The sequence below is a fragment of the Embiotoca jacksoni genome, unplaced genomic scaffold (genome assembly GCF_022577435.1).
Source record: "Embiotoca jacksoni isolate LCO1_2020_lvr unplaced genomic scaffold, fEmbJac1.0.p SCAF_15, whole genome shotgun sequence".
Classification (NCBI taxonomy): domain Eukaryota; kingdom Metazoa; phylum Chordata; class Actinopteri; family Embiotocidae; genus Embiotoca; species Embiotoca jacksoni.
Window position 1 is genome coordinate 10,912,957 of NW_027185285.1, and position 287,605 is coordinate 11,200,561.

The 287,605-nt window shown below is 38.9% G+C and overlaps 20 protein-coding genes, 1 non-coding gene and 1 pseudogene across 38 annotated transcripts in view; 13 read left to right on the forward strand and 9 right to left on the reverse strand.

Annotated features, from left to right (window-relative positions):
- The first annotated feature begins 435 nt into the window (after positions 1-435).
- Positions 436-28,611, forward strand: LOC138198235 (interferon-induced very large GTPase 1-like; annotated as a pseudogene).
- Positions 28,612-29,727: 1,116 nt separating this feature from the next.
- LOC138198237 (galectin-2-like) lies at positions 29,728-30,818 on the reverse strand. Its single transcript, XM_069149536.1, has 3 exons — positions 30,688-30,818; positions 30,247-30,418; positions 29,728-30,027 (listed from the first exon to the last, which is right to left on the reverse strand). The coding sequence occupies exons 1-3, from the start codon at positions 30,795-30,797 to the stop codon at positions 29,881-29,883; spliced, it is 429 nt and encodes a 142-aa protein (XP_069005637.1). The 5' UTR covers positions 30,798-30,818; the 3' UTR covers positions 29,728-29,880.
- A 2,960-nt stretch (positions 30,819-33,778) lies between these two features.
- Positions 33,779-44,883, forward strand: LOC138198236 (interferon-induced very large GTPase 1-like). 4 transcript variants are annotated; one of them, XM_069149532.1, is made up of 6 exons: positions 33,779-33,853; positions 34,444-34,485; positions 35,554-35,645; positions 35,779-36,354; positions 37,171-37,230; positions 39,279-44,883. In XM_069149532.1, the coding sequence occupies exons 3-6, from the start codon at positions 35,564-35,566 to the stop codon at positions 44,081-44,083; spliced, it is 5,523 nt and encodes a 1,840-aa protein (XP_069005633.1). In that variant the 5' UTR covers positions 33,779-33,853; positions 34,444-34,485; positions 35,554-35,563; the 3' UTR covers positions 44,084-44,883. The 4 variants fall into 4 exon arrangements, with proteins under 4 accessions (XP_069005633.1, XP_069005635.1, XP_069005636.1 ...); XM_069149534.1 differs by lacking the exon at positions 37,171-37,230; XM_069149535.1 differs by lacking the exon at positions 35,779-36,354.
- A 9,555-nt stretch (positions 44,884-54,438) lies between these two features.
- LOC138198238 (interferon-induced very large GTPase 1-like) lies at positions 54,439-79,181 on the forward strand. Of its 5 annotated transcripts, none has more exons than XM_069149540.1 (6): positions 54,439-54,496; positions 59,087-59,184; positions 59,318-59,893; positions 67,747-67,806; positions 69,623-69,682; positions 73,504-79,181. In XM_069149540.1, exons 2-6 carry the CDS (start codon positions 59,103-59,105, stop codon positions 78,327-78,329), a joined length of 5,604 nt encoding a protein of 1,867 aa, XP_069005641.1. In that variant the 5' UTR covers positions 54,439-54,496; positions 59,087-59,102; the 3' UTR covers positions 78,330-79,181. The 5 variants fall into 5 exon arrangements, with proteins under 5 accessions (XP_069005641.1, XP_069005640.1, XP_069005639.1 ...); XM_069149539.1 differs by lacking the exon at positions 54,439-54,496 and adding an exon at positions 58,066-58,612; XM_069149538.1 differs by lacking the exon at positions 54,439-54,496 and having other exon boundaries at positions 58,066-59,184.
- Positions 79,182-79,184: 3 nt separating this feature from the next.
- Positions 79,185-80,928, reverse strand: LOC138198240 (galectin-2-like). The gene is made up of 4 exons (XM_069149546.1): positions 80,908-80,928; positions 80,708-80,787; positions 80,303-80,474; positions 79,185-80,083 (listed from the first exon to the last, which is right to left on the reverse strand). The coding sequence occupies exons 1-4, from the start codon at positions 80,914-80,916 to the stop codon at positions 79,937-79,939; spliced, it is 408 nt and encodes a 135-aa protein (XP_069005647.1). The 5' UTR covers positions 80,917-80,928; the 3' UTR covers positions 79,185-79,936.
- A 3,641-nt stretch (positions 80,929-84,569) lies between these two features.
- LOC138198239 (interferon-induced very large GTPase 1-like) lies at positions 84,570-95,666 on the forward strand. Of its 3 annotated transcripts, XM_069149543.1 has the most exons (6): positions 84,570-84,644; positions 85,235-85,276; positions 86,337-86,428; positions 86,562-87,137; positions 87,954-88,013; positions 90,062-95,666. In XM_069149543.1, exons 3-6 carry the CDS (start codon positions 86,347-86,349, stop codon positions 94,864-94,866), a joined length of 5,523 nt encoding a protein of 1,840 aa, XP_069005644.1. In that variant the 5' UTR covers positions 84,570-84,644; positions 85,235-85,276; positions 86,337-86,346; the 3' UTR covers positions 94,867-95,666. The 3 variants fall into 3 exon arrangements, with proteins under 3 accessions (XP_069005644.1, XP_069005646.1, XP_069005645.1); XM_069149545.1 differs by lacking the exon at positions 86,562-87,137; XM_069149544.1 differs by lacking the exons at positions 84,570-84,644; positions 85,235-85,276 and having other exon boundaries at positions 86,224-86,428.
- Positions 95,667-105,223: 9,557 nt separating this feature from the next.
- Positions 105,224-133,473, forward strand: LOC138198243 (interferon-induced very large GTPase 1-like). Of its 4 annotated transcripts, none has more exons than XM_069149554.1 (6): positions 105,224-105,281; positions 109,872-109,969; positions 110,103-110,678; positions 122,047-122,106; positions 123,915-123,974; positions 127,796-133,473. In XM_069149554.1, the coding sequence occupies exons 2-6, from the start codon at positions 109,888-109,890 to the stop codon at positions 132,619-132,621; spliced, it is 5,604 nt and encodes a 1,867-aa protein (XP_069005655.1). In that variant the 5' UTR covers positions 105,224-105,281; positions 109,872-109,887; the 3' UTR covers positions 132,622-133,473. The 4 variants fall into 4 exon arrangements, with proteins under 4 accessions (XP_069005655.1, XP_069005654.1, XP_069005653.1 ...); XM_069149553.1 differs by lacking the exon at positions 105,224-105,281 and adding an exon at positions 108,851-109,397; XM_069149552.1 differs by lacking the exon at positions 105,224-105,281 and having other exon boundaries at positions 108,851-109,969.
- A 3-nt stretch (positions 133,474-133,476) lies between these two features.
- LOC138198244 (galectin-2-like) lies at positions 133,477-135,220 on the reverse strand. The gene is made up of 4 exons (XM_069149556.1): positions 135,200-135,220; positions 135,000-135,079; positions 134,595-134,766; positions 133,477-134,375 (listed from the first exon to the last, which is right to left on the reverse strand). The coding sequence occupies exons 1-4, from the start codon at positions 135,206-135,208 to the stop codon at positions 134,229-134,231; spliced, it is 408 nt and encodes a 135-aa protein (XP_069005657.1). The 5' UTR covers positions 135,209-135,220; the 3' UTR covers positions 133,477-134,228.
- A 3,643-nt stretch (positions 135,221-138,863) lies between these two features.
- On the forward strand, positions 138,864-178,831 carry LOC138198242 (interferon-induced very large GTPase 1-like). 4 transcript variants are annotated; one of them, XM_069149547.1, is made up of 8 exons: positions 138,864-138,938; positions 139,529-139,570; positions 140,637-140,728; positions 140,862-141,437; positions 142,254-142,313; positions 167,474-167,533; positions 169,265-169,324; positions 173,153-178,831. In XM_069149547.1, exons 3-8 carry the CDS (start codon positions 140,647-140,649, stop codon positions 177,973-177,975), a joined length of 5,661 nt encoding a protein of 1,886 aa, XP_069005648.1. In that variant the 5' UTR covers positions 138,864-138,938; positions 139,529-139,570; positions 140,637-140,646; the 3' UTR covers positions 177,976-178,831. The 4 variants fall into 4 exon arrangements, with proteins under 4 accessions (XP_069005648.1, XP_069005651.1, XP_069005650.1 ...); XM_069149550.1 differs by lacking the exon at positions 140,862-141,437; XM_069149549.1 differs by lacking the exons at positions 167,474-167,533; positions 169,265-169,324; positions 173,153-178,831 and adding an exon at positions 144,362-149,960.
- Positions 159,561-167,323, forward strand: LOC138197700 (uncharacterized). The gene is made up of 6 exons (XM_069148557.1): positions 159,561-159,577; positions 163,149-163,695; positions 164,170-164,267; positions 164,401-164,976; positions 165,680-165,739; positions 167,313-167,323. Exons 3-6 carry the CDS (start codon positions 164,186-164,188, stop codon positions 167,321-167,323), a joined length of 729 nt encoding a protein of 242 aa, XP_069004658.1. The 5' UTR covers positions 159,561-159,577; positions 163,149-163,695; positions 164,170-164,185.
- A 1,057-nt stretch (positions 178,832-179,888) lies between the features above and the next one.
- Positions 179,889-181,035, reverse strand: LOC138197687 (galectin-1-like). The gene is made up of 3 exons (XM_069148546.1): positions 180,902-181,035; positions 180,460-180,631; positions 179,889-180,241 (listed from the first exon to the last, which is right to left on the reverse strand). Exons 1-3 carry the CDS (start codon positions 181,009-181,011, stop codon positions 180,095-180,097), a joined length of 429 nt encoding a protein of 142 aa, XP_069004647.1. The 5' UTR covers positions 181,012-181,035; the 3' UTR covers positions 179,889-180,094.
- A 2,943-nt stretch (positions 181,036-183,978) lies between these two features.
- LOC138198245 (interferon-induced very large GTPase 1-like) lies at positions 183,979-195,063 on the forward strand. Of its 2 annotated transcripts, XM_069149557.1 has the most exons (6): positions 183,979-184,079; positions 184,702-184,753; positions 185,841-185,932; positions 186,066-186,641; positions 187,351-187,410; positions 189,384-195,063. In XM_069149557.1, the coding sequence occupies exons 3-6, from the start codon at positions 185,851-185,853 to the stop codon at positions 194,204-194,206; spliced, it is 5,541 nt and encodes a 1,846-aa protein (XP_069005658.1). In that variant the 5' UTR covers positions 183,979-184,079; positions 184,702-184,753; positions 185,841-185,850; the 3' UTR covers positions 194,207-195,063. The 2 variants fall into 2 exon arrangements, with proteins under 2 accessions (XP_069005658.1, XP_069005659.1); XM_069149558.1 differs by lacking the exon at positions 184,702-184,753.
- Positions 195,064-203,077: 8,014 nt separating this feature from the next.
- Positions 203,078-208,896, forward strand: LOC138198246 (interferon-induced very large GTPase 1-like). The gene is given in 1 exon segment (XM_069149559.1): positions 203,078-208,896. A coding segment is annotated over 1 exon segment (4,851 nt). The 5' UTR covers positions 203,078-203,125; the 3' UTR covers positions 207,977-208,896.
- A 1,022-nt stretch (positions 208,897-209,918) lies between these two features.
- Positions 209,919-215,067, reverse strand: LOC138198248 (galectin-2-like). Its single transcript, XM_069149563.1, has 5 exons — positions 214,978-215,067; positions 211,068-211,155; positions 210,868-210,947; positions 210,464-210,635; positions 209,919-210,246 (listed from the first exon to the last, which is right to left on the reverse strand). Exons 2-5 carry the CDS (start codon positions 211,074-211,076, stop codon positions 210,100-210,102), a joined length of 408 nt encoding a protein of 135 aa, XP_069005664.1. The 5' UTR covers positions 211,077-211,155; positions 214,978-215,067; the 3' UTR covers positions 209,919-210,099.
- Positions 213,366-220,719, forward strand: pick1 (protein interacting with prkca 1). Of its 2 annotated transcripts, none has more exons than XM_069149561.1 (13): positions 213,366-213,484; positions 213,699-213,757; positions 213,940-214,051; positions 215,009-215,137; positions 216,026-216,092; positions 216,238-216,327; positions 216,420-216,473; positions 216,648-216,710; positions 217,116-217,249; positions 217,783-217,875; positions 217,988-218,038; positions 218,515-218,659; positions 219,055-220,719. In XM_069149561.1, exons 2-13 carry the CDS (start codon positions 213,717-213,719, stop codon positions 219,318-219,320), a joined length of 1,245 nt encoding a protein of 414 aa, XP_069005662.1. In that variant the 5' UTR covers positions 213,366-213,484; positions 213,699-213,716; the 3' UTR covers positions 219,321-220,719. The 2 variants fall into 2 exon arrangements, with proteins under 2 accessions (XP_069005662.1, XP_069005663.1); XM_069149562.1 differs by lacking the exon at positions 213,366-213,484 and adding an exon at positions 213,536-213,612.
- A 229-nt stretch (positions 220,720-220,948) lies between these two features.
- trnar-ccu (transfer RNA arginine (anticodon CCU)) lies at positions 220,949-221,021 on the forward strand. Its single transcript has one exon. It is a non-coding gene; the product is annotated as a tRNA-Arg (tRNA).
- An 18-nt stretch (positions 221,022-221,039) lies between these two features.
- On the forward strand, positions 221,040-229,960 carry plbd1a (phospholipase B domain containing 1a). Its single transcript, XM_069149565.1, has 11 exons — positions 221,040-221,375; positions 222,074-222,296; positions 222,503-222,586; positions 222,978-223,119; positions 223,894-224,034; positions 225,122-225,266; positions 225,546-225,746; positions 226,154-226,294; positions 226,395-226,580; positions 227,841-227,947; positions 228,058-229,960. The coding sequence occupies exons 1-11, from the start codon at positions 221,306-221,308 to the stop codon at positions 228,232-228,234; spliced, it is 1,617 nt and encodes a 538-aa protein (XP_069005666.1). The 5' UTR covers positions 221,040-221,305; the 3' UTR covers positions 228,235-229,960.
- A 4,682-nt stretch (positions 229,961-234,642) lies between these two features.
- Positions 234,643-249,586, reverse strand: gucy2ca (guanylate cyclase 2Ca). Its single transcript, XM_069149564.1, has 27 exons — positions 249,376-249,586; positions 247,652-247,764; positions 246,757-246,824; positions 246,452-246,670; positions 246,229-246,347; positions 245,352-245,451; positions 245,099-245,210; positions 244,862-245,006; positions 243,412-243,497; positions 243,205-243,322; positions 242,952-243,033; positions 242,621-242,714; positions 242,256-242,318; positions 242,003-242,074; positions 241,790-241,894; positions 240,958-241,044; positions 240,575-240,707; positions 240,297-240,434; positions 239,899-239,987; positions 239,671-239,762; positions 239,255-239,413; positions 237,484-237,676; positions 237,093-237,267; positions 236,405-236,503; positions 236,186-236,280; positions 235,970-236,046; positions 234,643-235,789 (listed from the first exon to the last, which is right to left on the reverse strand). The coding sequence occupies exons 1-27, from the start codon at positions 249,584-249,586 to the stop codon at positions 235,582-235,584; spliced, it is 3,252 nt and encodes a 1,083-aa protein (XP_069005665.1). The 3' UTR covers positions 234,643-235,581.
- An 8,186-nt stretch (positions 249,587-257,772) lies between these two features.
- On the forward strand, positions 257,773-266,646 carry LOC138198251 (phosphomannomutase 1-like). Its single transcript, XM_069149566.1, has 8 exons — positions 257,773-258,179; positions 258,920-259,037; positions 260,176-260,252; positions 260,534-260,625; positions 260,880-260,979; positions 261,437-261,512; positions 263,620-263,735; positions 265,057-266,646. The coding sequence occupies exons 1-8, from the start codon at positions 258,096-258,098 to the stop codon at positions 265,177-265,179; spliced, it is 786 nt and encodes a 261-aa protein (XP_069005667.1). The 5' UTR covers positions 257,773-258,095; the 3' UTR covers positions 265,180-266,646.
- A 1,362-nt stretch (positions 266,647-268,008) lies between these two features.
- Positions 268,009-275,274, reverse strand: LOC138198252 (cold shock domain-containing protein C2-like). Its single transcript, XM_069149568.1, has 4 exons — positions 275,105-275,274; positions 272,679-273,081; positions 271,456-271,578; positions 268,009-269,923 (listed from the first exon to the last, which is right to left on the reverse strand). The coding sequence occupies exons 2-4, from the start codon at positions 272,858-272,860 to the stop codon at positions 269,761-269,763; spliced, it is 468 nt and encodes a 155-aa protein (XP_069005669.1). The 5' UTR covers positions 272,861-273,081; positions 275,105-275,274; the 3' UTR covers positions 268,009-269,760.
- A 650-nt stretch (positions 275,275-275,924) lies between these two features.
- polr3h (polymerase (RNA) III (DNA directed) polypeptide H) lies at positions 275,925-281,287 on the reverse strand. The gene is made up of 6 exons (XM_069149569.1): positions 280,922-281,287; positions 279,771-279,867; positions 278,827-278,913; positions 278,315-278,378; positions 277,956-278,190; positions 275,925-276,713 (listed from the first exon to the last, which is right to left on the reverse strand). The coding sequence occupies exons 1-6, from the start codon at positions 281,030-281,032 to the stop codon at positions 276,663-276,665; spliced, it is 645 nt and encodes a 214-aa protein (XP_069005670.1). The 5' UTR covers positions 281,033-281,287; the 3' UTR covers positions 275,925-276,662.
- A 927-nt stretch (positions 281,288-282,214) lies between these two features.
- The window catches only part of LOC138198254 (aconitate hydratase, mitochondrial-like), a 16,239-nt gene continuing 10,848 nt past the window's right edge, over positions 282,215-287,605 (reverse strand). Inside the window, exons 15-18 of the mRNA XM_069149570.1 lie at positions 287,109-287,300; positions 285,829-285,961; positions 285,441-285,562; positions 282,215-285,312 (exon numbers count right to left, since the gene is read on the reverse strand). Of these exons, the coding sequence (XP_069005671.1) occupies positions 285,181-285,312; positions 285,441-285,562; positions 285,829-285,961; positions 287,109-287,300 (579 nt within the window). The 3' untranslated portion in view covers positions 282,215-285,180. The remainder of the gene's footprint in view (positions 285,313-285,440; positions 285,563-285,828; positions 285,962-287,108; positions 287,301-287,605) is intronic.

Consider the following 287,605-nt stretch of genomic DNA (forward strand, 5'->3'; position numbering starts at 1 on the left):
CTGATTTACAAGTAATGTTATAACATTACACTGTTGTCTGCGTTTCTTGGTTGTTTATATATATATATATATAAATATATATACTGTACTGTATATACTGTGCATTTTATATTTAATATTTTTTTTTACTGTTATTTTATTGCTTTTTATTATTTTATTATTATTTCATTGCTTTCCTGTATGCTGCTGTAGCAAAACAATTTCCCCTTGGGGATTAATAAAGTAACTACCTAACCTAACCTAACCCAAACTAATGTGCAGAGTTTTGCAGCCGCTTAGACCTATCACGTGACATTAGATCTGTTAAAGGCATGTGGGAGGGTTTTGTGGAGTACAGTTAATTATCTAACGGTCTCTGCTCTCTATATATATGTGAGGCGGACTGTGGGGATATGTGATACTGCAGCCACATTTGCAAAGACAGGCAGAGCTGAAGAAATACGCATCAAATGGTAAGTTTATATAATAATCTTATGGTGTTTTCGCTTACAGATTTAAATCTGCTAAATCTGTTCATGTACAGTATCTGAAACCTTATTTTCCTACATTTATATTTCCTCTAAGTTTTGGCTGCTTTGACTTCTTTAGAGGATGTTCTTTTAGTGCACGCACACACATTTACTTAGTTCCGCCTATTTAATGATCCATTTATTTTAGTTTTGTGTGACTTGTGGTGAACAGGAAAAACACATCATGCAGGGACACTCCCCTTCTCTTAGAAAATTATTATTTAACAGCAGGATTCAGATGGATTTAAAGTAATATTTTCTCACATTTAACCTTCTCTACTCTTAATCTAAGAAGTACAACTTTTGCTTGAGCTCTGGTTGTCTAAATGGGGTGTGTCAATGCAAGTAAACAGAAAACTTTCCTTGACCTTTTCTGCCAAATGCTCTTAAATACACTGCACATGTTTCATATGGACTTTGTCACATTGTCCTGTTGCGTCTCCTCACGTGGAATAGACAGAAAAAAAAAGAGGAAAAGTCAACAACTTTTCAGATTATGTTTGCAACATTTCACCACTATCAATAAAATCTTAACCTTTGTGTTGTCTTTGCGGACAATAGAGAGCTGCATTCGTCCGGGTCAAATTAGCTCTCCAACAAAAGGTGCGTAGTCCTATAATGAAAAATGTATCCAATTTTGTTTTTTCAAACCTCTTCATCCAACTTGATTCCAACTTATTGACACTGGTTTTACACTTTTTTTAAATTATTATTTATGGTCAATAGACCTCATTTTAATTAAATTTGTACTCATTTTTGAGAAAACAAAAAGTGAAAATTGTGACTTATTTTGATTTAATTAATTTCTTAATGGATTATCACAGACTGGTGTCTGTCATATTTTAGTCCGAATTTTTTTTTTAAACCATTTCATATTTTCCGATGCCAGCAAATAGTCACACCTGTTGTCCTCCTGTTGTCAAAACTGACCGTCTGTTTTTTAATGCTTGTAAGGCATAATGGAAAATTTATCACAAATTTTTGTGTCAAACCTCGTCACCCAACTTCATTCCAACTCACTGACACTGGTTTTACACTTTTTATTTTAAATTATTCCTCATTAGATCTCCTTTCTTCTGAATTTATAATGCATTTTTGAGTAAAAAAGAAGCCAAAATTGTGTATTATTTTTAGGATGAATTAGATCAAAGGAAATTTATTGATGGAATATCACTGTCTGGTACCTGTCATAGTTTTGTAAAAAAAAATGTTTTGAAACCAATTCAAATTTATGAATTTGAAATGGTCTGGTTTGATATTTTATTTTACATAATATATAAATTATCGCCCAATTCTGTGGCACACTTTGTTAGACAACATCATTCCAACTCAACACAACTAATTTTCACGCACCTCGTGTGTGAGTGAATGTGTGTGTGTGTGTGTGTGTGTGTGTGTGTGTGTGTGAGTTTGTTTTTGTTGTGTTCCCGTGTTGGGAAAGGAACAGCAAAGACCAGTTAGAACAGCTGGACACATGTTGAGCTTTGAACGTGTGTGTGTGTGTGTGTGTGTGTGTGTGTGTGTGTGTGTGTCTAAAATCAAAACATTTTATGTGTTAGATATACTTTTTGTTATTTTATCAAATCATTTGAATGGTGATGTGTATTTTTTACTTTTGGGGGACTACATACAGCTGGATCACTTGAACTAAGGCAAAGTATAATCTTTAAATGCGCTTCTCTGCTAAAGTTTATTATTGCATCTGCTGTTTTAGGCTATCTTGACTCCTAAAGCTCGTCTGTTTTTTGGTAGCTGGAATTGTACGTGATTGGATTCTTGTTTTCACTCAAATAACTGAGTCAAAGAGAACAAGTTTAGAGTTAAACTGGTGGTCTTTTATTCCAATTCTATTGAGAACTAAGTTGTATTTTACTTTCTACTGTTTGAGGTAAAAAGACTCTCTCCGGGACCAGTTTGTGACCTAAATTTAGAGACTGTGTGAAAGTTTTCTTTGTTTAGAAATCAGTTGTGAGTTTCTATTGCTGCCCATTTGTAACACCTGGTGACTGGAGGCCTAACGAGCAGGGGGTGTGGTCTGACCAGCTGTAGCTAACCCTGTTGTAAAACCAGGAAGTGTTTGAAGCATCAGCTTCAGCATCTGAGGGCTTGTCCGATGAAGACTTGGAGGATAAAGACAAAGGAGTCTTTCGTTGGAGTCTCTGAAGAATCGAAGGATAAAAACAACTCCTCTCTGGCCTCCTCTGTTTTATCTGCCCTCCCTTCAACTGACTCTTTCTCCCTCATGCATCCTAACTCAGCCACAGACACTCTCCTTTCTGCTCTGTCTTCCTCTCTTGATTCTCTCTGTCCTCTTACGTTACGACGGGTCCACAAGTCCTCCCCAGCTCCGTGGTTGTCTGACTCGGTGCGTGCCGAGAGAGCCACTATGAGAGCGGCAGAAAGGAAATGGGAAAAAAATCTAACCACCCTGATGACCTGCTCACTTATCAATTTCTCCTCTCCTCTTTCTCTGCCTCAATTTCTGCAGCCAAAAGCTCCTTCTCCCTAACCAGAGTTCAATCCTCATTTTCCAACCCCAAAAAGCTATTCTCCATCTTCTCCAACCTCCTTGACCCCCCCTCCTTCCCTCCTCCCTCCTCCCTTCTACCAAGCCACTTTGTCAACTACTTTACTAAAAAGATAGATGACATACACTCCTCATTTTCAAACCCAGCTTCTGTAACTACATTTTCATCAACTTCATCTTCAACCCCTTCGCTTTCCTCTTTCACCCCCCTGTCTCCCAATCAAGTTCTCACCTTGGTAACCTCCGCCCGCCCAACCACCTGCCCCCTCGACCCCATCCCATCTCACATTCTCCAGTCTATTGTTCCAGACCTTCTTCCTTTTCTCACCCATCTCATCAACACTTCTCTGTCAACTGGCTGTTTCCCGAACTCTCTGAAGGAGGCGAGAGTGAACCCTCTCCTGAAGAAACCCACCCTCAACCCGGCTGAAGTAAACAACTACAGACCCGTCTCTCTTCTTCCCTTTCTTTCCAAAACTCTCGAATGAGCTATCTTCAATCAACTCTCCTCCTATCTTCACCATAATAACCTTCTTGACCCTCACCAGTCTGGTTTCAACAGACCACTCAACAGAGACGGTCCTCCTTGCTGTTTCTGAGCAGCTTCACACTGCCAGAGCAGCCTCTCTGTCCTCTGTCCTGATCCTTCTGGACCTTTCTGCTGCATTTGACACAGTGAACCACCAGATCCTTCTTTCCTCCCTTCAGGACCTCGGTGTCTCAGGCTCTGCTCTCTCCCTGTTCTCATTCTACCTCAACGACCGCACCTACCGGGTAACTTGGAGAGGATCTGTGTCTGAACCTTGTCCTCTCACTACTGGTGTCCCTCAAGGCTCCGTCCTGGGTCCCCTCCTCTTCTCTCTGTACACCAACTCTCGGCTCTGTCATTCACTCGCATGGCTTTTCCTACCATAGCTATGCTGATGACATCCAACTAATCCTTTCTTTTCCCCAATCTGAAACACAGGTAGCAGCATGAATCTCTGCCTGTCTGACTGACATCTCTCAGTGGATGTCCTCACACCACCTGAAAATTAACTTCGACAAGACTGAACTGCTCTTCCCTCCAGGGAAAGACTCTCCCACCATCGACCTGACTACTACCATGGACAACTCTGTGTTATCCCCGACCCTGACTGCAAGGAACCTTGGAGACACTCGACAGTCAACTCTCTCTTACTGCCAACATCACTACAATGACACGTTCCTGTAGATACATGCTGCACAACATCAGGAGAATACGTCCCCTTCTCACTCAGAAGGCGTCACAGGTTCTGGTCCAGGCTCTGGTCATCTCACGTCTAAACTATTGTAACTCCCTCCTGGCAGGTCTACCTGTTAGTGCCATCCGACCTCAGCAGCTCATCCAGAATGCCGCAGCTCGACTGGTCTTTAACCTCCTAAATTCACTCCCACTACTCCGCTCCTCCTCCGCTCCCTTCACTGGTTACCAGTAGCCGCCCGCATCCGTTTCAAAACATTGGTACTTGCGTACCGCGCTGTGAACATATCAGGTCCAGTATACATCCAGGACATGGTCCAACCTTACATCCCAGCCCGCTCCCTCTGCTCAGCATCTACCAATCAGCTTGTTGCTCCTCACTGAGCTAAACACTCTACAAAATCATGACTGTTTGCTGTCCTGGCTCCTAAATGGTGGAATGAGCTCCCCAATGATATCAGGACAGCAGAAAGTCTATACATCTTCCGCCGCAAACTAAAAACACACCTCTTCTGACTTTACCTTGAACAGTAGAACTTTGGTAGTGCTTAAAATGGCACTTACTGATAGCACTTTGCAGTTTGGCTTTCTTGAAGAAATTGTATTTTCTTGATTCTTGTTGTTCTGGGTTTGTACACTCATGGTTGAAATGCACTTATTGTAAGTCGAATTGGACAAAAGCGTCAGCTAAATGTAATGTAATGTAATTTGCAGTATTGAAATATTGTTTCATTTTTGTGAATTACTTTGTTTTATGACTGAAAAGATGAAGAGCCGATAAGATGGAGTTTGATCCAGTAGAAGACCCCCATGAACCTCAACACTCAGTCACCAAGTCAGCTTCAGCTGCAAGCAATAACACAGGTAATATTTTAATTAGGAACAACAACATGGATTTTATGGATTATATTTCAGTTGTTCATTTCTGCAAACTCTGCACCACTTTAACATTGACATTTTAATGTTTAATCTACTGATGTTGTTTTGTTTGTTTCAGTGATCCCTGAGCTCACGCTTTTGTTAACTGGTGACAGAAATTCCATAGAGATCGGAACAAAAAACATCTTACTTGACCATGACGAGCAAACAAATGTGGAACAATTTTCAGCCAAACTGTATGATTTGTGTGGTCGGCACATCTCTGTCATTAACATGCTTGGTCTTCCAAACATTGACAGAGTCCCATTAAATCAGGGAATTCATGCCTTTCTCTTACTGGTACCATATGGACAGCACAACAGTCATTACAAATCAAGAGTGCAGTGGTTAGAAAAAACTTTTGGGAGAGGATTTCTCTCCTATTTAATGACAGTTGTAACTCATGAGTCAAATGAAAAATGTGAAGGTGCCCTGGCAGACCTGAAAGCTAATAGCAGTTTTGCTGAAAAAAGATACCACACATGTACAAGAACTATGACGGATGAAAAAGAGATCGTATCTCTGTTGGAAAAAATTGACGTCATGGTCTCTGAAAACAATGACCAGAGCTACAGCAGACTGACGTGTGTTCAAAATAAAGATCAGAAAGAACACCTGGACCACAACTCCTACAAAGAAGAAAGTGTTGGGACAGGTGAGATTATAATTTTGTAACTTTCCTGGCAAAACTTAACAGCAAAACAGCAAAACTTAACAGACAAAACATATTCAACAAAAATTACCTTGTGATTCATTAACAAACACAATATAGTTAAAACACCTTAAACAAACTAATGCTTTAATTGATAATACAAAAAGTATGAATCAAACAAATACACATCATATTCTAATAGACCGTACTTAAGAAAGAAATGTACCATGTCTTATAAGTATAAAAAAACAAAAACATCTCATGACTTCTGTCACAATTTTACTTTCATCATTGTATTGAGGATCTTCTCACAAATGTTTTGAGTAATTTGCCCTCTACAACAGCAGTTGGCGCTGTGACTCAATTTAATGTACTTCTGCCCAGACCCGTGTAAAATACATCTCAAATAGTATTTTTCTATTTGGCTTACGTTGACTTGATAAAACCACTAACCACAGATGAACATTATGCTCAATGATGAAAAAAACCTATAAATCAGTTAAATACCTTAATTGTTACATACCTCCTGTGGTTCAGCAAACAAATAGACTAAGATCTTTCAAATTCGTTCATTCTGACCTGAAAGGGGTGACATTGTGTCTTTGCAAGAAATGAATTTAAGAAAGAAAAGTTAGATATTAATTTGATATATTGAATATATTGCAAGATTCTCAGTCAATTTACTGTTATTTTTTAAAACCTGCAGAAGAAGAAATAGAGGTTTCAACTGAAGTCACATCTGGACCATCTGAGACCAAGGGCAAAGGTAAGATGTTAATTAAGAATTGAATTGTGCAGCAACACATAACCCAATTATTTTTAACCATTTTCTACATTGTTTAACTACTGAAGCGATGAAATTACACGTAAGTCATAACAGTGAAATTAAATAATATATTTTAAATTTGATATTCTTCAGTATAGTAGCCCCATTTTGCTTTGATAACAGCTTCGCACACTCTTCATTCTTTGGACGAACTAAAAAAGCTCATCACCTGGAGCTTTTCCAACAGTCTTGAAGGAGGTCCCACATGTGCTGAGAGACACCCATGTCTACCCTCATGGGAAACCCCAACCTTGTCCTATGTGAAAACCATCGGATTACACTTGAAACCACTGGGATTATATGTGAAAATTGATGTGGAACCAATGTGTATTTCCCTGCTAAACACATACAGTTATCAATGGGAAACCCGTTGGATTACACGTGAAACCCTGTTAAACTCAAGAGTAGTGAACTCAAATGCAGACACGCTATGAAGGCAGGAAAGCAGTTCATTGTGTTTACTACAAAACAGAGCAGATTAATCGAATGAAGAGGTAATGAGGAAGACACTGAAAACCTGCTGACTATCACAAACACAGAGACAAGGAGAGAGAGGGCGAGCTGCTCTGATGGAGACCTGAGGTTACTGCAGGTCAGATAATGTTCCAGTGGCAGATAGATAGATAGATAGATAGATAGATAGATAGATAGATAGATAGATAGATAGATAGATAGATAGATAGATAGATAGATAGATAGATAGATAGATAGATAGATAGATAGATAGATAGATAGATAGATAGATAGATAGATAGATAGATAGATAGATAGATAGATAGATACTTTATTAATCCCTCAGAGTGAAATTTGTATTAGATGGAACAAACTCAGAGGTATGTGAAACCCATGAGATTACATGGAAAACACACGTATGTTCCCATATGAAACACATACCTTTACCTGTGAAACGCATGAGACTACATGTCAAATTCATGAGATTACATTTTAAAACCATCAAACTGTGACACAATAAAATAAAACGAATACGTGATACGAATCAAGTTTCATTAACTTGATTCATTAACAAACACAATATAGTTAAAACACCTTAAACAAACTAATGCTTTCATTGAGAATACAGAAAGTATGAATCAAACAAATACACATCATATTCTAATAGACTGTACTTAAGAAAGAAATGTACCATGTCTTATAAATATAAAAAAAAAAACATCTCATGACTTCTGGCACAATTTTACTTTCATCATTGTAATGAGGATCTTCTCGCAAATGTTTTGAGTAATTTGCCCTCTACAACAGCAGGCGGCGTTGTGACTGAATTTAATGTACTTCTGCCCAGACCCGTGTAAATACATCTCAAATAGTATTTTTCTATTTGGCTTACATTGACAAATGACCTATTCTGTTATTTATTATTTTTTTTATAAGGACTTGATAAAACCACTATCCACAGATGAACATTATGCTCAATGAAAAAAAAAACTATTAAACAGTTAAATACCTTAATTGTTACATACCTCCTGTGGTTCAGCAAACAAAAAGACTAAGATCTTTCAAATTCTTTCATTCTGACCTGAAAGGAGGTGATATTGTGTCTTTGCAAGAAATAAATTTAAGAAAGAAAAGTTAGATATTAATTTGATATATTGAATATATTGCAAGATTCTCAGTCAATTTACTGTTATTTTTTAAAACCTGCAGAAGAAGAAATAGAGATTTCAACTGAAGTCACGTCTGGACCATCTGAAACCAAGGGCAAAGGTAAGATGTTAATTAAGAATTGAATTGTGCAGCAACACATAACCCAAATATTTTGACCATTTTCTACATTGTTTAACTACTGAAGCGATAAAATTACACGTAAGGAACAACATAGTGAAAGTAAATAATATATTTTAAATTTGATATTCTTCAGTATCGTAGCCCGATTTTGCTTTGGTAACAGCTTCGCACACTCTTCATTCTTTGGACGAACTAAATAAGCTCATCACCTGGAGCTTTTCCAACAATCTTGAAGGAGGTCCCACATGTGCTGAGAGACACCCATGTCTACTCTCATGGGAAACCCCAACCTTGTCCTGTGTGAAAACCATGGGATTACACATGAAAACAATGGGATTATACGTGAAAATTGATGTGGAACCAATGTGTATTCCCCTGTGAAACACATACAGTTATCAATGGGAAACCCGTTGGATTACATGCGAAACCCTGTTAAACTCAAGAGTAGTGAACTCAAATGCAGACACGCTATGAAGGCAGGAAAGCAGTTCACTGTGTTTACTACAAAACAGAGCAGATTAATCGGATGAAGAGGTAATGAGGAAGACGCTGAAAACCTGCTGACTATCACAAACACAGAGAAAAGGAGAGAGAGGGCGAGCTGCTCTGATGGAGACCTGAGGTTACTGCAAGTCAGATAATGTTCCAGTGATAGATAGATAGATAGATAGATAGATAGATAGATAGATAGATAGATAGATAGATAGATAGATAGATAGATAGATAGATAGATAGATAGATAGATAGATAGATAGATACTTTATTAATCCCTCAGAGGGAAATTTTTATTAGATGTAACAAATTCAGAATTAAGTGAAACCCATGAGATTACAGGTAAAACACACGTATATTCCCATTTGAAACACACGCCTTTACCTGTGAAACGCATGAGACTACATGTCAAATTCATGAGATTACATTTTAAAACCATCAAACTGTGACAAAATAAAATAAAACAAAAACGTGATACGAATCAAGTTTCATTAACTTGATTCATTAACAAACACAATATAGTTAAAACACCTTAAACAATCTAATGCTTTTATTGAGAATACAAAAAGTATGAATCAAACAAATACACATCATATTCTAATAGACCGTACTTAAGAAAGTAATGTACCATGTCTTATAAACAAAAACAAAAAAAAACATCTCATGACTTCTGTCACAATTTTACTTTCATCATTGTAATGAGGATCTTCTTGCAAATGTTTTGAGTAATTTGCCCTCTACAACAGCAGGCGGCGTTGTGACTGAATTTAATGTACCTCTGCCCGAACCCGTGTAAATACATCTCAAATAGTAGTTTTCTATTTGTCTTACATTGACAAATGACCTATTCTGTTATTTATTATTTTTTTATAAGGACTTGATAAAACCACTAACCACAGATGAACATTATGCTCAATGAAAAATAAAACTATTAAACAGTTAAATACCTTAATTGTTACATACCTCCTGTGGTTCAGCAAACAAAAAGACTAAGATCTTTCAAATTCTTTCATTCTGACCTGAAAGGAGGTGATATTGTGTCTTTGCAAGAAATAAATTTAAGAAAGAAAAGTTAGATATTAATTTTATATATTGAATATATTGCAAGATTCTCAGTCAATTTACTGTTATTTTTTAAAACCTGCAGAAGAAGAAATAGAGATTTCAACTGAAGTCACGTCTGGACCATCTGAAACCAAGGGCAAAGGTAAGATGTTAATTAAGAATTGAATTGTGCAGCAACACATAACCCAATTATTTTGACCATTTTCTACATTGTTTAACTACTGAAGCGATGAAATAACACGTAAAGAATACATAGTGAAAGTAAATAATATATTTTAAATTTGATATTTTTCAGTATAGTAGCCCGATTTTGCTTTGGTAACAGCTTCGCACACTCTTCATTCTTTGGAGGAACTAAATAAGCTCATCACCTGGAGCTTTTCCAACAATCTTGAAGGAGGACACCCATGTCTATTCTCATGGGAAACCCCAACCTTGTCCTATGTGAAAACCATCGGATTACGCATGAAATCAATGGGATTATACGTGAAAACTGATATGGAACCAATGTGTATTCCCCTGTGAAACACATACAGTTATCAATGGGAAACCCGTTGGATTACATGCGAAACCCTGTTAAGCTCTAGAGTAGTGAGCTCAAATGCAGACACACTATGAAGGCAGGAAAGCAGTTCACTGCGTTTACTACAAAACAGAGCAGATTAATCGGATGAAGAGGTAATAAGGAAGACACTGAAAACCTGCTGACTATCACAAACACAGAGAAAAGGAGAGAGAGGGCGAGCTGCTCTGAGGGAGACCTGAGGTTACTGCAGGTCAGATAATGTTCCAGTGGCAGATAGATAGATAGATAGATAGATAGATAGATAGATAGATAGATAGATAGATAGATAGATAGATAGATAGATAGATAGATAGATAGATAGATAGATAGATAGATAGATAGATAGATAGATAGATAGATAGATAGATAGATAGATACTTTATTAATCCCTCAGAGGGAAATTTTTATTAGATGTAACAAATTCAGAATTAAGTGAAACCCATGAGATTACATGTAAAACACACGTATATTCCCATTTGAAACACACGCCTTTACCTGTGAAACGCATGAGACTACATGTCAAATTCATGAGATTACATTTTAAAACCATCAAACCGTGACAAAATAAAATAAAACGAATACGTGATACGAATCAAGTTTCATTAACTTGATTCATTAACAAACACTATATAGTTAAAACACCTTAAACAATCTAATGCTTTTATTGAGAATACAAAAAGTATGAATCAAACAAATACACATCATATTCTAATAGACCGTACTTAAGAAAGTAATGTACCATGTCTTATAAACAAAAACAAAAAAAAACATCTCATGACTTCTGTCACAATTTTAATTTCATCATTGTAATGAGGATCTTCTCGCAAATGTTTTGAGTAATTTGCCCTCTACAACAGCAGGCGGCGTTGTGACTGAATTTAATGTAACTCTGCCCGAACCCGTGTAAATACATCTCAAATAGTAGTTTTCTATTTGTCTTACATTGACAAATGACCTATTCTGTTATTTATTATTTTTTTATAAGGACTTGATAAAACCACTAACCACAGATGAACATTATGCTCAATGAAAAATAAAACTATTAAACAGTTAAATACCTTAATTGTTACATACCTCCTGTGGTTCAGCAAACAAAAAGACTAAGATCTTTCAAATTCTTTCATTCTGACCTGAAAGGAGGTGATATTGTGTCTTTGCAAGAAATAATTTTAAGAAAGAAAAGTTAGATATTAATTTTATATATTGAATATATTGCAAGATTCTCAGTCAATTTACTGTTATTTTTTAAAACCTGCAGAAGAAGAAATAGAGATTTCAACTGAAGTCACGTCTGGACCATCTGAAACCAAGGGCAAAGGTAAGATGTTAATTAAGAATTGAATTGTGCAGCAACACATAACCCAATTATTTTGACCATTTTCTACATTGTTTAACTACTGAAGCGATGAAATAACACGTAAAGAATACATAGTGAAAGTAAATAATATATTTTAAATTTGATATTTTTCAGTATAGTAGCCCGATTTTGCTTTGATAACAGCTTCGCACACTCTTCATTCTTTGGAGGAACTAAATAAGCTCATCACCTGGAGCTTTTCCAACAATCTTGAAGGAGGACACCCATGTCTATTCTCATGGGAAACCCCAACCTTGTCCTATGTGAAAACCATCGGATTACGCATGAAATCAATGGGATTATACGTGAAAACTGATATGGAACCAATGTGTATTCCCCTGTGAAACACATACAGTTATCAATGGGAAACCCGTTGGATTACATGCGAAACCCTGTTAAGCTCTAGAGTAGTGAGCTCAAATGCAGACACACTATGAAGGCAGGAAAGCAGTTCACTGCGTTTACTACAAAACAGAGCAGATTAATCGGATGAAGAGGTAATAAGGAAGACACTGAAAACCTGCTGACTATCACAAACACAGAGAAAAGGAGAGAGAGGGCGAGCTGCTCTGAGGGAGACCTGAGGTTACTGCAGGTCAGATAATGTTCCAGTGGCAGATAGATAGATAGATAGATAGATAGATAGATAGATAGATAGATAGATAGATAGATAGATAGATAGATAGATAGATAGATAGATAGATAGATAGATAGATAGATAGATAGATAGATAGATAGATAGATAGATAGATAGATAGATAGATAGATAGATAGATAGATAGATAGATAGATAGATAGATACTTTATTAATCCCTCAGAGGGAAATTTTTATTAGATGTAACAAATTCAGAATTAAGTGAAACCCATGAGATTACATGTAAAACACACGTATATTCCCATTTGAAACACACGCCTTTACCTGTGAAACGCATGAGACTACATGTCAAATTCATGAGATTACATTTTAAAACCATCAAACCGTGACAAAATAAAATAAAACGAATACGTGATACGAATCAAGTTTCATTAACTTGATTCATTAACAAACACTATATAGTTAAAACACCTTAAACAAACTAATGCTTTTATTGAGAATACAAAAAGTATGAATCAAACAAATACACATCATATTCTAATAGACCGTACTTAAGAAAGTAATGTACCATGTCTTATAAACAAAAACAAAAAAAAACATCTCATGACTTCTGTCACAATTTTACTTTCATCATTGTAATGAGGATCTTCTCGCAAATGTTTTGAGTAATTTGCCCTCTACAACAGCAGGCGGCGTTGTGACTGAATTTAATGTACCTCTGCCCGAACCCGTGTAAATACATCTCAAATAGTAGTTTTCTATTTGTCTTACATTGACAAATGACCTATTCTGTTATTTATTATTTTTTTATAAGGACTTGATAAAACCACTAACCACAGATGAACATTATGCTCAATGAAAAATAAAACTATTAAACAGTTAAATACCTTAATTGTTACATACCTCCTGTGGTTCAGCAAACAAAAAGACTAAGATCTTTCAAATTCTTTCATTCTGACCTGAAAGGAGGTGATATTGTGTCTTTGCAAGAAATAAATTTAAGAAAGAAAAGTTAGATATTAATTTTATATATTGAATATATTGCAAGATTCTCAGTCAATTTACTGTTATTTTTTAAAACCTGCAGAAGAAGAAATAGAGATTTCAACTGAAGTCACGTCTGGACCATCTGAAACCAAGGGCAAAGGTAAGATGTTAATTAAGAATTGAATTGTGCAGCAACACATAACCCAATTATTTTGACCATTTTCTACATTGTTTAACTACTGAAGCGATGAAATAACACGTAAAGAATACATAGTGAAAGTAAATAAAATATTTTAAATTTGATATTTTTCAGTATCGTAGCCCGATTTTGCTTTGGTAACAGCTTCGCACACTCTTCATTCTTTGGACGAACTAAATAAGCTCATCACCTGGAGCTTTTCCAACAGTCTTGAAGGAGGTCCCACATGTGCTGAGAGACACCCATGTCTACCCTCATGGGAAACCCCAACCTTGTCCTATGTGAAAACCATCGGATTACACTTGAAACCACTGGGATTATATGTGAAAATTGATGTGGAACCAATGTGTATTTCCCTGCTAAACACATACAGTTATCAATGGGAAACCCGTTGGATTACACGTGAAACCCTGTTAAACTCAAGAGTAGTGAACTCAAATGCAGACACGCTATGAAGGCAGGAAAGCAGTTCATTGTGTTTACTACAAAACAGAGCAGATTAATCGGATGAAGAGGTAATGAGGAAGACACTGAAAACCTGCTGACTATCACAAACACAGAGACAAGGAGAGAGAGGGCGAGCTGCTCTGATGGAGACCTGAGGTTACTGCAGGTCAGATAATGTTCCAGTGGCAGATAGATAGATAGATAGATAGATAGATAGATAGATAGATAGATAGATAGATAGATAGATAGATAGATAGATAGATAGATAGATAGATAGATAGATAGATAGATAGATAGATAGATAGATAGATAGATAGATAGATAGATAGATAGATAGATAGATAGATAGATAGATAGATAGATAGATAGATAGATAGATAGATAGATAGATACTTTATTAATCCCTCAGAGTGAAATTTGTATTAGATGGAACAAACTCAGAGGTATGTGAAACCCATGAGATTACATGGAAAACACACGTATGTTCCCATATGAAACACATACCTTTACCTGTGAAACGCATGAGACTACATGTCAAATTCATGAGATTACATTTTAAAACCATCAAACTGTGACACAATAAAATAAAACGAATACGTGATACGAATCAAGTTTCATTAACTTGATTCATTAACAAACACAATATAGTTAAAACACCTTAAACAAACTAATGCTTTCATTGAGAATACAGAAAGTATGAATCAAACAAATACACATCATATTCTAATAGACTGTACTTAAGAAAGAAATGTACCATGTCTTATAAATATAAAAAAAAAAAACATCTCATGACTTCTGGCACAATTTTACTTTCATCATTGTAATGAGGATCTTCTCGCAAATGTTTTGAGTAATTTGCCCTCTACAACAGCAGGCGGCGTTGTGACTGAATTTAATGTACTTCTGCCCAGACCCGTGTAAATACATCTCAAATAGTATTTTTCTATTTGGCTTACATTGACAAATGACCTATTCTGTTATTTATTATTTTTTTTATAAGGACTTGATAAAACCACTATCCACAGATGAACATTATGCTCAATGAAAAAAAAAACTATTAAACAGTTAAATACCTTAATTGTTACATACCTCCTGTGGTTCAGCAAACAAAAAGACTAAGATCTTTCAAATTCTTTCATTCTGACCTGAAAGGAGGTGATATTGTGTCTTTGCAAGAAATAAATTTAAGAAAGAAAAGTTAGATATTAATTTGATATATTGAATATATTGCAAGATTCTCAGTCAATTTACTGTTATTTTTTAAAACCTGCAGAAGAAGAAATAGAGATTTCAACTGAAGTCACGTCTGGACCATCTGAAACCAAGGGCAAAGGTAAGATGTTAATTAAGAATTGAATTGTGCAGCAACACATAACCCAATTATTTTGACCATTTTCTACATTGTTTAACTACTGAAGCGATGAAATAACACGTAAAGAATACATAGTGAAAGTAAATAATATATTTTAAATTTGATATTTTTCAGTATAGTAGCCCGATTTTGCTTTGGTAACAGCTTCGCACACTCTTCATTCTTTGGAGGAACTAAATAAGCTCATCACCTGGAGCTTTTCCAACAATCTTGAAGGAGGACACCCATGTCTATTCTCATGGGAAACCCCAACCTTGTCCTATGTGAAAACCATCGGATTACGCATGAAATCAATGGGATTATACGTGAAAACTGATATGGAACCAATGTGTATTCCCCTGTGAAACACATACAGTTATCAATGGGAAACCCGTTGGATTACATGCGAAACCCTGTTAAGCTCTAGAGTAGTGAGCTCAAATGCAGACACACTATGAAGGCAGGAAAGCAGTTCACTGCGTTTACTACAAAACAGAGCAGATTAATCGGATGAAGAGGTAATAAGGAAGACACTGAAAACCTGCTGACTATCACAAACACAGAGAAAAGGAGAGAGAGGGCGAGCTGCTCTGAGGGAGACCTGAGGTTACTGCAGGTCAGATAATGTTCCAGTGGCAGATAGATAGATAGATAGATAGATAGATAGATAGATAGATAGATAGATAGATAGATAGATAGATGGATAGATGGATGGATGGACGGATGGACGGAGGACGGACGGACGGACGGACAGATAGACAGACAGACAGATAGATAGATAGATAGATAGATAGAAAGATAGATAGATAGATAGATAGATAGATAGATAGATAGATAGATAGATAGATAGATAGATAGATAGATAGATAGATAGATAGATAGATAGATAGATAGATACTTTATTAATCCCTCAGAGGGAAATTTTTATTAGATGTAACAAATTCAGAATTAAGTGAAACCCATGAGATTACATGTAAAACACACGTATATTCCCATTTGAAACACACGCCTTTACCTGTGAAACGCATGAGACTACATGTCAAATTCATGAGATTACATTTTAAAACCATCAAACCGTGACAAAATAAAATAAAACGAATACGTGATACGAATCAAGTTTCATTAACTTGATTCATTAACAAACACTATATAGTTAAAACACCTTAAACAATCTAATGCTTTTATTGAGAATACAAAAAGTATGAATCAAACAAATACACATCATATTCTAATAGACCGTACTTAAGAAAGTAATGTACCATGTCTTATAAACAAAAACAAAAAAAAACATCTCATGACTTCTGTCACAATTTTACTTTCATCATTGTAATGAGGATCTTCTCGCAAATGTTTTGAGTAATTTGCCCTCTACAACAGCAGGCGGCGTTGTGACTGAATTTAATGTACCTCTGCCCGAACCCGTGTAAATACATCTCAAATAGTAGTTTTCTATTTGGCTTACATTGACAAATGACCTATTCTGTTGTTTATTATTTTTTTATAAGGACTTGATAAAACCACTAACCACAGATGAACATTATGCTCAATGAAAAAAAAAACTATTAAACAGTTAAATACCTTAATTGTTACATACCTCCTGTGGTTCAGCAAACAAAAAGACTAAGATCTTTCAAATTCGTTCATTCTGACCTGAAAGGAGGTGATATTGTGTCTTTGCAAGAAATAAATTTAAGAAAGAAAAGTTAGATATTAATTTGATATATTGAATATATTGCAAGATTCTCAGTCAATTTACTGTTATTTTTTAAAACCTGCAGAAGAAGAAATAGATATTTCAACTGAAGTCACGTCTGGACCATCTGAAACCAAGGGCAAAGGTAAGATGTTAATTAAGAATTGAATTGTGCAGCAACACATAACCCAATTATTTTGACCATTTTCTACATTGTTTAACTACTGAAGCGATGAAATAACACGTAAGGAATACATAGTGAAAGTAAATAATATATTTTAAATTTGATATTTTTCAGTATAGTAGCCCGATTTTGCTTTGATAACAGCTTCGCACACTCTTCATTCTTTGGAGGAACTAAATAAGCTCATCACCTGGAGCTTTTCCAACAATCTTGAAGGAGGACACCCATGTCTATTCTCATGGGAAACCCCAACCTTGTCCTATGTGAAAACCATCGGATTACGCATGAAATCAATGGGATTATACGTGAAAACTGATATGGAACCAATGTGTATTCCCCTGTGAAACACATACAGTTATCAATGGGAAACCCGTTGGATTACATGCGAAACCCTGTTAAACTCTAGAGTAGTGAGCTCAAATACAGACACACTATGAAGGCAGGAAAGCAGTTCACTGCGTTTACTACAAAACAGAGCAGATTAATCGGATGAAGAGGTAATAAGGAAGACACTGAAAACCTGCTGACTATCACAAACACAGAGAAAAGGAGAGAGAGGGCGAGCTGCTCTGATGGAGACCTGAGGTTACTGCAGGTCAGATAATGTTCCAGTGGCAGATAGATAGATAGATAGATAGATAGATAGATAGATAGATAGATAGATAGATAGATAGATAGATAGATAGATAGATAGATAGATAGATAGATAGATAGATGGATAGATGGATGGATGGATGGATGGACGGAGGACGGACGGACGGACGGACAGATAGACAGACAGACAGATAGATAGATAGATAGATAGATAGATAGATAGATAGAAAGATAGATAGATAGATAGATAGATAGATAGATAGATAGATAGATAGATAGATACTTTAGTAATCCCTCAGAGGGAAATTTTTATTAGATGTAACAAACTCAGAATTAAGTGAAACCCATGAGATTACATGTAAAACACACGTATATTCCCATTTGAAACACACGCCTTTACCTGTGAAACGCATGAGACTACATGTCAAATTCATGAGATTACATTTTAAAACCATCAAACCGTGACAAAATAAAATAAAACGAATACGTGATACGAATCAAGTTTCATTAACTTGATTCATTAACAAACACAATATAATTAAAACACCTTAAATAAACTAATGCTTTTCTTGAGAATACAAAAAGTATGAATAAAACAAACACACATCATATTCTAATAGACCGTACTTAAGAAAGAAATGTACCATGTCTTATAAATATAAAAAAACAAAAACATCTCATGACTTCTGTCACAATTTTACTTTCATCATTGTAATGAGGATCTTCTCGCAAATGTTTTCAGTAATTTGCCCTCTACAACAGCAGGCGGCGTTGTGACTGAATTTAATGTACCTCTGCCCGAACCCGTGTAAATACATCTCAAATAATAGTTTTCTATTTGGCTTACATTGACAAATGACCTATTCTGTTATTTATTATTTTTTTATAAGGACTTGATAAAACCACTAACCACAGATGAACATTATGCTCAATGAAAAAAAAAACTATTAAACAGTTAAATACCTTAATTGTTACATACCTCCTGTGGTTCAGCAAACAAAAAGACTAAGATCTTTCAAATTCGTTCATTCTGACCTGAAAGGAGGTGATATTGTGTCTTTGCAAGAAATAAATTTAAGAAAGAAAAGTTAGATATTAATTTGATATATTGAATATATTGCAAGATTCTCAGTCAATTTACTGTTATTTTTTAAAACCTGCAGAAGAAGAAATAGAGATTTCAACTGAAGTCACGTCTGGACCATCTGAAACCAAGTGCAAAGGTAAGATGTTAATTAAGAATTGAATTGTGCAGCAACACATAACCCAATTATTTTGACCATTTTCTACATTGTTTAACTACTGAAGCGATGAAATAACACGTAAGGAATACATAGTGAAAGTAAATAATACATTTTAAATTTGATATTTTTCAGCATAGTAGCCCGATTTTGCTTTGATAACAGCTTCGCACACTCTTCATTCTTTGGAGGAACTAAATAAGCTCATCACCTGGAGCTTTTCCAACAATCTTGAAGGATGACACCCATGTCTATTCTCATGGGAAACCCCAACCTTGTCCTATGTGAAAACCATCGGATTACGCATGAAATCAATGGGATTATACGTGAAAACTGACATGGAACCAATGTGTATTCCCCTGTGAAACACATACAGTTATCAATGGGAAACCCGTTGGATTACATGCGAAACCCTGTTAAACTCTAGAGTAGTGAGCTCAAATGCAGACACACTATGAAGGCAGGAAAGCAGTTCACTGTGTTTACTACAAAACAGAGCAGATTAATCAGATGAAGAGGTAATGAGAATATTATGGAACCTTTGTGTTTGTCATTGGAGCACCGAATGGCGTGAAAGCTCCATTGAAATGTAAGGAATTATTATTATTCCGCGTTATTATTATTATGCTACGTAAACAACTGCTCTCCAAAACTCATGAAAGCGAGTTGGCGTGGCAAAATGTTAAAAGTAAGTTGTTAAAAGAAGTTGTTTTCGTCAACTGGTGGTGTGGCGGCCATTTTGAGGGTCTCAATGGCTGTAAATCTTGTGTACATGGACGGACCTTCTCCAAACTTTACAGGTATGATAACAGTCCGGGCCTGAACACATGTGCATGGTAATTTTTGGTCATAGTGATAGTGCCCCCTGGTGGCAACAGGAAATGTCACTTTTTAAACCTTCACATGCTATGTCGAGCTGGTTGATCAGATCCATGTCAAATCAGGTCTGAATAGTGTTAAGATGTTGATAATGATATATCGAGAAGTGAATGCGTTTTTGTCGAAGGGCGTCGCCATAGCAATGCATCAAACTTTTACGTTCCGCCATGACACAGGAAGTTGACGTTGACGGTCAAAAGATGCTTGAAACCTCCATCACACATCCATCCAGCGTGGTGAGACAATACATCTGATATGTGTTGTGCGAGTGGATGTATCCAAATGGCTTGCTAGCGCCCCCGGCACCTAGTTTCACCGACATGCACAAAATTCGGTGGAAATGTGTATCACATGGTGATGTACAAGAAAGTCTCCTGGCACCATGACCTCAACTTAACAGGAAGTCCACCATTTTGAATTTATTCGCCATTTTTGTCGATTTCCACCTGTTGTATTTTAACGAACTCCTACTACAGATTTTGTCGGACCAATTTGCATTTTGTCTGTCCTGTCTTAACACCTGGGAGATGAAAAGTTATCAAAAGAATTTGTTTTCGGCGAACGGTGTGCCCGTGTATGGAACAATATGTACATATTCTGATCTTCCTCAAACATTTCATGTTTGATAACAGTCCCGCCCTGAAGACACCTGTATGGTAATATTTGCTCAGTCATAACGCCCCCAGCTGGCAACTGGAAAATAAATATTTCATACTTTCCCGTCCTTCATCGAGGTAGTTGATCACATCAACATCAAATCAGGTCAGAATAACCTTAAAACATTGATGATGATATATTGAGAAGTCAGCTTTTTTGCGAAAGGGAGTCGCCAGGGTGATGCGGCAAAGTTAGATTTTTCACCTAGACACAGGAAGTTGATGTATAAGGTCCAGGAATGCTTCAAACCTCATGAAACTTTGCACATAAATCAGACATGTTAACCTCCACGGACCCGCTGGCTCATCAACATTTAGCATACGAGGGTTTGCATATCACTGCTTGTTGCTCATGTTATTGTACTTGTTGAGAATATGTTGGTGAAAAGTTGCAGTATTTGTGACACATTACATGTGATGACATGTTTTCCACATAGTACCACATATAACAACGTGGGGAAAAATCTTCCCACATAGTTTTCCCATGTTATATTTTGCTACATAACGTGTCCTACATGTGATCACGTGTCTCATGTGGAAAACATGGCTCATGTGATTTTGTTTATGGGTTAGTTGAGCAGTTCTTGCCATAATATGAATATGGATTAGTACAGTAGTTGAGCAGGTCTATTTTGCTGTTTACGAACAAAACTTTTGCACTACGTAAGTGATGATCTCAAACTCTTTAAGATCAAATATTTCACCAGTAAACTTTTGAAAAGGTTCAGCTGTTAACTGAAAATTCTTCCAGGTGACAAACTAATGAAGCTGGTTAAGACACTTCCATTAGTAGTGTAAAGCTGTCAGCAAGATAAACACCGGCTATTTTGAGTCAATATGAAACAAATTTAGGTTTGTTCATACAGTTTCATTCATTACTCAGTTTCATACTGTTATTTTGTAATTGGGTGTTTTCATTATTGTTCTAAATCTGGGGTGTCCAAACTACGGCCCGCGGGCCAACTGTGCCTGTGGTCGATTTTTAATTGGGCCGCAGCAAATTCTAAAAATATAATGGAATATGGCCCACACATGAATGAACGATAACTTTCGCATTACGGAGGAGCTGCTTGATCTTAGAAGTCTAAAGGGCACAACAACGGGTAAGGACATTTTCAAAGCTGCGTCAGATGCAATTGATAATATGGAACTTAAAGTGGTTAAATTGTGGAGTTGTACGGGTCTCCTGCGATGACAGGTGAGCACAAAGGAATGGCCTCAATGCTGCGGGACAAGGTGCAGGAGAGTGAAGGCGAGGCTGTTAAAATGGATGTGCGAAGCTTTGTCTCTTTGAGACAACTAAGCAACTGCAATGCTGCGCACATCCCCGCAATAAAATGTGCAAACTTCCTGCTAAAAGGGGGAATTAGTGTCTATGATCACATCTCTTGTGAACAAGTTCAGTCAGCATTTCCGAGACTTTCCTGTAATTGAGAACGATAATGTAACTGGCCAGTAGATGAGGAACAGAAGAACTTTATTTTAGCCCAGATACTAAAATTCAGCACACTCCATTACTGCAGGACCTGCTCACTATTTGTCTCAAAACATTACATTGACTTTCATGTACACTGAACACAAATCAGAGGTACTTCCATTAATGCCCAACTCATGTCACTCATGGTGCCTACTATGAACGTTCGAACGAACGCTGGGCATTCTGGGAAACACCGCTACAATATCAAGCTGTTCTCGACTCCCCTATATGCGAGTTAAAAATATATTACACAGTATTCATGTGTTGAAAAGCCCAATTACTGAATAAATTCAGTCAATTAAAGTTGATAACATTTTCGAACAAACGTTAGTTGATGTGTTAACAACCCCAATAACTTATTTGCATAACTAACAATTATATCAATCCCCTTGTTCACTTATTTTTCCCTCTTTATTCAGGGCTGTGAAGGGGGATCACCATCCTAACTAAAAAGCAATCTGAGGCAGCTGTTTTGAGAATGAGCTGTTAACCCTTTTTGTAACAAAATGAACGAAAACCTGTTAATGGAAAGTTGTGATGGAGGCTGTTTTTTTATTTAAGCATATTCAATTATTAAGCATAATTTATCTACATTTCATTGATTTTGTTAACTTTAATAGTGGCCCAGCCTTTCGTATATTTTTCAGTATTTGGTCCTCAGTGAAAAAAGTTTGGACACCCCTGTTCTATGTTGATGAAAGCGGTAAAAAAAAAAATATCTGTCCCTCTGGTAATCTGGAATATCATTGCTGTTCTGCAGGTACCGTCGATGTGGAGAAAGAAATTGAAACACTGCTCAGCAGACTTCACCTTCAAGACAAACTTCAACAGAAGCTGTCACCAGCTGACTTTCTTAAAATAGGTCCACCTGTGTAACCGAGCAATGACACGTGTGAGAAAGAACTAGCCTATACTTTTCTTCAGAAGTTATTGGCGTTAGACTACAGAGCTAGACATATCCTTGTAAAACAGGAGAGTCCTGAGGTCAGCCATCCACAGTCTGCTCCGGTGTCTGACAGCACTGACACAGATGATAGTGACTCAGATGAATTTTTTAACACAGATGAAGACTCTGATCAATCAAAACAAACCCATGCGCATCCAATGGATGTTCAAATGGCAGTATTTCACTGCTCAGACAGCTTTCTCAAGCAGGACATGATTAAAAAGTTGTCACAGTGTCAGTACGCCTTACCTTTGCTCGTTCCTGACCCAGTCACAATGGATATTGAGTGTCCTCTTTGGACATTGAGACAAATAATAAAAACATGGAAGGTAACTGAATTCAAGGATAAAGACACCATCACCATGAAGAGTATGCCAATTTGCAAAGCTGAAACACCCATGGTGTCATTTTTCCGCCTGGGTTCACTGTCTCAGTCTAAATCTCTTCTCATGAACGCTTTGATCAATGACACTCACAGTACCTTCTTCCACAGAAACTGTAAAGGTAGCACCAAATCTCGCCATTTGATGGATGGTGTCGCAGAGATTGCCTGGTACTTCCCTGCTGGAAACCCCAATGACTCCTTCACTGACTGCATTGCCTTCTGTAATCTTCACGGTGATGCTCTAACGACTGAAAAACAGCGTGAAATACTGATCAATAAATCTTCAGTCAATGTTGTTTTTGTGCCAACTCTGACAAGAACACAGAAAAACACTGCAGTCCTCTCAGCCCTTCACAAGTCTCCAAAGCCTCTCATTATTCTCGTTGCTGATAAGGATTGTGGTGGAGTTGAGAAGAAATCAGGGAAATACATTGTGGGTCTAAAAGAAAGAAGCCAGTCAGATGTTGCTGAAGAACTGAAAATGATTATTAAAAAGACTTTGTCTGGACCACACACATCGTTCCAGCTTGAATCTATGTCCAAGGTCTCTGGAGTCAGAGTGGATGAAGATGACCCAGTCTGCCAAAAGGGGAAATCTGCAGCAATGGAAATATTGAATTTGCTTCAGGGGATGGACATCTCAAAGATCAAACACAAGTTTCTCCCTTGTCAAGGCAATCTGTGGCATGAGTGGTGCAGAATAAAGAAGGAACTGTATCACCTCCAAGGAAACATTGAGAAGGAGAAAAGTCAGAAGGAACAGGAACTGACGCAAATACGACAAGAACAATGCTCTGTTTCCCACACCGAACTGATGAAGTCATTCACTGAAAGCCTCTTGTCTCTGCCATCAACACACAAAGAGTACTTCCTGAAATGGATGCAGATCTTAATAGATGCCCTCTCCACAGATGATCTCGCTTCAATTCTCCAAAGATATGATGAAAAGTGGTCTGAAGTCTTGGCTCTGAAGAGGAAACATGAAAAATCTCCTCTGTTAGACAGCAAACAAAATGAGCTTGAACAAATATCAAAAGAACTACAGTCAGCAACGTTTGGCTTGGAGCACATCTTTAGAGAAATGGGACAAATCTATGAAGCCCATAAATCTCAAAAGAAACAAACACACAACAGGCAGACCGACTGGTCAAAATACCCTGAGCTGGCTGCAGATCTGATGATATCAGGACACCCGATGGAGCTGATGGATGGTGATGCAGGTTACGCCCCTTTAACTTGGATCTCTAGTGTTCTGGAGGAGGTCATCAGGAAACTTGGCGACCAGACAGTTTTTGTGTTGTCAGTTTTGGGCGTACAAAGCAGTGGAAAGTCAACAATGCTGAATGCCATGTTTGGGTTGCAGTTTGCAGTGAGTGCTGGCAGGTGCACCAAGGGTGCCTTTATGCAGCTGATCAAGGTGTCAGAGGAATTCAGGAACGACTTGAAGTTTGACTATTTCCTAGTCGTGGACACTGAAGGACTGCGAGCTCTTGAGTTGGCCAGTAACATCACCACTCACCACGACAATGAACTGTCAACATTTGTTGTTGGCCTGGGAAACATGACACTGATCAACATCTTTGGTGAGAATCCAGCTGAGATGCAAGATGTCCTGCAGATTGTTGTTCAGGCTTTCATGAGGATGAAGAAAGTTAAACTTTCTCCGAGTTGTGTGTTTGTTCACCAGAACGTTTCAGATATTGGAGCTGCAGAGAAAAACATGGATGGAAAGAGACGCCTGCAAGAAAAACTGGATGACATGGCTCAACTAGCTGCCAAAGAGGAGCAATGTGATGTCAAGTGCTTCAGTGACGTCATTGCATTTGATGTGCAAAAAGATGTGAAATACTTTTCCCACCTTTGGCAGGGAAGTCCACCGATGGCTCCTCCAAATCCACGCTACAGTGAGAATGTCCAAGAACTGAAGCACATCATCCTCTCCAAGGCTTCACAGTCATCCGGGATCACGCTCTCATATTTGAAAAGCAAAATTCAGGACCTGTGGAACGCCCTGATGAACGAACAATTCGTTTTCAGCTTCAAAAACACACTGGAAATTGCAGTGTACAGAAAACTTGAGGTCCAGTATGCGACCTGGACCTGGACCCTGAGGAGCAACATGCTGACCATTGAGAACCAGCTTTATACCAGAATAGAAAATGGAGAACTGGACAGGGTTGAGAACAGTTATCTCTTTACAGAAATGAGCAAAACATTTGAAAAAAATCAAAGAGGAGATGAATCTCTACTTTGAGGATAAGAGAGACAAAGACATGCTGGTTCAATGGAGAGGCAGATTTGAACATAAAATCAAGGAGTTTCATGAGGAACAGGTGAAAGGAGTGAAAAAAACACTGGATGAAGTTATCCAGCAGAAGAAAGCTTGTAAAGAGCTAGATGACAAGAAGACCGAGTTTGAGAACAAGCTGCTGCAGAAGAGCAAAGAGCTCGCTCATAGGTTAAAAGACAAAGCAAAAGAGGAGGAACTTAAAAGTCAGTTCAACACTGTTTGGGGGGAGTTGGTCAGGGAATTATCTGCAGGTATAAAACCCATTGAGGACATCAACCTGGAGGAAGATCACAAACGTGTCCTCAATGAGCTTGGTTTTGAGTGGGGTCTTATACAGGAATGCAAAGAGAGTAACAGATACCGAGACTTGTCAAAACTGGGGCACTACTCTGATTATGTGAACCAAAAGAAGCAGCGAGATCTCTCTGAGGAGAGTCATGAGAGTAAAAAGGAAAACAAGGACACTGGCAAACAAGGAACAAATGTATTCAAAAGTGCATTCAATTATTTGAAACAAAAGATAACAATTGTCCCAACAACCCAACAGAAAGGGAACCGTGACTTCTCACATGAACAACATGAACAGATCCGATCCTTCATCAGTCAAGTTGAACAACAATCCCTTGAAGAAATTCAGACCAAACCTGTAGCAACAAGAGGCTGCAGATCAACTTACTTGCTAGAAATGGCCCAAAATGTTCAAACGAACGTGACAGAGTTTGAATCACAAAAGCCATACGCACTGAGGAAGGAGTTTACAGTTGATCTCTCGCTGTATGTTTTTGACAGGGCAGGAAGATGGCTTTCCCAGTCTCACGAGACATACAGAAAGAACAACGATGCACGTACTTATTTAGAAAGCAAGAAAGATCAGTATTACAGCATTTTTAGAAGCTTCTGGAAAGGAAACTCATCTGCTGCTGTTTTTGGAGAAATGATCTGTGAAAATCTGAAGGTGTCCGCTGTGGAGGCTGTCTGTAACAAGACTGCTATTGATCTCGCTGGAGAGATGAGGTGTAGTTTCCCAGCATTCAGTGGGAACAGGTTGAACTTGGAGAAACATGTGTTGAAGTCACTTGCAGAGAAGGAGGACTTCAAGAGTTTCATCACCTACATCCGAGATCCAAGGAGTCAAGCAAAGAATTTTATAAAAGATGAAGTACACAAGTACATGTTCAGAGAACAGAGTCATAAAGCACAGAACATACTCGAGAAAAATGTGGACGACATCAATGAGCTTGTCAGCAAAGCTTTATTTACTGCAACACAGAAAGTCAAAACCAAACAAGGAGGCACAGACAAGTGGATGGAGCAATTTTCTAGTTTGCTAAAAGACAAACTGACACTTGATACCATTTCTTGTCAAAATTTCCGTGACATAAACAATTTTGACTTTCTTAAAGAAGAGATAGAGAAAGGCCTTGTACCCATCAAAACAGAGATGAGCCGCCTCTCCCTGGATAAGATGAAGGACTTTCGGCTGCAACCTGATCAGATCCTCATCAATCAGCTGTGTAGATGCTGCTGGGTAACGTGTCCATTCTGTGGAGCTGTGTGCACAAACACCCTGGAAGATCACAGCCCTGATGACCACAACGTCCCCTTCCATCGATCAGGCTCAGTCAACGGTTGGCACTACAGAAACACAGTGGAAATGTCCGTTGACTTCTGCACAACAAATGTTTCAAGTAAAAACAGTTTTCACCCTGATGGAGTGTCAGAAGTCTCCGTTCCTTTCAAGCAGTACCGTACTGCTGGACCAAGGTTTGCTAACTGGAGAATTACCCCTGATGAGTCCGTGCTGACATATTGGACATGGTTTGTGTGTCGATTTCAACAAGAGCTGGAAAAATACTATGGTCGGAAATTCGAGGGCAAAGGAGAGATTCCCAGTCAGTGGAGAACACACACTAAACAACAAGCGATTGAAAGTCTGGATGAAATGTACTCAGAGTAGACTGTTACTGTAGTGAGTCGACACCGGAACAACTGCTGAAAATCACAATTTCTTTTTACGTGATTATTCAGGAATTAAAATCCTATAAACATCACTCATATACTTTTACTGATTTTATCATCAAATGTAGACAGTCAGTAAATCATTACAAAATACAGGGTTGACTGATGTACAGAATCATCTTCGCATTATTCAAATGAACGACAGAGAAACAGGAGCACACTGGAACAATGGTCATATAGAGAATGAAGGGAGTCATCAAATTGAAGATAATATGGGTCATTGACAAAGTACTTCACGAAGGTTTTCATGAAGGAGCAGCAATCTGTTGTTTGTTGTTTATTTTTAAGGATGAAGAAAGTGGACTTATGAAGTTTTTGCACGTGAGGATGGATGTTAAATTTCATTTAATCAAAATATGTACAATTTAAAGCTACATGAGCATAAAAAGAGTTTATATTGTGTGATCAAGAGACGTGATTACAAATTACAGATTTTTTTTAGTGCAGTGTGAGACACAATTATTTGTTTTAATCTGTTTGAACTGATTTAAGAATTAGTCGAGCAAATTGTTTTTTTTTGTATGTTGAAGTATCTTCATTTAAAGTTGAAATGACAAAGAAAGTAGCAGACATACTGTAACAAGCATATTTTATGTTACTGAAGTATTTCAACTGTAATCTGTTAATCTCATTTTAATCAGCCTGTAATTATATTATATTCTCACCAGCTGAAGTTGAGTTTTAATGCACACAAGGACAGTTGTATGACTACAGCGTGTTCTCGTCACGATGTTGACCTCTCGTGTTATTCACAGCAATAATGATTCAATAAAAATCACTACTTCATATCCACCGAGGGACCAGGTTTCTTTGCATTTCTGAAAATGTATTAGTTTACACCACAAAACATTTAGGCTTAACTCTGTTTTTTTTAAATGTGTGGGGCTTTTCATAGTATCAATAAAAAAAACAGAAGAAAACACTTATATGCGGTATCACATCTGACTGTACAAATATCATACATATCATTGGCATATTGTAAAATCTGGTAAAGCTGCAAACCCATTCTTCAAACCTTTAAAACAACAAGAGCTTCATGTGAGCAAGTCAGCTGAAGACTTCTTCTTCTCGTTGACCCATCAGACTAATCAGTGTTAAAATTCAATAGATACTAGACAATGATCATAATAGAAACCATTATTATACAGATAACTCAGCTTTGGTCAAACCGCTTTTGTTTATTGAAAACACAAACACACTCTTTCCTCACATTCTTAGAATTGATGGTGGATAGTAAGGCCGCCATTTTGGTACAAGGTTTATCCAGGAGCTAGAAGGACTCCATTGTGGACAGATACGTTTCTAACACGACCAAACCACTATTATCGACGGCAAACTTTGTCAAAACAACATAGAGACAACTTTAAAAATGACTTCTGATGAGATAGCAGTCAGATAACCTACAACTAGCGCTCACCTACGGAGTTACTCCCCCTGGTGTTGTGGTTGGGTAACTGCACCTTTAGGGTCTCATCTCACAATCACTGTAACAATACCTTAAAACTGGCCTCACTAATAATTACAAATATTACTTAACAACTGCAACCATACTTTGTAGGCGACATATTATCAGTTAAGGACATACAACATGGACAGTTTTCTCTATTTCTCTTTGCTGTGTCATCTATCCAACAGGTGAAACCCTCTCAGTTCACGTCTCTGACTGTCATACAGATTATATTCCAGGATTTCAATGTCAGATCACACCTACTATCTCTTCTAATTTTGTATGTGATGTGCCGTGTCAATTGGTCTGCTGCGCTCACATAATGATACTGTATATGAGTATGTAATGTTAGTGTTACTGTTTGTGGGAAATACTTTTCAAAGCCAAGTTTAGGGTGCAACCCTTCAAAGATAACAAAACATGATCATTTGAATTTAAACATTTAATATTATTTTCGTCAACAGTATATTTTAATTAAAGTTACATTTTCTAAGTACGGAGGATCGACATCTCTTCATGATTCATATTTCTTACAATCACTGGCCACGTGTCAAAGTCTTATCTATAATCACACTGTTAAACTCAGCATACATGTGTCACAGACGTTGTGTCTCTCAGCAGATCTTGAAGCCCGTCAGTTTGAAGTCCCCTGTGACTCGGATGTAGCTGATGACGTCCATTCCAACACGGTTGGGAAACTGGACTTCCTGTCCATCAGGAAGCTCCACTTCAAACACGTCTCCAGCCATCTTAAACACAATCTAAAATAGATGAGATGGTAACAAGTAAAACTTTACAACAGAAACCCAAACTCAACCCGAACTATCTGAATGGCAACAAATAACCAGAAGTGAGTAAGAAAATTATTATATTGCGTGATTGATTTTTAATATAAAAAAAAAAAAAAATCATATCCAAGCCTTTTTATAACACTTTTGACAACATGCATATCTTCAGTTTCTTTGCCTAGATTCTCTCACCTTGACATCACTGCCCCTCTGTAGGGGGTTGTGTATTTCTCGTTTCTCATCGCCCCAACAACCATCACTCTTTGAGTTGCACACGAGGACAGCTCCATCGGCGTCGTCATGGAAACGAGTGTTAAAGTGCAGAGCCAGGTCGTCTGCATCACAGCCGAGATCGATCTGGAATCTGAGTGGATCAGAGGTCATACAACTGCACTCATAACATCAAGTGTTTACAGAGTTAGGAACATCACACGGATTCATTCTCTTACATATCGTCATGTAAAAGTGAAAGTCCACATTTTTCTACATTTTCTTTTTTTTTTTTATTACTGTAGAAATAACTGATTAGATGTCTTTTTTTTATTACTGTTGAAATAACTGATTAGATGTCTTTTTTATTCATTTGGTTAAGTAGCTAATATAAAATAAGAGTAATGTGTTTGGTTAGCTTACCTCTCAGCATCATGCAGAACTACCCCTTTTATTTTCAGCTTATCTCCAGGTTTCAGATCCACATTCTTCAGTTCAAGTTGCTGAGACACAGTTTCAAACAATTTAATCATAAAATGCTGTTAATCATAAGAGGCATCACCTTAAAACAATTCAGTAAAGATCTCTGTCCAACATCTATAATTTAACCATTTATGTTGTATTGGTGAAGCTGGGTCTTAATAGCTTATCTAATTAGTTCTTGTAGCGATCATCACCATAGACAAGTTCATTCTCTCCACGGGTCTTTTGGCACAGTTACACTTACAAAGAATTGCAAGAATTTATATTTGAAATGTACCAAGATGTTTGTCTTGTTTTGTGAATTCAGAAAAGGCCATAACTCAATAAATTAAACATGATATTTTTATGTTTCCTCACTGGTGACGCTGGAGGCATTATGTCTTCCGGTTGTCCATCCGTCTTTTCATACATACATGCCGTATATTCATCTGTCGGTCCCGATATTTGAAGAAAACCTTCAGGGAATTTTTTCAAACTTGGCACAAACATTCACTTGAATTTGAGGATGAACTAGATGTTGGTGATCAATGGTCAGTGATTAGCGTCACTGTGACCTCACATCTCTCGCATTCCTGCATCCAGTTCTAGTCATTGTGATATCTGAGAAATGCCTTGAGTGAATTTCTTCAAACTTTGGCACTAATGTTGGCACTTGGGCTCAAGAATTTATGGTCATGAACTCATGTGCCAGTTTAAACCAAACCAGTGTCTAATAGACTCAAATTATGAAGTAACGGTATTTTATAGCCACAAGGTCAAAGGTTAACTTCACTGTGACATCATAATAATATTCAACACCATGACACAGTAACAGAAGGGAAGATTGTGATCATGTTTCACATTTGGTCAGATACTGAATTAATAACACTAATCTCATCCCCTGTGGTGATTAAAGATCTTCTGTGCTTTTGGTTGAAGCATCTACGTTTTAGAACTTTTAGCTCCTTAAACAACATCCAGATTTGAACCACTGTCTTCTGTCATCCAGTTTTCTTGGCTAAGCTTGTTAACACCTATAATGATTCTTTCAGTCTTCACTACTTATATTATAGTCTAGAGAGACTTGGATGTAAACTGGAACACGACTGCTTTGCAGTCAGTCTTTATTTTTTCCCTCCCTCCACCCACCAGAGTCTCTCTGTATCCTACCTGCCACTCCAACCTCCAACAAAAAGGGAGGGTAATGAAGGGCATCTCCTTCTTCGTGCCAGGTTGTCACGGTGCCAACACCAAAAGGCACCTTGTGCGTATCCCAACAGCTTGGACAAAACTGCAGTATCTGAAGCCTTGGGAAGGAGAATGGTTTGAAATATCTCAGAACTTAAAGAGTGAAAATTCCTCAAGCTGAAGAAAGAGTTTACAGGCAGTCACATAAAAGAACAATGATACACTTACAAACACAAGTCCAGGACCTCAGTCTCTTGAAGCAAGAATGGGAAAAGGACTTTCTCGCCCTACACATAATTTCTATATTGTATTCTTTAATAATTTCCAGTAAATAACTGAATAACAGTTTTTCAAATTTAGTTACTGTATAAAAGCCTTGGATGGTTAACTGATCAAGCATTTAAAGTCTGATTCTGTGTAATCAATGTTCCCTTTTCTTTGACAACATGTAAAAAGTTTTTTTTTTCATCATCATCATACAACAGCCTTTATTTTAAGGTACTTAGTTTCCGCAATCCCTATTTTGATATATTATTATGGATTTTATGTTTGGGTTTGAACCTGCTGCTCAGTTGGAGCCTTTTTGAGTGGAGTTTATGTTCTCACTGTGCCTGCGCTGGTTTTCTTCGGGTACTTCGGCTTCCAGACGCGCCTTTTAGGTTAATTGGTGATTCTAAGTTGGCTGTAGGTGTGAATGGGAATGGTTGTCTGTTTTTGTCTGTGTTGGCCCTGTGATGGACTGGACACCTGTCCAGGGTTTACATCGCCTTCACCCAAAGTCAGCAGGGATAGGCTCCAGACTTCCTGTGAGTCTGTTCAGGAAAAAGTATAGATAATGGATGGATACATGAGTAGAGGAGAGTATAAAGTGGCATGAAACAGAAATACTGGCATATTTTGCTCTCTGTACTTACTTTGTACAACAGTGTGGACAGATACAACGTGACCTGATGTGAAAAAGTGTAACGACAGTATTTTCTATCTGTACATTAATCAACCGGTCAAACTCTGAACTGAGCTACTCAGCTTTGCTGGGAACATTTATTTGACATGTATATGCAGGTAATTATATAACGGTGTATAGTAATTTTGCAAATGCAAATGGTATTTTTTAAGATTCCAATCATGACCTAACTTAAAAATCTGATGTCAGTCAGGCTAATGCAAACTTTTACTGGTCAATCTTTTTTATGTGACAGCAGGATGGTGTGTGTGTGTGTGTGTGTGTATGTGTGTGTGTGTGTGTGTGTGTGTGTGTGTGTGTGTGTGTGTGTGCTTTAACTTAAGACTTTGTTTATTTACATTTGTTGAATATCTTGCACCACTGGTTTTGACCAACATAACAATAACTGGAGGGTTATTAGCAGCACAGTTCAGTGAAAAGGCTCCATAAAAGGAAAGAGGAACTAAATCTCAGGTTTTTGGTTTTACTTTAAAACATTCATCAGGACCAGTTGAAATTGAAACTAAAACCTTGAAACCATATCAATCCCTCTTCCTTTTTTGGACTAACACGAGTTAAATATTAATGGTTTCCTGGTAGATATTTGGAAGGTATTTGTAATCAAACTCTCCGCAGCTGCTGCATCGCAGACTGGTCAGGGCTTACAGTGGTATGTGCTTGTTTGGATGTTTTCAATAGGCCTATTCTCTGTTTTCTTGTAAGTCACGAGGCCTCCGGGAAACAGAGTTCTCAAAGTTTCACTTTCAGTTTTAACATCACTGATTTACAAGTAATGTGCAGGCAGAGTTTTGCAGCTGCTTATACCTATCACATGACATCAGATCTGTTAAAGGCATATAGGAGGGGTTTGTGAAGTACAGTTAGTTATCTAACGGTCTCTGCTCTCTATATATATCGGAGGCGGACTGGGGGGATTTGTGATACTGCAGCCACATTTGCAAAAACAGGCAGAGCTGAAGAAATACGCATCAAATGGTAAGTTTATATAATAATTTTGTTGTGTTTTCGCTTACAGACTTAAATCTGCTAAATCTGTTCATGTACAGTATCTGAAAGTGTCCTCTTTTATTTTTTACCAACCTCATTTTCCTACTTTGATATTTCCTCTAAGTCTTGGCTGCTTTGACTTCTTTGGAGGATGTTCTTTTAGTGCACGCACACACATTTACTTTGTTCTGCCTATTTAATGATCCATTTATTTTAGTTTCGTGTGACTTGTGGTGAACAGGAAAAACACGTCATGCAGGGACACTCCCCTTCTCTTAGAAAATGATGATTTAACAGCAAGACTCTAAGAAGTACAACTTTTGCTTGAGCTCTGGTTGTCTAAATGGGGTGTGTCAATGCAAGTAAACAGAAAACTTTCCTTGACCTTTTCTGCCAAATGCTCTTAAATACACTGCACATGTTTCATATGGACTTTGTCACATTGTCCTGTTGCGTCTCCTCACGTGGAATAGACAGAAAAAAAAAGAGGAAAAGTCAACAACTTTTCAGATTATGTTTGCAACATTTCACCACTATCAATAAAATCGTAACCTTCGTGTTTTCTTTGCGGACAATAGAGAGCTGCATTCGTCTGGGTCAAATTAGCTCTCCAACAAAAGGTGCGTAGTCCTATAATGAAAAATGTATCCAATTTTTTTTTTTTTCAAACCTCTTCATCCAACTTGATTCCAACTTATTGACACTGGTTTTACACATTTTTTTTTAAATTATTATTTATGGTCAATAAATCTCATTTTAATTAAATTTGTACTCATTTTTGAGGAAACAAAAAGTGAAAATTGGTAATTATTTTTATTTAATTAATTTCTTAATGGATTATCACAGACTGGTGTCTGTCATATTTTAGTCCGAATTTGTTTTTTAAACCATTTCATATTTTCCGATGCCAGCAAATAGTCACACCTGTTGTCCTCCTGTTGTCAAAACTGACCCGGTCTGTTTTTTAGTGCATTAGTGCATAATGGAAAATTTATCACACATTTTTGTGTCAGACCTCGTCAGCCAACTTCATTCCAACTCACTGACACTGGTTTTACACTTTCTATTTTAAATTATTCCTCATTAGACCTCCTTTCTTCTAAAATTATAATGTATTTTTGAGTAAAAAAGAAGCCAAAATTGTGTATTATTTTTAGGATAAATGAGATCAAAGGAAATTTCTTGATGGAACATCACTGTCTGGTACCTGCCATAGTTTTGTAAAAAAAAAATGTTTTGAAACCAATTCAAATTTATGAATCTGAAACGGTCTGGTTTGATATTTTATTTTACATAATATATAAATTATCGGCCAATTCTGTGGCACATTTTGTTAGACAACATCATTCCAACTCAACACAACTAATTTTCACACACCTCGTGTGCGAGTGTGTGTATGTGCATATGTGTGTGTGTGTGTGGGAAAGGAAAAGCAAAGACTAGTTAGGACAGCTGCACACATGTGGAGCTTTGAACGTGTGTGTGTGTGTGTGTGTGTGTGTGTGTGTGTGTGTGTGTGTGTGTGTGTGTGTGTGTGTGTGTGTGTGTGTGTGAAATCAAAACATTTTATGTGTTAGATATACTTTTTGTTATTTTATCAAATAATTTGAATGGTGATGTGAATTTGCAGTTTTGAAATATTGTTTCATTTTTGTGAATTACTTTGTTTTATGACTGCAAACATGAAGAGCCGATAAGATGGAGTGTGATCCAGTAGAAGACCCCCATGAACCTCAACACTCAGTCACCAAGTCAGCTTCAGCTGCTAGCAATAACACAGGTAATATTTTAATTAAGAACACTAACATGGATTTTATGGATTATATTTCATTTGTTCATTTCTGCAATCTCTGCACCACTTTAACATTGACATTTTAATGTTTAATCTACTGATGTTGTTTTGTTTGTTTCAGTGATCCCTGAGCTCACGCTTTTGTTAACTGGTGACAGAAATTCCATAGAGATCGGAACAAAAAACATCTTACTTGACCATGACGAGCAAAGAAATGTGGAACAATTTTCAGCCAAACTGTATGATTTGTGTGGTCGGCACATCTCTGTCATTAACATGCTTGGTCATCCAAACATTGACAGAGTCCCATTAAATCAGGGAATTCATGCCTTTCTCTTACTGGTACCATATGGACGGCACAACAGTCATTACAAATCAAGAGTGCAGTTGTTAGAAAAAACTTTTGGGAGAGGATTTCTCTCTTATGTAATGACAGTTGTAACTCATGAGTCAAATGAAAAATGTGAAGGTGCCCTGGCAGACCTGAAAGCTAATAGCAGTTTTGCTGAAAAAAGATACCACACATGTACAAGAACTATGACGGATGAAAAAGAGATCGTATCTTTGTTGGAAAAAATTGACGTCATGGTCTCTGAAAACGATCACCAGAGCTACAGTAGACTGATGTGTGTTCAAAATAAAGATCAGAAAGAACACCTGGACCACAACTCCTACAAAGAAGAAAGAGTTGGGACAGGTGAGATTATAATTTTGTAACTTTTATTTCTAATACATCGAAGCTTTGATGCATTAGAAATGAGGTTATTTCAACCCTTAACCTTTGGGTTTTCCAAACACAAATCGTTGGAGCTAAATTCCTGGCAAAACTTAACAGACAAAACATATTCAAAAAAAATTCCCTTACGATTCACTAACAAACACAATATAGTTAAAACACGTTAAACAAACTAATGCTTTTATTGATAATACAAAAAGTATGAATCAAACAAATACACATCATATTCTAATAGACCGTACTTAAGAAAGAAATGTACCATGTCTTATATGTATAAAAAAACAAAAACATCTCATGACTTCTGGCACAATTTTACTTTCATCATTGTATTGAGTATCTTCTCACAAATGTTTTGAGTAATTTGCCCTCTACAACAGCAGGCGGCGCTGTGACTCAATTTAATGTACTTCTGCCCAGACCCGTGTAAATACATCTCAAATAGTATTTTTCTTTTTGGCTTACATTGACAAATGACCTATTTTTTTTTTTATTTCATTAGGACTTGATAAAACCACTAACCACAGATGAACATGAAGCCCAATGATGAAAAAAAACCCTATTAATCAGTTAAATACCTTAATTGTTACATACCTCCTGTGGTTCAGCAAACAAAAAGACTAAGATCTTTCAAATTCGTTCATTCTGGCCTGAAAGGGGTGATATTATGTCTTTGCAAGAAATAAATTTAAGAAAGAAAAGTTAGATATTAATTTTATTTATTGAATATATTGCAAGATTCTCAGTCAATTTACTGTTATTTTTAAAAAAAACCTGCAGAAGAAGAAATGGAGATTTCAACTGAAGTCACGTCTGGACCATCTGAGACCAAGAGCAAAGGTAAGATTTTAATTAAGAATTTGATTGTGCAGCAACACATAACCCAATTATTTTGACCATTTTCTACATTGTTTAACGACTGAAGTGATGAAATAACACGTGTGGAATAACAGTGAAAGTAAAAAATATGTTTTAAATTTGATATTCTTCAGTATAGTAGCCCGATTTTGCTTTGATAACAGCTTCACACACTCTTCATTCTTTGGACGAGCTAAATAAGTTCATCACCTGGAGCTTTTCCAACAGTCTTGAAGGAGGTCCCACATGTGCTGAGAGACACCCATGTCTATTCTCATGGGAAACCCCAACCTTGTCCTATGTGAAAACCATCGGATTACACATGAAACCAATGGGATTATATGTGAAAATTGATGTGGAACCAATGTGTTTGTCATTGGAGCACCGAATGGTGTGAAAGCTCCATTGTAATGTAAGGAATTATTATTATTCTGCGTTATTATTATTATTCTACATAAACAACTGCTCTACAAAACTCATGAAAGTGAGTGGGCGTGGCCAAATGGCTCGCTAGCGCCCCCTAAACTGATGCACCGGCGGCTACATTTACCTACATGCATGAAAGTCGGTGGACGTATGTATCACACCTAGATGTACAAAAATGTTCCGTTGCACCAGGAAGTCCGCCAGTTTTAACTTAGTTAGGTTAGGTTAGGTTAGGTTAGGTAGTTACTTTATTAATCCCCGAGGGGAAATTTTTTTCGCTACAGCAGCATACAGAAGCAATAAGATAATAATAGAATAATAGAAAAGCAATAAAATAGCAGTAAATAGCAGTAAAAAATATAAAATATAAATTATAAAATGCACAGTATATACAGTACAGTATATATATCTCTATATATTATATACAAACAACCAAGAAAAACAGACAACAGTGTTATTGTTGTGTGATGGATTTTGCCAGAGGTGACTTATTGTAAAGTCTTATTGCGGTCGGCAGGAATGATCTCCTGTATCTGTCCTTGTGACAGCGGAGCTGGAGGAGTCTTTTGGAGAAAGTGCTCCTCTGTCCCTGCAGCAGGTGGTGGAGAGGGTGGTCAGGATTATCCAATATGGATAATAGTTTGTTCAGCGTTCTCCTCTCCACCACCTTTTCCAGGCTGTCCAGTTTGTAGCCGATGATGGAGCCGGCTTTCTGAACCAGTTTGTTAAGTCTGTTGGTGTCACCAGCTCCAATGCTGCTCCCCCAGCAGACCACAGCGATAGTTGCCATTTGTGGCGATTTGTGCATGTTGTATTTTGTACTTTACTAAACTCCACGGCTGCGTCCACCCCCGACCCGCTGGCTCCCCAACATTTAGCATACGAGGGTTCACATATCATTGCTTGTTGCTCATGTTATTGTACTTGTTGAGAACGTGTTTGTGAAAAGTTGCAATATTTGTGACACATTACATGTGATGATATGTTTTCCACATGGTACCACATATAACAACGTGTGGAAAAATCTTCCCACATAGTTTCCCCATGTTATCATATTTTGCTACATAACATGTCATACATGTGATCACGTGTCTCATGTGGAAAACATGGCTCATGTGATTTTGTTTATGGGTTAGTTGAGCAGTTCTTGCCATAATATGAATATGGATTAGTACAGTAGTTGAGCAGGTCTATTTTGCTGTTTACAAACTTTTGCATTCAGTAAAAAGACAAAATATTTCACCAGTAAACTTTTGAAAAGGTTCAGCTGTTAACTGAAAACTTCCAGGTGACAAACTCATGCAGCTTGTCGAGACACTTCCATTAGTAGTGTAAAGCTGTCAGCAAGATAAACAGTCGTCTAAATTGTGAAACAAATTTTGGTTTGTTTCCACAATTTCAATCATTACTCAGTTTCATACGTGTTATTTTATAGTTGGATGTCTTCATTATTGTTCTAAGTTGATGAAAGCGGTAAAAAAAAAAAAAATCAAAACCCCTTAATTGAACATGTGCCTCCAAATGTTTGACTGAAACTGTATATTTTACCCCTACAGTAATGGTCTGTCCCTCTGGTAATCTGGTATATCATTGCTGTTCTGCAGGTACCGTCGATGTGGAGAAAGAAATTGAAACACTGCTCAGCAGACTTCACCTTCAAGACAAACTTCAACAGAAGCTGTCACCAGCTGACTTTCTTAAAATAGGTCCACCTGTAAAACCGAGCAATGACACGTGTGAGAAAGAACTAGCCTATACTTTTCTTCAGACGTTATTGGCGTTAGACTACAGAGCTAGACATATCCTTGTAAAACAGGAGAGTCCTGAGGTCAGCCATTCACAGTCTGCTCCGGTGTCTGACAGCACTGACACAGATGATAATGACTTAGATGAATTTTTTAACACAGATGAAGACTCTGATCAATCAAAACAGACCCATGTGCATCCAATGGATGTTCAAATGGCAGTATTTCACTGCTCAGACAGCTTTCTCAAGCAGGACATGGTTAAAAAGTTGTCACAGTGTCAGTACGCCTTACCTTTGCTCGTTCCTGACCCAGTCACAATGGATATTGAGTGTCCTCTTTGGACATTGAGACAAATAATAAAAACGTGGAAGGTAACTGAAATCAATGATAAAGACACCATCACCATGAAGAGTATGCCAATCTGCAAAGCTGAAACACCCATGGTGTCATTTTTCCGCCTGGGTTCACTGTCTCAGTCTAAATCTCATCTCATGAACTCTTTGATCAATGACACTCACAGTACCTTCTTCCACAGAAACTGTAAAGGTAGCACCAAATCTCGCCATTTGATGGATGGTGTCGCAGAGATTGCCTGGTACTTTCCTGCTGGAAACCCCAATGACTCCTTCACTGACTGCATTGCCTTCTGTAATCTTCACGGTGATGCTCTAATGACTGAAAAACAGCATGAAATACTGATCGATAAATCTTCAGTCAATGTTGTTTTTGTGCCAACTACACAGAAAAGCACTGCAGTCCTCTCAGCCCTTCTCAAGTCTCCAAAGCCTCTTATTATTCTCGTTGCTGATAAGGATTGTGGTGGAGTTGAGAAGAAACCAGGGAAATACATTGTGGGTCTAAAAGAAAGAAGCCAGTCAGATGTTGCTGAAGAACTGAAAATGACTATTAAAAAGACTTTGTCTGGACCACACACGTCGTTCCAGCTTGAATCTATGTCCAAGGTCTCTGGAGTCAGAGTGGATGAAGATGACCCAGTCTGCCAAAAGGGGAAATCTGCAGCAATGAAAATATTGAATTTGCTTCAGGGGATGGACATCTCAAAGATCAAAGAAAAGTTTCTCCCTTGTCAAGGCAATTTGTGGCATGAGTGGTGCAGAATAAAGAAAGAACTGTATCACCTCCAAGGAAACATTGAGAAGGAGAAAAGTCAGAAGGAACAGGCACTGACGCAAATACGACAAGAACAATGCTCTGTTTCCCACACCAACCTGATGAAGTCATTCACTGAAAGCCTCTTGTCTCTGCCATCAACACACAAAGAGTACTTCCTGAAATGGATGCAGATCTTAATAGATGCCCTCTCCACAGATGATCTCGCTTCAATTCTACAAAGATATGATGAAAAGTGGTCTGAAGTCTTGGCTCTGAAGAGGAAGCATGACAAATCTCCTCTGTTAGACAGGAAACAAAATGAGCTTGAACAAATATCAAAAGAACTACAGTCAGCAACGTTTGGCTTGGAGCACATCTTTAGAGAAATGGGACAAATCTATGAAGCCCATAAATCTCAAAAGAAACAAACACACAACAGGCAGACCGACTGGTCAAAATACCCTGAGCTGGCTGCAGATCTGATGATATCAGGACACCCGATGGAGCTGATGGATGGTGATGCAGGTTACGCCCCTTTAACTTGGATCTCTAGTGTTCTGGAGGAGGTCATCAGGAAACTTGGCGACCAGACAGTTTTTGTGTTGTCAGTTTTGGGCGTACAAAGCAGTGGAAAGTCAACAATGCTGAATGCCATGTTTGGGTTGCAGTTTGCAGTGAGTGCTGGCAGGTACACCAAGGGTGCCTTTATGCAGCTGATCAAGGTGTCAGAGGAAATCAGGAACTACTTGAAGTTGAAGTTTGACTATTTTCTAGTGGTGGACACTGAAGGACTGCGAGCTGTTGAGTTGGCCGGTAACACCACTACTCACCACGATAATGAACTGTCAACATTTTTTGTTGGCCTGGGAAACATGACACTGATCAACATCTTTGGTGAGAATTCAGCTGAGATGCAAGATGTCCTGCAGATTGTTGTTCAGGCTTTCATGAGGATGAAGAAAGTTAAACTTTCTCCGAGTTGTGTGTTTGTTCACCAGAATGTTTCAGATATTGGAGCTGCAGAGAAAAACATGGATGGAAAGAGACGCCTGCAAGAAAAACTAGATGACATGGCTCAACTAGCTGCCAAAGAGGAGGACTGTGATGTCAAGTGCTTCAGTGACGTCATTGCATTTGATGTGCAAAAAGATGTGAAATACTTTGCCCAGCTTTGGGAGGGAAGTCCACCGATGGCTCCTCCAAATCCACGCTACAGTGAGAATGTCCAAGAACTGAAGCACATCATCCTCTCCAAGGCTTCACAGTCATCCGGGATCACACTCTCATATTTGAAAAGAAAAATTCAGGACCTGTGGAACGCCCTGATGAACGAACAATTCGTTTTCAGCTTCAAAAACACACTAGAAATTGCAGTGTACAGAAAACTTGAGGTCCAGTATGCGACCTGGACCTGGACCCTGAGGAGCAACATGCTGACCATTGAGAACCAGCTTCATACCAGAATAGAAAATGGAAAACTGGACGTGGTTGAGAACAGTTATCTCTTTACAGAAATGAGCAAAACATTTGAAAAAATCAAAGAGGAGATGAATCTCTACTTTGAGGATAAGAGAGACAAAGACATGCTGGTTCAATGGAGAGGCCGATTTGAACAGAAAATTAAAGAGTTTCATGAGGAACAGGTGGAAGGAGTGAAAAAAACACTGGATGAAGTTGTCCAGCAGAAGAAAGCTCGTAAAAAGCTAGATGACAAGAAGACAGAGTTTGAGAACAAGCTGCTGCAGAAGAGCAAAGAGCTCGCTCATAGCTTAAAAGACAAAGCAAAAGAGGAGGAACTTAAAAGTCAGTTCAACACTGTTTGGGGGGAGTTGGTCAGTGAATTATCTGCAGGTATAAAACCCATTGAGGACATCACCCTGGAGGAAGATCAGATAAGTGTCCTTAATTTGCTTGGTTTTGAGTGGGGTCTTATAAAGGAATGCAAAGACAGCAACAGATACCAAGTCTTGTCAAAACTGGGGCACTACTCTGATTATGTGAACCAAAAGACACAGCGAGATCTCTCTGAGGAGAGTCATGAGAGTAAAAAGGAAAACAAGGACACTGGCAAACAAGGAACAGATGTATTAAAAAGTGCATTCAATTATTTTAAACAAGTGACTGGAATTGTCCCAACAACCCAACAGAAAGGGAACAGTGACTTATCACATGAACAGATCCGATCTTTCATCAGTCAAGTTGAACAACAATCCCTCAAAAAAATTCAGACCAAACCTGTAGCAACAAGAGGCTACAGATCAACTTACTTGCAAGAAATGGCCCAAAATGTTCAAACGAAGGTGACAGAGTTTGAATCACAAAAGCCATACGCACTGAGGAAGGAGTTTACAGTTGATCTCTCGCTGTATGTTTTTGACAGGGCAGGAAGATGGCTTTCCCAGTCTCACGAGACATACAGAAAGAACAACAATGCACATACTTATTCAGAAAGCAAGAAAGATCAGTATTACAGCATTTTTAGAAGCTTCTGGAAAGGAAACTCATCTGCTGCCGTTTTTGGAGAAATGATCTGCGAAAATCTGAAGGTGTCCGCTGTGCAGGCTGTCTGTAACAAGACTGCTATTGATCTCGCTGGAGAGATGAGGTGTAGTTTCCCAGCATTCAGTGGGAACAGGTTGAACTTGGAGAAACATGTGTTGAAGTCACTTGCAGAGAAAGAGGACTTCAAGAGTTTCATCACCTACATCCGAGATCCAAGAAGTCAAGCAGAGAATTTTATAAAAGATGAAGTGCACAAGTACATGTTCAGAGAACAGAGTCATAAAGCACAGAACATACTCAAGAACAATGTGGACGACATCAGTGAGTTTGTCAGCAAAGCTTTATTTACTGCAACACAGGAAGTCAAAACCCAAAAAGGAGGCACAGACATGTGGATGGAACAATTTTCTAGTTTGCTAAAAGACAAACTGACACTTGACACCATTTCTTGTCAAAATTTCCGTGACATAAACAATTTTGACTTTCTTAAAGAAGAGATAGAGAAAGGCCTTGTACCCATCAAAACAGAGATGAGCCGCCTCTCCCTGGATAAGATGAAGGACTTTAGGCTGCAACCTGATCAGATCCTCATCGATCAGCTGTGTAGATGCTGCTGGGTAACGTGTCCATTCTGTGCAGCTGTGTGCACAAACACCCTGGAAGATCACAGCCCTGATGACCACAACGTCCCCTTCCATCGATCAGGCTCAGTCAACGGTGGGGGTTTCAAAAACACAGTGGAAATGTCCGTTGACTTCTGCACAACAGACGTTGCAAGCGATAACAGTTTTTACCCTGATGGAGTGTCAGAAGTCTCCGTTCCTTACAAGCAGTACCGTACTGCTGGACCAAGGTTTGCTAACTGGAGAATTACCCCTGATGAGTCCGTGCTGACATATTGGACATGGTTTGTGTGTCGATTTCAACAAGAACTGGAAAATTACTATGGTCGGAAATTCGAGGGCAGAGGAGAAATTCCCAGTCAGTGGAGAACACACACTAAACAACAAGCGATTGAAAGTCTGGATGAAACGTACTCAGCGTAGACTGTTACTGTAGTGAGTCGACACCGGAACAACTGCTGAAAATCACAATTTCTTTTTACGTGATTATTCAGAAATTAAAATCCTATAAACAGCACTCATATACTTTTACTGATTTTATCATCAAATGTAGACAGTCAGTAAATCATTACAAAATACAGGGTTGACTGATGTACAGAATCATCTTTGCATTATTCAAATGAACGACAGAGAAACAGGAGCACACTGGAACAATGGTCATATAGAGAATGAAGGGAGTCATCAAATTGTAAAGATAATATGTGTCATTGACAAAGTACTTCACTAAGGTTTTCATGAAGGAGGAGCAATCTTTTGTTTGTTGTTTATTTTTAAGGATGAAGAAGGTGGATTTGTGAAGTTTTTGCATGTGAGGATGGATGTTAAATTTAATTTAATCAAAATATGTACAATTTAAAGCTGCACGAGTATAAAAACGTTTATATTGTGTGTTCAAGAGACATGTGATTACAAATTACCAATTTTTTTTTAGTACGGTGTGAGACAATTCTTAAAGTTAAAGTATCTTCATTTAAAGTTGAAATGACAAAGAAAGTAGCAGACATACTGTAACAAGCTTATTTTATGTTACTGAAGTATTTCAACTGTAATCTGTTAATCTCATTTTAATCAGCCTGTAATTATATTATATTCTCACCAGCTGAAGTTGAGTTTTAATGCACACAAAGACAGTTGTATGACTACAGCGTGTTCTCGTCACGATGTTGACCTCTCGTGTTATTCACAGCAATAATGATTCAATAAAAATCACGACTTCATATCCACCGAGGGACCAGGTTTCTTTGCATTTCTGAAAATGTATTAGTTTACACAACAAAACATTTATGCCTTCCTCAGTTTTTTTTCAACATGTGGGGCTTTTCACAATATCAATAAAAAACAGAAGAAAACACTTATATGCGATATCACATCTGACTGTACAAATATCATACATATCATTGAATGACCACTGGCATATTGTAAAATCTGGTAAAGCTGCAAACCCATTCTTCAAACCTTTAAAACAACAAGAGCTTCATGTGAGCAAGTCAGCTGAAGACTTCTTCTTCTTCCAGTTGACCCATCAGACTAATCAGTGTTAAAATTCAATAGATACTAGACAATGATCATAATAGAAACCATTATTATATAGATAACTGCTTTGGTCAAACCGCTTTTATTTAGCGAAAACACAAACACACTCTTTCCTCACATTCCTAGAATTGATGGTGGATAGTAAGGCCGCCATTTTGGTACACGGTTTATCCAGGAGCTAGCAGGACTCCATTATGGACAGATACGTTTCTAACACGACCAAACCACTATTATCGAAAGCAAACTTTGTCAAAACAACATAGAGACAACTTTAATTACAACTGCAAGCAGTGATGTACAGGCCCTCGCACTCCGGCGCGCCGCCTACCCGAAGCCGTCTCCCCAACGTGCAGCGTGCGAGGGACCGCGCATACTCGCTTAAAGTTGCTATTTTTGTCTTGTTTCCTGTCTCCAGCAGGGGGCGCTGGCGAGCCGTTTGGCCACGCCGACTTGCAAAACACATCACATGTATTGTCTCACCACGCCGGATGTATGTCACACGTTTCGTGAGGTTTCAAGCATCCTTTGACCTTAAACATCAACTTCCTGCGTCACGGCGAGACATCAAACTTTGCCGCATCATCACGGCGACGCCCATTGACAAAGTCGAACGAATGTCTCAATATATCATCAACTACATGTTTAGGTTATTGTGACCCGACTTTACGTTCATGTGATCAACCAGCTCGATGTAGAACGTGAAAGTATGAAAAGTGTCATTTCCAGTGGCCAACAGGGGGCGCTGTCACTATGAGCAAATATTACCCCACAGGGGTCTTCAGGGCGGGGCTGTTATCATACCTGTGATGTTTGGAGAAGGTCGGTTCATGTACATAAGATTTAAAACAACTCGTAGTTTCATGGCGAGACCTCAAAATGGCCACCACGCTATGGGCACACACATCGATGAAAACGAATTATTTTAAGAAGATTTAATCCCAAACGTGTTTTCTATCCATAGAACCTAAATTCAAGTCGGTACGACGAAATCCCTCAGAGGAGTTCAACAAAGTCCAACGTGTCAGAATTGCCCAAAATGGCGACTAAATTCAAAATGGTGGGCTTCCTGTTAAGTTGACGTAATGGTGCAATGTAACTTTTTTGTGCGTCTAGGTGTGATACGCGTTGTGCTATTATATGCTAGTCTTTGCTTACAATAATACAATATATGTTAATATAATTTTGTGCCATATTATATTTCTTATATGCAATCTCATATTAATCAATTATTACTCCTCAGGCGTATGCAACAGGCTGTGCCTATATAGGTCAGCGATACTAATGTGGTCAGCATACTGCTGTGCAAAACAACAAGGTCACCGGGTATGGTATGGAAAGGTTGATTTACAACCGTTAGTTTCACCTCCTATTTTTCTTATCTCTTCTGAGTCATAAAACAGGAACAAGCTGCTAAAGACACCTCGATCAATCAACAGAGGACAGCTCAACTGCACACGGCACTGTGTTTTTTATTACAAAAAGACTGGGTCAGGGAGAGACAGTCAGTCAGACTTCGTTTTTGGGCAGAGTAGTGTCACAAAGGAGGACAGGAGTATCAGGGTCACTTAAAGACACTGTCCTACATCATCCCAAACCCGTCACAGTAAAGGACATGTTATCATTTTTGGGGCTGACAGGATTCAGCAGAAATTTTATACCGGCATATGATGATTTGACTGCCCCTTTGAGGGCCATGGTAAACGAACAGGGCATGAGGAACCTTGCTGGCTTTAGTCTGGACCACACAGGTTGAAATGGCGTTTATATCACTCAAAAAATGCCCTGAGCAATGCCACTGACCTGTCGGTACCAGATTACACGGCTCCATTTTATCTGGATGTTTCTGAAACAGCCCAGACAGCAAATGGTGTGCTGTTTCAGAAAAAGGGTGGTGACAGGGAGGTGTTGATGTATGTAAGTGTGACACTAGATGCAACAGAGAACAGGCACCCACCATGCACAAGACATGCAGCAGGAGTGGCAAAGATTTTGCAGAAAACGGCACACATGGTCATGCAACATCAAATGATAGTACTCACCACACACACAGTCGTGGCATATGTGAATTCTACAGCGTTCACCATGTCATCACTAAGACAGACCAGGCTGGACAAAACACTGACATCGCCACACATCACATACACACATGAAGGCATAAACATGGCAGACAACATGGGAGATGGGGAGCCGCATGTGTGTGAGGAAAGAGTGCAGAAAGATATCAGGGTGAGAGAGAGCTGGCATTGATGGCAGTGTGCAGCTCTATGAATTCTACCACAGGGTTCACTCCTTTTGAGCTGTGTACTGGACAGCAGTTTCCAGGTCCAGGCGCACGATCGAAACAAGTTCCTGGATGAAATATAAGCCATACTATGATCAACTAACAGCTTTGGTGTCAGGTTTCTATACACAGGTGACGGAGACCAAAGGGGGCAGTGAACCAGGAACACCACATACAGCGGAGTGGGTACTCCTAAAGGTGATCAAGAGGAAGTGGTCGGAACCAAGGTGGACCGGACCATACAGAGTTAAGGAGAGGACAACGCACGCAGTCCAGCTGGACGGCAAAGGAGAGAACTGGTATCACTGGTCACAGTGCACGGCAACAGACCCTCCCCAGCGGACGCTGGGTCAGGGAACAGTTGATCTGAAAAATCAGGATCAACAGTAAGCGAAAAGAAAAAAAAAAGAAAAAAAAGAAAAAAAGAATCACTTGTGCGAAAGAACCGTGATTGTGTGTTTTGATATATATGCAATGTGTGAAGGGATGTAGCGGTAATGTGATGTGAGCTGTAATAAGAAGGTTACAAGGGCTTGTGAGTAAACATTTTTACAAACAATACAGAGAAGATATTGAACAGCGACATCTGGAAAGTTTTAGTTACAATGGAGCCACGCTGGCAGCGGGTATGTGCATGTTTTTTCTTTCTTACGGTTGTTGGTCTCCTCTGGGAGACCAAAAGGGGGAACTGTGCGATTCTGTGCTCGGCTATGTTTACAATAATACAACATATGTGTATGCCATATCATATTACTTATATATAGGTCGTATTATCAACTATTAATCCTAAGGTGTAGACAAAAGGCTGTGTTTGTAAATGAGAGTGATACTGCTGGGCCAAACCAAAAGGTCACAGGAGGAGGTCTGCAACCTTTGGGGTCATATTCTGTTTCTCTTTAAAGTACTGTGCCAAACCAAAAGGTCACAGGAGGGGGTCGGCAACCTGTGGGGTCACATACTGTTGTTCTTTGAGTCATAAACAGGAACAGACGGCTGTTCCTGACGGCGAGAACTCCAGGGTGTGAAGGAAGACAACCACCACCTCGACCAATCAACAAAGGACACATCAACACACATGACTTTTTGGTTTCTGTACTATAAGAAGACTGGGTCAGGGAAAGTCAGGAGGTCAGACTTCGTGAACTGACACATACTCTGTTGCAGTCAGGGAAACATAGTCTGGACCCAGAGCTCTGTAAACTGATTATTCTGCAGCTGTTAAATAAATATCTTGAAGCCTGACATCTTCTCCTATTGCCTCATTAAAGAACACGCAGGACTGGGGGCTGACACGTATTGGCTTTGTACTAGCAGGAGCCCAAGTCCAACAGCAAGCACACGTGAGGGTTCAGAAAAACACATCATGCAGGGACACTCCCCTTCTCTTAGAAAATTATTATTTAACAGCAGGATTCAGATGGATTTAAAGTAATATTTTCTCACATTTAACCTTCTCTACTCTTACTCTAAGCAGTACAACTTTTGCTTGAGCTCTGGCTGTCTAAATGGGGTGTGTCAATGCAAGTAAACAGAAAACTTTCCTTGACCTTTTCTGCCAGATGCTCTTAAATATACTGCACATGTTTCATATGGACTTTGTCACATTGTCCTGTTGCGTCTCCTCACGTGGAATAGACAGAAAAAAAAAGGAAATGTTAACAACTTTTCAGATTATGTTTGCAACATTTCACCATTATCAATAAAATCTTAACCTTTGTGTTGTCTTTGCGGACAATATACGAGAGCTGCATTCGTCCGGGTCAAATTAGCTCAAACAAAACGTGTTTAGTCTTATAATGAAAAATGTATCCAATTTTGTTTTTTCAAACTTCGTCATCCAACTTGATTCCAACTTATTGACACTGGTTTTACACTTTTTTTTAAAAAAATTATTATTTATGGTCAATAGACCTCATTTTAATTAAATTTGTACTCATTTTTGAGGAAACAAAGTGAAAATTGTGAATTATTTTTATTTAATTAATTTCTTAATGGATTATCACAGACTGGTGTCTGTCATATTTTAGTCCGAATGTTTTTTTAAAAATATTTTTTTAGTTTTGTGTGACTTGTGGTGAACAGGAAAAACACGTTATGCAGATTGTGGCAGAAGGAAGGTGTGGTTAGTTTACGAGGACATTAACCAATAGTATTAGTAAGAGCATGACAACGCCACCTTAGGAATTTCCTCTAAAGACAAAGTTTTGCCCGCACAGTATCAAGAACTCAGAAGGGACTCTGGTTCGTTATACTGATGAGCAGGAGACGTGGTTCCATTACAAACAAATAATCTTGATAATGACATTCAATATTCAAAACAGTGGTTCAATCAAAGATCCTTTTAAGCACCAACTACTAATAAAAAAGAGCCCTATACAGTTATTTAAAAGAGATGTTCAGGGCTGCAGGTTATCAGTGGGGAGGTGGACCATTAAAGGGGAGGATCCCAAAAAGAGGAGCCACCCCGATCACACGTGGACACAAAATCACTCACACACATGTGAGAATTCAGAACCAGAGGTGCACCAAACCACACAGCACTTGAAGGGAGACGCCAACACCAGGAGACACCAACCCTACCACCTTAGGCCCAGCAGCTCCTACAGAGACAGGGTACACAATTAACAAGGCTCCACTTCACAGAAAGAAAAAGAAGAAAAGACAAAACCAAACAACCAAAGTAACTCAGGTTAGCTGATCAGCAGGAGGGATGATCAGATACCCAATTTATGTAAATAAAATTCCATGTGGACCTAAACATCCCCTGTCAAAATACACACAGTAAAATGGCTGAAGCTAAAAGGAGTTTTCTCCATTAAAAGAACAGTGTGACGCTGACATGAAACAGCACGAAGCAGGGGCGCAGTGCTGTCAAGAGCAAGCGAAGCCCGGTAGTTGAGCAGCGTCAGGCACTGAAGACAAAAACAGCGCAGGGTAAGATGAAGCCCGGTAGGTGACGCAGCGCAGGTTAAGGTAAAACAAACAGCGCAAACAGGAATAAAAGAGTGCTGCCGTATTGTTTCTGTTAGTCGTGCTTTTCTGGTGTTATATTGGCTTTCTGTGATTTTGTACACGATCTCTTAGGCTCCCCTCATCCTGCACAAGTGACTCACCTGCTGATCAGTGTTTGTTTTTGTGGTGTTCCCGTGTTGGGAAAGGAAAAGCAAAGGACGAGTGAGGACAGCTGCACACGTGGAGCTTTGAACGTGTGTGTGTGTGTGTGTGTGTGTGTGTGTGTGTGTGTGTGTGTGTGTGTGTGTGTGTGTGTGTGTTCAGTGTGAGTGTGTGTCTATGCTTTAACTTCACTTTGCTTTTGATAAATAGACTCTGTTTATTTGCATTTGTTTAATATCTTGCACCACTGGTTTTGACCAACATAACAATAACTGGAGGGTTATTAGCAGCACAGTTCAGTGAAAGGCTCCATAAAAGGAAAGAGGAACTAAATCTCAGGTTTTTGGTTTTACTTTAAAACTTACATCAGGACCAGTTGAAATTAAAACTAAAACCTTGAAACCATATCAATCCCTCTTCCTTTTTTGGACTAACACGAATTAAATATTATTGGATTTCCTGGTAGATATTTTGAAAGTCTTTGTAAACAAACTCTCGGCAGCTGCTGCATCGCAGACTGGTCAGGGCTTACAGTGGTACGTGCTTGTTTGGATGTTTTCAATAGGCCTATTCTCTGTTTTCTTGTAAATCTCTGGGAAACAGAGCTCTCAGTTTCATTTTCACTTTAAACATTACTGAATTACAAGTAATGTGCAGGCAGAGTTTTGCAGCCGCTTAGACCTATCACATGACATCAGATCTGTTAAAGGCATGTAGGAGGGTTTTGTGAAGTACAGTTATTTATCTCACGGTCTCTGCTCTCCATATATATCTGAGGCGGACTGGGTGGATTTGTGATACTGCAGCCACATCTACAAAGACAGGCAGAGCTGAAGAAATACGCATCAAATGGTAAGTTTATATAATAATCTCATTGTGTTTTCGCTTACAGACTTAAATCTGCGAAATCTGATCATGTACAGTATCTGAAAGTGTCCCCTTTTATTTTTTACCAACCTCATTTTCCTACTGTGATATTTCCTCTATGTCTTGGCTGCTTTGACTTCTTTGGAGGATGTTCTTTTAGTGCACGCACACACGTTTACTTTGTTCTGCCTATTTAATGATCCATTTATTTTAGTTTCGTGTGACTTGTGGTGAACAGGAAAAACACGTCATGCAGGGACACTCCCCTTCTCTTAGAAAATGATGATTTAACAGCAAGACTCTAAGAAGTATAACTTTTGCTTGAGCTCTGGTTGTCTAAATGGGGTGTGTCAATGCAAGTAAACAGAAAACTTTCCTTGACCTTTTCTGCCAAATGCTCTTAAATACACTGCACATGTTTCATATGGACTTTGTCACATTGTCCTGTTGCGTCTCCTCACGTGGAACAGACAGAAAAAAAAAAGAGGAAAAGTCAACAACTTTTCAGACTATGTTTGCAACATTTCACCACTATCAATAAAATCTTAACCTTTGTGTTTTCTTTGTGGACACTATACGAGAGCTGCATTCGTCTGGGTCAAATTAGCTCTCAAACAAAAGGTGCGTAGTCCTATAATGAAAAATGTATCCAATTTTTTTTTTTTCAAACCTCTTCATCCAACTTGATTCCAACTTATTGACACTGGTTTTACACTTTTTTTAAAAAAAAAATTATTATTATTTATGGTCAATATACCTCATTTTAATTAAATTTGGACTCATTTTTGAGGAAACAAAAAGTGAAAATTGTGAATTATTTTTATTTAATTAATTTCTTAATGGATTATCACAGACTGGTGTCTGTCATATTTTAGTCCGAATGTTTTTTTAAAAATATTTTTTTAGTTTTGTGTGACTTGTGGTGAACAGGAAAAACACGTTATGCAGATTGTGGCAGGAGGAAGGTGTGGTTAGTTTACGAGGACATTAACCAATAGTATTAGTAAGAGCATGACAACGTCACCTTAGGAATTTCCCCTAAAGACAAAGTTTTGCCCGCACAGTATCAAGAACTCAGAAGTTCTTATGAGTTCTTACTGATGAGCAGGAGACGTGGTTCCATTACAAGCAATTAATCTTGATAATGACATTCAACATTCAAAACAGTGGTTCAGTCAAAGATCCTTTTAAACACCAACTACTAACAAAAAGAGCCCTATACAGTTATTTAAAAGAGATGTTCAGGGCTGCAGGTTATCAGTGGGGAGGTGGACCATTAAAGGGGAGGATCCCAAAAAGAGGAGCCACCCCGATCACACGTGGACACAAAATCACTCACACACATGTGAGAATTCAGAACCAGAGGTGCACCAAACCACACAGCACTTGAAGGGAGACACCAACACAAGGAGACACCAACCCCACCACCTTAGGCCCAGCAGCTCCTACAGAGACAGGGTACACAATTAACAAGGCTCCACTTCACAGAAAGAAAAAGAAGAAAAGACAAAACCAAACAACCAAAGTAACTCAGGTTAGCTGATCAGCAGGAGGGATGATCAGATACCCAATTTATGTAAATAAAATTCCATGTGGACCTAAACATCCCCTGTCAAAATACACACAGTAAAATGGCTGAAGCTAAAAGGAGTTTTCTCCATTAAAAGAACAGTGTGACGCTGACATGAAACAGCACGAAGCAGGGGCGCAGTGCTGTCAAGAGCAAGCGAAGCCCGGTAGTTGAGCAGCGTCAGGCACTGAAGACAAAAACAGCGCAGGGTAAGATGAAGCCCGGTAGGTGACGCAGCGCAGGTTAAGGTAAAACAAACAGCGCAAACAGGAATAAAAGAGTGCTGCCGTATTGTTTCTGTTAGTCGTGCTTTTCTGGTGTTATATTGGCTTTCTGTGATTTTGTACACGATCTCTTAGGCTCCCCTCATCCTGCACAAGTGACTCACCTGCTGATCAGTGTTTGTTTTTGTGGTGTTCCCGTGTTGGGAAAGGAAAAGCAAAGGACGAGTGAGGACAGCTGCACACGTGGAGCTTTGAACGTGTGTGTGTGTGTGTGTGTGTGTGTGTGTGTGTGTGTGTGTGTGTGTGTGTGTGTGTGTGTTCAGTGTGAGTGTGTGTCTATGCTTTAACTTCACTTTGCTTTTGTTAAATAGACTCTGTTTATTTGCATTTGTTTAATATCTTGCACCACTGGTTTTGACCAACATAACAATAACTGGAGGGTTATTAGCAGCACAGTTCAGTGAAAAGGCTCCATAAAAGGAAAGAGGAACTAAATCTCAGGTTTTTGGTTTTACTTTAAAACTTACATCAGGACCAGTTGAAATTGAAACTAAAACCTTGAAACCATATCAATCCCTCTTCCTTTTTTGGACTAACACGAGTTAAATATTATTGGATTTCCTGGTAGATATTTTGAAAGTCTTTGTAATCAAACTCTCGGCAGCTGCTGCGTCACAGACTGTTCAGGGCTTACAGTGGTACGTGCTTGTTTGGATGTTTTCAACAGGCCTATTTTCTGTTTTCTTGTAAATCTCCAGGAAACAGAGCTCTCAGTTTCATTTTCACTTTAAACATTACTGATTTACAAGTAATGTTATAACATTACACTGTTGTCTGCGTTTCTTGGTTGTTTATATATATATATATAAATATATATACTGTACTGTATATACTGTGCATTTTATATTTAATATTTTTTTTTACTGTTATTTTATTGCTTTTTATTATTTTATTATTATTTCATTGCTTTCCTGTATGCTGCTGTAGCAAAACAATTTCCCCTTGGGGATTAATAAAGTAACTACCTAACCTAACCTAACCCAAACTAATGTGCAGAGTTTTGCAGCCGCTTAGACCTATCACGTGACATTAGATCTGTTAAAGGCATGTGGGAGGGTTTTGTGGAGTACAGTTAATTATCTAACGGTCTCTGCTCTCTATATATATGTGAGGCGGACTGTGGGGATATGTGATACTGCAGCCACATTTGCAAAGACAGGCAGAGCTGAAGAAATACGCATCAAATGGTAAGTTTATATAATAATCTTATGGTGTTTTCGCTTACAGATTTAAATCTGCTAAATCTGTTCATGTACAGTATCTGAAACCTTATTTTCCTACATTTATATTTCCTCTAAGTTTTGGCTGCTTTGACTTCTTTAGAGGATGTTCTTTTAGTGCACGCACACACATTTACTTAGTTCCGCCTATTTAATGATCCATTTATTTTAGTTTTGTGTGACTTGTGGTGAACAGGAAAAACACATCATGCAGGGACACTCCCCTTCTCTTAGAAAATTATTATTTAACAGCAGGATTCAGATGGATTTAAAGTAATATTTTCTCACATTTAACCTTCTCTACTCTTAATCTAAGAAGTACAACTTTTGCTTGAGCTCTGGTTGTCTAAATGGGGTGTGTCAATGCAAGTAAACAGAAAACTTTCCTTGACCTTTTCTGCCAAATGCTCTTAAATACACTGCACATGTTTCATATGGACTTTGTCACATTGTCCTGTTGCGTCTCCTCACGTGGAATAGACAGAAAAAAAAAGAGGAAAAGTCAACAACTTTTCAGATTATGTTTGCAACATTTCACCACTATCAATAAAATCTTAACCTTCGTGTTGTCTTTGCGGACAATAGAGAGCTGCATTCGTCCGGGTCAAATTAGCTCTCCAACAAAAGGTGCGTAGTCCTATAATGAAAAATGTATCCAATTTTTTTTTTTCAAACCTCTTCATCCAACTTGATTCCAACTTATTGACACTGGTTTTACACTTTTTTTAAATTATTATTTATGGTCAATAGACCTCATTTTAATTAAATTTGTACTCATTTTTGAGAAAACAAAAAGTGAAAATTGTGACTTATTTTGATTTAATTAATTTCTTAATGGATTATCACAGACTGGTGTCTGTCATATTTTAGTCCGAATTTTTTTTTTAAACCATTTCATATTTTCCGATGCCAGCAAATAGTCACACCTGTTGTCCTCCTGTTGTCAAAACTGACCGTCTGTTTTTTAATGCTTGTAAGGCATAATGGAAAATTTATCACAAATTTTTGTGTCAAACCTCGTCACCCAACTTCATTCCAACTCACTGACACTGGTTTTACACTTTTTATTTTAAATTATTCCTCATTAGATCTCCTTTCTTCTGAATTTATAATGCATTTTTGAGTAAAAAAGAAGCCAAAATTGTGTATTATTTTTAGGATGAATTAGATCAAAGGAAATTTATTGATGGAATATCACTGTCTGGTACCTGTCATAGTTTTGTAAAAAAAAATGTTTTGAAACCAATTCAAATTTATGAATTTGAAATGGTCTGGTTTGATATTTTATTTTACATAATATATAAATTATCGCCCAATTCTGTGGCACATTTTGTTAGACAACATCATTCCAACTCAACACAACTAATTTTCACGCACCTCGTGTGTGAGTGAATGTGTGTGTGTGTGTGTGTGTGTGTGTGTGTGTGTGTGTGTGTGTGTGTGTGTGTGAGTTTGTTTTTGTTGTGTTCCCGTGTTGGGAAAGGAACAGCAAAGACCAGTTAGAACAGCTGGACACATGTTGAGCTTTGAACGTGTGTGTGTGTGTGTGTGTGTGTGTGTGTGTGTGTGTGTGTCTAAAATCAAAACATTTTATGTGTTAGATATACTTTTTGTTATTTTATCAAATCATTTGAATGGTGATGTGTATTTTTTACTTTTGGGGGACTACATACAGCTGGATCACTTGAACTAAGGCAAAGTATAATCTTTAAATGCGCTTCTCTGCTAAAGTTTATTATTGCATCTGCTGTTTTAGGCTATCTTGACTCCTAAAGCTCGTCTGTTTTTTGGTAGCTGGAATTGTACGTGATTGGATTCTTGTTTTCACTCAAATAACTGAGTCAAAGAGAACAAGTTTAGAGTTAAACTGGTGGTCTTTTATTCCAATTCTATTGAGAACTAAGTTGTATTTTACTTTCTACTGTTTGAGGTAAAAAGACTCTCTCCGGGACCAGTTTGTGACCTAAATTTAGAGACTGTGTGAAAGTTTTCTTTGTTTAGAAATCAGTTGTGAGTTTCTATTGCTGCCCATTTGTAACACCTGGTGACTGGAGGCCTAACGAGCAGGGGGTGTGGTCTGACCAGCTGTAGCTAACCCTGTTGTAAAACCAGGAAGTGTTTGAAGCATCAGCTTCAGCATCTGAGGGCTTGTCCGATGAAGACTTGGAGGATAAAGACAAAGGAGTCTTTCGTTGGAGTCTCTGAAGACTCGAAGGATAAAAACAACTCCTCTCTGGCCTCCTCTGTTTTATCTGCCCTCCCTTCAACTGACTCTTTCTCCCTCATGCATCCTAACTCAGCCACAGACACTCTCCTTTCTGCTCTGTCTTCCTCTCTTGATTCTCTCTGTCCTCTTACGTTACGACGGGTCCACAAGTCCTCCCCAGCTCCATGGTTGTCTGACTCGGTGCGTGCCGAGAGAGCCACTATGAGAGCGGCAGAAAGGAAATGGGAAAAAAATCTAACCACCCTGATGACCTGCTCACTTATCAATTTCTCCTCTCCTCTTTCTCTGCCTCAATTTCTGCAGCCAAAAGCTCCTTCTCCCTAACCAGAGTTCAATCCTCATTTTCCAACCCCAAAAAGCTATTCTCCATCTTCTCCAACCTCCTTGACCCCCCCTCCTTTCCTCCTCCCTCCTCCCTTCTACCAAGCCACTTTGTCAACTACTTTACTAAAAAGATAGATGACATACACTCCTCATTTTCAAACCCAGCTTCTGTAACTACATTTTCATCAACTTCATCTTCAACCCCTTCGCTTTCCTCTTTCACCCCCCTGTCTCCCAATCAAGTTCTCACCTTGGTAACCTCCGCCCGCCCAACCACCTGCCCCCTCGACCCCATCCCATCTCACATTCTCCAGTCTATTGTTCCAGACCTTCTTCCTTTTCTCACCCATCTCATCAACACTTCTCTGTCAACTGGCTGTTTCCCGAACTCTCTGAAGGAGGCGAGAGTGAACCCTCTCCTGAAGAAACCCACCCTCAACCCGGCTGAAGTAAACAACTACAGACCCGTCTCTCTTCTTCCCTTTCTTTCCAAAACTCTCTAATGAGCTATCTTCAATCAACTCTCCTCCTATCTTCACCATAATAACCTTCTTGACCCTCACCAGTCTGGTTTCAACAGACCACTCAACAGAGACGGTCCTCCTTGCTGTTTCTGAGCAGCTTCACACTGCCAGAGCAGCCTCTCTGTCCTCTGTCCTGATCCTTCTGGACCTTTCTGCTGCATTTGACACAGTGAACCACCAGATCCTTCTTTCCTCCCTTCAGGACCTCGGTGTCTCAGGCTCTGCTCTCTCCCTGTTCTCATTCTACCTCAACGACCGCACCTACCGGGTAACTTGGAGAGGATCTGTGTCTGAACCTTGTCCTCTCACTACTGGTGTCCCTCAAGGCTCCGTCCTGGGTCCCCTCCTCTTCTCTCTGTACACCAACTCTCGGCTCTGTCATTCACTCGCATGGCTTTTCCTACCATAGCTATGCTGATGACATCCAACTAATCCTTTCTTTTCCCCGATCTGAAACACAGGTAGCAGCATGAATCTCTGCCTGTCTGACTGACATCTCTCAGTGGATGTCCTCACACCACCTGAAAATTAACTTCGACAAGACTGAACTGCTCTTCCCTCCAGGGAAAGACTCTCCCACCATCGACCTGACTACTACCATGGACAACTCTGTGTTATCCCCGACCCTGACTGCAAGGAACCTTGGAGACACTCGACAGTCAACTCTCTCTTACTGCCAACATCACTACAATGACACGTTCCTGTAGATACATGCTGCACAACATCAGGAGAATACGTCCCCTTCTCACTCAGAAGGCGTCACAGGTTCTGGTCCAGGCTCTGGTCATCTCACGTCTAAACTATTGTAACTCCCTCCTGGCAGGTCTACCTGTTAGTGCCATCCGACCTCAGCAGCTCATCCAGAATGCCGCAGCTCGACTGGTCTTTAACCTCCTAAATTCACTCCCACTACTCCGCTCCTCCTCCGCTCCCTTCACTGGTTACCAGTAGCCGCCCGCATCCGTTTCAAAACATTGGTACTTGCGTACCGCGCTGTGAACATATCAGGTCCAGTATACATCCAGGACATGGTCCAACCTTACATCCCAGCCCGCTCCCTCTGCTCAGCATCTACCAATCAGCTTGTTGCTCCTCACTGAGCTAAACACTCTACAAAATCATGACTGTTTGCTGTCCTGGCTCCTAAATGGTGGAATGAGCTCCCCAATGATATCAGGACAGCAGAAAGTCTATACATCTTCCGCCGCAAACTAAAAACACACCTCTTCTGACTTTACCTTGAACAGTAGAACTTTGGTAGTGCTTAAAATGGCACTTACTGATAGCACTTTGCAGTTTGGCTTTCTTGAAGAAATTGTATTTTCTTGATTCTTGTTGTTCTGGGTTTGTACACTCATGGTTGAAATGCACTTATTGTAAGTCGAATTGGACAAAAGCGTCAGCTAAATGTAATGTAATGTAATTTGCAGTATTGAAATATTGTTTCATTTTTGTGAATTACTTTGTTTTATGACTGAAAAGATGAAGAGCCGATAAGATGGAGTTTGATCCAGTAGAAGACCCCCATGAACCTCAACACTCAGTCACCAAGTCAGCTTCAGCTGCAAGCAATAACACAGGTAATATTTTAATTAGGAACAACAACATGGATTTTATGGATTATATTTCAGTTGTTCATTTCTGCAAACTCTGCACCACTTTAACATTGACATTTTAATGTTTAATCTACTGATGTTGTTTTGTTTGTTTCAGTGATCCCTGAGCTCACGCTTTTGTTAACTGGTGACAGAAATTCCATAGAGATCGGAACAAAAAACATCTTACTTGACCATGACGACCAAACAAATGTGGAACAATTTTCAGCCAAACTGTATGATTTGTGTGGTCGGCACATCTCTGTCATTAACATGCTTGGTCTTCCAAACATTGACAGAGTCCCATTAAATCAGGGAATTCATGCCTTTCTCTTACTGGTACCATATGGACAGCACAACAGTCATTACAAATCAAGAGTGCAGTGGTTAGAAAAAACTTTTGGGAGAGGATTTCTCTCCTATTTAATGACAGTTGTAACTCATGAGTCAAATGAAAAATGTGAAGGTGCCCTGGCAGACCTGAAAGCTAATAGCAGTTTTGCTGAAAAAAGATACCACACATGTACAAGAACTATGACGGATGAAAAAGAGATCGTATCTCTGTTGGAAAAAATTGACGTCATGGTCTCTGAAAACAATGACCAGAGCTACAGCAGACTGACGTGTGTTCAAAATAAAGATCAGAAAGAACACCTGGACCACAACTCCTACAAAGAAGAAAGTGTTGGGACAGGTGAGATTATAATTTTGTAACTTTCCTGGCAAAACTTAACAGCAAAACAGCAAAACTTAACAGACAAAACATATTCAACAAAAATTACCTTGTGATTCATTAACAAACACAATATAGTTAAAACACCTTAAACAAACTAATGCTTTAATTGATAATACAAAAAGTATGAATCAAACAAATACACATCATATTCTAATAGACCGTACTTAAGAAAGAAATGTACCATGTCTTATAAGTATAAAAAAACAAAAACATCTCATGACTTCTGTCACAATTTTACTTTCATCATTGTATTGAGGATCTTCTCACAAATGTTTTGAGTAATTTGCCCTCTACAACAGCAGTTGGCGCTGTGACTCAATTTAATGTACTTCTGCCCAGACCCGTGTAAAATACATCTCAAATAGTATTTTTCTATTTGGCTTACGTTGACTTGATAAAACCACTAACCACAGATGAACATTATGCTCAATGATGAAAAAAACCTATAAATCAGTTAAATACCTTAATTGTTACATACCTCCTGTGGTTCAGCAAACAAATAGACTAAGATCTTTCAAATTCGTTCATTCTGACCTGAAAGGGGTGACATTGTGTCTTTGCAAGAAATGAATTTAAGAAAGAAAAGTTAGATATTAATTTGATATATTGAATATATTGCAAGATTCTCAGTCAATTTACTGTTATTTTTTAAAACCTGCAGAAGAAGAAATAGAGGTTTCAACTGAAGTCACATCTGGACCATCTGAGACCAAGGGCAAAGGTAAGATGTTAATTAAGAATTGAATTGTGCAGCAACACATAACCCAATTATTTTTAACCATTTTCTACATTGTTTAACTACTGAAGCGATGAAATTACACGTAAGTCATAACAGTGAAATTAAATAATATATTTTAAATTTGATATTCTTCAGTATAGTAGCCCCATTTTGCTTTGATAACAGCTTCGCACACTCTTCATTCTTTGGACGAACTAAATAAGCTCATCACCTGGAGCTTTTCCAACAGTCTTGAAGGAGGTCCCACATGTGCTGAGAGACACCCATGTCTACCCTCATGGGAAACCCCAACCTTGTCCTATGTGAAAACCATCGGATTACACTTGAAACCACTGGGATTATATGTGAAAATTGATGTGGAACCAATGTGTATTTCCCTGCTAAACACATACAGTTATCAATGGGAAACCCGTTGGATTACACGTGAAACCCTGTTAAACTCAAGAGTAGTGAACTCAAATGCAGACACGCTATGAAGGCAGGAAAGCAGTTCATTGTGTTTACTACAAAACAGAGCAGATTAATCGGATGAAGAGGTAATGAGGAAGACACTGAAAACCTGCTGACTATCACAAACACAGAGACAAGGAGAGAGAGGGCGAGCTGCTCTGATGGAGACCTGAGGTTACTGCAGGTCAGATAATGTTCCAGTGGCAGATAGATAGATAGATAGATAGATAGATAGATAGATAGATAGATAGATAGATAGATAGATAGATAGATAGATAGATAGATAGATAGATAGATAGATAGATAGATAGATAGATAGATAGATAGATAGATAGATAGATAGATAGATAGATAGATAGATAGATAGATAGATAGATAGATAGATAGATAGATAGATAGATAGATAGATAGATAGATACTTTATTAATCCCTCAGAGGGAAATTTGTATTAGATGGAACAAACTCAGAGGTATGTGAAACCCATGAGATTACATGGAAAACACACGTATGTTCCCATATGAAACACATACCTTTACCTGTGAAACGCATGAGACTACATGTCAAATTCATGAGATTACATTTTAAAACCATCAAACTGTGACACAATAAAATAAAACGAATACGTGATACGAATCAAGTTTCATTAACTTGATTCATTAACAAACACAATATAGTTAAAACACCTTAAACAAACTAATGCTTTCATTGAGAATACAGAAAGTATGAATCAAACAAATACACATCATATTCTAATAGACTGTACTTAAGAAAGAAATGTACCATGTCTTATAAATATAAAAAAAAAAAACATCTCATGACTTCTGGCACAATTTTACTTTCATCATTGTAATGAGGATCTTCTCGCAAATGTTTTGAGTAATTTGCCCTCTACAACAGCAGGCGGCGTTGTGACTGAATTTAATGTACTTCTGCCCAGACCCGTGTAAATACATCTCAAATAGTATTTTTCTATTTGGCTTACATTGACAAATGACCTATTCTGTTATTTATTATTTTTTTTATAAGGACTTGATAAAACCACTATCCACAGATGAACATTATGCTCAATGAAAAAAAAAACTATTAAACAGTTAAATACCTTAATTGTTACATACCTCCTGTGGTTCAGCAAACAAAAAGACTAAGATCTTTCAAATTCGTTCATTCTGACCTGAAAGGAGGTGATATTGTGTCTTTGCAAGAAATAAATTTAAGAAAGAAAAGTTAGATATTAATTTGATATATTGAATATATTGCAAGATTCTCAGTCAATTTACTGTTATTTTTTAAAACCTGCAGAAGAAGAAATAGAGATTTCAACTGAAGTCACGTCTGGACCATCTGAAACCAAGGGCAAAGGTAAGATGTTAATTAAGAATTGAATTGTGCAGCAACACATAACCCAAATATTTTGACCATTTTCTACATTGTTTAACTACTGAAGCGATAAAATTACACGTAAGGAACAACATAGTGAAAGTAAATAATATATTTTAAATTTGATATTCTTCAGTATCGTAGCCCGATTTTGCTTTGGTAACAGCTTCGCACACTCTTCATTCTTTGGACGAACTAAATAAGCTCATCACCTGGAGCTTTTCCAACAATCTTGAAGGAGGTCCCACATGTGCTGAGAGACACCCATGTCTACTCTCATGGGAAACCCCAACCTTGTCCTGTGTGAAAACCATGGGATTACACATGAAAACAATGGGATTATACGTGAAAATTGATGTGGAACCAATGTGTATTCCCCTGTGAAACACATACAGTTATCAATGGGAAACCCGTTGGATTACATGCGAAACCCTGTTAAACTCAAGAGTAGTGAACTCAAATGCAGACACGCTATGAAGGCAGGAAAGCAGTTCACTGTGTTTACTACAAAACAGAGCAGATTAATCGGATGAAGAGGTAATGAGGAAGACTCTGAAAACCTGCTGACTATCACAAACACAGAGAAAAGGAGAGAGAGGGCGAGCTGCTCTGATGGAGACCTGAGGTTACTGCAGGTCAGATAATGTTCCAGTGATAGATAGATAGATAGATAGATAGATAGATAGATAGATAGATAGATAGATAGATAGATAGATAGATAGATAGATAGATAGATAGATAGATAGATAGATAGATAGATAGATAGATAGATAGATAGATAGATAGATAGATAGATAGATAGATAGATAGATAGATAGATACTTTATTAATCCCTCAGAGGGAAATTTTTATTAGATGTAACAAATTCAGAATTAAGTGAAACCCATGAGATTACATGTAAAACACACGTATATTCCCATTTGAAACACACGCCTTTACCTGTGAAACGCATGAGACTACATGTCAAATTCATGAGATTACATTTTAAAACCATCAAACCGTGACAAAATAAAATAAAACGAATACGTGATACGAATCAAGTTTCATTAACTTGATTCATTAACAAACACTATATAGTTAAAACACCTTAAACAATCTAATGCTTTTATTGAGAATACAAAAAGTATGAATCAAACAAATACACATCATATTCTAATAGACCGTACTTAAGAAAGTAATGTACCATGTCTTATAAACAAAAACAAAAAAAAACATCTCATGACTTCTGTCACAATTTTACTTTCATCATTGTAATGAGGATCTTCTCGCAAATGTTTTGAGTAATTTGCCCTCTACAACAGCAGGCGGCGTTGTGACTGAATTTAATGTACCTCTGCCCGAACCCGTGTAAATACATCTCAAATAGTAGTTTTCTATTTGTCTTACATTGACAAATGACCTATTCTGTTATTTATTATTTTTTTATAAGGACTTGATAAAACCACTAACCACAGATGAACATTATACTCAATGAAAAATAAAACTATTAAACAGTTAAATACCTTAATTGTTACATACCTCCTGTGGTTCAGCAAACAAAAAGACTAAGATCTTTCAAATTCTTTCATTCTGACCTGAAAGGAGGTGATATTGTGTCTTTGCAAGAAATAAATTTAAGAAAGAAAAGTTAGATATTAATTTTATATATTGAATATATTGCAAGATTCTCAGTCAATTTACTGTTATTTTTTAAAACCTGCAGAAGAAGAAATAGAGATTTCAACTGAAGTCACGTCTGGACCATCTGAAACCAAGGGCAAAGGTAAGATGTTAATTAAGAATTGAATTGTGCAGCAACACATAACCCAATTATTTTGACCATTTTCTACATTGTTTAACTACTGAAGCGATGAAATAACACGTAAAGAATACATAGTGAAAGTAAATAAAATATTTTAAATTTGATATTTTTCAGTATCGTAGCCCGATTTTGCTTTGGTAACAGCTTCGCACACTCTTCATTCTTTGGACGAACTAAATAAGCTCATCACCTGGAGCTTTTCCAACAGTCTTGAAGGAGGTCCCACATGTGCTGAGAGACACCCATGTCTACCCTCATGGGAAACCCCAACCTTGTCCTATGTGAAAACCATCGGATTACACTTGAAACCACTGGGATTATATGTGAAAATTGATGTGGAACCAATGTGTATTTCCCTGCTAAACACATACAGTTATCAATGGGAAACCCGTTGGATTACACGTGAAACCCTGTTAAACTCAAGAGTAGTGAACTCAAATGCAGACACGCTATGAAGGCAGGAAAGCAGTTCATTGTGTTTACTACAAAACAGAGCAGATTAATCGGATGAAGAGGTAATGAGGAAGACACTGAAAACCTGCTGACTATCACAAACACAGAGACAAGGAGAGAGAGGGCGAGCTGCTCTGATGGAGACCTGAGGTTACTGCAGGTCAGATAATGTTCCAGTGGCAGATAGATAGATAGATAGATAGATAGATAGATAGATAGATAGATAGATAGATAGATAGATAGATAGATAGATAGATAGATAGATAGATAGATAGATAGATAGATAGATAGATAGATAGATAGATAGATAGATAGATAGATAGATAGATAGATAGATAGATAGATAGATAGATAGATAGATAGATACTTTATTAATCCCTCAGAGTGAAATTTGTATTAGATGGAACAAACTCAAAGGTATGTGAAACCCATGAGATTACATGGAAAACACACGTATGTTCCCATATGAAACACATACCTTTACCTGTGAAACGCATGAGACTACATGTCAAATTCATGAGATTACATTTTAAAACCATCAAACTGTGACACAATAAAATAAAACGAATACGTGATACGAATCAAGTTTCATTAACTTGATTCATTAACAAACACAATATAGTTAAAACACCTTAAACAAACTAATGCTTTCATTGAGAATACAGAAAGTATGAATCAAACAAATACACATCATATTCTAATAGACTGTACTTAAGAAAGAAATGTACCATGTCTTATAAATATAAAAAAAAAAAACATCTCATGACTTCTGGCACAATTTTACTTTCATCATTGTAATGAGGATCTTCTCGCAAATGTTTTGAGTAATTTGCCCTCTACAACAGCAGGCGGCGTTGTGACTGAATTTAATGTACTTCTGCCCAGACCCGTGTAAATACATCTCAAATAGTATTTTTCTATTTGGCTTACATTGACAAATGACCTATTCTGTTATTTATTATTTTTTTTATAAGGACTTGATAAAACCACTATCCACAGATGAACATTATGCTCAATGAAAAAAAAAACTATTAAACAGTTAAATACCTTAATTGTTACATACCTCCTGTGGTTCAGCAAACAAAAAGACTAAGATCTTTCAAATTCGTTCATTCTGACCTGAAAGGAGGTGATATTGTGTCTTTGCAAGAAATAAATTTAAGAAAGAAAAGTTAGATATTAATTTGATATATTGAATATATTGCAAGATTCTCAGTCAATTTACTGTTATTTTTTAAAACCTGCAGAAGAAGAAATAGAGATTTCAACTGAAGTCACGTCTGGACCATCTGAAACCAAGGGCAAAGGTAAGATGTTAATTAAGAATTGAATTGTGCAGCAACACATAACCCAAATATTTTGACCATTTTCTACATTGTTTAACTACTGAAGCGATAAAATTACACGTAAGGAACAACATAGTGAAAGTAAATAATATATTTTAAATTTGATATTCTTCAGTATCGTAGCCCGATTTTGCTTTGGTAACAGCTTCGCACACTCTTCATTCTTTGGACGAACTAAATAAGCTCATCACCTGGAGCTTTTCCAACAATCTTGAAGGAGGTCCCACATGTGCTGAGAGACACCCATGTCTACTCTCATGGGAAACCCCAACCTTGTCCTGTGTGAAAACCATGGGATTACACATGAAAACAATGGGATTATACGTGAAAATTGATGTGGAACCAATGTGTATTCCCCTGTGAAACACATACAGTTATCAATGGGAAACCCGTTGGATTACATGCGAAACCCTGTTAAACTCAAGAGTAGTGAACTCAAATGCAGACACGCTATGAAGGCAGGAAAGCAGTTCACTGTGTTTACTACAAAACAGAGCAGATTAATCGGATGAAGAGGTAATGAGGAAGACGCTGAAAACCTGCTGACTATCACAAACACAGAGAAAAGGAGAGAGAGGGCGAGCTGCTCTGATGGAGACCTGAGGTTACTGCAGGTCAGATAATGTTCCAGTGATAGATAGATAGATAGATAGATAGATAGATAGATAGATAGATAGATAGATAGATAGATAGATAGATAGATAGATAGATAGATAGATAGATAGATAGATAGATAGATAGATAGATAGATAGATAGATAGATACTTTATTAATCCCTCAGAGGGAAATTTTTATTAGATGTAACAAATTCAGAATTAAGTGAAACCCATGAGATTACAGGTAAAACACACGTATATTCCCATTTGAAACACACGCCTTTACCTGTGAAACGCATGAGACTACATGTCAAATTCATGAGATTACATTTTAAAACCATCAAACTGTGACAAAATAAAATAAAACAAAAACGTGATACGAATCAAGTTTCATTAACTTGATTCATTAACAAACACAATATAGTTAAAACACCTTAAACAATCTAATGCTTTTATTGAGAATACAAAAAGTATGAATCAAACAAATACACATCATATTCTAATAGACCGTACTTAAGAAAGTAATGTACCATGTCTTATAAACAAAAACAAAAAAAAACATCTCATGACTTCTGTCACAATTTTACTTTCATCATTGTAATGAGGATCTTCTCGCAAATGTTTTGAGTAATTTGCCCTCTACAACAGCAGGCGGCGTTGTGACTGAATTTAATGTACCTCTGCCCGAACCCGTGTAAAAACATCTCAAATAGTAGTTTTCTATTTGTCTTACATTGACAAATGACCTATTCTGTTATTTATTATTTTTTTATAAGGACTTGATAAAACCACTAACCACAGATGAACATTATGCTCAATGAAAAATAAAACTATTAAACAGTTAAATACCTTAATTGTTACATACCTCCTGTGGTTCAGCAAACAAAAAGACTAAGATCTTTCAAATTCGTTCATTCTGACCTGAAAGGAGGTGATATTGTGTCTTTGCAAGAAATAAATTTAAGAAAGAAAAGTTAGATATTAATTTTATATATTGAATATATTGCAAGATTCTCAGTCAATTTACTGTTATTTTTTAAAACCTGCAGAAGAAGAAATAGATATTTCAACTGAAGTCACGTCTGGACCATCTGAAACCAAGGGCAAAGGTAAGATGTTAATTAAGAATTGAATTGTGCAGCAACACATAACCCAATTATTTTGACCATTTTCTACATTGTTTAACTACTGAAGCGATGAAATAACACGTAAGGAATACATAGTGAAAGTAAATAATATATTTTAAATTTGATATTTTTCAGTATAGTAGCCCGATTTTGCTTTGATAACAGCTTCGCACACTCTTCATTCTTTGGAGGAACTAAATAAGCTCATCACCTGGAGCTTTTCCAACAATCTTGAAGGAGGACACCCATGTCTATTCTCATGGGAAACCCCAACCTTGTCCTATGTGAAAACCATCGGATTACGCATGAAATCAATGGGATTATACGTGAAAACTGATATGGAACCAATGTGTATTCCCCTGTGAAACACATACAGTTATCAATGGGAAACCCGTTGGATTACATGCGAAACCCTGTTAAACTCTAGAGTAGTGAGCTCAAATGCAGACACACTATGAAGGCAGGAAAGCAGTTCACTGCGTTTACTACAAAACAGAGCAGATTAATCGGATGAAAAGGTAATGAGGAAGACACTGAAAACCTGCTGACTATCACAAACACAGAGAAAAGGAGAGAGAGGGCGAGCTGCTCTGATGGAGACCTGAGGTTACTGCAGGTCAGATAATGTTCCAGTGGCAGATAGATAGATAGATAGATAGATAGATAGATAGATAGATAGATAGATAGATAGATAGATAGATAGATAGATAGATAGATAGATAGATGGATAGATGGATGGATGGATGGATGGACGGAGGACGGACGGACGGACGGACAGATAGACAGACAGACAGACAGATAGATAGATAGATAGATAGATAGATAGATAGATAGATAGATAGATAGAAAGATAGATAGATAGATAGATAGATAGATAGATAGATAGATAGATAGATAGATAGATAGATAGATAGATACTTTAGTAATCCCTCAGAGGGAAATTTTTATTAGATGTAACAAACTCAGAATTAAGTGAAACCCATGAGATTACATGTAAAACACACGTATATTCCCATTTGAAACACACGCCTTTACCTGTGAAACGCATGAGACTACATGTCAAATTCATGAGATTACATTTTAAAACCATCAAACCGTGACAAAATAAAATAAAACGAATACGTGATACGAATCAAGTTTCATTAACTTGATTCATTAACAAACACAATATAATTAAAACACCTTAAATAAACTAATGCTTTTCTTGAGAATACAAAAAGTATGAATAAAACAAACACACATCATATTCTAATAGACCGTACTTAAGAAAGAAATGTACCATGTCTTATAAATATAAAAAAACAAAAACATCTCATGACTTCTGTCACAATTTTACTTTCATCATTGTAATGAGGATCTTCTCGCAAATGTTTTGAGTAATTTGCCCTCTACAACAGCAGGCGGCGTTGTGACTGAATTTAATGTACCTCTGCCCGAACCCGTGTAAATACATCTCAAATAATAGTTTTCTATTTGGCTTACATTGACAAATGACCTATTCTGTTATTTATTATTTTTTTATAAGGACTTGATAAAACCACTAACCACAGATGAACATTATGCTCAATGAAAAAAAAAACTATTAAACAGTTAAATACCTTAATTGTTACATACCTCCTGTGGTTCAGCAAACAAAAAGACTAAGATCTTTCAAATTCGTTCATTCTGACCTGAAAGGAGGTGATATTGTGTCTTTGCAAGAAATAAATTTAAGAAAGAAAAGTTAGATATTAATTTGATATATTGAATATATTGCAAGATTCTCAGTCAATTTACTGTTATTTTTTAAAACCTGCAGAAGAAGAAATAGAGATTTCAACTGAAGTCACGTCTGGACCATCTGAAACCAAGTGCAAAGGTAAGATGTTAATTAAGAATTGAATTGTGCAGCAACACATAACCCAATTATTTTGACCATTTTCTACATTGTTTAACTACTGAAGCGATGAAATAACACGTAAGGAATACATAGTGAAAGTAAATAATACATTTTAAATTTGATATTTTTCAGCATAGTAGCCCGATTTTGCTTTGATAACAGCTTCGCACACTCTTCATTCTTTGGAGGAACTAAATAAGCTCATCACCTGGAGCTTTTCCAACAATCTTGAAGGAGGACACCCATGTCTATTCTCATGGGAAACCCCAACCTTGTCCTATGTGAAAACCATCGGATTACGCATGAAATCAATGGGATTATACGTGAAAACTGATATGGAACCAATGTGTATTCCCCTGTGAAACACATACAGTTATCAATGGGAAACCCGTTGGATTACATGCGAAACCCTGTTAAGCTCTAGAGTAGTGAGCTCAAATGCAGACACACTATGAAGGCAGGAAAGCAGTTCACTGTGTTTACTACAAAACAGAGCAGATTAATCAGATGAAGAGGTAATGAGAATATTATGGAACCTTTGTGTTTGTCATTGGAGCACCGAATGGCGTGAAAGCTCCATTGAAATGTAAGGAATTATTATTATTCCGCGTTATTATTATTATGCTACGTAAACAACTGCTCTCCAAAACTCATGAAAGCGAGTTGGCGTGGCAAAATGTTAAAAGTAAGTTGTTAAAAGAAGTTGTTTTCGTCAACTGGTGGTGTGGCGGCCATTTTGAGGGTCTCAATGGCTGTAAATGTTGTGTACATGGACGGACCTTCTCCAAACTTTACAGGTATGATAACAGTCCGGGCCTGAACACATGTGCATGGTAATTTTTGGTCATAGTGATAGTGCCCCCTGGTGGCAACAGGAAATGTCACTTTTTAAACCTTCACATGCTATGTCGAGCTGGTTGATCAGATCCATGTCAAATCAGGTCTGAATAGTGTTAAGATGTTGATAATGATATATCGAGAAGTGAATGCGTTTTTGTCGAAGGGCGTCGTCATAGCAATGCATCAAACTTTTACGTTCCGCCATGACACAGGAAGTTGACGTTGACGGTCAAAAGATGCTTGAAACCTCCATCACACATCCATCCAGCGTGGTGAGACAATACATCTGATATGTGTTGTGCGAGTGGATGTATCCAAATGGCTTGCTAGCGCCCCCGGCACCTAGTTTCACCGACATGCACAAAATTCGGTGGAAATGTGTATCACATGGTGATGTACAAGAAAGTCTCCTGGCACCATGACCTCAACTTAACAGGAAGTCCACCATTTTGAATTTAGTCGCCATTTTTGTCGATTTCCACCTGTTGTATTTTAACGAACTCCTACTACAGATTTTGTCGGACCAATTTGCATTTTGTCTGTCCTGTCTTAACACCTGGGAGATGAAAAGTTATCAAAAGAATTTGTTTTCGGCGAACGGTGTGCCCGTGTATGGAACAATATGTACATATTCTGATCTTCCTCAAACATTTCATGTTTGATAACAGTCCCGCCCTGAAGACACCTGTATGGTAATATTTGCTCAGTCATAACGCCCCCAGCTGGCAACTGGAAAATAAATATTTCATACTTTCCCGTCCTTCATCGAGGTAGTTGATCACATCAACATCAAATCAGGTCAGAATAACCTTAAAACATTGATGATGATATATTGAGAAGTCAGCTTTTTTGCGAAAGGGAGTCGCCAGGGTGATGCGGCAAAGTTAGATTTTTCACCTAGACACAGGAAGTTGATGTATAAGGTCCAGGAATGCTTCAAACCTCATGAAACTTTGCACATAAATCAGACATGTTAACCTCCACGGACCCGCTGGCTCATCAACATTTAGCATACGAGGGTTTGCATATCACTGCTTGTTGCTCATGTTATTGTACTTGTTGAGAATATGTTGGTGAAAAGTTGCAGTATTTGTGACACATTACATGTGATGACATGTTTTCCACATAGTACCACATATAACAACGTGGGGAAAAATCTTCCCACATAGTTTTCCCATGTTATATTTTGCTACATAACGTGTCCTACATGTGATCACGTGTCTCATGTGGAAAACATGGCTCGTGATTTTGTTTATGGGTTAGTTGAGCGGTTCTTGCCATAATATGAATATGGATTAGTACAGTAGTTGAGCAGGTTTATTTTGCTGTTTACGAACAAAACTTTTGCACTACGTAAGTGATGATCTCAAACTCTTTAAGATCAAATATTTCACCAGTAAACTTTTGAAAAGGTTCAGCTGTTAACTGAAAATTCTTCCAGGTGACAAACTAATGAAGCTGGTTAAGACACTTCCATTAGTAGTGTAAAGCTGTCAGCAAGATAAACACCGGCTACTTTGAGTCAATGTGAAACAAATTTAGGTTTGTTCATACATTTTCATTCATTACTCAGTTTCATGCTGTTATTTTATAATTGGGTGTTTTCGTTATTGTTCTAAATCTGGGGTGTCCAAACTACGGCCCGCGGGTCAACTGTGCCCGTGGTCGATTTTTAATTGGGCCGCAGCAAATTCTAAAAATATAATGGAATATGGCCCACACATGAATGAACGATAACTTTCGCATTACGGAGGAGCTGCTTGATCTTAGGAGTCTAAAGGGCACAACAACGGGTAAGGACATTTTCAAAGCTGCGTCAGATGCAATTGATAATATGGAACTTAAAGTGGTTAAATTGTGGCGTTACAACGTACGGGTTTCCTGCCATGACAGGTGAGCACAAAGGAATGGCCTCAATGCTGCGGGACAAGGTGCAGGAGAGTGAAGGCGAGGCTGTTAAAATGGATGTGCGAAGCTTTGTCTCTTCGAGACAACTACGCAACTGCAATGCTGCGCACATCCCCGCGTTGCCCGCAATAAAATGTGCAAACTTCCTGCTAAAAGGGGGAATTAGTGTCTGTGATCAAATCTCTTGTGAACGAGTTCAGTCAGCGTTTCCAAGACTTTCCTGTAATTGAGAACGATAATGTAACAGGCCAGGGATTGACCAGCCAGTAGATGAGGACAGAAGAACTTTATTTTAGCCCAGATACTAAAATTCAGCACACTCCATTACTGCAGGACCTGCTCACTATTTGTCTCAAAACATTACATTGACTTTCATGTGCACTGAACACAAATCAGAGGTACTTCCATTAATGCCCAACTCATGTCACTCATGGTGCCTACTATGAACGTTCGAACGAACGCTGGGCATTCTGGGAAACACCGCTACAATATCAAGCTGTTCTCGACTCCCCTATATGCGAGTTAAAAATATATTACACAGTATTCATGTGTTGAAAAGCCCAATTACTGAATAAATTCAGTCAATTAAAGTTGATAACATTTTCTAACAAATGTTAGTTGATGTGTTAACAACCCCAATAACTTATTTGCATAACTAACTTAATTATACCCATCCCCTTGTTCACTTATTTTTCCCTCTTTATTCAGGGCTGTGAAGGGGGATCACCATCCTAACTAAAAAGCAATCTGAGGCAGCTGTTTTGAGAATGAGCTGTTAACCCTTTTTGTAACAAAATGAACGAAAACCTGTTAATGGAAAGTTGTGATGGAGGCTGTTTTTTTATTTAAGCATATTCAATTATTAAGCATAATTTATCTACATTTGATTGATTTTGTTAACTTTAATAGTGGCCCAGCCTTTCGTATATTTTTCAGTATTTGGTCCTCAGTGAAAAAAGTTTGGACACCCCTGTTCTATGTTGATGAAAGCGGTAAAAAAAAAAAAAATATCTGTCCCTCTGGTAATCTGGAATATCATTGCTGTTCTGCAGGTACCGTCGATGTGGAGAAAGAAATTGAAACACTGCTCAGCAGACTTCACCTTCAAGACAAACTTCAACAGAAGCTGTCACCAGCTGACTTTCTTAAAATAGGTCCACCTGTGAAACCGAGCAATGACACGTGTGAGCAAGAACTAGCCTATACTTTTCTTCAGAAGTTATTGGCGTTAGACTACAGAGCTAGACATATCCTTGTAAAACAGGAGAGTCCTGAGGTCAGCCATCCACAGTCTGCTCCGGTGTCTGACAGCACTGACACAGATGATAGTGACTCAGATGAATTTTTTAACACAGATGAAGACTCTGATCAATCAAAACAGACCCATGCGCATCCAATGGATGTTCAAATGGCAGTATTTCACTGCTCAGACAGCTTTCTCAAGCAGGACATGATTAAAAAGTTGTCACAGTGTCAGTACGCCTTACCTTTGCTCGTTCCTGACCCAGTCACAATGGATATTGAGTGTCCTCTTTGGACATTGAGACAAATAATAAAAACATGGAAGGTAACTGAAATCAAGGATAAAGACACCATCACCATGAAGAGTATGCCAATCTGCAAAGCTGAAACACCCATGGTGTCATTTTTCCGCCTGGGTTCACTGTCTCAGTCTAAATCTCATCTCATGAACTCTTTGATCAATGACACTCACAGTACCTTCTTCCACAGAAACTGTAAAGGTAGCACCAAATCTCGCCATTTGATGGATGGTGTCGCAGAGATTGCCTGGTACTTCCCTGCTGGAAACCCCAATGACTCCTTCACCGACTGCATTGCCTTCTGTAATCTTCACGGTGATGCTCTAACGACTGAAAAACAGCGTGAAATACTGATCAATAAATCTTCAGTCAATGTTGTTTTTGTGCCAACTCTGACAAGAACACAGAAAAACACTGCAGTCCTCTCAGCCCTTCACAAGTCTACAAAGCCTCTCATTATTCTCGTTGCTGATAAGGATTGTGGTGGAGTTGAGAAGAAACCAGGGAAATACATTGTGGGTCTAAAAGAAAGAAGCCAGTCAGATGTTGCTGAAGAACTGAAAATGATTATTAAAAAGACTTTGTCTGGACCACACACATCATTCCAGCTTGAATCTATGTCCAAGGTCTCTGGAGTCAGAGTGGATGAAGATGACCCAGTCTGCCAAAAGGGGAAATCTGCAGCAATGAAAATATTGAATTTGCTTCAGGGGATGGACATCTCAAAGATCAAAGATAACTTTCTCCCTTGTCAAGGCAATCTGTGGCATGAGTGGTGCAGAATAAAGAAAGAACTGTATCACCTCCAAGGAAACATTGAGAAGGAGAAAAGTCAGAAGGAACAGGCACTGACGCAAATACGACAAGAACAATGCTCTGTTTCCCACACCGAACTGATGAAGTCATTCACTGAAAGCCTCTTGTCTCTGCCATCAACAGACAAAGAGTACTTCCTGAAATGGATGCAGATCTTAATAGATGCCCTCTCCACAGATGACCTCGCTTCAATTCTACAAAGATATGATGAAAAGTGGTCTGAAGTCTTGGCTCTGAAGAGGAAACATGAAAAATCTCCTCTGTTAGACAGCAAACAAAATGAGCTTGAACAAATATCAAAAGAACTACAGTCAGCAACGTTTGGCTTGGAGCACATCTTTAGAGAAATGGGACAAATCTATGAAGCCCATAAATCTCAAAAGAAACAAACACACAACAGGCAGACCGACTGGTCAAAATACCCTGAGCTGGCTGCAGATCTGATGATATCAGGACACCCGATGGAGCTGATGGATGGTGATGCAGGTTACGCGCCTTTAACTTGGATCTCTAGTGTTCTGGAGGAGGTCATCAGGAAACTTGGCGACCAGACAGTTTTTGTGTTGTCAGTTTTGGGCGTACAAAGCAGTGGAAAGTCAACAATGCTGAATGCCATGTTTGGGTTGCAGTTTGCAGTGAGTGCTGGCAGGTGCACCAAGGGTGCCTTTATGCAGCTGATCAAGGTGTCAGAGGAAATCAGGAACGACTTGAAGTTTGACTATTTCCTAGTGGTGGACACTGAAGGACTGCGAGCTCTTGAGTTGGCCAGTAACACCACCACTCACCACGACAATGAACTGTCAACATTTGTTGTTGGCCTGGGAAACATGACACTGATCAACATCTTTGGTGAGAATCCAGCTGAGATGCAAGATGTCCTGCAGATTGTTGTTCAGGCTTTCATGAGGATGAAGAAAGTTAAACTTTCTCCGAGTTGTGTGTTTGTTCACCAGAACGTTTCAGATATTGGAGCTGCAGAGAAAAACATGGATGGAAAGAGACGCCTGCAAGAAAAACTGGATGACATGACTCAACTAGCTGCCAAAGAGGAGCAATGTGATGTCAAGTGCTTCAGTGACGTCATTGCATTTGATGTTCAAAAAGATGTGAAATACTTTTCCCACCTTTGGCAGGGAAGTCCACCGATGGCTCCTCCAAATCCACGTTACAGTGAGAATGTCCAAGAACTGAAGCACATCATCCTCTCCAAGGCTTCACAGTCATCCGGGATCACGCTCTCATATTTTAAAAGCAAAATTCAGGACCTGTGGAACGCCCTGATGAACGAACAATTCGTTTTCAGCTTCAAAAACACACTGGAAATTGCAGTGTACAGAAAACTTGAGGTCCAGTACGCGACATGGACCTGGACCCTGAGGAGCAACATGCTGACCATTGAGAACCAGCTTTATACCAGAATAGAAAATGGAAAACTGGACAGGGTTGAGAACAGTTATCTCTTTACAGAAATGAGCAAAACATTTGAAAAAATCAAAAAGGATATGAATCTCTACTTTGAGGATAAGAGAGACAAAGACATGCTGGTTCAATGGAGAGGCCGATTTGAACAGAAAATCAAGGAGTTTCACGAGGAACAGGTGAAAGGAGTGAAAAAAACACTGGATGAAGTTATCCAGCAGAAGAAAGCTTGTAAAGAGCTAGATGATAAGAAGACCGATTTTGAGAACAAGCTGCTGCAGAAGAGCAAAGAGCTCGCTCATAGGTTAAAAGACAAAGCAAAAGAGGAGGAACTTAAAAGTCAGTTCAACACTGTTTGGGGGGAGTTGGTCAGGGAATTATCTGCAGGTATAAAACCCATTGAGGACATCAACCTGGAGGAAGATCACAAACGTGTCCTCAATGAGCTTGGTTTTGAGTGGGGTCTTATAAAGGGATGCAAAGACAGTAACAGATACCAAGTCTTGTCAAAACTGGGGCACTACTCTGATTATGTGAACCAAAAGACACAGCGAGATCTCTCTGAGGAGAGACACCAGTCTCATGAGAGTAAAAAGGAAAACAAGTACACTGGCAAACAAGGAACAAATGTATTCAAACGTGCATTCAATTATTTTAAACAAAAGATAACAATTGTCCCAACAACCCAACAGAAAGGGAACCGTGACTTCTCACATGAACAACATGAACAGATCCGATCCTTCATCAGTCAAGTTGAACAACAATCCCTCGAAGAAATTCAGACCAAACCTGTAGCAACAAGAGGCTGCAGATCAACTTACTTGCTAGAAATGGCCCAAAATGTTCAAACGAAGGTGACAGATTTTGAATCACAAAAGCCATACACACTGAGGAAGGAGTTTACAGTTGATCTCTCGCTGTATGTTTTTGACAGGGCAGGAAGATGGCTTTCCCAGTCTCACGAGACATACAGAAAGAACAACGATGCACTGACTTATTTAGAAAGCAAGAAAGATCAGTGTTACAGCATTTTTAGAAGCTTCTGGAAAGGAAACTCATCTGCTGTCGTTTTTGGAGAAATGATCTGTGAAAATCTGAAGGTGTCCGCTGTGCAGGCTGTCTGTAACAAGACTGCTATTGATCTCGCTGGAGAGATGAGGTGTAGTTTCCCAGCATTCAGTGGGAACAGGTTGAACTTGGAGAAACATGTGTTGAAGTCACTTGCAGAGAAAGAGGACTTCAAGAGTTTCATCACCTACATCCGAGATCCAAGAAGTCAAGCAGAGAATTTTATAAAAGATGAAGTACACAAGTACATGTTCAGAGAACAGAGTCATAAAGCACAGAACATACTCAAGAAAAATGTGGACGACATCAGTGAGCTTGTCAGTCAAGCTTTATTTACTGCAACACAGGAAGTCAAAACCCAAAAAGGAGGAACAGACATGTGGATGGCGCAATTTTCTAGTGTGCTAAAAGACAAGCTGACACTTGACACCATTTCTTGTCAAAATTTCCGTGACATAAACAATTTTGACTTTCTTAAAGAAGAGATAGAGAAAGGCCTTGTACCCATCAAAACAGAGATGAGCCGCCTCTCCCTGGATAAGATGAAGGACTTTAGGCTGCAACCTGATCAGATCCTCATCGATCAGCTGTGTAGATGCTGCTGGGTAACGTGTCCATTCTGTGGAGCTGTGTGCACAAACACCCTGGAAGATCACAGCCCTGATGACCACAACGTCCCCTTCCATCGATCAGCCTCAGTCAAGGGTTGGCACTACAGAAACACAGTGGAAATGTCCGTTAACTTCTGCACAACAAATGTTTCAAGTGATAACAGTTTTTACCTTGATGGAGTGTCAGAAGTCTCCGTTCCTTTCAAGCAGTACCGTACTGCTGGACCAAGGTTTGCTAACTGGAGAATTACCCCTGATGAGTCCAAGCTGACATATTGGACATGGTTTTTGTGTCGATTTCAACAAGAACTGGAAAATTACTATGGTCGGAAATTCAAGGGCAGAGGAAAAATTCCCAGTCAGTGGAGAACACACACTAAACAACAAGCGATTGAAAGTCTGGATGAATCGTACTCAGAGTAGACTGTTACTGTAGTGAGTCGACACCGGAACAACTGCTGAAAATCACAATTTCTTTTTACGTGATTATTCAGAAATTAAAATCCTATAAACAGCACTCATATACTTTTACTGATTTTATCATCAAATGTAGACAGTCAGTAAATCATTACAAAATACAGGGTTGACTGATGTACAGAATCATCTTCACATTATTCAAATGAACGACAGAGAAACAGGAGCACACTGGAACAATGGTCATATAGAGAATGAAGGGAGTCATCAAATTGAAGATGATATGTGTCATTGACGAAGTACTTCACCAAGGTTTTCATTAAGGAGCAGCAATCTGTTGTTTGTTGTTTATTTTTAAGGATGAAGAAAGTGGATTTATGAAGTTTTTGCATGTGAGGATGGATGTTAAATTTAATTTAATCAAAATATGTACAATTTAAAGCTACATGAGCATAAAAAGAGTTTATATTCTGTGTTCAAGAGACGTGATTACAAATTACTGATTTTTTTTGTATGGTGTGAGATATAATTCTTTGTTTTAATCTGTTTGAACTGATTTAAGAATTAGTCGAGCAAATATTGTTTTTTTTTTGTATGTTGAAGTATCTTCATTTAAAGTTGAATTGACAAAGAAAGTAGCAGACATACTGTAACAAGCATATTTTATGTTACTGAAGTATTTCAACTGTAATCTGTTAATCTCATTTTAATCAGCCTGTAATTATATTATATTCTCACCAGCTGAAGTTGAGTTTTAATGCACACAAGGACAGTTGTATGACTACAGCTTGTTCTCGTCACGATGTTGACCTCTCGTGTTATTCACAGCAATAATGATTCAATAAAAATCACTACTTCATATCCACCGAGGGACCAGGTTTCTTTGCATTTCTGAAAATGTATTAGTTTACACCACAAAACATGTATGCCTTACTCTGTTTTTTTCAATGTGTGGGGCTTTTCATTGTATCAATAAAAAACAGAAGAAAACACTTATATGCGGTATCACATCTGACTGTACAAATATCATACATATCATTGGCATATTGTAAAATCTGGTAAAGCTGCAAACCCATTCTTCAAACCTTTAAAACAACGAGAGCTTCATGTGAGCAAGTCAGCTGAAGACTTCTTCTTCTAGTTGACCCATCAGACTAATCAGTGTTAAAATTCAATAGATACTTGACAATGATCATAATAGAAACCATTATTATACAGATAACTCAGCTTTGGTCAAACCGCTTTTGTTTAGTGAAAACACAAACACACTCTTTCATCACATTCTTAGAATTGATGGTGGATAGTAAGGCCGCCATTTTGGTACAAGGTTTATCCAGGAGCTAGAAGGACTCCATTGTGGACAGATACGTTTCTAACACGACTAAACCACTATTATCGACGGCAAACTTTGTCAAAACAACATAGAGACAACTTGTGACAACATTTAATATTATTTTCGTCAACAGTATATTTTAATTAAAGATACATTTTCTAAGTACGGAGGATCGACATCTCTTCATGATTCATATTTCTTACAATCACTGGCCACGTGTCAAAGTCTTATCTATAATCACACTGTTAAACTCAGCATACATGTGTCACAGACGTTGTGTCTCTCAGCAGATCTTGAAGCCCGTCAGTTTGAAGTCCCCTGTGACTCGGATGTAGCTGATGACGTCCATTCCAACACGGTTCGGAAACTGGACTTCCTGTCCATCAGGAAGCTCCACTTCAAACACGTCTCCAGCCATCTTAAACACAATCTAAAATAGATGAGATGGTAATAAGTAAAACTTTACGACAGAAACCCAAACTCAACCCGAACTATCTGAATGGCAACAAATAACCAGAAGTGAGTAAGAAAATGATTATATTGCGTGATTGATTTTTAATATAAAAAAAAAAAAAAATCATATCCAAGCCTTTTTATAACACTTTTGACAACATGCATATCTTCAGTTTCTTTGCCTAGATTCTCTCACCTTGACATCACTGCCCCTCTGTAGGGGGTTGTGTATTTCTTGTTTCTCATCGCCCCAACAACCATCACTCTTTGAGTTGCACATGAGGACAGCTCCATCGGCGTCGTCATGGAAACGAGGGTTAAAGTGCAGAGCCAGGTCGTCTGCATCACAGCCGAGATCGATCTGGAATCTGAGTGGATCAGAGGTCATACAACTGCACTCATAACATCAAGTGTTTACAGAGTTAGGAACATCACACGGATTCATTCTCTTACATATCATCATGTAAAAGTGAAAGTCCACATTTTTCTACATTTTCTTTTTTTTTTTATTACTGTAGAAATAACTGATTAGATGTCTTTTTTTTATTCATTTGGTTACGTAGCTAATATAAAATAAGAGTAATGTGTTTGGTTAGCTTACCTCTCAGCATCATGCAGAACTACCCCTTTTATTTTCAGCTTATCTCCAGGTTTCAGATCCACATTCTTCAGTTCAAGTTGCTGAGACACAGTTTCAAACAATTTAATCATAAAATGCTATTAATCATAAGAGGCATCACCTTAAAATAATTCAGTAAAGTTCAGTAAAGATCTCTGTCCAACATCTATAATTTAACTTACCATACTCATATTTGGTGCTGATGAACAGTGCTGGAGCTGATAAATGATGTCCGAAGATGGTGTTTAAACACCGGCAGAGTGTTTCCTCCAGGGAGACAAAACGTAAAGAGTGTGACTCTGAACTTTAGCTTATTTATAATGTGAGACACAAGAGATTCAGTGATAGGATTTACAATGTGACTCAATCAGCATCATCAATCACATTCAATTCAGAGCAGCGCACAGTTTAATCGTTGCTTTTAAACTGGTTTTGTAAATGAGATTATTTCCTTTTGGATCACTAAACAAGCTGTGAGGAGCAGCCAGAGTGCCACTGTTACATGTTTAAACAACCTACTCTGCCAAGAGGTGGGCTATTTAAATATAGAGAAGTCAGCTAAAATGGGACACTTTTTGGTTAATGATTTATACTACCATCTAATAAGCTATGCATTGGATCAAATGATATTATTATGAATGGGCTTGGGTCTCTTGAATATTTATCTTCAAAAAATGTGAAAAAGTTCAATTGTTTTGGAACTATGAGAGTTAGAGTATCAGCAGATGTCCTCTTGAGCTACGACACAATGATCAGGAAAAATGGGCCACAATCAAAACGGAACAACACAGTAACTTAAGGTGAAATACTTTTCTGTCAGTTAACCATAAATATTGCCTTTAGTGTGTGGTGACATCGTAACAACACTGTAAATACAGTTCATTCAATAAAAAGTTGGACAAATATTTGATCGGAAAATGCATTTAAAAATGTATCATTTATGTTGTATTGGTGAAGCTGGGTCTTAATAGCTTATCTAATTAGTTCTTGTAGCGATCATCACCATAGACAAGTTCATTCTCTCCACGGGTCTTTTGGCACAGTTACACTTACAAAGAATTGTGAGAATTTATGTTTGAAATGTACCAAGATGTTTGTCTTGTTTTGTGAATTCAGAAAAGGCCATAACTCAATAAATTAAACATGATATTTTTATGTTTCCTCACTGGTGACGCTGGAGGCATTATGTCTTCCGGTTGTCCATCCGTCTTTTCATACATACATGCCGTATATTCATCTGTCGGTCCCGATATTTGAAGAAAACCTTCAGGGAATTTTTTCAAACTTGGCACAAACATTCACTTGAATTTGAGGATGAACTAGATGTTGGTGATCAATGGTCAGTGATTAGCGTCACTGTGACCTCACATCTCTCGCATTCCTGCATCCAGTTCTAGTCATTGTGATATCTGAGAAATGCCTTGAGTGAATTTCTTCAAACTTTGGCACTAATGTTGGCACTTGGGCTCAAGAATTTATGGTCATGAACTCATGTGCCAGTTTAAACCAAACCAGTGTCTAATAGACTCAAATTATGAAGTAACGGTATTTTATAGCCACAAGGTCAAAGGTTGACTTCACTGTGACATCATAATAATATTCAACACCATGACACAGGAACAGAAGGGAAGATTGTGATCATGTTTCACATTTGGTCAGATACTGAATTAATAACACTAATCTCATCCCCTGTGGTGATTAAAGATCTTCTGTGCTTTTGGTTGAAGCATCTACGTTTTAGAACTTTTAGCTCCTTAAACAACATCCAGATTTGAACCACTGTCTTCTGTCATCCAGTTTTCTTGGCTAAGCTTGTTAACACCTATAATGATTCTTTCAGTCTTCACTACTTATATTATAGTCTAGAGAGACTTGGATGTAAACTGGAACACGACTGGTTTGCAGTCAGTCTTTATTTTTTCCCTCCCTCCACCCACCAGAGTCTCTCTGTATCCTACCTGCCACTCCAACCTCCAACAAAAAGGGAGGGTAATGAAGGGCATCTCCTTCTTCGTGCCAGGTTGTCACGGTGCCAACACCAAAAGGCACCTTGTGCGTATCCCAACAGCTTGGACAAAACTGCAGTATCTGAAGCCTTGGGAAGGAGAATGGTTTGAAATATCTCAGAACTTAAAGAGTGAAAATTCCTCAAGCTGAAGAAAGAGTTTGCAAGCAGTCACATAAAAGAACAATGATACACTTACAAACACAAGTCCAGGACCTCAGTCTCTTGAAGCAAGAATGGGAAAAGGACTTTCTCGCCCTACACATAATTTCTATATTGTATTCTTTAATAATTTCCAGTAAATAACTGAATAACAGTTTTTCAAATTTAGTTACTGTATAAAAGCCTTGGATGGTTAACTGATCAAGCATTTAAAGTCTGATTCTGTGTAATCAATGTTCCCTTTTCTTTGACAACATGTAAAAAGTTTTTTTTTTCATCATCATCATACAACAGCCTTTATTTTAAGGTACTTAGTTTCCGCAATCCCTATTTTGATATATTATTATGGATTTTATGTTTGGGTTTGAACCTGCTGCTCAGTTGGAGCCTTTTTGAGTGGAGTTTATGTTCTCACTGTGCCTGCGCTGGTTTTCTTCGGGTACTTCGGCTTCCAGACGCGCATTTTAGGTTAATTGGTGATTCTAAGTTGGCTGTAGGTGTGAATGGGAATGGTTGTCTGTTTTTGTCTGTGTTGGCCCTGTGATGGACTGGACACCTGTCCAGGGTTTACATCGCCTTCACCCAAAGTCAGCAGGGATAGGCTCCAGACTTCCTGTGAGTCTGTTCAGGAAAAAGTATAGATAATGGATGGATACATGAGTAGAGGAGAGTATAAAGTGGCATGAAACAGAAATACTGGCATATTTTGCTCTCTGTACTTACTTTGTACAACAGTGTGGACAGATACAACGTGACCTGATGTGAAAAAGTGTAACGACAGTATTTTCTATCTGTACATTAATCAACCGGTCAAACTCTGAACTGAGCTACTCAGCTTTGCTGGGAACATTTATTTGACATGTATATGCAGGTAATTATATAACGGTGTATAGTAATTTTGCAAATGCAAATGGTATTTTTTAAGATTCCAATCATGACCTAACTTAAAAATCTGATGTCAGTCAGGCTAATGCAAACTTTTACTGGTCAATCTTTTTTATGTGACAGCAGGATGGTGTGTGTGTGTGTGTGTGTGTGTGTGTGTGTGTGTGTGTGTGTGTGTGTGTGTGTGTGTGTGTGTGTGTGTGCTTTAACTTAAGACTTTGTTTATTTACATTTGTTGAATATCTTGCACCACTGGTTTTGACCAACATAACAATAACTGGAGGGTTATTAGCAGCACAGTTCAGTGAAAAGGCTCCATAAAAGGAAAGAGGAACTAAATCTCAGGTTTTTGGTTTTACTTTAAAACATTCATCAGGACCAGTTGAAATTGAAACTAAAACCTTGAAACCATATCAATCCCTCTTCCTTTTTTGGACTAACACGAGTTAAATATGAATGGTTTCCTGGTAGATATTTGGAAGGTATTTGTAATCAAACTCTCCGCAGCTGCTGCATCGCAGACTGGTCAGGGCTTACAGTGGTATGTGCTTGTTTGGATGTTTTCAATAGGCCTATTCTCTGTTTTCTTGTAAATCACGAGGCCTCCGGGAAACAGAGTTCTCAAAGTTTCACTTTCAGTTTTAACATCACTGATTTATAAGTAATGTGCAGGCAGAGTTTTGCAGCTGCTTATACCTATCACATGACATCAGATCTGTTAAAGGCATATAGGAGGGGTTTGTGAAGTACAGTTAGTTATCTAACGGTCTCTGCTCTCTATATATATCGGAGGCGGACTGGGGGGATTTGTGATACTGCAGCCACATTTGCAAAAACAGGCAGAGCTGAAGAAATACGCATCAAATGGTAAGTTTATATAATAATTTTGTTGTGTTTTCGCTTACAGACTTAAATCTGCTAAATCTGTTCATGTACAGTATCTGAAAGTGTCCTCTTTTATTTTTTACCAACCTCATTTTCCTACTTTGATATTTCCTCTAAGTCTTGGCTGCTTTGACTTCTTTGGAGGATGTTCTTTTAGTGCACGCACACACATTTACTTTGTTCTGCCTATTTAATGATCCATTTATTTTAGTTTCGTGTGACTTGTGGTGAACAGGAAAAACACGTCATGCAGGGACACTCCCCTTCTCTTAGAAAATGATGATTTAACAGCAAGACTCTAAGAAGTACAACTTTTGCTTGAGCTCTGGTTGTCTAAATGGGGTGTGTCAATGCAAGTAAACAGAAAACTTTCCTTGACCTTTTCTGCCAAATGCTCTTAAATACACTGCACATGTTTCATATGGACTTTGTCACATTGTCCTGTTGCGTCTCCTCACGTGGAATAGACAGAAAAAAAAAGAGGAAAAGTCAACAACTTTTCAGATTATGTTTGCAACATTTCACCACTATCAATAAAATCGTAACCTTCGTGTTTTCTTTGCGGACAATAGAGAGCTGCATTCGTCTGGGTCAAATTAGCTCTCAAACTAAAGGTGCGTAGTCCTATAATGAAAAATGTATCCAATTTTTTTTTTTTTCAAACCTCTTCATCCAACTTGATTCCAACTTATTGACACTGGTTTTACACATTTTTTTTTAAATTATTATTTATGGTCAATAAATCTCATTTTAATTAAATTTGTACTCATTTTTGAGGAAACAAAAAGTGAAAATTGGTAATTATTTTTATTTAATTAATTTCTTAATGGATTATCACAGACTGGTGTCTGTCATATTTTAGTCCGAATTTGTTTTTTAAACCATTTCATATTTTCCGATGCCAGCAAATAGTCACACCTGTTGTCCTCCTGTTGTCAAAACTGACCCGGTCTGTTTTTTAGTGCATTAGTGCATAATGGAAAATTTATCACACATTTTTGTGTCAGACCTCGTCAGCCAACTTCATTCCAACTCACTGACACTGGTTTTACACTTTCTATTTTAAATTATTCCTCATTAGACCTCCTTTCTTCTAAAATTATAATGTATTTTTGAGTAAAAAAGAAGCCAAAATTGTGTATTATTTTTAGGATAAATGAGATCAAAGGAAATTTCTTGATGGAACATCACTGTCTGGTACCTGCCATAGTTTTGTAAAAAAAAAATGTTTTGAAACCAATTCAAATTTATGAATCTGAAACGGTCTGGTTTGATATTTTATTTTACATAATATATAAATTATCGGCCAATTCTGTGGCACATTTTGTTAGACAACATCATTCCAACTCAACACAACTAATTTTCACACACCTCGTGTGCGAGTGTGTGTATGTGCATATGTGTGTGTGTGTGTGGGAAAGGAAAAGCAAAGACTAGTTAGGACAGCTGCACACATGTGGAGCTTTGAACGTGTGTGTGTGTGTGTGTGTGTGTGTGTGTGTGTGTGTGTGTGTGTGTGTGTGTGTGTGTGTGTGTGTGAAATCAAAACATTTTATGTGTTAGATATACTTTTTGTTATTTTATCAAATAATTTGAATGGTGATGTGAATTTGCAGTTTTGAAATATTGTTTCATTTTTGTGAATTACTTTGTTTTATGACTGCAAACATGAAGAGCCGATAAGATGGAGTGTGATCCAGTAGAAGACCCCCATGAACCTCAACACTCAGTCACCAAGTCAGCTTCAGCTGCTAGCAATAACACAGGTAATATTTTAATTAAGAACACTAACATGGATTTTATGGATTATATTTCATTTGTTCATTTCTGCAATCTCTGCACCACTTTAACATTGACATTTTAATGTTTAATCTACTGATGTTGTTTTGTTTGTTTCAGTGATCCCTGAGCTCACGCTTTTGTTAACTGGTGACAGAAATTCCATAGAGATCGGAACAAAAAACATCTTACTTGACCATGACGAGCAAAGAAATGTGGAACAATTTTCAGCCAAACTGTATGATTTGTGTGGTCGGCACATCTCTGTCATTAACATGCTTGGTCATCCAAACATTGACAGAGTCCCATTAAATCAGGGAATTCATGCCTTTCTCTTACTGGTACCATATGGACGGCACAACAGTCATTACAAATCAAGAGTGCAGTTGTTAGAAAAAACTTTTGGGAGAGGATTTCTCTCTTATGTAATGACAGTTGTAACTCATGAGTCAAATGAAAAATGTGAAGGTGCCCTGGCAGACCTGAAAGCTAATAGCAGTTTTGCTGAAAAAAGATACCACACATGTACAAGAACTATGACGGATGAAAAAGAGATCGTATCTTTGTTGGAAAAAATTGACGTCATGGTCTCTGAAAACGATCACCAGAGCTACAGTAGACTGATGTGTGTTCAAAATAAAGATCAGAAAGAACACCTGGACCACAACTCCTACAAAGAAGAAAGAGTTGGGACAGGTGAGATTATAATTTTGTAACTTTTATTTCTAATACATCGAAGCTTTGATGCATTAGAAATGAGGTTATTTCAACCCTTAACCTTTGGGTTTTCCAAACACAAATCGTTGGAGCTAAATTCCTGGCAAAACTTAACAGACAAAACATATTCAAAAAAAATTCCCTTACGATTCACTAACAAACACAATATAGTTAAAACACGTTAAACAAACTAATGCTTTTATTGATAATACAAAAAGTATGAATCAAACAAATACACATCATATTCTAATAGACCGTACTTAAGAAAGAAATGTACCATGTCTTATATGTATAAAAAAACAAAAACATCTCATGACTTCTGGCACAATTTTACTTTCATCATTGTATTGAGTATCTTCTCACAAATGTTTTGAGTAATTTGCCCTCTACAACAGCAGGCGGCGCTGTGACTCAATTTAATGTACTTCTGCCCAGACCCGTGTAAATACATCTCAAATAGTATTTTTCTTTTTGGCTTACATTGACAAATGACCTATTTTTTTTTTTATTTCATTAGGACTTGATAAAACCACTAACCACAGATGAACATGAAGCCCAATGATGAAAAAAAACCCTATTAATCAGTTAAATACCTTAATTGTTACATACCTCCTGTGGTTCAGCAAACAAAAAGACTAAGATCTTTCAAATTCGTTCATTCTGGCCTGAAAGGGGTGATATTATGTCTTTGCAAGAAATAAATTTAAGAAAGAAAAGTTAGATATTAATTTTATTTATTGAATATATTGCAAGATTCTCAGTCAATTTACTGTTATTTTTAAAAAAAACCTGCAGAAGAAGAAATGGAGATTTCAACTGAAGTCACGTCTGGACCATCTGAGACCAAGAGCAAAGGTAAGATTTTAATTAAGAATTTGATTGTGCAGCAACACATAACCCAATTATTTTGACCATTTTCTACATTGTTTAACGACTGAAGTGATGAAATAACACGTGTGGAATAACAGTGAAAGTAAAAAATATGTTTTAAATTTGATATTCTTCAGTATAGTAGCCCGATTTTGCTTTGATAACAGCTTCACACACTCTTCATTCTTTGGACGAGCTAAATAAGTTCATCACCTGGAGCTTTTCCAACAGTCTTGAAGGAGGTCCCACATGTGCTGAGAGACACCCATGTCTATTCTCATGGGAAACCCCAACCTTGTCCTATGTGAAAACCATCGGATTACACATGAAACCAATGGGATTATATGTGAAAATTGATGTGGAACCAATGTGTTTGTCATTGGAGCACCGAATGGTGTGAAAGCTCCATTGTAATGTAAGGAATTATTATTATTCTGCGTTATTATTATTATTCTACATAAACAACTGCTCTACAAAACTCATGAAAGTGAGTGGGCGTGGCCAAATGGCTCGCTAGCGCCCCCTAAACTGATGCACCGGCGGCTACATTTACCTACATGCATGAAAGTCGGTGGACGTATGTATCACACCTAGATGTACAAAAATGTTCCGTTGCACCAGGAAGTCCGCCAGTTTTAACTTAGTTAGGTTAGGTTAGGTTAGGTTAGGTAGTTACTTTATTAATCCCCGAGGGGAAATTTTTTTCGCTACAGCAGCATACAGAAGCAATAAGATAATAATAGAATAATAGAAAAGCAATAAAATAGCAGTAAATAGCAGTAAAAAATATAAAATATAAATTATAAAATGCACAGTATATACAGTACAGTATATATATCTCTATATATTATATACAAACAACCAAGAAAAACAGACAACAGTGTTATTGTTGTGTGATGGATTTTGCCAGAGGTGACTTATTGTAAAGTCTTATTGCGGTCGGCAGGAATGATCTCCTGTATCTGTCCTTGTGACAGCGGAGCTGGAGGAGTCTTTTGGAGAAAGTGCTCCTCTGTCCCTGCAGCAGGTGGTGGAGAGGGTGGTCAGGATTATCCAATATGGATAATAGTTTGTTCAGCGTTCTCCTCTCCACCACCTTTTCCAGGCTGTCCAGTTTGTAGCCGATGATGGAGCCGGCTTTCTGAACCAGTTTGTTAAGTCTGTTGGTGTCACCAGCTCCAATGCTGCTCCCCCAGCAGACCACAGCGATAGTTGCCATTTGTGGCGATTTGTGCATGTTGTATTTTGTACTTTACTAAACTCCACGGCTGCGTCCACCCCCGACCCGCTGGCTCCCCAACATTTAGCATACGAGGGTTCACATATCATTGCTTGTTGCTCATGTTATTGTACTTGTTGAGAACGTGTTTGTGAAAAGTTGCAATATTTGTGACACATTACATGTGATGATATGTTTTCCACATGGTACCACATATAACAACGTGTGGAAAAATCTTCCCACATAGTTTCCCCATGTTATCATATTTTGCTACATAACATGTCATACATGTGATCACGTGTCTCATGTGGAAAACATGGCTCATGTGATTTTGTTTATGGGTTAGTTGAGCAGTTCTTGCCATAATATGAATATGGATTAGTACAGTAGTTGAGCAGGTCTATTTTGCTGTTTACAAACTTTTGCATTCAGTAAAAAGACAAAATATTTCACCAGTAAACTTTTGAAAAGGTTCAGCTGTTAACTGAAAACTTCCAGGTGACAAACTCATGCAGCTTGTCGAGACACTTCCATTAGTAGTGTAAAGCTGTCAGCAAGATAAACAGTCGTCTAAATTGTGAAACAAATTTTGGTTTGTTTCCACAATTTCAATCATTACTCAGTTTCATACGTGTTATTTTATAGTTGGATGTCTTCATTATTGTTCTAAGTTGATGAAAGCGGTAAAAAAAAAAAAAATCAAAACCCCTTAATTGAACATGTGCCTCCAAATGTTTGACTGAAACTGTATATTTTACCCCTACAGTAATGGTCTGTCCCTCTGGTAATCTGGTATATCATTGCTGTTCTGCAGGTACCGTCGATGTGGAGAAAGAAATTGAAACACTGCTCAGCAGACTTCACCTTCAAGACAAACTTCAACAGAAGCTGTCACCAGCTGACTTTCTTAAAATAGGTCCACCTGTAAAACCGAGCAATGACACGTGTGAGAAAGAACTAGCCTATACTTTTCTTCAGACGTTATTGGCGTTAGACTACAGAGCTAGACATATCCTTGTAAAACAGGAGAGTCCTGAGGTCAGCCATTCACAGTCTGCTCCGGTGTCTGACAGCACTGACACAGATGATAATGACTTAGATGAATTTTTTAACACAGATGAAGACTCTGATCAATCAAAACAGACCCATGTGCATCCAATGGATGTTCAAATGGCAGTATTTCACTGCTCAGACAGCTTTCTCAAGCAGGACATGGTTAAAAAGTTGTCACAGTGTCAGTACGCCTTACCTTTGCTCGTTCCTGACCCAGTCACAATGGATATTGAGTGTCCTCTTTGGACATTGAGACAAATAATAAAAACGTGGAAGGTAACTGAAATCAATGATAAAGACACCATCACCATGAAGAGTATGCCAATCTGCAAAGCTGAAACACCCATGGTGTCATTTTTCCGCCTGGGTTCACTGTCTCAGTCTAAATCTCATCTCATGAACTCTTTGATCAATGACACTCACAGTACCTTCTTCCACAGAAACTGTAAAGGTAGCACCAAATCTCGCCATTTGATGGATGGTGTCGCAGAGATTGCCTGGTACTTTCCTGCTGGAAACCCCAATGACTCCTTCACTGACTGCATTGCCTTCTGTAATCTTCACGGTGATGCTCTAATGACTGAAAAACAGCATGAAATACTGATCGATAAATCTTCAGTCAATGTTGTTTTTGTGCCAACTACACAGAAAAGCACTGCAGTCCTCTCAGCCCTTCTCAAGTCTCCAAAGCCTCTTATTATTCTCGTTGCTGATAAGGATTGTGGTGGAGTTGAGAAGAAACCAGGGAAATACATTGTGGGTCTAAAAGAAAGAAGCCAGTCAGATGTTGCTGAAGAACTGAAAATGACTATTAAAAAGACTTTGTCTGGACCACACACGTCGTTCCAGCTTGAATCTATGTCCAAGGTCTCTGGAGTCAGAGTGGATGAAGATGACCCAGTCTGCCAAAAGGGGAAATCTGCAGCAATGAAAATATTGAATTTGCTTCAGGGGATGGACATCTCAAAGATCAAAGAAAAGTTTCTCCCTTGTCAAGGCAATTTGTGGCATGAGTGGTGCAGAATAAAGAAAGAACTGTATCACCTCCAAGGAAACATTGAGAAGGAGAAAAGTCAGAAGGAACAGGCACTGACGCAAATACGACAAGAACAATGCTCTGTTTCCCACACCAACCTGATGAAGTCATTCACTGAAAGCCTCTTGTCTCTGCCATCAACACACAAAGAGTACTTCCTGAAATGGATGCAGATCTTAATAGATGCCCTCTCCACAGATGATCTCGCTTCAATTCTACAAAGATATGATGAAAAGTGGTCTGAAGTCTTGGCTCTGAAGAGGAAGCATGACAAATCTCCTCTGTTAGACAGGAAACAAAATGAGCTTGAACAAATATCAAAAGAACTACAGTCAGCAACGTTTGGCTTGGAGCACATCTTTAGAGAAATGGGACAAATCTATGAAGCCCATAAATCTCAAAAGAAACAAACACACAACAGGCAGACCGACTGGTCAAAATACCCTGAGCTGGCTGCAGATCTGATGATATCAGGACACCCGATGGAGCTGATGGATGGTGATGCAGGTTACGCCCCTTTAACTTGGATCTCTAGTGTTCTGGAGGAGGTCATCAGGAAACTTGGCGACCAGACAGTTTTTGTGTTGTCAGTTTTGGGCGTACAAAGCAGTGGAAAGTCAACAATGCTGAATGCCATGTTTGGGTTGCAGTTTGCAGTGAGTGCTGGCAGGTACACCAAGGGTGCCTTTATGCAGCTGATCAAGGTGTCAGAGGAAATCAGGAACTACTTGAAGTTGAAGTTTGACTATTTTCTAGTGGTGGACACTGAAGGACTGCGAGCTGTTGAGTTGGCCGGTAACACCACTACTCACCACGATAATGAACTGTCAACATTTTTTGTTGGCCTGGGAAACATGACACTGATCAACATCTTTGGTGAGAATTCAGCTGAGATGCAAGATGTCCTGCAGATTGTTGTTCAGGCTTTCATGAGGATGAAGAAAGTTAAACTTTCTCCGAGTTGTGTGTTTGTTCACCAGAATGTTTCAGATATTGGAGCTGCAGAGAAAAACATGGATGGAAAGAGACGCCTGCAAGAAAAACTAGATGACATGGCTCAACTAGCTGCCAAAGAGGAGGACTGTGATGTCAAGTGCTTCAGTGACGTCATTGCATTTGATGTGCAAAAAGATGTGAAATACTTTGCCCAGCTTTGGGAGGGAAGTCCACCGATGGCTCCTCCAAATCCACGCTACAGTGAGAATGTCCAAGAACTGAAGCACATCATCCTCTCCAAGGCTTCACAGTCATCCGGGATCACACTCTCATATTTGAAAAGAAAAATTCAGGACCTGTGGAACGCCCTGATGAACGAACAATTCGTTTTCAGCTTCAAAAACACACTAGAAATTGCAGTGTACAGAAAACTTGAGGTCCAGTATGCGACCTGGACCTGGACCCTGAGGAGCAACATGCTGACCATTGAGAACCAGCTTCATACCAGAATAGAAAATGGAAAACTGGACGTGGTTGAGAACAGTTATCTCTTTACAGAAATGAGCAAAACATTTGAAAAAATCAAAGAGGAGATGAATCTCTACTTTGAGGATAAGAGAGACAAAGACATGCTGGTTCAATGGAGAGGCCGATTTGAACAGAAAATTAAAGAGTTTCATGAGGAACAGGTGGAAGGAGTGAAAAAAACACTGGATGAAGTTGTCCAGCAGAAGAAAGCTCGTAAAAAGCTAGATGACAAGAAGACAGAGTTTGAGAACAAGCTGCTGCAGAAGAGCAAAGAGCTCGCTCATAGCTTAAAAGACAAAGCAAAAGAGGAGGAACTTAAAAGTCAGTTCAACACTGTTTGGGGGGAGTTGGTCAGTGAATTATCTGCAGGTATAAAACCCATTGAGGACATCACCCTGGAGGAAGATCAGATAAGTGTCCTTAATTTGCTTGGTTTTGAGTGGGGTCTTATAAAGGAATGCAAAGACAGCAACAGATACCAAGTCTTGTCAAAACTGGGGCACTACTCTGATTATGTGAACCAAAAGACACAGCGAGATCTCTCTGAGGAGAGTCATGAGAGTAAAAAGGAAAACAAGGACACTGGCAAACAAGGAACAGATGTATTAAAAAGTGCATTCAATTATTTTAAACAAGTGACTGGAATTGTCCCAACAACCCAACAGAAAGGGAACAGTGACTTATCACATGAACAGATCCGATCTTTCATCAGTCAAGTTGAACAACAATCCCTCAAAAAAATTCAGACCAAACCTGTAGCAACAAGAGGCTACAGATCAACTTACTTGCAAGAAATGGCCCAAAATGTTCAAACGAAGGTGACAGAGTTTGAATCACAAAAGCCATACGCACTGAGGAAGGAGTTTACAGTTGATCTCTCGCTGTATGTTTTTGACAGGGCAGGAAGATGGCTTTCCCAGTCTCACGAGACATACAGAAAGAACAACAATGCACATACTTATTCAGAAAGCAAGAAAGATCAGTATTACAGCATTTTTAGAAGCTTCTGGAAAGGAAACTCATCTGCTGCCGTTTTTGGAGAAATGATCTGCGAAAATCTGAAGGTGTCCGCTGTGCAGGCTGTCTGTAACAAGACTGCTATTGATCTCGCTGGAGAGATGAGGTGTAGTTTCCCAGCATTCAGTGGGAACAGGTTGAACTTGGAGAAACATGTGTTGAAGTCACTTGCAGAGAAAGAGGACTTCAAGAGTTTCATCACCTACATCCGAGATCCAAGAAGTCAAGCAGAGAATTTTATAAAAGATGAAGTGCACAAGTACATGTTCAGAGAACAGAGTCATAAAGCACAGAACATACTCAAGAACAATGTGGACGACATCAGTGAGTTTGTCAGCAAAGCTTTATTTACTGCAACACAGGAAGTCAAAACCCAAAAAGGAGGCACAGACATGTGGATGGAACAATTTTCTAGTTTGCTAAAAGACAAACTGACACTTGACACCATTTCTTGTCAAAATTTCCGTGACATAAACAATTTTGACTTTCTTAAAGAAGAGATAGAGAAAGGCCTTGTACCCATCAAAACAGAGATGAGCCGCCTCTCCCTGGATAAGATGAAGGACTTTAGGCTGCAACCTGATCAGATCCTCATCGATCAGCTGTGTAGATGCTGCTGGGTAACGTGTCCATTCTGTGCAGCTGTGTGCACAAACACCCTGGAAGATCACAGCCCTGATGACCACAACGTCCCCTTCCATCGATCAGGCTCAGTCAACGGTGGGGGTTTCAAAAACACAGTGGAAATGTCCGTTGACTTCTGCACAACAGACGTTGCAAGCGATAACAGTTTTTACCCTGATGGAGTGTCAGAAGTCTCCGTTCCTTACAAGCAGTACCGTACTGCTGGACCAAGGTTTGCTAACTGGAGAATTACCCCTGATGAGTCCGTGCTGACATATTGGACATGGTTTGTGTGTCGATTTCAACAAGAACTGGAAAATTACTATGGTCGGAAATTCGAGGGCAGAGGAGAAATTCCCAGTCAGTGGAGAACACACACTAAACAACAAGCGATTGAAAGTCTGGATGAAACGTACTCAGCGTAGACTGTTACTGTAGTGAGTCGACACCGGAACAACTGCTGAAAATCACAATTTCTTTTTACGTGATTATTCAGAAATTAAAATCCTATAAACAGCACTCATATACTTTTACTGATTTTATCATCAAATGTAGACAGTCAGTAAATCATTACAAAATACAGGGTTGACTGATGTACAGAATCATCTTTGCATTATTCAAATGAACGACAGAGAAACAGGAGCACACTGGAACAATGGTCATATAGAGAATGAAGGGAGTCATCAAATTGTAAAGATAATATGTGTCATTGACAAAGTACTTCACTAAGGTTTTCATGAAGGAGGAGCAATCTTTTGTTTGTTGTTTATTTTTAAGGATGAAGAAGGTGGATTTGTGAAGTTTTTGCATGTGAGGATGGATGTTAAATTTAATTTAATCAAAATATGTACAATTTAAAGCTACACGAGTATAAAAACGTTTATATTGTGTGTTCAAGAGACATGTGATTACAAATTACCAATTTTTTTTTAGTACGGTGTGAGACAATTCTTAAAGTTAAAGTATCTTCATTTAAAGTTGAAATGACAAAGAAAGTAGCAGACATACTGTAACAAGCTTATTTTATGTTACTGAAGTATTTCAACTGTAATCTGTTAATCTCATTTTAATCAGCCTGTAATTATATTATATTCTCACCAGCTGAAGTTGAGTTTTAATGCACACAAAGACAGTTGTATGACTACAGCGTGTTCTCGTCACGATGTTGACCTCTCGTGTTATTCACAGCAATAATGATTCAATAAAAATCACGACTTCATATCCACCGAGGGACCAGGTTTCTTTGCATTTCTGAAAATGTATTAGTTTACACAACAAAACATTTATGCCTTCCTCAGTTTTTTTTCAACATGTGGGGCTTTTCACAATATCAATAAAAAACAGAAGAAAACACTTATATGCGATATCACATCTGACTGTACAAATATCATACATATCATTGAATGACCACTGGCATATTGTAAAATCTGGTAAAGCTGCAAACCCATTCTTCAAACCTTTAAAACAACAAGAGCTTCATGTGAGCAAGTCAGCTGAAGACTTCTTCTTCTTCCAGTTGACCCATCAGACTAATCAGTGTTAAAATTCAATAGATACTAGACAATGATCATAATAGAAACCATTATTATATAGATAACTGCTTTGGTCAAACCGCTTTTATTTAGCGAAAACACAAACACACTCTTTCCTCACATTCCTAGAATTGATGGTGGATAGTAAGGCCGCCATTTTGGTACACGGTTTATCCAGGAGCTAGCAGGACTCCATTATGGACAGATACGTTTCTAACACGACCAAACCACTATTATCGAAAGCAAACTTTGTCAAAACAACATAGAGACAACTTTAATTACAACTGCAAGCAGTGATGTACAGGCCCTCGCACTCCGGCGCGCCGCCTACCCGAAGCCGTCTCCCCAACGTGCAGCGTGCGAGGGACCGCGCATACTCGCTTAAAGTTGCTATTTTTGTCTTGTTTCCTGTCTCCAGCAGGGGGCGCTGGCGAGCCGTTTGGCCACGCCGACTTGCAAAACACATCACATGTATTGTCTCACCACGCCGGATGTATGTCACACGTTTCGTGAGGTTTCAAGCATCCTTTGACCTTAAACATCAACTTCCTGCGTCACGGCGAGACATCAAACTTTGCCGCATCATCACGGCGACGCCCATTGACAAAGTCGAACGAATGTCTCAATATATCATCAACTACATGTTTAGGTTATTGTGACCCGACTTTACGTTCATGTGATCAACCAGCTCGATGTAGAACGTGAAAGTATGAAAAGTGTCATTTCCAGTGGCCAACAGGGGGCGCTGTCACTATGAGCAAATATTACCCCACAGGGGTCTTCAGGGCGGGGCTGTTATCATACCTGTGATGTTTGGAGAAGGTCGGTTCATGTACATAAGATTTAAAACAACTCGTAGTTTCATGGCGAGACCTCAAAATGGCCACCACGCTATGGGCACACACATCGATGAAAACGAATTATTTTAAGAAGATTTAATCCCAAACGTGTTTTCTATCCATAGAACCTAAATTCAAGTCGGTACGACGAAATCCCTCAGAGGAGTTCAACAAAGTCCAACGTGTCAGAATTGCCCAAAATGGCGACTAAATTCAAAATGGTGGGCTTCCTGTTAAGTTGACGTAATGGTGCAATGTAACTTTTTTGTGCGTCTAGGTGTGATACGCGTTGTGCTATTATATGCTAGTCTTTGCTTACAATAATACAATATATGTTAATATAATTTTGTGCCATATTATATTTCTTATATGCAATCTCATATTAATCAATTATTACTCCTCAGGCGTATGCAACAGGCTGTGCCTATATAGGTCAGCGATACTAATGTGGTCAGCATACTGCTGTGCAAAACAACAAGGTCACCGGGTATGGTATGGAAAGGTTGATTTACAACCGTTAGTTTCACCTCCTATTTTTCTTATCTCTTCTGAGTCATAAAACAGGAACAAGCTGCTAAAGACACCTCGATCAATCAACAGAGGACAGCTCAACTGCACACGGCACTGTGTTTTTTATTACAAAAAGACTGGGTCAGGGAGAGACAGTCAGTCAGACTTCGTTTTTGGGCAGAGTAGTGTCACAAAGGAGGACAGGAGTATCAGGGTCACTTAAAGACACTGTCCTACATCATCCCAAACCCGTCACAGTAAAGGACATGTTATCATTTTTGGGGCTGACAGGATTCAGCAGAAATTTTATACCGGCATATGATGATTTGACTGCCCCTTTGAGGGCCATGGTAAACGAACAGGGCATGAGGAACCTTGCTGGCTTTAGTCTGGACCACACAGGTTGAAATGGCGTTTATATCACTCAAAAAATGCCCTGAGCAATGCCACTGACCTGTCGGTACCAGATTACACGGCTCCATTTTATCTGGATGTTTCTGAAACAGCCCAGACAGCAAATGGTGTGCTGTTTCAGAAAAAGGGTGGTGACAGGGAGGTGTTGATGTATGTAAGTGTGACACTAGATGCAACAGAGAACAGGCACCCACCATGCACAAGACATGCAGCAGGAGTGGCAAAGATTTTGCAGAAAACGGCACACATGGTCATGCAACATCAAATGATAGTACTCACCACACACACAGTCGTGGCATATGTGAATTCTACAGCGTTCACCATGTCATCACTAAGACAGACCAGGCTGGACAAAACACTGACATCGCCACACATCACATACACACATGAAGGCATAAACATGGCAGACAACATGGGAGATGGGGAGCCGCATGTGTGTGAGGAAAGAGTGCAGAAAGATATCAGGGTGAGAGAGAGCTGGCATTGATGGCAGTGTGCAGCTCTATGAATTCTACCACAGGGTTCACTCCTTTTGAGCTGTGTACTGGACAGCAGTTTCCAGGTCCAGGCGCACGATCGAAACAAGTTCCTGGATGAAATATAAGCCATACTATGATCAACTAACAGCTTTGGTGTCAGGTTTCTATACACAGGTGACGGAGACCAAAGGGGGCAGTGAACCAGGAACACCACATACAGCGGAGTGGGTACTCCTAAAGGTGATCAAGAGGAAGTGGTCGGAACCAAGGTGGACCGGACCATACAGAGTTAAGGAGAGGACAACGCACGCAGTCCAGCTGGACGGCAAAGGAGAGAACTGGTATCACTGGTCACAGTGCACGGCAACAGACCCTCCCCAGCGGACGCTGGGTCAGGGAACAGTTGATCTGAAAAATCAGGATCAACAGTAAGCGAAAAGAAAAAAAAAAGAAAAAAAAGAAAAAAAGAATCACTTGTGCGAAAGAACCGTGATTGTGTGTTTTGATATATATGCAATGTGTGAAGGGATGTAGCGGTAATGTGATGTGAGCTGTAATAAGAAGGTTACAAGGGCTTGTGAGTAAACATTTTTACAAACAATACAGAGAAGATATTGAACAGCGACATCTGGAAAGTTTTAGTTACAATGGAGCCACGCTGGCAGCGGGTATGTGCATGTTTTTTCTTTCTTACGGTTGTTGGTCTCCTCTGGGAGACCAAAAGGGGGAACTGTGCGATTCTGTGCTCGGCTATGTTTACAATAATACAACATATGTGTATGCCATATCATATTACTTATATATAGGTCGTATTATCAACTATTAATCCTAAGGTGTAGACAAAAGGCTGTGTTTGTAAATGAGAGTGATACTGCTGGGCCAAACCAAAAGGTCACAGGAGGAGGTCTGCAACCTTTGGGGTCATATTCTGTTTCTCTTTAAAGTACTGTGCCAAACCAAAAGGTCACAGGAGGGGGTCGGCAACCTGTGGGGTCACATACTGTTGTTCTTTGAGTCATAAACAGGAACAGACGGCTGTTCCTGACGGCGAGAACTCCAGGGTGTGAAGGAAGACAACCACCACCTCGACCAATCAACAAAGGACACATCAACACACATGACTTTTTGGTTTCTGTACTATAAGAAGACTGGGTCAGGGAAAGTCAGGAGGTCAGACTTCGTGAACTGACACATACTCTGTTGCAGTCAGGGAAACATAGTCTGGACCCAGAGCTCTGTAAACTGATTATTCTGCAGCTGTTAAATAAATATCTTGAAGCCTGACATCTTCTCCTATTGCCTCATTAAAGAACACGCAGGACTGGGGGCTGACACGTATTGGCTTTGTACTAGCAGGAGCCCAAGTCCAACAGCAAGCACACGTGAGGGTTCAGAAAAACACATCATGCAGGGACACTCCCCTTCTCTTAGAAAATTATTATTTAACAGCAGGATTCAGATGGATTTAAAGTAATATTTTCTCACATTTAACCTTCTCTACTCTTACTCTAAGCAGTACAACTTTTGCTTGAGCTCTGGCTGTCTAAATGGGGTGTGTCAATGCAAGTAAACAGAAAACTTTCCTTGACCTTTTCTGCCAGATGCTCTTAAATATACTGCACATGTTTCATATGGACTTTGTCACATTGTCCTGTTGCGTCTCCTCACGTGGAATAGACAGAAAAAAAAAGGAAATGTTAACAACTTTTCAGATTATGTTTGCAACATTTCACCATTATCAATAAAATCTTAACCTTTGTGTTGTCTTTGCGGACAATATACGAGAGCTGCATTCGTCCGGGTCAAATTAGCTCAAACAAAACGTGTTTAGTCTTATAATGAAAAATGTATCCAATTTTGTTTTTTCAAACTTCGTCATCCAACTTGATTCCAACTTATTGACACTGGTTTTACACTTTTTTTTTAAAAAATTATTATTTATGGTCAATAGACCTCATTTTAATTAAATTTGTACTCATTTTTGAGGAAACAAAGTGAAAATTGTGAATTATTTTTATTTAATTAATTTCTTAATGGATTATCACAGACTGGTGTCTGTCATATTTTAGTCCGAATGTTTTTTTAAAAATATTTTTTTAGTTTTGTGTGACTTGTGGTGAACAGGAAAAACACGTTATGCAGATTGTGGCAGAAGGAAGGTGTGGTTAGTTTACGAGGACATTAACCAATAGTATTAGTAAGAGCATGACAACGCCACCTTAGGAATTTCCTCTAAAGACAAAGTTTTGCCCGCACAGTATCAAGAACTCAGAAGGGACTCCGGTTCGTTATACTGATGAGCAGGAGACGTGGTTCCATTACAAACAAATAATCTTGATAATGACATTCAATATTCAAAACAGTGGTTCAATCAAAGATCCTTTTAAGCACCAACTACTAATAAAAAAGAGCCCTATACAGTTATTTAAAAGAGATGTTCAGGGCTGCAGGTTATCAGTGGGGAGGTGGACCATTAAAGGGGAGGATCCCAAAAAGAGGAGCCACCCCGATCACACGTGGACACAAAATCACTCACACACATGTGAGAATTCAGAACCAGAGGTGCACCAAACCACACAGCACTTGAAGGGAGACGCCAACACCAGGAGACACCAACCCTACCACCTTAGGCCCAGCAGCTCCTACAGAGACAGGGTACACAATTAACAAGGCTCCACTTCACAGAAAGAAAAAGAAGAAAAGACAAAACCAAACAACCAAAGTAACTCAGGTTAGCTGATCAGCAGGAGGGATGATCAGATACCCAATTTATGTAAATAAAATTCCATGTGGACCTAAACATCCCCTGTCAAAATACACACAGTAAAATGGCTGAAGCTAAAAGGAGTTTTCTCCATTAAAAGAACAGTGTGACGCTGACATGAAACAGCACGAAGCAGGGGCGCAGTGCTGTCAAGAGCAAGCGAAGCCCGGTAGTTGAGCAGCGTCAGGCACTGAAGACAAAAACAGCGCAGGGTAAGATGAAGCCCGGTAGGTGACGCAGCGCAGGTTAAGGTAAAACAAACAGCGCAAACAGGAATAAAAGAGTGCTGCCGTATTGTTTCTGTTAGTCGTGCTTTTCTGGTGTTATATTGGCTTTCTGTGATTTTGTACACGATCTCTTAGGCTCCCCTCATCCTGCACAAGTGACTCACCTGCTGATCAGTGTTTGTTTTTGTGGTGTTCCCGTGTTGGGAAAGGAAAAGCAAAGGACGAGTGAGGACAGCTGCACACGTGGAGCTTTGAACGTGTGTGTGTGTGTGTGTGTGTGTGTGTGTGTGTGTGTGTGTGTGTGTGTGTGTGTGTGTGTGTGTTCAGTGTGAGTGTGTGTCTATGCTTTAACTTCACTTTGCTTTTGATAAATAGACTCTGTTTATTTGCATTTGTTTAATATCTTGCACCACTGGTTTTGACCAACATAACAATAACTGGAGGGTTATTAGCAGCACAGTTCAGTGAAAGGCTCCATAAAAGGAAAGAGGAACTAAATCTCAGGTTTTTGGTTTTACTTTAAAACTTACATCAGGACCAGTTGAAATTAAAACTAAAACCTTGAAACCATATCAATCCCTCTTCCTTTTTTGGACTAACACGAATTAAATATTATTGGATTTCCTGGTAGATATTTTGAAAGTCTTTGTAAACAAACTCTCGGCAGCTGCTGCATCGCAGACTGGTCAGGGCTTACAGTGGTACGTGCTTGTTTGGATGTTTTCAATAGGCCTATTCTCTGTTTTCTTGTAAATCTCTGGGAAACAGAGCTCTCAGTTTCATTTTCACTTTAAACATTACTGAATTACAAGTAATGTGCAGGCAGAGTTTTGCAGCCGCTTAGACCTATCACATGACATCAGATCTGTTAAAGGCATGTAGGAGGGTTTTGTGAAGTACAGTTATTTATCTCACGGTCTCTGCTCTCCATATATATCTGAGGCGGACTGGGTGGATTTGTGATACTGCAGCCACATCTACAAAGACAGGCAGAGCTGAAGAAATACGCATCAAATGGTAAGTTTATATAATAATCTCATTGTGTTTTCGCTTACAGACTTAAATCTGCGAAATCTGATCATGTACAGTATCTGAAAGTGTCCCCTTTTATTTTTTACCAACCTCATTTTCCTACTGTGATATTTCCTCTATGTCTTGGCTGCTTTGACTTCTTTGGAGGATGTTCTTTTAGTGCACGCACACACATTTACTTTGTTCTGCCTATTTAATGATCCATTTATTTTAGTTTCGTGTGACTTGTGGTGAACAGGAAAAACACGTCATGCAGGGACACTCCCCTTCTCTTAGAAAATGATGATTTAACAGCAAGACTCTAAGAAGTATAACTTTTGCTTGAGCTCTGGTTGTCTAAATGGGGTGTGTCAATGCAAGTAAACAGAAAACTTTCCTTGACCTTTTCTGCCAAATGCTCTTAAATACACTGCACATGTTTCATATGGACTTTGTCACATTGTCCTGTTGCGTCTCCTCACGTGGAACAGACAGAAAAAAAAAAGAGGAAAAGTCAACAACTTTTCAGACTATGTTTGCAACATTTCACCACTATCAATAAAATCTTAACCTTTGTGTTTTCTTTGTGGACACTATACGAGAGCTGCATTCGTCTGGGTCAAATTAGCTCTCAAACAAAAGGTGCGTAGTCCTATAATGAAAAATGTATCCAATTTTTTTTTTTTCAAACCTCTTCATCCAACTTGATTCCAACTTATTGACACTGGTTTTACACTTTTTTTTAAAAAAAAATTATTATTATTTATGGTCAATATACCTCATTTTAATTAAATTTGGACTCATTTTTGAGGAAACAAAAAGTGAAAATTGTGAATTATTTTTATTTAATTAATTTCTTAATGGATTATCACAGACTGGTGTCTGTCATATTTTAGTCCGAATGTTTTTTTAAAAATATTTTTTTAGTTTTGTGTGACTTGTGGTGAACAGGAAAAACACGTTATGCAGATTGTGGCAGGAGGAAGGTGTGGTTAGTTTACGAGGACATTAACCAATAGTATTAGTAAGAGCATGACAACGTCACCTTAGGAATTTCCCCTAAAGACAAAGTTTTGCCCGCACAGTATCAAGAACTCAGAAGTTCTTATGAGTTCTTACTGATGAGCAGGAGACGTGGTTCCATTACAAGCAATTAATCTTGATAATGACATTCAACATTCAAAACAGTGGTTCAGTCAAAGATCCTTTTAAACACCAACTACTAACAAAAAGAGCCCTATACAGTTATTTAAAAGAGATGTTCAGGGCTGCAGGTTATCAGTGGGGAGGTGGACCATTAAAGGGGAGGATCCCAAAAAGAGGAGCCACCCCGATCACACGTGGACACAAAATCACTCACACACATGTGAGAATTCAGAACCAGAGGTGCACCAAACCACACAGCACTTGAAGGGAGACACCAACACAAGGAGACACCAACCCCACCACCTTAGGCCCAGCAGCTCCTACAGAGACAGGGTACACAATTAACAAGGCTCCACTTCACAGAAAGAAAAAGAAGAAAAGACAAAACCAAACAACCAAAGTAACTCAGGTTAGCTGATCAGCAGGAGGGATGATCAGATACCCAATTTATGTAAATAAAATTCCATGTGGACCTAAACATCCCCTGTCAAAATACACACAGTAAAATGGCTGAAGCTAAAAGGAGTTTTCTCCATTAAAAGAACAGTGTGACGCTGACATGAAACAGCACGAAGCAGGGGCGCAGTGCTGTCAAGAGCAAGCGAAGCCCGGTAGTTGAGCAGCGTCAGGCACTGAAGACAAAAACAGCGCAGGGTAAGATGAAGCCCGGTAGGTGACGCAGCGCAGGTTAAGGTAAAACAAACAGCGCAAACAGGAATAAAAGAGTGCTGCCGTATTGTTTCTGTTAGTCGTGCTTTTCTGGTGTTATATTGGCTTTCTGTGATTTTGTACACGATCTCTTAGGCTCCCCTCATCCTGCACAAGTGACTCACCTGCTGATCAGTGTTTGTTTTTGTGGTGTTCCCGTGTTGGGAAAGGAAAAGCAAAGGACGAGTGAGGACAGCTGCACACGTGGAGCTTTGAACGTGTGTGTGTGTGTGTGTGTGTGTGTGTGTGTGTGTGTGTGTGTGTGTGTGTGTGTGTGTGTGTTCAGTGTGAGTGTGTGTCTATGCTTTAACTTCACTTTGCTTTTGTTAAATAGACTCTGTTTATTTGCATTTGTTTAATATCTTGCACCACTGGTTTTGACCAACATAACAATAACTGGAGGGTTATTAGCAGCACAGTTCAGTGAAAAGGCTCCATAAAAGGAAAGAGGAACTAAATCTCAGGTTTTTGGTTTTACTTTAAAACTTACATCAGGACCAGTTGAAATTGAAACTAAAACCTTGAAACCATATCAATCCCTCTTCCTTTTTTGGACTAACACGAGTTAAATATTATTGGATTTCCTGGTAGATATTTTGAAAGTCTTTGTAATCAAACTCTCGGCAGCTGCTGCGTCACAGACTGTTCAGGGCTTACAGTGGTACGTGCTTGTTTGGATGTTTTCAACAGGCCTATTTTCTGTTTTCTTGTAAATCTCCAGGAAACAGAGCTCTCAGTTTCATTTTCACTTTAAACATTACTGATTTACAAGTAATGTTATAACATTACACTGTTGTCTGCGTTTCTTGGTTGTTTATATATATATATATAAATATATATACTGTACTGTATATACTGTGCATTTTATATTTAATATTTTTTTTTACTGTTATTTTATTGCTTTTTATTATTTTATTATTATTTCATTGCTTTCCTGTATGCTGCTGTAGCAAAACAATTTCCCCTTGGGGATTAATAAAGTAACTACCTAACCTAACCTAACCCAAACTAATGTGCAGAGTTTTGCAGCCGCTTAGACCTATCACGTGACATTAGATCTGTTAAAGGCATGTGGGAGGGTTTTGTGGAGTACAGTTAATTATCTAACGGTCTCTGCTCTCTATATATATGTGAGGCGGACTGTGGGGATATGTGATACTGCAGCCACATTTGCAAAGACAGGCAGAGCTGAAGAAATACGCATCAAATGGTAAGTTTATATAATAATCTTATGGTGTTTTCGCTTACAGATTTAAATCTGCTAAATCTGTTCATGTACAGTATCTGAAACCTTATTTTCCTACATTTATATTTCCTCTAAGTTTTGGCTGCTTTGACTTCTTTAGAGGATGTTCTTTTAGTGCACGCACACACATTTACTTAGTTCCGCCTATTTAATGATCCATTTATTTTAGTTTTGTGTGACTTGTGGTGAACAGGAAAAACACATCATGCAGGGACACTCCCCTTCTCTTAGAAAATTATTATTTAACAGCAGGATTCAGATGGATTTAAAGTAATATTTTCTCACATTTAACCTTCTCTACTCTTAATCTAAGAAGTACAACTTTTGCTTGAGCTCTGGTTGTCTAAATGGGGTGTGTCAATGCAAGTAAACAGAAAACTTTCCTTGACCTTTTCTGCCAAATGCTCTTAAATACACTGCACATGTTTCATATGGACTTTGTCACATTGTCCTGTTGCGTCTCCTCACGTGGAATAGACAGAAAAAAAAAGAGGAAAAGTCAACAACTTTTCAGATTATGTTTGCAACATTTCACCACTATCAATAAAATCTTAACCTTCGTGTTGTCTTTGCGGACAATAGAGAGCTGCATTCGTCCGGGTCAAATTAGCTCTCCAACAAAAGGTGCGTAGTCCTATAATGAAAAATGTATCCAATTTTTTTTTTTCAAACCTCTTCATCCAACTTGATTCCAACTTATTGACACTGGTTTTACACTTTTTTTAAATTATTATTTATGGTCAATAGACCTCATTTTAATTAAATTTGTACTCATTTTTGAGAAAACAAAAAGTGAAAATTGTGACTTATTTTGATTTAATTAATTTCTTAATGGATTATCACAGACTGGTGTCTGTCATATTTTAGTCCGAATTTTTTTTTTAAACCATTTCATATTTTCCGATGCCAGCAAATAGTCACACCTGTTGTCCTCCTGTTGTCAAAACTGACCGTCTGTTTTTTAATGCTTGTAAGGCATAATGGAAAATTTATCACAAATTTTTGTGTCAAACCTCGTCACCCAACTTCATTCCAACTCACTGACACTGGTTTTACACTTTTTATTTTAAATTATTCCTCATTAGATCTCCTTTCTTCTGAATTTATAATGCATTTTTGAGTAAAAAAGAAGCCAAAATTGTGTATTATTTTTAGGATGAATTAGATCAAAGGAAATTTATTGATGGAATATCACTGTCTGGTACCTGTCATAGTTTTGTAAAAAAAAATGTTTTGAAACCAATTCAAATTTATGAATTTGAAATGGTCTGGTTTGATATTTTATTTTACATAATATATAAATTATCGCCCAATTCTGTGGCACATTTTGTTAGACAACATCATTCCAACTCAACACAACTAATTTTCACGCACCTCGTGTGTGAGTGAATGTGTGTGTGTGTGTGTGTGTGTGTGTGTGTGTGTGTGTGTGTGTGTGTGTGTGAGTTTGTTTTTGTTGTGTTCCCGTGTTGGGAAAGGAACAGCAAAGACCAGTTAGAACAGCTGGACACATGTTGAGCTTTGAACGTGTGTGTGTGTGTGTGTGTGTGTGTGTGTGTGTGTGTGTGTGTCTAAAATCAAAACATTTTATGTGTTAGATATACTTTTTGTTATTTTATCAAATCATTTGAATGGTGATGTGTATTTTTTACTTTTGGGGGACTACATACAGCTGGATCACTTGAACTAAGGCAAAGTATAATCTTTAAATGCGCTTCTCTGCTAAAGTTTATTATTGCATCTGCTGTTTTAGGCTATCTTGACTCCTAAAGCTCGTCTGTTTTTTGGTAGCTGGAATTGTACGTGATTGGATTCTTGTTTTCACTCAAATAACTGAGTCAAAGAGAACAAGTTTAGAGTTAAACTGGTGGTCTTTTATTCCAATTCTATTGAGAACTAAGTTGTATTTTACTTTCTACTGTTTGAGGTAAAAAGACTCTCTCCGGGACCAGTTTGTGACCTAAATTTAGAGACTGTGTGAAAGTTTTCTTTGTTTAGAAATCAGTTGTGAGTTTCTATTGCTGCCCATTTGTAACACCTGGTGACTGGAGGCCTAACGAGCAGGGGGTGTGGTCTGACCAGCTGTAGCTAACCCTGTTGTAAAACCAGGAAGTGTTTGAAGCATCAGCTTCAGCATCTGAGGGCTTGTCCGATGAAGACTTGGAGGATAAAGACAAAGGAGTCTTTCGTTGGAGTCTCTGAAGACTCGAAGGATAAAAACAACTCCTCTCTGGCCTCCTCTGTTTTATCTGCCCTCCCTTCAACTGACTCTTTCTCCCTCATGCATCCTAACTCAGCCACAGACACTCTCCTTTCTGCTCTGTCTTCCTCTCTTGATTCTCTCTGTCCTCTTACGTTACGACGGGTCCACAAGTCCTCCCCAGCTCCATGGTTGTCTGACTCGGTGCGTGCCGAGAGAGCCACTATGAGAGCGGCAGAAAGGAAATGGGAAAAAAATCTAACCACCCTGATGACCTGCTCACTTATCAATTTCTCCTCTCCTCTTTCTCTGCCTCAATTTCTGCAGCCAAAAGCTCCTTCTCCCTAACCAGAGTTCAATCCTCATTTTCCAACCCCAAAAAGCTATTCTCCATCTTCTCCAACCTCCTTGACCCCCCCTCCTTTCCTCCTCCCTCCTCCCTTCTACCAAGCCACTTTGTCAACTACTTTACTAAAAAGATAGATGACATACACTCCTCATTTTCAAACCCAGCTTCTGTAACTACATTTTCATCAACTTCATCTTCAACCCCTTCGCTTTCCTCTTTCACCCCCCTGTCTCCCAATCAAGTTCTCACCTTGGTAACCTCCGCCCGCCCAACCACCTGCCCCCTCGACCCCATCCCATCTCACATTCTCCAGTCTATTGTTCCAGACCTTCTTCCTTTTCTCACCCATCTCATCAACACTTCTCTGTCAACTGGCTGTTTCCCGAACTCTCTGAAGGAGGCGAGAGTGAACCCTCTCCTGAAGAAACCCACCCTCAACCCGGCTGAAGTAAACAACTACAGACCCGTCTCTCTTCTTCCCTTTCTTTCCAAAACTCTCTAATGAGCTATCTTCAATCAACTCTCCTCCTATCTTCACCATAATAACCTTCTTGACCCTCACCAGTCTGGTTTCAACAGACCACTCAACAGAGACGGTCCTCCTTGCTGTTTCTGAGCAGCTTCACACTGCCAGAGCAGCCTCTCTGTCCTCTGTCCTGATCCTTCTGGACCTTTCTGCTGCATTTGACACAGTGAACCACCAGATCCTTCTTTCCTCCCTTCAGGACCTCGGTGTCTCAGGCTCTGCTCTCTCCCTGTTCTCATTCTACCTCAACGACCGCACCTACCGGGTAACTTGGAGAGGATCTGTGTCTGAACCTTGTCCTCTCACTACTGGTGTCCCTCAAGGCTCCGTCCTGGGTCCCCTCCTCTTCTCTCTGTACACCAACTCTCGGCTCTGTCATTCACTCGCATGGCTTTTCCTACCATAGCTATGCTGATGACATCCAACTAATCCTTTCTTTTCCCCGATCTGAAACACAGGTAGCAGCATGAATCTCTGCCTGTCTGACTGACATCTCTCAGTGGATGTCCTCACACCACCTGAAAATTAACTTCGACAAGACTGAACTGCTCTTCCCTCCAGGGAAAGACTCTCCCACCATCGACCTGACTACTACCATGGACAACTCTGTGTTATCCCCGACCCTGACTGCAAGGAACCTTGGAGACACTCGACAGTCAACTCTCTCTTACTGCCAACATCACTACAATGACACGTTCCTGTAGATACATGCTGCACAACATCAGGAGAATACGTCCCCTTCTCACTCAGAAGGCGTCACAGGTTCTGGTCCAGGCTCTGGTCATCTCACGTCTAAACTATTGTAACTCCCTCCTGGCAGGTCTACCTGTTAGTGCCATCCGACCTCAGCAGCTCATCCAGAATGCCGCAGCTCGACTGGTCTTTAACCTCCTAAATTCACTCCCACTACTCCGCTCCTCCTCCGCTCCCTTCACTGGTTACCAGTAGCCGCCCGCATCCGTTTCAAAACATTGGTACTTGCGTACCGCGCTGTGAACATATCAGGTCCAGTATACATCCAGGACATGGTCCAACCTTACATCCCAGCCCGCTCCCTCTGCTCAGCATCTACCAATCAGCTTGTTGCTCCTCACTGAGCTAAACACTCTACAAAATCATGACTGTTTGCTGTCCTGGCTCCTAAATGGTGGAATGAGCTCCCCAATGATATCAGGACAGCAGAAAGTCTATACATCTTCCGCCGCAAACTAAAAACACACCTCTTCTGACTTTACCTTGAACAGTAGAACTTTGGTAGTGCTTAAAATGGCACTTACTGATAGCACTTTGCAGTTTGGCTTTCTTGAAGAAATTGTATTTTCTTGATTCTTGTTGTTCTGGGTTTGTACACTCATGGTTGAAATGCACTTATTGTAAGTCGAATTGGACAAAAGCGTCAGCTAAATGTAATGTAATGTAATTTGCAGTATTGAAATATTGTTTCATTTTTGTGAATTACTTTGTTTTATGACTGAAAAGATGAAGAGCCGATAAGATGGAGTTTGATCCAGTAGAAGACCCCCATGAACCTCAACACTCAGTCACCAAGTCAGCTTCAGCTGCAAGCAATAACACAGGTAATATTTTAATTAGGAACAACAACATGGATTTTATGGATTATATTTCAGTTGTTCATTTCTGCAAACTCTGCACCACTTTAACATTGACATTTTAATGTTTAATCTACTGATGTTGTTTTGTTTGTTTCAGTGATCCCTGAGCTCACGCTTTTGTTAACTGGTGACAGAAATTCCATAGAGATCGGAACAAAAAACATCTTACTTGACCATGACGACCAAACAAATGTGGAACAATTTTCAGCCAAACTGTATGATTTGTGTGGTCGGCACATCTCTGTCATTAACATGCTTGGTCTTCCAAACATTGACAGAGTCCCATTAAATCAGGGAATTCATGCCTTTCTCTTACTGGTACCATATGGACAGCACAACAGTCATTACAAATCAAGAGTGCAGTGGTTAGAAAAAACTTTTGGGAGAGGATTTCTCTCCTATTTAATGACAGTTGTAACTCATGAGTCAAATGAAAAATGTGAAGGTGCCCTGGCAGACCTGAAAGCTAATAGCAGTTTTGCTGAAAAAAGATACCACACATGTACAAGAACTATGACGGATGAAAAAGAGATCGTATCTCTGTTGGAAAAAATTGACGTCATGGTCTCTGAAAACAATGACCAGAGCTACAGCAGACTGACGTGTGTTCAAAATAAAGATCAGAAAGAACACCTGGACCACAACTCCTACAAAGAAGAAAGTGTTGGGACAGGTGAGATTATAATTTTGTAACTTTCCTGGCAAAACTTAACAGCAAAACAGCAAAACTTAACAGACAAAACATATTCAACAAAAATTACCTTGTGATTCATTAACAAACACAATATAGTTAAAACACCTTAAACAAACTAATGCTTTAATTGATAATACAAAAAGTATGAATCAAACAAATACACATCATATTCTAATAGACCGTACTTAAGAAAGAAATGTACCATGTCTTATAAGTATAAAAAAACAAAAACATCTCATGACTTCTGTCACAATTTTACTTTCATCATTGTATTGAGGATCTTCTCACAAATGTTTTGAGTAATTTGCCCTCTACAACAGCAGTTGGCGCTGTGACTCAATTTAATGTACTTCTGCCCAGACCCGTGTAAAATACATCTCAAATAGTATTTTTCTATTTGGCTTACGTTGACTTGATAAAACCACTAACCACAGATGAACATTATGCTCAATGATGAAAAAAACCTATAAATCAGTTAAATACCTTAATTGTTACATACCTCCTGTGGTTCAGCAAACAAATAGACTAAGATCTTTCAAATTCGTTCATTCTGACCTGAAAGGGGTGACATTGTGTCTTTGCAAGAAATGAATTTAAGAAAGAAAAGTTAGATATTAATTTGATATATTGAATATATTGCAAGATTCTCAGTCAATTTACTGTTATTTTTTAAAACCTGCAGAAGAAGAAATAGAGGTTTCAACTGAAGTCACATCTGGACCATCTGAGACCAAGGGCAAAGGTAAGATGTTAATTAAGAATTGAATTGTGCAGCAACACATAACCCAATTATTTTTAACCATTTTCTACATTGTTTAACTACTGAAGCGATGAAATTACACGTAAGTCATAACAGTGAAATTAAATAATATATTTTAAATTTGATATTCTTCAGTATAGTAGCCCCATTTTGCTTTGATAACAGCTTCGCACACTCTTCATTCTTTGGACGAACTAAATAAGCTCATCACCTGGAGCTTTTCCAACAGTCTTGAAGGAGGTCCCACATGTGCTGAGAGACACCCATGTCTACCCTCATGGGAAACCCCAACCTTGTCCTATGTGAAAACCATCGGATTACACTTGAAACCACTGGGATTATATGTGAAAATTGATGTGGAACCAATGTGTATTTCCCTGCTAAACACATACAGTTATCAATGGGAAACCCGTTGGATTACACGTGAAACCCTGTTAAACTCAAGAGTAGTGAACTCAAATGCAGACACGCTATGAAGGCAGGAAAGCAGTTCATTGTGTTTACTACAAAACAGAGCAGATTAATCGGATGAAGAGGTAATGAGGAAGACACTGAAAACCTGCTGACTATCACAAACACAGAGACAAGGAGAGAGAGGGCGAGCTGCTCTGATGGAGACCTGAGGTTACTGCAGGTCAGATAATGTTCCAGTGGCAGATAGATAGATAGATAGATAGATAGATAGATAGATAGATAGATAGATAGATAGATAGATAGATAGATAGATAGATAGATAGATAGATAGATAGATAGATAGATAGATAGATAGATAGATAGATAGATAGATAGATAGATAGATAGATAGATAGATAGATAGATACTTTATTAATCCCTCAGAGGGAAATTTGTATTAGATGGAACAAACTCAGAGGTATGTGAAACCCATGAGATTACATGGAAAACACACGTATGTTCCCATATGAAACACATACCTTTACCTGTGAAACGCATGAGACTACATGTCAAATTCATGAGATTACATTTTAAAACCATCAAACTGTGACACAATAAAATAAAACGAATACGTGATACGAATCAAGTTTCATTAACTTGATTCATTAACAAACACAATATAGTTAAAACACCTTAAACAAACTAATGCTTTCATTGAGAATACAGAAAGTATGAATCAAACAAATACACATCATATTCTAATAGACTGTACTTAAGAAAGAAATGTACCATGTCTTATAAATATAAAAAAAAAAAACATCTCATGACTTCTGGCACAATTTTACTTTCATCATTGTAATGAGGATCTTCTCGCAAATGTTTTGAGTAATTTGCCCTCTACAACAGCAGGCGGCGTTGTGACTGAATTTAATGTACTTCTGCCCAGACCCGTGTAAATACATCTCAAATAGTATTTTTCTATTTGGCTTACATTGACAAATGACCTATTCTGTTATTTATTATTTTTTTTATAAGGACTTGATAAAACCACTATCCACAGATGAACATTATGCTCAATGAAAAAAAAAACTATTAAACAGTTAAATACCTTAATTGTTACATACCTCCTGTGGTTCAGCAAACAAAAAGACTAAGATCTTTCAAATTCGTTCATTCTGACCTGAAAGGAGGTGATATTGTGTCTTTGCAAGAAATAAATTTAAGAAAGAAAAGTTAGATATTAATTTGATATATTGAATATATTGCAAGATTCTCAGTCAATTTACTGTTATTTTTTAAAACCTGCAGAAGAAGAAATAGAGATTTCAACTGAAGTCACGTCTGGACCATCTGAAACCAAGGGCAAAGGTAAGATGTTAATTAAGAATTGAATTGTGCAGCAACACATAACCCAAATATTTTGACCATTTTCTACATTGTTTAACTACTGAAGCGATAAAATTACACGTAAGGAACAACATAGTGAAAGTAAATAATATATTTTAAATTTGATATTCTTCAGTATCGTAGCCCGATTTTGCTTTGGTAACAGCTTCGCACACTCTTCATTCTTTGGACGAACTAAATAAGCTCATCACCTGGAGCTTTTCCAACAATCTTGAAGGAGGTCCCACATGTGCTGAGAGACACCCATGTCTACTCTCATGGGAAACCCCAACCTTGTCCTGTGTGAAAACCATGGGATTACACATGAAAACAATGGGATTATACGTGAAAATTGATGTGGAACCAATGTGTATTCCCCTGTGAAACACATACAGTTATCAATGGGAAACCCGTTGGATTACATGCGAAACCCTGTTAAACTCAAGAGTAGTGAACTCAAATGCAGACACGCTATGAAGGCAGGAAAGCAGTTCACTGTGTTTACTACAAAACAGAGCAGATTAATCGGATGAAGAGGTAATGAGGAAGACTCTGAAAACCTGCTGACTATCACAAACACAGAGAAAAGGAGAGAGAGGGCGAGCTGCTCTGATGGAGACCTGAGGTTACTGCAGGTCAGATAATGTTCCAGTGATAGATAGATAGATAGATAGATAGATAGATAGATAGATAGATAGATAGATAGATAGATAGATAGATAGATAGATAGATAGATAGATAGATAGATAGATAGATAGATAGATAGATACTTTATTAATCCCTCAGAGGGAAATTTTTATTAGATGTAACAAATTCAGAATTAAGTGAAACCCATGAGATTACATGTAAAACACACGTATATTCCCATTTGAAACACACGCCTTTACCTGTGAAACGCATGAGACTACATGTCAAATTCATGAGATTACATTTTAAAACCATCAAACCGTGACAAAATAAAATAAAACGAATACGTGATACGAATCAAGTTTCATTAACTTGATTCATTAACAAACACTATATAGTTAAAACACCTTAAACAATCTAATGCTTTTATTGAGAATACAAAAAGTATGAATCAAACAAATACACATCATATTCTAATAGACCGTACTTAAGAAAGTAATGTACCATGTCTTATAAACAAAAACAAAAAAAAACATCTCATGACTTCTGTCACAATTTTACTTTCATCATTGTAATGAGGATCTTCTCGCAAATGTTTTGAGTAATTTGCCCTCTACAACAGCAGGCGGCGTTGTGACTGAATTTAATGTACCTCTGCCCGAACCCGTGTAAATACATCTCAAATAGTAGTTTTCTATTTGTCTTACATTGACAAATGACCTATTCTGTTATTTATTATTTTTTTATAAGGACTTGATAAAACCACTAACCACAGATGAACATTATACTCAATGAAAAATAAAACTATTAAACAGTTAAATACCTTAATTGTTACATACCTCCTGTGGTTCAGCAAACAAAAAGACTAAGATCTTTCAAATTCTTTCATTCTGACCTGAAAGGAGGTGATATTGTGTCTTTGCAAGAAATAAATTTAAGAAAGAAAAGTTAGATATTAATTTTATATATTGAATATATTGCAAGATTCTCAGTCAATTTACTGTTATTTTTTAAAACCTGCAGAAGAAGAAATAGAGATTTCAACTGAAGTCACGTCTGGACCATCTGAAACCAAGGGCAAAGGTAAGATGTTAATTAAGAATTGAATTGTGCAGCAACACATAACCCAATTATTTTGACCATTTTCTACATTGTTTAACTACTGAAGCGATGAAATAACACGTAAAGAATACATAGTGAAAGTAAATAAAATATTTTAAATTTGATATTTTTCAGTATCGTAGCCCGATTTTGCTTTGGTAACAGCTTCGCACACTCTTCATTCTTTGGACGAACTAAATAAGCTCATCACCTGGAGCTTTTCCAACAGTCTTGAAGGAGGTCCCACATGTGCTGAGAGACACCCATGTCTACCCTCATGGGAAACCCCAACCTTGTCCTATGTGAAAACCATCGGATTACACTTGAAACCACTGGGATTATATGTGAAAATTGATGTGGAACCAATGTGTATTTCCCTGCTAAACACATACAGTTATCAATGGGAAACCCGTTGGATTACACGTGAAACCCTGTTAAACTCAAGAGTAGTGAACTCAAATGCAGACACGCTATGAAGGCAGGAAAGCAGTTCATTGTGTTTACTACAAAACAGAGCAGATTAATCGGATGAAGAGGTAATGAGGAAGACACTGAAAACCTGCTGACTATCACAAACACAGAGACAAGGAGAGAGAGGGCGAGCTGCTCTGATGGAGACCTGAGGTTACTGCAGGTCAGATAATGTTCCAGTGGCAGATAGATAGATAGATAGATAGATAGATAGATAGATAGATAGATAGATAGATAGATAGATAGATAGATAGATAGATAGATAGATAGATAGATAGATAGATAGATAGATAGATAGATAGATAGATAGATAGATAGATAGATAGATACTTTATTAATCCCTCAGAGGGAAATTTGTATTAGATGGAACAAACTCAGAGGTATGTGAAACCCATGAGATTACATGGAAAACACACGTATGTTCCCATATGAAACACATACCTTTACCTGTGAAACGCATGAGACTACATGTCAAATTCATGAGATTACATTTTAAAACCATCAAACTGTGACACAATAAAATAAAACGAATACGTGATACGAATCAAGTTTCATTAACTTGATTCATTAACAAACACAATATAGTTAAAACACCTTAAACAAACTAATGCTTTCATTGAGAATACAGAAAGTATGAATCAAACAAATACACATCATATTCTAATAGACTGTACTTAAGAAAGAAATGTACCATGTCTTATAAATATAAAAAAAAAAAACATCTCATGACTTCTGGCACAATTTTACTTTCATCATTGTAATGAGGATCTTCTCGCAAATGTTTTGAGTAATTTGCCCTCTACAACAGCAGGCGGCGTTGTGACTGAATTTAATGTACTTCTGCCCAGACCCGTGTAAATACATCTCAAATAGTATTTTTCTATTTGGCTTACATTGACAAATGACCTATTCTGTTATTTATTATTTTTTTTATAAGGACTTGATAAAACCACTATCCACAGATGAACATTATGCTCAATGAAAAAAAAAACTATTAAACAGTTAAATACCTTAATTGTTACATACCTCCTGTGGTTCAGCAAACAAAAAGACTAAGATCTTTCAAATTCGTTCATTCTGACCTGAAAGGAGGTGATATTGTGTCTTTGCAAGAAATAAATTTAAGAAAGAAAAGTTAGATATTAATTTGATATATTGAATATATTGCAAGATTCTCAGTCAATTTACTGTTATTTTTTAAAACCTGCAGAAGAAGAAATAGAGATTTCAACTGAAGTCACGTCTGGACCATCTGAAACCAAGGGCAAAGGTAAGATGTTAATTAAGAATTGAATTGTGCAGCAACACATAACCCAAATATTTTGACCATTTTCTACATTGTTTAACTACTGAAGCGATAAAATTACACGTAAGGAACAACATAGTGAAAGTAAATAATATATTTTAAATTTGATATTCTTCAGTATCGTAGCCCGATTTTGCTTTGGTAACAGCTTCGCACACTCTTCATTCTTTGGACGAACTAAATAAGCTCATCACCTGGAGCTTTTCCAACAATCTTGAAGGAGGTCCCACATGTGCTGAGAGACACCCATGTCTACTCTCATGGGAAACCCCAACCTTGTCCTGTGTGAAAACCATGGGATTACACATGAAAACAATGGGATTATACGTGAAAATTGATGTGGAACCAATGTGTATTCCCCTGTGAAACACATACAGTTATCAATGGGAAACCCGTTGGATTACATGCGAAACCCTGTTAAACTCAAGAGTAGTGAACTCAAATGCAGACACGCTATGAAGGCAGGAAAGCAGTTCACTGTGTTTACTACAAAACAGAGCAGATTAATCGGATGAAGAGGTAATGAGGAAGACTCTGAAAACCTGCTGACTATCACAAACACAGAGAAAAGGAGAGAGAGGGCGAGCTGCTCTGATGGAGACCTGAGGTTACTGCAGGTCAGATAATGTTCCAGTGATAGATAGATAGATAGATAGATAGATAGATAGATAGATAGATAGATAGATAGATAGATAGATAGATAGATAGATAGATAGATAGATAGATAGATAGATAGATAGATAGATAGATAGATAGATAGATAGATAGATAGATAGATAGATAGATAGATAGATAGATAGATAGATAGATAGATACTTTATTAATCCCTCAGAGGGAAATTTTTATTAGATGTAACAAATTCAGAATTAAGTGAAACCCATGAGATTACATGTAAAACACACGTATATTCCCATTTGAAACACACGCCTTTACCTGTGAAACGCATGAGACTACATGTCAAATTCATGAGATTACATTTTAAAACCATCAAACCGTGACAAAATAAAATAAAACGAATACGTGATACGAATCAAGTTTCATTAACTTGATTCATTAACAAACACTATATAGTTAAAACACCTTAAACAATCTAATGCTTTTATTGAGAATACAAAAAGTATGAATCAAACAAATACACATCATATTCTAATAGACCGTACTTAAGAAAGTAATGTACCATGTCTTATAAACAAAAACAAAAAAAAACATCTCATGACTTCTGTCACAATTTTACTTTCATCATTGTAATGAGGATCTTCTCGCAAATGTTTTGAGTAATTTGCCCTCTACAACAGCAGGCGGCGTTGTGACTGAATTTAATGTACCTCTGCCCGAACCCGTGTAAATACATCTCAAATAGTAGTTTTCTATTTGTCTTACATTGACAAATGACCTATTCTGTTATTTATTATTTTTTTATAAGGACTTGATAAAACCACTAACCACAGATGAACATTATACTCAATGAAAAATAAAACTATTAAACAGTTAAATACCTTAATTGTTACATACCTCCTGTGGTTCAGCAAACAAAAAGACTAAGATCTTTCAAATTCTTTCATTCTGACCTGAAAGGAGGTGATATTGTGTCTTTGCAAGAAATAAATTTAAGAAAGAAAAGTTAGATATTAATTTTATATATTGAATATATTGCAAGATTCTCAGTCAATTTACTGTTATTTTTTAAAACCTGCAGAAGAAGAAATAGAGATTTCAACTGAAGTCACGTCTGGACCATCTGAAACCAAGGGCAAAGGTAAGATGTTAATTAAGAATTGAATTGTGCAGCAACACATAACCCAATTATTTTGACCATTTTCTTTATTGTTTAACTACTGAAGCGATGAAATAACACGTAAAGAATACATAGTGAAAGTAAATAAAATATTTTAAATTTGATATTTTTCAGTATCGTAGCCCGATTTTGCTTTGGTAACAGCTTCGCACACTCTTCATTCTTTGGACGAACTAAATAAGCTCATCACCTGGAGCTTTTCCAACAGTCTTGAAGGAGGTCCCACATGTGCTGAGAGACACCCATGTCTACCCTCATGGGAAACCCCAACCTTGTCCTATGTGAAAACCATCGGATTACACTTGAAACCACTGGGATTATATGTGAAAATTGATGTGGAACCAATGTGTATTTCCCTGCTAAACACATACAGTTATCAATGGGAAACCCGTTGGATTACACGTGAAACCCTGTTAAACTCAAGAGTAGTGAACTCAAATGCAGACACGCTATGAAGGCAGGAAAGCAGTTCATTGTGTTTACTACAAAACAGAGCAGATTAATCGGATGAAGAGGTAATGAGGAAGACACTGAAAACCTGCTGACTATCACAAACACAGAGACAAGGAGAGAGAGGGCGAGCTGCTCTGATGGAGACCTGAGGTTACTGCAGGTCAGATAATGTTCCAGTGGCAGATAGATAGATAGATAGATAGATAGATAGATAGATAGATAGATAGATAGATAGATAGATAGATAGATAGATAGATAGATAGATAGATAGATAGATAGATAGATAGATAGATAGATAGATAGATAGATAGATAGATAGATAGATAGATAGATAGATAGATAGATAGATAGATAGATAGATAGATAGATAGATAGATAGATAGATACTTTATTAATCCCTCAGAGTGAAATTTGTATTAGATGGAACAAACTCAAAGGTATGTGAAACCCATGAGATTACATGGAAAACACACGTATGTTCCCATATGAAACACATACCTTTACCTGTGAAACGCATGAGACTACATGTCAAATTCATGAGATTACATTTTAAAACCATCAAACTGTGACACAATAAAATAAAACGAATACGTGATACGAATCAAGTTTCATTAACTTGATTCATTAACAAACACAATATAGTTAAAACACCTTAAACAAACTAATGCTTTCATTGAGAATACAGAAAGTATGAATCAAACAAATACACATCATATTCTAATAGACTGTACTTAAGAAAGAAATGTACCATGTCTTATAAATATAAAAAAAAAAAACATCTCATGACTTCTGGCACAATTTTACTTTCATCATTGTAATGAGGATCTTCTCGCAAATGTTTTGAGTAATTTGCCCTCTACAACAGCAGGCGGCGTTGTGACTGAATTTAATGTACTTCTGCCCAGACCCGTGTAAATACATCTCAAATAGTATTTTTCTATTTGGCTTACATTGACAAATGACCTATTCTGTTATTTATTATTTTTTTTATAAGGACTTGATAAAACCACTATCCACAGATGAACATTATGCTCAATGAAAAAAAAAACTATTAAACAGTTAAATACCTTAATTGTTACATACCTCCTGTGGTTCAGCAAACAAAAAGACTAAGATCTTTCAAATTCGTTCATTCTGACCTGAAAGGAGGTGATATTGTGTCTTTGCAAGAAATAAATTTAAGAAAGAAAAGTTAGATATTAATTTGATATATTGAATATATTGCAAGATTCTCAGTCAATTTACTGTTATTTTTTAAAACCTGCAGAAGAAGAAATAGAGATTTCAACTGAAGTCACGTCTGGACCATCTGAAACCAAGGGCAAAGGTAAGATGTTAATTAAGAATTGAATTGTGCAGCAACACATAACCCAAATATTTTGACCATTTTCTACATTGTTTAACTACTGAAGCGATAAAATTACACGTAAGGAACAACATAGTGAAAGTAAATAATATATTTTAAATTTGATATTCTTCAGTATCGTAGCCCGATTTTGCTTTGGTAACAGCTTCGCACACTCTTCATTCTTTGGACGAACTAAATAAGCTCATCACCTGGAGCTTTTCCAACAATCTTGAAGGAGGTCCCACATGTGCTGAGAGACACCCATGTCTACTCTCATGGGAAACCCCAACCTTGTCCTGTGTGAAAACCATGGGATTACACATGAAAACAATGGGATTATACGTGAAAATTGATGTGGAACCAATGTGTATTCCCCTGTGAAACACATACAGTTATCAATGGGAAACCCGTTGGATTACATGCGAAACCCTGTTAAACTCAAGAGTAGTGAACTCAAATGCAGACACGCTATGAAGGCAGGAAAGCAGTTCACTGTGTTTACTACAAAACAGAGCAGATTAATCGGATGAAGAGGTAATGAGGAAGACGCTGAAAACCTGCTGACTATCACAAACACAGAGAAAAGGAGAGAGAGGGCGAGCTGCTCTGATGGAGACCTGAGGTTACTGCAGGTCAGATAATGTTCCAGTGATAGATAGATAGATAGATAGATAGATAGATAGATAGATAGATAGATAGATAGATAGATAGATAGATAGATAGATAGATAGATAGATAGATAGATAGATAGATAGATAGATAGATAGATAGATAGATAGATAGATAGATAGATAGATAGATAGATAGATAGATAGATAGATAGATACTTTATTAATCCCTCAGAGGGAAATTTTTATTAGATGTAACAAATTCAGAATTAAGTGAAACCCATGAGATTACAGGTAAAACACACGTATATTCCCATTTGAAACACACGCCTTTACCTGTGAAACGCATGAGACTACATGTCAAATTCATGAGATTACATTTTAAAACCATCAAACTGTGACAAAATAAAATAAAACAAAAACGTGATACGAATCAAGTTTCATTAACTTGATTCATTAACAAACACAATATAGTTAAAACACCTTAAACAATCTAATGCTTTTATTGAGAATACAAAAAGTATGAATCAAACAAATACACATCATATTCTAATAGACCGTACTTAAGAAAGTAATGTACCATGTCTTATAAACAAAAACAAAAAAAAACATCTCATGACTTCTGTCACAATTTTACTTTCATCATTGTAATGAGGATCTTCTCGCAAATGTTTTGAGTAATTTGCCCTCTACAACAGCAGGCGGCGTTGTGACTGAATTTAATGTACCTCTGCCCGAACCCGTGTAAAAACATCTCAAATAGTAGTTTTCTATTTGTCTTACATTGACAAATGACCTATTCTGTTATTTATTATTTTTTTATAAGGACTTGATAAAACCACTAACCACAGATGAACATTATGCTCAATGAAAAATAAAACTATTAAACAGTTAAATACCTTAATTGTTACATACCTCCTGTGGTTCAGCAAACAAAAAGACTAAGATCTTTCAAATTCGTTCATTCTGACCTGAAAGGAGGTGATATTGTGTCTTTGCAAGAAATAAATTTAAGAAAGAAAAGTTAGATATTAATTTTATATATTGAATATATTGCAAGATTCTCAGTCAATTTACTGTTATTTTTTAAAACCTGCAGAAGAAGAAATAGATATTTCAACTGAAGTCACGTCTGGACCATCTGAAACCAAGGGCAAAGGTAAGATGTTAATTAAGAATTGAATTGTGCAGCAACACATAACCCAATTATTTTGACCATTTTCTACATTGTTTAACTACTGAAGCGATGAAATAACACGTAAGGAATACATAGTGAAAGTAAATAATATATTTTAAATTTGATATTTTTCAGTATAGTAGCCCGATTTTGCTTTGATAACAGCTTCGCACACTCTTCATTCTTTGGAGGAACTAAATAAGCTCATCACCTGGAGCTTTTCCAACAATCTTGAAGGAGGACACCCATGTCTATTCTCATGGGAAACCCCAACCTTGTCCTATGTGAAAACCATCGGATTACGCATGAAATCAATGGGATTATACGTGAAAACTGATATGGAACCAATGTGTATTCCCCTGTGAAACACATACAGTTATCAATGGGAAACCCGTTGGATTACATGCGAAACCCTGTTAAACTCTAGAGTAGTGAGCTCAAATGCAGACACACTATGAAGGCAGGAAAGCAGTTCACTGCGTTTACTACAAAACAGAGCAGATTAATCGGATGAAAAGGTAATGAGGAAGACACTGAAAACCTGCTGACTATCACAAACACAGAGAAAAGGAGAGAGAGGGCGAGCTGCTCTGATGGAGACCTGAGGTTACTGCAGGTCAGATAATGTTCCAGTGGCAGATAGATAGATAGATAGATAGATAGATAGATAGATAGATAGATAGATAGATAGATAGATAGATAGATAGATAGATAGATAGATAGATGGATAGATGGATGGATGGATGGATGGACGGAGGACGGACGGACGGACGGACAGATAGACAGACAGACAGACAGATAGATAGATAGATAGATAGATAGATAGATAGATAGATAGATAGATAGAAAGATAGATAGATAGATAGATAGATAGATAGATAGATAGATAGATAGATAGATAGATAGATACTTTAGTAATCCCTCAGAGGGAAATTTTTATTAGATGTAACAAACTCAGAATTAAGTGAAACCCATGAGATTACATGTAAAACACACGTATATTCCCATTTGAAACACACGCCTTTACCTGTGAAACGCATGAGACTACATGTCAAATTCATGAGATTACATTTTAAAACCATCAAACCGTGACAAAATAAAATAAAACGAATACGTGATACGAATCAAGTTTCATTAACTTGATTCATTAACAAACACAATATAATTAAAACACCTTAAATAAACTAATGCTTTTCTTGAGAATACAAAAAGTATGAATAAAACAAACACACATCATATTCTAATAGACCGTACTTAAGAAAGAAATGTACCATGTCTTATAAATATAAAAAAACAAAAACATCTCATGACTTCTGTCACAATTTTACTTTCATCATTGTAATGAGGATCTTCTCGCAAATGTTTTGAGTAATTTGCCCTCTACAACAGCAGGCGGCGTTGTGACTGAATTTAATGTACCTCTGCCCGAACCCGTGTAAATACATCTCAAATAATAGTTTTCTATTTGGCTTACATTGACAAATGACCTATTCTGTTATTTATTATTTTTTTATAAGGACTTGATAAAACCACTAACCACAGATGAACATTATGCTCAATGAAAAAAAAAACTATTAAACAGTTAAATACCTTAATTGTTACATACCTCCTGTGGTTCAGCAAACAAAAAGACTAAGATCTTTCAAATTCGTTCATTCTGACCTGAAAGGAGGTGATATTGTGTCTTTGCAAGAAATAAATTTAAGAAAGAAAAGTTAGATATTAATTTGATATATTGAATATATTGCAAGATTCTCAGTCAATTTACTGTTATTTTTTAAAACCTGCAGAAGAAGAAATAGAGATTTCAACTGAAGTCACGTCTGGACCATCTGAAACCAAGTGCAAAGGTAAGATGTTAATTAAGAATTGAATTGTGCAGCAACACATAACCCAATTATTTTGACCATTTTCTACATTGTTTAACTACTGAAGCGATGAAATAACACGTAAGGAATACATAGTGAAAGTAAATAATACATTTTAAATTTGATATTTTTCAGCATAGTAGCCCGATTTTGCTTTGATAACAGCTTCGCACACTCTTCATTCTTTGGAGGAACTAAATAAGCTCATCACCTGGAGCTTTTCCAACAATCTTGAAGGAGGACACCCATGTCTATTCTCATGGGAAACCCCAACCTTGTCCTATGTGAAAACCATCGGATTACGCATGAAATCAATGGGATTATACGTGAAAACTGATATGGAACCAATGTGTATTCCCCTGTGAAACACATACAGTTATCAATGGGAAACCCGTTGGATTACATGCGAAACCCTGTTAAGCTCTAGAGTAGTGAGCTCAAATGCAGACACACTATGAAGGCAGGAAAGCAGTTCACTGTGTTTACTACAAAACAGAGCAGATTAATCAGATGAAGAGGTAATGAGAATATTATGGAACCTTTGTGTTTGTCATTGGAGCACCGAATGGCGTGAAAGCTCCATTGAAATGTAAGGAATTATTATTATTCCGCGTTATTATTATTATGCTACGTAAACAACTGCTCTCCAAAACTCATGAAAGCGAGTTGGCGTGGCAAAATGTTAAAAGTAAGTTGTTAAAAGAAGTTGTTTTCGTCAACTGGTGGTGTGGCGGCCATTTTGAGGGTCTCAATGGCTGTAAATGTTGTGTACATGGACGGACCTTCTCCAAACTTTACAGGTATGATAACAGTCCGGGCCTGAACACATGTGCATGGTAATTTTTGGTCATAGTGATAGTGCCCCCTGGTGGCAACAGGAAATGTCACTTTTTAAACCTTCACATGCTATGTCGAGCTGGTTGATCAGATCCATGTCAAATCAGGTCTGAATAGTGTTAAGATGTTGATAATGATATATCGAGAAGTGAATGCGTTTTTGTCGAAGGGCGTCGTCATAGCAATGCATCAAACTTTTACGTTCCGCCATGACACAGGAAGTTGACGTTGACGGTCAAAAGATGCTTGAAACCTCCATCACACATCCATCCAGCGTGGTGAGACAATACATCTGATATGTGTTGTGCGAGTGGATGTATCCAAATGGCTTGCTAGCGCCCCCGGCACCTAGTTTCACCGACATGCACAAAATTCGGTGGAAATGTGTATCACATGGTGATGTACAAGAAAGTCTCCTGGCACCATGACCTCAACTTAACAGGAAGTCCACCATTTTGAATTTAGTCGCCATTTTTGTCGATTTCCACCTGTTGTATTTTAACGAACTCCTACTACAGATTTTGTCGGACCAATTTGCATTTTGTCTGTCCTGTCTTAACACCTGGGAGATGAAAAGTTATCAAAAGAATTTGTTTTCGGCGAACGGTGTGCCCGTGTATGGAACAATATGTACATATTCTGATCTTCCTCAAACATTTCATGTTTGATAACAGTCCCGCCCTGAAGACACCTGTATGGTAATATTTGCTCAGTCATAACGCCCCCAGCTGGCAACTGGAAAATAAATATTTCATACTTTCCCGTCCTTCATCGAGGTAGTTGATCACATCAACATCAAATCAGGTCAGAATAACCTTAAAACATTGATGATGATATATTGAGAAGTCAGCTTTTTTGCGAAAGGGAGTCGCCAGGGTGATGCGGCAAAGTTAGATTTTTCACCTAGACACAGGAAGTTGATGTATAAGGTCCAGGAATGCTTCAAACCTCATGAAACTTTGCACATAAATCAGACATGTTAACCTCCACGGACCCGCTGGCTCATCAACATTTAGCATACGAGGGTTTGCATATCACTGCTTGTTGCTCATGTTATTGTACTTGTTGAGAATATGTTGGTGAAAAGTTGCAGTATTTGTGACACATTACATGTGATGACATGTTTTCCACATAGTACCACATATAACAACGTGGGGAAAAATCTTCCCACATAGTTTTCCCATGTTATATTTTGCTACATAACGTGTCCTACATGTGATCACGTGTCTCATGTGGAAAACATGGCTCGTGATTTTGTTTATGGGTTAGTTGAGCGGTTCTTGCCATAATATGAATATGGATTAGTACAGTAGTTGAGCAGGTTTATTTTGCTGTTTACGAACAAAACTTTTGCACTACGTAAGTGATGATCTCAAACTCTTTAAGATCAAATATTTCACCAGTAAACTTTTGAAAAGGTTCAGCTGTTAACTGAAAATTCTTCCAGGTGACAAACTAATGAAGCTGGTTAAGACACTTCCATTAGTAGTGTAAAGCTGTCAGCAAGATAAACACCGGCTACTTTGAGTCAATGTGAAACAAATTTAGGTTTGTTCATACATTTTCATTCATTACTCAGTTTCATGCTGTTATTTTATAATTGGGTGTTTTCGTTATTGTTCTAAATCTGGGGTGTCCAAACTACGGCCCGCGGGTCAACTGTGCCCGTGGTCGATTTTTAATTGGGCCGCAGCAAATTCTAAAAATATAATGGAATATGGCCCACACATGAATGAACGATAACTTTCGCATTACGGAGGAGCTGCTTGATCTTAGGAGTCTAAAGGGCACAACAACGGGTAAGGACATTTTCAAAGCTGCGTCAGATGCAATTGATAATATGGAACTTAAAGTGGTTAAATTGTGGCGTTACAACGTACGGGTTTCCTGCCATGACAGGTGAGCACAAAGGAATGGCCTCAATGCTGCGGGACAAGGTGCAGGAGAGTGAAGGCGAGGCTGTTAAAATGGATGTGCGAAGCTTTGTCTCTTCGAGACAACTACGCAACTGCAATGCTGCGCACATCCCCGCGTTGCCCGCAATAAAATGTGCAAACTTCCTGCTAAAAGGGGGAATTAGTGTCTGTGATCAAATCTCTTGTGAACGAGTTCAGTCAGCGTTTCCAAGACTTTCCTGTAATTGAGAACGATAATGTAACAGGCCAGGGATTGACCAGCCAGTAGATGAGGACAGAAGAACTTTATTTTAGCCCAGATACTAAAATTCAGCACACTCCATTACTGCAGGACCTGCTCACTATTTGTCTCAAAACATTACATTGACTTTCATGTGCACTGAACACAAATCAGAGGTACTTCCATTAATGCCCAACTCATGTCACTCATGGTGCCTACTATGAACGTTCGAACGAACGCTGGGCATTCTGGGAAACACCGCTACAATATCAAGCTGTTCTCGACTCCCCTATATGCGAGTTAAAAATATATTACACAGTATTCATGTGTTGAAAAGCCCAATTACTGAATAAATTCAGTCAATTAAAGTTGATAACATTTTCTAACAAATGTTAGTTGATGTGTTAACAACCCCAATAACTTATTTGCATAACTAACTTAATTATACCCATCCCCTTGTTCACTTATTTTTCCCTCTTTATTCAGGGCTGTGAAGGGGGATCACCATCCTAACTAAAAAGCAATCTGAGGCAGCTGTTTTGAGAATGAGCTGTTAACCCTTTTTGTAACAAAATGAACGAAAACCTGTTAATGGAAAGTTGTGATGGAGGCTGTTTTTTTATTTAAGCATATTCAATTATTAAGCATAATTTATCTACATTTGATTGATTTTGTTAACTTTAATAGTGGCCCAGCCTTTCGTATATTTTTCAGTATTTGGTCCTCAGTGAAAAAAGTTTGGACACCCCTGTTCTATGTTGATGAAAGCGGTAAAAAAAAAAAAAATATCTGTCCCTCTGGTAATCTGGAATATCATTGCTGTTCTGCAGGTACCGTCGATGTGGAGAAAGAAATTGAAACACTGCTCAGCAGACTTCACCTTCAAGACAAACTTCAACAGAAGCTGTCACCAGCTGACTTTCTTAAAATAGGTCCACCTGTGAAACCGAGCAATGACACGTGTGAGCAAGAACTAGCCTATACTTTTCTTCAGAAGTTATTGGCGTTAGACTACAGAGCTAGACATATCCTTGTAAAACAGGAGAGTCCTGAGGTCAGCCATCCACAGTCTGCTCCGGTGTCTGACAGCACTGACACAGATGATAGTGACTCAGATGAATTTTTTAACACAGATGAAGACTCTGATCAATCAAAACAGACCCATGCGCATCCAATGGATGTTCAAATGGCAGTATTTCACTGCTCAGACAGCTTTCTCAAGCAGGACATGATTAAAAAGTTGTCACAGTGTCAGTACGCCTTACCTTTGCTCGTTCCTGACCCAGTCACAATGGATATTGAGTGTCCTCTTTGGACATTGAGACAAATAATAAAAACATGGAAGGTAACTGAAATCAAGGATAAAGACACCATCACCATGAAGAGTATGCCAATCTGCAAAGCTGAAACACCCATGGTGTCATTTTTCCGCCTGGGTTCACTGTCTCAGTCTAAATCTCATCTCATGAACTCTTTGATCAATGACACTCACAGTACCTTCTTCCACAGAAACTGTAAAGGTAGCACCAAATCTCGCCATTTGATGGATGGTGTCGCAGAGATTGCCTGGTACTTCCCTGCTGGAAACCCCAATGACTCCTTCACCGACTGCATTGCCTTCTGTAATCTTCACGGTGATGCTCTAACGACTGAAAAACAGCGTGAAATACTGATCGATAAATCTTCAGTCAATGTTGTTTTTGTGCCAACTCTGACAAGAACACAGAAAAACACTGCAGTCCTCTCAGCCCTTCACAAGTCTACAAAGCCTCTCATTATTCTCGTTGCTGATAAGGATTGTGGTGGAGTTGAGAAGAAACCAGGGAAATACATTGTGGGTCTAAAAGAAAGAAGCCAGTCAGATGTTGCTGAAGAACTGAAAATGATTATTAAAAAGACTTTGTCTGGACCACACACATCATTCCAGCTTGAATCTATGTCCAAGGTCTCTGGAGTCAGAGTGGATGAAGATGACCCAGTCTGCCAAAAGGGGAAATCTGCAGCAATGAAAATATTGAATTTGCTTCAGGGGATGGACATCTCAAAGATCAAAGATAACTTTCTCCCTTGTCAAGGCAATCTGTGGCATGAGTGGTGCAGAATAAAGAAAGAACTGTATCACCTCCAAGGAAACATTGAGAAGGAGAAAAGTCAGAAGGAACAGGCACTGACGCAAATACGACAAGAACAATGCTCTGTTTCCCACACCGAACTGATGAAGTCATTCACTGAAAGCCTCTTGTCTCTGCCATCAACAGACAAAGAGTACTTCCTGAAATGGATGCAGATCTTAATAGATGCCCTCTCCACAGATGACCTCGCTTCAATTCTACAAAGATATGATGAAAAGTGGTCTGAAGTCTTGGCTCTGAAGAGGAAACATGAAAAATCTCCTCTGTTAGACAGCAAACAAAATGAGCTTGAACAAATATCAAAAGAACTACAGTCAGCAACGTTTGGCTTGGAGCACATCTTTAGAGAAATGGGACAAATCTATGAAGCCCATAAATCTCAAAAGAAACAAACACACAACAGGCAGACCGACTGGTCAAAATACCCTGAGCTGGCTGCAGATCTGATGATATCAGGACACCCGATGGAGCTGATGGATGGTGATGCAGGTTACGCGCCTTTAACTTGGATCTCTAGTGTTCTGGAGGAGGTCATCAGGAAACTTGGCGACCAGACAGTTTTTGTGTTGTCAGTTTTGGGCGTACAAAGCAGTGGAAAGTCAACAATGCTGAATGCCATGTTTGGGTTGCAGTTTGCAGTGAGTGCTGGCAGGTGCACCAAGGGTGCCTTTATGCAGCTGATCAAGGTGTCAGAGGAAATCAGGAACGACTTGAAGTTTGACTATTTCCTAGTGGTGGACACTGAAGGACTGCGAGCTCTTGAGTTGGCCAGTAACACCACCACTCACCACGACAATGAACTGTCAACATTTGTTGTTGGCCTGGGAAACATGACACTGATCAACATCTTTGGTGAGAATCCAGCTGAGATGCAAGATGTCCTGCAGATTGTTGTTCAGGCTTTCATGAGGATGAAGAAAGTTAAACTTTCTCCGAGTTGTGTGTTTGTTCACCAGAACGTTTCAGATATTGGAGCTGCAGAGAAAAACATGGATGGAAAGAGACGCCTGCAAGAAAAACTGGATGACATGACTCAACTAGCTGCCAAAGAGGAGCAATGTGATGTCAAGTGCTTCAGTGACGTCATTGCATTTGATGTTCAAAAAGATGTGAAATACTTTTCCCACCTTTGGCAGGGAAGTCCACCGATGGCTCCTCCAAATCCACGTTACAGTGAGAATGTCCAAGAACTGAAGCACATCATCCTCTCCAAGGCTTCACAGTCATCCGGGATCACGCTCTCATATTTTAAAAGCAAAATTCAGGACCTGTGGAACGCCCTGATGAACGAACAATTCGTTTTCAGCTTCAAAAACACACTGGAAATTGCAGTGTACAGAAAACTTGAGGTCCAGTACGCGACATGGACCTGGACCCTGAGGAGCAACATGCTGACCATTGAGAACCAGCTTTATACCAGAATAGAAAATGGAAAACTGGACAGGGTTGAGAACAGTTATCTCTTTACAGAAATGAGCAAAACATTTGAAAAAATCAAAAAGGATATGAATCTCTACTTTGAGGATAAGAGAGACAAAGACATGCTGGTTCAATGGAGAGGCCGATTTGAACAGAAAATCAAGGAGTTTCACGAGGAACAGGTGAAAGGAGTGAAAAAAACACTGGATGAAGTTATCCAGCAGAAGAAAGCTTGTAAAGAGCTAGATGATAAGAAGACCGATTTTGAGAACAAGCTGCTGCAGAAGAGCAAAGAGCTCGCTCATAGGTTAAAAGACAAAGCAAAAGAGGAGGAACTTAAAAGTCAGTTCAACACTGTTTGGGGGGAGTTGGTCAGGGAATTATCTGCAGGTATAAAACCCATTGAGGACATCAACCTGGAGGAAGATCACAAACGTGTCCTCAATGAGCTTGGTTTTGAGTGGGGTCTTATAAAGGGATGCAAAGACAGTAACAGATACCAAGTCTTGTCAAAACTGGGGCACTACTCTGATTATGTGAACCAAAAGACACAGCGAGATCTCTCTGAGGAGAGACACCAGTCTCATGAGAGTAAAAAGGAAAACAAGTACACTGGCAAACAAGGAACAAATGTATTCAAACGTGCATTCAATTATTTTAAACAAAAGATAACAATTGTCCCAACAACCCAACAGAAAGGGAACCGTGACTTCTCACATGAACAACATGAACAGATCCGATCCTTCATCAGTCAAGTTGAACAACAATCCCTCGAAGAAATTCAGACCAAACCTGTAGCAACAAGAGGCTGCAGATCAACTTACTTGCTAGAAATGGCCCAAAATGTTCAAACGAAGGTGACAGATTTTGAATCACAAAAGCCATACACACTGAGGAAGGAGTTTACAGTTGATCTCTCGCTGTATGTTTTTGACAGGGCAGGAAGATGGCTTTCCCAGTCTCACGAGACATACAGAAAGAACAACGATGCACTGACTTATTTAGAAAGCAAGAAAGATCAGTGTTACAGCATTTTTAGAAGCTTCTGGAAAGGAAACTCATCTGCTGTCGTTTTTGGAGAAATGATCTGTGAAAATCTGAAGGTGTCCGCTGTGCAGGCTGTCTGTAACAAGACTGCTATTGATCTCGCTGGAGAGATGAGGTGTAGTTTCCCAGCATTCAGTGGGAACAGGTTGAACTTGGAGAAACATGTGTTGAAGTCACTTGCAGAGAAAGAGGACTTCAAGAGTTTCATCACCTACATCCGAGATCCAAGAAGTCAAGCAGAGAATTTTATAAAAGATGAAGTACACAAGTACATGTTCAGAGAACAGAGTCATAAAGCACAGAACATACTCAAGAAAAATGTGGACGACATCAGTGAGCTTGTCAGTCAAGCTTTATTTACTGCAACACAGGAAGTCAAAACCCAAAAAGGAGGAACAGACATGTGGATGGCGCAATTTTCTAGTGTGCTAAAAGACAAGCTGACACTTGACACCATTTCTTGTCAAAATTTCCGTGACATAAACAATTTTGACTTTCTTAAAGAAGAGATAGAGAAAGGCCTTGTACCCATCAAAACAGAGATGAGCCGCCTCTCCCTGGATAAGATGAAGGACTTTAGGCTGCAACCTGATCAGATCCTCATCGATCAGCTGTGTAGATGCTGCTGGGTAACGTGTCCATTCTGTGGAGCTGTGTGCACAAACACCCTGGAAGATCACAGCCCTGATGACCACAACGTCCCCTTCCATCGATCAGCCTCAGTCAAGGGTTGGCACTACAGAAACACAGTGGAAATGTCCGTTAACTTCTGCACAACAAATGTTTCAAGTGATAACAGTTTTTACCCTGATGGAGTGTCAGAAGTCTCCGTTCCTTTCAAGCAGTACCGTACTGCTGGACCAAGGTTTGCTAACTGGAGAATTACCCCTGATGAGTCCAAGCTGACATATTGGACATGGTTTTTGTGTCGATTTCAACAAGAACTGGAAAATTACTATGGTCGGAAATTCAAGGGCAGAGGAAAAATTCCCAGTCAGTGGAGAACACACACTAAACAACAAGCGATTGAAAGTCTGGATGAATCGTACTCAGAGTAGACTGTTACTGTAGTGAGTCGACACCGGAACAACTGCTGAAAATCACAATTTCTTTTTACGTGATTATTCAGAAATTAAAATCCTATAAACAGCACTCATATACTTTTACTGATTTTATCATCAAATGTAGACAGTCAGTAAATCATTACAAAATACAGGGTTGACTGATGTACAGAATCATCTTCACATTATTCAAATGAACGACAGAGAAACAGGAGCACACTGGAACAATGGTCATATAGAGAATGAAGGGAGTCATCAAATTGAAGATGATATGTGTCATTGACGAAGTACTTCACCAAGGTTTTCATTAAGGAGCAGCAATCTGTTGTTTGTTGTTTATTTTTAAGGATGAAGAAAGTGGATTTATGAAGTTTTTGCATGTGAGGATGGATGTTAAATTTAATTTAATCAAAATATGTACAATTTAAAGCTACATGAGCATAAAAAGAGTTTATATTCTGTGTTCAAGAGACGTGATTACAAATTACTGATTTTTTTTGTATGGTGTGAGATATAATTCTTTGTTTTAATCTGTTTGAACTGATTTAAGAATTAGTCGAGCAAATATTGTTTTTTTTTTGTATGTTGAAGTATCTTCATTTAAAGTTGAATTGACAAAGAAAGTAGCAGACATACTGTAACAAGCATATTTTATGTTACTGAAGTATTTCAACTGTAATCTGTTAATCTCATTTTAATCAGCCTGTAATTATATTATATTCTCACCAGCTGAAGTTGAGTTTTAATGCACACAAGGACAGTTGTATGACTACAGCTTGTTCTCGTCACGATGTTGACCTCTCGTGTTATTCACAGCAATAATGATTCAATAAAAATCACTACTTCATATCCACCGAGGGACCAGGTTTCTTTGCATTTCTGAAAATGTATTAGTTTACACCACAAAACATGTATGCCTTACTCTGTTTTTTTCAATGTGTGGGGCTTTTCATTGTATCAATAAAAAACAGAAGAAAACACTTATATGCGGTATCACATCTGACTGTACAAATATCATACATATCATTGGCATATTGTAAAATCTGGTAAAGCTGCAAACCCATTCTTCAAACCTTTAAAACAACGAGAGCTTCATGTGAGCAAGTCAGCTGAAGACTTCTTCTTCTAGTTGACCCATCAGACTAATCAGTGTTAAAATTCAATAGATACTTGACAATGATCATAATAGAAACCATTATTATACAGATAACTCAGCTTTGGTCAAACCGCTTTTGTTTAGTGAAAACACAAACACACTCTTTCATCACATTCTTAGAATTGATGGTGGATAGTAAGGCCGCCATTTTGGTACAAGGTTTATCCAGGAGCTAGAAGGACTCCATTGTGGACAGATACGTTTCTAACACGACTAAACCACTATTATCGACGGCAAACTTTGTCAAAACAACATAGAGACAACTTGTGACAACATTTAATATTATTTTCGTCAACAGTATATTTTAATTAAAGATACATTTTCTAAGTACGGAGGATCGACATCTCTTCATGATTCATATTTCTTACAATCACTGGCCACGTGTCAAAGTCTTATCTATAATCACACTGTTAAACTCAGCATACATGTGTCACAGACGTTGTGTCTCTCAGCAGATCTTGAAGCCCGTCAGTTTGAAGTCCCCTGTGACTCGGATGTAGCTGATGACGTCCATTCCAACACGGTTCGGAAACTGGACTTCCTGTCCATCAGGAAGCTCCACTTCAAACACGTCTCCAGCCATCTTAAACACAATCTAAAATAGATGAGATGGTAATAAGTAAAACTTTACGACAGAAACCCAAACTCAACCCGAACTATCTGAATGGCAACAAATAACCAGAAGTGAGTAAGAAAATGATTATATTGCGTGATTGATTTTTAATATAAAAAAAAAAAAAAATCATATCCAAGCCTTTTTATAACACTTTTGACAACATGCATATCTTCAGTTTCTTTGCCTAGATTCTCTCACCTTGACATCACTGCCCCTCTGTAGGGGGTTGTGTATTTCTTGTTTCTCATCGCCCCAACAACCATCACTCTTTGAGTTGCACATGAGGACAGCTCCATCGGCGTCGTCATGGAAACGAGGGTTAAAGTGCAGAGCCAGGTCGTCTGCATCACAGCCGAGATCGATCTGGAATCTGAGTGGATCAGAGGTCATACAACTGCACTCATAACATCAAGTGTTTACAGAGTTAGGAACATCACACGGATTCATTCTCTTACATATCATCATGTAAAAGTGAAAGTCCACATTTTTCTACATTTTCTTTTTTTTTTTATTACTGTAGAAATAACTGATTAGATGTCTTTTTTTTATTCATTTGGTTACGTAGCTAATATAAAATAAGAGTAATGTGTTTGGTTAGCTTACCTCTCAGCATCATGCAGAACTACCCCTTTTATTTTCAGCTTATCTCCAGGTTTCAGATCCACATTCTTCAGTTCAAGTTGCTGAGACACAGTTTCAAACAATTTAATCATAAAATGCTATTAATCATAAGAGGCATCACCTTAAAATAATTCAGTAAAGTTCAGTAAAGATCTCTGTCCAACATCTATAATTTAACTTACCATACTCATATTTGGTGCTGATGAACAGTGCTGGAGCTGATAAATGATGTCCGAAGATGGTGTTTAAACACCGGCAGAGTGTTTCCTCCAGGGAGACAAAACGTAAAGAGTGTGACTCTGAACTTTAGCTTATTTATAATGTGAGACACAAGAGATTCAGTGATAGGATTTACAATGTGACTCAATCAGCATCATCAATCACATTCAATTCAGAGCAGCGCACAGTTTAATCGTTGCTTTTAAACTGGTTTTGTAAATGAGATTATTTCCTTTTGGATCACTAAACAAGCTGTGAGGAGCAGCCAGAGTGCCACTGTTACATGTTTAAACAACCTACTCTGCCAAGAGGTGGGCTATTTAAATATAGAGAAGTCAGCTAAAATGGGACACTTTTTGGTTAATGATTTATACTACCATCTAATAAGCTATGCATTGGATCAAATGATATTATTATGAATGGGCTTGGGTCTCTTGAATATTTATCTTCAAAAAATGTGAAAAAGTTCAATTGTTTTGGAACTATGAGAGTTAGAGTATCAGCAGATGTCCTCTTGAGCTACGACACAATGATCAGGAAAAATGGGCCACAATCAAAACGGAACAACACAGTAACTTAAGGTGAAATACTTTTCTGTCAGTTAACCATAAATATTGCCTTTAGTGTGTGGTGACATCGTAACAACACTGTAAATACAGTTCATTCAATAAAAAGTTGGACAAATATTTGATCGGAAAATGCATTTAAAAATGTATCATTTATGTTGTATTGGTGAAGCTGGGTCTTAATAGCTTATCTAATTAGTTCTTGTAGCGATCATCACCATAGACAAGTTCATTCTCTCCACGGGTCTTTTGGCACAGTTACACTTACAAAGAATTGTGAGAATTTATGTTTGAAATGTACCAAGATGTTTGTCTTGTTTTGTGAATTCAGAAAAGGCCATAACTCAATAAATTAAACATGATATTTTTATGTTTCCTCACTGGTGACGCTGGAGGCATTATGTCTTCCGGTTGTCCATCCGTCTTTTCATACATACATGCCGTATATTCATCTGTCGGTCCCGATATTTGAAGAAAACCTTCAGGGAATTTTTTCAAACTTGGCACAAACATTCACTTGAATTTGAGGATGAACTAGATGTTGGTGATCAATGGTCAGTGATTAGCGTCACTGTGACCTCACATCTCTCGCATTCCTGCATCCAGTTCTAGTCATTGTGATATCTGAGAAATGCCTTGAGTGAATTTCTTCAAACTTTGGCACTAATGTTGGCACTTGGGCTCAAGAATTTATGGTCATGAACTCATGTGCCAGTTTAAACCAAACCAGTGTCTAATAGACTCAAATTATGAAGTAACGGTATTTTATAGCCACAAGGTCAAAGGTTGACTTCACTGTGACATCATAATAATATTCAACACCATGACACAGGAACAGAAGGGAAGATTGTGATCATGTTTCACATTTGGTCAGATACTGAATTAATAACACTAATCTCATCCCCTGTGGTGATTAAAGATCTTCTGTGCTTTTGGTTGAAGCATCTACGTTTTAGAACTTTTAGCTCCTTAAACAACATCCAGATTTGAACCACTGTCTTCTGTCATCCAGTTTTCTTGGCTAAGCTTGTTAACACCTATAATGATTCTTTCAGTCTTCACTACTTATATTATAGTCTAGAGAGACTTGGATGTAAACTGGAACACGACTGGTTTGCAGTCAGTCTTTATTTTTTCCCTCCCTCCACCCACCAGAGTCTCTCTGTATCCTACCTGCCACTCCAACCTCCAACAAAAAGGGAGGGTAATGAAGGGCATCTCCTTCTTCGTGCCAGGTTGTCACGGTGCCAACACCAAAAGGCACCTTGTGCGTATCCCAACAGCTTGGACAAAACTGCAGTATCTGAAGCCTTGGGAAGGAGAATGGTTTGAAATATCTCAGAACTTAAAGAGTGAAAATTCCTCAAGCTGAAGAAAGAGTTTGCAAGCAGTCACATAAAAGAACAATGATACACTTACAAACACAAGTCCAGGACCTCAGTCTCTTGAAGCAAGAATGGGAAAAGGACTTTCTCGCCCTACACATAATTTCTATATTGTATTCTTTAATAATTTCCAGTAAATAACTGAATAACAGTTTTTCAAATTTAGTTACTGTATAAAAGCCTTGGATGGTTAACTGATCAAGCATTTAAAGTCTGATTCTGTGTAATCAATGTTCCCTTTTCTTTGACAACATGTAAAAAGTTTTTTTTTTCATCATCATCATACAACAGCCTTTATTTTAAGGTACTTAGTTTCCGCAATCCCTATTTTGATATATTATTATGGATTTTATGTTTGGGTTTGAACCTGCTGCTCAGTTGGAGCCTTTTTGAGTGGAGTTTATGTTCTCACTGTGCCTGCGCTGGTTTTCTTCGGGTACTTCGGCTTCCAGACGCGCATTTTAGGTTAATTGGTGATTCTAAGTTGGCTGTAGGTGTGAATGGGAATGGTTGTCTGTTTTTGTCTGTGTTGGCCCTGTGATGGACTGGACACCTGTCCAGGGTTTACATCGCCTTCACCCAAAGTCAGCAGGGATAGGCTCCAGACTTCCTGTGAGTCTGTTCAGGAAAAAGTATAGATAATGGATGGATACATGAGTAGAGGAGAGTATAAAGTGGCATGAAACAGAAATACTGGCATATTTTGCTCTCTGTACTTACTTTGTACAACAGTGTGGACAGATACAACGTGACCTGATGTGAAAAAGTGTAACGACAGTATTTTCTATCTGTACATTAATCAACCGGTCAAACTCTGAACTGAGCTACTCAGCTTTGCTGGGAACATTTATTTGACATGTATATGCAGGTAATTATATAACGGTGTATAGTAATTTTGCAAATGCAAATGGTATTTTTTAAGATTCCAATCATGACCTAACTTAAAAATCTGATGTCAGTCAGGCTAATGCAAACTTTTACTGGTCAATCTTTTTTATGTGACAGCAGGATGGTGTGTGTGTGTGTGTGTGTGTGTGTGTGTGTGTGTGTGTGTGTGTGTGTGTGTGTGTGTGTGTGTGTGTGTGTGCTTTAACTTAAGACTTTGTTTATTTACATTTGTTGAATATCTTGCACCACTGGTTTTGACCAACATAACAATAACTGGAGGGTTATTAGCAGCACAGTTCAGTGAAAAGGCTCCATAAAAGGAAAGAGGAACTAAATCTCAGGTTTTTGGTTTTACTTTAAAACATTCATCAGGACCAGTTGAAATTGAAACTAAAACCTTGAAACCATATCAATCCCTCTTCCTTTTTTGGACTAACACGAGTTAAATATGAATGGTTTCCTGGTAGATATTTGGAAGGTATTTGTAATCAAACTCTCCGCAGCTGCTGCATCGCAGACTGGTCAGGGCTTACAGTGGTATGTGCTTGTTTGGATGTTTTCAATAGGCCTATTCTCTGTTTTCTTGTAAATCACGAGGCCTCCGGGAAACAGAGTTCTCAAAGTTTCACTTTCAGTTTTAACATCACTGATTTATAAGTAATGTGCAGGCAGAGTTTTGCAGCTGCTTATACCTATCACATGACATCAGATCTGTTAAAGGCATATAGGAGGGGTTTGTGAAGTACAGTTAGTTATCTAACGGTCTCTGCTCTCTATATATATCGGAGGCGGACTGGGGGGATTTGTGATACTGCAGCCACATTTGCAAAAACAGGCAGAGCTGAAGAAATACGCATCAAATGGTAAGTTTATATAATAATTTTGTTGTGTTTTCGCTTACAGACTTAAATCTGCTAAATCTGTTCATGTACAGTATCTGAAAGTGTCCTCTTTTATTTTTTACCAACCTCATTTTCCTACTTTGATATTTCCTCTAAGTCTTGGCTGCTTTGACTTCTTTGGAGGATGTTCTTTTAGTGCACGCACACACATTTACTTTGTTCTGCCTATTTAATGATCCATTTATTTTAGTTTCGTGTGACTTGTGGTGAACAGGAAAAACACGTCATGCAGGGACACTCCCCTTCTCTTAGAAAATGATGATTTAACAGCAAGACTCTAAGAAGTACAACTTTTGCTTGAGCTCTGGTTGTCTAAATGGGGTGTGTCAATGCAAGTAAACAGAAAACTTTCCTTGACCTTTTCTGCCAAATGCTCTTAAATACACTGCACATGTTTCATATGGACTTTGTCACATTGTCCTGTTGCGTCTCCTCACGTGGAATAGACAGAAAAAAAAAGAGGAAAAGTCAACAACTTTTCAGATTATGTTTGCAACATTTCACCACTATCAATAAAATCGTAACCTTCGTGTTTTCTTTGCGGACAATAGAGAGCTGCATTCGTCTGGGTCAAATTAGCTCTCAAACTAAAGGTGCGTAGTCCTATAATGAAAAATGTATCCAATTTTTTTTTTTTTCAAACCTCTTCATCCAACTTGATTCCAACTTATTGACACTGGTTTTACACATTTTTTTTTAAATTATTATTTATGGTCAATAAATCTCATTTTAATTAAATTTGTACTCATTTTTGAGGAAACAAAAAGTGAAAATTGGTAATTATTTTTATTTAATTAATTTCTTAATGGATTATCACAGACTGGTGTCTGTCATATTTTAGTCCGAATTTGTTTTTTAAACCATTTCATATTTTCCGATGCCAGCAAATAGTCACACCTGTTGTCCTCCTGTTGTCAAAACTGACCCGGTCTGTTTTTTAGTGCATTAGTGCATAATGGAAAATTTATCACACATTTTTGTGTCAGACCTCGTCAGCCAACTTCATTCCAACTCACTGACACTGGTTTTACACTTTCTATTTTAAATTATTCCTCATTAGACCTCCTTTCTTCTAAAATTATAATGTATTTTTGAGTAAAAAAGAAGCCAAAATTGTGTATTATTTTTAGGATAAATGAGATCAAAGGAAATTTCTTGATGGAACATCACTGTCTGGTACCTGCCATAGTTTTGTAAAAAAAAAATGTTTTGAAACCAATTCAAATTTATGAATCTGAAACGGTCTGGTTTGATATTTTATTTTACATAATATATAAATTATCGGCCAATTCTGTGGCACATTTTGTTAGACAACATCATTCCAACTCAACACAACTAATTTTCACACACCTCGTGTGCGAGTGTGTGTATGTGCATATGTGTGTGTGTGTGTGGGAAAGGAAAAGCAAAGACTAGTTAGGACAGCTGCACACATGTGGAGCTTTGAACGTGTGTGTGTGTGTGTGTGTGTGTGTGTGTGTGTGTGTGTGTGTGTGTGTGTGTGTGTGTGTGTGTGTGTGTGTGAAATCAAAACATTTTATGTGTTAGATATACTTTTTGTTATTTTATCAAATAATTTGAATGGTGATGTGAATTTGCAGTTTTGAAATATTGTTTCATTTTTGTGAATTACTTTGTTTTATGACTGCAAACATGAAGAGCCGATAAGATGGAGTGTGATCCAGTAGAAGACCCCCATGAACCTCAACACTCAGTCACCAAGTCAGCTTCAGCTGCTAGCAATAACACAGGTAATATTTTAATTAAGAACACTAACATGGATTTTATGGATTATATTTCATTTGTTCATTTCTGCAATCTCTGCACCACTTTAACATTGACATTTTAATGTTTAATCTACTGATGTTGTTTTGTTTGTTTCAGTGATCCCTGAGCTCACGCTTTTGTTAACTGGTGACAGAAATTCCATAGAGATCGGAACAAAAAACATCTTACTTGACCATGACGAGCAAAGAAATGTGGAACAATTTTCAGCCAAACTGTATGATTTGTGTGGTCGGCACATCTCTGTCATTAACATGCTTGGTCATCCAAACATTGACAGAGTCCCATTAAATCAGGGAATTCATGCCTTTCTCTTACTGGTACCATATGGACGGCACAACAGTCATTACAAATCAAGAGTGCAGTTGTTAGAAAAAACTTTTGGGAGAGGATTTCTCTCTTATGTAATGACAGTTGTAACTCATGAGTCAAATGAAAAATGTGAAGGTGCCCTGGCAGACCTGAAAGCTAATAGCAGTTTTGCTGAAAAAAGATACCACACATGTACAAGAACTATGACGGATGAAAAAGAGATCGTATCTTTGTTGGAAAAAATTGACGTCATGGTCTCTGAAAACGATCACCAGAGCTACAGTAGACTGATGTGTGTTCAAAATAAAGATCAGAAAGAACACCTGGACCACAACTCCTACAAAGAAGAAAGAGTTGGGACAGGTGAGATTATAATTTTGTAACTTTTATTTCTAATACATCGAAGCTTTGATGCATTAGAAATGAGGTTATTTCAACCCTTAACCTTTGGGTTTTCCAAACACAAATCGTTGGAGCTAAATTCCTGGCAAAACTTAACAGACAAAACATATTCAAAAAAAATTCCCTTACGATTCACTAACAAACACAATATAGTTAAAACACGTTAAACAAACTAATGCTTTTATTGATAATACAAAAAGTATGAATCAAACAAATACACATCATATTCTAATAGACCGTACTTAAGAAAGAAATGTACCATGTCTTATATGTATAAAAAAACAAAAACATCTCATGACTTCTGGCACAATTTTACTTTCATCATTGTATTGAGTATCTTCTCACAAATGTTTTGAGTAATTTGCCCTCTACAACAGCAGGCGGCGCTGTGACTCAATTTAATGTACTTCTGCCCAGACCCGTGTAAATACATCTCAAATAGTATTTTTCTTTTTGGCTTACATTGACAAATGACCTATTTTTTTTTTTATTTCATTAGGACTTGATAAAACCACTAACCACAGATGAACATGAAGCCCAATGATGAAAAAAAACCCTATTAATCAGTTAAATACCTTAATTGTTACATACCTCCTGTGGTTCAGCAAACAAAAAGACTAAGATCTTTCAAATTCGTTCATTCTGGCCTGAAAGGGGTGATATTATGTCTTTGCAAGAAATAAATTTAAGAAAGAAAAGTTAGATATTAATTTTATTTATTGAATATATTGCAAGATTCTCAGTCAATTTACTGTTATTTTTAAAAAAAACCTGCAGAAGAAGAAATGGAGATTTCAACTGAAGTCACGTCTGGACCATCTGAGACCAAGAGCAAAGGTAAGATTTTAATTAAGAATTTGATTGTGCAGCAACACATAACCCAATTATTTTGACCATTTTCTACATTGTTTAACGACTGAAGTGATGAAATAACACGTGTGGAATAACAGTGAAAGTAAAAAATATGTTTTAAATTTGATATTCTTCAGTATAGTAGCCCGATTTTGCTTTGATAACAGCTTCACACACTCTTCATTCTTTGGACGAGCTAAATAAGTTCATCACCTGGAGCTTTTCCAACAGTCTTGAAGGAGGTCCCACATGTGCTGAGAGACACCCATGTCTATTCTCATGGGAAACCCCAACCTTGTCCTATGTGAAAACCATCGGATTACACATGAAACCAATGGGATTATATGTGAAAATTGATGTGGAACCAATGTGTTTGTCATTGGAGCACCGAATGGTGTGAAAGCTCCATTGTAATGTAAGGAATTATTATTATTCTGCGTTATTATTATTATTCTACATAAACAACTGCTCTACAAAACTCATGAAAGTGAGTGGGCGTGGCCAAATGGCTCGCTAGCGCCCCCTAAACTGATGCACCGGCGGCTACATTTACCTACATGCATGAAAGTCGGTGGACGTATGTATCACACCTAGATGTACAAAAATGTTCCGTTGCACCAGGAAGTCCGCCAGTTTTAACTTAGTTAGGTTAGGTTAGGTTAGGTTAGGTAGTTACTTTATTAATCCCCGAGGGGAAATTTTTTTCGCTACAGCAGCATACAGAAGCAATAAGATAATAATAGAATAATAGAAAAGCAATAAAATAGCAGTAAATAGCAGTAAAAAATATAAAATATAAATTATAAAATGCACAGTATATACAGTACAGTATATATATCTCTATATATTATATACAAACAACCAAGAAAAACAGACAACAGTGTTATTGTTGTGTGATGGATTTTGCCAGAGGTGACTTATTGTAAAGTCTTATTGCGGTCGGCAGGAATGATCTCCTGTATCTGTCCTTGTGACAGCGGAGCTGGAGGAGTCTTTTGGAGAAAGTGCTCCTCTGTCCCTGCAGCAGGTGGTGGAGAGGGTGGTCAGGATTATCCAATATGGATAATAGTTTGTTCAGCGTTCTCCTCTCCACCACCTTTTCCAGGCTGTCCAGTTTGTAGCCGATGATGGAGCCGGCTTTCTGAACCAGTTTGTTAAGTCTGTTGGTGTCACCAGCTCCAATGCTGCTCCCCCAGCAGACCACAGCGATAGTTGCCATTTGTGGCGATTTGTGCATGTTGTATTTTGTACTTTACTAAACTCCACGGCTGCGTCCACCCCCGACCCGCTGGCTCCCCAACATTTAGCATACGAGGGTTCACATATCATTGCTTGTTGCTCATGTTATTGTACTTGTTGAGAACGTGTTTGTGAAAAGTTGCAATATTTGTGACACATTACATGTGATGATATGTTTTCCACATGGTACCACATATAACAACGTGTGGAAAAATCTTCCCACATAGTTTCCCCATGTTATCATATTTTGCTACATAACATGTCATACATGTGATCACGTGTCTCATGTGGAAAACATGGCTCATGTGATTTTGTTTATGGGTTAGTTGAGCAGTTCTTGCCATAATATGAATATGGATTAGTACAGTAGTTGAGCAGGTCTATTTTGCTGTTTACAAACTTTTGCATTCAGTAAAAAGACAAAATATTTCACCAGTAAACTTTTGAAAAGGTTCAGCTGTTAACTGAAAACTTCCAGGTGACAAACTCATGCAGCTTGTCGAGACACTTCCATTAGTAGTGTAAAGCTGTCAGCAAGATAAACAGTCGTCTAAATTGTGAAACAAATTTTGGTTTGTTTCCACAATTTCAATCATTACTCAGTTTCATACGTGTTATTTTATAGTTGGATGTCTTCATTATTGTTCTAAGTTGATGAAAGCGGTAAAAAAAAAAAAAATCAAAACCCCTTAATTGAACATGTGCCTCCAAATGTTTGACTGAAACTGTATATTTTACCCCTACAGTAATGGTCTGTCCCTCTGGTAATCTGGTATATCATTGCTGTTCTGCAGGTACCGTCGATGTGGAGAAAGAAATTGAAACACTGCTCAGCAGACTTCACCTTCAAGACAAACTTCAACAGAAGCTGTCACCAGCTGACTTTCTTAAAATAGGTCCACCTGTAAAACCGAGCAATGACACGTGTGAGAAAGAACTAGCCTATACTTTTCTTCAGACGTTATTGGCGTTAGACTACAGAGCTAGACATATCCTTGTAAAACAGGAGAGTCCTGAGGTCAGCCATTCACAGTCTGCTCCGGTGTCTGACAGCACTGACACAGATGATAATGACTTAGATGAATTTTTTAACACAGATGAAGACTCTGATCAATCAAAACAGACCCATGTGCATCCAATGGATGTTCAAATGGCAGTATTTCACTGCTCAGACAGCTTTCTCAAGCAGGACATGGTTAAAAAGTTGTCACAGTGTCAGTACGCCTTACCTTTGCTCGTTCCTGACCCAGTCACAATGGATATTGAGTGTCCTCTTTGGACATTGAGACAAATAATAAAAACGTGGAAGGTAACTGAAATCAATGATAAAGACACCATCACCATGAAGAGTATGCCAATCTGCAAAGCTGAAACACCCATGGTGTCATTTTTCCGCCTGGGTTCACTGTCTCAGTCTAAATCTCATCTCATGAACTCTTTGATCAATGACACTCACAGTACCTTCTTCCACAGAAACTGTAAAGGTAGCACCAAATCTCGCCATTTGATGGATGGTGTCGCAGAGATTGCCTGGTACTTTCCTGCTGGAAACCCCAATGACTCCTTCACTGACTGCATTGCCTTCTGTAATCTTCACGGTGATGCTCTAATGACTGAAAAACAGCATGAAATACTGATCGATAAATCTTCAGTCAATGTTGTTTTTGTGCCAACTACACAGAAAAGCACTGCAGTCCTCTCAGCCCTTCTCAAGTCTCCAAAGCCTCTTATTATTCTCGTTGCTGATAAGGATTGTGGTGGAGTTGAGAAGAAACCAGGGAAATACATTGTGGGTCTAAAAGAAAGAAGCCAGTCAGATGTTGCTGAAGAACTGAAAATGACTATTAAAAAGACTTTGTCTGGACCACACACGTCGTTCCAGCTTGAATCTATGTCCAAGGTCTCTGGAGTCAGAGTGGATGAAGATGACCCAGTCTGCCAAAAGGGGAAATCTGCAGCAATGAAAATATTGAATTTGCTTCAGGGGATGGACATCTCAAAGATCAAAGAAAAGTTTCTCCCTTGTCAAGGCAATTTGTGGCATGAGTGGTGCAGAATAAAGAAAGAACTGTATCACCTCCAAGGAAACATTGAGAAGGAGAAAAGTCAGAAGGAACAGGCACTGACACAAATACGACAAGAACAATGCTCTGTTTCCCACACCAACCTGATGAAGTCATTCACTGAAAGCCTCTTGTCTCTGCCATCAACACACAAAGAGTACTTCCTGAAATGGATGCAGATCTTAATAGATGCCCTCTCCACAGATGATCTCGCTTCAATTCTACAAAGATATGATGAAAAGTGGTCTGAAGTCTTGGCTCTGAAGAGGAAGCATGACAAATCTCCTCTGTTAGACAGGAAACAAAATGAGCTTGAACAAATATCAAAAGAACTACAGTCAGCAACGTTTGGCTTGGAGCACATCTTTAGAGAAATGGGACAAATCTATGAAGCCCATAAATCTCAAAAGAAACAAACACACAACAGGCAGACCGACTGGTCAAAATACCCTGAGCTGGCTGCAGATCTGATGATATCAGGACACCCGATGGAGCTGATGGATGGTGATGCAGGTTACGTGCCTTTAACTTGGATCTCTAGTGTTCTGGAGGAGGTCATCAGGAAACTTGGCGACCAGACAGTTTTTGTGTTGTCAGTTTTGGGCGTACAAAGCAGTGGAAAGTCAACAATGCTGAATGCCATGTTTGGGTTGCAGTTTGCAGTGAGTGCTGGCAGGTACACCAAGGGTGCCTTTATGCAGCTGATCAAGGTGTCAGAGGAAATCAGGAACGACTTGAAGTTTGACTATTTCCTAGTGGTGGACACTGAACGACTGCGAGCTCTTGAGTTGGCCGGTAACACCACCACTCACCACGATAATGAACTGGCAACATTTGTTGTTGGCCTGGGAAACATAACACTGATCAACATCTTTGGTGAGAATCCAGCTGAGATGCAAGATGTCCTGCAGATTGTTGTTCAGGCTTTCATGAGGATGAAGAAAGTTAAACTTTCTCCGAGTTGTGTGTTTGTTCACCAGAATGTTTCAGATATTGGAGCTGCAGAGAAAAACATGGATGGAAAGAGACGCCTGCAAGAAAAACTAGATGACATGGCTCAACTAGCTGCCAAAGAGGAGGACTGTGATGTCAAGTGCTTCAGTGACGTCATTGCATTTGATGTGCAAAAAGATGTGAAATACTTTGCCCAGCTTTGGGAGGGAAGTCCACCGATGGCTCCTCCAAATCCACGCTACAGTGAGAATGTCCAAGAACTGAAGCACATCATCCTCTCCAAGGCTTCACAGTCATCCGGGATCACACTCTCATATTTGAAAAGAAAAATTCAGGACCTGTGGAACGCCCTGATGAACGAACAATTCGTTTTCAGCTTCAAAAACACACTAGAAATTGCAGTGTACAGAAAACTTGAGGTCCAGTATGCGACCTGGACCTGGACCCTGAGGAGCAACATGCTGACCATTGAGAACCAGCTTCATACCAGAATAGAAAATGGAAAACTGGACGTGGTTGAGAACAGTTATCTCTTTACAGAAATGAGCAAAACATTTGAAAAAATCAAAGAGGAGATGAATCTCTACTTTGAGGATAAGAGAGACAAAGACATGCTGGTTCAATGGAGAGGCCGATTTGAACAGAAAATTAAAGAGTTTCATGAGGAACAGGTGGAAGGAGTGAAAAAAACACTGGATGAAGTTGTCCAGCAGAAGAAAGCTCGTAAAAAGCTAGATGACAAGAAGACAGAGTTTGAGAACAAGCTGCTGCAGAAGAGCAAAGAGCTCGCTCATAGCTTAAAAGACAAAGCAAAAGAGGAGGAACTTAAAAGTCAGTTCAACACTGTTTGGGGGGAGTTGGTCAGTGAATTATCTGCAGGTATAAAACCCATTGAGGACATCACCCTGGAGGAAGATCAGATAAGTGTCCTTAATTTGCTTGGTTTTGAGTGGGGTCTTATAAAGGAATGCAAAGACAGCAACAGATACCAAGTCTTGTCAAAACTGGGGCACTACTCTGATTATGTGAACCAAAAGACACAGCGAGATCTCTCTGAGGAGAGTCATGAGAGTAAAAAGGAAAACAAGGACACTGGCAAACAAGGAACAGATGTATTAAAAAGTGCATTCAATTATTTTAAACAAGTGACTGGAATTGTCCCAACAACCCAACAGAAAGGGAACAGTGACTTATCACATGAACAGATCCGATCTTTCATCAGTCAAGTTGAACAACAATCCCTCAAAAAAATTCAGACCAAACCTGTAGCAACAAGAGGCTACAGATCAACTTACTTGCAAGAAATGGCCCAAAATGTTCAAACGAAGGTGACAGAGTTTGAATCACAAAAGCCATACGCACTGAGGAAGGAGTTTACAGTTGATCTCTCGCTGTATGTTTTTGACAGGGCAGGAAGATGGCTTTCCCAGTCTCACGAGACATACAGAAAGAACAACAATGCACATACTTATTCAGAAAGCAAGAAAGATCAGTATTACAGCATTTTTAGAAGCTTCTGGAAAGGAAACTCATCTGCTGCCGTTTTTGGAGAAATGATCTGCGAAAATCTGAAGGTGTCCGCTGTGCAGGCTGTCTGTAACAAGACTGCTATTGATCTCGCTGGAGAGATGAGGTGTAGTTTCCCAGCATTCAGTGGGAACAGGTTGAACTTGGAGAAACATGTGTTGAAGTCACTTGCAGAGAAAGAGGACTTCAAGAGTTTCATCACCTACATCCGAGATCCAAGAAGTCAAGCAGAGAATTTTATAAAAGATGAAGTGCACAAGTACATGTTCAGAGAACAGAGTCATAAAGCACAGAACATACTCAAGAACAATGTGGACGACATCAGTGAGTTTGTCAGCAAAGCTTTATTTACTGCAACACAGGAAGTCAAAACCCAAAAAGGAGGCACAGACATGTGGATGGAACAATTTTCTAGTTTGCTAAAAGACAAACTGACACTTGACACCATTTCTTGTCAAAATTTCCGTGACATAAACAATTTTGACTTTCTTAAAGAAGAGATAGAGAAAGGCCTTGTACCCATCAAAACAGAGATGAGCCGCCTCTCCCTGGATAAGATGAAGGACTTTAGGCTGCAACCTGATCAGATCCTCATCGATCAGCTGTGTAGATGCTGCTGGGTAACGTGTCCATTCTGTGCAGCTGTGTGCACAAACACCCTGGAAGATCACAGCCCTGATGACCACAACGTCCCCTTCCATCGATCAGGCTCAGTCAACGGTGGGGGTTTCAAAAACACAGTGGAAATGTCCGTTGACTTCTGCACAACAGACGTTGCAAGCGATAACAGTTTTTACCCTGATGGAGTGTCAGAAGTCTCCGTTCCTTACAAGCAGTACCGTACTGCTGGACCAAGGTTTGCTAACTGGAGAATTACCCCTGATGAGTCCGTGCTGACATATTGGACATGGTTTGTGTGTCGATTTCAACAAGAACTGGAAAATTACTATGGTCGGAAATTCGAGGGCAGAGGAGAAATTCCCAGTCAGTGGAGAACACACACTAAACAACAAGCGATTGAAAGTCTGGATGAAACGTACTCAGCGTAGACTGTTACTGTAGTGAGTCGACACCGGAACAACTGCTGAAAATCACAATTTCTTTTTACGTGATTATTCAGAAATTAAAATCCTATAAACAGCACTCATATACTTTTACTGATTTTATCATCAAATGTAGACAGTCAGTAAATCATTACAAAATACAGGGTTGACTGATGTACAGAATCATCTTTGCATTATTCAAATGAACGACAGAGAAACAGGAGCACACTGGAACAATGGTCATATAGAGAATGAAGGGAGTCATCAAATTGTAAAGATAATATGTGTCATTGACAAAGTACTTCACTAAGGTTTTCATGAAGGAGGAGCAATCTTTTGTTTGTTGTTTATTTTTAAGGATGAAGAAGGTGGATTTGTGAAGTTTTTGCATGTGAGGATGGATGTTAAATTTAATTTAATCAAAATATGTACAATTTAAAGCTACACGAGTATAAAAACGTTTATATTGTGTGTTCAAGAGACATGTGATTACAAATTACCAATTTTTTTTTAGTACGGTGTGAGACAATTCTTAAAGTTAAAGTATCTTCATTTAAAGTTGAAATGACAAAGAAAGTAGCAGACATACTGTAACAAGCTTATTTTATGTTACTGAAGTATTTCAACTGTAATCTGTTAATCTCATTTTAATCAGCCTGTAATTATATTATATTCTCACCAGCTGAAGTTGAGTTTTAATGCACACAAAGACAGTTGTATGACTACAGCGTGTTCTCGTCACGATGTTGACCTCTCGTGTTATTCACAGCAATAATGATTCAATAAAAATCACGACTTCATATCCACCGAGGGACCAGGTTTCTTTGCATTTCTGAAAATGTATTAGTTTACACAACAAAACATTTATGCCTTCCTCAGTTTTTTTTCAACATGTGGGGCTTTTCACAATATCAATAAAAAACAGAAGAAAACACTTATATGCGATATCACATCTGACTGTACAAATATCATACATATCATTGAATGACCACTGGCATATTGTAAAATCTGGTAAAGCTGCAAACCCATTCTTCAAACCTTTAAAACAACAAGAGCTTCATGTGAGCAAGTCAGCTGAAGACTTCTTCTTCTTCCAGTTGACCCATCAGACTAATCAGTGTTAAAATTCAATAGATACTAGACAATGATCATAATAGAAACCATTATTATATAGATAACTGCTTTGGTCAAACCGCTTTTATTTAGCGAAAACACAAACACACTCTTTCCTCACATTCCTAGAATTGATGGTGGATAGTAAGGCCGCCATTTTGGTACACGGTTTATCCAGGAGCTAGCAGGACTCCATTATGGACAGATACGTTTCTAACACGACCAAACCACTATTATCGAAAGCAAACTTTGTCAAAACAACATAGAGACAACTTTAATTACAACTGCAAGCAGTGATGTACAGGCCCTCGCACTCCGGCGCGCCGCCTACCCGAAGCCGTCTCCCCAACGTGCAGCGTGCGAGGGACCGCGCATACTCGCTTAAAGTTGCTATTTTTGTCTTGTTTCCTGTCTCCAGCAGGGGGCGCTGGCGAGCCGTTTGGCCACGCCGACTTGCAAAACACATCACATGTATTGTCTCACCACGCCGGATGTATGTCACACGTTTCGTGAGGTTTCAAGCATCCTTTGACCTTAAACATCAACTTCCTGCGTCACGGCGAGACATCAAACTTTGCCGCATCATCACGGCGACGCCCATTGACAAAGTCGAACGAATGTCTCAATATATCATCAACTACATGTTTAGGTTATTGTGACCCGACTTTACGTTCATGTGATCAACCAGCTCGATGTAGAACGTGAAAGTATGAAAAGTGTCATTTCCAGTGGCCAACAGGGGGCGCTGTCACTATGAGCAAATATTACCCCACAGGGGTCTTCAGGGCGGGGCTGTTATCATACCTGTGATGTTTGGAGAAGGTCGGTTCATGTACATAAGATTTAAAACAACTCGTAGTTTCATGGCGAGACCTCAAAATGGCCACCACGCTATGGGCACACACATCGATGAAAACGAATTATTTTAAGAAGATTTAATCCCAAACGTGTTTTCTATCCATAGAACCTAAATTCAAGTCGGTACGACGAAATCCCTCAGAGGAGTTCAACAAAGTCCAACGTGTCAGAATTGCCCAAAATGGCGACTAAATTCAAAATGGTGGGCTTCCTGTTAAGTTGACGTAATGGTGCAATGTAACTTTTTTGTGCGTCTAGGTGTGATACGCGTTGTGCTATTATATGCTAGTCTTTGCTTACAATAATACAATATATGTTAATATAATTTTGTGCCATATTATATTTCTTATATGCAATCTCATATTAATCAATTATTACTCCTCAGGCGTATGCAACAGGCTGTGCCTATATAGGTCAGCGATACTAATGTGGTCAGCATACTGCTGTGCAAAACAACAAGGTCACCGGGTATGGTATGGAAAGGTTGATTTACAACCGTTAGTTTCACCTCCTATTTTTCTTATCTCTTCTGAGTCATAAAACAGGAACAAGCTGCTAAAGACACCTCGATCAATCAACAGAGGACAGCTCAACTGCACACGGCACTGTGTTTTTTATTACAAAAAGACTGGGTCAGGGAGAGACAGTCAGTCAGACTTCGTTTTTGGGCAGAGTAGTGTCACAAAGGAGGACAGGAGTATCAGGGTCACTTAAAGACACTGTCCTACATCATCCCAAACCCGTCACAGTAAAGGACATGTTATCATTTTTGGGGCTGACAGGATTCAGCAGAAATTTTATACCGGCATATGATGATTTGACTGCCCCTTTGAGGGCCATGGTAAACGAACAGGGCATGAGGAACCTTGCTGGCTTTAGTCTGGACCACACAGGTTGAAATGGCGTTTATATCACTCAAAAAATGCCCTGAGCAATGCCACTGACCTGTCGGTACCAGATTACACGGCTCCATTTTATCTGGATGTTTCTGAAACAGCCCAGACAGCAAATGGTGTGCTGTTTCAGAAAAAGGGTGGTGACAGGGAGGTGTTGATGTATGTAAGTGTGACACTAGATGCAACAGAGAACAGGCACCCACCATGCACAAGACATGCAGCAGGAGTGGCAAAGATTTTGCAGAAAACGGCACACATGGTCATGCAACATCAAATGATAGTACTCACCACACACACAGTCGTGGCATATGTGAATTCTACAGCGTTCACCATGTCATCACTAAGACAGACCAGGCTGGACAAAACACTGACATCGCCACACATCACATACACACATGAAGGCATAAACATGGCAGACAACATGGGAGATGGGGAGCCGCATGTGTGTGAGGAAAGAGTGCAGAAAGATATCAGGGTGAGAGAGAGCTGGCATTGATGGCAGTGTGCAGCTCTATGAATTCTACCACAGGGTTCACTCCTTTTGAGCTGTGTACTGGACAGCAGTTTCCAGGTCCAGGCGCACGATCGAAACAAGTTCCTGGATGAAATATAAGCCATACTATGATCAACTAACAGCTTTGGTGTCAGGTTTCTATACACAGGTGACGGAGACCAAAGGGGGCAGTGAACCAGGAACACCACATACAGCGGAGTGGGTACTCCTAAAGGTGATCAAGAGGAAGTGGTCGGAACCAAGGTGGACCGGACCATACAGAGTTAAGGAGAGGACAACGCACGCAGTCCAGCTGGACGGCAAAGGAGAGAACTGGTATCACTGGTCACAGTGCACGGCAACAGACCCTCCCCAGCGGACGCTGGGTCAGGGAACAGTTGATCTGAAAAATCAGGATCAACAGTAAGCGAAAAGAAAAAAAAAAGAAAAAAAAGAAAAAAAGAATCACTTGTGCGAAAGAACCGTGATTGTGTGTTTTGATATATATGCAATGTGTGAAGGGATGTAGCGGTAATGTGATGTGAGCTGTAATAAGAAGGTTACAAGGGCTTGTGAGTAAACATTTTTACAAACAATACAGAGAAGATATTGAACAGCGACATCTGGAAAGTTTTAGTTACAATGGAGCCACGCTGGCAGCGGGTATGTGCATGTTTTTTCTTTCTTACGGTTGTTGGTCTCCTCTGGGAGACCAAAAGGGGGAACTGTGCGATTCTGTGCTCGGCTATGTTTACAATAATACAACATATGTGTATGCCATATCATATTACTTATATATAGGTCGTATTATCAACTATTAATCCTAAGGTGTAGACAAAAGGCTGTGTTTGTAAATGAGAGTGATACTGCTGGGCCAAACCAAAAGGTCACAGGAGGAGGTCTGCAACCTTTGGGGTCATATTCTGTTTCTCTTTAAAGTACTGTGCCAAACCAAAAGGTCACAGGAGGGGGTCGGCAACCTGTGGGGTCACATACTGTTGTTCTTTGAGTCATAAACAGGAACAGACGGCTGTTCCTGACGGCGAGAACTCCAGGGTGTGAAGGAAGACAACCACCACCTCGACCAATCAACAAAGGACACATCAACACACATGACTTTTTGGTTTCTGTACTATAAGAAGACTGGGTCAGGGAAAGTCAGGAGGTCAGACTTCGTGAACTGACACATACTCTGTTGCAGTCAGGGAAACATAGTCTGGACCCAGAGCTCTGTAAACTGATTATTCTGCAGCTGTTAAATAAATATCTTGAAGCCTGACATCTTCTCCTATTGCCTCATTAAAGAACACGCAGGACTGGGGGCTGACACGTATTGGCTTTGTACTAGCAGGAGCCCAAGTCCAACAGCAAGCACACGTGAGGGTTCAGAAAAACACATCATGCAGGGACACTCCCCTTCTCTTAGAAAATTATTATTTAACAGCAGGATTCAGATGGATTTAAAGTAATATTTTCTCACATTTAACCTTCTCTACTCTTACTCTAAGCAGTACAACTTTTGCTTGAGCTCTGGCTGTCTAAATGGGGTGTGTCAATGCAAGTAAACAGAAAACTTTCCTTGACCTTTTCTGCCAGATGCTCTTAAATATACTGCACATGTTTCATATGGACTTTGTCACATTGTCCTGTTGCGTCTCCTCACGTGGAATAGACAGAAAAAAAAAGGAAATGTTAACAACTTTTCAGATTATGTTTGCAACATTTCACCATTATCAATAAAATCTTAACCTTTGTGTTGTCTTTGCGGACAATATACGAGAGCTGCATTCGTCCGGGTCAAATTAGCTCAAACAAAACGTGTTTAGTCTTATAATGAAAAATGTATCCAATTTTGTTTTTTCAAACTTCGTCATCCAACTTGATTCCAACTTATTGACACTGGTTTTACACTTTTTTTTAAAAAAATTATTATTTATGGTCAATAGACCTCATTTTAATTAAATTTGTACTCATTTTTGAGGAAACAAAGTGAAAATTGTGAATTATTTTTATTTAATTAATTTCTTAATGGATTATCACAGACTGGTGTCTGTCATATTTTAGTCCGAATGTTTTTTTAAAAATATTTTTTTAGTTTTGTGTGACTTGTGGTGAACAGGAAAAACACGTTATGCAGATTGTGGCAGAAGGAAGGTGTGGTTAGTTTACGAGGACATTAACCAATAGTATTAGTAAGAGCATGACAACGCCACCTTAGGAATTTCCTCTAAAGACAAAGTTTTGCCCGCACAGTATCAAGAACTCAGAAGGGACTCCGGTTCGTTATACTGATGAGCAGGAGACGTGGTTCCATTACAAACAAATAATCTTGATAATGACATTCAATATTCAAAACAGTGGTTCAATCAAAGATCCTTTTAAGCACCAACTACTAATAAAAAAGAGCCCTATACAGTTATTTAAAAGAGATGTTCAGGGCTGCAGGTTATCAGTGGGGAGGTGGACCATTAAAGGGGAGGATCCCAAAAAGAGGAGCCACCCCGATCACACGTGGACACAAAATCACTCACACACATGTGAGAATTCAGAACCAGAGGTGCACCAAACCACACAGCACTTGAAGGGAGACGCCAACACCAGGAGACACCAACCCTACCACCTTAGGCCCAGCAGCTCCTACAGAGACAGGGTACACAATTAACAAGGCTCCACTTCACAGAAAGAAAAAGAAGAAAAGACAAAACCAAACAACCAAAGTAACTCAGGTTAGCTGATCAGCAGGAGGGATGATCAGATACCCAATTTATGTAAATAAAATTCCATGTGGACCTAAACATCCCCTGTCAAAATACACACAGTAAAATGGCTGAAGCTAAAAGGAGTTTTCTCCATTAAAAGAACAGTGTGACGCTGACATGAAACAGCACGAAGCAGGGGCGCAGTGCTGTCAAGAGCAAGCGAAGCCCGGTAGTTGAGCAGCGTCAGGCACTGAAGACAAAAACAGCGCAGGGTAAGATGAAGCCCGGTAGGTGACGCAGCGCAGGTTAAGGTAAAACAAACAGCGCAAACAGGAATAAAAGAGTGCTGCCGTATTGTTTCTGTTAGTCGTGCTTTTCTGGTGTTATATTGGCTTTCTGTGATTTTGTACACGATCTCTTAGGCTCCCCTCATCCTGCACAAGTGACTCACCTGCTGATCAGTGTTTGTTTTTGTGGTGTTCCCGTGTTGGGAAAGGAAAAGCAAAGGACGAGTGAGGACAGCTGCACACGTGGAGCTTTGAACGTGTGTGTGTGTGTGTGTGTGTGTGTGTGTGTGTGTGTGTGTGTGTGTGTGTGTGTGTGTGTGTGTGTTCAGTGTGAGTGTGTGTCTATGCTTTAACTTCACTTTGCTTTTGATAAATAGACTCTGTTTATTTGCATTTGTTTAATATCTTGCACCACTGGTTTTGACCAACATAACAATAACTGGAGGGTTATTAGCAGCACAGTTCAGTGAAAGGCTCCATAAAAGGAAAGAGGAACTAAATCTCAGGTTTTTGGTTTTACTTTAAAACTTACATCAGGACCAGTTGAAATTAAAACTAAAACCTTGAAACCATATCAATCCCTCTTCCTTTTTTGGACTAACACGAATTAAATATTATTGGATTTCCTGGTAGATATTTTGAAAGTCTTTGTAAACAAACTCTCGGCAGCTGCTGCATCGCAGACTGGTCAGGGCTTACAGTGGTACGTGCTTGTTTGGATGTTTTCAATAGGCCTATTCTCTGTTTTCTTGTAAATCTCCAGGAAACAGAGCTCTCAGTTTCATTTTCACTTTAAACATTACTGAATTACAAGTAATGTGCAGGCAGAGTTTTGCAGCCGCTTAGACCTATCACATGACATCAGATCTGTTAAAGGCATGTAGGAGGGTTTTGTGAAGTACAGTTATTTATCTCACGGTCTCTGCTCTCCATATATATCTGAGGCGGACTGGGTGGATTTGTGATACTGCAGCCACATCTACAAAGACAGGCAGAGCTGAAGAAATACGCATCAAATGGTAAGTTTATATAATAATCTCATTGTGTTTTCGCTTACAGACTTAAATCTGCGAAATCTGATCATGTACAGTATCTGAAAGTGTCCCCTTTTATTTTTTACCAACCTCATTTTCCTACTGTGATATTTCCTCTATGTCTTGGCTGCTTTGACTTCTTTGGAGGATGTTCTTTTAGTGCACGCACACACGTTTACTTTGTTCTGCCTATTTAATGATCCATTTATTTTAGTTTCGTGTGACTTGTGGTGAACAGGAAAAACACGTCATGCAGGGACACTCCCCTTCTCTTAGAAAATGATGATTTAACAGCAAGACTCTAAGAAGTATAACTTTTGCTTGAGCTCTGGTTGTCTAAATGGGGTGTGTCAATGCAAGTAAACAGAAAACTTTCCTTGACCTTTTCTGCCAAATGCTCTTAAATACACTGCACATGTTTCATATGGACTTTGTCACATTGTCCTGTTGCGTCTCCTCACGTGGAACAGACAGAAAAAAAAAAGAGGAAAAGTCAACAACTTTTCAGACTATGTTTGCAACATTTCACCACTATCAATAAAATCTTAACCTTTGTGTTTTCTTTGTGGACACTATACGAGAGCTGCATTCGTCTGGGTCAAATTAGCTCTCAAACAAAAGGTGCGTAGTCCTATAATGAAAAATGTATCCAATTTTTTTTTTTTCAAACCTCTTCATCCAACTTGATTCCAACTTATTGACACTGGTTTTACACTTTTTTTTAAAAAAAAATTATTATTATTTATGGTCAATATACCTCATTTTAATTAAATTTGGACTCATTTTTGAGGAAACAAAAAGTGAAAATTGTGAATTATTTTTATTTAATTAATTTCTTAATGGATTATCACAGACTGGTGTCTGTCATATTTTAGTCCGAATGTTTTTTTAAAAATATTTTTTTAGTTTTGTGTGACTTGTGGTGAACAGGAAAAACACGTTATGCAGATTGTGGCAGGAGGAAGGTGTGGTTAGTTTACGAGGACATTAACCAATAGTATTAGTAAGAGCATGACAACGTCACCTTAGGAATTTCCCCTAAAGACAAAGTTTTGCCCGCACAGTATCAAGAACTCAGAAGTTCTTATGAGTTCTTACTGATGAGCAGGAGACGTGGTTCCATTACAAGCAATTAATCTTGATAATGACATTCAACATTCAAAACAGTGGTTCAGTCAAAGATCCTTTTAAACACCAACTACTAACAAAAAGAGCCCTATACAGTTATTTAAAAGAGATGTTCAGGGCTGCAGGTTATCAGTGGGGAGGTGGACCATTAAAGGGGAGGATCCCAAAAAGAGGAGCCACCCCGATCACACGTGGACACAAAATCACTCACACACATGTGAGAATTCAGAACCAGAGGTGCACCAAACCACACAGCACTTGAAGGGAGACACCAACACAAGGAGACACCAACCCCACCACCTTAGGCCCAGCAGCTCCTACAGAGACAGGGTACACAATTAACAAGGCTCCACTTCACAGAAAGAAAAAGAAGAAAAGACAAAACCAAACAACCAAAGTAACTCAGGTTAGCTGATCAGCAGGAGGGATGATCAGATACCCAATTTATGTAAATAAAATTCCATGTGGACCTAAACATCCCCTGTCAAAATACACACAGTAAAATGGCTGAAGCTAAAAGGAGTTTTCTCCATTAAAAGAACAGTGTGACGCTGACATGAAACAGCACGAAGCAGGGGCGCAGTGCTGTCAAGAGCAAGCGAAGCCCGGTAGTTGAGCAGCGTCAGGCACTGAAGACAAAAACAGCGCAGGGTAAGATGAAGCCCGGTAGGTGACGCAGCGCAGGTTAAGGTAAAACAAACAGCGCAAACAGGAATAAAAGAGTGCTGCCGTATTGTTTCTGTTAGTCGTGCTTTTCTGGTGTTATATTGGCTTTCTGTGATTTTGTACACGATCTCTTAGGCTCCCCTCATCCTGCACAAGTGACTCACCTGCTGATCAGTGTTTGTTTTTGTGGTGTTCCCGTGTTGGGAAAGGAAAAGCAAAGGACGAGTGAGGACAGCTGCACACGTGGAGCTTTGAACGTGTGTGTGTGTGTGTGTGTGTGTGTGTGTGTGTGTGTGTGTGTGTGTGTGTGTGTGTGTGTGTTCAGTGTGAGTGTGTGTCTATGCTTTAACTTCACTTTGCTTTTGTTAAATAGACTCTGTTTATTTGCATTTGTTTAATATCTTGCACCACTGGTTTTGACCAACATAACAATAACTGGAGGGTTATTAGCAGCACAGTTCAGTGAAAAGGCTCCATAAAAGGAAAGAGGAACTAAATCTCAGGTTTTTGGTTTTACTTTAAAACTTACATCAGGACCAGTTGAAATTGAAACTAAAACCTTGAAACCATATCAATCCCTCTTCCTTTTTTGGACTAACACGAGTTAAATATTATTGGATTTCCTGGTAGATATTTTGAAAGTCTTTGTAATCAAACTCTCGGCAGCTGCTGCGTCACAGACTGTTCAGGGCTTACAGTGGTACGTGCTTGTTTGGATGTTTTCAACAGGCCTATTTTCTGTTTTCTTGTAAATCTCCAGGAAACAGAGCTCTCAGTTTCATTTTCACTTTAAACATTACTGATTTACAAGTAATGTTATAACATTACACTGTTGTCTGCGTTTCTTGGTTGTTTATATATATATATATAAATATATATACTGTACTGTATATACTGTGCATTTTATATTTAATATTTTTTTTTACTGTTATTTTATTGCTTTTTATTATTTTATTATTATTTCATTGCTTTCCTGTATGCTGCTGTAGCAAAACAATTTCCCCTTGGGGATTAATAAAGTAACTACCTAACCTAACCTAACCCAAACTAATGTGCAGAGTTTTGCAGCCGCTTAGACCTATCACGTGACATTAGATCTGTTAAAGGCATGTGGGAGGGTTTTGTGGAGTACAGTTAATTATCTAACGGTCTCTGCTCTCTATATATATGTGAGGCGGACTGTGGGGATATGTGATACTGCAGCCACATTTGCAAAGACAGGCAGAGCTGAAGAAATACGCATCAAATGGTAAGTTTATATAATAATCTTATGGTGTTTTCGCTTACAGATTTAAATCTGCTAAATCTGTTCATGTACAGTATCTGAAACCTTATTTTCCTACATTTATATTTCCTCTAAGTTTTGGCTGCTTTGACTTCTTTAGAGGATGTTCTTTTAGTGCACGCACACACATTTACTTAGTTCCGCCTATTTAATGATCCATTTATTTTAGTTTTGTGTGACTTGTGGTGAACAGGAAAAACACATCATGCAGGGACACTCCCCTTCTCTTAGAAAATTATTATTTAACAGCAGGATTCAGATGGATTTAAAGTAATATTTTCTCACATTTAACCTTCTCTACTCTTAATCTAAGAAGTACAACTTTTGCTTGAGCTCTGGTTGTCTAAATGGGGTGTGTCAATGCAAGTAAACAGAAAACTTTCCTTGACCTTTTCTGCCAAATGCTCTTAAATACACTGCACATGTTTCATATGGACTTTGTCACATTGTCCTGTTGCGTCTCCTCACGTGGAATAGACAGAAAAAAAAAGAGGAAAAGTCAACAACTTTTCAGATTATGTTTGCAACATTTCACCACTATCAATAAAATCTTAACCTTCGTGTTGTCTTTGCGGACAATAGAGAGCTGCATTCGTCCGGGTCAAATTAGCTCTCCAACAAAAGGTGCGTAGTCCTATAATGAAAAATGTATCCAATTTTTTTTTTTCAAACCTCTTCATCCAACTTGATTCCAACTTATTGACACTGGTTTTACACTTTTTTTAAATTATTATTTATGGTCAATAGACCTCATTTTAATTAAATTTGTACTCATTTTTGAGAAAACAAAAAGTGAAAATTGTGACTTATTTTGATTTAATTAATTTCTTAATGGATTATCACAGACTGGTGTCTGTCATATTTTAGTCCGAATTTTTTTTTTAAACCATTTCATATTTTCCGATGCCAGCAAATAGTCACACCTGTTGTCCTCCTGTTGTCAAAACTGACCGTCTGTTTTTTAATGCTTGTAAGGCATAATGGAAAATTTATCACAAATTTTTGTGTCAAACCTCGTCACCCAACTTCATTCCAACTCACTGACACTGGTTTTACACTTTTTATTTTAAATTATTCCTCATTAGATCTCCTTTCTTCTGAATTTATAATGCATTTTTGAGTAAAAAAGAAGCCAAAATTGTGTATTATTTTTAGGATGAATTAGATCAAAGGAAATTTATTGATGGAATATCACTGTCTGGTACCTGTCATAGTTTTGTAAAAAAAAATGTTTTGAAACCAATTCAAATTTATGAATTTGAAATGGTCTGGTTTGATATTTTATTTTACATAATATATAAATTATCGCCCAATTCTGTGGCACATTTTGTTAGACAACATCATTCCAACTCAACACAACTAATTTTCACGCACCTCGTGTGTGAGTGAATGTGTGTGTGTGTGTGTGTGTGTGTGTGTGTGTGTGTGTGTGTGTGTGTGTGTGTGTGAGTTTGTTTTTGTTGTGTTCCCGTGTTGGGAAAGGAACAGCAAAGACCAGTTAGAACAGCTGGACACATGTTGAGCTTTGAACGTGTGTGTGTGTGTGTGTGTGTGTGTGTGTGTGTGTGTGTGTCTAAAATCAAAACATTTTATGTGTTAGATATACTTTTTGTTATTTTATCAAATCATTTGAATGGTGATGTGTATTTTTTACTTTTGGGGGACTACATACAGCTGGATCACTTGAACTAAGGCAAAGTATAATCTTTAAATGCGCTTCTCTGCTAAAGTTTATTATTGCATCTGCTGTTTTAGGCTATCTTGACTCCTAAAGCTCGTCTGTTTTTTGGTAGCTGGAATTGTACGTGATTGGATTCTTGTTTTCACTCAAATAACTGAGTCAAAGAGAACAAGTTTAGAGTTAAACTGGTGGTCTTTTATTCCAATTCTATTGAGAACTAAGTTGTATTTTACTTTCTACTGTTTGAGGTAAAAAGACTCTCTCCGGGACCAGTTTGTGACCTAAATTTAGAGACTGTGTGAAAGTTTTCTTTGTTTAGAAATCAGTTGTGAGTTTCTATTGCTGCCCATTTGTAACACCTGGTGACTGGAGGCCTAACGAGCAGGGGGTGTGGTCTGACCAGCTGTAGCTAACCCTGTTGTAAAACCAGGAAGTGTTTGAAGCATCAGCTTCAGCATCTGAGGGCTTGTCCGATGAAGACTTGGAGGATAAAGACAAAGGAGTCTTTCGTTGGAGTCTCTGAAGACTCGAAGGATAAAAACAACTCCTCTCTGGCCTCCTCTGTTTTATCTGCCCTCCCTTCAACTGACTCTTTCTCCCTCATGCATCCTAACTCAGCCACAGACACTCTCCTTTCTGCTCTGTCTTCCTCTCTTGATTCTCTCTGTCCTCTTACGTTACGACGGGTCCACAAGTCCTCCCCAGCTCCATGGTTGTCTGACTCGGTGCGTGCCGAGAGAGCCACTATGAGAGCGGCAGAAAGGAAATGGGAAAAAAATCTAACCACCCTGATGACCTGCTCACTTATCAATTTCTCCTCTCCTCTTTCTCTGCCTCAATTTCTGCAGCCAAAAGCTCCTTCTCCCTAACCAGAGTTCAATCCTCATTTTCCAACCCCAAAAAGCTATTCTCCATCTTCTCCAACCTCCTTGACCCCCCCTCCTTTCCTCCTCCCTCCTCCCTTCTACCAAGCCACTTTGTCAACTACTTTACTAAAAAGATAGATGACATACACTCCTCATTTTCAAACCCAGCTTCTGTAACTACATTTTCATCAACTTCATCTTCAACCCCTTCGCTTTCCTCTTTCACCCCCCTGTCTCCCAATCAAGTTCTCACCTTGGTAACCTCCGCCCGCCCAACCACCTGCCCCCTCGACCCCATCCCATCTCACATTCTCCAGTCTATTGTTCCAGACCTTCTTCCTTTTCTCACCCATCTCATCAACACTTCTCTGTCAACTGGCTGTTTCCCGAACTCTCTGAAGGAGGCGAGAGTGAACCCTCTCCTGAAGAAACCCACCCTCAACCCGGCTGAAGTAAACAACTACAGACCCGTCTCTCTTCTTCCCTTTCTTTCCAAAACTCTCTAATGAGCTATCTTCAATCAACTCTCCTCCTATCTTCACCATAATAACCTTCTTGACCCTCACCAGTCTGGTTTCAACAGACCACTCAACAGAGACGGTCCTCCTTGCTGTTTCTGAGCAGCTTCACACTGCCAGAGCAGCCTCTCTGTCCTCTGTCCTGATCCTTCTGGACCTTTCTGCTGCATTTGACACAGTGAACCACCAGATCCTTCTTTCCTCCCTTCAGGACCTCGGTGTCTCAGGCTCTGCTCTCTCCCTGTTCTCATTCTACCTCAACGACCGCACCTACCGGGTAACTTGGAGAGGATCTGTGTCTGAACCTTGTCCTCTCACTACTGGTGTCCCTCAAGGCTCCGTCCTGGGTCCCCTCCTCTTCTCTCTGTACACCAACTCTCGGCTCTGTCATTCACTCGCATGGCTTTTCCTACCATAGCTATGCTGATGACATCCAACTAATCCTTTCTTTTCCCCGATCTGAAACACAGGTAGCAGCATGAATCTCTGCCTGTCTGACTGACATCTCTCAGTGGATGTCCTCACACCACCTGAAAATTAACTTCGACAAGACTGAACTGCTCTTCCCTCCAGGGAAAGACTCTCCCACCATCGACCTGACTACTACCATGGACAACTCTGTGTTATCCCCGACCCTGACTGCAAGGAACCTTGGAGACACTCGACAGTCAACTCTCTCTTACTGCCAACATCACTACAATGACACGTTCCTGTAGATACATGCTGCACAACATCAGGAGAATACGTCCCCTTCTCACTCAGAAGGCGTCACAGGTTCTGGTCCAGGCTCTGGTCATCTCACGTCTAAACTATTGTAACTCCCTCCTGGCAGGTCTACCTGTTAGTGCCATCCGACCTCAGCAGCTCATCCAGAATGCCGCAGCTCGACTGGTCTTTAACCTCCTAAATTCACTCCCACTACTCCGCTCCTCCTCCGCTCCCTTCACTGGTTACCAGTAGCCGCCCGCATCCGTTTCAAAACATTGGTACTTGCGTACCGCGCTGTGAACATATCAGGTCCAGTATACATCCAGGACATGGTCCAACCTTACATCCCAGCCCGCTCCCTCTGCTCAGCATCTACCAATCAGCTTGTTGCTCCTCACTGAGCTAAACACTCTACAAAATCATGACTGTTTGCTGTCCTGGCTCCTAAATGGTGGAATGAGCTCCCCAATGATATCAGGACAGCAGAAAGTCTATACATCTTCCGCCGCAAACTAAAAACACACCTCTTCTGACTTTACCTTGAACAGTAGAACTTTGGTAGTGCTTAAAATGGCACTTACTGATAGCACTTTGCAGTTTGGCTTTCTTGAAGAAATTGTATTTTCTTGATTCTTGTTGTTCTGGGTTTGTACACTCATGGTTGAAATGCACTTATTGTAAGTCGAATTGGACAAAAGCGTCAGCTAAATGTAATGTAATGTAATTTGCAGTATTGAAATATTGTTTCATTTTTGTGAATTACTTTGTTTTATGACTGAAAAGATGAAGAGCCGATAAGATGGAGTTTGATCCAGTAGAAGACCCCCATGAACCTCAACACTCAGTCACCAAGTCAGCTTCAGCTGCAAGCAATAACACAGGTAATATTTTAATTAGGAACAACAACATGGATTTTATGGATTATATTTCAGTTGTTCATTTCTGCAAACTCTGCACCACTTTAACATTGACATTTTAATGTTTAATCTACTGATGTTGTTTTGTTTGTTTCAGTGATCCCTGAGCTCACGCTTTTGTTAACTGGTGACAGAAATTCCATAGAGATCGGAACAAAAAACATCTTACTTGACCATGACGACCAAACAAATGTGGAACAATTTTCAGCCAAACTGTATGATTTGTGTGGTCGGCACATCTCTGTCATTAACATGCTTGGTCTTCCAAACATTGACAGAGTCCCATTAAATCAGGGAATTCATGCCTTTCTCTTACTGGTACCATATGGACAGCACAACAGTCATTACAAATCAAGAGTGCAGTGGTTAGAAAAAACTTTTGGGAGAGGATTTCTCTCCTATTTAATGACAGTTGTAACTCATGAGTCAAATGAAAAATGTGAAGGTGCCCTGGCAGACCTGAAAGCTAATAGCAGTTTTGCTGAAAAAAGATACCACACATGTACAAGAACTATGACGGATGAAAAAGAGATCGTATCTCTGTTGGAAAAAATTGACGTCATGGTCTCTGAAAACAATGACCAGAGCTACAGCAGACTGACGTGTGTTCAAAATAAAGATCAGAAAGAACACCTGGACCACAACTCCTACAAAGAAGAAAGTGTTGGGACAGGTGAGATTATAATTTTGTAACTTTCCTGGCAAAACTTAACAGCAAAACAGCAAAACTTAACAGACAAAACATATTCAACAAAAATTACCTTGTGATTCATTAACAAACACAATATAGTTAAAACACCTTAAACAAACTAATGCTTTAATTGATAATACAAAAAGTATGAATCAAACAAATACACATCATATTCTAATAGACCGTACTTAAGAAAGAAATGTACCATGTCTTATAAGTATAAAAAAACAAAAACATCTCATGACTTCTGTCACAATTTTACTTTCATCATTGTATTGAGGATCTTCTCACAAATGTTTTGAGTAATTTGCCCTCTACAACAGCAGTTGGCGCTGTGACTCAATTTAATGTACTTCTGCCCAGACCCGTGTAAAATACATCTCAAATAGTATTTTTCTATTTGGCTTACGTTGACTTGATAAAACCACTAACCACAGATGAACATTATGCTCAATGATGAAAAAAACCTATAAATCAGTTAAATACCTTAATTGTTACATACCTCCTGTGGTTCAGCAAACAAATAGACTAAGATCTTTCAAATTCGTTCATTCTGACCTGAAAGGGGTGACATTGTGTCTTTGCAAGAAATGAATTTAAGAAAGAAAAGTTAGATATTAATTTGATATATTGAATATATTGCAAGATTCTCAGTCAATTTACTGTTATTTTTTAAAACCTGCAGAAGAAGAAATAGAGGTTTCAACTGAAGTCACATCTGGACCATCTGAGACCAAGGGCAAAGGTAAGATGTTAATTAAGAATTGAATTGTGCAGCAACACATAACCCAATTATTTTTAACCATTTTCTACATTGTTTAACTACTGAAGCGATGAAATTACACGTAAGTCATAACAGTGAAATTAAATAATATATTTTAAATTTGATATTCTTCAGTATAGTAGCCCCATTTTGCTTTGATAACAGCTTCGCACACTCTTCATTCTTTGGACGAACTAAATAAGCTCATCACCTGGAGCTTTTCCAACAGTCTTGAAGGAGGTCCCACATGTGCTGAGAGACACCCATGTCTACCCTCATGGGAAACCCCAACCTTGTCCTATGTGAAAACCATCGGATTACACTTGAAACCACTGGGATTATATGTGAAAATTGATGTGGAACCAATGTGTATTTCCCTGCTAAACACATACAGTTATCAATGGGAAACCCGTTGGATTACACGTGAAACCCTGTTAAACTCAAGAGTAGTGAACTCAAATGCAGACACGCTATGAAGGCAGGAAAGCAGTTCATTGTGTTTACTACAAAACAGAGCAGATTAATCGGATGAAGAGGTAATGAGGAAGACACTGAAAACCTGCTGACTATCACAAACACAGAGACAAGGAGAGAGAGGGCGAGCTGCTCTGATGGAGACCTGAGGTTACTGCAGGTCAGATAATGTTCCAGTGGCAGATAGATAGATAGATAGATAGATAGATAGATAGATAGATAGATAGATAGATAGATAGATAGATAGATAGATAGATAGATAGATAGATAGATAGATAGATAGATAGATAGATAGATAGATAGATAGATAGATAGATAGATAGATAGATAGATAGATAGATAGATAGATAGATAGATAGATAGATAGATACTTTATTAATCCCTCAGAGGGAAATTTGTATTAGATGGAACAAACTCAGAGGTATGTGAAACCCATGAGATTACATGGAAAACACACGTATGTTCCCATATGAAACACATACCTTTACCTGTGAAACGCATGAGACTACATGTCAAATTCATGAGATTACATTTTAAAACCATCAAACCGTGACACAATAAAATAAAACGAATACGTGATACGAATCAAGTTTCATTAACTTGATTCATTAACAAACACAATATAATTAAAACACCTTAAATAAACTAATGCTTTTCTTGAGAATACAAAAAGTATGAATAAAACAAACACACATCATATTCTAATAGACCGTACTTAAGAAAGAAATGTACCATGTCTTATAAATATAAAAAAACAAAAACATCTCATGACTTCTGGCACAATTTTACTTTCATCATTGTAATGAGGATCTTCTCGCAAATGTTTTGAGTAATTTGCCCTCTACAACAGCAGGCGGCATTGTGACTGAATTTAATGTACCTCTGCCCGAACCCGTGTAAATACATCTCAAATAGTAGTTTTCTATTTGGCTTACATTGACAAATGACCTATTCTGTTATTTATTATTTTTTTATAAGGACTTGATAAAACCACTAACCACAGATGAACATTATGCTCAATGATGAAAAAAACTATAAATCAGTTAAATACCTTAATTGTTACATACCTCCTGTGGTTCAGCAAACAAATAGACTAAGATCTTTTAAATTCGTTCAGTCTGACCTGAAAGGGGTGATATTGTGTCTTTGCAAGAAATAAATTTAAGAAAGAAAAGTTAGATATTAATTTTACATATTGCAAGATTCTCAGTCAATTTAATGTTGTTTTTTTAAAACCTGCAGAAGAAGAAATAGAGATTTCAACTGATGTCACATCTGGACCATCTGAGACCAAAGGCAAAGGTAAGATTTTAATTAAGAATTTAATTGTGCAGCAACACATAACCCAATTATTTTGACCATTTTCTACATTGTTTAACTACTGAAGCAATGAAATAACACGTAAGGAATAACATAGTGAAAGTAAATAATATATTTTAAATTTGATATTCTTCAGTATAGTAGCCCGATTTTGCTTTGATAACAGCTTCGCACACTCTTCATTCTTTGGACGAGCTAAATAAGCTCATCACCTGGAGCTTTTCCAACAGTCTTGAAGGAGGTCCCACATGTGCTGAGAGACACCCATGTCTATTCTCATGGGAAACCCCAACCTTGTCCTATGTGAAAACCATCGGATTACACATGAAACCAATGGGATTATATGTGAAAATTGATGTGGAACCAAGGTGTATTCTCCTGTGAAACACATACAGTTATCAATGGGAAACCCGTTGGATTACATGCGAAACCCTGTTAAACTCTAGAGTAGTGAACTCAAATGCAGACACACTATGAAGGCAGGAAAGCAGTTCACTTTGTTTACTACAAAACAGAGCAGATTAATCGGATGAAGAGGTAATGAAGAAGACACTGAAAACCTGCTGACTATCACAAACACAGAGAAAAGGAGAGAGAGGGCGAGCTGAGATTACTGCAGGTCAGATAATGTTCCAGTGACTGATAGATAGATAGATAGATAGATAGATAGATAGATAGATAGATAGATAGATAGATAGATAGATAGATAGATAGATAGATAGATAGATAGATAGATAGATAGATAGATAGATAGATAGAAAGATAGATAGATAGATAGATAGATAGATAGATAGATAGATAGATAGATAGATAGATAGATAGATAGATAGATACTTTATTAATCCCTCAGAGTGAAATTTGTATTAGATGCAACAAACTCAGAAGTATGTGAAACCCATGAGATTACATAGAAAACACATGTATGTTCCCATATGAAACACATACCTTTACCTGTGAAACGCATGAGACTACATGTCAAATTCATGAGATTACATTTTAAAACCATCAAACCGTGACAAAATAAAATAAAACGAATACGTGATACGAATCAAGTTTCAATAACTTGATTCATTAACAAACACAATATAGTTAAAACACCTTAAACAAACTAATGCTTTTCTTGAGAATACAAAAAGTATGAATCAAACAAATACACATCATATTCTAATAGACCGTACTTAAGAAAGAAATATACCATGTCTGATAAATATTTAAAAAAAAAAACATCTCATGACTTCTGGCACAATTTTACTTTCATCATTGAAATGAGGATCTTCTCACAAATGTTTCGAGTAATTTGCCCTCTACAACAGCAGGCGGCGCTGTGACTCAATTTAATGTACTTCTGACCAGACCCATGTAAATACATCTGAAATAGTATTTTTCTATTTGGCTTACATTGACAAATGACCTATTCTGTTATTTATTATTTTTTTGATAAGGACTTGATAAAACCTCTAACCTCAGATGAACATTATGCTCAATGAAAAAAAACTATAAATCAGATAAATACCTTAATTGTTACATACCTCCTGTGCATCAGCAAACAAAAAGACTAAGATCTTTCAAATTCGTTCATTCTGACCTGAAAAGGGTGATGTTGTATCTTTGCAAGAAATACAATTAAGAATGAAAAGTTAGATATTCATTTTATATATTGAATATGTTTCAAGATTCTCAGTCAATTTACTGTTATTTTTTTAAAACCTGCAGAAGAAGAAATAGAGATTTCAACTGAAGTCACGTCTGGACCATCTGAAATCAAGGGCAAAGGTAAGATGTTAATTAAGAATTGAATTGTGCAGCAACACATAACCCAATTATTTTGACCATTTTCTACATTGTTTAACTACTGAAGCGATGAAATAACACGTAAGGAATACATAGTGAAAGTAAATAATATATTTTAAATTTGATATTTTTCAGTATAGTAGCCCGATTTTGCTTTGATAACAGCTTCGCACACTATTCATTCTTTGGAGGAGCTAAATAAGATCATCACCTAGAGCTTTTCCAACAGTCTTGAAGGAGGACACCCATGTCTACTCTCATAGGAAACCCCAACCTTGTCCTATGTGAAAACCATCGGATTACGCATGAAATCAATGGGATTATATGTGAAAATTGATGTGGAACCAATGTGTATTCCCCTGTGAAACACGTACAGTTATCAATGGGAAACCCGTTGGATTACATGCGAAACCCTGTTAAGCTCTAGAGTAGTGAGCTCAAATGCAGACACACTATGAAGGCAGGAAAGCAGTTCACTGCGTTTACTACAAAACAGAGCAGATTAATCGGATGAAGAGGTAATGAGAATATTATGGAACCTTTGTGTTTGTCATTGGAGCACCGAATGGTGTGAAAGCTCCATTGAAATGTAAGGAATTATTATTATTCTGTGTTATTATTATTATTCTACGTAAACAACTGCTCTCCAAAACTCATGAAAGCGATTTGGCGTGACTAAATGTTAAAAGTAAGTTGTTAAAAGAAGTTGTTTTCGTCGACTGGTGGTGTGGCGGCCATTTTGAGGGTCTCAATGGCTGTAAATCTTGTGTACATGGACGGACCTTCTCCAAACTTTACAGGTATGATAACAGTCCGGGCCTGAAGACATCTGCATGGTAATTTTTGGTCATAGTGATAGTGCCCCCTGGTGGCAACAGGAAATGTCACTTTTTAAACCTTCACATGCTATGTTGAGCTGGTTGATCAGATCTATGTCAAATCAGGTCAGAATAGTGTTAAGATGTTGATAATGATATATCAAGAAGTGAATGCGTTTTTGTCGAAGGGCGTCGCCATAGCAATGCATCAAACTTTTATTTTCCGCCATGACACAGGAAGTTGATGTTGACGGTCAAAAGATGCTTGAAACCTCCATCACACATCCATCCGGCGTGGTGAGACAATACATCTGATATGTCTTTTGGGAGTGGACGTATCCAAATGGCTCACTAGCGCCCACTAAACTGCAGCCCCGGCACCTAGTTTCACCGACATGCACAAAATTCGGTGGAAATGTGTATCACATGGCGATGTACAAGAAAGTCTCCTGGCACCATGACCTCAATTTAACAGGAAGTCCACCATTTTGAATTTAGTCGCCATTTTTGTCGATTTCCACATGTTGTATTTTAACGAACTCCTACTACAGATTTTGTCGGACCAATTTGCATTTTGTCTGTCCTGTCTTAACACCTGGGAGATGAAAAGTTATCAAAAGAATTTGTTTTTGGCGAACGGTGTGCCCATATATGGAACAATATGTACATATTCTGATCCTCCTCAAACATTTCATGTTTGATAACAGTCCCGCCCTGAAGACACCTGTATGGTAATATTTGCTGAGTCATAACACCTCCTGCTGGCAACTGGAAAATAAATATTTCATACTTTCCCATGCTTCATCGAGGTAGTTGATCACATCAACATCAAATCGGGTCAGAATAACCTTAAAACATTGATGATGATATATTGAGAAGTCAGCTTTTTTGCGAAAGGGAGTCACCAGGGTGATGCGGCAAAGTTAGATTTTTCACCTCGACACAGGAAGTTGATGTATAAGGTCCAGGAATGCTTCAAACCTCACGAAACTTTGCACATAAATCAGACATGCTAAACTCCACGGACCCGCTGGCTCATCAACATTTAGCATACGAGGGTTCACATATCACTGCTTGTTGCTCATGTTATTGTACTTGTTGAGAATATGTTGGTGAAAAGTTGCAGTATTTGTGACACATTACATGTAATGACATGTTTTCCACATGGTACCACATACAACAACGTGGGGAAAAATCTTCCCACATAGTTTCCCCATGTTATCATATTTTGCTACATAACGTGTCCTACATGTGATCACGTGTCTCATGTGGAAAACATGGCTCATGTGATTTTGTTTATGGGTTAGTTGAGCAGTTCTTGCCATAATATGAATATGGATTAGTACAGTAGTTGAGCAGGTCTATTTTGCTGTTTACGAACAAAACTTTTGCACTACGTAAGTGATGATCTCAAACTCTTTAAGATCAAATATTTCACCAGTAAACTTTTGAAAAGGTTCAGCTGTTAACTGAAAATTCTTCCAGGTGACAAACTAATGAAGCTGGTTAAGACACTTCCATTAGTAGTGTAAAGCTGTCAGCAAGATAAACACCGGCTACTTTGAGTCAATGTGAAACAAATTTAGGTTTGTTCATACATTTTCATTCATTACTCAGTTTCATACTGTTATTTTATAATTGGGTGTTTTCATTATTGTTCTAAATCTGGGGTGTCCAAACTACGGCCCGCGGGCCAACTGTGCCCGTGGTCGATTTTTAATTGGGCCGCAGCAAATTCTAAAAATATAATGGAATATGGCCCACACATGAATGAACAATAACTTTCGCATTACAGAGGAGCTGCTTGATCTTAGGAGTCTAAAGGGCACAACAACGGGTAAGGACATTTTCAAAGCTGCGTCAGATGCAGTTGATAATATGGAACTTAAAGTGGTTAAATTGTGGCGTTACAACGTACGGGGCTCCTGCGATGACAGGTGAGCACAAAGGAATGGCCTCAATGCTGCGGGACAAGGTGCAGGAGAGTGAAGGCGAGGCTGTTAAAATGGATGTGCGAAGCTTTGTCTCTTCGAGACAACTACGCAGCACATCCCCGCGTTGCCCGCAATAAAATGTGCAAACTTCCTGCTAAAAGGGGGAATTAGTGTCTGTGATCACATCTCTTGTGAACGAGTTCAGTCAGTGTTTCCAAGACTTTCCTGTAATTGAGAACGGTAATGTAACAGGCCAGGGATTGACCGGCCAGTAGATAAGGAACAGAAGAACTTTATTTTAGCCCAGATACTAAAATTCAGCACACTCCATTACTGCAGGACCTGCTCACTATTTGTCTCAAAACATTACATTGACTTTCATGTGCACTGAACACAAATCAGAGGTCCTTACATTAATGCCCAACTCATGTCACTCATGGTGCCTACTATGAACGTTCGAACGAACGCTGGGCATTCTGGGAAACACCGCTACAATATCAAGCTGTTCTCGACTCCCCTATATGCGAGTTAAAAATATATTACACAGTATTCATGTGTTGAAAAGCCCAATTACTGAATAAATTCAGTCAATTAAAGTTGATAACATTTTCTAACAAACGTTAGTTGATGTGTTAACAACCCCAATAACTTATTTGCATAACTAACTTAATTATACCCATCCCCTTGTTCACTTATTTTTCCTTCTTTATTCAGGGCTGTGAAGGGGGATCACCATCCTAACTAAAAAGCAATCTGAGGCAGCTGTTTTGAGAATGAGCTGTTAACCCTTTTTGTAACAAAATGAATGAAAACCTGTTAATGGAAAGTTGTGATGGAGGCTGTTTTTTTTATTTAAGCATATTCAATTATTAAGCATAATTTATCTACATTTGATTGATTTTGTTAACTTTAATAGTGGCCCAGCCTTTCGTATATTTTTCAGTATTTGGTCCTCAGTGAAAAAAGTTTGGACACCCCCGTTCTATGTTGATGAAAGCGGTAAAAAAAAAAAAAGATCTGTCCCTCTGGTAATCTGGAATATCATTGCTGTTCTGCAGGTACCGTCGATGTGGAGAAAGAAATTGAAACACTGCTCAGCAGACTTCACCTTCAAGACAAACTTCAACAGAAGCTGTCACCAGCTGACTTTCTTAAAATAGGTCCACCTGTGAAACCGAGCAATGACACGTGTGAGAAAGAACTAGCCTATACTTTTCTTCAGAAGTTATTGGCGTTAGACTACAGAGCTAGACATATCCTTGTAAAACAGGAGAGTCCTGAGGTCAGCCATCCACAGTCTGCTCCGGTGTCTGACAGCACTGACACAGATGATAGTGACTCAGATGAATTTTTTAACACAGATGAAGACTCTGATCAATCAAAACAGACCCATGCGCATCCAATGGATGTTCAAATGGCAGTATTTCACTGCTCAGACAGCTTTCTCAAGCAGGACATGATTAAAAAGTTGTCACAGTGTCAGTACGCCTTACCTTTGCTCGTTCCTGACCCAGTCACAATGGATATTGAGTGTCCTCTTTGGACATTGAGACAAATAATAAAAACATGGAAGGTAACTGAAATCAAGGATAAAGACACCATCACCATGAAGAGTATGCCAATCTGCAAAGCTGAAACACCCATGGTGTCATTTTTCCGCCTGGGTTCACTGTCTCAGTCTAAATCTCATCTCATGAACACTTTGATCAATGACCGTCACAGTACCTTCTTCCACAGAAACTGTAAAGGCAGCACCAAATCTCGCCATTTGATGGATGGTGTCGCAGAGATTGCCTGGTACTTCCCTGCTGGAAACCCCAATGACTCCTTCACTGACTGCATTGCCTTCTGTAATCTTCACGGTGATGCTCTAACGACTGAAAAACAGCGTGAAATACTGATCGATAAATCTTCAGTCAATGTTATTTTTGTGCCAACTCTGGGAAGAACACAGAAAAACACTGCAGTCCTCTCAGCCCTTCACAAGTCTACAAAGCCTCTCATTATTCTCGTTGCTGATAAGGATTGTGGTGGAGTTGAGAAGAAACCAGGGAAATACATTGTGGGTCTAAAAGAAAGAAGCCAGTCAGATGTTGCTGAAGAACTGAAAATGATTATTAAAAAGACTTTGTCTGGACCACACACATCGTTCCAGCTTGAATCTATGTCCAAGGTCTCTGGAGTCAGAGTGGATGAAGATGACCCAGTCTGCCAAAAGGGGAAATCTGCAGCAATGAAAATATTGAATTTGCTTCAGGGGATGGACATCTCAAAGATCAAACACAAGTTTCTCCCTTGTCAAGGCAATCTGTGGCATGAGTGGTGCAGAATAAAGAAAGAACTGTATCACCTCCAAGGAAACATTGAGAAGGAGAAAAGTCAGAAAGAACAGGCACTGACGCAAATACGACAAGAACAATGCTCTGTTTCCCACACCGAACTGATGAAGTCATTCACTGAAAGCCTCTTGTCTCTGCCATCAACAGACAAAGAGTACTTCCTGAAATGGATGCAGATCTTAATAGATGCCCTCTCCACAGATGACCTCGCTTCAATTCTACAAAGCTATGATGAAAAGTGGTCTGAAGTCTTGGCTCTGAAGAGGAAGCATGACAAATCTCCTCTGCTAGACAGCAAACAAAATGAGCTTGAACAAATATCAAAAAAACTACAGTCAGCAACGTTTGGCTTGGAGCACATCTTTAGAGAAATGGGACAAATCTATGAAGCCCATAAATCTCAAAAGAAACAAACACACAACAGGCAGACCGACTGGTCAAAATACCCTGAGCTGGCTGCAGATCTGATGATATCAGGACACCCGATGGAGCTGATGGATGGTGATGCAGGTTACGCCCCTTTAACTTGGATCTCTAGTGTTCTGGAGGAGGTCATCAGGAAACTTGGCGACCAGACAGTTTTTGTGTTGTCAGTTTTGGGTGTACAAAGCAGTGGAAAGTCAACAATGCTGAATGCCATGTTTGGGTTGCAGTTTGCAGTGAGTGCTGGCAGGTGCACCAAGGGTGCCTTTATGCAGCTGATCAAGGTGTCAGAGGAAATCAGGAACTACTTGAAGTTGAAGTTTAACTATTTTCTAGTGGTGGATACTGAAGGACTGCGAGCTCTTGAGTTGGCCAGTAACACCACTACTCACCACGACAATGAACTGGCAACATTTGTTGTTGGCCTGGGAAACATAACACTGATCAACATCTTTGGTGAGAATCCAGCTGAGATGCAAGATGTCCTGCAGATTGTTGTTCAGGCTTTCATGAGGATGAAGAAAGTTAAACTTTCTCCGAGTTGTGTGTTTGTTCACCAGAATGTTTCAGATATTGGAGCTACAGAGAAAAACATGGATGGAAAGAGACGCCTGCAAGAAAAACTAGATGACATGGCTCAACTAGCTGCCAAAGAGGAGGTGTGTGATGTCAAGTGCTTCAGTGACGTCATTGCATTTGATGTGCAAAAAGATGTGAAATACTTTTCCCAGCTTTGGGAGGGAAGTCCACCGATGGCTCCTCCAAATCCACGTTACAGTGAGAATGTCCAAGAACTGAAGCACATCATCCTCTCCAAGGCTTCACAGTCATCCGGAATCACGCTCTCATATTTTAAAAGCAAAATTCAGGACCTGTGGAACGCCCTGATGAACGAACAATTCGTTTTCAGCTTCAAAAACACACTGGAAATTGCAGTGTACAGAAAACTTGAGGTCCAGTACGCGACCTGGACCTGGACCCTGAGGAGCAACATGCTGACCATTGAGAACCAGCTTTATACCAGAATAGAAAATGGAAAACTGGACAGGGTTGAGAACAGTTATCTCTTTACAGAAATGAGCAAAACATTTGAAGAAATCAAAAAGGATATGAATCTCTACTTTGAGGATAAGAGGGACAAAGACATGCTGGTTCAATGGAGAGGCCGATTTGAACAGAAAATCAAGGAGTTTCACGAGGAACAGGTGAAAGGAGTGAAAAAAACACTGGATGAAGTTATCCAGCAGAAGAAAGCTCGTAAAGAGCTAGATGATAAGAAGACAGAGTTTGAGAACAAGCTGCTGCAGAAGAGCAAAGAGCTCGCTCATAGGTTAAAAGACAAAGCAAAAGAGGAGGAACTTAAAAGTCAGTTCAACACTGTTTGGGGGGAGTTGGTCAGGGAATTATCTGCAGGTATAAAACCCATTGAGGACATCAACCTGAAGGAAGATCAGAAAAGTGTCCTGAATGAGCTTGGTTTTGAGTGGGGTCTTATAAAGGAATGCAAAGACAGTAACAGATACCAAGACTTGTTAAATCTGCAGAGCTACTCTGATTATGTGAACCAAAAGAAGCAGCGAGATCTTTCTGAGGAGAGCCATCAGTCTCATGAGAGTAAAAAGGAAAACAAGGACACTGGCAAACAAGGAACAAATGTATTCAAAAGTGCATTCAATTATTTTAAACAAGTGACTGGAATTTCCCCAACAACCCAACAGAAAGGGAACAGTGACTTGTCACATGAACAGATCCGATCCTTCATCAGTCAAGTTGAACAACAATCCCTCAAAAAAATTCAGACCAAACCTGTAGCAACAAGAGGCTACAGATCAACTTACTTGCAAGAAATGGCCCAAAATGTTCAAACGAAGGTGACAGAGTTTGAATCACAAAAGCCATACGCACTGAGGAAGGAGTTTACAGTTGATCTCTCGCTGTATGTTTTTGACAGGGCAGGAAGATGGCTTTCCCAGTCTCACGAGACATACAGAAAGAACAACGATGCACTGACTTATTTAGAAAGCAAGAAAGATCAGTATTACAGCATTTTCAGAAGCTTCTGGAAAGGAAACTCATCTGCTGTCGTTTTTGGAGAAATGATCTGTGAAAATCTGAAGGTGTCCGCTGTGGAGGCTGTCTGTAACAAGACTGCTATTGATCTCGCTGGAGAGATGAGGTGTAGTTTCCCAGCATTCAGTGGGAACAGGTTGAACTTGGAGAAACATGTGTTGAAGTCACTTGCAGAGAAGGAGGACTTCAAGAGTTTCATCACCTACATCCGAGATCCAAGGAGTCAAGCAGAGTATTTTATAAAAGATGAAGTGCACAAGTACATGTTCAAAGAACAGAGTCATAAAGCACAGAACATACTCAAGAACAATGTGGACGACATCAGTGAGTTTGTCAGCAAAGCTTTATTTACTGCAACACAGGAAGTCAAAACCCAAAAAGGAGGCACAGACATGTGGATGGAGCAATTTTCCAGTTTACTAAAAGACAAGCTGACACTTGGCACTATTTCTTGTCAAAATTTCCGTGACATAAACAATTTTGACTTTCTTAAAGAAGAGATAGAGAAAGGCCTTGTACCCATCAAAACAGAGATGAGCCGCCTCTCCCTGGATAAGATGAAGGACTTTAGGCTGCAACCTGATCAGATCCTCATCGATCAGCTGTGTAGATGCTGCTGGGTAACGTGTCCATTCTGTGCAGCTGTGTGCACAAACACCCTGGAAGATCACAGCCCTGATGACCACAACGTCCCCTTCCATCGATCAGCCTCAGTCAACGGTTGGCACTACAGAAACACAGTGGAAATGTCCGTTTACTTCTGCACAACAAATGTTTCAAGTACAAACAGTTTTTACCTTGATGGAGTGTCAGAAGTCTCTGTTCCTTTCAAGCAGTACCGTACTGCTGGACCAAGGTTTGCTAACTGGAGAATTACCCCTGATGAGTCCAAGCTGACATATTGGACATGGTTTGTGTGTCGATTTCAACAAGAACTGGAAAATTACTATGGTTGGAAATTCGAGGGCAGAGGAGAGATTCCCAGTCAGTGGAGAACACACACTAAACAACAAGCGATTGAAAGTCTGGATGAAATGTACTCAGAGTAGACTGTTACTGTAGTGAGTCGACACCGGAACAACTGCTGAAAATCATAATTTCTTTTTACGTGATTATTCAGAAATTAAAATCCTATAAACAGCACTCTTATACTTTTACTGATTTTATCATCAAATGTAGACAGTCAGTAAATCATTACAAAATACAGGGTTGACTGATGTACAGAATCATCTTCACATTATTCAAATGAACGACAGAGAAACAGGAGCACACTGGAACAATGGTCATATAGAGAATGAAGGGAGTCATCAAATTGAAGATAATATGGGTCATTGACAAAGTACTTCACCAAGGTTTTCATGAAGGAGCAGCAATCTGTTGTTTGTTGTTTATTTTTAAGGATGAAGAAAGTTAATTTATGAAGTTTTTGCATGTGAGGATGGATGTTAAATTTCATTTAATCAAAATACGTACAATTTAAAGCTACACGAGCATAAAAAGAGTTTATATTGTGTGTTCAAGAGATATGTGATTACAAATTACTGATTTTTTTAGTACGGTGTGAGACACAATTATTTGTTTTAATCTGTTTGAACTGATTTAAGAATTAGTCGAGCAAATTGTTTTTTTTTGTATGTTGAAGTATCTTCATTTAAAGTTGAAATGACAAAGAAAGTAGCAGACATACTGTAACAAGCATATTTTATGTTACTGAAGTATTTCAACTGTAATCTGTTAATCTCATTTTAATCAGCCTGTAATTATATTATATTCTCACCAGCTGAAGTTGAGTTTTAATGCACACAAGGACAGTTGTATGACTACAGCGTGTTCTCGTCACGATGTTGACCTCTCGTGTTATTCACAGCAATAATGATTCAATAAAAATCACGACTTTATATCCACCGAGGGACCAGGTTTCTTTGCATTTCTGAAAATGTATTAGTTTACACCACAAAACATTTAGGCCTTACTCTGTTTTTTTAAATGCGTGGGGCTTTTAATAGTATCAATAAAAAGCAGAAGAAAACACTTATATGCGGTATCACATCTGACTACAAATATCATACATATCATTGGCATATTGTAAAATCTGGTAAAGCTGCAAACCCATTCTTCAAACCTTTAAAACAACGAGAGCTTCATGTGACCAAGTCAGCTGAAGACTTCTTCTTCTAGTTGACCCATCAGACTAATCAGTGTTAAATTGCAATAGATACTAGACAATGATCATAATAGAAACCATTATTATACAGATAACTCAGCTTTGGTCAAACCGCTTTTGTTTATTGAAAACACAAACACACTCTTTCATCACATTCTTAGAATTGATGGTGGATAGTAAGGCCGCCATTTTGGTACAAGGTTTATCCAGGAGCTAGAAGGACTCCATTGTGGACAGATACGTTTCTAACACGACCAAACCACTATTATCGACGGCAAACTTTGTCAAAACAACATAGAGACAACTTTAAAAATGACTTCTGATGAGATAGCAGTCAGATAACCTACAACTAGCGCTCACCTACGGAGTTACTCCCCCTGGTGTTGTGGTTGGGTAACTGCACCTTTAGGGTCTCAACTCAAAATCACTGTAACAATACCTTAAAACTGGCCTCACTAATAATTACAAATATTACTTAACAACTGCAACCATACTTTGTAGGCGACATATTATCAGTTAAGGACATACAACATGGACAGTTTTCTCTATTTCTCTTTGCTGTGTCATCTATCCAACAGGTGAAACCCTCTCAGTTCACGTCTCTGACTGTCATACAGATTATATTCCAGGATTTCAATGTCAGATCACACCTACTATCTCTTCTAATTTTGTATGTGATGTGCCGTGTCAATTGGTCTGCTGCGCTCACATAATGATACTGTATATGAGTATGTAATGTTTGTGTTACTGTTTGTGGGAAATACTTTTCAAAGCCAAGTTTAGGGTGCAACCCTTCAAAGATAACAAAACATGATCATTTGAATTTAAACATTTAATATTATTTTCGTCAACAGTATATTTTAATTAAAGATACATTTTCTAAGTACGGAGGATCGACATCTCTTCATGATTCATATTTCTTACAATCACTGGCCACGTGTCAAAGTCTTATCTATAATCACACTGTTAAACTCAGCATACATGTGTCACAGACGCTGTGTCTCTCAGCAGATCTTGAAGCCCGTCAGTTTGAAGTCCCCTGTGACTCGGATGTAGCTGGTGACGTCCATTACAACGCGGTTGGGAAACTGGACTTCCTGTCCATCAGGAAGCTCCACTTCAAACACGTCTCCAGCCATCTTAAACACAATCTAAAATAGATGAGATGGTAATAAGTAAAACTTTACAACAGAAACCCAAACTCAACCCGAACTATCTGAATGGCAACAAATAACCAGAAGTGAGTAAGAAAATTATTATATTGCGTGATTGATTTTTAATATAAAAAAAAAAAAAATCATATCCAAGCCTTTTTATAACACTTTTGACAACATGCATATCTTCAGTTTCTTTGCCTAGATTCTCTCACCTTGACATCACTGCCCCTCTGTAGGGGGTTGTGTATTTCTCGTTTCTCATCGCCCCAACAACCATCACTCTTTGAGTTGCACACGAGGACAGCTCCATCGGCGTCGTCATGGAAACGAGGGTTAAAGTGCAGAGCCAGGTCGTCTGCATCACAGCCGAGATCGATCTGGAATCTGAGTGGATCAGAGGTCATACAACTGCACTCATAACATCAAGTGTTTACAGAGTTAGGAACATCACACGGATTCATTCTCTTACATATCGTCATGTAAAAGTGAAAGTCCACATTTTTCTACATTTTCTTTTTTTTTTTTATTACTGTAGAAATAACTGATTAGATGTCTTTTTTTTATTACTGTTGAAATAACTGATTAGATGTCTTTTTTTATTCATTTGGTTAAGTAGCTAATATAAAATAAGAGTAATGTGTTTGGTTAGCTTACCTCTCAGCATCATGCAGAACTACCCCTTTTATTTTCAGCTTATCTCCAGGTTTCAGATCCACATTCTTCAGTTCAAGTTGCTGAGACACAGTTTCAAACAATTTAATCATAAAATGCTGTTAATCATAAGAGGCATCACCTTAAAACAATTCAGTAAAGATCTCTGTCCAACATCTATAATTTAACCATTTATGTTGTATTGGTGAAGCTGGGTCTTAATAGCTTATCTAATTAGTTCTTGTAGCGATCATCACCATAGACAAGTTCATTCTCTCCACGGGTCTTTTGGCACAGTTACACTTACAAAGAATTGCAAGAATTTATATTTGAAATGTACCAAGATGTTTGTCTTGTTTTGTGAATTCAGAAAAGGCCATAACTCAATAAATTAAACATGATATTTTTATGTTTCCTCACTGGTGACGCTGGAGGCATTATGTCTTCCGGTTGTCCATCCGTCTTTTCATACATACATGCCGTATATTCATCTGTCGGTCCCGATATTTGAAGAAAACCTTCAGGGAATTTTTTCAAACTTGGCACAAACATTCACTTGAATTTGAGGATGAACTAGATGTTGGTGATCAATGGTCAGTGATTAGCGTCACTGTGACCTCACATCTCTCGCATTCCTGCATCCAGTTCTAGTCATTGTGATATCTGAGAAATGCCTTGAGTGAATTTCTTCAAACTTTGGCACTAATGTTGGCACTTGGGCTCAAGAATTTATGGTCATGAACTCATGTGCCAGTTTAAACCAAACCAGTGTCTAATAGACTCAAATTATGAAGTAACGGTATTTTATAGCCACAAGGTCAAAGGTTGACTTTACTGTGACATCATAATAATATTCAACACCATGACACAGGAACAGAAGGGAAGATTGTGATCATGTTTCACATTTGGTCAGATACTGAATTAATAACACTAATCTCATCCCCTGTGGTGATTAAAGATCTTCTGTGCTTTTGGTTGAATCATCTATGTTTTAGAACTTTTAGCTCCTTAAACAACATCCAGATTTGAACCACTGTCTTCTGTCATCCAGTTTTCTTGGCTAAGCTTGTTAACACCTATAATGATTCTTTCAGTCTTTACTACTTATATTATAGTCTAGAGAGACTTGGATGTAAACTGGAACACGACTGGTTTGCAGTCAGTCTTTATTTTTTTCCCTCCCTCCACCCACCAGAGTCTCTCTGTATCCTACCTGCCACTCCAACCTCCAACAAAAAGGGAGGGTAATGAAGGGCATCTCCTTCTTTGTGCTGGGTTGTCACGGTGCCAACACCAAAAGGCACCTTGTGCGTATCCCAACAGCTTGGACAAAACTGCAGTATCTGAAGCCTTGGGAAGGAGAATGGTTTGAAATATCTCAGAACTTAAAGAGTGAAAATTCCTCAAGCTGAAGAAAGAGTTTGCAAGCAGTCACATAAAAGAACAATGATACACTTACAAACACAAGTCCAGGACCTCAGTCTCTTGATGCAAGAATGTGAAAAGGACTTTCTCACCCTACACATAATTTCTATATTGTATTCTTTAATAATTTCCAGTAAATAACTGAATAATAATTTTTCTAATTTAGTTACTGTATAAAAGCCTTGGATGGTTAACTGATCAAGCATTTAAAGTCTGATTCTGTGTAATCAATGTTCCCTTTTCTTTGACAATATGTAAAAAGTTTTTTTTTTTTATCATCATCATACAACAGCCTTTATTTTAAGGTACTTAGTTTCCGCAATACCAATTTTGATATATTATTATGGAATTTATGTTTGGGTTTGAACCTGCTGCTCAGTTGAAGCCTTTTTGAGTGGAGTTTATGTTCTCACTGTGCCTGCGCTGGTTTTCTTCAGGTACTTCGGCTTCCAGACGCGCATGTTAGGTTAATTGGTGATTCTAAGTTGGCTGTAGGTGTGAATGGGAATGGTTGTCTGTTTTTGTCTGTGTTGGCCCTGTGATGGACTGGACACCTGTCCAGGGTTTACATCGCCTTCACCCAAAGTCAGCAGGGATAGGCTCCAGACTTCCTGTGAGTCTGTTCAGGAAAAAGTATAGATAATGGATGGATACATGAGTAGAGGAGAGTATAAAGTGGCATGAAACAGAAATACTGGCATATTTTGCTCTCTGTACTTACTTTGTACAACAGCGGGGACAGATACAACATGACGTGATGTGATAAAGTGTAACGACAGTATTTTCTATCTGTACATTAGTCGACCGGTCAAACTCTGAACTGAGCTACTCAGCTTTGCTGGGAACATTTATTTGACATTTATATGCAGGTAATTATATAACGGTGTATAGTAATTTTGCAAATGAAAATGGTAGTTTTGTTAATTCCAATCATCACCTGAATTAAAAATCTGATGTCAGTCAGGTTAATGCAAACTTTTACTGGTCAATCTTTTTTATGTGACAGCAGGATGGTGTGTGTGTGTGTGTGTGTGTGTGTTTGTGTGTGTGTGTGTGTGTGTGTGTGTGTGTGTGTGTGTGTGTGTGTGTGTGTGTGTCTATGCTTTAACTTAAGACTTTGTTTATTTACATTTGTTGAATATCTTGCACCACTGGTTTTGACCAACATAACAATAACTGGAGGGTTATTAGCAGCACAGTTCAGTGAAAAGGCTCCATAAAAGGAAAGAGGAATTAAATCTAAGGTTTTTGGTTTTACTTTAAAACTTACATCAGGACCAGTTGGAATTGAAACTAAAACCTTGAAACCATATCAATCCCTCTTCCTTTTTTGGACTAACACGAGTTAAATATTAATGGTGTCCTGGTAGATATTTGGAAGGTATTTGTAATCAAACTCTCGGCAGCTGCTGCATCACAGACTGGTCAGGGCTTACAGTGGTACGTGCTTGTTTGGATGTTTTCAATAGGCCTATTCTCTGTTTTCTTGTAAATCTCCGGGAAACAGAGCTCTCAGTTTCATTTTCAGTTTTAACATCACTGATTTACAAGTAATGTGCAGGCAGAGTTTTGTAGCCGCTTAGACCTATCACATGACATCAGATCTGTTAAAGGCATGTAGGAGGGGTTTGTGAAGTACAGTTAGTTATCTAACGGTCTCTGCTCTCTATATATAGCTGAGGCGGACTGGGGGGATTTGTGATACTGCAGCCACATTTGCAAAGACAGGCAGAGCTGAAGAAATACGCATCAAATGGTAAGTTTATATAATAATCTTATTGTGTTTTCGCTTACAGACTTAAATCTGCTAAATCTGTTCATGTACAGTATCTGAAAGTGACCTCTTTTTTTTTTTTTACCAACCTCATTTTCTTACTTTGATATTTCCTCTAAGTCTTGGCTGCTTTGACTTCTTTGGAGGATGTTCTTTTAGTGCACGCACACACGTTTACTTTGTTCTGCCTATTTAATGATCCATTTATTTTAGTTTCGTGTGACTTGTGGTGAACAGGAAAAACACGTCATGCATGTTAGAAAATGATGATTTAACAGCAGGATTCAGATGGATTTAAAGTAATATTTTCTCACGTTTAACCTTCTCTACTCTTACTCTAAGAAGTATAACTTTTGCTTGAGCTCTGGTTGTCTAAATGGGGTGTGTCAATGCAAGTAAACAGAAAACTTTCCTTGACCCTTTCTGCCAAATGCTCTTAAATACACTGCACATGTTTCATATGGACTTTGTCACATTGTCCTGTTGCGTCTCCTCACGTGGAATAGACAGAAAAAAAAAGAGGAAAAGTCAACAACTTTTCAGATTATGTTTGCAACATTTCACCACTATTAATAAAACCTTAACCTTTGTGTTGTCTTTGCAGACACTATACAAGAGCTGCATTCGTCTGGGTCAAATTAGCTCTCCAACAAAAGGTGCGTAGTCCTATAATGAAAAATGTATCCAATTTTTTTTTTTTTCAAACCTCTTCATCCAACTTGATTCCAACTTATTGACACTGGTTTTACACTTTTTTTTAAAAAAAAAATATTATTATTTATGGTCAATAGACCTCATTTTAATTAAATTTGTACTCATTTTTGAGTAAACGAAAAGTGAAAATTGGTCATTATTTTTATTTAATTAATTTCTTAATGGATTATCACAGACTGGTGTCTGTCATATTTTAGTCCGAATTTGTTTTTTAAACCATTTCATATTTTCCGATGCCAGCAAATAGTCACACCTGTTGTCCTCCTGTTGTCAAAACTGACCCGGTCTGTTTTTTAGTGCTTGTAAGGCATCATGGAAAATTGATCACAAATTTTTGTGTCAGACCTCGTCAGCCAACTTCATTCCAACTCACTGACACTGGTTTTACACTTTCTATTTTAAATTATTCCTCATTAGACCTCCTTTCTTCTAAAATTATAATGTATTTTTCAGTAAAAAAGAAGCCAAAATTGTGTATTATTTTTAGGATAAATGAGATCAAAGGAAATTTCTTGATGGAACATCACTGTCTGGTACCTGTCATAGTTTTGTAAAAAAATGTTTTGAAACCAATTCAAATTTATGAATCTGAAACGGTCTGGTTTGATATTTTATTTTACATAAGATATATATATTATCGGCCAATTCTGTGGCACATTTTGTTAGACAACATCATTCCAACTCAACACAACTAATTTTCACACACCTCGTGTGCGAGTGTGTGTATGTGCATATGTGTGTGTGTGTGTGGGAAAGGAAAAGCAAAGACTAGTTCGGACAGCTGCACACATGTGGAGCTTTGAATGTGTGTGTGTGTGTGTGTGTGTGTGTGTGTGTGTGTGTGTGTGTGTGTGTGTGTGTGTGTGTGTGTGTGTGTGTGTGTGTGTGTGTCTAAAATCAAAACATTTTATGTGTTAGATATACTTTTTGTTATTTTATCAAATAATTTGAATGGTGATGTGAATTTGCAGTTTTGAAATATTGTTTCATTTTTGTGAATTACTTTGTTTTATGACTGCAAACATGAAGAGCCGAGAAGATGGAGTGTGATCCAGTAGAAGACCCCCATGAACCTCAACACTCAGTCACCAAGTCACCTTCAGCTGCAAGCAATAACACAGGTAATATTTTAATTAAGAACACTAACATGGATTTTATGGATTATATTTCAGTTGTTCATTTCTGCAAACTCTGCACCACTTTAACATTGACATTTTAATGTTTAATCTACTGATGTTGTTTTGTTTGTTTCAGTGATGCCTGAGCTCACGCTTTTGTTAACTGGTGACAGAAATTCCATAGAGATCGGAACAAAAAACATCTTACTTGACCATGACGAGCAAACAAATGTGGAACAATTTTCAGCCAAACTGTATGATTTGTGTGGTCGGCACATCTCTGTCATTAACATGCTTGGTCTTCCAAACATTGACAGAGTCCCATTAAATCAGGGAATTCATGCCTTTCTCTTACTGGTACCATATGGACGGCACAACAGTCATTACAAATCAAGAGTGTTTTGTTTAGAAAAAACTTTTGGGAGAGGATTTCTCTCTTATGTAATGACAGTTGTAACTCATGAGTCAAATGAAAAATGTGAAGGTGCCCTGGCAGACCTGAAAGCTAATAGCAGTTTTGCTGAAAAAAGATACCACACATGTACAAGAACTATGACGGATGAAAAAGAGATCGTATCTCTGTTGGAAAAAATTGACGTCATGGTCTCTGAAAACGATCACCAGAGCTACAGCAGACTGATGTGTGTTCAAAATAAAGATCAGAAAGAACACCTGGACCACAACTCCTACAAAGAAGAAAGAGTTGGGACAGGTGAGATTATAATTTTATAACTTTTATTTCTAATACATCGAAGCTTTGATGCATTAGAAATGAGGTTATTTCAACCCTAAACCTTAAAAACTAACCCTTTAAAACTAATGCTTTTATTAATAATACCAAAAGTATGAATCAAACAAATACACATCATATTCCAATAGACCGTACTTAAGAAAGAAATGTACCATGTCTTATAAGTATGAAAAAACAAAAACATCTCATGACTTCTGGCACAATTTTACTTTCATCATTGTAATGAGGATCTTCTCACAAATGTTTTGAGTAATTTGCCCTCTACAACAGCAGGCGGCGCTGTGACTCAATTTAATGTACTTCTGCCCAGACCCATGTAAATACATCTGAAATAGTATTTTTCTTTTTGGCTTACATTGACAAATTACCTATTTTTTTTTTATTTCATAAGGACTTGATAAAACCACTAACCACAGATGAACATGAAGCCCAATGATGAAAAAAAACTATAAATCAGTTAAATACCTTAATTGTTACATACCTCCAGTGGTTCAGCAAACAAAAAGACTAAGATCTTTCAAATTCGTTCATTCTGGCCTGAAAGGGGTGATATTGTGTCTTTGCAAGAAATACATTTAAGAAAGAAAAGTTAGATATTAATTTTATGTATTGAATATATTGCAAGTTTCTCAGTCAATTTACTGTTATTTTTTAAAAAAAAAACCTGCAGAAGAAGAAATGGAGATTTCAACTGAAGTCACGTCTGGACCATCTGAGACCAAGGGTAAAGGTAAGATGTTAATTAAGAATTTAATTGTGCAGCAACACATAACCCAATTATTTCGACCATTTTCTACATTGTTTAACGACTGAAGTGATGAAATAACACGTGTGGAATAACAGTGAAAGTAAAAAATATGTTTTAAATTTGATATTTTTCAGTATAGTAGCCCGATTTTGTTTTGATAACAGCTTCACACACTCTTCATTCTTTGGACAAGCTAAATAAGTTCATCACCTGGAGTTTTTCCAACAGTCTTGAAGGAGGTCCCACATGTGCTGAGAGACACCCATGTCTACTCTCATGGGAAACCCCAACCTTGTCCTATGTGAAAACCATGGGATTACACATGAAACCAATGGGATTATATGTGAAAATTGATGTGGAACCAATGTGTTTGTCATTGGAGCACCGAATGGTGTGAAAGCTCCATTGTATTGTAAGGAATTATTATTATTCTGCGTTATTATTATTATTCTACATAAACAACTGCTCTACAAAACTCATGAAAGAGAGTGGGCGTGGCCAAATGGCTCGCTAGCTCCCCCTAAACTGATGCATCGGCAGCTACATTTACCTACATGCACGAAATTCGGTGGACGTATGTATCACACCTAGATGTACAAAAATGTTCCGTTGCACCAGGAAGTCCGCCAGTTTGAACTTAGTTAGGTTAGGTTAGGTTAGGTTAGGTAGTTACTTTATTAATCCCCGAGGGGAAAATTTTTTCGCTACAGCAGCATACAGAAGCAATAAGATAATAATAGAATAATAGAAAAGTAATAAAATAGCAGTAAATAGCAGTAAAAAATATAAAATATAAATTACAAAATGCACAGTATATACAGTACAGTATATATCTCTCTATATTATATACAAACAACCAAGAAACACAGTCAACAGTGTTATTGTTATGTGATGGATTTTGCCAGAGGTGAGTTATTGTACAGTCTTATTGCGGTCGGCAGGAATGATCTCCTGTATCTGTCCTTGTGACAGCGGAGCTGCAGGAGTCTTTTGGAGAAAGTGCTCCTCTGTCCCTGCAGCAGGTGGTGGAGAGGGTGGTCAGGATTATCCAATATGGATAATAGTTTGTTCAGCGTTCTCCTCTCCACCACCTTTTCCAGGCTATCCAGTTTGTAGCCGATGATGGAGCCGGCTTTCTGAACCAGTTTGTTAAGTCTGTTGGTGTCACCAGCTCCAATGCTGCTCCCCCAGCAGACCACAGCGATAGTTGCCATTTGTGGCGATTTGCGCATGTTGTATGTTGTACTTTACTAAACTCCACGGCTGCGTCCACCCCCGACCTGCTGGCTCCCCAACATTTAGCATACGAGGGTTCACATATCACTGCTTGTTGCTCATGTTATTGTACTTGTTGAGAACGTGTTTGTGAAAAGTTGCAATATTTGTGACACATTACATGTGATGATATGTTTTCCACATGGTACCACATATAACAACGTGTGGAAAAATCTTCCCACATAGTTTCCCCATGTTATCATATTTTGCTACATAACATGTCCTACATGTGATCACATGTCTCATGTGGAAAACATGGCTCATGTGATTTTGTTTATGGGTTAGTTGAGCAGTTCTTGCCATAATATGAATATGGATTAGTACAGTAGTTGAGCAGGTCTATTTTGCTGTTTACAAGCTTTTGCATTCAGTAAGAAGACAAAATATTTCACCAGTAAACTTTTGAAAAGGTTCAGCTGTTAACTGAAAACTTCCAGGTGACAAACTCATGCAGCTTGTTGAGACACTTCCATTAGTAGTGTAAAGTTGTCAGCAAGATAAACAGTCGTCTAAATTGTGAAACAAATTTTGGTTTGTTTCCACATTTTCAATCATTACTCAGTTTCATACGTGTTATTTTATAGTTGGATGTCTTCATTATTGTTCTATGTTGATGAAAGCGGTAAAAAAAAAAAAGATCTGTCCCTCTAGTAATCTGGAATATCATTGCTGTTCTGCAGGTACCATCGATGTGGAGAAAGAAATTGAAACACTGCTCAGCAGACTTCACCTTCAAGACAAACTTCAACAGAAGCTGTCACCAGCTGACTTTCTTAAAATAGGTCCACCTGTAAAACCGAGCAATGACACGTGTGAGAAAGAAGTAGCCTATACTTTTCTTCAGAAGTTATTGGCGTTAGACTACAGAGCTCGACATATCCTTGTAAAACAGGAGAGTCCTGAGGTCAGCCATCCACAGTCTGCTCCGGTGTCTGACAGCACTGTCACAGATGATAGTGACTCAGATGAATTTTTTAACACAGATGAAGACTCTGATCAATCAAAACAGACCCATGCGCATCCAATGGATGTTCAAATGGCAGTATTTCACTGCTCAGACAGCTTTCTCAAGCAGGACATGACTAAAAAGTTGTCACAGTGTCAGTACGCCTTACCTTTGCTCGTTCCTGACCCAGTCACAAAGGATATTGAGTGTCCTCTTTGGACATTGAGACAAATAATAAAAACATGGAAGGTAACTGAATTCAAGGATAAAGACACCATCACCATGAAGAGTATGCCAATCTGCAAAGCTGAAACACCCATGGTGTCATTTTTCCGCCTGGGTTCACTGTCTCAGTCTAAATCTCATCTCATGAACGCTTTGATCAATGACCGTCACAGTACCTTCTTCCACAGAAACTGTAAAGGTAGCACCAAATCTCGCCATTTGATGGATGGTGTCGCAGAGATTGCCTGGTACTTCCCTGCTGGAAACCCCAATGACTCCTTCACTGACTGCATTGCCTTCTGTAATCTTCACGGTGATGCTCTAATGACTGAAAAACATCGTGAAATACTGATCGATAAATCTTCAGTCAATGTTGTTTTTGTGCCAACTCTGGGAAGAACACAGAAAAACACTGCAGTCCTCTCAGCCCTTCTCAAGTCTCCAAAGCCTCTCATTATTCTCGTTGCTGATAAGGATTGTGGTGGAGTTGAGAAGAAACCAGGGAAATACATTGTGGGTCTAAAAGAAAGAAGCCAGTCAGATGTTGCTGAAGAACTGAAAATGATTATTAAAAAGACTTTGTCTGGACCACACACATCGTTCCAGCTTGAATCTATGTCCAAGGTCTCTGGAGTCAGAGTGGATGAAGATGACCCAGTCTGCCAAAAGGGGAAATCTGCAGCAATGAAAATATTGAATTTGCTTCAGGGGATGGACATCTCAAAGATCAAACAAAAGTTTCTCCCTTGTCAAGGCAATTTGTGGCATGAGTGGTGTAGAATAAAGAAGGAACTGTATCACCTCCAAGGAAACATTGAGAAGGAGAAAAGTCAGAAGGAACAGGCACTGACGCAAATACGACAAGAACAATGCTCTGTTTCCCACACCGAACTGATGAAGTCATTCACTGAAAGCCTCTTGTCTCTGCCATCAACAGACAAAGAGTACTTCCTGAAATGGATGCAGATCTTAATAGATGCCCTCTCCACAGATGATCTCGCTTCAATTCTCCAAAGATATGATGAAAAGTGGTCTGAAGTCTTGGCTCTGAAGAGGAAGCATGACAAATCTCCTCTGTTAAACAGGAAACAAAATGAGCTTGAACAAATATCAAAAGAACTACAGTCAGCAACGTTTGGCTTGGAGCACATCTTTAGAGAAATGGGACAAATCTATGAAGCCCATAAATCTCAAAAGAAACAAACACACAACAGGCAGACCGACTGGTCAAAATACCCTGAGCTGGCTGCAGATCTGATGATATCAGGACACCCGATGGAGCTGATGGATGGTGATGCAGGTTACGCCCCTTTAACTTGGATCTCTAGTGTTCTGGAGGAGGTCATCAGGAAACTTGGCGACCAGACAGTTTTTGTGTTGTCAGTTTTGGGCGTACAAAGCAGTGGAAAGTCAACAATGCTGAATGCCATGTTTGGGTTGCAGTTTGCAGTGAGTGCTGGCAGGTGCACCAAGGGTGCCTTTATGCAGCTGATCAAGGTGTCAGAGGAAATCAGGAACGACTTGAAGTTGAAGTTTGACTATTTTCTAGTGGTGGACACTGAAGGACTGCGAGCTCTTGAGTTGGCCGGTAACACCACTACTCACCACGATAATGAACTGTCAACATTTGTTGTTGGCCTGGGAAACATGACACTGATCAACATCTTTGGTGAGAATCCAGCTGAGATGCAAGATGTCCTGCAGATTATTGTTCAGGCTTTCATGAGGATGAAGAAAGTTAAACTTTCTCCGAGTTGTGTGTTTGTTCACCAGAACGTTTCAGATATTGGCGCTACAGAGAAAAACATGGATGGAAAGAGACGCCTGCAAGAAAAACTGGATGACATGGCTCAACTAGCTGCCAAAGAGGAGGTGTGTGATGTCAAGTGCTTCCGTGACGTCATTGCATTTGATGTGCAAAAAGATGTGAAATACTTTGCCCAGCTTTGGCAGGGAAGTCCACCGATGGCTCCTCCAAATCCACGCTACAGTGAGAATGTCCAAGAACTGAAGCACATCATTCTCTCCAAGGCTTCACAGTCATCCGGGATCACGCTCTCATATTTGAAAAGCAAAATTCAGGACCTGTGGAACGCCCTGATGAACGAACAATTTGTTTTCAGCTTCAAAAACACACTGGAAATTGCAGTGTACAGAAAACTTGAGGTCCAGTACGCAACCTGGACCTGGACCCTGAGGAGCAACATGCTGACCATTGAGAACCAGCTTTATACCAGAATAGAAAATGGAAAACTGGACAGGGTTGAGAACAGTTATCTCTTTACAGAAATGAGCAAAACATTTGAAAAAATCAAAAAGGATATGAATCTCTACTTTGAGGATAAGAGGGACAAAGACATGCTGGTTCAATGGAGAGGCCGATTTGAACAGAAAATCAAGGAGTTTCATGAGGAACAGGTGAAAGGAGTGAAAAAAACACTGGATGAAGTTATCCAGCAGAAGAAAGCTTGTAAAGAGCTAGATGATAAGAAGACAGAGTTTGAGAACAAGCTGCTGCAGAAGAGCAAAGAGCTCGCTCATAGGTTAAAAGACAAAGTAAAAGAGAAGGAACTTAAAAGTCAGTTCAACACTGTTTGGGGGGAGTTGGTCAGGGAATTATCTGCAGGTATAAAACCCATTGAGGACATCAACCTGGAGGAAGATCAGATAAGTGTCCTTAATTTGCTTGGTTTTGAGTGGGGTCTTATAAAGGAATGCAAAGACAGTAACAGTTACCGAGACTTGTTAAAACTGGGGCACTACTCTGATTATGTGAACCAAAAGACACAGCGAGATCTCTCTGAGGAGAGTTATGAGAGTAAAAAGGAAAACAAGGACACTGGCAAACAAGGAACAAATGTATTAAAAAGTGCATTCAATTATTTTAAACAAGTGACTGGAATTGTCCCAACAACCCAACAGAAAGGGAACAGTGACTTATCACATGAACAACATGAACAGATCCGATCTTTCATCAGTCAAGTTGAACAACAATCCCTCAAAAAAATTCAGACCAAACCTGTAGCAACAAGAGGCTACAGATCAACTTACTTGCAAGAAATGGCCCAAAATGTTCAAACGAAGGTGACAGAGTTTGAATCACAAAAGCCATACACACTGAGGAAGGAGTTTACAGTTGATCTCTCGCTGTATGTTTTTGACAGGGCAGGAAGATGGCTTTCCCAGTCTCACGAGACATACAGAAAGAACAACGATGCACTGACTTATTTAGAAAGCAAGAAAGATCAGTATTACAGCATTTTTAGAAGCTTCTGGAAAGGAAACTCATCTGCTGTCGTTTTTGGAGAAATGATCTGTGAAAATCTGAAGGTGTCCGCTGTGGAGGCTGTCTGTAACAAGACTGCTATTGATCTCGCTGGAGAGATGAGGTGTAGTTTCCCAGCATTCAGTGGGAACAGGTTGAACTTGGAGAAACATGTGTTGAAGTCACTTGCAGAAAAGGAGGACTTCAAGAGTTTCATCACCTACATCCGAGATCCAAGGAGTCAAGCAGAAAATGTTATAAAAGATGAAGTACAGAAGTACATGTTCAGAGAACAGAGTCATAAAGCACAGAACATACTCAAGAACAATGTGGACGACATCAGTGAGTTTGTCAGCAAAGCTTTATTTACTGCAACACAGGAAGTCAAAACCAAACAAGGAGCCACAGACATATGGATGGAGCAATTTTCCAGTTTGCTAAAAGACAAGCTGACACTTGACACTATTTCTTGTCAAAATTTCCGTGACATAAACAATTTTGACTTTCTTAAAGAAGAGATAGAGAAAGGCCTTGTACCCATCAAAACAGAGATGAGCCGCCTCTCCCTGGATAAGATGAAGGACTTTAGGCTGCAACCTGATCAGATCCTCATTGATCAGCTGTGTAGATGCTGCTGGGTAAAGTGTCCATTCTGTGCAGCTGTGTGCACAAACACCCTGGAAGATCACAGCCCTGATGACCACAACGTCCCCTTCCATCGATCAGGCTCAGTCAACGGTTGGCACTACAGAAACACAGTGGAAATGTCCGTTGACTTCTGCACAACAGACGTTGCAAGTGCTAACAGTTTTTACCTTGATGGAGTGTCAGAAGTCTCTGTTCCTTTCAAGCAGTACCGTACTGCTGGACCAAGGTTTGCTAACTGGAGAATTACCCCTGATGAGTCCAAGCTGAAATATTGGACATGGTTTGTGTGTCGATTTCAACAAGAACTGGAAAAATACTATGATCTGAAATTCGAGGGCAAAGGAGAGATTCCCAGTCAGTGGAGAACACACACTAAACAACAAGCGATTGAAAGTCTGGATGAAATGTACTCAGAGTAGACTGTTACTGTAGTGAGTCGACACCGGAACAACTGCTGAAAATCACAATTTCTTTTTACGTGATTATTCAGAAATTAAAATCCTATAAACAGCACTCATATACTTTTACTGATTTTATCATCAAATGTAGACAGTCATTAAATCATTACAAAATACAGGGTTGACTGATGTACAGAATCATCTTCGCATTATTCAAATGAACGACAGAGAAACAGGAGCACACTGGAACAATGGTCATATAGAGAATGAAGGGAGTCATCAAATTGAAGATAATATGGGTCATTGACAAAGTACTTCACTAAGGTTATCATGAAGGAGCAGCAATCTGTTGTTTGTTGTTTATTTTTAAGGATGAAAAAAGTGAATTTATGAAGTTTTTGCATGTGAGGATGGATGTTAAATTTCATTTAATCAAAATACGTACAATTTAAAGCTACACGAGCGTAAAAAGAGTTTATATTCTGTGTTCAAGAGATATGTGATTACAAATTACTGATTTTTTTAGTACGGTGTGAGACACAATTATTTGTTTTAATCTGTTTGAACTGATTTAAGAATTAGTCGAGCAAATTGTTTTTTTTTTGTATGTTGAAGTATCTTCATTTAAAGTTGAATTGACAAAGAAAGTAGCAGACATACTGTAACAAGCATATTTTATGTTACTGAAGTATTTCAACTGTAATCTGTTAATCTCATTTTAATCAGCCTGTAATTATATTATATTCTCACCAGCTGAAGTTGAGTTTTAATGCACACAAAGACAGTTGTATGACTACAGCATGTTCTCGTCACGATGTTGACCTCTCGTGTTATTCACAGCAATAATGATTCAATAAAAATCACTACTTCATATCCACCGAGGGACCAGGTTTCTTTGCATTTCTGAAAATGTATTAGTTTTCACCACAAAACATTTAGGCCTTACTCTGTTTTTTTAAATGTGTGGGGCTTTTCATAACATCAATAAAAAACAGAAGAAAACACTTATATGCAATATCACATTGGACTGTACAAATATCATACATATCATTGAATGACCACTGGCATATTGTAAAATCTGGTAAAGCTGCAAACCCATTCTTCAAACCTTTAAGAGACTTGAATGTAAACTGCAACACGACTGCTTTGCAGTCAGTCTTTATTTTTTCCCTCCCTCCACCCACCAGAGTCTCTCTGTATCCTACCTGCCACTCCAACCTCCAACAAAAAGGGAGGGTAATGAAGGGCATCTCCTTCTTTGTGCTGGGTTGTCACGGTGCCAACACCAAAAGGCACCTTGTGCGTATCCCAACAGCTTGGACAAAACTGCAGTATCTGAAGCCTTGGGAAGGAGAATGGTTTGAAATATCTCAGAACTTAAAGAGTGAAAATTCCTCAAGCTGAAGAAAGAGTTTACAGGCAGTCACATAAAAGAACAATGATACACTTACAAACACAAGTCCAGGACCTCAGTCTCTTGATGCAAGAATGTGAAAAGGACTTTCTCGCCCTACACATAATTTCTATATTGTATTTTTTAATAATTTCCAGTAAATAACTGAATAACAGTTTTTCAAATTTAGTTACTGTATAAAAGCCTTGGATGGTTAACTGATCAAGCATTTAAAGTCTGATTCTGTGTAATCAATGTTCCCTTTTCTTTGACAACATGTAAAAAGTTTTTTTTTTCATCATCATCATGCAACAGCCTTTATTTTAAGGTACTTAGTTTCCGCAATACCAATTTTGATATATTATTATGGATTTTATGTTTGGGTTTGAACCTGCTGCTCAGTTGAAGCCTTTTTGAGTGGAGTTTATGTTCTCACTGTGCCTGCGCTGGTTTTCTTCGGGTACTTCGGCTTCCAGACGCGCATGTTAGGTTAATTGGTGATTCTAAGTTGGCTGTAGGTGTGAATGGGAATGGTTGTCTGTTTTTGTCTGTGTTGGCCCTGTGATGGACTGGACACCTGTCCAGGGTTTACATCGCCTTCACCCAAAGTCAGCAGGGATAGGCTCCAGACTTCCTGTGAGTCTGTTCAGGAAAAAGTATAGATAATGGATGGATACATGAGTAGAGGAGAGTATAAAGTAGCATGAAACAGAAATACTGGCATATTTTGCTCTCTGTACTTACTTTGTACAACAGCGGGGACAGATACAACATGACGTGATGTGATAAAGTGTAACGACAGTATTTTCTATCTGTACATTAGTCGACCGGTCAAACTCTGAACTGAGCTACTCAGCTTTGCTGGGAACATTTATTTGACATTTATATGCAGGTAATTATATAACGGTGTATAGTAATTTTGCAAATGCAAATGGTAGTTTTGTTGATTCCAATCATCACCTGAATTAAAAATCTGATGTCAGTCAGGCTAATGCAAACTTTTACTGGTCAATCTTTTTTATGTGACAGCAGGATGGAGAGTGTGTGTGTGTGTGTGTGTGTGTGTGTGTGTGTGTGTGTGTGTGTGTGTGTTTGTGTGTGTGTGTGTGTGTGTGTGTGTGTGTGTGTGTGTGTGTGTTTGTGTGTGTGTGTGTGTGTGTGTGTGTGTGTGTGTGTGTGTGTGTGTGTGTGTGTCTATGCTTTAACTTAAGACTTTGTTTATTTACATTTGTTGAATATCTTGCACCACTGGTTTTGACCAACATAACAATAACTGGAGGGTTATTAGCAGCACAGTTCAGTGAAAAGGCTCCATAAAAGGAAAGAGGAATTAAATCTAAGGTTTTTGGTTTTACTTTAAAACATTCATCAGGACCAGTTGAAATTGAAACTAAAACCTTTAAACCATATCAATCCCTCTTCCTTTTTTGGACTAACACGAGTTAAATATTATTGAATTTCCTGGCAGATATTTGGAAGGTATTTGTAATCAAACTCTCCGCAGCTGCTGCATCACAGACTGGTCAGGGCTTACAGTGGTACGTGCTTGTTTGGATGTTTTCAATAGGCCTATTCTCTGTTTTCTTGTAAGTCAGGAGGCCTCCGTGAAACAGAGTTCTCAAAGTTTCACTTTCAGTTTTAATGTCACTGATTTATAAGTAATGTGCAGGCAGAGTTTTGCAGCTGCTTATACCTATCACATGACATCAGATCTGTTAAAGGCATGTAGGAGGGGTTTGTGAAGTACAGTTAGTTATCTAACGGTCTCTGCTCTCTATATATAGCTGAGGCGGACTGGGGGGATTTGTGATACTGCAGCCACATCTGCAAAGACAGGCAGAGCTGAAGAAATACGCACCAAATGGTAAGTTTATATAATAATCTTATTGTGTTTTCGCTTACAGACTTAAATCTACTAAATCTGTTCATGTACAGTATCTGAAAGTGACCTCTTTTTTTTTTTTTACCAACCTCATTTTCTTACTTTGATATTTCCTCTAAGTCTTGGCTGCTTTGACTTCTTTGGAGGATGTTCTTTTAGTGCACGCACACACATTTACTTTGTTCTGCCTATTTAATGATCCATTTATTTTAGTTTCGTGTGACTTGTGGTGAACAGGAAAAACACGTCATGCATGTTAGAAAATGATGATTTAACAGCAGGATTCAGATGGATTTAAAGTAATATTTTCTCACGTTTAACCTTCTCTACTCTTACTCTAAGAAGTATAACTTTTGCTTGAGCTCTGGTTGTCTAAATGGGGTGTGTCAATGCAAGTAAACAGAAAACTTTCCTTGACCCTTTCTGCCAAATGCTCTTAAATACACTGCACATGTTTATATAGATTTTGTCACGTTGTCCTGTTGCGTCTCCTCACGTGGAATAGACAGAAAAAAAAAAAGGAAAAGTCAACAACTTTTCAGATTATGTTTGCAACATTTCACCACTATCAATAAAATCTTAACCTTTGTGTTTTCTTTGCGGACAATAGAGAGCTGCATTCGTCCGGGTCAAATTAGCTCTCCAACAAAAGGTGCGTAGTCCTATAATGAAAAATGTATCCAATTTTTTTTTTCAAACCTCTTCATCCAACTTGATTCCAACTTATTGACACTGGTTTTACACTTTTTTTTAAAAAAAAATTATTATTATTTATGGTCAATATACCTCATTTTAATTAAATTTGTACTCATTTTTGAGTAAACGAAAAGTGAAAATTGGTCATTATTTTTATTTAATTAATTTCTTAATGGATTATCACAGACTGGTGTCTGTCATATTTTAGTCCGAATTTGTTTTTTAAACCATTTCATATTTTCCGATGCCAGCAAATAGTCACACCTGTTGTCCTCCTGTTGTCAAAACTGACCCGGTCTGTTTTTTAGTGCTTGTAAGGCATCGTGGAAAATTGATCACAAATTTTTGTGTCAGACCTCGTCAGCCAACTTCATTCCAACTCACTGACACTGGTTTTACACTTTCTATTTTAAATTATTCCTCATTAGACCTCCTTTCTTCTAAAATTATAATGTATTTTTCAGTAAAAAAGAAGCCAAAATTGTGTATTATTTTTAGGATAAATGAGATCAAAGGAAATTTCTTGATGGAACATCATTGTCTGGTACCTGCCATTGTTTTGTAAAAAAAATGTTTTGAAACCAATTCAAATTTATGAATCTGAAACGGTCTGGTTTGATATTTTATTTTACATAAGATATATATATTATCGGCCAATTCTGTGGCACATTTTGTTAGACAACATCATTCCAACTCAACACAACTCATTTTCACACACCTCGTGTGCGAGTGTGTGTATGTGCATATGTGTGTGTGTGTGGGAAAGGAAAAGCAAAGACTAGTTAGGACAGCTGCACACATGTGGAGCTTTGAATGTGTGTGTGTGTATGTGTGTGTGTGTGTGTGTGTGTGTGTGTGTGTGTGTGTGTGTGTGTGTGTGTGTGTGTGTGTGTGTGTGTGTGTCTAAAATCAAAACATTTTATGTGTTAGATATACTTTTTGTTATTTTATCAAATAATTTGAATGGTGATGTGAATTTGCAGTTTTGAAATATTGTTTCATTTTTGTGAATTACTTTGTTTTATGACTGCAAACATGAAGAGCCGATAAGATGGAGTGTGATCCAGTAGAAGACCCCCATGAACCTCAACACTCAGTCACCAAGTCACCTTCAGCTGCAAGCAATAACACAGGTAATATTTTAATTAAGAACACTAACATGGATTTTATGGATTATATTTCAGTTGTTCATTTCTGCAAACTCTGCACCACTTTAACATTGACATTTTAATGTTTAATCTACTGATGTTGTTTTGTTTGTTTCAGTGATGCCTGAGCTCACGCTTTTGTTAACTGGTGACAGAAATTCCATAGAGATCGGAACAAAAAACATCTTACTTGACCATGACGAGCAAACAAATGTGGAACAATTTTCAGCCAAACTGTATGATTTGTGTGGTCGGCACATCTCTGTCATTAACATGCTTGGTCTTCCAAACATTGACAGAGTCCCATTAAATCAGGGAATTCATGCCTTTCTCTTACTGGTACCATATGGACGGCACAACAGTCATTACAAATCAAGAGTGCAGTGGTTAGAAAAAACTTTTGGGAGAGGATTTCTCTCTTATGTAATGACAGTTGTAACTCATGAGTCAAATGAAAAATGTGAAGGTGCCCTGGCAGACCTGAAAGCTAATAGCAGTTTTGCTGAAAAAAGATACCACACATGTACAAGAACTATGACGGATGAAAAAGAGATCGTATCTCTGTTGGAAAAAATTGACGTCATGGTCTCTGAAAACAATCACCAGAGCTACAGCAGACTGACGTGTGTTCAAAATAAAGATCAGAAAGAACACCTGGACCACAAGTCCTTCAAAGAAGAAAGAGTTGGGACAGGTGAGATTATAATTTTATAACTTTCCTGGCAAAACTTAACAGCAAAACAGCAAAACTTAACAGACAAAACATATTCAACAAAAATTACCTTACAATTCATTAACAAACACAATATAGTTAAAACACCTTAAACAAACTAATGCTTTAATTGATAATACAAAAAGTATGAATCAAACAAATACACATCATATTCTAATAGACCGTACTTAAGAAAGAAATGTACCATGTCTTATAAATATAAAAAAACAAAAACATCTTGTGACTTATGGCACAATTTTACTTTCATCATTGTAATGAGGATCTTCTCACAAATGTTTTGAGTAATTTGCCCTCTACAACAGCAGGCGGCGCTGTGACTCAATTTAATGTACTACTGCCCAGACCCGTGTAAATACATCTCAAATAGTATTTTTCTATTTGGCTTACATTGGCAAATGACCTATTCTGTTATTTTTTTATTTTTTTATAAGGACTTGATAAAACCACTAACCACAGATGAACATTATGCCCAATGATGAAAAAAACTATAAATCAGTGAAATACCTTAATTGTTACATACCTCCTGTGGTTCAGCAAACAAATAGACTAAGATCTTTCAAATTCTTTCATTCTGACCTGAAAGGAGGTGATATTGTGTCTTTGCAAGAAATAAATTTAAGAAAGAAAAGTTAGATATTAATTTTATATATTGAATATGTTGCAAGATTCTCAGTCAATTTACTGTTATTTTTTAAAACCTGCAGAAGAAGAAATGGAGATTTCAACTGAAGTCACGTCTGGACCATCTGAGACCAAGAGCAAAGGTACGATTTGAATTAAGAATTTAATTGTGCAGCAACACATAACCCAATTATTTTTTGCCATTTTCTACATTGTTTAACTACTGAAGCGATGAAATAACACGTAAGGAATAACATAGTGAAAGTAAATAATATATTTTAAATTTGATATTCTTCAGTATCGTAGCCCGATTTTGCTTTGATAACAGCTTCGCACACTCTTCATTCTTTGGACGAGCTAAATAAGCTCATCACCTAGAGCTTTTCCAACAGTCTTGAAGGAGGTCCCACATGTGCTGAGAGACACCCATGTCTATTCTCATGGGAAACCCCAACCTTGTCCTATGTGAAAACCATCGGATTACACATGAAATCAATGGGATTATATGTGAAAATTGATGTGGAACCAAGGTGTATTCTCCTGTGAAACACATACAGTTATCAATGGGAAACCCGTTGGATTACATGTGAAACCCTGTTAAACTCCAGAGTAGTGAACTCAAATGCAGACACACTATGAAGGCAGGAAAGCAGTTCACTGTGTTTACTACAAAACAGAGCAGATTAATCGGATGAAGAGGTAATGAAGAAGATGCTGAAAACCTGCTGAATATCACAAACACAGAGAAAAGGAGAGAGAGGGCGAGCTGCTCTGATGGAGACCTGAGGTTACTGCAGGTCAGATAATGTCCCAGTGGCAGATAGATAAATAGATAGATAGATAGATAGATAGATAGATAGATAGATAAATAGATAGATAGATAGATAGATAGATAGATAGATAGATAGATAGATAGATAGATAGATAGATAGATAGATAGATAGATAGATAGATAGATAGATAGATAGATAGATAGATAGATAGATAGATAGATAGATGGATGGATGGATGGATGGATGGATGGATGGATGGATGGATGGATGGATGGATGGATAGATAGATAGATAGATAGATACTTTATTAATCCGTCAGAGGGAAATTTTTATTAGATGCAACAAACTCAGAATTATGTGAAACCCATGAGATTATATGTAAAACACACGTATATTCCCATATGAAACACACGCCTTTACCTGTGAAACGCAGGAGACTACATGTCAAATTCATGAGATTACATTTTAAAACCATCAAACCGTGACAAAAGAAGATAAAACGAATATGTGATACGAATCAAGTTTTTCTTGTCAGACATGCAACACAAATGTATCGACAAAACTGTCCATAACTTTGTCTTGTCAAGGCTCCGTCGTCTCTCCTAGACAATCCCCCTTTTTCCTGGAGATGGTGTTGTGTATGTAATGTTTTTACTCAGGTTCTATATCTATTGATGAATATTACGGAACCTTTGTGTTTGTCATTGGAGCACCGAATGGTGTGAAAGCTCCATTGTAATGTAAGGAATTATTATTATTCTGCGTTATTATTATTATTCTACGTAAACAACTGCTCTACAAAACTCATGAAAGTGAGTGGGCGTGGCCAAATGGCTCGCTAGCGCCCCCTAAACTGATGCACCGGCGGCTACATTTACCTCCATGCACGAAATTCGGTGGACGTGTGTATCACACCTGGACGTACAAAAATGTTCCGTTGCACCAGGAAGTCCGGTATTTTTAACTTAGTTGCCATTTGTGGCAATTTGCGCATGTTGTATGTTGTACTTTACTAAACTCCACGGCTGCGTCCACCCCCGACCAATGTGCAGCATACGAGGGTTCACATATCACTGCTTGTTGCTCATGTTATTTTACTTGTTGAGAATATGTTGGTGAAAAGTTGTAATATTTGTGACACATTACATGTAATGACATGTTTTCCACATGGTACCACATATAACAACGTGGGGAAAAATCTTCCCACATAGTTTCCCCATGTTATCATATTTTGCTACATAACATGTCCTACATGTGATCACGTGTCTCATGTGGAAAACATGGCTCATGTGATTTTGTTTACGGGTTAGTTGAGCAGTTCTTGCCATAATATGAATATGGATTAGTACAGTAGTTGAGCAGGTCTATTTTGCTGTTTACAAACTTTTGCATTCATTAAGAAGACAAAATATTTCACCAGTAAACTTTTGAAAAGGTTCAGCTGTTAACTGAAAACTTCCAGGTGACAAACTCATGCAGCTTGTCAAGACACTTCCATTAGTAGTGTAAAGCTGTCAGCAAGATAAACAGTCGTCTAAATTGTGAAACAAATTTTGGTTTGTTTCCACATTTTCAATCATTACTAAATAAAAATAATTACTAAATCATTACTAAATAATAAAAAAAAAACCAACCTTAATTGAACATGTGCCTCCAAATGTTTGACTGAAACTGTATATTTTACCCCTACAGTAATGGTCTGTCCCTCTGGTAATCTGGTATATCATTGCTGTTCTGCAGGTACCGTCGATGTGGAGAAAGAAATTGAAACACTGCTCAGCAGACTTCACCTTCAAGACAAACTTCAACAGAAGCTGTCACCAGCTGACTTTCTTATAATAGGTCCACCTGTGAAACCGAGCAATGACACGTGTGAGAAAGAATTAGCCTATACTTTTCTTCAGAAGTTATTGGCGTTAGACTACAGAGCTCGACATATCCTTGTAAAACAGGAGAGTCCTGAGGTCAGCCATCCACAGTCTGCTCCGGTGTCTGACAGCACTGTCACAGATGATAGTGACTCAGATGAATTTTTTAACACAGATGAAGACTCTGATCAATCAAAACAGACCCATGTGCATCCAATGGATGTTCAAATGGCAGTATTTCACTGCTCAGACAGCTTTCTCAAGCAGGACATGGTTAAAAAGTTGTCACAGTGTCAGTACGCCTTACCTTTGCTCGTTCCTGACCCAGTCACAATGGATATTGAGTGTCCTCTTTGGACATTGAGACAAATAATAAAAACGTGGAAGGTAACTGAAATCAAGGATAAAGACACCATCACCATGAAGAGTATGCCAATCTGCATAGCTGAAACACCCATGGTGTCATTTTTCCGCCTGGGTTCACTGTCTCAGTCTAAATCTCATCTCATGAACGCTTTGATCAATGACACTCACAGTACCTTCTTCCACAGAAACTGTAAAGGCAGCACCAAATCTCGCCATTTGATGGATGGTGTCGCAGAGATTGCCTGGTACTTCCCTGCTGGAAACCCCAATGACTCCTTCACCGACTGCATTGCCTTCTGTAATCTTCACGGTGATGCTCTAACGACTGAAAAGCAGCGTGAAATACTGATCGATAAATCTTCAGTCAATGTTGTTTTTGTGCCAACTCTGGGAAGAACACAGAAAAGCACTGCAGTCCTCTCAGCCTTTCACAAGTCTACAAAGCCTCTCATTATTCTCGTTGCTGATAAGGATTGTGGTGGAGTTGAGAAGAAACCAGGGAAATACATTGTGGGTCTAAAAGAAAGAAGCCAGTCAGATGTTGCTGAAGAACTGAAAATGATTATTAAAAAGACTTTGTCTGGACCACACACATCGTTCCAGCTTGAATCTATGTCCAAGGTCTCTGGAGTCAGAGTGGATGAAGATGACCCAGTCTGCCAAAAGGGGAAATCTGCAGCAATGAAAATATTGAATTTGCTTCAGGGGATGGACATCTCAAAGATCAAAGAAAAGTTTCTCCCTTGTCAAGGCAATCTGTGGCATGAGTGGTGTAGAATAAAGAAGGAACTGTATCACCTCCAAGGAAACATTGAGAAGGAGAAAAGTCAGAAGGAACAGGCACTGACGCAAATACGACAAGAACAATGCTCTGTTTCCCACACCGAACTGATGAAGTCATTCACTGAAAGCCTCTTGTCTCTGCCATCAACAGACAAAGAGTACTTCCTGAAATGGATGCAGATCTTAATAGATGCCCTCTCCACAGATGATCTCGCTTCAATTCTCCAAAGATATGATGAAAAGTGGTTTGAAGTCTTGGCTCTGAAGAGGAAGCATGACAAATCTCCTCTGTTAAACAGGAAACAAAATGAGCTTGAACAAATATCAAAAGAACTACAGTCAGCAACGTTTGGCTTGGAGCACATCTTTAGAGAAATGGGACAAATCTATGAAGCCCATAAATCTCAAAAGAAACAAACACACAACAGGCAGACCGACTGGTCAAAATACCCTGAGCTGGCTGCAGATCTGATGATATCAGGACACCCGATGGAGCTGATGGATGGTGATGCAGGTTACGTGCCTTTAACTTGGATCTCTAGTGTTCTGGAGGAGGTCATCAGGAAACTTGGCGACCAGACAGTTTTTGTGTTGTCAGTTTTGGGCGTACAAAGCAGTGGAAAGTCAACAATGCTGAATGCCATGTTTGGGTTGCAGTTTGCAGTGAGTGCTGGCAGGTACACCAAGGGTGCCTTTATGCAGCTGATCAAGGTGTCAGAGGAAATCAGGAACGACTTGAAGTTTGACTATTTCCTAGTGGTGGACACTGAACGACTGCGAGCTCTTGAGTTGGCCGGTAACACCACCACTCACCACGATAATGAACTGGCAACATTTGTTGTTGGCCTGGGAAACATAACACTGATCAACATCTTTGGTGAGAATCCAGCTGAGATGCAAGATGTCCTGCAGATTGTTGTTCAGGATTTCATGAGGATGAAGAAAGTTAACCTTTCTCCGAGTTGTGTGTTTGTTCACCAGAACGTTTCAGATATTGGAGCTGCAGAGAGAAACATGGATGGAAAGAGACGCCTGCAAGAAAAACTGGATGACATAGCTCAACTAGCTGCCAAAGAGGAGGACTGTGATGTCAAGTGCTTCAGTGACGTCATTGCATTTGACGTGCAAAAAGATGTGAAATACTTTGCCCAGCTTTGGGAGGGAAGTCCACCGATGGCTCCTCCAAATCCACGTTACAGTGAGAATGTCCAAGAACTGAAGCACATCATTCTCTCCAAGGCTTCACAGTCATCCGGGATCACACTCTCATGTTTTAAAAGCAAAATTCAGGACCTGTGGAACGCCCTGATGAACGAACAATTCGTTTTCAGCTTCAAAAATACACTGGAAATTGCAGTGTACAGAAAACTTGAGGTCCAGTACACGACCTGGACCTGGACCCTGAGGAGCAACATGCTGACCATTGAGAACCAGCTTTATACCAGAATAGAAAATGGAAAACTGGACAGGGTTGAGAACAGTTATCTCTTTACAGAAATGAGCAAAACATTTGAAGAAATCAAAAAGGATATGAATCTCTACTTTGAGGATAAGAGGGACAAAGACATGCTGGTTCAATGGAGAGGCCGATTTGAACAGAAAATCAAGGAGTTTCATGAGGAACAGGTGAAAGGAGTGAAAAAAACACTGGATGAAGTTATCCAGCAGAAGAAAGCTCGTAAAGAGCTAGATGATAAGAAGACCGAGTTTGAGAACAAGCTGCTGCAGAAGAGCAAAGAGCTCGCTCATAGGTTAAAAGACAAAGCAAAAGAGAAGGAACTTAAAAGTCAGTTCAACACTGTTTAGGGGGAGTTGGTCAGGGAATTATCTGCAGGTATAAAACCCATTGAGGACATCAACCTGGAGGAAGATCAGAAAAGTGTCCTTAATGAGCTTGGTTTTGAGTGGGGTCTTATAAAGGGATGCAAAGACAGTAACAGATACCAAGACTTGTTAAATCTGCAGAGCTACTCTGATTATGTGAACCAAAAGAAGCAGCGAGATCTCTCTGAGGAGAGACACCAGTCTCATGAGAGTAAAAAGGAAAACAAGGACACTGGCAAACAAGGAACAAGTGCATTCAATTATTTTAAACAAAAGATAACAATTGTCCCAACAACCCAACAGAAAGGGAACAGTGACTTATCATATGAACAGATCCGATCCTTCATCAGTCAAGTTGAACAACAATCCCTCGAAGAAATTCAGACCAAACCTGTAGCAACAAGAGGCTACAGATCAACTTACTTGCTAGAAATGGCCCAAAATGTTCAAACGAACGTGACAGAGTTTGAATCACAAAAGCCATACGCACTGAGGAAGGAGTTTACAGTTGATCTCTCGCTGTATGTTTTTGACAGGGCAGGAAGATGGCTTTCCCAGTCTCACGAGACATACAGAAAGAACAACGATGCATGTACTTATTTAGAAAGCAAGAAAGATCAGTATTACAGCATTTTTAGAAGCTTCTGGAAAGGAAACTCATCTGCTGTCGTTTTTGGAGAAATGATCTGTGAAAATCTGAAGGTGTCCGCTGTGGAGGCTGTCTGTAACAAGACTGCTATTGATCTCGCTGGAGAGATGAGGTGTAGTTTCCCAGCATTCAGTGGGAACAGGTTGAACTTGGAGAAACATGTGTTGAAGTCACTTGCAGAAAAGGAGGACTTCAAGAGTTTCATCACCTACATCCGAGATCCAAGGAGTCAAGCAGAAAATGTTATAAAAGATGAAGTACAGAAGTACATGTTCAGAGAACAGAGTCATAAAGCACAGAACATACTCAAGAACAATGTGGACGACATCAGTGAGTTTGTCAGCAAAGCTTTATTTACTGCAACACAGGAAGTCAAAACCAAACAAGGAGCCACAGACATGTGGATGGAGCAATTTTCCAGTTTACTAAAAGACAAGCTGACACTTGACACTATTTCTTGTCAAAATTTCCGTGACATAAACAATTTTGACTTTCTTAAAGAAGAGATAGAGAAAGGCCTTGTACCCATCAAAACAGAGATGAGCCGCCTCTCCCTGGATAAGATGAAGGACTTTAGGCTGCAACCTGATCAGATCCTCATTGATCAGCTGTGTAGATGCTGCTGGGTAAAGTGTCCATTCTGTGCAGCTGTGTGCACAAACACCCTGGAAGATCACAGCCCTGATGACCACAACGTCCCCTTCCATCGATCAGGCTCAGTCAACGGTTGGCACTACAGAAACACAGTGGAAATGTCCGTTGACTTCTGCACAACAGACGTTGCAAGTGCTAACAGTTTTTACCTTGATGGAGTGTCAGAAGTCTCTGTTCCTTTCAAGCAGTACCGTACTGCTGGACCAAGGTTTGCTAACTGGAGAATTACCCCTGATGAGTCCGTGCTGACATATTGGACATGGTTTGTGTGTCGATTTCAACAAGAACTGGAAAATTACTATGGTCGGAAATTCGAGGGCAAAGGAGAGATTCCCAGTCAGTGGAGAACACACACTAAACAACAAGCGATTGAAAGTCTGGATGAAACGTACTCAGAGTAGACTGTTACTGTAGAGAGTCGACACCGGAACAACTGCTGAAAATCACAATTTCTTTTTACGTGATTATTCAGAAATTAAAATCCTATAAACATCACTCATATACTTTTACTGATTTTATCATCTAATGTAGACAGTCAGTAAATCATTACAAAATACAGGGTTGACTGATGTACAGAATCATCTTTGCATTATTCAAATGAACGACAGAGAACCAGGAGCACACTGGAACAATGGTCATATAGAGAATGAAGGGAGTCATCAAATTGAAGATAATATGGGTCATTGACAAAGTACTTCGCGAAGGTTTTCATGAATGAGCAGCAATCTGTTGTTTGTTGTTTATTTTTAAGGATGAAGAAAGTGGATTTATGAAGTTTTTGCATGTGAGGATGGATGTTAAATTTCATTTAATCAAAATATGTACAATTTAAAGCTACACGAGCATAAAAAGAGTTTATATTGTGTTCAAGAGACATGTGATTACAAATTACAGATTTTTTTTTTAGTACGGTGTGAGACACAATTATTTGTTTTAATCTGTTTGAACTGATTTAAGAATTAGTTGAGCAAATTTTTTTTTTTTTGTATGTTGATGTATCTTCATTTAAAGTTGAAATGACAAAGAAAGTAGTAGACATACTGTAACAAGCATATTTTATGTTACTGAAGTATTTCAACTGTAATCTGTTAATCTCATTTTAATCAGCCTGTAATTATATTATATTCTCACCAGCTGAAGTTGAGTTTTAATGCACACAAAGACAGTTGTATGACTACAGCGTGTTTTTGTCACGATGTTGACCTCTCGTGTTATTCACAGCAATAATGATTCAATAAAAATCACTACTTCATATCCACCGAGGGACCAGGTTTCTTTGCATTTCTGAAAATGTATTAGTTTACACCACAAAACATTTACGTTACATAAAAGTTTTTTTAAATGTGTGGGTCTTTTCATTGTATCAATAAAAAAACAGAAGAAAACACTTATATGCAGTATCACATCTGACTACAAATATCATACATATCATTGGCATATTGTAAAATCTGGTAAAGCTGCAAACCCATTCTTCAAACCTTTAAAACAACGAGAGCTTCATGTGAGCAAGTCAGCTGAAGACTTCTTCTTCTAGTTGACCCATCAGACTAATCAGTGTTAAAATTCAATAGATACTAGACAATGATCATAATAGAAACCATTATTATACAGATAACTCAGCTTTGGTCAAACCGCTTTTGTTTAGTGAAAACACAAACACACTCTTTCATCACATTCTTAGAATTGATGGTGGATAGTAAGGCCGCCATTTTGGTACATGGTTTATCCAGGAGCTAGCAGGACTCCATTGTGGACAGATACGTTTCTAACACGACCAAACCACTATTATCGACGGCAAACTTTGTCAAAACAACATAGAGACAACTTTAAAAATGACTTCTGATGAGATAGCAGTCAGATAACCTACAACTAGCGCTCACCTACGGAGTTACTCCCCCTGGTGTTGTTGTTGGGTAACTGCACCTTTAGGGTCTCATCTCACAATCACTGTAACAATACCTTAAAACTGGCCTCACTAATAATTACAAATATTACTTAACAACTGCAACCATACTTTGTAGGCGACATATTATCGGTTAAGGACATACAACATGGACAGTTTTCTCTATTTCTTTTTGCTGTGTCATCTATCCAACAGGTGAAACCCTCTCAGTTCACATCTCTGACTGTCATACAGATTATATTCCAGGATTTCAATGTCAGATCACACCTACTATCTCTTCTAATTTTGTATGTGATGTGCCGTGTCAATTGGTCTGCTGCTCTCACATAATGATACTGTATATGAGTATGTAATGTTAGTGTTACTGTTTGTGGGAAATACTTTTCAAAGCCAAGTTTAAGCTGCAACCCTTCAAAGATAACAAAACATGATCATTTGAATTTAAATATTTAATATTATTTTCGTCAACAGTATATTTTAATTAAAGATACATTTTCTAAGTACGGAGGATCGACATCTCTTCATGATTCATATTTCTTACAATCACTGGCCACGTGTCAAAGTCTTATCTATAATCACACTGTTAAACTCAGCATACATGTGTCACAGACGCTGTGTCTCTCAGCAGATCTTGAAGCCCGTCAGTTTGAAGTCCCCTGTGACTCGGATGTAGCTGATGACGTCCATTCCAACACGGTTGGGAAACTGGACTTCCTGTCCATCAGGAAGCTCCACTTCAAACACGTCTCCAGCCATCTTAAACACAATCTAAAATAGATGAGATGGTAATAAGTAAAACTTTACGACAGAAACCCAAACTCAACCCGAACTATCTGAATGGCAACAAATAACCAGAAGTGAGTAAGAAAATGATTTTATTGCGTGATTGATTTTTAACATAAAAAAAACAAAATCATATCCAAGCCTTTTTATAACACTTTTGACAACATGCATATCTTCAGTTTCTTTGCCTAGATTCTCTCACCTTGACATCACTGCCCCTCTGTAGGGGGTTGTGTATTTCTCGTTTCTCATCGCCCCAACAACCATCACTCTTTGAGTTGCACACGAGGACAGCTCCATCGGCGTCGTCATGGAAACGAGGGTTAAAGTGCAGAGCCAGGTCGTCTGCATCACAGCCGAGATCGATCTGGAATCTGAGTGGATCAGAGGTCATACAACTGCACTCATAACATCAAGTGTTTACAGAGTTAGGAACATCACACGGATTCATTCTCTTACATATCGTCATGTAAAAGTGAAAGTCCACATCTTTCTACATTTTCTTTTTTTTTTTATTACTGTAGAAATAACTGCTTAGATGTCTTTTTTTATTCATTTGGTTACGTAGCTAATATAAAATAAGAGTAATGTGTTTGGTTAGCTTACCTCTCAGCATCATGCAGAACTACCCCTTTTATTTTCAGCTTATCTCCAGGTTTCAGATCCACATTCTTCAGTTCAAGTTGCTGAGACACAGTTTCAAACAATTTAATCATAAAATGCTGTTAATCATAAGAGGCATCACCTTAAAACAATTCAGTAAAGTTCAGTAAAGATCTCTGTCCAACATCTATAATTTAACTTACCATACTCATATTTGGTGCTGATGAACAGTGCCAGAGCTGATAAATGATGTCCGAAGATGGTGTTTAAACACCGGCACAGTGTTTCCTCCTGGGAAACAAAACGTAAAGAGTGTGACTCTGAACTTTAACTTATTTATAATGTGAGACACAAGAGATTCAGTGATAGGATTTACAATGTGACTCAATCAGCATCATCAATCACATTCAATTCAGAGCAGCGCACAGTTTAATCGTTGCTTTTAAACTGGTTTTGTAAATGAGATTATTTCCTTTTGGATCACGAAACAAGCTGTGAGGAGCAGCCAGAGTGCCACTGTTACATGTTTAAACAACCTACTCTGCCAAGAGGTGGGCTATTTAAATATAGAGAATTCAGCTAAAATGGGACACTTTTTGGTTAATGATTTATACTACCATCTAATAAGCTATGCATTGGATCAAATGATATTATTATGAATGGGCTTGGGTCTCTTGAATATTTATCTTCAAAAAAATGTGAAAAAGTTCAATTGTTTTGGAACTATGAGAGTTAGAGTATCAGCAGATGTCCTCTTGAGCTACGACACAATGATCAGGAAAAATGGGCCACAATCAAAACGGAACAACACAGTAACTTAAGGTGAAATACTTTTCTGTCAGTTAACCATAAATATTGTCTTTAGTGTGTGGTGACATCGTAACAACACTGTAAATACAGTTCATTCAATAAAAAGTTGGACAAATATTTGATCGGAAAATGCATTTAAAAATGTATCATTTATGTTGTATTGGTGAAGCTGGGTCTTAATAGCTTATCTAATCAGTTCTTGTAGCGATCATCACCATAGACAAGCTCATTCTCTCCACGGGTTACACTTACAAACAAACCTCCATTCAAAGTCTGCTAAAAATTAAACATTTGGTGTTTGCCCTTGATTTATCTCACAGTACTTTGTCCTCCCTCCACTGATTGCACCGACATCTTCCTTCATTTCCCTTCACTGCACTATCTGCAACGCATGATTAAAAAAAAAAGATTGCCAAGATTGGATGGATGGATACACATCTAAACTATGAACCTGGTTTGTACCTTCAGTTTCTGTGTAAACTCTATACAAATAGGTGTGGCCCATTTTAGCTGACTATAATGGGCCAGTATCTAAAATGGACTTTTTTCACAGATATCAATGTCTGTATTAAAATTTTGTCTTTTTTGTTTGAAAGGGTGTGTCAAAAATATTGTTAAAACATATTTTGTATTATTGGAAACCTTAATCACAATAATTCCTGTATCATCCTTATTAGTGATGAGTGAAATTTCCTGTTGGAGTCTCTGACCAAATGATTTTGTTGACATACTTCATTTAAATATATATATATATATATATATATATACAATAACTCACCTCTGGCAAAATCCATCACACAACAATAGCACTGTTGTCTGTGTTTCTTGGTTGTTTGTATATAATATATATAGATATATATAGATATATACTGTACTGTATATACTGTGCATTTTATATTTTATATTTTATATTTTTTTACTGCTATTTTAGTGCTTTTTATTATTCTATTATTATCTTATTGCTTCCTGTATGCTGCTGTAGTGAAAAAAATTTCCCCTTGGGGATTAATAAAGTAACTACCTAACCTAACCTAACCTAACCTAACCTAACCTAACCTAAACCACTGTTGTGGCAACAGTACAAGATCAGTTATTGTGATTGGCTGAAACATTTTAATGCTCTATGAGGCTCCAACCTTATTTGTCTGAACTCACCCTATTGTTAGAGTCGGCGACATTTTGTAAGTTAAGAGGGGTCTTCAAGACTTTAGTCACTACACTGGAGTGAACTACTGCACTCAGTCAACCAGTCTCTTACAGCAAACCCTGTTGTTCGAGAACATTTTTATGTTTGATTTGTATGCTTCATCATTTAAAATGAAATAAAAACACGATTAATATTAAAATGTAGGCCACCGTTTTTGGTCACAATCTTTTTGGACGCTTTGATGATTAATATTGTGGTAGTTTGAAAAGCTCAATACACTGCAGGTTCTCACTGTGACCACGAGGGGGCAGTAAACCGCATGATTAAAAAGCATCTTGTTAAAAGCTTTTTCTCCAAAATATTGCATTGACTGTTTATTGGCTGATAGCAAAGACTGTATGACTGCAGTCTGTATACATTTTATTTATAGACTATGGAGTTTGAGATTTCTGAATTGTGACCATCACAACTTCCGTCTTGTTGTCGGAAGTGACGACACAAAGTAAACAAGCCCTTTCATTAGTTCCTGAAGTTGACATAATTGCAAATAAAGGGGGCGATTTATTGATTTATATATTTTATTTTTTTTTTTAAGATATTTGGACTTTTATGCACATACTTAGTGACGCCTGTGTGACGACCTCGTGCGACGTCTAATAAAAGGTAAATTGTTTCCGGCTCGTTGACGTTTCTGAACGGACGACATTTGCTAAAGCACCCGCCAGCAGCTAGCAGCTAAGAAGAAGCACACTTCTTACGTCATCGGTAGTTTATTGAGAGAAAGCTGTCAGGTTGGATGTTTTTGTTTTTTTGTGTGTGCGTGTCTTCCCTAAAGATGCAGTCAAACATAATTTCACGTCGTGTGCTTCAATCACAGGAGTGAGTCGGTCCTGCGATGTTCACAGACATGGACTATGAATTGGAGGAGGACAAGCTGTGAGTTACTATTCATGTTTTATTTGATATTATGGTTAAAAAAAAATAAAAAATTAGATCATAAGTCCTTTAAACAGTCGCTAATAGAGTGTATTTCCTGGTTTGAATTTCGCTCTCAGTCCCAGGTGAGCTCGATGCTGCACGGCTCGGTGTGTCACATTATGTCGTGTATATATGTACAGGGGGATCCCGACAGTACCTGGCACTGTGAGTCTGAAGAAAGATGCAAACAATCTCATCGGCATCAGCATTGGTGGTGGAGCACAGTACTGTCCGTGCCTCTACATCGTCCAGGTAGGCACATCGTGTTTAGTTTATATTTGTTTTGTTTATCAATCTTGTCATCTGGGAGCAGATGTTTCCGTCGGTTTTCACGTTTTATGATGAGAACCAGAGGTGAAATGTAACTAAGTACATTTACTTGAGTATTAAGTCAATGTGCTTTACTTGAGTTTTTCCATTTTATGCAACTTTATACTTCCGCTCCCTTAAATCTGGTACTTTTTTAGGCCACTACATTTTTCATCACGACTGTACATACTAGTTACTTTCAAGATTACCGTTTTTCATACGCTCTCTGTCCAGTGAAAAACAAGTACCTCAAATGTTGTGATTTTTATTTGAATTTTTATGGTAAACTGAGAGATGAAATGTTCCTTTGTGGGTTCGTTTTGTTTTACGCTACGTCATTTATAGAAAAATACATCACAAAGCTGAAAACAGAAGTGTTTTTTCTGACCTTGTTGAGATTCATTGTTCTCAGAACAGAAACGACACACATGATGATCTTATAGAATATGATGCATTATTGTAGATTAAACTAACCAACATAAAGTAGTGAAAATCAGCACAACCTTAAATAACTACAGCAGGAAAAGGCAAATTAAAACAGCGGTAATATAAAAATATATGAAATATGTTAACTGACAAGAAGCATTTACTGCACAATGAGTACTTTCACTTTTAATACTTTCAAGTACGTTTTGCTGATATTACTTACATACTTTGAATAAGTAATGTTTTTAACTTGTAGTAGAGTATTTTCACAGTGTTGTATTTGTGTTTTTACTGAAGTGAAGTACCTGAATACTTCTTCCACCACTGATATGAACATACATCACGTCTCAGTTTGTGCCGTTGTTAAGAGTGAAACTGAACCGATAAAACTCCACTTGGTGAAGTCAGAAGAAGAAATCTTTTTCCCCTTTTGTCATGTGTACCTTTTTAATTGAGGCTGCTGTTCCCTCGCAGGTTTTTGATAACACGTCAGCAGCTCTGGATGGGACGCTGGCGGCAGGCGATGAGATCACAGGAGTGAACGGGAAACCAGTGAAGGGAAAAACTAAGGTGGAGGTGGCCAAGATGATTCAAGCAGTCCAGGTACACACAGGCTGTGAGAGAGATATCACACTCCACTGTTATTAATGGCTCTGAACAATATGAGGTTATGATCGGACGGCTTTCCATTCACTCCTCCTGCAGTCCTGTAGACACACAGACCGGTTTCGTGCAGTCTTCTCGATTAGTGATCAAATCAGTTAAACTCCAGCTGCTTCGTCGCAGGAAAACACAATTTGTTCGAATCATTTTCACACCATCACATTGTGTGTAAATCTACTTTTGGTCTGACAACTGGAAGTAAGAACAATTCAACTAAATAAACTTCACTTTTACTGAACTAAATCAAGAACCTAAGAACTTAAATGAGAAATAGTTGTAAGGAGTAAAAGATAACTCACTTTTTTTATGCCTGGCTGTGGCTGCCGTGTTATCAGTCAACAGTGCAACAGTTAACGGGTTGTGGCTGCAGACCCACCATCGAACTGTGGAGAAGAGGGACGTTACCGGCCTGTCAAGTGGCACTAAAGAGGTCCGGACAAAAGCCCACAGCGTTCGGCGTAGCGTCACCAATGCAGACTGGCTGTGTTGTTTTTGGCATCTTTTGTTCACACCCAGAAAAATCCCATGACTTCCGGCATGGCCGAATAAAGACGGGGTTCAGTGTGGGAATTAAAGGATTAGATTGTGTTGCCGTTCTCCTTTCACTGCAAACACCTCATGTGATTTTCACCCTCGGCACCATGAAGTTTTCACATTATTCATTTTACCACATGTCTCAGAAATGGTGTTTTTAATCATACATTTTAACTTCTGTGAAATTCAGTTGACTCAGAAAGAGTTTTATTCTTGAGGTTGTCTTCTTCTTAGTTTATCATTATATTACAGTTTGTTAGTTTAACTGTGTATCTCTTGGTTATCTTTTGACAGGGAGAAGCAGTAATCCACTACAACAAACTGCAGGCTGACCCAAAACAGGGAAAGTCTCTGGATATAGGTATCTCTTCCACTATTCACATCCACGTGCTCACTTTTAGTACCGGTCTATTGTTTTCAATCACTTTCTGTGAATTATGTATTGTAACGTTATTGCATTCTTACATGATCACAACTCTTATTCAGTGTTATTTTGTGTGTTTCAGTGCTGAAAAAAGTCAAACATCGCCTCGTGGAGAATATGAGTTCAGGCACAGCAGACGCTCTGGGACTCAGTAGAGCTATTCTATGCAACGGTAAGATTATTATTATTATTATGATCATTGCAGGTTTATTGGTATAGATGGATTTTAAAGCTCTATGTGCGTAACCTGGTTTACCTTCACAGATGGACTGGTCAAAAGACTGGAGGAGCTGGAGAAAACAGCAGAGCTCTACAAAGGTGAAGAATGACTAAAGTCTAAAAAAAAGGTCGTGGTTAAACTAAACTGTTGTAGTTTAGTGTGATAATTCAGAATTTACTCTGTTAATCTGTTGTTCTGATCAGATACGCTGTGTTCAGGTGACTTCCTGTTTGGTCAAAACAACTCCTCATCACTCCTCTGTTTGCTTGCAGGGCTGATGGAGCACACGAAGAGGCTGCTCCGAGCTTTCTTTGAGCTTTCTCAAACTCACAGAGGTCAGTTGCTGTAAACCTACAGAGGTCAGACATGATACAACAGTAACATGTACATTTTTTTCACCTCAGACTTTGAATAGCTAAAGACAAAAACACAAAACAGATCAGCTTCAGTGTCGAATATAGTTTTATGGAAAGTTTGGCCGCTGACATATTCACTGCATAAGCTGGAATCTCTTTGACATCCTTTTATAACCTTCTCTTGCTTTCGAGGCATCGGTTACCTCATCATCAGACTCTCGGTCATTTGTTAAGAGAAGACAATTTATTTTTCATATTTTATGTTCTCCAAGAAATTGGCTGTGCGTGATCAAACAAAGACGACATCTCTCCAGTTGTCTCAGAGGTTGGAAAGCCTTTGCGTCCAACTGTATCTGACGGGTAGCCGATGATGTGCTTTTTCAGCGTTCGGCGATGTTTTCTCCGTCATTGGCGTGCGAGAGCCTCAGGCTGCAGCCAGCGAGGCGTTTGTGAAGTTTGCTGATGCTCACCGCAACATTGAGAAATACGGTATTCAGCTTCTGAAGACCATCAAGCCTGTAAGTACAGATTTAACTTTGAATTGTCGTGAAATCACTGAAAACACCATTTTCATTTTTTTTTTAATTTCAAAGTCGGAGAGGAAACATGAATTTAAAGGTTTTAGGGGGATTTATTGGCAGAAATGCAATATAATATTCATAATCATGTTTTTTTTATCATGTTAGTGTAAAATCACTTTGAGTTGTTGTGTTTTCTGCATTCACTTTGAAGCTAAAAAAATTGCATCTCTGAAAAAGACGTTTGTGAAGGAGGGTGTCAGTTTCATGGTAAAAGTTTCCATTCATAGAAGAAATTATTAACGTTTAAGTCAACAATGCCGACAATTTCAAAAAAGATGGGAAAAAAATGGTCAGTATTCTCAGTCTCTTTATATTTTTTACCAGAGTGATTTTTGACTTTTAACGTGCAACCATCTTTTTATGAGGCAGCATTTTGGTTCAATTCAGTTTTATCAAACCTCATGAATAGAAAAACGAAACACAATTTCTTTTGTTAAGATGTCACTAACCAATCATATCTTGTTGTGCAGATGCTCCACGATCTGAACACGTACCTTCACAAGGCCATACCAGACACAAAGCTCACCATCCGCAAGTACCTGGATGTGAAGTTTGAATATCTGGTGAGTCCACAGCCATGTGTTCCTCTGCTTTGCTCAATGACTCAACATAATGTCGTCAGCAGGTTGACTGTCAGTCATCAGAATAACAGCATGAATTATTTTTGTCTTTTAGTCGTACTGCCTGAAGGTGAAGGAAATGGATGATGAAGAATACAGCAGTATTGTGAGTCGCCATTTGATTTCTGGGATGAACTTTTTGAACTTTCTAAAACACAAACGGAAAGGAAAACATTTGGCATCATGCTTGCAACCACTGACTTTGTTTGATAATTTAACCTTTAATAATATTTAACCTGTTGAAAACTACTGAATCATGTTCAGATTGGTCCATAATCCTCTTATAAAGGATCTAGCCTGCTCGGTCTGCTGTACAGTAATAGTTGTGACTCCTGGCTCATCCATTCATGCCAGTTGATGCTATGTGTACACTCTCTGTGGTGGCCCACATTATTTTGAGCAGAAAAGAGAAGACCCTCGATGTTATTGACAGACAGTCACTAATCACGGCTTTGATTTATGTATTTTGGAGCCAATACTACAAAACTGTTAAGAGCTGTAAAAAAAAAAAAAAAGAAAGAAAAGAGGGGTTTTTTGCACTCGCATCACATGAACCTGTGAGCACTGCGCTTCTTCCCACAGGCAATGGGAGAGCCTCTGTATCGTGTCAGCACTGGGAACTACGAGTACCGTTTGGTGCTGCGGTGTCGGCAGGAGGCTCGCGCCCGCTTCGCCAAAATGAGGAAGGACGTTCTGGAGAAGATAGAGCTGCTGGATCAGAAACATGGTCTGTTCTGGTTGTTTTCTCCGACACACAGAAACTGACGCTGGTTATACACACGCATCTGATCAGTTTCTCTCCATTCACAAAAACAGAACAATGTGACTTCATGTGTTGTTTAATCAACCATCCAGCCATGTCAGGATGTATTAAGCTGCAGGTCTAGATCAGGTTGTCTTTGATGTTTCTATATACATTTTAAAGAAGACCTATTATGCTTAGTTCCAGTTAGTTTTATTTATTTTTATTTTATTCTTGGAGCCAAGTAGAGAAGCTATGCAATGATTCATAGTTTTAAACATCATTATTTTTCATGCACTTGCAGCCCCTCAGTTCAGCCTCTGTGACCTGTGACCCTCACCCTTCATTGAGCGGTATCCTCCTCTGTTCTTCACCTACAGTTCAGGACATTGTGTTCCAGCTGCAGCGCTTTGTCTCCGGCATGTCCCATTACTATGACGAGTGCTACGCCGTCCTAAAGGAGGCGGATGTCTTCCCCATCGAGGTGGACCTCTCCCGCACCATGATCAACTACAGCAGCCAGTCGTTCTCCTACACAGAAGACGAAGAGGAGGAGGAGGAGGAGGAGGGAGGAGGAGGCGGAGAGGACGGAGGAAGCGGCAGACAAGCAGAGAACGGCGCAGAGAAACTGGTTGATGATGAATGAGAGAGAGAGTGTAGTAACATCACTTGCATTTAATGTGAACGCAACCACCAAGCAATGATGTCAGCAGTGAAATATACAGCAGCAGCTGAAACGTTAACACGGTCGTCACAGGTGAATACGACTTAAAACAGCTGCTACAATAGAAGCTGCATGTCGATTTTTTTTTTGTGATTTTTTTTTTTTGGGTGATTCCTTGAAATCAACAGCTTTGTGGTTATTTTACGACATTATTTTACCTTTGCAAGTTTTGACTCAGCTGTCTCTTTAAAAACAACTTTCTAATTTTTAAAGTCACCATCGTGTGACATACGGTCATTCCTGAATAAGAAAAAGGGGACTTTGTTTTTAATGCTGCAGAGTAGAATCTATAAGCGTATGAGGTGTGCCTTCTTTGCTCTTTGTATGATGAACTCTAATGGGTCTGGGCTGTTTTGTCAGTGTGCATAATATGTAGTCTTATTGCTTAATATTTATTTTTCCTTTTTTTTTTTTTTTTTTTTACAAACTTTGCTGCTCCTTTCGGAGAGGGATTTACTGTATTTAGCTACCTGAAAAGTTTTCTCGTGGTACATTTAAGTGTCACGACACAGACCATTTCTCAGTGCAACATACAACTCACTAATGAAACAGGAGGATAATTATACAAAATGTCAAGGTGTTGTTGAAGATGGATCCTACATGAAGTGTTGTTACATGCAGCTGTTACACACGCGTGTTTTCTTCTCCTCTGCCCATTTTAAGTTGCTTTACAGGTGACGGCACGCATTTACAGCAGCGTCCAGATGCAGAAAGCTTTAACGAGTATTTTTCAGTTGTTTTTTTTATATATATATTCACTCATATCCCAATCAATACAATGCTTTTTCATTCCAGCTGTGTCCTTACAGCTGTGCGGTTCAAGTCAACAACACAGCCTTGCAGGGCTTCACCGTACTATGAACACTACATGTAAATAAGTTTGGAAAAAGGGGAGGAAAGTAATTTTTCATGTCATTTTCACTTTACTGTATTTATTCTTTTGGTCAAAATATATTTAAGAGTTTAATTGACCAGATTTATTCTTAATGATGGTGAATTTAATGATTGCCTTGTGGTAACCAATATAAACATCCACTGGGGGGCAGTGTTTCTCCAGATCCCACTGCAGGAACGGGTGCATGTGTTGAATTAAAACATCTTTGTTTGTGTGTTGTTTAGTTTTTCTGAAGAACTGGAACGTAATTGAAGGGACCTACTGTATGATTTTCTTTTCTTTTGCACAGGTTAGTTCATAAAAAACAACATTTCCCTGCAGTTCACGCAGATTTATTTGGCCCGGAGCTGACTATGGTATCCTTAAAATGGCCTAAGTAACAGTTGGTTTGCACCATAAATAAAAAACATTAAACTCATACAACTAGTTAAAGTGTTTGACTTATTTTAGAAAGATAATTGTGTTTATTTTTATTTTTATTTTTAAACTGACGTCACCTTCTATTAGCAGTTTATGTTGTCTTTCTCTCAACCCGATAGTTTCAGCGTTGCTTTAGTGGTGCTTTGATGCAATCCTTGTGACAATGTGAAGTAATAGATCAGTTCCCGTTCTCAGGTCTATAAATTGTCACGCTAACACTTGGCAAAGTCGCAGAGCCCCAGTGGCCTAATGGATAAGGCACTGGCCTCCTAAGCCAGGGATTGTGGGTTCGAGTCCCATCTGGGGTGGAGATCTTTTTCCTTATTTTAAACGGACGACTCGTTAAGATTTACGAGCTGAGCTGGTTGTATTAACTCTCCCACCGAAGTGTTTCACGTGTACGATTTATTGTTCCGTTTTGCTTTGGTCCGCCGCCAATCAGGAAACGCTGCGCTCCCGTGACACGCGGGCTACCTTGGACTTTCCGTCCGTCACTTAACAATTGGTTTCCTCTTCGCCTACAACCAATGCTCGTCCATCCGTTTTCTTTATTCTGCCCCCAGTTTTAGCATTTGACTGCACTCTCGCAGACATGCTTTTAATACGAAGGCTGTTTGTCCTTCTTTTATTCCGCGCGGTTGCGACCGTCGCCTGTCCTGACAGTAAGTAGGTCGAGTTTACGTGAAGTCTCAGGTGGTTGTGTAAGGATCTAATGGCTTTACTTTGCAGGATTGAACTTAGTGGGTGGCATTAAGCGGGCATGCTGTTTTGTGTATGTGGTTTTTTTTTTTTGGTTTTTTTTTTACTGCGACCGACTTCCTGTCAGCTGCTGTGATTTAACGTGTTTTGGAAATGAGTGCTTGAGTGGAATATGATTTGTGCAGGATAATCCCCAAACCGAGGAGATCCTCTCATTGAAATGTTTGTTCTAACTATAATTTTTGTTTATGTCAATAAATCCATATTAACATTTGGTAATATAGAAACGTTAATATATGTAAAAGACAGAAGCAATAGAAACATACAGGAGTGGGTTGTTTGATTTTCAGTGAATGTAATACCTCGACTTGCCTTATGACCCTCATATTGCCTGCTGTAGATGTCATCTATTCAGCTCAACAAACAAACAAAAAAATCGAAAATAAAACAATTGAAAATGTGCCAGTATTGCATCATGCAGAAAAATCGTTATCATTAGTTAATTTTTATATTGAATATGCATTTAGCTTTTTTTTTTTCCCCCGAAGCCAATGTCAATGTCTTTTACAGCCATCAGTTTGCATGACTGTTGTAGTCTATAGCACTTCTTGTGTCGCCATTTCTTTTTGTTTATGTCTTCACAATGTTGATTCCTTCTCAGAGATGACAGTAGCCACTGTGTACTGGGACCCCCAACACAAGACAGTCCTGCTGAAGGAGGGCGTGCTGGAGACTGAGGGGGATGCTTATGGGTACCTGAACGACACCCTGTCCAGCACAGGCTGGAGCGTCCTAGAGATTCGTGCCGGGTACGGACAGACCCCCGAAACCGATGAAGTCACTTTCTTCCTGGCCGGCTACCTCGAAGGTTTCCTCACTGCCCAGTAAGTGTCATTAAGGTGTTCGACCATCTGATCCTCAAAATAAACCAAAGATGTAATAAATAAAGGAAGATAAGTGACGTAAATCAGGTGTGATCGAACAGAAAACAACTGACTGATCAAAACGACACCAAACCTGATGTGTAACTTTGTTTTTAAGATTATAACTGCTGTATTTTCATTTTTCTGAACTCATTCTTCCTCCTGAGGCAGATGATGGACCACTACAACAACATGTACCCGCAGCTGATCAACAACCCAAAGATCCTCGGGCCGATTCAGAGTTTCATGGCGTAAGTCTGTTCTCTTCTCCATTTTAAAAACAAAACCCACCGCAGCGGCATCGCAGTCACGTAAAGTACACAATCCGAGTCACACTTTCATATCCTCTTCTCAGCTCCTGCCACACCACAGCTCTCTCTGCGCTGGCATTCAGACACTCCTGACAACACCGCAGCTTAATAAAGTTCCCTCCTGACATTGATTATACTGCGAACCTCAGCAGGAATAAGAGAACATAGGGCCAGTCAGATGCAGAGGTTTGATTGGTGCAATGTTTGACTGTTTCTTAGTGGCCCTCTTTCCATGCATGGTTCCTCCTCAATATAAGTCAATGTTTAATCGGTTTGATTACATGTCTCAGGAGGTTTTATGATTAAATGAGTCCCTCTGGTACTTTTGTAGGAAGCAGGACTCGTGGGTCAGAGAGCAGGTGAAACTGAACAAGAGCTCCGATCCTCTGTGGAAACACGCAGGCTTCATCGTGGCCCAGATGGACGGGCTGCAGGCAGGAGTGGCCGATTGGGCCAAGAAACAAGGGAAGAAGGTAAAACAGCCACAAGGTAGCATTTTAATCCCACCAAAAAAAAACAACAGCAGCCAAAGTGCAGATCACAAAACATCATAAAGACAAAACACAGAAGTGCCAAACCAAATCTTAGGAATGCCTGGAGGCAATCTCTTCAAAATTCACCGGGATTCAACAGTAAGAACTGATTAGATTTTGGTGGTCAAAGTAGTGTCACGAAAAAAACATTTGTGGCCAAAACTCAAGAATTCACTCACTAATTATAACAACATTTCACACAAATGTCTAATAAAATAATGAAATGATGTTTCATGTCCAAAAGGTCAGTTTCACTGTGCCATCATGATTATCTGCAAAAATCACTTTTCTGACCGTTTTTCAACACCATAACTCGGGGACAGTCGGAGAGACTGATTAAGATTTGGCCACCTACTGAATTAGTAACACTGATCTTGGGTGTCCACCTTGAAACTTGTTTAGATCTTTTGTGCTGTAGATGTGTGTGAAGCATCCACATTTTTTTTTAACTTGTAGCTTCTCTGCAGCAACGATCATGTTTGAAGCTTTGTCTGCTGTCATGGCGACAACTTTGTGCTCTGCCAGAATTGTCTTTATTTCCAAAATTACTTCAATGTCTTCACTATATATATATATGATATGAGTCTTATATATGAAATGAGTCAGACTTAAATTGCAAATTCAAGTTTCACCATTGTCTGTGTATCTATAAAGGTCACAGTATTATAGATTCTCATTTGCTGACCAGCTGTTTATCTGGTGTCCTTCCCACAGCCGCTGTCGCTGTTTTCCATCCAGTTCCTGAACGCGGTGGGAGACCTCCTGGATCTGATCCCAGCCTTGGTCCCCAGCTCCAACCCTCCTATCAAAGGCTTCAGACTTCCAGGGATGGGGCACTGCTCAGCTCTCATCAAGGTCAGAGGTCAAAAGACAGTCCTGATCAGGCTATTAGGGAATGTCGCATACTCTCCATAAGAAATGCACACAGCAACACAAAAGACAGTTGTATAGGGGAAGCTCTTCAAAGCTCCTGCACAGTGAATCAGTGATGCGTCACTAACATGAGCTGCGGTGAGATTTTCATAAATGTGTGAAACGAGAAAAACAAGCAGTTACCAAGAAAGGAAGTCATCTCATGTTCTGCAGAATGAAAACACATTTATCCTTACTACTTCACTTATTTAAAAGATTTTAAAGCTTTCAATTTAATTTCAAAGCTTTCATATTCATCCGAGGAGAATTGTGTTCATGAAGCTGCATATTTCTTGTCTGTGATGTTACACGGTTTTGTGTTACCAGAGTTGCAGCAGAGTTTGCAGTCTCACTTGCTGTGAGAGAAGCAAAGTTAGCACATCCTTCTCTTTTATCCATCATGAAAGAGACATCATAATATTAGCTGCAAAAATATGGTGTCCTTATATGGAAACAAGATCTCAGCACTTTAGATCCGGGAGGGATGCAGTGTTATCATTTGTCTTTTACTTAAAATCACATCTTTCTTGTGTAAATATAACATCCACTCTTCCCACTGATTGTGCCATGCCTGTGTGTGGCAGCATTTGTGAAATGAACATTACCTGAATTTGAATTAATTATGGAGCTGAACTAACTAATTACCTCATTAACAGAAGCTGGTTTTATCATTTTCACTACCTGTGGTTGCAGACAAACAAAACTACAGCACATAAGACATATTTATTTCCTTGTTGAGCATCGTCACATTCTCTACCAGGCTTTTCCCCAGATGTTACAGAAGCAATATAACATCGAGGAACAATTTGTAATCGCATATCACTGATTTGTGCCTCATATTTTGTGCGTCCTTGGAAACATTGCAAATCCCCTTGACCTCTGACCCGTAACCGCATCACTAAGTGAAGTATTTTTCTAAGAGGTGCTACTGAATGTCAAATATTTCCAATATCTTCTAATCTGAGTCCCAAATTTGTCATATTGAATCCTGAACCTCAAATCCACTCTAGTGTTCTCTGTCCTCCCCCAGATGCTGCCTGGCTTTGAGAACCTCCTGTTTGCCCATTCCAGCTGGTACACGTACGCGGCCACGATGCGGATCTACAAACACTGGGATTTTCACATCACTGAGCCCCACACGGCCACCGGGAAACTGTCCTTCAGCAGCTACCCTGGTATGATCAGGAGGTCCCAGGAATTCTCCTTCTATGATAGCAACAATTCTTCAATGAGAACAACTGCAGCAGGGAAATTGTCGCAATCAATGTTTTCAGAATAGCCAATAATGAGTCAATAAGGTCCAGAAAGAACAAACAGTTGTAGCTGAGAATCACAGGATTTGTTGCTCCTCTGTCCAAAGGTTTGATACCTGCAGGTTTGTGTTCTGCTGCGTTTGTCTCTGAATCTCCTGCCACCTTCATCATGTTTGGAGCATGGCTTGTTTGTGTCTTCAGGTTTCCTGGTGTCTCTGGATGATTTCTACATCTTGGGCAGTGGTCTGATGATGACCCAGACCACCAACAGTGTCTTCAACTCCTCCCTTTTTGAGGGAGTCACCCCACAGAGCCTGCTCGCGTGGCAGAGAGTCAGGCTGGCTCACAGTTTGGCACATACCGGAGAAGAATGGGCCAAAACCTTCTCCATGCACAACTCTGGTGAGAGAAGCACAGTGATTATGTGTATGTATGGCAGCGCAGCACACAATTCATTTATTTTATAAGACTGTAATTCAGTTAAAGATAACAGTAAGTAAAAAGATAAAATTACTACAGCGGTATCATTGTTTTAGTATAAATTTTTTAATGTGTTATATGCATCTTCTTGCAGCTGAAAGCACAAACTGGTTTTAAGATTTACTTGTGTCTTGCTAAACTTCATGAATCCTGTGAAAAGGAAATCGTAAATCTGGCAACTTTTGCATAAATGGTTAATTTTAAAGTACAAATAATACCTTAAAAACTGACAGAATTAGTAGCAAAGGTAAAACAAATGAAGCCAAAAGCCTTACAGTGCTTTTCCGTCACTCCTCTTTTATTGACCACCACCCACCTTCAACTGTCAGGTACCTACAACAACCAGTACATGGTGCTGGACAGGAGCAAAGTGAAGCTGAGCCACAGTGTGGATGACGGCGCTCTGACTGTGGTGGAGCAGATCCCCGGCTTGGTGGAGTACTCTGACCAGACACAGGCTCTGCGCAGCGGTAACTTACACTTCTTTTTCTCTTTTCTACAGTTTTTGTTTCTGTCGGATATTTGTAGGATTTACCTCTCTTTATCTGAATCTTTATCCGTGCACCGCAGGCTACTGGCCGTCCTACAACATTCCTTTCCACCAGAAGATCTACATGCTGAGCGGTTACGGAGAAATGTGGCGGGAGTATGGAGAGGACTTCTCCTACGACCTCTGTCCCAGAGCCAAGATCTTCCGCCGTGACCAGGCTAACGTCAAGGACCTGGACTCCTTGAAGTACATCTTAAGGTTCAATGGTGCGTGGCTCCGTCTCATTTCGTTACTTTAGATTACTCTCATTCAGCTGGTTACCATATGTGAGATTTTTTTAGTCATGTTCAGGGGATACATTGTGGATTTGTGAGGAGGGGGAGCACTTGTCCAGTGAGGTTGGGGTTCTCGGATCGTATTTCAGACAGTAGAAACGGGGACTATTTCTTTAGTAGAAAGTAGTTACTGTGAACACGGTCCACTCTGGGTTCTGTGGATTATAGAGTAACAAAGACATTGTTTCTGGATCAAGATGCTGCAGGTGAATTGTCTAAATGTCATTTCTTTTTTCACTCCACTGAATGTCCTCAGTTCTCCTCTGTGGCGTCACAAGAACACCAACACTCCAAATATATTGTACAGTCCTATTCTCATATGCACTGCAGTGACAGATCTGTTATATTATTATTATTATTATTATTTACATTTAACTCATGGCTTAATAAACACTGATATCCCTGTCATTCATGAAAATATAGATATAATTGCACTGAGCAGTGAAAATATCTACAGTTACATATAGGCTCAAGATAATGAACTGTTTTTGTATTATTTTACGGACTACTTCAGTGATGTATAAGTTCCACGGGTGCTGTATTGTCACTACTGCAAATATTACTGCATTTAAACAGCAAAACTGAAAAGTCCTTAAAATAGTCAACTTGATACACCAGAAAAAAAAATGTCAGGATTCTCTAGAGGAAACATAATTTGGACTTTTGCTGCTCTAGAAACTGAATCTGTGCAGCAGCTCAGCATTTGGTTTGGACTCATAGGATCGTAATGACACATCAGATGTTGTAAATAATGATGTTACCTGTGCTGTGCCACCTGTCCCTCTCAGTGTGGAGACGCTATCGATTCTGCTGCTTTTGTAACGTTACAGATGTTTAATAACGTCGAACAATGAAAGGCCACATCCTGCGTTTGTTTCTGAAAGCAGATTTCAACTATTGAAATGTGAGTTGTAATGCTTTGATACTGAAAGAGACGCAGCTGAGCTCTTTCAGGGTGTAGTTTGAATATCAGGAGGCCCGTTTGACCCCTGCACATGATGATTGAAGCACTGATCTCGCCCTCTAAATGATGAAACTCTCAGCCATGTGATTGTGAATCTTCATTTCACATATTAGATCTCAAATAATAGTCAAATAGTGTTGTAAAGATTTACTTGTTAGCCCAGTCGTCTGTTAACGTGAGCAACCTCATGTTCACTGTGACATTTTTTTGTCTTTGCTTGTTTTCAGACTACAAGAATGATCCGTACTCCAAGGGCGACCCCTGTAAGACCATCTGTTGCCGTAACGACCTGAGAGCAGAGAAGCCTTCACCAGGAGGCTGCTATGACACCAAGGTAGACCACAATGATCTGGCATTACCAGAGGACATGTGTAGGTTTTTGTAAAATGAAATGCTTTTCAGCTGCGCTCAAAATTCCTCCCGTCTGTGTTGTTGTCGGTCCAGGTGACAGATTTCCTCATGGCTGGGGACTTCCGTGCGCAGGCGGTGAACGGGCCAACGACGCAGGGCGGACTCCCGCCGTTCATTTGGGATAAATTCAGCAGCATCGCCCACCAGGGCCTGCCGCAGTACTACAACTTCACATTTGTCAAGATGCAGCCTCTTCTCTTCAAGCCGTGAGAGTGAGAGTGAGACAGACACAGATGCTTCACAGTAATGACTGTCCTCATTCACAGTTACATCTTAATGGGTTTTTTTGTGGTTTAATTCTTGTTTTATGTTCACAGTTATGTCCACCAACATGTGCTTTCTTTTGAAATTTCTACATTTTGTAGTAATTCCACATAATTAAGACTAAATTTGTTTTACTCAGGATGTAGTGGATGCTTTATTTGGCAATACTGTGGGACGAGTGTGCAGCCGTTTGTGCCTTGAACACTACAGTAACTTTATGATTTGATAAACTGCTGAATCAATGCTCTAAATCAGCGCTGGATCCATCTTTAAATATTTGTTTTTGCTGTTTAATTTTCTTTTGTTGAATTCTTGAATGTCTTCAATTATGGAGACATTATCATTTTAATAATACATGAAACAATCAGTGCAATGCAATCCTCAAGTGTTGATCTTCTCTGGTGATGATATTTATTGTACTATCCAAAATGAAAATTTCTCAGGTCTGTATTTTTGTATAAGCCTGCATGTCTTTCTGTAATACTGTACATAGTGCCATGTTTATTATGTTTATTAACGCCCTACTCTTTTATCAGCAGTGTGTGTGTGTGTGTGTGTGTGTGTGTGTGTGTGTGTGTGTGGATATTCTGGACTGGACTTTTAAATCTGAAGCTTTTCCATATTAAATTTTCATAGAGAAAAGAATATAATTTATCCGCACATCCGGCCCTTTGGCTGTCCCTGACTGGCCCGCGTGAGTTCAATGGTAAATTAGGAATCAAACGTAAATAAGTGTACATCAGGCATGTGTAATCCAGGTAAAGTTCAGTAGCCTAATTTACAGACATTCCCTAAACGTCTCACCACGCGAGCTGGTGGTCTGAACGTCCTGGCGGTTGCACGCAGCAGAGCCCATAGCCACGCTTCCTCCTCTCTGAACCACCACTCACCTACCGGAGACCCTGCAGCTAAAACAGGTGCAGGAAGCAGATCTGGAGCAAAGTACGGCATTTTGAGATTCCCAAGAGATATCGAGTGAATTTATCAGTTTTACCAGTTTTACCTGCTGAGCCGCAGCAGAGCTGTGGAGGGAGAAGTTCTCACCGGGACCAACTCCGTCGGGCGTTTCTTCCCCATTAAGTTGCTACCTGAGGTTAACTTGTTCACGAAGTTGTGTCAGAGACTTGTGAGTAATTTACCTTGAGGAACATGGCAAAGTAAAAACCAGTCTTTAATTCAGTAAGTCAGTAATTATAAACCCTTTTTAAGACTTGACTCATTGGTTGTGTGCTTTGTGGGCTGGAGGTGTCATTGCTCTTATACTTATACTTATTACTAACCCTTCTCTCACTGAACAAAAACAAATAACTGAAAAACACAAATGAGGTAATTACACTTCAAACAAAATATCAATAGCACTTACTACATTTTTGTATAAAGTTAATTTAATGCTGTTCTTTGAAATACTGCAAAAATATGCTCATTTTCAAAATCTTTTTTGTGAATGTTGATTGAATTGTGATCAACATCAAGCATTTTTAAAATGCTTGCACCACATTTTAATAGCCTAATTGTAACATCTACTACTACCAGTAGCAGCTAATAAAAAAAACATACAATTTACTGCTTTTTATAAAGACATAAATAATATTGAGCAGAATGGAGTTCAGCCTATTGGGCCAGCCCTCTACAACAGTCCCAGTTTCTCATGAGGCCCCTTGGGAAAATTAATTGCCCACCCTTGGTTTAAAGGCATTTTAAGTAAAATGGTAAGACTTCTGTTAATGTTAATAGTTGTGTGTTGTCATTTGTAATGTTTGTGACTATTGACTTTTGTAATTTAACATTTCTGGCTGATAGAGATTGATTCATCCTTCTGGGCTGCACATTAACTGTAAATGAAAAATGTGGGATGCAGCCATCCTTAATACATTTCCTGCTATGATATGTCAAAATGTCTGTTATGAAAGAAGGTCCATTTAATCCAAACTGAGGAGCTCGAAGGTGGGGAGCTTTGTTTTTGAAACAGAAACACGCTCTGCCCCCGGAGACACGTGTCATGAGTCACTCTTTCCTATCAAATAGAGGAACTGAAATGTCTGTTAGGCCCTCTGCATTCATATCATAAATTCTCCTGTCACATCCCTCCTCCTCTCTCTCTCACTGTTCGTTTTTTTTTTTTTTTTTTTTTTTTAGTTTGTGTCACAAACACAAGTTGAGAGGAGGGTTACCACTGCAGCAGATCTCACCACTCTCCCTGCTGCAGACATGGCCAAAGAGGCCTGTCTGGAGGGCCAAATGTGGGACACCCTCGTGGGCAACTGTATCCCCAGCAAGATGGAAACCAGACAGACAGGTGAGTTTCACTGAACCCTGGTCTGGTTTTAGTCTTAGAACCTCTGGATATATCCTGGTTTTGGACCTGGTTTTACTTGACATCTCTTGACTACTTTTAGATGTTGACTTGAATTCGTACCATTTATTAACACCAGAGATGTGTTGTTTTCTGCCTGATCTAACCGTAGATACTTTTTCCTCTTCAGTGCAAAGTGAATACACCTGTTTTCAGATGGTTATGATCTAAAATCTATACACTTATGCATCACAAAAACAGCACTAAGTTTTCTGTTGAAGACAAATAAAAATGTTAAATACCTCTGTTGATCTTAAATGACCAAATCAGATTTGACAGGGTTGGTCTTGACTGCATCCGTTTTCCTTCAGAAGCTCATCATTTGTAATAAATGCCCAGTTTGTGCTCATATCCACCATAAGTTCTTACAGGGAATATATATATATACAGTTTTATAGATATTCAGAAACTGTTTTTATAAACTTGTTGTTAATCTCACAGTTCCCTCAGAAGCTCCCCTGACTTCTGTGGACCAGCAGCTGGTGCTGAGGCTGTGGATCTGTGTGGTTGTGGCCACACTGGGCTCCATCTTGGCTCTGGCTCTCTGGTTTGTCATATACAAACGAAAGACCAGACTTCGCAGCATCTCCGGTAATAATAACTGACATTAATGGCTCATATTATTCTGTTTTTCTATTTCATTTTTTATAAATTAAATATTTACATAAAGACCAACATATCCCAGCATCATCAGCTGCTGGAAAAGTTACATAAGTATTTCATTATTCTGTTAGTCTTTACTTTGTGGACATTTTGAGTGTTGTATAACGGTTTAAACTCTAATTCAATGACTAGGAAATTCTCTCCTGGTAGAAGGAGCTGCTGAAACAGTAACTATAATGTTTCTTGTAAATAACGTATTATTTAACCCCAGATTATCCTCCATGTCGTAGTTCAAAGCTTCATAAACTGCCATACTTAATTAGAAAACATGTATCCCCCAAAGGGGAGCATTTGTTTTACTCAAAGCAGAGCAGGGCTCTGAGAGTCGGGTGGAGGAAATGGAGTTGCGGGTGATGAAGTGTAACGTTCATCACAGTAGAAACTCCACAGTTTCTGTTCTCTTCTTCTCAGGCGTCCCATGGGTCAGCCCTGCTCTCTTACCAGCTATTCTGGTGTCAACACACATCCGTTTGGTTAGGAAGGACAAATTGGGGTCTACACACACCATTGAAAACACCCAAACTGACTCTTCTACACCGAACACGTAGAGAGAGAGAGAGAGAGAGAGAATAATTTTGAATCCATAAACTCGATATCTGAAAGCTGCTGATAGCTGTGAACATTTACTTTGTAAAACCAGCTAAATAAAACGGAGTCTAAAACATGTGACCAGCCTCCAGTGACTGTTTTGAATCACCTTTGTGCTGATGAAGGTCTAAATCACAGCTTTTGTGCAAATGTGCCAATATGATTGTGGCTATAATTTTAATCTTCTAGACTGTAGCTCACATTCACTCTTAACCCAATTTGACACCAATATTTACTTGGACAATAGCATCCTTTTGTCCTCACTGAATAAACTGTCTGTCCACACGTCTTCCTGCAGAACATCCAGGAATGTAAAAAACACATCAGCAGCTTTGCTCACGTCATTGTTCTGAAACACACTATTTTTTACTTGTGACTTACTTGTGTCGATGCAGAGCTCTGATGAAGATATTTTTTTCCCCTGGTAGCCAAAATGTTTTAGTTACACATCCTACATCCTCTCACCAATCTGTAGTTTGATGTGAAAACAACATGGCATTTCAAGAAGTAGTTTAGCATAATACTATAATTATTGTAATGTAATGTCTTCATTCAACAAATATGATTGGTTCTCGAACTATCAATGAAAATTAAAACCACAGAAAAAAAAAAAATCATTTTTTCACCTTCACACCTCACCAAATATCCATATTTCAGTGATGTATGATGATATCCGCATGTCATCGGAGTCGGCCGGTACAGGCTTTAAAATACAATATCGGCATCGTCTCAAAATTAACGTGTGCCAATATGACAGGCCGATAAAATGACACTGTAATTATTCCTAAATGCTCAATGCTTACATACACGTGTATTCCAAATGTAATTGACTGGGAATCTCAGTGACTAAAATATAAATGGTAATTTAGATTACAGTTAAGTGATCCATGTTCCAGGTACAGTCCATATATAGGCTATTTGATCAATGAGATTCAATTACAAAGTATGTTGTACTGAATGTGAATATTCATTGATTCAGTTTCTGTTGTTTGTGTTACAGAGGACACAGGGCCAGGACTGGAGCTTCTTCAGAAAACAGTACCGCCTGCCAAATCCCACCCACCGCACTCAGAAAGAAACGGTCAGGCAGTGATGTTTCAGAGGGCATCAGAGGCCTCTTCACCGTGCCATCACCTGCACCTGGGCGCCAAAACAGGCTCAAAATGGGAGGACAGCTTCACCACTTGCAGGGGCCCCGCAAACCATGTTGGACCAGAGGGGGGCGGCGGGCTGCCCGTGTGCAGCACCGTGGTGGAGCACAGGTTCCCACTTCCTGCCACAGAGCTGGGTGGCACTGCGCTAGTTACAACTAAAACTGTGTGAGGCTGTGCGCGTGTGTGCGTTTGTGCGTGTGCAAAGCACATGTATAACTCATGTTGTGGGGACATGTGATTACCAGGCTACATTGCGGGGACTCATGTCCCTTTTGGGGACATGAGGCAAATGTCCTCGTAATGTAAATCACTCGATTTTAGAGTGAAGACTTGGTTTAAAGGTGCACTATGTAAAAATGGAAGTCCCATCTTCTAATATCACTTTGTACGTTAAGGGGCGATAATGAGTCACTGTAGCAATGAGTCTGTCCTCAATCCACCTCTCATGTTGGCTTTTTTTGTTCATTTTTCTTTTCTTTTTTTTATAACAGATTGTTGTAAAGTTCGACTGTAATCATCACATAATTGTTCAACAACAAAAAAATGCCGATTGGTTAAGTCTATAATTTTTGTTTTGACCATAGCAGCAAGAAAACAGCCACAGCAAAACGACATATATACACCATTTTGCAAGTTTGTGGATACAGTTTATGTTGGCATTTGCTTCATTAATAATCCATTATTGAATTGTCCAAACCAAGTCGAGACATCTGGTTTGTTTGCTACGATTACTTTACTTTGGTAGACAGCTAGATGACAAGCTGATTGAGCTTGTCGCATACAGCTGTTCTTACTGACCTCTACTGCGTTTTAACAAACAGCAAAAAGATACCGATACTGTCATTAACATTATACAGAGGTGTATATTGAAGAAATTTAGTCCAGAACTCATCAGCTGGACCAGGCCGCCTGCAGCACACTCTCCTGCACACCCTGAATTACAAGCACACAGAGACAGCCGATAAAGGAACAGACTCCGGTTCAGCCATCATTGTGTTTACGCTTCCCGTCATCCTAACAAGAAGTTAGAATACAAGAGTTCTTCTCCTTCTCATGTTAGACCGAGAGCAGACTGGACGCTGCAACGACTCACTATCGCCTCTTCAGGTATCGGGTGGTATTATGAGACAGTGGTTAGCATGCTAATTACTGCTATGCAATACAATACATGGACATCTTTAACATAACTTCCTTCACATTCTGTTTTTTTTCTTTTTTTTTTTTTTATATATTTTTTTATGTTTTAAACACAAAAAAAAATCCACATTGCACCTTTAAGATCAGGGTTAGTTAATAGTGACAATGGTTAAAGTGAATTTCCAGTAAAATGTCAATTCCATGTAATGTCCTCTAAAGTGATGGAAACACAGCTGTGTTCTTAAGAACTTTTCTTCACTGCATTTATTCTGTACATGTGTGGTAAAAGTTCTTCTTTTCCACCATGTTTTTTAGGTTTTTTTTAAATAATATTAGAATTTTGTATTCCTTTTCTGCTCTGCTTGTAAAAATACATTCATGTATGATAATACCATGTAAATCTGTATTTTGTTTATTGAAAATTGTTGTTTAAAGACAAAACAAAGATACTGCTCTGAATCTTGTGCCATATTTCAAACATTATTTAATACAACAAAAATTATCACAGAAATATTTCCAATGCTCTGAAAACAAAGGCAGCACTGTTGTGGTGTGAACCAGAAATATTCTTGATAAGCGTTGTTTGGATACTGTCTTTGCAGCAGAAAAGGCTATTTACATGGTAAATAAATGTTTCGATCAATGAGTTTCTGCAGGCAACATATAAACATAAACAAATGAGGACTGTTCAGAGTAAAGTAAAGAATACTTTCAATATCTTCCCTCATTATCTGGATTCCTTTTGGAAAAAAATAACCATGTGGTTTCTGAATAGATCTTAAAAGAGAGCACTCTCATACTAAAATCCGTGTAGTTGTAATATGTGATCATTGTCCACCAGGCAAGAGTAGGCAAAGGCTGCCATGTCTGTTCCAAATTATAACATGCATGTGCCATTTAAATATTTGCCATTTTTATTAGAAAATTTTACCAAGAAAAATTCACCCACAACAGTTTCGGGAAAATTTACATTAACTATTTGTGGAATTTACGAATGTCGTTTCCACACAATGAAAGATGAAGATTTCTGGCACGTTTTTTTATCACAACAAAATCCAACAAAAATCTTAATTTATAACTGAATGGGGACTCTTCCTTTTGAAGATCCGTGAGATTAATTGATGTCAAGAAACCTTTTATTTGAGGTGGTCGTGAGGGACCATGTCGGTCAAATAAGTATGAAGAATGGACAGAGGACTGTGACTCTGGGGCAAGACGGTTTATCATAAGATCAAGTGTCACCTTTAACATTCCTGCTTTCTCCACTGCTGCTCCTCCAAAGTCACTCCAACCATGACTGAACAGAGATGTCCCAAAAAAAAAACCAGCAGTGCTGACTCAGACTCAGAAACAGGCTGTGACAAACGTTTGAGTCTCATAAGGAAAGCTCCTCTGTAATCACAAGTAGGTGCTGGGGTTGTCTGTGACAGCCAGGTGGAAGTAGTCAGGTGGGCTGTCACTCTGCAGGCTGCTGTTGGTCTCTTGCCGGCGGACTTTGGTGGACAGGGTCTTCCTCTTTTCCAAACCCTCGCTCTCATCTCCACGCTTCTCCAGACTGGACACGATCATCTCTGCCAGGTCCTGCTGGAGCCGCTGGAAGTTTTCTCTGAGACAGTAACAGTGGGATTATTTTTGGATTATGGTCGGTGCAAAATTGTGTGCATTAAATATGGCAAAGCCCACTCTCATACAGATACACATGCAGAGCAGATTTGTGCACACAGTAAAAAGTTCAGTGTCAGCACATCAACAGTGAATCAGTAAATCTTGATGAGACTTCACTCACGCTGTTGGTGGTATGGGCAGGTTGTATTTTCCTCCAGTCACCCCTGTTAACCAGTATGTCATCTCTTTGCCTTTACCCTGTGGGACAAGACATATGGACACACACACACATGACATATAAGCAGAGACGTCTATCTGTGGAGCTTCCATGATATGTAAATGACTGGAAAGACAAGCATCCATTATTTTTTTAAGTCAATAGCAAAACCCGGCTGACCTTCAGGTATGTCTCTCCTCTTTGTTCATACTCAAACTTGCAGTCTGTCCTCTGTAGGATGTTGATGGTGGACTGGCTCACATGAATTCTCAGAGCTGGAAAGACGACGTAAAAAACCTGCATCAGACTTGAGCCGAGTTTTCTTTAACTCTGAGCAAATTAAAATCAGAAGCTAACCTGCTAATATTGTAAATGTGTTAAAACGTGTGTGTCTCTTACGCAGGCCTGTGGACTCCATGCGTGAGGCCGTGTTGACTGTATCTCCGAAGAGACAGTAGCGAGGCATCTTGTTCCCAACCACTCCTGCTGCACAGGGTCCTGCACACAAATACACACATTTTCGCTCACTTTTTGTATTTTCTCAGTTCTAATACAATTCATTATTTGTTTCAGTTCATGATCATGATCAATCTATGAAAAAGAAAAAGGTTCATGTGGCATATATCAGTCTAATCATATGCTATATATCATTCAGCCACTAGATGTCAGCAGCATTATGAACAACATAGATGTGTAAACATCCAGTTCTCACTGACATGCAATAAGAAATAAGGGAGAATGGTGTGTGGGGAAATCTAATATAAATAATTGTGCTGGAATAAAGAAAACAGATATATTGAGAAGCTGAAACATTAAAAGTAATAATATATTTTAGACTTGTGAAAATATTTCATCAGGGGTTTGGAGGAAAGGGGTTTATTTTGTGTTTCAGTCAGTATATCTACTCTGTTTAGGTATTAATGACTTGTTTTTGTAAATTTGCCTCTTTTATAGCTTGAAATTAAAACTCTCTTGAGGACCATGAATATGTTTTATCTTTTAAAATATGTAAGCGATGCAAATTTTGAGGCACATTTGTAGGTATGACACAAATATGACCAAATTAATCCTTTTGAATATCTGGTACCTGAATGCACACCAATACGGATCCACAGAGGGATCCCTGGCAGGTGCTGCAGCTCAAAAGTCCCTACGAACGCCAGCATGTCCAGAGCCATTTGGGCGATGTCCACTGCATGCCTGTTGCCGTTGCGTTTGGGCAAACCTGATGCAACCATGTACGCATCTCCTATTGTCTCGACCTGAGATACAGTGAAAATACAGATGTAGTAATTATAACATTATCTGCTTTCAGTGAACGATAACCAGCCATGTATGCCAGTAACTCTAAGTTTTAGGTCAATGCTTCAAAAAAACAGTGCCAGGAAAAGAGCAGACGCCACTCTGCTGTGACCTCTTTGAATGACCAGACAAACAGTAGGTCATAAAGGGCCGAGGTTGAACTCAGACTGTCTCACCTTGTAGACATCATGGTGATCAAGAATGCTGTCAAAGTTCTTGTAGATGTCGTTGAGCATGTCGACCACCTCTATGGGGGTGCTGTAGCGGCACAGCGTGGTGAATCCCACGATGTCACTGAAATAGATGGTGACCTCCTCAAACAGCTCCGGCTCCACTCGGCCCGTCTCCTTCAGAGACCGCACCACTGGGCTGAGGAGACACAGGCAGACAGAAATGTCAAGCTAATTAATAGCTTCTCAAAAATACTGTCATTTCCATTTATACTACATGAATATAACATGCACATGCACATGCATGCAGCTTTTGCCAATTCATGAGCTACAATCAATTCAAACTTCTGCTGCATGAGTGCTGACTAAGACCAAATGGAGAGCACACATAACCCCCTTTCTGGAGCCTTTACACTGGTTTCCTGTTTTTGTATTGATTTTAAAGTACTTTTATTAGTTTATGAGGAACTACAGGGGGGTTGCACCAGACGACTTCTCAGAAATGCTTTTGGTTAATGAATGAAGAAGGCTCCTCAGATCCTACAGTTCTTCTCTTTAAACTTTTCCTCAAAACAGAACCAAAACAGCCGTTACGCACCAAGCTGCTGGAACAGCCGTCCGGAGGATCCAAAAAGAGCTGATAATCCAGATTTCTTCAAAACGTAAACTAAAATTTGTATTTATTACTTATACTAATTTACTGTTGTCATCACTATTGTTTTATTGTATGTTGTATTAACATTTTACTGTTGATCATAACATTCACTTTTTTTTTTACTAACCTTTCATGGTTTCGCAATAATCCATTTATTTTATTTTTATTGCTTGACTTTTGATTATTGATTGTTTATTATCTTAAGTACCCGTATTTTATTATCTTCTTATTTAATTTATCTATTTAACTTTTTTGGGGGGGGTTGTTTTTGTGTTCATTAATCTCCTATCCATTTTTAACTTCCTACATATTGTGTATCACTTGTTGAGCATCTTAAGTTACTTTTGATTTGTTTGAAAGGTGCTATATAAATAAAGTTAGATTGACTGATGATGCATGGTGAGAAATTGACAGTAGGCAGGAGGGTGGTGTAGCTTCACTGTATATTCTTGATTAAAAACTCAAATGTTTACTGCTTATTCTTTTCTGTTTCCAAGCTTCATGACGTGTGATAAATATAAAGAAACCATAGATAAACAGAGACAATAAAAAGCTACACACACACGTTTTAAGGTTTTGTTTACAGCTTTTTCTTTGGCCTTAGAGGGCAGAGTAATGAAAACACAACACTATCATCATATTTTCATTACATAAAGTTTATAAACTAAATGTTGCAGCAGGTTGTTGCCTATTTATAAGTCCAGCAGATATGAAGCACCGTTCAGATTCAGAGCTGCGTTTCAAGTAACCTGAGGAATGTAATTCCAAACTTTACTCTCCTTATAGCGCTGTTTTCATATCGACCAGCTACTGAAGGAAACGTCTGGCTCTTAAGCTGCTCAGTGGTCCACAGTGTAAATCTGTCTAGGTTTTTAGAACTTTTTCACCCAAACTGCTGCCCACTGCTGCTAAAACTGCTGCTGACTTCAGGATGTGTGGGGCCATAAAACCAAACTAATGACACAATGTAAAACACTCTGTAGAGCTGAGGTGAAGTGCAGAGATATATGACAACCTTTCACAATATACCAGTTCACCTTAATTCTTTCAAAGATTAAAATAAAAAGTTCAGTGCAGCTTCAAACTTGATTGGCTATAAATCAACAGATGCGGTAAACGTACCCAGGAAGCAGCATAAAGTTGAGGTGATCTGCTCTGTCCCTCTCAGCTTTGTACAAAGAGGTTCTCTCCTCCACCAGACGCTCCAGAGTCCTGGAGTACATCTGCAGACGTCGGATTAGGTTGTCCATGTACGTCTCAGTGGCTTGGTTGTGCAGGTTACTGTGTCAGACAGAAAATGTTTTACATTACAATCACTGTATCGTTTAATGATCTACTCAGCAAGGCTGAGAATAGTACAGAAAGATAATATATCAACAAATGGTCACAAATATGTGGACACCCCTGTCTGAGGCATTAAACTTCACCAAAATCAGAACATACTTTATTCGGATGTCCACCGACTTTATGTTCAGCTATGTGGCATGTTAAAGAAACCATTAGAAGTCATTCGAAAGCAATGCGTGGTGTTGACGTACCTGAAAATTTTTCCCAGTGTTAACTCTATCCTCTTAAAATCTAGCCTTCGTTCCGGGTCTTCATCCCAGCAGGTCTTTATCAGCATGTACAGCTGTACACACCCACACGAGCACAGACACACAAAAAGAAAAAAAGAGCAGGAAAACATTTTTCCCATATCATCTAACCAGCTTTATATTACAACATGTAGAAGTGTGATGGTCCTCAGTGTTCGGGGGCTCTTTTACCTCGACCTCTCGGTCTGATATGCCGTCAAAGTTGAGATCCGGTCTGAAGATGCGGTTCTCACTGGGGTACTGCACTCTGTAGATCTTCTCTGCAGGATTGCACAACAATCATTTAATCAAGGTATCAAGATAAGTGGGACTTAGCTGAGGACGAACACTCAGTGGTTCCTGTGTAGTTACAAGTGCTCAGCATCAACATCCCATCACACTGTAAACTGTCTTGTCTTGTACTCAGTGTCTTTGGGCTCAAAAACTATCACCTTGTCTTAGCAAAAGTATATTTTAAAATGTCAAAACTGGTTAAGAAAAAGCTTTTATTAATAATACAAAAAAATAAGTGACCAAAGAATACATTTATGGTTAGTTCTGTTGTTTATAACAGTATGATGGTGGATTACCTGAAGTGTTAGAGCAGTACTGTGTATTAAATGGGCTTTGCCTCATAATAATCTCGTGTGCAATGATGGCGTAGCTGTAGACGTCGCCTTTTTGAGACACCCCGTCTTTACGAAGATGCTCCGGGGCCGTCCATACATCTGCAAGAGGAGAGGAGAGGAGAGGAGAGGAGAGGAGAGGAGAGGAGAGGAGAGGAGAGGAGAGGAGAGGAGAGGAGAGGAGAATGATGTGGATTTGGCTCAATAATCAACCTCAGTGATGATATAAACGTCAGCCTCACCTTTGCCTGGCCTCAGGATGGTGTGGCAGCCAAAGTCAGTGATCTTGACCACCATGCGGTTGTCAACTACACAGTTGGTGGACTTGAGGCGACCGTGGACCTCGATGTTACTGGAGTGGAGATACGACATGCCCTGCAGGAGACATACAGCAGTGAGCAAGAGGGTTGTAAAGAGTTGCTATTTGTTGTATCATCATATCCTCCCTGGATGAAGGAAACATAAATACTGGAAGTACTTTAAATAATTTGCTATTAAAAGATGATGAAGTCACTTCGTTTCCATATTTGGTTTTAGAGCATAATAGAAACCACCTAAATGAACAGAGAGAGTGTGAATAGATGACATATTTACAAAAAACATTAGTAATACAAATAAACAATACCTTTGCAATGTCATACATGACTGATATCTTAAACTCCATGTCCATGAAGGTTTCATCTGGGTAGGAGATCCTGTCATTAAGAATGTACTGAAAAGAAAAAAACATAAAGACGTTTTATCACTTTTATTGCTCTGCTACATGGTTGTACTCAGTTAATGGGAGTATAAAACAATCAACTAGTCTGTACGTGAGTGTGAGACGACGTGTATTAACACACGCACTATTAGTGTTCTTTAATCTGTGTCCATTACTTATCAGTAAAGTCGTTGTGAGCAGTACAGAAAAGAGGCCACTGAGCTGTCGTAAACAACATGTTTGTCAGGTAACACAAAGTGAAGTCAAATCAACAGGGTCGTTGTTGCACTCCGTGTGTGCAGATGACAGTCAACATGTTACTTTTTAACAAATACACAAATGTAAAAATGCATTACAATCAGTAAAAATATTTAAAACCGGTACAGAATAACAACAAAATAAAAGGCAAGACATGTATAGATGAATTTCAGATAGCCAGGATTTAAAATAGTTCATGACCAAAAGATAATTTGACTGGAAACTAGTTAAAGTTGTGCAACTCTCCACATTTGGAATTTTAATAATAGAAGTTTAATTTTTCAAAAAGGTCCTCCTTCACAGAATTTACAAACATATCAAATGAACCTGTCACTAAAAGTGTTTTTGAAATTGTCTACACACTAACAGACAAACATAAGGGTAGAAAATAATACAAAATAAAATATCCCGACCAATAAGGTGAACTGGCAGCAGCAGGACCTGATATACAGGGAAAGTGTAAAACAGTGAGACTGTACGAGTGATGGTCTGTCCTTACCCTGAGGGAGCCCCTCTGACACAGCTCGAACACCCCAAACACGCTGTACTCAAACTTCACCGTGCCGTAAAACTTGGTCAGGTTGTAGTAATCGATGTGCAGCAGCTGCAACGGGAAGACGTGGAGGAGAGGAGGAAATAACAGGGAGGCTTCGTCATGTGTTTTCATTCATATTATTAACATGAACCGAGATAAAACACGGCGGTGTCTTACAGTGTTCAGCTCAATTCTCTGGTCCTCGGTGAAGTCTCCATCAGCGTGTTTCAGCTCTTTCAAGATCACAGGCTGGAGAATACAGAGAAAAAAGACACAAAGTGAAAATCATCCTCTTTTGATACACTAAATAACCAAATTTGACACAAAGGTGTAATAGGATAAAATTGTGACATAAAAGATACTATATGAGTGTTGACAGACATGAATGTAAACTGTATCTTGACTGGTTTGGAAGTTGGAAATTTGGTACCTTCTTATCGTAGCGGCCTCGATGAGAGAAGTATGTACTGTCCTTCCTCTTATCATCATCAATCTGTTACACACACACACACACACAAATTTTGAAATAGGTAGACCAAACCCCATATTTAGCTAATAACTAATGTTAACTAGTGTTAACATTAAATTAATGCTAATTAATAGACTTAATCTGAAACTCTCATTGTATATAGTTTCATGTGGCCTTTTCTTATTTAATCTTTTTACCTCATCTGATTCAACATGGTCTCTGATATCATGCTCAGCTTATCTCATTTCATCTTTTCTTGTAAAACTCCTTTATCAGCTGACTGATACAATTTGGGAGTTACAATCAGGATTGATGAGAGTGTTTACCTTCAGAGAGACCTCCTTCTCATCCAGAGGATTAATCAAGTGCGGCTCGATGTGCGACCACTTCTTCTGTGTAAGACGCTCTTTCCTGTTCTGCCTAACAGTATTCACACACACACACAGTATATATACATACATACATGATGAGTACAGGAGACATATATGGATTCATTCTCTGGATTCAGATGTAATCAACATAACAGCTTTGTAAGATACAAATTTGGAGGGACAGCGGCTGCTCAATCAGTTTCCTGAGCTTCGGTTAAAACCACAGTTTGTTAAAATTGTACATGCAGCACTTGTAATACAGCTGTGAAACAGTTTTGCTGTTTACCTGTAGAAGATGAGGGCGATGGCTGTCACAACCACAATGCTGAGACTCAGAACAATCACAATCACATTCTCCGTATTTAAGCCTGGAAGCACACACGCAATAGAAGAAACACAAAACAATTTAGAGCTTGACCTAAAATAAAGACCATGAAATGATGCTGTATTTCTAGTCTTAATGATGCTTTCCTGGGTTTAACTCTCAGACTTGAGATAAGGACCCGACATGTGGTTGTTTGAGATTTAGTGTGAATTACCTTCTTGATTGTACGGCTTATCTCGAGGCAGGCGACCTTCTTTCCAAGGCAGCGCAGGGTACATGTCCTTTATTATGGTTTTATTTTGTGATGTATCGTGTATGAGCAGAATTTCGTACTGGAGAGAGAGAGAAGCAAAGTACTGAAAACAGCTGTTCCCCTTTATACTGGCTGTGATGTTAACTGTTAAATGGACAGTAGTCTCACCTTTTTCGTGACGGTTGATGTGTAAATCATAGAGAAGTTAACATCTCTGTCACCATACTCATCCAGCACATAGCGTCCTCCCATACCTGCATGCAGCAAACACACACGCACCCATAAATATAAACAGACAATAAAACATATCAATCATATACATTTTATAATATATTATAATATAATAATATTGAAATAAAAACAATCTAAGTATTAAAATTGGAGGAGCTACAAATGAGTCCAACAAGTTATAAAAAAAAAATTATGATTTCCTCAAACCAGTCACTTAAATTTGACCCTTATTTGACATAAGTAACAACAAATAAGAGTGCAATTAATATTTACTCTAATTATCAATTATTTTCTGGTTGTTTTATTAAATAAAGTTATAATTAATTGTAGAAATGAGAAAATGCCCATCACAGTTAGCCTTCCAAAAGTCCAAGGCTTCTTATGCCTAACAAGCAGTCGAAAAGCCAAAGATATTATAAGACAAGGAAATGCAGCAAACTGTCTCATTTGAGAAAAATCTGTTATTAAAAAACTTGCCAAATCAACAGATTAATAGACTATTCTCTAAAATGCAGCAGTAGATCAAATATAACGCACATCATTATTTTATACTATTGTAAATGGGAGCAGGGAGCACTCTGGAAGCCTCTGTGGTGCCTTCAAGAACACTTAACACAAAGGATTTGAGAGTTATCTCTGAAACCAGAAAAGTTGTGAGAAAAACAAACCCTGAAAACAAACAATAAGTGATCCTGGTTGAAAATTAAACCAGGATCACTCATTGCTTGTTTTCAGACCGGCACCCTTTCATGCTCACGAGGGCAACAGAAGCAGAGTTTCCGAGTTTGGAGCTTCCTTGTTCACAGCTATAGAAGAAGTTTAAAATCAGATCATGTCTGTATTATGAGACAACTATAAAACAAACAATAAAACAAAGGTACAGTAAATGTTCAGTGTGATGTGACTCTCTGAGTGGATTTTTATATACCACTCAACAGAGCAGGAGTCAATATTTACTTGGGGAATGGAAAAGCAATGAAACATCATATATTATGATTTCCAAATGATTTATAGTTCTCTCGATGCATTTGAGATTTATATTTGTTGTAATATAGAATATGAAACCTCCTAAAAGCTAACAGTCTCTACCAACAACTCTGAATGACTATAAATATTAATGTTTTAATGACCTGTGGCCCCTGACGTGTTTCTCTGCTGCCATTAAGTACTTATCTAAAATGCTGATCTTACCCGCTGGAGAGTAAAAGAGCTCTCCTTGCTTTATTTTGTTTGCGTGCTCTGTCATTACAGCCTCACCTATAAAAGCTGTGTCCTCTTCACCTCTATACCCCATGATCCCTGAGTTTGGTTAGTGTTTACTGACATCCTCCTGCATTCCTCTTCCCACTGTGTTGCTAACCAAAGAGTTACCACCGATCATACGCACCATCAAAGGAGACATTTCCGAACGGGTTGTCCCTCAGCGGCACATCATCGGATCCCTTGTTATGTCTCTTGCTGAGCATCCTCTCTCTGAGCACTTTGCCAAACAGCAGAGTCCCGTCATGATATCCAGCTACATAGTCATTTATCTAACCATTAGATTGAACAAAAGAGAAAAAGACTTTAACACTCGTGTAGTTTTCCTACACAGCCGTGTTTGGATGTTTGAGGCGCAGCTCACCGGGTCTTTGTGTGTAGAGTTAAATCCATTGGTGTAGTTCCTCTGTGGCAGAGTGATCACCAGGACGTCCTCCATACCCACACTGGATGTTGTGTTGATATAATAGTCAGGACTAGACGAAGGGAAAGGAGATCACTTTAAATGTCACACATCTCTAGTGGTTGTTATATTTTCTGCTGTTTTGACTGACACTGAGTGGAAGCTTCATGGTGAAAGTGTGTGAACAAAATTATAAAATCCTGGCCATACTTACTTGTAAACATCAAGGAGAATAAACATGATGTCCTGGTGAATGCGGCTCGCCTTCTGCTTTATTGAAATAACGTCATCAATGCTCCCACATAAAATGAAAACTGAAAGAAATAAATTATACAGTAAAGGAAGGGACGATGTTTGAGCTGTTCTGTATATTTATAACAACTTTTTTCGGCCAGTGGATGCAGTATGTCAGTGTCACAATGCACGTGTGGTACAGATGGACTTTCAGTCAACACCAATGACAATATCATTACAAGAGCTCTTATCTCACAACAAAAAAGTGATGCACAAAAAATTTGGAAGGCGCTAAGAGACAAATGTACGGCCATGCCAGTGGGTTAATGGGCATTGAACTCAAAGTATAGTGGAATATTATTAATACGTGGTCATTTACTAATGACCAAAAATCACTGGATCACCAAAGTTATTACAATTCATCCTGAGGGGTTCCTAAATGTCTGCACCAATTTTTTTTTTTTGCCAATCCATTATAGTTCTTGTGAAATTTAATTCAAATGTAAGATCAGGAGAACTCTGAAGCAATTTGACAATATAACCTTGGAACCATGAATGACAGTACAACATTTTGTTTTCCGATCCATCCAGTGGGTGTTGAGTTATTTCTTGTTATAAACTTTGACCTGCTGGTAGTTCAACAGGTTAAGGATTCATCCAATGGAGACTCTAAATGTCTGAACAAAATTCCATGGCAATCTGTCAAATAGTTATTGAGCTATTTCACTCTGGACCAAAGTGACCGACCTCCAAATTGACAACTTTATCTCTAGAGACATAACTAAAAACACTTGTGTTTCTGATTTATTGATAAATTGTAAGGCCAGTGTCCAAAAAAAAGCAAGAAAAATACCCACTGTTGCTGTGTCTTTTTTTATCAGTGAGGGCCCTGATCAGCTCGTCTTCTCCACGCAGCATCTCTCTTTTTGTGTTTGTGGCGAAGTTGGCAGAGGGTGCTTCCATTCCGTTGATGTACCTGTGGCAAACGCAAGGAGATCAAACAGCAAGGTGTCAAATGCTGGAGCGCACAGTGAAGCTACAGAGATTACTCAGGTTCATTTGTGCTTGCGCTTGGCTCACCAGGAGCAGTCCTCAGTTATATTGGTGGACTTCTTGTAGACATAGACCTGCTGCCAAGGATCCTTAAATAGCAGAGTTTCATTCAAAAAGTTGGAGAAGAACAGAGAGACCTTCCGCGCTGGGGGCAGGATTCGGGTCAGTTTGCGCTTGTAGTCGCACGAGATGCCGAAGCTCCCAGCGGAGATGATGGGGATGCTCAGGCTCAGGCCAATTTCTTCACTGAGGCAGATGACAGGATGAAAATTCACAACCTGGCAAATTGTTAAGTTATATTTGATTGAATAAAAAGGTGGAGTCATACTTACTCCACTAGCTGGAAGGTGGCGTAAGTGCAGGAAGGCCCCAGCATGACGCATCCAATTTCACCATTATTCTGCAGAAAGTTACAGTAAAAGCAGTTGCATTGTCAACACACAGGCGTTAATAAGTGCATCATCCGGTGTGTGAAATAATAACACGACCACAGTCCCTCACAATAATAATATTTCAGTTGACGATTAATTGCGATTAAGAATTTAATTGCCTTTTTCTGTTAATTTTGCTGCAAATCCAACAAATCACCTCCAAGTTATTGAGCTCTCCTTTTTCATCTGGCTTTAAACCAAAATGTTCCCACAGCAGCAATGTGCTGTTTGACTTTGCAACTAAATCATTGATGATCATGTTGATAGATGCTCATTAAAATACAGTCAGTTAAAAGAAGAAATAAACAAGTGTTGGCACTAATTCTCCACCACCTGCAGTGGTGATACTGGTGATCACAGCAAAACTGACTTTTATCATTGATGTTTTAGATAACTGTAATTTTTTTCCACACTTGAAAGAGTTTGGATATTTAAGTGTACCATGACAGGCATCTTGACATGGAGCAATAGATATGTCACTGTACCAGCTAAAAGGTTATCTTGGGATAATAAAACTCATACCAGAAAAAGGGAACTTATAAATGTTGTACAACCATCCACACAATCACAGAAATCCCTCAGATCTTATAACTATTCAGCTCAAAAAAGGTTTTACATCAAGACTTAATGGCTTTCAGAGAAATATAGCAGGTTCTCTTGGAGACATCTCTAAACCTGTCAGTGACTCTTCACTTCAAGTATTTTCTCCTCATCAGCCTTAATTAATGTCACCTTCATGTGCGCACTAAAAGAAACACTGTGATCTTCCTCCTCTTATGTATTTGACCGTACTCACATGCAGCTTCTTGAGTATGGCCACCCCCTCACAGGTGCTGCTCCCACAGCCCTGCCTGTTGTACACGGTGGTGTTGAAGCCGTTGTAGTTGGCCGTCAAAGTGAAATTTAAATCTGGACCATGGAAAAAAGATAAGAGTATGGTTATCAGGATTAGATAAGACTGACCCTATCACTAGCTAATGAACAATGTGTCTTTAATTTCTCCCTCAATGTCAATGATTTAATTTCCATCAGCAGCAAGAAAATTATTGAACATTACAACAAGCTTCATTTGATAGTAAGGCAACTCTGACAAAATGATGTCGATGGATCAAAAGTGAGTGTTTATGCTGCTTTAACTGAAAAGTAATTTAAACTTTTCCTTACAAAATAATTCTCTGCTAAGACATGAAATAACATGCATTTTTGATTGTTAAGGGACACTTTTATTTCCAAAAATGGATATAAAGAAAATTAGTAAACCATAAAGGTGTCCCAACATATCTAAAGGAGTATTAAGGTGATTATTGTATGGCAGAATGACTGAATGAACCGTTGGTTTATGTTGTATTTAGCTTCTTTGAGTACACACCTCTGAATACAACAAAACCTTCATTATACTTCAGCAAGATAGATTCCCACAATATAATCCAAACTTAGTAAATTAATTTTGAATTTAAAAAAAAAAGCTTTTATGCTGCCTCAGCGGGATATAGATGAGTTTCATCTCTGCAAATATGCAAATAAGATTAGATGTCTTATTTCTATGTGTATCAAAGACAATTTTTTTTTTCTACCAGCAACCACTACGTGGTTTTGTCCATGGCTCGCAGTCTGGACTGTACCTAATTCAAATAGAGTTATTTCCAGCATTAGAATATGATATTTATCCAAGTGTGTTAATTCACTCATGACTTGGAAAAACAGTCTTGTGTCAGGTTCTAGTAGTGGCTGCTTGTGTTAAGACTACATACGCCAATTGACATGCTAGAGGGTTTCTTTTGTTTTGTTAAGTACATCAAGAGTTTTGTAGAAAAATGTATCGATGTTATTGAAAAAAGTATAGCTTTGGATTTGACCATAATCAGGTCCAATATCAGCGCTAGCAGTGGTTTATTTGAAAGGATATTCAACCTATTGCTTCGGCTCAGTATCTTGTTCACAATATTCTAGAAACACCTAAAACACTCCTGACAGCTGCATGTCTTTAATTGGAAACTTAAAATTAAAAGCCTGGCAAAAAAAAAAGCATGGTATGAATGAGTTCATTGCAGTTAGAAATGGTATTTCATCCCTGTGTTGAAAAAGCATCATCCAGCACAAAGAGAAAAGGAAGCTCTGAATAAGTCTTGAATCCAGAAGAAATCAGATCCTCTACAAATAGGTTAACAGATTTGGTGCCAATTCTGATTTTAAAATGATATTTTAAAAATACATTTTAATATTTCATTTACACAGCAGCTCAACACGATTCACAATAACTAGCTATTGCAATCATTACCAGCGGTCTTGACTTTTTAGTTCTCTGTCTAACGGTGTCTAGCAGACGGTACTTGATTTCCAGCTTGTCTTATAAAATTTATATTTGGCTCTTGGATTGAATCAAAAGTTCTTCATTCATTTGTTCTGAATTTTGTCATTTTGCTGGTTTACACTAGCCATTTTCACTGGCTAGTGTAAACCAGTTTATTTGTGTCACATTGCTATTATCTGTAGGGTCCATACAGAACTTTTAATCCATACCATGGTACTCGTTCTCCCTCTTGTCCTTTTCAATAGCTTCTTTCACGGCCGCCTGCACAAACGGTCGACTCCATTTATAATTGTTGTCCTCCAGCAGTACAACGTTCATGGTGTATTTATGGTTTGATGACAAACACTCATCCAGCATCTTGTTGGCGACCACCGCCATTATCAGCACTCCCAGGTACGGTAAACTGTGCGATCTGTACATCTTGATCCTTGACACTTTCCTTTTCCTCTCAGAGTTCTGCGTCTTCTCCGCAGTTTCTACATGTCAACGGATCAACAGATAAACGGCTGAAAGCAGGTTTTTACATTTGTCCACCGGTGCAGATCCTCTCCAAAGATGACAGAAATCCAAAAAGAGAAGTGAGCAGGGCTCTTCAGAGACTAAGCGGAAGTCACACTGTGTCTTGAGTCACTGTCCAGCATCCAGGTAAGAGAACAAAACAAACCTCAGTGTAAAATCTGGCCCACTAAAACTTTTTGTAAAGAAAATTAGGGTTGAAGACAAAAAAATAGAAATCTTCACACCACTTCTTCCTCTACTTAAAACTTGAGATCCTCCACCTTGGTACAGGCTGGTCTACCTGTCTTCTATGTGTTAATGAACAACTGTCCAGTGACAGACAAAGGGAGGGCGGGGCAGGAAAAAACTCCCATACTCCATCTGGACTTATACCTCAATAAGAAACCTACAGCGCTCATAATTCATGCTCTTTGTAAATACAAAGTTTAGACCTGCCTCCGCATCACAGTCTGAATAACTTCTAAGTTTATTCCTATATCGCCTCCATTTCAGCACTATAGAAGTGTGAGAATAAAACAGTATTTTTGCAGGCTATTTATGTAACAATAGCACATTAAATCTCCTCATGACTTGTAGATTGAAAACAAAACATTCCCATCCACAGTGGAACCAGTGCAACTCATATTTAGCCTTTTTCTAACACATTGTGGTGTGATTGTTCTTTCTGTGCTGAGGCGGGGGAAGGTTTGCATGAGGAGAGGTGCAAAGGTCGCTGGGGGCCATAAAAAAGAAGGCTTGTGTGGAGCTGATAAATATTGCCAGCTATAAAAGCAGGGTGGATTAAACCTATAAAAATCTTGGCTAAACTGCTCGTAAACCAGCGTCCGCTCTTTTTTACATACCCAGCTTTAATCCCCACAATCCAACACTAAACTCCCATCAATGGTTGGGGTGTCAGGGGCCACTGAAGTTGCTGTTCAAGGCATCAAAATACTGCATTTCTGACATCTTGAAAATTTGACGTGCCTTTAAAAATTCCTTTGAGTTAAAACAGTGTGTATTCAAAAAACAAAGCTTAAACACCCCCGTAGTGTTTACAACCACATTAGGAATGTCATTACAACCTGATTAAGTCACTACTCCCATTATTATCACAATTGTCACATAAACACCTGTTTTATCACGGCTGCATTAAGGTCATGATCAGTGATCCTATTCTGATTATGGCTTTCCAGATTTTCCTTTCTATAAACAATCAGCAAATAATTGATCCCTCTAACGAGTCCTGTCTGTGCATCAGAACCAGGTATGTTTTACCTTTCTGAAAAAAAAACTATAATAGGGTACATTATGTGTTAAGTTCCTTACATGGACAACGGTCAACCACAAAAGTCAAACCACTGATAAAAACCAATGTTAAAGTGCATAACATTGTCTTGTGAAAAATGGCACCTGTCAATGGGAGGGATATTTTAGGCAGAAAGGGAAAAGTCAACTCCTGACGTTGATGTGAAGCAGGAATGATGAGCTGAGTAAGGACTGAGGGACTTTGACAGGAATTGTTGTAATGGCTAGATGACAGGGTCTGGGTCTCTAAAACAGCAGGTCTTGTGGGGTGTTCCTGGTGCAGAGGTTAGTAAATACCAAAAGTCATCCAAGAAAGGACAACCGGTGCACCAGTGACAGGGTCATATTTGCTCATGGCTCACTGAAGCGCGAGGCGCAACGGCTGGCTCAGAAGAACAAACTGCTGAATACCTGCTGGCCCTGATAGAAATCTGTCAGAATCATAGACTTGCTTTCTATAATGTCACATATTTATCAGAAAAATGTGTCATCTCTATAAAAGCTTTGATCACTCAGCTGTTTTCTTTCCTTCAATAAAGTCACAATTGCCGCCAAAGCCCACTATGTTATTATGTAGAGCATTTCCATCTCACAAAACAAACAAGCAAACATACACGGGGTCATGCTCGTCGTTTCCAAATGTACATCACACGGCTTCCCATCCGGCCGCCACCTCACAGGGTCATAAACATCCTTAAACAAACACAGACGTGACGTTGTAATAGCACGGTTGGTTCGGGGCACACTGACATTTAGTCCCATTACATGTACGTGTGAAGAGACTTTGGAGCTGTCTCTCCCTGGCACTTTATCAGGCAGAGGAAATGGTAAAGGGTTAAAGGGAACAAGATCCTGGATGTTTAATAGCAAGCGAACACTGTTAACAGTGGCTGTTATTGTTAGTCTGAGAAAAAGGCTCCAAAGCACTTTCCCTTTAGCATGAAGGTAGATAAGAAGGCTGTTTTAATGGAGGCCTCAACTCCACTCACAGATTACCCAGACGGGTGGCTGAGTATGTAGGCCACACACACATGCACTAGTTTCCACAGATACTAAGGGCCTTATTTTTGGTCTAGGTACAAATCAAGGCGCATATGCCCTGAGTTATTTCTCAGCGCCAAAGATAGTCCAGCAGTCTACAATGCCGAGCTGGAAACGACCTCATGAAGACACCGGTTCGAGCCCCGCTCAGGTATTACACAAGGTTCATGATTTACCTGCCGAGGCATCACACAAGGTTCATGGTAATAAACCAAAAGAGACTTTTATTTTCATTGTGCACTGGTTAGAGCAGTTGCCTCAGTGAGAAGTAACTTGAGGCATGCATGTCAGTTCAGAAAAAGGTCATACTCCAAAAAGTGATAAAAAAAAAAAGTAATCCAAAATATCCAAAGAAAAGTCCAAAATACGATACAAAAAAGTCATACATGTATACATGCATGTCGTCCAAAAACTGACCCAAAGTTCATTTTTGTATAGAGTATATATTATAGAGCATAGAGTATAGAGTATAGAGTATATAGTATAGCCGGGGCGATGCAGCTAAGTTTGATGTTTCGCCGAGACACAGGAAGTTGATGTTTAAGGTCAAACGATGCTCCAAACCTCACGAAACTTTGCACATGCGTCAGGCACTAACCTTGTTGAAGATGTGAAGAAAAAAGGCTTTTTAAAAATAAAAGAAGAATAAATAACAAGATCAAGAAAAAAAAGTAAACTGCAAGCGGGAATATGATGACCTTCGCATGCTGCATGTCGGGGATCCGGCGGCCCCGACCCGCCGGATCCCCAACGTGCAGCGCGCGAGGGCCCGCATATCACTGGTTTCAGTTTTAATTACTCCTTGTTTCTATACGTTTTTAAAGAAAGTAAATTAATGAAACTAAATTATTAAATCAAATAAACAAATCAATAAAACTATTTGTAGCTGGGTTTTTTTTAAAGATTTAAATCTTTAATATGTGTTTGGAGTAAAATGACAAATTAGGGAAGTCAGAAAGTATTAAGAGACGGACTAACACATGTTGGTCTTTTCATGGGATTTGTTGACAGTAACAAAAAGACAAATGCTTCTCCTATCCTTAAAACAAAGGTTAAAGCTATAAGACCTTGTCTACTCAGGTTGGAGAAAACATGGCGATTTGGGTCAACGTCAGATAAAGAGGTATATTAAAAATTTCAGAAGCTAAAGATTAGTCTGTTTATGATTAGTCAATAATTGCCCTCTGCTTCCTTCCTCATACAATTTGACCGTGTTGATTGGAAGCTTACAAATAAATCAGGGGAATTAATTACTGACTGAATCTGGTGATATTCAACATTTTGAAAGTCAGACGAAAAGTCAAAACATGAACTAACCTACAACTGTCAACATACGTGACGCACCAAACTAAAATGGGTGACACTGCTTGGTGTTCTGACATTATCACTTATTTTGAAATTCCGGTCCATGCAGTGGATTTACAGTGGGTACGGAAAGTATTCAGACCCCTTTAAATTTTTCACTCTTTGTTTCATTGCAGCCATTTGCTAAAATCAAAAAAGTTCATTTTATTTCTCATTAATGTACACTCAGCACCCCATCTTGACAGAAAAAAACAGAAATGTAGAAATTTGTGCAAATTTATTAAAAAAGAAAAACTGAATATCACATGATCATAAGTATTCAGACCCTTTGCTGTGACACTCATATTTAACTCACATGCTGTCCATTTCTTCTGATACTCCTTGAGATGGTTCTACTCCTTCATTGGAGTCCAGCTGTGTTTAATTAAACTGATTGGACTTGATTAGGAAAGGCACACACCTGTCTATATAAGACCTTACAGCTCACAGTGCATGTCAGAGCAAATGAGAATCATGAGGTTGAAGGAACTGTTCAAGGAGCTCAGAGACAGAATTGTGGCAAGGCACAGATCTGGCCAAGGTTACAAAATAATTTCTGCAGCACTCAAGGTTCCTAAGAGCACAGTGGCCTCCATAATCCTTAAATGGAAGAAGTTTGGGACGACCAGAACTCTTCCTAGACCTGGCCGTCCAGCCAAACTGAGCAATTGTGGGAGAAGAGCCTTGGTGAGAGAGGTAAAGAAGAACCCAAAGATCACTGTGGCTGAGCTCCAGAGATGCAGTGGGGAGATGGGAGAAAGTTCCACAAAGTCAACTATCACTGCAGCCCTCCACCAGTCTGGGCTTTATGGCAGAGTGGCCCGACGGAAGCCTCTCCTCAGTGCAAGACATATGAAAGCCCGCATAGAGTTTGCCAAAAAACACATGAAGGACTCCCAGACTATGAGAAATAAGATTCTCTGGTCTGATGAGACCAAGATTGAACTTTTTGGCGTTAATTCTAAGCGATATGTGTGGAGAAAACCAGGCACTGCTCATCACCTGCCCAATACAATCCCAACAGTGAAACATGGTGGTGGCAGCATCATGCTATGGGGTTGTTTTTCAGCTGCAGGGACAGGACGACTGGTTGCAATTGAAGGAAAGATGAATGCGGCCAAGTACAGAGATATCCTGGAGAAAACCTCTTCCAGAGTGCTCTGGACCTCAGACTGGGCTGAAGGTTCACCTTCCAACAAAACAATGACCCTAAGCACACAGCTAAAATAACAAAGGAGTGGCTTCAGAACAACTCTGTGACCATTCTTGACTGGCCCAGCCAGAGCCCTGACCTAAACCCAATTGAGCATCTCTGGAGAGACCTGAAAATGGCTGTCCACCAACGTTCACCATCCAACCTGACAGAACTGGAGAGGATCTGCAAGGAAGAATGGCAGAGGATCCCCAAATCCAGGTGTGAAAAGCTTGTTGCATCATTCCCAAGAAGACTCATGGCTGTACGAGCTCAAAAGGGTGCTTCTACTCAATACTGAGCAAAGGGTCTGAATACTTATGACCATGTGATATTTCAGTTTTTCTTTTTTAATAAATTTGCACAAATTTCTACATTTCTGTTTTTTTCTGTCAAGATGGGGTGCTGAGTGTACATTAATGAGAAATAAAATGAACTTTTTTGATTTTAGCAAATGGCTGCAATGAAACAAAGAGTGAAAAATTTAAAGGGGTCTGAATACTTTCCGTACCCACTGTATGATTGCTGAGAAAAGATAAAACACGTGATTTATGGTGCCATTATTTCGCCTGCCACCTGTTGCAAAATTGCTTACTTGATTGTACATTCTTAAAGACTTAAACTAAGTTAGTATAGTTTAGTCTAATATCATACAAATAAAGACACATCAATCTAACCCACGAATTAAATACTGATTTAAAAAAGATACAAGCCCAATTGTTCAAATAATGAATTACATACTTTTAATTAAATATTTTTGGATGAATTACATATACGAATAAGAAGTTTCCCATGTAAAATGTTTTCCCATTTTCACATGTAAAACAAATGTGAAAGGTAAATGTAATGGAAAAGGCTGTGGGGCTGTTTGTTGTACTCTGCTCTCCACTGACAAAATCACAGTTCATCACTTCAGTAAACAGCATGACTGATGCTGAACTTCATGGCATTTGTATACTGATGGTGTGAAATGTAGCAACAGTAAAAATAGAGAGCAATTCACAGTATCTTAAAATATTCACATAATGACTATCTAGAAATTATTTGTAAATATTTCTAATCAACTTGCTCACTGCCATTGACGCTGGTAAAATGTGAGCGAGCACCATCCCTCTCCTGAGTGTTTCAAGCTCTCTCCCTTTCTGCCCTCTTGTGTCTCTGTTGCTTCAGTGGGGATGAGATGTTGCAGAGACCATTTTAATACTGAGCCGTTTGTACATTGTCAAAATATGATAATTATTCATTGTGTCCTATAATGAATTCGGCCTAATCAATCCATTATCTGACATTTTTCAAAGAGAGACACCAAAGAGGTGCCAGTGTCACATTAATTTAGATGACACACAGAGAAAAAGATAAATAAAGTATCATTGCCAATTTTGACTATTTTAGACTTGATTGATCAATTTAAGAGAGTTGTTTCTATGAGTAGGTATTCATTAAATGAAAGATTTCAGGTTTGCTAAGTGAGTCTATGATACATACAGAATATATCTCCTCTAACAGGCTCCCAGACAATGGGACAATTCTCAATGGGGCAATCATTTCAGCCTGGATTTAGTACTGGTTGGGTGGGATTTGACTTTCGAAACTCTGCTGTGTCATCGTCTGACTGTGTCCTTGTTCTCTTTGCTCCCTTTTGGACCCAGGCCAACATTTTTGAAGGGTTAATGTAAAGTTACCAAGGCTAACGCAGACTAGCCGCCGACAGAGAAATGCAGGCAGGTGAGAACGGGAACAGGTGACCGTCGCGCAGTGCCCTCTGGGTAATGTAGTTTATTCAGGTGCAGTTGTGAATCGCCAATATAACCTATATGGAGGACAGAGAAGAACTACGGGCAGCTTTCTAATTCCATCTAATCTATTGTACTCATATCATCTGATCTCATCTAGAGTCATATAATATCCCTGTTGTAATGTAATGTATTCTAAATCAATCCAAACTAATCCAGTCCAGACAATTTAAACTAATCTAAAATTGAGAAAAATTACAATTATTTTGATAAAGTAATGTCATCAAATTGTATCTAATTTAATTGGATCTAATCTTAAGGTTGTATTCTTTAAATCTAAAGTAATAAAATATTGTTTTATTTTAGACCATCTAATTGTATCCAACCTAAAAGGTAGGCTATAATATGGATGTAATAAAGCTATTTGCATACAGCAGGAACCAGTATTTGTGGGTCTGGTTTGATGTTGCTATTGATCATTACTTTATCAAAGTATTTACATTTAACTTACATTTGATTACTTTTTCAATATCTTTTTCTCACAAATGTTTTAAACTGGGCAATGAAGCAAAAAAGTCAGACAAGAAATGCATGTAAATTGTAAAACTCAACAATCAAAAGTACTCAACACTGTTTACTGTCAAACTTCAATTAAAAGTTCTTAAATATAACTTGATTTAAGATATGCTTTCACTCAAAACTCATCAGTAGCAACCCCCAGCTGTATTGTAATCTATTCGCTCTGATAAAGGAGACATTGCTCTAATAAACATTGTTTATAGTACCTCCCTTGAACCCTACTTCTGGTGACCAGGTGTCCCCCTTAATGTGTGACTGCACTGCATTTCTATGCCTTGTTATGCGTCTCATAGATTAAGATGATGTACCACATTTGATTGGCTCTAGTTTTCACAACTAGAGGTGAGACACTTTTCTAAAATCTGTAAATGCAGCTACAGTCAAGACATTACCACTGAAAAGATGATTCTCAGACAGATGAGCAAACATTAGCTGATATTTCTCTTGTTTGCCAAACTGTGCAGCATCTTGGTCATGCAGATCAGCTGACTGTGATAGCACCACATAAAGCTGTTCACTGTGAAACTTTAACTTCCTTATATGCTTACTGTATTTACTTAGTGTGGGTGCTCAGAAAGCTGCAATCTTCCAGAATATATTTGTTTAAGTCTTTCACATGATAAAGGCCTAACTTGTAACCTGCATCAATAATTGTGTTTTTAAGTTCTAAGTTGGATGAGCATCAACATATTACACAACCACTGTTAACGTGTCCCACACAAATATACTTTGTGCCCCACATTTGGTTTGTTGGGGTCTCCTCAGCTCCTGCTCAATTTGTAGGTAAAAGGTCAACTGAACGTTTACTGGCCTATAAATTGACCTACCCCGCCCACTGTTGACGTCACGGCCTGTCCCCCCGGCGGTGATTGGCTGCTGCGTCGCAGCGATGCAAAAGAAGCCTGTCACGTACAGCACGCACGGCGTGTTTGCTGAGGATTGAGCCGAACCGGGACGAAGCTGACCCGAACCGACACACGACAGCAGAAAGAAGCATCTGTCTGAGGAGATCATTCACTTAATTTAAAACCTCAGGGTATTTATAAAAAAAAAACAAAAAAAAAAACAAACTAATGTATGTCAGCTGACTGCTTGAATACTCCGATTTATTTATTTCTTCCCCGGGTGAATGTGAATTTTGATGTTTGTTGAGTGGACCTTGCAGAATAAACCCAATCTGTAAAGCAGAATAAACCTAATCTGTAAAGCAGAAACACCTCAAAGAGAAGAAGAAATGGAGAAACCAAACGGCTTTTCCTCGGACAGAAACATCCTGTGCCTGTTTGACGTGGACGGCACCCTGACACCACCGAGAGAGGTGAGCCCACGATCGATGTGATCACTTATTCCCTGTTTCTATACCCTACAGTCTGTGGTTACTAGCTTCAAGATTTCACAACAGCTTCCCGCTCCTCCTCTGCAGACCCTCTGCTCTCATCATTTGCCTCTCACCGGGTTTTTCAGTGTGAGGACAATATGTGACAGCACCAGGCGTCCTCTTGACCTCATGTGCGCTTTCATACAGTGTTTGCATTTATTGTCTTACATTTATTGTTGCTTTCTCACGTACAAACATCAAGTGTTTACCGTGCACCATACTGCTGTGACGCACTGAGGCTGTGGTATGCAGGCTGGTAATGTATAGCTCAGTGGGTGTCTGGTGTCTTGTTTAAATGTGGAGACTGTCCTGATATTGTCACCTCTTGCTCCCTTTTAGTGCTCCTGTTTAATAAGGAGGGACATTGAAACACTTGTTGTGGGAACTGTGGCCATTTAGAAATAATATCTGTTTAAGATGTATGGGGTACATCTTTTTTGTGTGTGTGTTTTAATGCGTGGGTTCATTTTGGATTATGTGTGTATATATGTGTGTATATGTGTGTGTGTGTGTGTGTGTGTGTGTGTGTGTGTGTGTGTGTGTGTGTGTGTGTGCGTGTGCGTGTACACGCATGAGCTCGCCAGCGCCCAGAGCTGTTAAATAATCTGGTCTCCCTTGTGTGCAGCCTCTCTTTGTGAAAGGGAGCTTGAACTTGAAGTGTGTTTTCTTGTAACCTGCAGAAAATCGACCCACAGCTGGATGAGTTCTTCCAGAGTCTGCGGAGGAAGGTGAAGATTGGCATCGTGGGAGGGTCGGACTACTCCAAGATAGCAGAGCAGCTCGGGGAAGGGGATGATGGTGAGCAAGCATCTTTCTGTGTCAAACACAGACAGCTTACACACGTTATACCATCACGCATCGTGATCACGCATCATGACCTGACACTTTTTATTTTAACTTCTTTAATTGGACACTTGTCTACAGAGACTGGAGCAGAGAGTATTGGGAATCATTTAGGATTTAGGCCATGAGTGGCTTGAGCAGCTTCTTAGAGAGCAGCATAACATCATTGTAACAGCTATAAAAACAATGATTGTGGCTGAAAAAATGACGGATCATCTTTCTTTTTCGTTATATGTTGCACTTCGTGAGGCCGAGTTAGGACGGGTCTCTCGATGACTGACGGTTGCATTTCAACTCCTTATGAATTAAAAAAAAAAATGAACATGCTAAACTTTGTCGTGACCGACATCTGATCTCACGCGGTTCAGTTTACTTGATCAACTCTTGATTCTCGAACCTGCTCCCAAAACCCACCTGCACACTGGGTGTCAACACTGCAGCAACAACATCCTGCCAGCTGAGTGAACACGTGGCGGCATGAGCGTGCTGGTAAGCTGCCCGTCAGTAAATATCAGGCTGCTGCAGGAATGCAGACGTATTGTGTCAAAAGAGAGCTATGAGGTCTCATCGTCGTGCCAAGTGTGCTAAAGGTGAACCTTTTCTGACTACGTGATGCATGCGCACGGTTGGATGTTGTTACCACCTGAAGCGATGACCCATAAAAAATATTATAAAATTACAAGGACGGGTTGAAAATCGAATCATATTACCAAACATTATTTACTTCAAAAGTTATTGGCATTGTGTGTTATATCCTGTATGAACCAAATAAACAGAAACTGAGAGTTTATTGTAATTTGTTACCGTAATATTCAACATTTATTACATCATCAGCTTCTACTTAATTTTAGCTTGTTAGATTATTCTATTTTCAAAATAAAGTGATTAAAATAGCTTTCAAACAAGCTTCCAAAGTGCCAGACTTTCCCTGTCGACTGTTGTTGGCAGAGAACAAAGTGAATGAGAAGGTCACACAGATTAAACTTGACGTTTCCAGGCAGTGTTACACAGACTGTAATCTGTTCTTTGAATGGTTTCTTATGTGTGTTGAAGAGAAGCAGATGAACCCATTCACCCTTCTCCTCTCTTGCAGTGATACACAAGTTTGACTATGTGTTTGCTGAGAATGGGACAGTGCAATACAAAGATGGGAAACTCCTCTCAAAACATGTAAGTGGACACACAAAGATGAAGTTTTCATGTCTTGTCAGTATTGTGGATTACATTCATTGCCAGATGTTTAAGTCTCCTGCATTGGTTTCTGTAACTTGTTATCCATAGTTTTAATTTATTTTACTGAGTATTACTTATTTTTTACATTTTATTGTTTTATTATTGTAATCAGTGCTGTTTTCTTGCTCTGAAACACTATTTGCTGCATATTTGCGTGAATAAAAAATAATGCATACACAGCAATTTTTCAATAATGAAGTACGTTTTCACCCTGACAGGCCATCCAGAACCAGATCGGGGAGGAGCTGCTGCAGGACCTGATCAACTTCTGCCTCAGCTACATGGGGCTCATCAAGCTGCCAAAGAAAAGGTGAGAGGCAGACCAAACTTATAAAACAAATAGGCCGCTAGTTACTTAAACCTCCACATACACACTCACATCTTTGACCTGTAATCCAGGTATGCAGGAATCCCAGATTTCTTTATTCATGAGGAATGACCTGTTAAAGCAGGATCAAATATTCCTCTTGTGATTTCTGTGCAGGAAAAAAACTATTACTGCTAAAATTCTTCTTGGTTTCTGTATCAGTTACCCTTCAACAATGCATCGCTTTCTGCCTGCAGGGGGACGTTCATCGAGTTCAGGAACGGCATGATCAACATTTCCCCCATCGGTCGGAGCTGCACACTGGAGGAGCGACTCGAATTCTCTGAAATCGACAAGGTAAACTACTTTCCTTTTATTTCCTTATTTGCTAGCAATCACTAACAAATGGGTTAAATGGTGAAATGGTAATCTGAACAAACTGTGTCATGGCAAACTCTCTCTCTGTCTTACAAAGTGTCCAATCAGAGAGACAGAGGGAGGTCAAACAGTATTGAGCTTTCAGGACAGTTTAACTGAATCTCCATTGATGGCTCACAGAGCCAGGCAATATAAAGGAAGCACATAGCAGCAGAGGAGGAGAGCTTTAACCCTCGAGTTACCTGCTGACATGTAAACAGCTGGATCCTTTGCTATGTTCAAAGAGAAGAACGTGTTTACTGTAGTAGGTAATATGAATGACACATTTCTTGGGGAATAAGGCTCACAGCATGGTCATTATGCTAAATGAATACACAAAGCTTGTTTGTGCAGCATCAGCATCAACAAAGTAACCGGTTTGTCATTTGTCCCACAGAGAGAGAAGATCAGGGAGAAGTTTGTTGCTGCTCTGAAAGAGGAATTTGCAGGAAAGGGACTAAGATTCACGAGAGGTGAGATATTTAGCCACACTAATAGGTTTTTCTTTTCAAATACATAATTTTTGCAACATTTACACTTATCATCCACAATATTCCAGCGTGTTTGAATCCCTCAAACTTTTAAATTTGCTGGTCACCCCATTATAGGTCGAATGATAAATTATTGCTTTTTAATTTGAAGTTGGGGGAAACAGAAGTCTTACAAAACATTGAAGCAAACATCCACATCACTTCTGATTGGGTCTTATCAGTCATGATGTGTCCTTCCGTGATTCGTCACGCTTCTTTTCTTGTGTCAGTGTGGATGTAGCCTAGAAACCTGCTCCATCACTCTTTAAAACCTGAATGTCTGAAGTCTACATTCCAGCAAAAAAACCCTGAATTTCCTCTTAAATTGAGTAAAGATGATCAAAATAGCGGACGTTCAATGTGAATTTTATTTGTTATTTGTTTGTTTTCATACACTGTTATTATTTAGAAGCTTTGATTACTGTAATCCCTCCGAGAATATACAACAAAATCTGTTCATCAAACTAACCTCACTCTCACAGGCTTTGATCTAGTGTCATTGTAAGAGTTGTGTGCTCTGAGTAATAGTGGTCAGACCAGTTAGAGGATCATTGTTTGTGTTCATGTTCTCAAAGGAAGAAAAACAAGGTCATCAGTATTCTGTTTACAACATCTCAGCTTAATGAAAAACCAGTTTTACAGCATATCTTTCTGTCTGCTGTCTTTAAAAAAAAAAAATACCCCATTGTCTCCCATCATGTGTGTGTTTTGGATCTTGTGCTGGACATTGGATGCCTCAGTTAACTATTACAGCGACACTGTTTATGTGTACAGTGTGGCAAAAGCGCAGCAGGAAGGTGAATGAGGTGCTCGATATTTGCTTACTAGGTGTGAACTGCTGTCGATGACGCGTAAAGGCGAGACAGACCGGATTGTTTTCCCTGACGTGTAGGGGCAAGAACAGATGTTACATAAACAGATACGTAGGAACAAAAGATATAATTTGCTGCGGTTGCCGATGTGTAAAGCAGTTGTGGTTGTTTTTGTGACATCGGTGCCATTTGCAGTGATTTTACAGTTTACTCTGTTGACTCTGACAGCTCGACAGCTCCAGAAGATGTGTGGATCTGTAGATTTATTTGTTTGCCCCCCTCCAAGTTTCCCTCCATCTCCTGGCTGATATCTGCAATAGGCGTTATATAAACCTGAAACTGTATCCGATCTGCACTGAGTGTTCAGACTGTGAGGGACACTCTGTGTGCTAATGACAGGGATTGATTTTCCCCGTTAAATGACACCAGTCACAGAGGAGGTGTTTAACAGAAGCAAACAATGTGAACAATCTGTACCCGTATGAGGAAAATGTCTGAACATTCAAGTTCAAGGGCTTATCTTATATATATATCCCTGCAACGTCTCCCTTGTTGCGCCCCTTTGTCTAAGATTAACAAGGCAGTTTCCGTTGCAGATGTGATTGAAGCACTGAGCTGTTTATATTCTGGGGTTAAAGGTGTTCGGGATGGAGGCGTGCGGAGGGTGTGTGAGGAAAGCAGCCCTCTGATTGGCTGCTGGAGAGCTGTTGTGGTTGCTGTTGTTAAATCCTTCAGCTGAGAGAAAAGACAGTAAAAGTTATTTAAGGTGGGAAAAGAGGGCGGGGGGGGGGGGAAGGGCGAGAGAGAGAGAGAGAGAGAGAGCGAGAGAGAGAGAGAGAGAGAGAGGACTGAAAGGGAACTGCTGCTGCTGAATGCCTTTGAGGGACATTTTTCAGCATTTTTCAAAGGTCACTGGGTTCATTTGGCCAGCAGCTGAGTGAGGACAGAGCTGCTTCTGTCACTTTTAAAGGGGAAAAAACAGCAGTAATGAGAACCAGAGCTGGACTGTGCAATGCAGCGATTTTTGTAAGATGCACACCACAACTATGACATGTTCCCAGCCATATCATCCCACATATCACAATTACAGGATACAGGAAATATGTTTGGTATTGTTTTGACAAAAATGGAAATGTCAGCCAACAAGTTCTCTGAGGCTTCAGAGCAAACACATATTTTCCTCTTTATTCCTCATTATGATAATAATGATGATCCTGTTTGTCATTGTCTCGTCTCAGGTGGTCTCATTAGCTTCGACGTGTTTCCGGAGGGCTGGGACAAGAGACTGTGTTTAGAGCTGCTGGAGAGCGAAGGCCTGGGCTCCATCTACTTCTTTGGCAACGAGACCTCAGATGTAAGTTCATTGTCGTCACAGAAACTCTGCGTACATGACGACAGAGAAAATCTGGACATCTAAACATTAGATCTCATTAAAGGGCCAGTCAAGTTTTCATTTTCATTTGTTTTTTTATGGACCTTGTTTTGTGCATTAGGCCATTTTCTAACAGCAAATAAACTTTCCCCAAACTTCTGCCATGAAGTTCTGAAGGCCACTACTGTCTACATGGGAGAACAGATTGTTTGAAGTGGGGTTGTATGAGATGCTTCTCCATAGCCGGTGTATTAACTGCAGTAAATAGGGGTCAGCGTGTCCCCAGTTTGGAGAAGCAGGAAACTCCACCAGCACAGTAGCTAAGCTATATACTGCTGTTGACGTGGTCGGTAACAAAACCTATTTTAGCCACCTAAACAAAACATCAAAGTTGCACAATAACACCAACAAGGCAGTGGTAGACCAGCAACTCCTGTGCAATTAAAATGACTGTTTTTGTTTAAAGCAGTCTGGTGCCTTTAAAGAGAGCAATATAAATGCTTTACTTCCCTGTCAGAAAGTAAAGCAGTCAAATGATTCAAAATAGAAAGCACACTTAAACTCATTTGAATGATTTTAGGAGATTTTAGTTGTTGACTCCGTCCACCGCAGCACATTGCTTTGCTTCCATGCTGGTACAACAGCCTGGTGGTCCACAATGGGGACGTGTCCACAATGGGGACGTGTCAACCCCCCCATCTACTGCAGGTAATACCTACTATGGATAAATACCTTAATCAACCCCACTTCAAACAATCTGTATCATCTCTTAAATATTTCCTTTAATTCAATTTAAGGGGTCATACGCTTTAGGTAAGCTTGTGTGTTTTTTTCCTGGATGTTATAATTTCACAGTAACACAACTTACAATTGAAGAATTTAACCATAAGCCACTGACCTCTTGTACACTTGATTTGATATACTAACAATATCTTAGGCAGCAAACCTCACTTAGACGGAGTGTCCGCATACTTTTGACTGAACAGTAACTCTTAAAAACTGTCATATGGAAGTGTGAAATTCAAACATGTTAATTTCTGCTGTAATGGATGCAGCGACTGAAGGAAAAGTCGTTGAGGTTTGTCTGAGGTTTGGGGTTGTAAGCACACGCACAGACTCCTGTTAAGCCTCAATGGTTCAGTCAGGTCAAACTGTCCAAGCACAGGTCAAAGGTCACAGAGTAGGCACGCCTCAGCTGAATGGACGTTGAGCTCCATTTCGAGGCTTTGAAGAGAAACAAAACAACCCAAAACAACCTGCAGTATTCTGCTCGGTTTATTCATTTTGGATATTCTGTCCGTAGGGAGGAAACGACTATGAAATTTTCAACGACCCTCGGACCATCGCTTTCACCGTCTACTCTCCAGAACACACAGCCAGCCTCTGCCGGCAACTTTTCTTCGAAGCTTCACCGCCCGAGTCCTGACGTCTTGACCCGCTCCGAGTCCCTTCACCCACATGTTCCTCTGAACTAGAGTCTGTGGGTGTCTGCTGGTCTGACAGCCAGTCCCTTGAACCCGGGCTATTTATTAATTGCTGAAAGGTACCACTACTAATCTCTCCATGTTATTAGTATTATTACTAATTCTAAATGGACAGCAGTGGGGTGGCTTGACTACATTGCTTCAGTAAGTTGTTTTTATTTTTTTGTTTTTCATTTTTTTTTTAATTTTTAATTTTATTTGACTTTATTAATCCCCGAGGGGAAATTTTTAAATGAAGGGACCGTTACGGAGGACGTGCTACATGTTGCTGAGTGTTGAAGTTTTAAGTACCGGGCCGGAAGACTGCAGAGTCCCACCGCTGCAATGTGTAACATGAAATTAGCCATGAAATGTAAAGAAATTTTAAAACATTCAGCACTATGGAAAGTTTAATACTCCAGATTACTTACAACATAAAGAGATGTTTTGCACTAATGTTGGCGTAATTTTATACCAATAGTTGGTAATGTCTTGTAAATACTATGAGGAGTGATGAGAGTGAATGAGTGATATTCAAACAGGTGATTTTGTTTGTTGTTTTGTGAATTCATTTTAAAACTTAGATGTGAATCTTGTGTTTGAGAAGATAAGGGCAGTTCTTCCTCTTGAGTTGAGGATATAGGAATCATTCCAGGTGTTTTGATGTCTAAACTGGATGCAATTTGTTGCTGGTTTACTATGTCATGCCCTGACCGTCACATGTTTTAACTCAAAAAGAAAGAAGCTTTTCCTTGTTTTGCTTCTCGAGGTCCTCTGGATGCATTTACGTGAAAGTTTGAACAGATTTATATATTTAAAACTGGACATTACTGACTCCGTGAATTCATCTTAAACAGTGAATTAAGCTACCGTGACTATGTCACTCTTTAAACTATTGGGAGTTATATGACAACTTCCTGCGTAAAATATTTTTACAACCTGTATCATGACCTGCACAGTGACTATGTGATTGATCGCTGATGCTTGAGCCCTTACAGAAAAAACACATGAATTTGATATGTGCAAAAACTCTTGTAATTACATGTAAACATAACTTATTTTCCCTGTTATCATATGTTGCAGCATGTGTCATACATGTGATCACGTGTCCAATTTCTCTTTTTGTAAGGGAGTCCTTGTAGCAACATGGTCTTTTCAACAGCTGCTACAAAGGGTTTTTAAAATACTTTTTAGAAATGCAAAAATTTCCTTTCTGTCGTAGTTCAGAAAAACACTCCTGTTTGACAGATCGTTTTTATGAATACGAGGATTTTGGTACATTTTACAGATCTGTTTCTGACTGTTAACTCTTTCACCTGATCGTAAACACACACATGAAAATGAGCTTTGATGTGTCACTGATGCTAACCGTGAGATTATGTCTCTTCATTGTCTATTGATTGTAATAAATTTTGATATCATTTCATCAACCTGACCTCTCTCTTCTTTACCCTGTTGGATCAAACTAGGCTTTGATCTTCCTTATTTGCGATTTGAGGCATTCATGCTGCTCAAACTCAACACCTTCTCAGTAAACATGTAACAATTCCTCTCTGCAGTGGAGGAATGGAACTGAGTATATTTACTCAAGTACAGATTCAAAGTTCTTGTACTTTACGTAAGTATTTCCATTTGAGGTTACTTTATACCATACTACATTTCAGAGGGAAATATTGACCGCTTTAGTTGCTTTTCAGATTACAATTTTTCATACCCGTCCTGTTAAATGAAAACCAGGTATCTCCAAAGTTCTGATTTATAAATTTGAACATTTGTGATAAAGTAAAGGATGAAATGTCTTTCATTTCAGTATTTGAGAAAATACTCCCCCTTAATTTTACTTCTCTTGAATTGTAAAATGTTAGAAAGCTGAAAACAGGACCGTTTTTCTGAGCCTTTTCACTTTTTAGAGATACATGGTTCTCACAGGACAGCGACACTACAAACATATGATGATATTATAGCGTATGATGCGTTCCTGCAGATCAGGGGTCTCCTGTCTTTTTATCTCTGAGAGCTACTTTGACTAAATAAAAGCGTCATAGAGCTACTTATGTTGAGTAACATTTTAACATTCAACCTGTCATTCTCCATCCTGCCACTAGATGCCTCCAATCTGTTTCCAGCTCCTCTCAGGGTTTGAACCAGTCAGATTTTCACTTGATTCATGCTCTGTATGTTGTGTACCGCATTGTCATCTGCTTACCCATTTTGTTCCTTGCCCCTGAACCTGCCTGAAAGCTCTGATCATTCTTGTTGTAGGCTACTTTGTCCATAGTTATGTGGTTTTGTAACCACATAATCTGTTTCTTGTACAGATTATTCTTTACAGTTTGTCTGTTTCCCCAGATGAAGGTTAACAGAATAAACACCAGATTCTTTCATGGGCATCGAGGTCAACATTTTTTTTTTTACCTTTTAATACACAAAGTTCTCTGTGCATGTTAGATATACTTTTGTCAATATGACTGGATTTCCATTTCTGTGACGTGCTCTATGGGATCACACAGAGCTTTTTACCATCTTCATATCTTTTGAACCATAAATAATACAAACAATCAAACTCTCGCTACGTGAGCAAATGGGCCCTAATGTATTGAAATAATAATAAATGAATGGTTAACAAGTTCAGGACACTTTGACAAGACACTTGACTGTTGTCAAAATCAAACCTGTGACATCATTATGAGGCAGTGTCTCTTTGTAATGAGCTGTCGACCTTCATACCACTCCTCTTCCTCTTTTAGAGTGACTCCCACTTCCAGCTAAAGAAACACACCTTCTGTCGAAACTTGTGATAAAATGCTTTAATGTTCTTTCAAGGCTCAGTAGAAGTCATCATGGGGGTCACCGCCACAGAGTGGCTCGTCCACAGAGACTCAAAGAAAAGGTGCCCTTTGATGTGACACAAATAGACGAAATTTCATGTTGAATAAATTCAGGCAGTGACACTGACAAGATGCATAGAGACTCTATGAGAACACGTAATAGAAAATGATTTACAGTACAGCATTTAACCTGAATAACTACAAACAACAATGTGACAATGAGCTCTATTGGCACCAACTATGTAGTCATGGAGTTCACCATCACACTGACTACACTCAATACATCACACACAGATAGATGGTTTTCTAATCATAGAAAAAGACACTTAGAAATGTAGTTTTTAAATAAACCACGACTCCAGGCCTTTTTTTAAATGGGAATTTTTTTTTTTAAACAAAAAACAGTAAAACCTGGTGGTGATGTCTGAAGTTGTGTTTCAGAGAGATAATTCAACTTTCTTGAGTGCTGTATTATCTAAAATATAGAGCCTGTAATCTGAGGACACGCATATACAGTATGAACAAATAAATAATTCAAATAAACAACAACCAATAAGACCAAATAGCGAAAGGTCCAGTTTTTAGGAAAATACTTGCAATTGTGTTCCTTTCAAAATAAAGCAGGCCTATGTATGTTGTTTTTTTCTTTAATGTTTTTGAAATGTCCGTGTATGGTCTAGTGTGGCCTGTCTGCCTCAGTCTGCCATCACAACAGACTGTATTCCTAAATTTCCAACTAACTTTCACGTCAAAATTCAGTACATTTCCTTCTCAATTTTAAAACAAAACTTCCTGTATTTGTCTGGTCGTGTTTCTAAAATAGGGATCTGAAACCAAAAAAGAGATTATGAGACATCCAGTCAAAGGGTGCACATACTAATATTTGGATTACTGTATAGTTTTCGATTCTAATGCAAAACCGGTTAAGATTGTCAACTTGCCATTTTTCCTTTCTTTTTCTCAGCAACAAAGTTATTCATGGCCATAACAACTTTTTCACTACCATCCACTATCTGTTCAAATTAAAGTTTGACCTCATCTCGCAACACTCTGCACTTGATGTAAAAACAGTGCAAGTCGCAATAAGTCATCTGACCCACACACACGCTGGGTGCCAGCATGTGATCCTGGAAACTTCGATGATGTAAACAACTGAATAACAGCTGCTAAGAAGGAAGTAAAACTGAATCCAGCCTTTTGTTTAACCTCTCTTCCTCTCCTCACACTCAGCAGTCATGTCGCAAGTTGCAGATCTGCTCATTAAAGTATTAAGTTCTCTCAGTGTTTCATCCCTCACACTCTCTGATCTCCAGGAAAACACAACAACACTGAGTTCCTCCCATGTTGAGAAGTTTGACCTCCTCACTGTTCACTTTACAATCCTACCTCAAAAAAATGAAATAAAATGAATGTGACTTTGTCCTAAAACTGACTAAATGGTGGGTTTCACATGCACAGCAAACTCATCAGTGTAGAGGACAATTTTGAACAGAGTATGTGAGCTCTGTGAGTAGGTAACTGTCAACACCAACGACTTAACTATGGAGTCTTATCAACACTGGACACTTTGCTGTGCAGGTACATATTTGGATTTTTTTTTTTTTTTTTTTTAAAAGAGTTTGAGCACAGCAAAGTAAGTTAGGAGTCCCAGAGCACTTCTACCACCCCCCCATCCAACCCTGACTGGTTCAACCGCTGGCTCCTGGATCATAGGCCCTACGAGCTGATGATCTGCCCAGACCAGGTCTCGTGTTTCGTCCCTGGGTTGAGATGTGTGATCTTCACCTCGACCGCCTGCACCTTCAGGTTCTTGGGAGGGACCCGGGAAATTTTGTACGTGACCTCATCTCCCTCAACTGGGACGTACTCCCCCTCAATGCTGTAACACAGAAAAATTTGGACAATGCAGTATGAGTAAGATTGGTCAGTTTTGCTTTGATGTATTAATGCAAGGAGGGTTACAAATGACATCTAAACACAGGAAGTGCCATCACAAATCAAAAAACATCCAACAGAAAAGTTAGAGCACAATTGTCCCTTTTAGACTGTCGCAATTTGATAATACACAGACAGTGAAACTCTGGAGATGATTGAAACCTACAGTGCAGGACTTAATGTCCTGTACAATCAAGCCCAAACAAATTCACACACTGCTCATTAATCCTGTAACCGCCAGGTAAATCTGATGTCTGGTGCGACGTGTCTGCACCAGCATACCAGTAGTGATGCGTTTTTAGTCGTCCATTAATGATTGTTTTGTGAGGCTGCAGTGACAAAGAGTGAGAAAATTATTACGCAACCAAGAAAAGTTTCTGGAGTGGATGTTTCTGATAAAAAAAAATTAACATCAGTGTTCAGAGTGAGGATTAAGGTTAAAGAAAAGAAAGCGATGGCTGGCGAGCACAAACACAGACATTCATTGGTGTGTAGTAATGGCCAGAAGCATTCGACAAAAGCTCCACACTGCAGGTTTAAAGCAGTAGCTCTCGACCTTTTGACCTTTTAATTCCAAATTAAGCTTTGATTAAGCTTTCAATCAAACAGCACAATGATAAATCATAAAAACTAAATGTTTGTTTCCTTTTCATATTGTGTAATTTAATCACATAATAAAGAACAAAACTACACTGGCCCTGAGAGCTCAGCGCACTGCAACTTAACAAACACATGAAGCTGGACTCCTTGAAGTGGTCTCAATGTTCAAATCAATAAACCAGCGGATTAAAGGAAGCGGGGTTTACGGGGTTGAAAAGGTGAAAACCACGTTCAAGTATGGTGCTGGAACCAGAATGCAATTGGCTTAGTTTATCTTAGCTTAGCATAAAGACACAGAAGCAGCTACCGTCCCCTCTTTGACCTTCCAGACTTTAATGCGTGTACATGTTGTAACTGTTTGACATGATATCTGTGTCTACACTCAATTAACGGACTACAGCATTATACACTCTTAAATACTCAGCGTGAAAGAAGCTATAGGTGTATTTCTTTATACTTTATACAGAGCACAGAAAACAAAGTCATATGAGGTGAGAGACATGCAGATATTTGGTTGCAGGATAACTTGATAACCTTGCATCATCTGTATGCAGAAATATCACAGTTTTGTTTTTGCTGAGGTTGTTGTACTATTTTATGTACTGCTTGTTCTAAATAAAAAGGCAGAAAAAAAAACCAGCAGCTGCTGCACTCTGTGTATCCACTCATTGTTACGGAGTCCTCGGAGAAATGAGAAAGCAATTTTTTTGTACGAGAAAAATTTGCTTTGTATTTGAAATAAGCCCGTACGTAAACAGTGTTGTTTGCTGAGTCCTACAGTACGAGTTGATGCTGCAGATCTGCAGTGAGTTCGCGCTGCTGTTTGTGATTCAGCTCATGTTTGTCTGATGTGTGTTCAGTGTTGTTGCCACTCACTCTGAGATGTGAACAAAGATGTCTTCACTGCCGTGGGAGGGTCGGATGAAACCGTGACCTTGTGACCTGGAAAAGTTCTTACACACGCCCTTATAAACTGGACCTGAGTGAGCGCGTACCGTACTGCAAGGAGAGAGAGAGAGGGAGAGAGACCATTAACTTACTCATCTTGTTACAACTTCCTGTGTTAGTAGAAAAAAACAAAAACAAGTAGAAAGAGCTGTTGAGAGCAGTGTGTATGTGATACAACTCCTGGTTCAGACGCTCTCGAGTGTTAAGACGACGTTCACAATTGAGGTGAGAAGGAAAGATGAAGTGCTGAATCAAATCAACTCCTACACGCAGCCTCATGATGTCACAACGCCACGGCAGCAGCGATGAGAACTCCAATCCGCTGACTCAGAGAAAACTGTACGCTATTTAATACTACCAGTTAAAATGACTCTGATGCAGGTGAAGGCACTTCAGTCAAAGTTTTACTCACAAAGAACACAAACTTAAAGCATCAGAAGTTCTCCACTTATTATGTAGTATGACAGTGTCTCTGCTCAGTGCTGTATGATTATGTTGCGTTAAGGTGGAACCAATTTTAGCTACTTTAAAAACTTTATAGAAACACATCATATGAGCTCATTTGTATTGAAAAACTTCATCTGCAAAGTTACAGCTGTCAGATAAAGGGGGCTGTTTCTAAAAAGGCTCTTTTTTACAGAGGATTTGTTGGCTATAACCTGCAGCTCTACTAAAATTAACTGCTTATAGATCTGTTATTACTCAGTTTTGATTTGTCAAAATCATGGATCGTGGATTTTGCACGTCCTACAAATTAAGTGTGTATTAGCTTCAAACTAAACCTTAGTAAATTATTTATTATCATTATTTTTTAATGAGCCTTTCCAGCTACTAGGCTGTAGATATTTTAGTTTTGTGTATATTGTTAAGCAGCCTGTAGGCTCAATGTTGTTGTTTTTTCTATTTATCCTTTGCAGCACGTGGTAACTTTGTTTTAAAAGGTGCTATTATTTCGTAAAACCATTAATTAAAAAAAAAAAAAAAAAACGATTTAACGAGAGCTTAAAAAAATGTAATTCATGGTTTTATAAACAGGTTGTTGATGAATGTAGCAGAGTGGAAGTTGAAGTGTCAAAGTAGCATGAACTGTTGAAACCTGGATTGCACTTCCTCTTTTCACCTGTTAATGGTAAACAGACCGATCGACTCACGCGGAGTAGGTGCGCGTGCGTTTGGTTGGCAGCGGGCTGGGCAGATCCCGAGGCAGCGGCTGCTCCTTCCCGTCCTCCCACACTCGGCTCCTCTCCCTCAGGAAAGGAAAGGAGAGGGTGAGATGGGAGTTGGGCGAGCGCAGCGGGGTCCCGGAGGGCGACGTGAGGCTGTGATCCGCCATGTCAGATGTGATGAAGAGGAGCAGGAGGAGGAGGAGGAGGAGGAATGTTGAGGATGATGTGGATGCAGTGTTCTTCTTGCTGCTGCTGATGATGATGATGATGATGGGCTGCTGATGTATGTGGGAGTCCGTCTGCTTGGAGCTGCCTGCCTGAGTGTGGGACGCGGGCTCAACCGGGATCCAGGTCAGGGCTGTCACCTCAAGTCTGTCAACAGGACTTCCTGTGAGGAGAGAGACCGAAGAGACGTGATTTAACGAAGGGAGATCAAGGAGCTGTCAGACTTTTCACATCTGATGGCAGAGAGGAGGGAGGAGAGGGCGGCATTCAGCCAACAAAGAACCATCAACCAAATTTGGGCAAATTTTGGTGTTTTTTTTTTAACATAAATTTTGTGTGTCCTTTCAAACTCTTTCATCAAATGTGAAATGTATGTCTGAAGATAAAATTTCATAGCAGCAAGGTCACAAATGTTGCAATGACACAGCCAACAATGATCAGTCTCGTGACCTTTAAATCAAGCAGCCCCTCCTCACATTATAGTATATAATTTATAGTTTTGTGTTTCTATAAAGCTGACCGTTTTTCTTTCATTCAGTGCATCAGATCCAGACGCACTACAGTCTAGGTTGTCTTTTAAACATTTAACAGGCTATCCAAGCTCCACCTGAGATTAAAAAAAAAAAAATTAAAAAGGTGAAGAGATCATCGGGGTTATTTTGTCAGACTTGACACTAAAAAAATATTTTCCATTTTAAATCAGTTGAGTTTGGGATGTAAAACTTGGTGGAGGGCCCCTTTAAATCCAGACCCAAAATTCCTATTTCCTATGATTTTTTTTTTTTTACCCTTTGCACGTCTCCCTTTGGGGCAGTTAGCAGCTCTCTGCATCGCACTCCAATCCCGTGTGATTGATTTATCTCCCAAGCCACCCGAGGCATAAACGTGGAGATTAATTTTTTTTTTTTTTCATTTCTACTTGATTTACATTTCTTCTGCTCCGTGTATTACAGGCAAAGTAAATTCAACAGCCTACAGATTGGAGTTCGAGAGGATGTAGCTGCTGCTTTTAGGTCATCCATCCACCGTTAATCATATGCTGTTTGGTCAGGTGACCTTGCCCTCCTCCCCTTTATAATCTGTTTTCTCCGCGCGGTGATATTTTCATTGTGACTGAATGACCTATATTAGCATGCGCGGGTGATTCAACCTCAGAAGAACCTTTAACACAGGAAAACAAACACCTTTCGTTTATGTATAGGCGTGTGTGTGTGTGTGTGTGTGTGTGTGTGTGTGTGTGTGTAGGACGTTTATTTTTCTATACGCCCACTCCACCGCTTGTGATGACGCAGACCCGCGGCGTGACGTCAGAACAGCTGCAGAACTCCGCCGCCAGTGGTGCGTTCGTGACGTCAGTGGCCAGTTCCCGAATGAACAATTAGGATGACATATCTTGTAATATAGATACTCCTACAGAAGTAACGCTATCACGGGAGAGACATCACGCAGCGATCCGGACATTGATGTGAGTTTTAAGATGATGGTAAGGCGAGAGGCTGCTGTGATTGGACAGAAACATGTAGAGTAACACCGTTTGCACTTTCAAACACAGGCAGCAGCAGGAACACATCCAGACGTGCAGAAATCAAGACGGTCCTGGCTCCTACTGATGGGACATGGAGGAGGTTTGTCCGCGTCCCGGTCCCATCATTATGAAAAGGCATGACAACTGTGACTATGAACACTGTATGTGTTTGTGTAGTTTCCCCCGACAGTTTCACGCACTTTACTTTACTCGCAGGACCTTAATGAATAAAAAGCCGTGCTTTCTTTCTTTGGATTTCACCTGCTTTTATATCAACAAACAGCGAAGCGTGAAGAAATGAACCCCCAACTCACAGCTCCAGGGGAAACAAAATAATCTCTGCAATTCATTCAAACTGTGTGAAAAGAGGGAAATGCTCTGAGAGCTCGGAGACAACATGACTGAAACATAAGCTGGGTGAGAGGTCGGTTCATAAGCAACAATAACCAGCTGGTGGCCAGACATGCGTGGAGGCTTGACGTCTATCAACCTCCTTACAACCAGATCAAATGTGTATTTTTTTATTTCAACGGTCACTGTCTGTCCAGGATACATTGTCCCGATCAAAGAAAATAAAAATAAAAAGCACAATGCCACACTGACACACTCTCTCCCCCTGCAGCCACTTACACATGCAAATATTCACAGAAATTGTACTTACTGCATTGGGTGCGCTGCGAGGTTGAGGGCGATCAGTTTGCGCGCGAGTGTGTGCTTTAAGTCGGTGTGTATTATATAACGAGTAATTTAATAAATAAGTCGACTAAATCCGCGCAGACCGACGGAAAACCCTGATGTGACGGTGATAGAGGGGCTGCTGAGTCTGCGCAGCTGGCGGAGATTCCGATGGCGTGATGTGACTCCGTGTGTGTGTGTGTGTGTGTGTGTGTGTAAATGACTTTCTTTATTCCTTGACTTGCATGTTATCTGCAGAAGGAACATCGCGTCCAGTGCAGCGAGGTATTCGTTGTCTCTTCCATCATTTTATAATGTTTACGATATTGTTCATCACGTAAACATATGCTGATGACAACCGTCCAAACAGTTATGATACCAACGATGAGCTCATATCCACATTATTTATGAGGCTGATCCAAAGGGCCCTGCAGCGATAGGCACATGCATCCTGTTCAGCCATACATTTCTGCAGGCAATATTTCTGCAGTTCCAAAAGCAGATCACATGCAAACAATCTCTTTCTGCTGATAAAAACTCAACTGTCTGTCCCTGTTTGGTAGCAGACAACCGAGACAAACAACCGGCCATGCAGTCATCACATTTAAACTCAAGTTTGTGTGTGTGTGTGTGTGTGTGTGTGTGTGTAATCGACATCAGGAGTGCAGAGGCCAGATCTGTTGGAAACATGCAGTGCTGTCCTTCACTGCCCCTCAAACTGTAGGATTTAAAAGGCTGGTCACTAATCCTTTTTTGATATACTTGCTATAATCACACAAAACGACAAATTCACAGATCACAAGCACTCACTCTGATGATACACCTTTTTACTGGGAGACAAAACAGGAAGAAAAAAAAAACCACAATGCTGATAAATAAACTGAGTAAGTGTGCACAAGAACCTGGGATGGATTAATAACTCAAATAAAAAGGCAATATTTTAGAAATTTTGCTCCCATTGAGAGTATCATATTTTATTGTTGCTGATATTTCAAACTTGATGTCAGTAGATCTCATCCCACACATCAGTTTATATCAACAGAAATGTCTCCCAGCCTTATTTTACCTTTAAACTCAAAGTGGGCACAACATGTATCCATCCCTGACAAATGATGCAGAGTCAGCCAAGCTTTAAATAGCTACTACCGTTACATCCTACTTTGAACCAGCAGACTATATTTTGTGACTTGTGTCCAAGTGCTGACATTATCGTTCAAAATATCGCTGATATGATTATTGTTTCATTTTGAAATGAAGGTAAAAATCACTGAAAATATATGTCCATCGACCTTTCTGTTATTAAATACATAGTGAATCTTACATGTAAACATGAAGCTGGTATGTTTCGGTCACTACTTACAACCAGTCTCAGTGTGACAGATTTTACATCAGTGACTTCTACACCAACAGTATCTTCATACAGATCGCCTGACAGACTGCTTGTCTTCTGGTTCTGGGTCTTCTGGCGACCGTTCCTTATTCAAATTAGCCACGACGGTCGATCTGTAAACAGTCATCAAATACTCTGTTCTTCCTCTGCAGCGCTAACTGTTCCACCACGACAGCAGCCCCAGCCCTGGTTCACAAATGGTCCCCTGAAACAAAAGCACAGAGGGTCAGAGTGGACGTGAAGCTGGATGCTGGTCGTCCTTATTAAGTCACTGCACAGCCACGGTGCACATGGCTGCATGACCTCCACTGCTGGGTTAACTCAGGACAACTTCCAAATCTGCTGAACCGCAGAGTAAGAACCACGTCCCACCAGCTCTTATAAAATCACCAGTTTATTAAAAAAAAAAATAAGGACACAAAGTCAAATCAATGCAAAGCTTTCACATAGAGCTCCTTTGACGAACCGTGCTGGCCTCCAACGCAACGGAGAACTGGAGAATCCAAAACAGGCCACAGTCATTATATTTGCTGGCCCAGTGGAGCTGCATGTCTCTGGTCTGAGATTACTGACCCCAACAACAGTTCATGCCTTGGATCTCTATGCTGTCCTGTCTCACCCCAACCGGTCGAGGCAGACGGCCGCCCACCTCGGAGCCTGCTGCTATCAGAGCTTTCTGTTAAAAGGGAGTTCTTCATTCATCATTCAAGTCATTTTAACAGGCACTTGAATAACATGTACAAGATGTACTGATTTTTGCAAATATATTTTTGGCATTTCAGCTCATTGATTTCTTCACACCTATGGTTAGCGTGTACCTGTACTGACACATCTGGGATAAGTTACCATCACCTGTTAAAGCTCTTCCACGACACTACAGAGCACTCTTGTCAGAAGTTGATGGAAAAATACATCTTCCTACGCTTCCTAAATTAATAAATGACCAAATGAAAAATGTTGGTGTCATTTGTTTAATTGAGTTCTCTTGATCTACCTTCATTTTTATTCAGAAATATAAACAGCACAAAAGGGTTTAACTTGTTTGAAACTTTATAATATCAGCATTGGTATCGGCCCCAAAAATTCTGTACCTATTTGTAATTATTTCTTCCAGTGTCGGAGGTAAACTGAAGCGATGATTACCACATTTACAGTGAAAACTGTGCAACTTTGAACAACACAAAGTGAAAACTGATGGAATCAGTGCACTGGATCAATGTTATATAGTGCAGATGAGTCCTATGAAATCTGAGAAAACTCAAATCTGGAAAAGCTTTCATAAGTGCAGCTTGGTGAACACGTTCAGTCTGAAACGTGTGCTTTGAAAGGAGGATGCCTCTAAACTGGGAGTCAGCTGTAAGTTAAACATTAAATTAGAGACACAGTTTCTATTTGAGCTGATTTCCTGGTGATACAAAAGTGCGTTAGTGATATGTTGCCTTCTTACAATCAGAGTGTACGGCGCCTCCTTCTTCGCCCCGCTGTCTTCTGTCGGCGGTGCCGTCGGCTGTCCCGGCTGTGCTGGCGTGTCGGTCGCTGCAGCGGCCGGGCCCGTCGGCGACGTGTCCACGAAGACCTCATCTGTCACCCGGAAACGGATCTCCTCCCCTTGGTCCACGTACAGGTCGTGGGCGCCCTCGTCCGTCTCGTACTCCCAAAGCCAAACTTGCTCTGCTTCGTCACTAAAGCCGCAGCTAAGGAAGGCTCCACTTAAACTAGTCACCGTCAACACAAAATAACACATCAGGCAAAACTGCTCTTAAGTTAAAAATCACAGCACTTCATTTACATTTGAGGTCAGGATACAATTTTGCAGGCTGTTGAAGCGACTCCGGTGGGATGAGAATGTCATCGAAGAAACCCATCGTCACTGTGAAGCAGGAAGTTTAGTGTTCACAGAGGTTCATGGTCTGGTGCAGGTGAAAGCAGGAACCTTCAGGATGCAGTTCTATGATTCTAAGGCTAATTCAGAAAGTGATTGATAGTCACTTATCAAACATTTATTTAAATACAAATATTCAAAGTTATTATTTAAGTTATTTTTAAGAAAAGATTTCCAACATTATTTGCAGTCTTTCTCCATATTACGCTAAATTCAATATCTTTTGGACCACTGGTCAAACAAAATCAAGACATTTGAAGTAGTAACATTCAGCTCTGGGAAACTACAATGTTATTTTTCACAACTAACTGTTTAATTGAGAAAGACTATCAAAATCAATCACTGAGAATATTTTTCTGTTGCCATTTCCTTTTCAACTATTGGTACAAACGTGCACATACATTTGTGGAGACCGCATGCTAAAACGTTAACTTACCGTGAACTCCCTCCTGACTGCAGTACTTGATCTTGCCGACGAGGATCTCATCGAGGAAAGGGTGAAAAACGACGTACCTGAAATGAACTGACACAAAGACCAAAGAAAGACGGGATCAAATCGGGGGCGTCGCAGTTATCTGAGGATAAATCCACACTAACACGTTTTCATTTCAAACCGAAATTTGAAAGCAAAAACGCTCTCCGTCAATACACACTTTTCTTTAACGTTCAGAACTAAACTCTGTCCGTTCTCACGTGCTAAGACCTGAACGGTGATGGCTTTACAGACGCAGCTGAAACAGCTTGTTGTCCAAATGTTATACAGCTCGACCGCTACCTTCACTTCCGTACACTCATGGGGACCCTCTGAGCCCACTGAGGTCGATCGTTCCAGCAGGCGCTGGTTCTTTAGCCCGGCTCCACCAGATTATTGCCCACAGCTTCAGTATGCATCGCTGTGATTATAGTCCGAAAACCCGGTTCTCATTAAGGTTCACTTAAACACTGTGAAGGACGGACTAGTCAGTGCCCAGTGGAGGTGGTTCAGTGCGATGACGTTCTTGTGGCACATATGGTGATCAATACCGATTGGTTAAAGGCTGTTCCCATCATTTCAAAATGAACCCGAGGTCTTCACCCGATAGGATGCAGTGAGTCAGCAGAGACAGCAAGGTCAGTAACGCCTGGAATTTGTTATCCATGTTATAACCGTTCACAGTCAAGGCTATTGTGGTTTGTTTGTGGGGCGTGACGAATCAGGGATAAGGGTTTAACTTGTGGGAGATCAGGAGGAGTGACATGGAAAAAAAAAAACTGTGAGAAGTTTTGCAAAAATAAAAAGTGCTTCATTGACCGCCGTCATGACCATAAACAAACAATGACCTGATGCATGAATAACTGCTTTAAGACTATGTCACAGGTATTTCTTCCTCATCACCCAACCTTTGGTGTGCGAGGCTCCGTCCCCTGGGAATATATAGGAGTCCTCCAGTTTAGTGATGTCATACAAGCAGATGCAGAGGCCCACGTTGTAAACCACCTGAGGAGAGGAGAGCAGGTCACAGTTCTGCATACAAACACATGCTTTCAGTTAGTGCCTATTAACGCAGATTTATATATTTTCAGTGATGTCTTTCTGTAGTTTTGACTTTTAAGCTAAAAAGAGATCAAGTCAAAGAAAGTGAAACTGATGCAGTGAAGCACACAGGAAATATAGTGGGGTTTTTTGGACAATTTTAGTATAAAGTAAAGAATGAGTAATGCATTTATATAATTTCATTGATACAACATATTTCAGAAATGATATAAAAACTCTGTCATCCATAATGACGACATGAAAATTTTATTATGGACATTTTTGGCTAATTTATTCCAAATCAAAACTGGAAATTTGTCTTTTGTAAAAGTATTCAGGTCCTTAATTCAGCACCTTGCAGAAGCACCTGTGGCAGAGACTGCAGCTTCAAGTCTTCTCTGGTGAATCTCTACAAGGTCTGCACACCTGAATCTGGACAGTTCATTTTAATCTGCATTTACTTGTCATTATGGATTATTGAGTGGGAAAAAAAACATGGAAGTTATATTCATGCATAACAAAACAAAGAGGGCAAAAAAATTAAGACTTTCTGAATCCACAGCGTGTTTAAAATCTGTCCTCGTAATATTGCGATCCACTTTCTACAGTGTGATCTACCTGCTGTTATTTTTGACTACTTCATGAACATGACATCTATCTATGTATGCCCCATCCTGGAGGAGGGGGAATCTTCTTCCCTTTTTGGGGGAGGGAGGGAGTGAGGGAGAGCTTTTCCCTCTCCAAAACAAGGCTCTGAGGATGGAGGGTGTTGGACTGTTTCATCAAACACATGGGATGATTTATAAAAGGACTTTTAACTCGAGTACCCCATTCAATCGGATGAATTTCAACTCTTAATCTGAAAAAGCTGCGTTTCTCATGCAGAAGTGAGAAGTGTGAGTAAATACAAGTTGTGATGCTAAACCTGGTTTGGCTTTTACTTTACTCTAAAAGACCTGAAGTCAACTTGAGAAGTGTAGCAGACGATGGTTTGTGGAGCAGGCGAAGTGTGTTTCACCTTGTTGGCCAGTTTCTTGTTGAGCTCCTCAGCGATGGCCTCGTTCAGCTTTCTCTGGAAGTTCCACGGAGGGATCCGGACAGTGTCGACCATCTCTACCAGCACGAACATGATGCAGTCTGCAGTCTGCACACACACACACACACACACACACACACTCCTATACACACACACACACCGAGCAGCTGTCGGCGGGACGAGCCGCTGATTTAACCGGGCAACATTTCCTGCTCTTCTTCTCTAAAGTTGACCACCAAACATCAGGAGCAGGTCACATTCCAGCTGCAACGCAAATCATCTACAGTTTCAAACACAGAAAACGTCCGTGACGTCTCCACGTGAATAGTTACGGCAGTGCGCTTTTACGACACGTCGCAAAACTTAAAGAAACAGTACACGTTTTAAAGTCTTTGTTTACAATGACGTCACTCCCATGTTTGCTATAGTTCCACAATATCAATAGACATTAAGACTATATATAATTATTTACCTTATCAGCCATCCATCGCATGCACACATACATTTTTGTTTGTTTTACAAAGTTCCCACAAGTTATTAGTGTTTAATAATTGTCATGGACGAAATAATTAAATCACATTTTGCCTAAACCTCTCCAAGACACAGTGCCCATAGACATGCAGTATATTTGGATGTGCACTGTGCTCTTAAGTTCCTCCACATAATTCACTTTAGTACTAAACATTAAAAGGAGTTACTCATTCATCAGTGACCTTTTCTAAAGCCAGCGTTCATCGCTCTCACTGTGCCCTTCACAGCACTCTGTTGTAAACACGAGACAGATTTAAAACACAAGTTCATAAATATGAAGATATACTGACTAAAAACTATGACTATATTGTCACTCTGTGACTACAATAATTGTGCCTGGTACTGTGATGTACATGGTTAGCAGACAGTGTATATTGCCCCGTGCTCGTAAAACAAGTTTGTCCATTTGAACTGCAAAGATCAGACATTTTAAATATATTTAAATTGAATCTATTCATACAGAAGCATCCACAGGAATTTAATATACAGACATCAGTACGTGCAAGTAGGTTATTATTTCAGAATCTGGGTTTTGAAAGTGCCAGTAGATAACAAGACTATAGACTGTATATAATGAACACTGTTGAATAAACAGAAGAATATTATTGGCTGAACGGGAATAAATGTGATGTCATCAGTGTCAGATAATGTAAGTCAACAGACTTTATAGTAGCTCTTTAAATAAGTCCAGTTCTTCCTCATCTTATCTTGATAGATACAAATGAAAACACAAAAACATTCCCATTAGAATTTTATCTTTATTATTTTACTATTCATATTGTCAATGTCAACATCTTTTTTTAAATTAAGCAAGCTATAAATGTGCAGGTGTCTACGTTTACAAAATCAAGTTTCAATGCTAAAACAGGAGTGTGAGGAGAATCACAACTATGAAATAACATCTGTTTATATTTCATTTACTGCATCTGAACAAATGAAGCATGTCAAAGAACCGATTCTGAACACATCAGCAGGGAGGGAGTCCGACCAAACAGAGCACACCCGAGTACAAAATGACACAACGGGCACGCCACCACACGCTGCCTTCATAAACAACACCTGGTTTGTCACTTTACAGTAGCGCTTTTAAAACTCAAAGGTTGAACCAGTGAACAACAAAGCATCATCTTTTGTTTTAAATGTGCAGAAGAAAAATGAAAGAGGATGATCAAATAAATCAGTATGTTCCCAAGATGTTTTAAAAACATTGTGAACGCTGGTGAATTATGGAGGAAATCAACTTTGCATGTAATTCAATAATTATGGTCATAGTGATGATAATTTAAAATTAAATTAAATTAAATTAAATTAAATTAAATTAAATTAAAAAAGTGCTTACGTGGCCGTTTTTAAAGCATTAAGCAGTGGAGTGTAGGAACAGTAAATCCCATATGGAGTCATTTATACCCAAAAGGTCCCTAAAGTTGGGCTGCTGCAGTTTCAAAATCCTCTCAACAATTTCAAGAAAACTACAAAATTAAGAAAATACACAAAGTCTTCTTCCTAAAACAGGTCCCGTTTCACTCTCAAAGCCAAGCAGTAACAGACGGCTTCACTCTGATATCTGCACTTTATTTTAACACACAAACCCCGAGTCAGCTGGTCTGTGACACTGATGCATGGAAATGCAGTTGAATAAAGTTCACAGAGGGCACTCTGTGTTACAAGAGGTCACACCCTGAGTTAGACAGGCAGCATACAGTATATTACTCACTCTCTTCATTTATATATATATATATATATATTATCATAATAATATAATGTGGAATATTTATATGAATATATGGTCATTTATTTTGTTATGTACAAAGGGCATTTACATTTACATTTACAAACTGGTCCAAACTCAGGGCTTCACCTCAGGAACTGTGTTGAATTTAGAGACTTTCTGCATCATGTGTAAATCCCATATAAAACTCAGCAGAAATTAGCTTCCGCATCCCTCAGAAACATGAACCCCAAACTGTTTCAGTGGTGCCCACTTAGTTCAAATCATGGCAAGACTCTAAATGATAACACAAATCTTCTTGGATATACGTCTAAAAACTGGAATATTAACGGTGAATATTAGAAGTTGTGCGTCTGTCTTACAGGGTCACGTGCACACTGAAGAGGAAAATGTTTGCAGAAGAAAAATACTGCATGAAGAAAAACACCTAAAACTACTTTCCTAACTCTACAAAGTGCTAGTGTACAGGCATCTGGACACTAGGTTGTGCGTTTGTTAGCGAAGGCAGCAGGCCTTCCCATACTATGGAGTACTGAAACTCAACCTGGAAAAACATTCAGTTCAAACACCCTGTCATCTCCCAATTATACAGCAACACGAGGAAGTTTCACACACTGACAGGTCCAGATGATAACGAGGGCGAACTGAAAACACAATAACATAAGGTGTGAACTGGACGGTCACCTGATCTGAGACGCTACAGAGGATTTAATAAAAACAGGATATCTACGACATAAAAGTAGAACTTTCTCTGGACATTTCCTGTGTTTATGTACTACACTGAGCCAAGTCTGAGCCGACCTGGTGACAATAAAGGAGAGGCAGCATGAGCGAAGAGAGACAGACAAACACCCGTTAACCTGATAAAAACAATCATGCATCAGACACACACTCACAGGACAAAACTCAGATGGAAAGAAAAAACACAGATTAACACCACAGCAGAGTGTGTTGTGTCTGTGTTGCTGTCCCAGTTGGAGAGGGACAACCACACAGGACAGTTTTAACACGGCGGAGTGTTAGATTGTGCAAAAACACCGTATGAGTGAGCGAACATAAGAAGAGCAGCAGGAAGTGTGAAGAGATTCATGTGTTCGCCTACATCTGAAATGAAAAGTGGAACGGCATCAGCATGAATATAGAAACTCTCAAACTGAGTGAGAGCAGGGTGACAGAACAAGGGCTGATGGGAGTTTTTCACCAATTCTGTTTCCAGTCAATGAGTGAGCCTGGTAATGGCATCAGAAAGCAACAGAGGGCGAGTTGGTGGGTTCATTTGGTGTAAGATGTTCATCAGGTTGTTGTGTTGTTTCCCTTGAAACTGACTGAAGGCAAACATTACAAATGAGGGATGAAGGAGAATTTTCTGGTCTTGGAGAAGATTCTGCAGTTAGATACTATCTGTATCGAACTTTATTAATTCTGGGTTTGTGTAGATGTGATCCAGTGTAGGTGATAGTCAACGAGGGTGTTTTTCTTCTTTGGTGAAACTGTTTAATAAAACACTTCCGGTTCAGTGGGAAAGATGAGCATCTGTGTGTGATACTGAATGAACAAATGTGATGTTAAATTGCCGGTATGAGCGCCGCTGCCCGTAGCAGAGACACACTACCTTCAGTTATGTGCGCTTGTTAGAGTGCATCTGCCTGTCGATCATGAGTGCTTTCACAGTAAACCCTGTCTCTGCATGTACAGTAAGTGCTCGTTTGTGTGCGCTTTTCATCTGTGCAGCGACCTTGTGTGTGTGTGTGTGTGTGTGTGTGTGTGTGTGTGTGTGTGTGTGTGTGTGTGTGTGTGTGTGTGTGTGTGTGTGTTCTGTCTTTCACTGACTGCATCTGTCCCTGAACCACGTCTGGTCCGTTCACATGGTCTCTCCCTCTTTGCAAAGCCCCTCTCTAGGTCCACATCTCTCCATCTCTGAACCCACACGAAGGCCCCCTAAACGGCCCCCAACAGACCCCGCCACCCTCCTCTTCACCAGTTACTGGAGCTCCTTCATCCTGTTGAGGGCGGAGCCAGCCTTGAACCACTCGATCTGTGTCTCATTGAAGGTGTGGTTCAGAGAGATGGACTCCTGGCTGCCGTCGCCGTGTTTGATCACTGCTGTCAGGGGCTAGAGGAAGACGGAGGATGCAAAGAAGGTCATGTGTCAATAATTTATGCAGCCTTCCTTCAACACAACGTAAAGAAAACCAGGCTGTCCTTTGGATCAATGTTTCATTAGTGCGGGACTTTGCTCACCTTGCCGGGGGCTAAGGATGTCAGGCCAGTGATTGAAATCTTGTCATCGGGGCGAATTTTGTCATAGTCGTGGGGTTCAGCGAAAGTCAGAGGCAGCAGGCCCTGCTTCTTCAGGTTAGTCTCTGTGTGGATGAAAAGTGGTAGAAAAATGAGAGGGAGCAACAACATACGGACTCGTACCTCCATCAGGTAACCGGAGAAGAGCTCTCTGCCTGACAGGAGCAGATCTGTTACACAGAAATACAGGCTCATGTTTCCCTGTCTCCTCCTCCTCCTTTCATAAAGAAAATGAATTCAGTTAGACTGTAGGGATATTAAAACTGCATATGGCTCAAGGGAAGACAGAATATCTGGAAAATGTGAGAGATTTATTTGCCATGAAACCGACCGTGGATTCTGGCAAAACTCTTGACGATGATGGCGCGTCCTCCGAGGTGTCGCGGCTCCAGGGCAGCGTGCTCTCTGCTGGATCCCTCGCCGTAGTTCTCATCTCCAACCACCACCCAGTTCACGCCACCGGCCTGGATTACACAACGGAAAAAGATCAAAGGAAAATTAAACTACCCCTCCTCTTAAAATCCTGGTGACAAAATTTACCAGTTGTTCGCTGGAAAAATATGCAAGACAAATACAAATTTCACCTTTTTCTTTTAGTTTAAGAGCGCTAACAGCTTCATGTAAAAAAAAATAATTGAAAAAGATCCCCAGCTAATTTAAAATAAATCGTTCTACTGTTAGAAAAATCCTCTACGACTGGTGCAGATTTCAAACGACGGACAGTTTGCCCAGCAAATTCATCTCAAGAGCAGGCAGTTTAATGTGAAAAGGAGTCGCAAAAAGTGTCATTACAGGGCCTGTAGGTACAACTCACAGCTGTTGGTGTCAAAGTGCATAATGCAGATATTGCTTTAAATTCAACGAGGCGTTTTCATGAGAAGAACATCATACCAGTTGTGAGGCACGGTGGTGGTAGTGTTATGGTTTGACGCTGCTTTGACGCCTCAAATAATGAGCAGCTTGCAGTCCCTGATTGCTGACAACTGACACTGACAACTATGGATTGTGAATCATATCAAAGAGCGCTTGAAAGAAATGTGAGGCCATCAGTCTGAAATCTGAAGGTGAACTGGAAGTGAACCTTTCAACAGAATAATGATCCGCAGCAGACAGCAAATCCACCAAAGAATAGCTAAAAAGAAGAAATGGAGGGTTACGGGTGGCCTCAAAGCCCAGATCTGAATACCACTGAACTGTTGTGGGGGGAAATTCTCAAACGTCTTGAACTGAAAGAAGTTTGCAACGGGAGTGGTCAAAAATTTCAGCGAGCTTATGTCAGAGACTGTAGGAAATTTAGTAAATCTCATAAAAGTGGTTATTTCTGCTGAAGGGGGCAATACTTGCTGCTGCGGCCAAGGATGTACTTACTTTTTGAACAGAAGAATATTGTATCTATTGAAATTCTTCCTGAATAACTGATTCATTGATTGAGTTCAAATGTACCACCTTCATTAATTTAATGTTTACTTGTCCAAATATGTATAAAAAAATAAAATAATTCCATGTAATGTTCTTATTTTGTCACATGACAATATGTGAGCCATTCAAATCCGTGTATCACCCAGACCTTGAATAACAAATGATCTGCTGCCACCGTCCCGTCGAGCTCACCTTGTAGTTGCGGGCCACATCTGGAACTCCTCCGTACTCTCCTGTCAGCTGGTTCTTCACCTTGTTGACGGCGTCGTTCTCAATGTTGATGGCACCAATCAGCAGATTGTTGGAGATGTTGTCAAGGTGACCGCGGAACTTCAGCCACGGCCCGGCGGCACTGATGTGGTCAGTGGTGCACTTTCCCTTCACCTGCAGCAGCAGAGGCAAAGAGAGCGGCAAGAGTAGGGAAGACATGCAGACGACAGGGAAATCGGAGGGAATCGAGTCATTAAAATTCAGAAACAATAAACCTTTTCAAAGAATTCTTTTCACTGTTAATATCGTCATTCTTAATTATTCCTGTTATTCATTTAAAGGATGTAACTGTTTAGTTTGTTAACAAATTCAAAACTGAGATCAAAACTGATGATTCGTTTTACAATCTTTTTTACTTGTCGGGCTTCTCTCTTGGCCCTGAAGCCCAATCTTTTCAATCTAAGACAAAAACCTTAAAA

What these genes read in the sequence shown, in the direction of transcription:
- LOC138198242 (XM_069149547.1), top strand. Translation starts at nt 140,647, where the DNA reads ATGGAGTGTGATCCAGTAGAAGACCCCCATGAACCTCAACACTCAGTC. An exon ending in ATCTGAGACCAAGAGCAAAG is followed by an intron (nt 142,314 to 167,473) that starts GTAAGATTTTAA and finishes TAAAACCTGCAG; the next exon opens with AAGAAGAAATAGAGATTTCA. An exon ending in ATCTGAAATCAAGGGCAAAG is followed by an intron (nt 169,325 to 173,152) that starts GTAAGATGTTAA and finishes GCTGTTCTGCAG; the next exon opens with GTACCGTCGATGTGGAGAAA.
- LOC138198248 (XM_069149563.1), bottom strand. An exon ending in GTTCTGCATGATGCTGAGAG is followed by an intron (nt 210,636 to 210,867) that starts GTAAGCTAACCA and finishes TGATCCACTCAG; the next exon opens with ATTCCAGATCGATCTCGGCT. An exon ending in AGAGGGGCAGTGATGTCAAG is followed by an intron (nt 210,247 to 210,463) that starts GTGAGAGAATCT and finishes CATCTATTTTAG; the next exon opens with ATTGTGTTTAAGATGGCTGG.
- LOC138198238 (XM_069149540.1), top strand. Translation starts at nt 59,103, where the DNA reads ATGGAGTTTGATCCAGTAGAAGACCCCCATGAACCTCAACACTCAGTC. An exon ending in AGCTGCAAGCAATAACACAG is followed by an intron (nt 59,185 to 59,317) that starts GTAATATTTTAA and finishes TGTTTGTTTCAG; the next exon opens with TGATCCCTGAGCTCACGCTT. An exon ending in ATCTGAAACCAAGTGCAAAG is followed by an intron (nt 69,683 to 73,503) that starts GTAAGATGTTAA and finishes GCTGTTCTGCAG; the next exon opens with GTACCGTCGATGTGGAGAAA.
- polr3h (XM_069149569.1), bottom strand. Translation starts at nt 281,032, where the DNA reads ATGTTCGTGCTGGTAGAGATGGTCGACACTGTCCGGATCCCTCCGTGG. An exon ending in ACAAGAAACTGGCCAACAAG is followed by an intron (nt 279,868 to 280,921) that starts GTGAAACACACT and finishes TCCTCTCCTCAG; the next exon opens with GTGGTTTACAACGTGGGCCT. An exon ending in CGGAGCCTCGCACACCAAAG is followed by an intron (nt 278,914 to 279,770) that starts GTTGGGTGATGA and finishes TCTTTGTGTCAG; the next exon opens with TTCATTTCAGGTACGTCGTT.
- LOC138198244 (XM_069149556.1), bottom strand. An exon ending in GTTCTGCATGATGCTGAGAG is followed by an intron (nt 134,767 to 134,999) that starts GTAAGCTAACCA and finishes TGATCCACTCAG; the next exon opens with ATTCCAGATCGATCTCGGCT. An exon ending in AGAGGGGCAGTGATGTCAAG is followed by an intron (nt 134,376 to 134,594) that starts GTGAGAGAATCT and finishes CATCTATTTTAG; the next exon opens with ATTGTGTTTAAGATGGCTGG.
- LOC138198240 (XM_069149546.1), bottom strand. An exon ending in GTTCTGCATGATGCTGAGAG is followed by an intron (nt 80,475 to 80,707) that starts GTAAGCTAACCA and finishes TGATCCACTCAG; the next exon opens with ATTCCAGATCGATCTCGGCT. An exon ending in AGAGGGGCAGTGATGTCAAG is followed by an intron (nt 80,084 to 80,302) that starts GTGAGAGAATCT and finishes CATCTATTTTAG; the next exon opens with ATTGTGTTTAAGATGGCTGG.
- LOC138197700 (XM_069148557.1), top strand. Translation starts at nt 164,186, where the DNA reads ATGGAGTTTGATCCAGTAGAAGACCCCCATGAACCTCAACACTCAGTC. An exon ending in AGCTGCAAGCAATAACACAG is followed by an intron (nt 164,268 to 164,400) that starts GTAATATTTTAA and finishes TGTTTGTTTCAG; the next exon opens with TGATCCCTGAGCTCACGCTT. An exon ending in AGAAGAAAGTGTTGGGACAG is followed by an intron (nt 164,977 to 165,679) that starts GTGAGATTATAA and finishes TAAAACCTGCAG; the next exon opens with AAGAAGAAATAGAGGTTTCA.
- LOC138198237 (XM_069149536.1), bottom strand. Translation starts at nt 30,797, where the DNA reads ATGATTAAATTGTTTGAAACTGTGTCTCAGCAACTTGAACTGAAGAAT. An exon ending in GTTCTGCATGATGCTGAGAG is followed by an intron (nt 30,419 to 30,687) that starts GTAAGCTAACCA and finishes TGATCCACTCAG; the next exon opens with ATTCCAGATCGATCTCGGCT. An exon ending in AGAGGGGCAGTGATGTCAAG is followed by an intron (nt 30,028 to 30,246) that starts GTGAGAGAATCT and finishes CATCTATTTTAG; the next exon opens with ATTGTGTTTAAGATGGCTGG.
- LOC138197687 (XM_069148546.1), bottom strand. Translation starts at nt 181,011, where the DNA reads ATGATTAAATTGTTTGAAACTGTGTCTCAGCAACTTGAACTGAAGAAT. An exon ending in GTTCTGCATGATGCTGAGAG is followed by an intron (nt 180,632 to 180,901) that starts GTAAGCTAACCA and finishes TGATCCACTCAG; the next exon opens with ATTCCAGATCGATCTCGGCT. An exon ending in AGAGGGGCAGTGATGTCAAG is followed by an intron (nt 180,242 to 180,459) that starts GTGAGAGAATCT and finishes CATCTATTTTAG; the next exon opens with ATTGTGTTTAAGATGGCTGG.
- LOC138198236 (XM_069149532.1), top strand. Translation starts at nt 35,564, where the DNA reads ATGGAGTGTGATCCAGTAGAAGACCCCCATGAACCTCAACACTCAGTC. An exon ending in AGCTGCTAGCAATAACACAG is followed by an intron (nt 35,646 to 35,778) that starts GTAATATTTTAA and finishes TGTTTGTTTCAG; the next exon opens with TGATCCCTGAGCTCACGCTT. An exon ending in ATCTGAGACCAAGAGCAAAG is followed by an intron (nt 37,231 to 39,278) that starts GTAAGATTTTAA and finishes GCTGTTCTGCAG; the next exon opens with GTACCGTCGATGTGGAGAAA.
- LOC138198245 (XM_069149557.1), top strand. Translation starts at nt 185,851, where the DNA reads ATGGAGTGTGATCCAGTAGAAGACCCCCATGAACCTCAACACTCAGTC. An exon ending in AGCTGCAAGCAATAACACAG is followed by an intron (nt 185,933 to 186,065) that starts GTAATATTTTAA and finishes TGTTTGTTTCAG; the next exon opens with TGATGCCTGAGCTCACGCTT. An exon ending in ATCTGAGACCAAGGGTAAAG is followed by an intron (nt 187,411 to 189,383) that starts GTAAGATGTTAA and finishes GCTGTTCTGCAG; the next exon opens with GTACCATCGATGTGGAGAAA.
- plbd1a (XM_069149565.1), top strand. Translation starts at nt 221,306, where the DNA reads ATGCTTTTAATACGAAGGCTGTTTGTCCTTCTTTTATTCCGCGCGGTT. An exon ending in GTACATCTTAAGGTTCAATG is followed by an intron (nt 226,581 to 227,840) that starts GTGCGTGGCTCC and finishes GCTTGTTTTCAG; the next exon opens with ACTACAAGAATGATCCGTAC. An exon ending in GAGGCTGCTATGACACCAAG is followed by an intron (nt 227,948 to 228,057) that starts GTAGACCACAAT and finishes TTGTCGGTCCAG; the next exon opens with GTGACAGATTTCCTCATGGC.
- pick1 (XM_069149561.1), top strand. Translation starts at nt 213,717, where the DNA reads ATGTTCACAGACATGGACTATGAATTGGAGGAGGACAAGCT. An exon ending in TTCTGAAGACCATCAAGCCT is followed by an intron (nt 217,250 to 217,782) that starts GTAAGTACAGAT and finishes CTTGTTGTGCAG; the next exon opens with ATGCTCCACGATCTGAACAC. An exon ending in GCTGCTGGATCAGAAACATG is followed by an intron (nt 218,660 to 219,054) that starts GTCTGTTCTGGT and finishes CTTCACCTACAG; the next exon opens with TTCAGGACATTGTGTTCCAG.
- gucy2ca (XM_069149564.1), bottom strand. Translation starts at nt 249,586, where the DNA reads ATGTACAGATCGCACAGTTTACCGTACCTGGGAGTGCTGATAATGGCG. An exon ending in TAAGCCGTACAATCAAGAAG is followed by an intron (nt 243,034 to 243,204) that starts GTAATTCACACT and finishes GTGTGCTTCCAG; the next exon opens with GCTTAAATACGGAGAATGTG. An exon ending in CCGTATTGGTGTGCATTCAG is followed by an intron (nt 236,504 to 237,092) that starts GTACCAGATATT and finishes ATTTGTGTGCAG; the next exon opens with GACCCTGTGCAGCAGGAGTG.
- LOC138198243 (XM_069149554.1), top strand. Translation starts at nt 109,888, where the DNA reads ATGGAGTTTGATCCAGTAGAAGACCCCCATGAACCTCAACACTCAGTC. An exon ending in AGCTGCAAGCAATAACACAG is followed by an intron (nt 109,970 to 110,102) that starts GTAATATTTTAA and finishes TGTTTGTTTCAG; the next exon opens with TGATCCCTGAGCTCACGCTT. An exon ending in ATCTGAAACCAAGTGCAAAG is followed by an intron (nt 123,975 to 127,795) that starts GTAAGATGTTAA and finishes GCTGTTCTGCAG; the next exon opens with GTACCGTCGATGTGGAGAAA.
- LOC138198252 (XM_069149568.1), bottom strand. Translation starts at nt 272,860, where the DNA reads ATGGCGGATCACAGCCTCACGTCGCCCTCCGGGACCCCGCTGCGCTCG. An exon ending in CGCACGCGCACCTACTCCGC is followed by an intron (nt 271,579 to 272,678) that starts GTGAGTCGATCG and finishes CTCTCCTTGCAG; the next exon opens with TACGGTACGCGCTCACTCAG. An exon ending in ATCTTTGTTCACATCTCAGA is followed by an intron (nt 269,924 to 271,455) that starts GTGAGTGGCAAC and finishes TCTGTGTTACAG; the next exon opens with CATTGAGGGGGAGTACGTCC.
- LOC138198251 (XM_069149566.1), top strand. Translation starts at nt 258,096, where the DNA reads ATGGAGAAACCAAACGGCTTTTCCTCGGACAGAAACATCCTGTGCCTG. An exon ending in GCTCGGGGAAGGGGATGATG is followed by an intron (nt 259,038 to 260,175) that starts GTGAGCAAGCAT and finishes CCTCTCTTGCAG; the next exon opens with TGATACACAAGTTTGACTAT. An exon ending in ATCAAGCTGCCAAAGAAAAG is followed by an intron (nt 260,626 to 260,879) that starts GTGAGAGGCAGA and finishes TTCTGCCTGCAG; the next exon opens with GGGGACGTTCATCGAGTTCA.
- LOC138198239 (XM_069149543.1), top strand. Translation starts at nt 86,347, where the DNA reads ATGGAGTGTGATCCAGTAGAAGACCCCCATGAACCTCAACACTCAGTC. An exon ending in AGCTGCTAGCAATAACACAG is followed by an intron (nt 86,429 to 86,561) that starts GTAATATTTTAA and finishes TGTTTGTTTCAG; the next exon opens with TGATCCCTGAGCTCACGCTT. An exon ending in AGAAGAAAGAGTTGGGACAG is followed by an intron (nt 87,138 to 87,953) that starts GTGAGATTATAA and finishes AAAAACCTGCAG; the next exon opens with AAGAAGAAATGGAGATTTCA.